The sequence below is a fragment of the Cynocephalus volans genome, chromosome 1, assembly GCF_027409185.1.
Source record: "Cynocephalus volans isolate mCynVol1 chromosome 1, mCynVol1.pri, whole genome shotgun sequence".
In the NCBI taxonomy this organism is placed as follows: domain Eukaryota; kingdom Metazoa; phylum Chordata; class Mammalia; order Dermoptera; family Cynocephalidae; genus Cynocephalus; species Cynocephalus volans.
In genome coordinates this window covers 39897215-40185572 of record NC_084460.1, presented here as the reverse complement: position 1 = coordinate 40185572, position 288358 = coordinate 39897215, and the positions used below count along the sequence as shown (strand labels likewise).

At 39.7% G+C, this 288358-nt stretch overlaps 9 protein-coding genes across 12 annotated transcripts; 5 read left to right on the top strand and 4 right to left on the bottom strand.

Annotated features, from left to right (window-relative positions):
• Positions 1 to 26944: 26944 nt before the first annotated feature.
• On the bottom strand, positions 26945 to 28536 carry PI3 (peptidase inhibitor 3). The gene is made up of 3 exons (XM_063076689.1): positions 28454 to 28536; positions 27354 to 27629; positions 26945 to 27115 (listed from the first exon to the last, which is right to left on the bottom strand). Exons 1-2 carry the CDS (start codon positions 28530 to 28532, stop codon positions 27355 to 27357), a joined length of 354 nt encoding a protein of 117 aa, XP_062932759.1. The 5' UTR covers positions 28533 to 28536; the 3' UTR covers positions 26945 to 27115; position 27354.
• Positions 28537 to 45775: 17239 nt separating this feature from the next.
• LOC134371804 (WAP four-disulfide core domain protein 15A-like) lies at positions 45776 to 46156 on the top strand. The gene is made up of 2 exons (XM_063088656.1): positions 45776 to 45860; positions 45999 to 46156. Exons 1-2 carry the CDS (start codon positions 45776 to 45778, stop codon positions 46154 to 46156), a joined length of 243 nt encoding a protein of 80 aa, XP_062944726.1.
• Positions 46157 to 52669: 6513 nt separating this feature from the next.
• Positions 52670 to 53201, top strand: LOC134374731 (WAP four-disulfide core domain protein 12-like). The gene is given in 3 exon segments (XM_063092704.1): positions 52670 to 52849; positions 52851 to 52932; positions 53101 to 53201. Coding segments are annotated over 3 exon segments (363 nt in total).
• A 7807-nt stretch (positions 53202 to 61008) lies between these two features.
• Positions 61009 to 66358, top strand: WFDC5 (WAP four-disulfide core domain 5). The gene is made up of 4 exons (XM_063075423.1): positions 61009 to 61105; positions 65096 to 65236; positions 65337 to 65477; positions 65827 to 66358. Exons 1-4 carry the CDS (start codon positions 61024 to 61026, stop codon positions 65829 to 65831), a joined length of 369 nt encoding a protein of 122 aa, XP_062931493.1. The 5' UTR covers positions 61009 to 61023; the 3' UTR covers positions 65832 to 66358.
• Positions 66359 to 74993: 8635 nt separating this feature from the next.
• On the top strand, positions 74994 to 79407 carry KCNS1 (potassium voltage-gated channel modifier subfamily S member 1). The gene is given in 3 exon segments (XM_063076279.1): positions 74994 to 75069; positions 75525 to 76567; positions 78937 to 79407. Coding segments are annotated over 3 exon segments (1590 nt in total).
• A 12508-nt stretch (positions 79408 to 91915) lies between these two features.
• STK4 (serine/threonine kinase 4) lies at positions 91916 to 192383 on the bottom strand. Of its 3 annotated transcripts, none has more exons than XM_063095844.1 (11): positions 192297 to 192383; positions 186851 to 186931; positions 180334 to 180462; positions 177048 to 177162; positions 173434 to 173598; positions 166746 to 166913; positions 164804 to 164941; positions 160065 to 160193; positions 159233 to 159419; positions 136443 to 136600; positions 91916 to 92379 (listed from the first exon to the last, which is right to left on the bottom strand). In XM_063095844.1, exons 1-11 carry the CDS (start codon positions 192329 to 192331, stop codon positions 92221 to 92223), a joined length of 1464 nt encoding a protein of 487 aa, XP_062951914.1. In that variant the 5' UTR covers positions 192332 to 192383; the 3' UTR covers positions 91916 to 92220. The 3 variants fall into 3 exon arrangements, with proteins under 3 accessions (XP_062951914.1, XP_062951926.1, XP_062951920.1); XM_063095850.1 differs by lacking the exon at positions 91916 to 92379 and adding an exon at positions 136197 to 136355; XM_063095856.1 differs by lacking the exon at positions 164804 to 164941.
• A 186-nt stretch (positions 192384 to 192569) lies between these two features.
• On the top strand, positions 192570 to 212537 carry TOMM34 (translocase of outer mitochondrial membrane 34). 2 transcript variants are annotated; one of them, XM_063107407.1, is made up of 7 exons: positions 192570 to 192691; positions 197939 to 198038; positions 199190 to 199342; positions 202992 to 203161; positions 206088 to 206235; positions 211145 to 211271; positions 211543 to 212537. In XM_063107407.1, the coding sequence occupies exons 1-7, from the start codon at positions 192640 to 192642 to the stop codon at positions 211645 to 211647; spliced, it is 855 nt and encodes a 284-aa protein (XP_062963477.1). In that variant the 5' UTR covers positions 192570 to 192639; the 3' UTR covers positions 211648 to 212537. The 2 variants fall into 2 exon arrangements, with proteins under 2 accessions (XP_062963477.1, XP_062963469.1); XM_063107399.1 differs by lacking the exon at positions 192570 to 192691 and adding an exon at positions 194450 to 194682.
• Positions 212538 to 215794: 3257 nt separating this feature from the next.
• On the bottom strand, positions 215795 to 238106 carry PABPC1L (poly(A) binding protein cytoplasmic 1 like). The gene is made up of 14 exons (XM_063100014.1): positions 237914 to 238106; positions 235766 to 235959; positions 232113 to 232228; positions 230105 to 230244; positions 229853 to 229947; positions 227506 to 227643; positions 225750 to 225845; positions 221902 to 222168; positions 220967 to 221060; positions 220237 to 220362; positions 218689 to 218795; positions 217738 to 217831; positions 216304 to 216434; positions 215795 to 215830 (listed from the first exon to the last, which is right to left on the bottom strand). The coding sequence occupies exons 1-14, from the start codon at positions 238104 to 238106 to the stop codon at positions 215795 to 215797; spliced, it is 1827 nt and encodes a 608-aa protein (XP_062956084.1).
• Positions 238107 to 239774: 1668 nt separating this feature from the next.
• Positions 239775 to 260587, bottom strand: YWHAB (tyrosine 3-monooxygenase/tryptophan 5-monooxygenase activation protein beta). Its single transcript, XM_063097773.1, has 6 exons — positions 260404 to 260587; positions 246496 to 246798; positions 244118 to 244241; positions 243083 to 243246; positions 242042 to 242137; positions 239775 to 241631 (listed from the first exon to the last, which is right to left on the bottom strand). The coding sequence occupies exons 2-6, from the start codon at positions 246793 to 246795 to the stop codon at positions 241575 to 241577; spliced, it is 741 nt and encodes a 246-aa protein (XP_062953843.1). The 5' UTR covers positions 246796 to 246798; positions 260404 to 260587; the 3' UTR covers positions 239775 to 241574.
• Positions 260588 to 288358: the final 27771 nt, after the last annotated feature.

Sequence of the window (288358 nt, the reverse complement as noted above, 5' to 3'; positions counted from 1 at the left end):
ACAACTAAACTGCTTCCTTTAAAACACCTTACGTTGACCTATGTATTATGAACAAGAAACCACCCTGAAACAATATGAACCAGAAGGTTGAAAATAAAAAGGATAAAGAAATGATCACAGGCAAATGCTGTCAATGAATCCTATATGTCATATTGAAATAATTCAATGTGAAATTATCAAGAGTGCAGCAGAAAACCTCTAAATTGATACAAAATAGAAACCAACAAATTAATATAAGTTATGTACTTTTATTGAGTACCAAAAGGTATAGGAACAAAGTGAAAAAGACATGAGCAGTAATTTTATGAAACTTTAAAAATTGAATTAAAGGTCAAACACAAGGGGAGCAATCAGATATTTTCGTCATTTAGAAAGAATTTTCTGCAAAATGAAAATTGGTTTTTGCATCATAAATACATTATAATACCAATTAGATCATCAATGAAAAATTTTTAGCATTACAATATCAACCCAAATATCATCTGGAAAAATAAGCACTTGATTTGCGAGGAAAATAGCGACAAGAAATTACCATGAGAAGTTGATGGCTATTTAACATTGAAAAGTGTCAGCAACTCAAAAAGTGCAGTAGATACGTAGGAAAAACAAAACACATTTTAACGACAAAAATTACCCCACAGTTAACCACTCTCATTGGTCTCTGGATTTTTCCTTTCTTGTTTCTTTTTTCTGCAATGAGTAGGTAAATTGATATTTTATTTCCAGCTCTTTGCTACAAGGCACTTTGCAGTTTTCACTTTACAATGTATCTGCAAATCACCTACATCCTTTCAAAAAAATCTTCCTCATTTCTTTAAACAGCTGCACAGTACTTCACTGTATAGATGTACCGTCATTTCTTTAACCGTCCTCCTCTGTATAACATTTTGATTGTTTCCAACATTTTGCAGTTACAAACAATGCTGCAATCAATACATTTACTTTAATTCTACACATTGGCTTGGACTGTTTAATCAGTCTGGAATTCCTACTACAACCTTATGCCTACCCTTTCATCTAGAGTGAGGCTGAGATGATTGACCAAAAGTCTTTGGTGAAAGACTTCTGAGTCTTACTGCCTTGATCTACATCCTATGGAAAGAAAAACAACTTAAAATCAGGACAGATAGTCCCCACTCCCAGCTCTTCTCCTGACCCCTAAACAGTTTTCCCATATATAAAATGAGGACAGTGTTCTAGATTATGTCAACATGGACTTCAACTACAAATTCAATGTAAGATTATGGCTCAGAACATCTGCTAAAAGCTGGTAGAATCTCGTGCCTGTCCAGAACCCTGGGCAATCTCAAAACTGGGGGGACAGGCACACATGGCTGGCTAGAACAGAGTCTGCAAGTCCCTTGAACATGGCTAAGTGTGCCTAAGGTTATCAGTGACATTCACTGCTGTACCTCTGGGGTGTACCCAGAGCCTGGAGAGGTGATATCTGGTCTCCTTGTTTCAGTAAAACTCTGTGGTGCCAATGGACTCTAGGTCTCTGGTAAAGGGCAGAGTTGGTTGAGAAGTCCCTGCAAAATAACATACTTTCTGGCTTCTCCACTCACAAGCCACTGAACACTTCAGCTGATTTCTCTGGGTAATTTCAACCATTTTTTTGCGGTCCCAGAACTCCTTATCTTTTTTTCCCTTCTTCAACTCTCATCAGTAAAGAATCCAGAGTTGCCTGAATGAGGCGGTAAGTGTTTATACAATCAAGGAATATCATATGCAAGGATGCTCAGAGAGCAAATTAACCCCCACGCCCTTTTCTTCTTTTTCTGTTTCTTTTGTTTGGTTTTTCCAGCAGGTATTCTGAGCCTCAGAAGTCTACAGCAGGGCAGTAGTACAGATGGGGCTAGAACTTAATCTCTGAAAAGAAAACAGTAAGTGTTGCTTGCTCTGGCACCCAAGATGTCATGAGGATAGGTGTTGTAGACAATTTTCATTACATGGCTTCTAAGGGTAAGAATGTCATTCCTGAGAATTGGAATCAAGATGGTGAAATAGATTCTTTCCTACAATCAACCAATTTACAGCTATTAAAAAGCAACAACTGCCAAGCTGGGGCTGTTAGAGCTCAGGGGAAGAAGAAAAGAGACTTACAGAGTTCAGGAAGGCAGGAGAAGCCACGATGAAGGAAAGAAAGGACCACTCCAACCATTCTGAGCGCAAATCACTTCAAGGCTGGCCCTGGTGAGCACACAAAGCAAGAGCTGGCAAAAGCCACTGCTGTGCCCTTTGTATGAAGTTGCTTGGAGGCTGCAGAGGAGAAGAGGGCATTGGTGGCCCCCAGGCCAGCAAGACCACTAACAGGATTCCCATGGACTCACATATGAGCAAGGGGCCACAGACAACTGAAAAAAAGAACCACTCAGAAGCTGGTGAATCATCACAAAGGACCAGTGCACAGCCTGCCCCATGGGAAGTTTTGGAGTATGGGCAGTGGGGAAGACGAGCCCACCTGGGAATGTTGGGGCACAGCATGGACAGCTAATCTGCCCTCTAATAAGCACGTGACCATTCAGTGGAGACTGGTCGGGAATATAGAATTGCAGGAGGTGCAGTTTGCTGAAAAGACTCAGGCCCAAAGTTTCCACACAACCCAGGTGTACTGGACCTTACAAGACCTGGAAGTGCTTACAAGGTCAACAATTAAAACTTGAGCTGCACAAAAAGCCTTCTCCAGGGAATCAGCAGCAAAGCAGCAATTTAGCTCAATCACAGGGCTCAAGTGCTGGTCCCCACAGGAAGTTCTCACATTTTAGAAGTAAACAAAGGACATCAAATTAGTCCCAGTGCAGAGTTTAAGTGGTGGAGACAGCTAATAATCCAACACAGAACTCAAAGAAAACACAAAACACCCACAGATCAGAGACAAGGTCTAACACCACCAAAGAACACCTATAAAACCTAGAAGGACCAGAAGCCCTGCAGGCTCCCAAGTCAGGGTGGGGGACAACTGAGGGCCCCAGCCACAACCCCCAACAACATCCACATTTAGCGCAGTGATGACCACCGATAGAAGTGCTCTGGGCTCCCAAGCCGAGGCAGTTGGGGGCCAAAGGCCTCAGCCAAAGCCCCCTGACATCTACAACCAGCCCGGTGATGACCACCGAGCCACTACTGGAAACAACTTGGGCTCCCCAAGCAGAGGTGGTAGGGGGCCAAGGGCTTCAGCCACCCCCTGCATCCAGCCCAGCAATGACTGAGCCACCACTGGAAGTCCCCTGGTCTCCCCTACCAGAATGAGGGGGGTGCCACAGGCTTCGATCATGCTCCCCCTTCTTTCTCCTTCTCCCACCCTATTTACCTCCCCTTCTTCTTCTCCCCCTCCCCTCAAACTGCTCTGCAACATCTTAGAATGTAATGAAATAATAATATAATAAATAATTTTTTAAAAAAAATTAAGAAAGATTGGTTCCATATCCTGGCTATTGTAAATAGAGCTGTGGGGGGAAAAAAGGAAGATAGACAGAACAATCACAATAATTCATTGCACTTTCAAAAGGAGAGAACAGAACTGAGGCCACCAGAGGTGGGCAAGGGGGAGGGGGAGGGGGCATTAGCAAGAAATTGGTAAAGGTCTGCAAAATATGATTATAATGTTGAACATACTTATTATCTGATTGGAGCATCACATAATGCACACGGGTATCGATATTCCATGCTGTACCCTTCAGATATGTACAATGAATTATGTTTTGATTTAAAAAAAGAGTTTTTAAACAAATATAATGTGGTATCGTAGATGGGATCCTGGAACAAAAAGGACATTAGATAAAAACAAAGGCAATATGAATAAAGTATGAACTTTAGGTAATGATAACGTATCAATATTGGTTCCTTGGTTATGACAAATGTACCATAGTAATGTAAGATGCTAACAGTAGGCAGGGCCATGTGTTAGCACACAGAAACTTTAGCAAATGCTCTGATCTGCCGGGTCTCTTCTTCCATATTTTTGCACTGAATGTGGACATCCTTTTCCTAATAGTGAATTTATTTCCATCCTAAGCTTTCCATTTCTCTCTTCTCTTCTTTATACACATATTTCTGGACCCCACTTTGCTCTCTGAAAGGGTACAGGCAAGAGTTCAAAAGATATCTCCATTGAAAATTGGTTGTTATTTCTGGACAGGTAATTTGAACTTCTTACTCTTCTCTGATTTCTCATTGTGATAAAGAAAGAGTGTTTATGAGGTTTTATTATTCCTCTTGTTAAATTGTATAGTTTTGTAAGAATGTACTGGGAGATTTCCATTCACAAGAACACCATGTTCTAGCTACACTGGAAGTCTGGTGATTTTTTTTTTCTTTTTGGTAAAATGCTCAATTGGGGAATACTTTTCTAAGAATAATAAAAATTTGACTGTACAGAAATTTTTAAAAGGCTGTCAGCAGAACAACATTGTAAATCTTCCTAACTACTCTCCTAGTTTTCTTAATGAATGGGAAAGAATACACATATAATGGAAAATGAAACATAGTAAATAAAAAAAATACATGTAATTATAAGATTATGATAGACTTGAGACCAAAATATATCACTCATTAACAATAAATGTAAGTAGGAAGAACTCACCAATTAAGAGAAAAAACTGGCAATTTGGCTTACAAAACAAAATTTAACTTTATATTGTTTACAAAAGACACATGTAAAACAAAGTGATTTAGAAATGCTAAAAATAAAAAGATGAATGATACAATACCAGACAAACAGAAACAGAAAGAAGGCATGGGTAGCAATCTTGATATCAGGTGAAGTAGAATTTAAGCACCAAACCATTAAACATGGCAGAAAATTCTTTTTTAATACTAAAAGCAACAATACTCATTGATGATATAACACTATAAATATTTATGCACCAAGCAATACAGCAACCAACATTATGAAGCAGAAACTACAGATGATAGAATAAGACAGGGATGCAAACACCCTAAAAACAGGAGAATTTAATATCCCCACAGTTAGTACAGGAAAGATCAAGAGAACCAAGTGTAATTAAGGAGATAGAAGATCTAAATCACATAATGAATAGGGTAGAATTTACAAATTACATCAAACTCTATACCACTGTACTATTGAGTTCACCTTTTTTTCATGGCACATTCACAGAAACTAATTATATACTAGGTCACAAAGAAAATATCAGTAGATTATATATGCATATAATATAGATGCAGTATAAAAAACAGCCTTTGATTATAACATAATAAGATCAGGATTTACTTTTTTTTTTTAAATAAATGGCTTTTCCACATAGAAAAAAATCTAAACCCCTGTTATATAACTCTTGGATAAAAGCAAAAGTACAAATTATAATTAAACAAATTTTAGGGATAATGACAGAATCATGTCAGCAAACTGTTAGTGTAAGGAACTCCAAAATCTATTTCTTCATAAAAAGAACAACAAAGAAAGGGGAAAATAGTTAAAATCTACCGTCTGTAAGTCTGGAAGCTAACCAAAAGGAGAATACTTAATTAAATTAAAAAAAAAACAAAACATTGAATCTTGATAAAAGCAGTGAGATTTGTGGTGCTTTAAGTTACCCTGGTTTCATCCTCCATGACCTATCCCAGTGATATCCTTGGGAAAAAAATACCACATTCCCAGTACTGATATCAGTAATGTTAGAAGTGGAATAAACCTCATTTATGAAGTTTTTCCTTAGCTGATCTGTCTGATGGCTTCCTAGGAGACTGGCTTAAAAGTTTTTCTTTACCTTACCTAATGTGGAATTTTCTCATTGCTAAAGCAGCTACCAGAGGGTATTTATCAAAAATATTTATGGGCAAATGTATTAGTCACTGCTTCCAGAAGCAATGAATAACGGTAGGAAGAAACTGTAGACTAACCAACAACCTTAGTAGGAAAGTTGGGAATAGATGCTTTGGAATAAAAGCTTGGAAAAATTTCAGTATATTCCTGGAAATCTAGAGGTTACTCACATGCTCAGGTGTGTGTGCATGCATCCCGATAGAAGCAAAGACCTGAGAAGGTCCTAACTCTCTCCTCTGGCTAACCTCAGGATCTACACAAACAGGAAATGAGTGCTAAGGCAGAGTTCCAAAGTGTCTGGCTGAGTGGTTAAACTATGCCCCAACAAACACACAAAACTTACCTTCAGTTAGTGGGAGAAGTTTTTGATTCCAAGCATTTAAGGGAATCTCTGTCTGATCACAAATTTGGGGGTGAATATATGATTTCAATTCTCATTATTTGTGCCTGTGGAATTTCTGATTCATATGATAACTCTGTGTTCAACATTTTGAGAAACTGCGGGACTGTTTCCCAAAGTGGCTGCACAGTATGCATTCATGCCATGTAAGGGTTCCCATTTCTCCATATACTTGCCAACACTTATTATCTATTTATTTTATTATAGCCATCCTACTGGGTGTGAAGTGGTATCTCAATGTGTGCTTTTGTGTTTCCCTGATGGCCGATGATGTTGAGCATCTTTTCATGAAAATCCCAACTTTAGGGAAGGAAATTTAAAAAATAGGTGAACCACCAGCTAATTGCACCAGAAAAAGGAGGATGCACAAATACAGCTAAAAAAAAAAAAAAAAGAAGACAAAAGCTAAATTACTATTGAAACAAAGAAGCTTAATATTATAAGAAAATAATTTTCAGATCTTTATGAAAACTAATTTTTTTTAAAAAACCTTGAAGAATAACAGTTTTCTAAGGATATACAGGTAACCCAAACTGATCCTGTTATAGTTGGGATGTATGAAACTATCAATTTACAAACACAAAATAAAGAAACTTATCAAGCAATTTCCCACGAAAACGCATCAGTCCAGCTGCATTCATAGGTAAATTCTACCAATTATTCAAAGACTGTATAATTCGAATGCTTTACCAATTGTTCCAGAGTATTAACAAAGAAAGAAAACTTTCTATTTCATTTAAGGAAGCAAATTATAGGGCCGAGCCCGTGGCACACTCGGGAGAGTGCAGCGCTGGGACCGCCGCGTCCACGGGTTCGGATCCTATATAGGAATGGCCGGTGCACTCACTGGCTGAGTGCCGGTCACGAAAAAGACTTAAAAAATAATAATAAATAAATAAAAGTAAAAAGGAAGCAAATTATATCTAAACCAGATGAACGTAGTAAGTACACAGAAGAAAATTACAGATCAATACCACTCATGAATATCAATTCAAAAATTTTATACAAAATATTAATAAACAGAACCAGCATTACTACATAAAGAAAATAACACATCATGACTAGGAATGCAAAGTTGGTTCAATATGATGAAATTCATAACATACATCATATTAATTAATATAAGGAAAAATATTATTTTCATAAATGTAAAAATGCTATTGATGAAACTCAATACACATTCATGGCAAAAACACTCTAGAAAATATAAATTGAGAGATGTTAAGATGATTCATTAAAATGATTTAAGTGTGTGTGTGTGTGTGTGTGTGTGTGTGTGTGTGTGTGTGTCTATCTTAGTCATAAAGCCACTATCTCAATAGAGAAGCATAAGAGGAATCCCCACCAAGAACTGGAACAAGGTAAAAATGCTTACTATATAGCTCTGCTACTATTCAACATTGCACTAAAGGTACTAGCCAAAGCATTAGACAAAAAAAAAAAAAAAATTAAGTGCATAAAAATGGTAAATAACAATTAAAACTTCCTATATCTGGAGATGATATGAGAGTATACCTGAACAACTCTAGACTGTCAATGGTAAAATCAACTCAAACCATAAAATAATTGAAGGAGGTTGGTTAATGAATACAAACAACAGCTAGATAGGAAAAGTAAGGCCTAGTGGTCTACAGTAATGCTAGGCATCTATAATTAGCAATAATTTATTGTATGTTCTCAAGTGGCTAAAAGAGAGAAGCTCAAATGCCCTCAGCAAAAAGAAATGATAAATTTTTGCAATGAATATGCTAATTGCCCTGATTTGATCATTACACATTGTATGTATGTATTGAAACACAACCCTGTACTTCATAAATATGTACAATCAATGTGTCAATTAAAAAATAAACCAAAAAAAAACACACCTCAGTGAATTAATAAAATAGAAAATTAACATGCAAAAATGAATACCATGCAGTGAGAGTAGTAAAAGTGGCACAGCAAAAAACTCTAAAACACCATTCCTAAACAAAAATGACAAATAAGCTGGCAGAAAAAAACGTCAAAATGAACTTTTTCAAAACACTAAATTCTAATTAAATGCTTACAACATCCAGGAGAACATTTAATAAAGAAACATTTATACTGGAATTCTCTGTGACATTTTAATTTACACTGATACCTTCACAACTTCCCAGCTTGGCATTTAGCCTTGAAGACAACAACCCACATTGCTGGTGCATGTTACTGGTAGCATAGTAAGCAGAACAGGCCTTATTCTCAAAGAACTGTGGTTGTATGTTTGACCTGATTGGTGATTCCCTGAAGGATCAGCTCAACAGTTGGCCTTTGTTTTACCTGCCTCAGGGCTTTGCCAGGGCTGAAGCAGCTTCCCAGAAAGAGTTTTTAAATGCACATACAGGCAAATTAATTAGGCTTTGCACCTGGGGCAAAGGAAATAAGCAGACCAAAAATCTGATAAAGAAGAAATTAGGGAAGAATATACTCAGGGAAAAAAGAGGTTTCAAAACCTTCCATATATTAGGGAAAATCTCAAATTCCACTTTTATGCTCAGGGCTAGAAGAATGCTCAGAAAGGCCTGAGAGACACTAAGTTCTCACCTCTAGCTGACTTTCAGGCACTGTGTGAAGAGGAAGTGAAGGCTAAGGCAGAGTTGTAAATTCTCTGCATAAACAATGAAACAGTGTTCCAAACCACGTTAAATTTACTAAATATATATGTTTATTTTTGTATTGGATTTTGTATTTTTGCCGTTGTTGTTGTTGTGCACTAGGAATTTAAAAACCAAACCCTTTTAGAAGGGACTGCCTCTTCAGCAAATGGTGCTGGGATAACTGGATATCCATATGCAGGAGAATGAAACTAGATCCATACCTCTCGCCGTATACTAAAATCAACTCAAAATGGATTAAGGATTTAAATATACACCCTGAAACAATAAAACTTCTTAAAGAAAACATAGGAGAAACACTTCAGGAAATAGGACTGGGCACAGACTTCATGAATACAACCCCAAAAGCACGGGCAACCAAAGGAAAAATAAACAAATGGGATTATATCAAACTAAAAAGCTTCTGCACAGCAAAAGAAACAATTAACAGACTTAAAAGACAACCAACAGAGTGGGAGAAAATATTTGCAAAATATACATCTGACAAAGGATTAATATCCAGAATATATAAGGAACTCAAACAACTTTACAAGAAGAAAACAAGCAACCCAATTTAAAAATGGGCAAAAGAGCTAAGTAGGCATTTCTCTAAGGAAGATATACAAATGGCCAACAGACATATGAAAAAATGCTCAACATCACTCAGCATCCGGGAAATGCAAATCAAAACCACACTGAGATACCATCTAACCCCAGTTAGGACGGCTAAAATCCAAAAGACTCTGAACGATAAATGCTGGCGAGGTTGCGGAGAAAAAGGAACTCTCATCCATTGTTGGTGGGACTGCAAAATGGTGCAGCCTCTATGGAAAATGTTATGGAGGTTCCTCAAACAATTGCAGATAGATCTACCATACGACCCAGCTATCCCACTGTTGGGAATATACCCAGAGGAATGGAAATCATCAAGTCGAAGGTATACTTGTTCCCCAACGTTCATCGCAGCACTCTTTACAATAGCCAAGAGTTGGAACCAGCCCAAATGCCCATCATCAGATGAGTGGATATGGAAAATGTGGTACATCTACACAATGGAATACTACTCAGCTACAAAAACGAATGAAATACTGCCATTTGCAACAACATGGATGGACCTTGAGAGAATTATATTAAGTGAAACAAGTCAGGCACAGAAAGAGAAATACCACATGTTCTCACTGATTGGTGGGAGCTAAAAATTAATATATAAATTCACACACACACACACACACACACACACACACACATACACACACACACACAAAAACCGGGGGTGGGTAAGAAGATATAACAACCACAACTACTTGAAGTTGATACGACAAGCAAACAGAAAGGACATTGTTGGGGGGAGCGGGGGAGGGAGAAGGGAGGGAGGTTTTGGTGATGGGGAGCAATAATCAGCCACAATGTATATCGACAAAATAAAACTTAAAAAAATAAATAAATAAATAAATAAAATAAAATAAAATAAAAACCCTTTTAAAGCACTAGCAAACCACTAAGCTAACAGAACAAAGACTTCAGTGGCCATAAACAAACAAAAAACACAGAGGTTGCTAAATTAGTTCAGAAAAGTCACTAAACAAACACACATCAACAACCACACAAGCATCAGCACAACAAAAAACACTGAAGAAGAGGGAGAATATAATTTCTAGACTCAACACATTATATTATTTAAAATATCCAAATATTAACAAAAAAATTAGGTATGCAAAAAAACCAAAAAACAAAAAACCACACACACCCAAGATATCATGGCCCCTCCACAGGAACAAAAGAAATTACTAAAAACTGTCCCTATGTAAGCCTAGGTATTGGACTTGCCAGACAGATTTTTTTTTATTACTATATTTATCATTATACAATGAAATCATCTTTACTGGCCCTTTACCAATTTCTTGCTAACTTCCTTCCCTCCCACTTTCCCACCTCTGATGGCCTTGGTTCTATTCTATCCTTTTGAAAGTTCAATGAATTATTGTGATTGTTGTATCTTTCTATCTTTCCTTGTCGGTTTTTTGTTTGTTTGTTTTAGCTCTCACTTATGAGTGAGGACATGTGGTATTTCTGTTTCTGTGCCTGGCTTCTTTCTCTTAACATAATTTTCTACAAGTTCTTCCATGTTACTGTTAATGGCAAAATTTCATTCCTTTTAATGGTGGAGTAGTAGTCCATTATATACCACATTTTCCTTATCCAGCCATCCTTCAAAGGACATTTAGTTTGGCTCCAACTCCTAGCTATTGTGAATAGAACTGCAATAAACATCGGAGTGTAGGTATCCCCTTAACATGATGATTTTCGTTCCTTTGCATATATACCCAGGAGTGGGATTACTGGATCATATAGCAGGTCTATCTATAGTTGTGTGAGAAACCTCCACACTGTTTTCCATAATGGCTGCACTAATTTACAGTCCCACCAACAGGGTACGAAGGTTCCCCTTTCTCCACAGCCTTGCCAACATTAGTTATTCTCTATCTTTTTGATAATAGCCAGTCTAAGTGACTTGAGATGATATCTCAATGTGGTTTTGATTTGCATTTCTTTGATCCTTAGTGATGTTGAGCGTTTTTTCATGTGTCTGTGGGCCATTTGAAGATCTTCCTTTGATAAATGCCTATTCAGCTCCTTTGTCCATTTTTTAATCATGTTACTTGTTTTTTCACTGTTAAATTGTTTGAGTTCCTTGTATGTTCTGGAAATTAATCCCTTGTCAATTGCATAGTTTGTGAATATTTTCTCCCATTCTGTAGTTTGTGTTTTCACTGTTAACTGTTTCTTTTGCTGTGCAGAAACTTTATAGTTTGATATAATCCCATTTGTTTAAGTTTTTCATTTTTTTTTCTTGTGCTTTTGAGGTTTTATTCATAAAGTCTTTGCCGAGTTCTACTTCCAGAAGTGTTTTTCCTTATGTTTTCTTTTAGGAGTTTTATAGTTAGGGGTCTTATATATAAGTCTTTAACCCATCTTGGGTTGATTTTGGTATATGGTGAGAGGTGCAGATCTGGTTTCATTCTTCTACATAGGGATGTCCAGTTTTCCCAGCACCACTTATTGAAGAGGCAGTCCTTTCCCCAATATATGCTCCTGTTAGCCTTGCCAAATATCAGCCAGTTGTTAAGAATATGGATTGATTTCTGGGTTCTCGATTCTATTCAATTAGTCTGAGTGTCTGTTTTTATGCCAGTACCATGCTCTTTTGGTTACTATAGCTTTTTAGTATAATTTGAAGCCAGGTACTGTAATGCCTCTGGCTTTATTTTATTTATTAATTTATTTATTCATTCATTCATTCATTCATTCATTCATTTTTGCGCAGGATTGCTTTGGCTGGTTGGGGTCTTTTGTTGTTCCATTTGAATGTTAAGATTGTTTTTTCTATTTTTGTAGTGAATGTCATTGGCATTTTGACAGGGATTGCATTGAATCTGTAGATGACTTTGGTTAGTATGGACATTTTCACAATGTTAATTCTTCCGATCCAAGAGCATGAAATATCTTTCCATCTTTTCATGTTGTCTTTAATTTCTTTCAGCAATGATTTGTAGTTCTCATTGCAGAAATATTTTACCTCCTTGGTTAGATTGATTCCTAGGGGGTTTTTTGTTGTTGCTGTTGTTGTTTTTTGTGACTATCATAAATGGGCTTACTTTCTTGATTTCTTTTTCTGCTAGTTAGTTATTGGAGGATAAAAATGTTGTTGATTTTTGCTTGTTTATTTTGTATCCTTCAACTTTATTGAAATTGTTTATTAGCTCTAAGAGTTTTTTGGTAGGTTTTTCTATTTATAAGATCCTGTCATCTGCAAACAGGGACATTTTGACTTTGTCTTTTGCCATTATGGTGCCCTTTATTTCTTTCTCTTGCCTGATTTCTCTGTCTAGTACTTCTAATACTAAATATGAGTGGTGAGAGTGGGGCACCCTTCAGACAAAGACTTTAAATCAACTGTTTCAAATATGCTCAAAGAGCTAAAGAAAACCAAGACAATAATGCTTCTCCAAATAAAAAATAACTATAAAGATATAGCAATTATCAATTATGAATAAATAGAAAATGTGCAGTCAAAAAGTAAAATAGGTAAAATTAAAGATTTATAAGTGAGATGTATTCAATACTTTTGAGTAAGCAGAAGAAAGCATCAGTAAGTTTGAAGATAGATCAATTGAGATTATCCAGTTTGTGGAGCAGAAAGAAAAATGTAAAAAAATGAATATGCCAAAGAGAATTGTGGGACCCCCATCAAGCAAACCAATCTGCATACAATAGGACTCCCAGAAAAAGAAGAGAGAAAGGAGAAGAAAAATATATTTAAAAAAAAGGTCAAAGTTTTCCCCAATTTGAAGAAATACGTGAATCTACATATCCAAGAATCTCAAAGGACTCCAAGCCAGATAAACATAAAGAAGTACACATTGATACGTAATACGATCGAATTGTTGAAACTCAAAGGAAGAACCTTGAAAGCAGCAAAAGAGAAGCAACTCACCACATACAATGGATCCTCAATGAGATTAACAGTAGACTTTTCCACCAGAAGCCATGAATGTCAGAAAGTAGTAAGAGAACATATTCAGAGTTCTGAACAAAGACCTGTTAACCAAGAAATCTATACGTAGCAAAAGTACCAGTCAAAAATGAAGGAGAAATCAAGACATTCCTAGATAAACAAAAGCTAAATGAATTTGTAGCTAGTAGACCCACCAGAAAAAGTTGGGAGTCCTTTGGGTTGAAATGAAAAGAAAATAGTTCTCAAAGCCATACAAGAAATAAAAAACATTGGTGAAAGTAAGTATATGGGTAAATATAAAAGCCAGAATTATTGTAGTTTTAGTTGTAACTTCCCTTTTTTTCCTATATGATTTAAGGAACAAATAAGGATAAATCTAATTAATGGGCACACTATAGGACAATAACAACATAAAGAGGGTTATAGAGCTCTATCATAACAAATTTTCATATACTAATAAAATAAACTCAGCACCAATTTAAACTACTTTTATAAATTAAGATATTATTTGCAACCCAGGGTAACAACTATAAAAATAACTTTAAAAAATATATTTTAAAAAAAGAAATTAAAAATGGTAACCTCGAAAAAATCAATTCACAAAAGAATGCTATAATGCAAAAGGGAGAGGAAAAAGAAATAAGACAGAATAAATAGCAAAATAGCAGTTCTTTCTTATCAGTAATTACTTAAATGTAAACAGATTAATCTCTCTAGTGAAATGACAGAGATTAGCACAAAAATATGGCAAAACATAAAGCTTCTATATGCTGTCTATGAAAGACTCACTTTAGATTTATAGACACAAACAGTTTGAAAGAGAAAAGATGGGAAAAAATATTCCATACAGATAGTAATCATAAAACAGTTTTCTCAGAGGTTTTTCAGTTCTCTCGCCACCTTGGTTTAATTTATTTCTAAGTATTTTATTCTTTTTAATGCTATTGTACATGGAATTGTTTTCTTAATTTTTTCATGTAGTTTGTTGTTAGCATATAGAAATGCAATTGATGTTTACATGTTGATTTTATATCCTCCAAGTTTACTGCCTTTGAATCCCTCTAGTGAATTATGCATTTCAGGTACTGTATTTTTTAGCTGCAAACTTCTATTTAGTTTGTTTTTAGGTTTAAGTCTCTTTATTGATATTTTCATTTTTTTTTTTTACTTTATCTCTTCTTTACCGCTTTGAGCATCTTTAAGACAGTTTTATTTTTATTGTGTGTATCAGTAGGTCATTTCTTTTGTTGCTAAGTAGCATTTCACTGTATAAATATATGATTTGTTTATCCATTCACATTTTGATGGACATTTGGGTTGTTTCCAGGTTTGAGCTATTACGAATAAAGCTATGATGGACTCATACACAAATTGTTGTGTGGACACGTGCTTTCATTTCTCTTCCTAGGAGTTGAATTGCTGGGTGGTATGAGAAGTGTAAGTTTAACTTTTTAATTTATTTTTAATTGATACATAATAATTGTACATACTTAAATTTTCAATCCATGTATAATGTATAATAGTCAAAACAGGGTAAATAACATATCAAACACCTCAGACCTCTATCATTTCTTAGTGGTGAGAACTTTTTTTCATTCTTTTTTATTTGATTGCTTTTGTGCTTGGAAATTTGATAGGCTTATCATAAATTGTATACAAAGTACAAAAGCCAAAAAATAGACATACCACATTTGAAGAACCAAGAGAAGAGATTTGCCATATCATATAAAAAGACATAGTCATAAGTGATAGAACTTAATATATTGTGGCATTGCTGCAAAAACCTCTTTTCTTACTATTTTGAAAAATACAATACATTATTGTTAACCATAGTCACCCCACTATGAATTGGGACACTAGAACTTATTTTTCTCATCTAACTGTGACTTTGTACCCATTAACCAACCTTTCTCCATCCTCTTCTCTCCACCACCCTTCCCAATGTCTGGCAATCACAACTCTACTCTTTACTTCTATGAGATCAATATTTTTTAATTCCACAAATGAGTGAGATCATGCAGTATTTGTCTTTTCTAAGCCTGGCTCACTTCACTTAACATAAGTACCTGCAGTTTCATCTATGTTGCTGCAAGTAACAGGATTTAATTCTTTTTTATGGCTGAATACTATTCTGTTATGTAAATATACCATATTATCTTTATTCATTCATCTGTTGATAGACGCTTAGCTTGATACCATACCTAGGCTATTGTAAATAGCAGCTATCAACATGGGCATGCAGATATGTCTTCAATGTACTGATTTTGTTTCCTTTGGATATATCCCCAATAGAGAAAATGCCGAATCATGTAGGAGTCTTATATTTAATTTTTTGAGGAAACTACATACTGTTTTCCATAGTGACTGTAATAATTTACATTCCCATCAACAGCGTATATTTTTGTTCTTTGTCTTTTTGATCATAGTCATTCTAACTGGGGTGAGATGATATCTTATTGTGGCTTTGATTTGCATTTCCCTGATGATTAGTGATGCTGAGCATTTTTTTCAAATACCTCTTGGCCTTTTATATGTCATCCTTACAAAAATGTTGATTCAGATCTTTTTTTTTAATTGAATCATTTGGGGTTTTTTGCTGCTGGGTTGTTTGAGTTCCTTATATACCCTGGATATTAACCCCTTGTCAGATGCATAGTTTGCAAATATTTTTTCCCATTTTGTAGGTTGCCTCTTCATTCTGTTGATTGTTTCATTTGCTGTGCAGAAGCTTTTTAGTTTGATGTAATCCCATTTATCTAATTTACTTTTGTTGCTTGTGCTTTTAAGGTCTTATTCAAAAATTCTTGCCCAGACCAAAGTCATAAAACATTTCCCCCATGTTTTCTCCTAATAGTTTCACAGTTTGGGGTCTTGCACTTAAGACTTTGACCCATTTTTAGTTGATTTTTTGTAAGTGGTGAGAGATAGTGGTCTAGTTTCATTCTTCTGCACATGACTATCCAGTTTTCTCAGCACCATTTATTGAAAAGACTGTCCTTTTCCAATCTGTGTTCTTGGCACTTTAGTTGAGGATCAGTTGTGTGGACTTATTTCTGGATTTTCTATTCCATTCTATTGTTCTATGTGTCTGTTTTTATTCCAGTAGCATGCTGTTTCATTTACTATAGCTTTGTAGCATATTCTGAAGTCAGGTAGTGTGAATCCTCTAGCTTTGTTATTTTTGCTCAAGATTACTATGGCAATTTTGGGTCTTTTGTAGTTCCATATGAATTTAAAAATTTTTTTTTTCTATTTTTGTAAAGAATGTCCTTAATATTTTGATAGGGATTCCATTGAATCTGTAGATTGGTTAGGGTAGTATGGACATTTTCAAAATATGAATTCTTCCAATCCATGAACATTGGATATCTTTCCATTTCTCTGTGTCTTTCTCAATTTCTTTCATCAATGTTTTATAGTTTTTATTGTAGAGTTCTTTTTTTTCTCTTTCAGCCATTTCTCTTTTATCTACAGTTTGTGTTTAATGCAAATCAATTCCATAACATGAGAGGCTACTATGAATCAAAGCATAAATACATAAACACAATACACAATTCAAAGTACATGTACAGCATTCAGGTATGAAGCAAAAGGGAGTGTTCATTCACACACACAGTAGCTTCCAATCTGTTTGATGTGGTTGTTCCTGTTTAGATTTCTAAGGATGGGGAAAAATGACTTTAGTTATCAAGACTACTGTGGCCATATTAAATACTGGAACATCTAACCATTAGTGTGTGACCATGCAAACAAATGAATTCTTAGAAAGATTTCTGTGTATTGAGGTGGTTGTAAAAGATTTACTGCAGAATCAAGCCTACTTTTAGGCATAGAACCAGGTCCTAACTATCTGAAAATGTTGACTGATAACAAAAAGTGTTCCAAATATGGCTATTCTGATCTACAGATTTTTTTTTTAAATAAAGTATTTACAGAAAGAGTATAAAAGTTTTTGTGAATCTAATGCAAGTTAGCTTCCAATCTTTACTTCTCCAGTACATGATTTACAGTTTTGGCTCCTTCACATTTTTGCCTTTTTAATTTCAAGATTTATAATTTTACCTTCAGAAGGAAAGAAAGACCACAGTGGTGTGTTGGACTTGCAGAGGGAGAGAACATACCTAGGGATACAAAACGGAGTTGGGAAAAGGGGGAGGTGGAGGGAGGTCAGAGATAGTTGGGTGGGAGACACGGGGTACAATTGTAATTTGTGGTAATGGGCATGCTACCAGTATTGATCTGGCCTTCACATCTAGGGCACGAGGGGGGACAATCAGCTTTGTATCTCATGAAAATTCATAACCAGTAAAAAAATTTTACCTTCAAAACAGATCACTTTTTAAATTGTAAAATGTATGCAACATATGCAGAAATAAAAAGCAGCATTTTGAAATAGTTGAGGTCAGTGCAATTCTACTCTTTGGAATCAGCTGAGCTAAATGAATCTGATGCTGTTGTTGAACAGAAATAGGTGATGGGAAATGCCTACCAGATAAGCAAGAGTTACTCATGATTCTTGGACTTGGGGATAGATTCCATCCATCATTGCCCTGGCACATGTCAATTACTACATAAGAGGTCAAATGCAATGTCAAATCCAAAGCCTCAGAGGAAAAAGAGTTCAGTTCCCAAGACAACAGTGATAGCTTAGCAATGTAAAACTTCATCTAGAATATATCGGCATTAAATTAGTACTGCTGAGACAATACATTGAGGATTTACAGTAACAACTATAGATTCTATAAATAGAATCATGGAAGCTTTTTATATTACCTAACTGGTTTTTATGGCCTTATAGATTTAATGAACCAAATGAAAACTAAATCTCCATTCCACATCCCATCCTTTATCTCTAGATAAAATCTACTCTTATCTTCAAGGCAGAGTTTTAAGTGTCCATATTTCTTAAGCCACATTCAAGGCGGTCATGTCTTAACTAATTTTGGATGTTGTCTCTCTTCCTCTTGTACGTGAAACTTCAGGAGATTTAATATTGGCATTCATCCTCTAGCCGAACCCTTCACATGTTCTTCAAACCAATCAAATTTGGGATTCTCAACATTTTCTATGTCAATAAAATAAGATGTGGAATTAGTAGATTCGATGAACACTTCTTTTTTCCTGGACTTCTAGATGCCATTTGGATTGGGTTTAGAAGATGGGGAAGTATAGATGTTTCTTGGCCTGAGTCTCTCAAAGAGATGAAGGAGAGAACGCGAGACGATGAGGAGACTGGCCACAGACTGCCAAGCACTGCCTGCCTCCTTGGTGGTGCTGTTAGCTGAATTCGGGGCAGCCGAGGTACTCTGGGATGAGTTACTTGAAAGTGTTGCAGCAGTTATTTGATTTGAATAAATCTGCATGGGTAGGAGCAGTGCTAGAAGCAGCAGCCCCAGCCCAAGCCTGGCCACCATTGCTCTGCTTATGTCCCCTCCATTGGTGCACAGCACATCTCTCTGGATGCTGGTTATGTGGAGAACCACAGGCTCCGGAAGGATGCTGGCAAGGCTACTGTAGAGTTCTTTCACTCCTTTGGTTAAATGTATTCCTAGGTATCTTATTTATTTTTTTATAGGTATTGTAAAAGGGATTGCTTTATTTATTTCTTTTCAGATAATTTGCTATTGGCATATAAAAACGCTAGTGATTTTTGTATGTTGACTTTGTATGTTCAACTTTACTGAATGTGTTCATTAGTTCTAATACTTTATTTTTGAAGTCTTAGGGTTTTTCATACATAATATCATGTTATCTGCAAACAAGTACAAATTAACTTCCTCCTTTCCAATTTGGATTCCCTTTATTTCTTTCTCTTGCCTCATTGCTCTGGCTAGAACTTTCAGTATTATGTTGAATAAGAGTGGTGAGAGTGAACATCCTTGTCTTGTTGCATGTCTTAGAGAGAAAGTTTCAGTTTTGCACTGTTCACTATGATACTGGCTCTGAGTTTGCTATTAATGACTTTTATTATGTTGTTGTTTGTTTTGTCTATGGATAATTTGTGGAGAATTTTTATCATGAAGTGATATTGAATTTTATCAAATGCATTTTCTGCATCTATTGAGATGATCAAATAGTTTTTGTCCTTCATTCTGTTGATATGCTTAATCATGTTTATTGGTTTGCACATATTAAACCATCCCTGCAACCCTGGGATGGATCCTACTTGATCATGGTGGATATTCTTTTTGATGTGCTATTGGATTTTGTTGAGGATTTTTTCATATATGTTCATCAAAGATATTGTAGTTTTTTGTTGTGTTTTTGTCTAGTTTTGGTGTCAGGATAATGCTGCTCCCCTGGTTTTACATAATAATAATAATAAAAGATTCATGGAAACGGGTAGGAAAGAGGAGGTGAGAGAGAGGTGAATGCAGAACTTTAAAGGGACTTCAGTGCCAATTGCCACAGTGAATCCCCACGGCAACCAGAACCTCACAGCTACCATCAACCCAAGGCCAGGCATGCAGAGCACCTAGTCTCACTCCAGCACCAGGCAAAAACCCACAACCCCAAAGATCAGCTAGGAAGTATCCCAAACCATCAATGGCCAACTGCAATGGCCTCAAGCCAGGAATAAATCTTAGCTATAGGCAGGCCACACCACCAGGGGCCTTGGACTTCCCTTGTGCTGTGATGATCCCAGCAGCTGCAGACTTTGAGACCAAACTCTAAGGAGTTCAACGTGGCAGAGTGATGACCCTCCCTACACTCCCCCAATCCCTGTCAGCACAACAAGGAAAGAGACGTTGCCCAATTGGGGAGAGTAGAGGAAAGTAGATGCTAGACATTGCCTTGATCCCAAGGGCCAGGCCCACCACAATGAGGCCGACTTACACAGAGCTGCGTAGCACCTGATCCCAGGCAGCTGATCATGAACAGAACATCTAGACAAGCCCCAGGTACAGTCCAAAACTGATGGTCTTGACGGGAGAGGATTTACCCTCTTTAGGCTCTCACTAGCCCATCTGGATTTTAAAACAGTGGAAATGCAGCAAACCTAGGTATCGCTCGCCACCTAGTGTTATGTTGAAAAAGCAGCAACACGCCAATTGAGGACGTGTAACAAACGGGAATTTAGAGAGTCGTCTGGTGCTGAAATAGACTTATAGCCAAATTTTTAAAAAGCTTTGGAAAGACGGGTAGAAACAAAGCTAGACTGAGAACACTGGAATAAATTACAAGTCATTCAATGTGCAGACATTGTTGCACATTTGCAAGCATTAAAAACACTCAAGGAACCATGATGCGACACAATGCACACACCATCACCTGTGAAGGGTTCAGGAGTAGGTATACTTATAAGTCTCAGACAAAATAGACTTCAAGCCAAGGAATGTAAAAAAAGATAATTAAGGTTATTATTTAATGATAAAGGGATCAATTCAACAAAATGATACAAAAATTTTATAAGCACCCAACTCTGGAGCACCCAGTTATATTAAGCAATTACTATTAGACCTAATGGGAGAAATGGACTCCAAAACAATAGTTAGGGACTTTAACACCTCACTTTAACCAAAGGACAGATCATCCAGAAAGAAAATGAACCAGGAAATATCAGATTAATCTCTACTCTAGGCAGATTGGATCTAACAGACATATATAGAATATTTCATCCAACAGCTGCAGAATACACATTCTTCTCAACAGCACATGGAACATTCTCTAGAATAGACCATATGTAAGGTCACAAAACAAGTCTCAACAAATTTTGAAAAATTGAAATTATATCAACTACCTTGTCTGACCACAATGGAATAAAACTAGAAATCGACAACAAAAGGGACACTAGTAACCATACAAATTAATGGAAATTAAACAACATGTTCCTAAACAACAGATGGGTCAAAGAAGAAATCAAAAAGAAAATTATAAAATTCCTGGAGACAAATGAAAATGAAAACACAATATACCAGAACCTATGGGATACAGCAAAAGCAGTTCTAAGAGGAAATTTTATAGCAAGAAATGCTCACATCAAAAAAGAAGAAAGACTTCAAATAAACAATCTAACATTACACTTCCAGGTACTAAAAAACAAGAACAAACCAAACCCAAAATCAGTATGAGGAGAGAAGTAACAAAGATGAGAGCAGAAATAAATGAATTAGATACTTAAAAAAAACAATAGAAAAGACTGATGAAACAAATAGTTGGTTATTCAAAAACAAAACCAAATTGATAAACCTTTAGCTAGAATAATGAAGAAAAAAGACAGAAGACTCAAATAAATAAAATCAGAAGTGAAAAAAGAGACATTACAGTTGATACCACAGAAATACAAAAGATCAGACTACTATGAAAAACTATATGTGAACAAACTGGAAAACCTAGAAGAATGGATAAATTCCTGGACACATACAACTTACCCAGGTTTAATCATGAAGAACTAGAAAACCCAAATAGACCAATAATAAGTAATGAGATTGAAGTGGTAATAAAGAGACTCCCAATAAAGAAAACCTCAGAACCAGATGGTTGTAGTGCCAAATTCTACTAAACATTTAAAGAACTAATATCAATTATTCTTGAACTCTTCCAAAAAACTGAAGAGGAGAAAATACTTCCAAACTCATTCTATGAGGCCAACATTAACCTCATACCAAAACCAGAAAAAGACACAACAAAAACGAAAACTACAGACCAGTGTCCCTAATGAACACAGATGAGAAGATCCTCAACAAAATACTAGCAGACAGAATCCAACAACACTTTAAAAAGGTCATTCACCATGACCAAGTGGGATTCATCCCAGGGAGGCAAGGATGGTTCAACATAGGCAAATCAATAAACATGATACATTACATTAACAGAATGAAACAAACAAACAAAAAGATCATTTCAATAGGTACACAAAAAGCACCTAATAAGCTGCAACACCCCTTCATGATAAAAACACTCAACAAACCAGGTATAGAAGGAATGTACCTCAACACAATAAAGACCATATACAACAAACCCACAGCTAATGTCATACTGAATGGACAAAAATCGGAGGCTTTTCCTCTAAGATCTGGTACAAGACAAGGATGCTTGCTTTCTCCACCCTTATTCAACATAGTACTAGAAGTTCTTGCCTATGCAATAAGGCAAGAGAACACAATAAAGGGCATCCAATTGGAAAGTAGGAAGTCAAACTATCTCTATTTGCAGATGAATAATTAGAGTTATAATTATTTTCTTATGCATTTATCCTTTAAAGGGTAAGAAAATAATTCAAAGAAAATCATTATAACTCTAATTAATTGCACACTATGTGACAATAACAATATAAAGAGGGCTGTGAAAGTACATCAGAGCAAGTTTTTATGTGTTAATGAATATAAGTTTAAATTAATCTAACCATATTATTATAAATTAAGATATTAATGGTAATACTCATGATGACAATTTTTTAAAAATAACTTTAAAAATATACAGTAAGAGAAACAAAATGGAATTTAAAATGGTACACTACAAAACATCAATTCATCACAAAAGAATGCAGTTATAAAAAATGGAGATGGAAAATATATGACATATAGAGAATAAATAGCAAAATAGCAGATGTCTTTCCTTATCAGTAATTACTTTAAATGTAAACAATTAAAAGAGATTAGAAGAAAGAATGAGAAAGCACAAACCATGTATATGCTGTCTATGAGAGACTCACTTTAGAGTCATAGACACAAACAGATTGAATGTGAAAGGATGGAAACAAATATTCAGCACAGATAATAACAGCGAGGGAGCTGAAGTTGTTATATTAACATCAGACAACATAGACTTTAATTCAAAAATTGTTATTAGAGATAATGATAACATTATATACTGAAAAAGGTTCAGTCCATCCAGAAGATACAACAATTAAAAATATGTACCTAGCATGCATTCATCAATAGAGCCCAAAAGGACGTAAATCAAATATTGACAGAACTGAAGGGAGAAATATGTGGTTCTCCAATAAGATTTCAACTCCCCCTTTTAATAATGTAAGCAACAACTAGAAATAAAATGAATACTAAAACAGGGGACTTCAACAGTGCTATAAACAAATTAGACCTAACAGACATATATAGAGTAACCCACCTAAAAGCAGTAGAGTAAGCCTTCATCTCAAGTGCGCATGGAACATTCTCCAGGACTGTCAACATGTTAGGACACAAAACAAGTCTCAATATATTTACAAAGATTCAAATCACATAAAGTATCTTCTGAAACCATATGGAAATCAATAACAAAAGGAAAACTGGGAAATTCACAAATACATGAAACTAAACATGGTCTTAAACAACCAATGGGTCCAGAAGTCATCACAAATAAAATTAGAAAATGTCTTGTGACTAATGAAAAAAAAAATACAACATACACAAACTTTATGGGATGCAGTGGAGGAATACTCAGAGGGAAATTTATAGCTACAAATGCCTACATTAAAAGAGAAGAAAGATGTCAAACTGATAACCTAACTTTACACCTAAGGGAAATAAAAGAGCAAACTGAAACTAAATGGAGCAGAAGGAGGAAAAATAAAGTTAAGATAGGAGGTCAAAGAAATAGAGACTAGATAGAGAGTAACGGCAGTTTTATTTCACCTTTTCCAAGTTCTATGTGATTTATTTCTTTTTCTTGCCTTATTACTCTGTCTAGGATCTTCAATAGGAACCCCCCTTATAGCTAGAGGTGATCACAAATTTGGCCAATGCGATGCATGTAAAGAGTGCAATTTCCAGGCCATTTTCTTAAGGCCAAAGCTGTTTCCACTCTTTCCTCCTCTCAAAGGCTAGAATATACATGTGGAAATTAGCCATCTACAGCCATGAAGATGAGCACAACATTCTTCTAGATGCAAGTGCAACATTCTGGGAAATGCAGGAGTAACAAGATGAAAGAAACCAAGACTCTGAGAGGTTGAGTTGCTGAGTCACCTTGCTAGCCACAGACTGCTCACACCAGACTGCTTCCTGAGGGAAAAGAAGCTACCTGATTGGAATTGCTCTATTTTTCCCCTCATAGCAGCTTAATTTATGCCCTAATTCGAACAAGAGTTAGTGCTTTCCTTTTGCAAATAGTGACCTTATAGTCCGAATCTTGTCTCTGGAATGATTCAAGTTTTATTCATTGTTTTAGAACTTGACATTTATCTTAACCTGAATTAAATATAGTGAGGCCTGTTTCTATGTTTTCTTCACTTTTCTATTGATTTCTCTTCACAGACTCTTTATTCCTGGAACAAAACCAAGGTATTTATTATTGTCACTTTGCAGTACATTTTTAAGGCTCAGAGGTTCAAACACTCTCAAATTAATCACTATTTTCTAATTTTCATGCTCATTCACAAGAATTTATTCTTCTACATGAACTTAAGTATGATTCTTAAGTTCCTTGAAACTCCACCATCACCCCACAGAAAAGGGGGCATCTGAGTGTGTTACACTTAATGAATTAAATGAAGAGGTAAATATTAACAACTTACTCACAGAGAATCTTCCCATTCAGGAGCACTGTGCATATTTATTTAGCCTTTTTTTTTTTTTTTTTTCGTCCAGTAAGGGGATCGCAACCCTCGGCATGGTGCGGTCCACACCACGCTCAGCCAATGAGCACACAGGCCATCCCTATATAGGATCCGAACCTGCGTCCTCGTTGCTGCCAGTGCCACATTTTCCCGAGTGAGCCACGGGGCCAGCCCCAGACTTTTTTTATGTATCTCTGAGCAGTCTTATAGGTTTCTCTTTTAAAGTTCTGCCTGTCTCTTGTTAAGTTCATTTATAGACATGGTATGATTTTGTTGGTGTTATAAATAGGAAATACATTCTGCGGCATTTTCTAACTGATTGATGCTAGTATATGACAAAAATCTGATTTATCTTCACTTACTAACTGTATGGCTTTGGGTAGTTACCTAACTTTTCTTAGCTTCAATCTTTTTACAAAATTAGAGGAATATGTATAATGTCTCTCCGAGAAAGGTTTTATGAGAAATAAATATGACAAGACGTACAATTTACTACGTATAGGACAGGGGACGGAGTAAATACTAAAAACATGATTAGCTCCAATGGTGCACTTTATATTTGTCAGGCCAGAAGTTTGGGTGCTGTTCTTGCCTGTACTCCAAGATGCCCTGGTATTGAAGCCCTGCCACACACAGTCCAGCCTAACCCCTGGAGAATGAGGGGAAAGCCATGGCTCCTATGCTCCTGGAAAGGCTAAAGAGATGCAGGGTTCTGCGTTCTCTACTTCAAGCCTCTGCATCCCACTACCACTCACGGGAGGAGTCCAACACAAAAAGAACAGCTGTTTCAGGACCCAGAATTGCAGGGCTGAACCGTACTTCTAAAATAATTACACCCAACCCCCTCCCCACAATTTAAATGGACAACTGAGTCTCAGAGAGGGACAAAGATCTGTCTGAGATCACCCAACAAGTGTAACCTCACTTGGAGCCAAAGCTGGGGCAAGTATTCAGGTCACCTGATTTCCAAGCCTGTGCTCTCTGCTCTCTGCCCAAATTGCTCCTCCTCCTGAGGCTTTGGCATTCGCTGAGGGCTTCCTTGTACAAGGACAGTGAGGGAGCTGGGTCAACAGCAGAGCCATGAAGTTGTTCAAGTTTGCTCAACATATTCTCACCCCATCTGTCCTAGCCCCAACTTGTATGTTTCCAGAGAACACGATTCACCCTATTCATTCACACTAAAGTATCAAGGACTGTCTGCGTCATTCACATCTTAAAACAGGAATCTGGGAAAGGCTATTGCTTAACCTAAAGGAATGATGTGTCTCTACTTCTATGAGATAAACCTTCTTAGGTTCTACATGTGGTGAGAACGTGTGGTATTTATCTTTCTGTGCCTGGCTTATCTCGCTTAACTTAATGTCCTTCAAGCTCTTCTAAGTTGCTGTGAATGACTGGATTTTATTCTTTCTGTGGCAGAAAAGTATTCCATTGTGTATATATGCCACATTTTCTTTATTCATTCGTTTGTTGAATTGTATACATGTATCAAAAAATTACACCATACCCCCTAAATATGCACAATTATTATGTGTTAATTAAAAATAAAAGCAAAAAGTGAAGGAATGATGTGTCAATAAAAGAATCTCAGGCGGAAACCAGTGAAATTCTTAGTGAGCAGGGATTTCCCAACATGTGTAACATCATTCTTTCTAGGATTTCCCAACATGTGTAACATCATTCTTTCTATGACTTCTTAGGAGGATGTAGATCCCGGGAACTATTAACTAAAAAGAAGGAAGGAGCTGTAGGTTTAGCCGCAAAGGTTGGCTGGTCACACTGACAGGGCTGACAGTGGATGGATTGGAAGGGAATGGACCTGCCTGAGATTTACGCAGCATATTTGTGTTTTTAGTTTTTGAGTGTGTGTGTGCACACAAGTGTGTGTGTGTACTGGTCCTAGGCCAAAGGCAAGATTTCCAAATATCCATTTCCTGGTGAAATAGAGACTGCAGTACTGGGGCTGATTATTAGATTTCTAATACTAAGCCCTAAGAATGGGCCTCTTGTTCCTGCCCCTTGCTCTTTTTCACCTTCTGGTCCTTTCCTTTCCACTGGGGAGAGGGAGTCCCAACTCTACATCCATCTTCCTGGAGTTTCCAGGAACGCAGAAGTCATAGGAGCCAGAAACAAATGGAGCAGAAAGGTGTCTTTTTATTGGAAAGTGGCTAAGAGAGGCAGCCCAGGCATGGGCATCCTGAATGAAAGGAAAGATGGGGAGTGTGGGAGAGGGCAGTGCTTCAGAAATCCAGAGGCAGACGGGGCTGCAGCCTCAGGGCCTTCACAGGTGCAGCGAGGACAGGCTCTGCAGATGGGAGAGGAGAGAATCGGAGAGGTGACTCAGCAGGTCAGAGCACTCAGAGGCAGTGGGGAGGAAGGGTCACCCCTTTCAGCACCCCAGTCACAGCCTCTGAGACCCCACAGTCTCTCAGTCTCTCCACCGCCTTCCCATATTCTCCCTCTCACCATCCTGGGAACATTCTCCACAGCTCAGCCATCTCCTGGGTCTTCAGGGGTCCCTTCTTCCTACAGCTAGTGCTCACCTCACTGGGGGTTCAGACAGGCCATCCCACAGGGGCCTACACAGCACTTCTTGTTTCCTGAGCAGTCAGCGTCGCTCCCACAGCGGTTAGGAGGATTCAGCATGGCGCAGCGTATCAGAATATTGGGGCAGGAGCCAGGCTTAGTGGAAACTGGCCCCTTGACTGAACCTTGTTCCTTGACTGGACCTTGGCCTTTAACTGAAACTTGTCCTTTAGCAGGATCTTGTCCTTTGAATGGAACATGATCTTTTAGAGTGTCTTGACCTTTAACGGGAACTGTTGAAGGAAAAAATGCACCCACGTTTAGACCCAGCACACCTGCTTCAACCACCATGTCTTTCCCCTGGATCCAGCCTCTGCTCACTGCAGCATCCCCCAAGCCATGAGGTGAGGTAGAGGAGCCCACCAGGGTAGCTGAGGTCTGCATTCTTGGAAGGAATTCCTTCTCTTTGGGGAAAGGGTCTACAAGACCAGAGTTTTCTGGAGTGTCTGTTTCTTCCCCCTCCCTCCATTCCAAGTCTCTTGGGAGCAGAGGCCAGACTGGGGTGACACCCAGAAGTGAAAAGGACACATTGTCATTTCTTAGGAAACTTAGTGGAGGGAGGAAGAGCCCTGAGCTCCATTTTGCCTCTGAGAATTGGCTTGGCTGGCATTCCCCACTCTTCTCTACATCTCAATTTCCTCCTTATAAAATGGGGGTCCTCAAATAACATGTTTTCTGAGGCCCTGTTGTTCTTAACTTCCTCTTAGAAGACTGATTACTCAGGTACTTTAATGAAACAGGCAGTCAGGGGACAGAGGCCAAATCCAGGTTCCTGGGTCTCGTCACTTTGTTGCACGTCTGCACAGGTAACAATACCTGAGCCCAAGACCATGTAACAACACAACCCCCACCGACAGTCCAGATAGCTCATTCATTTGGGTGGAAAGCATGTGGGGACCACTAGTGAGCTTCCTGCTTTCTCTGGACATGATGGAACAGGCCACAAGGCTGAAGTGTGGGCTCCAGCCCTGTCTACTGCTCCCTGTCTGGGCCCAGAAGGCCCCTGACAGCCTCTTGTTAGCACAACCCAGCCCCAGCAGGTCACCTGTCCACTCACCTCCCAGGACAGCTGCCTCTACCGCTAGCGTCCCAAAGATGAGGAGCGCCACCAAGACAAAGAAGCTGCTGGTCTTCATAGTGTCAGGAAGGTTTGTCTAAGACCTGAGGCCAAGGCTGGCTTTATGCATTCCCAGGTTGGCCTGGCACCAGGGGCGGGTCTGAAGGGACAAGACATTTCCTTAGCTCTACCAGGAAATGCCCACCCCATCCGGGGCGGGCCCTTGGGGTTTTCCCCAAGCATTACTCAGGTGAGAAGTGACAGACATTATATGACATCACCTCTGACGGCCCCAAAAGCTGTCCCACTTTCTCACATAGAAGCAGTGATGCCTGCCTCTTAGGCACCATAATTATCAAATTCTTCATGTTTTGAAAGACTTTGAGGCCCAAGAAGAGGAAGGAATCACCTAAAGTCATTCAACAAGTCACTGGTAGACCCAGTCCTGATTTCAAAACCAGGGTGTTTCCCAATTATATGCTGCTCCTAAAAACCCACACCTACCCTGTCATTTTACCCCTCCCAGCGTCACGCAGGGCATTTCTATTCTTCCCTGGTCATGAGAAAAACTCTTTAAGAAATATTTGCCTTGAAAATCTGACTACTTTTTTTTTTTTTTTTTTCCTAAAATGGCTGACTAGAAAGGTCTGGCACTAGTCCCTTCCCCATAAAAAGAGACCAAAACAACAGACAAACAAGTATATTTTGATTGGAACCTGAGGAAACACGGTGCAGAGCACCAGGAGAATGAGATGTGCCGAAGAAAGGAACAGCAGCACCACAGAGAGCAGAGCAGGGCATCCGGCTGCAGCCCCGCTGCAAAGACTCGCCTGGAACCAGGTAGAGAGAGGGTAAGCTGGAACAGACCCCAGATATTCCCACTGCCACCACAAACACCAGAGATCCCTGCCTCAGGGGAGTCCCGCAGTCTTCTTGGGACCCACATCTGGACTCACTCATCACACGCTCCCCCCACAGGTGGGCGGGCAGACCCGCTGAGCAGAAAACCCACTAAAGTGCAGCAGTTCCCTCCATTTGTGGCCCACCTTGCACAGCCTGTGCCCACAGATGCCCACATGGCCACAGCCAACCCAGCAGCAGCCCCACCTCCCACCAGGACCCTCCACACAGGCACCAGCATCCCAGCTATTTGGAGCCTAGACCCCTTTGTCTGGAGGCACTGCCTGCATTCTACACTGCATTGGGTACCAGTGGGGTCGGGGTGCAGACTGGAGCCTAGGACAGACAGAGTGACTAAAACCCCAGCATCTGAACTCACTCAGCACCCCTCTCCTACCCCCTCCCCCCCAAAAAAAAGCAGGCAGACTGGCTGAGCAGAAAATCCTCTGGAGTGCAGTGGCACTTCCCCACATTTGCCCTTTGCCTTGTACAGCCTGTGGGGGCAGAACCTAGGGGTACCGCAAGGCCCACAGCTAACTTGGCAGAAGCCCCACCTCCCCCTGCAACCCTCCATGTGTTGCAAGGGTGCCAGTAGGCCTACAGTCCTTGCTATTTAGAGCCCACACCCCTGTACCGAGCCCAGAGAGCCTGAGTTCATTTGTCTGGAGTCCCTGCCTACATTTTGCCATGCGCACTCAGGCACAAGTGGGACCAAGGCACAGGCTGCCTGGAGCCTAGGACAGATGGAAGGACCAAAACCCCAGTATCTGAACTCACGCAGCATCCCCTCCCCAAGGCATATACTGCTGCTGGGTTAAGCTGCACCCTTGCAGGCTCCCATCGGGCTCAAAAGCAACTGGGTAGCAGTTTTTCCTTCCTACAGCGAGCCTCCAGATAGCCGCTGGGTCCCGCATCATTCACTCAGGACTGCTCCAGGCTGAACAGCTGAGCCAAGGGCACTCCACAGAGCTCTTAGGACCTGTTGCCTCAGTGTTTATCTACTCCTAGACTGACAGTGGACCAGGTAGGGGTTCTGATGCCGAAAGGCAGGACTCTGCAGAGTTGCTGGCCTCAGCTGCACCCTTACAGGCTTATATCAGTCTCAAAAGCTGATCAGGCAGCCACCTTCAGAGCCACCAGCTGTGTACACCTACTCCCAAACCAACAGCTGATTGGGTAGCAACTTTTCCTCACTACAGCACCCCTCTAGAAAGTTGCTGCATCCTGCAGCATATACACAGGCTTGTTCCAGACTCAACAGCTGAGTCAGTGACCCTCTACAGACCTACCGGGAACTGCTGCAACAGTATACATCTACTCACTGACTGACAGCAGATCACCCATCCAACAAAAAACTGCCAACTGCCCCTCCACCTAGGCCACAAAGGCATCCACCGATAACTTTAAGACCGAATACAGTTGAAGAAGTCACACGAAGTCTGCATTGCCACAGTCACCCAGATCCAAGCTTAAAACGCCCAATCCAACTGACAATATATAATACTTCTACAGGAAAGAGGCTCCCTCTTCAAAAGCCACTCCTAGAATTAAAAAAAGTGACTACACCACCAGATGCCCAGACATCAACGCAGAGAAATCAGAAGCGTGAATAAACAAGGAAGCCAGACTCTCCCAAAAGAAGACTACAATTCTCCAATACCAGACCCCAAAGGAAACAGATGAATTGCCTGTGGAGAAAACCCAAAGGACAATACTAAGGAAACTCAAAATGATGGATGAAAAAATAGAAATCACAATGAAGTCAAATAGAAATTTGAGGACATACATGTAGGAGAAATTCAACAGAGATACAAGCAATAAAAATTTAAAAATCAAGCAGAAATCCTGGCACTGAAGAATTCATTCAAAGGAATAAAAAGTACAACCAAGAGCATAAACAGCAGGCCAGAACCGAAGAAAGAATCTCTGAACTAGAACAAAGGCTTTTTGAACTAACACAGTTGGGCCAAGAAAAGAAAAGAAAAAAAAGAATTAAAAGAAATGAAGAAAACCTGCAAAATCTTTCAGATAACCTCAAGCATACAAATATCCATATTGTAGGTGTATAGGAAGAAGAGAAAGAAAAAGTCATTGAAAGCCTATTTAGTGAAATAATAGCTGAAAACTTCACAAATATTGGGAGAAAGACAGTCTTACAGATCCAAGAAGCTCAAAGATCCCCAAACAGATTCAACCCAAAAAGTACCTCCCCAAGATACATCATAGTCAAATTATCAAAAGTCAATGACAAAGATAGAATTCTTAAAATGGAAAGAGAATAGTATCAAATTACCTACAAGAGAATCCACATCTGGCTAACAACAGACTTCTCAACAAAAACCTTTTAGGCCAGGAGAGAGTGGGATGACATATTCAAAGTGCTAAAAGAGGGCCGGCCTGTGGCTCACTCGGGAGAGTGCGGTGCTGATAACACCAAGGCCACGGGTTCGGATCCCATATAGGGATGGCCAGTTAGCTCACTGGGTGAGCATGGTGCTGACAAAGTGCTAAAAGAAAAAAAAAAAAACCTGTCAACCAAGAATACTATTCACAGCAAAGCTTTCCTTCAGAAATGAAGGAGAATAGTATTTTTTCCAGACAAACAAAAACCGTGGGAATTCACCACCACAAGACCAGCCCTTCAACAAACCCTCAAGGGAGTCCTACATCTAGAATCAAAAGAGAGGTATGGGTCACCATAAATACATGAGAAAGAATAAAAACCAATAGTAGAACAGATATGCAAATGAGAAAGAAAAAGAAAATGTATTTTATCACTGCAAAAAAACACCCAACAGCAAAGATACACAATAAAAGGGAAAGAAAAGAACATAAGAAATATAAAACAGCCATAGAGAAATTAATAAAATGGCAGAAAAAATCACTTCTCTGCCTTTTGGCTAAGATCAAGTGTAGTATAAAATGGCAGAAACAAAGCAGTACCTTTCAATAACAACCCTGAATGTAAATGGACTAAATTCTCCACTTCAAAGATATAGACTGACTGAATGGATTAAAAAACTAGACCCAAATATAAGCTGCCTGAAAGGAATTCATTTCACCAAAAAAAACACACATAGACTAATAGTGAAGGAATGGAAAAAGAAATTTCATGCAAATGGAAACCAAAAATGAGCAGGAGTTGCCATACTTATATCAGAAAATAGATTTCAAACCAAGAACTATAAAAAGAGACAAAGAAGGACATTATGTAATGATAAAAGGATCAATGCAGTAAGAAGATATAAGTCATAAATATATATGGACCCAACATTGGAGCACCAGATATATAAAGCAACTGTTACTGGATCTATGGGGAGAAATAGACCCCAACACAGTAATAGTTGGGGACTTTAACATGCTGCTTTCAGAATTGGACAGATCATGTAAACAAAGAACTAGTAGAGATATAGTGCATTGAAACAACATCTTAGACCAAATGGACTTGACAGACTTATACAGAACACACATTTTATCCAACAACAAGAGAATATACATTGTTCTCATCAGCACATGGATCATTCTCCCAGACAGTCAACATGTTAGGTCACAAATTAAGTTTCAAAAAATTTAAAAAGGTGGAAATCATATCAAGTATATTTTCAAACCACAATGGAATAAAATTAGAAATTAACAACAAACAAAACCATGGAAACTATATAAATTTATGGAAATTAAACAACATGCTCCTGAACAACCACTGGGTCAAAAAACAAATAAAGCAGGAAATCAAAAAATTATTGAAACTAATGAAAATACAAGTACAACTTACCAAAACCTATGGGATACTGCAAGAGCAGTAGTAACAGGGAAGTTTATTACAGTAAGTGTTTACATCAAAAGAATAGAAAGACTTCAAATAAACAACCTAACATTACATCTCAAAGAACTAGAAAAACAAGAACAATCTAATCCTAAAACTAGTAGACGGAAAGAAATAAATAAGATCAGAGTAGAACTAAATGAAATAGGGACCAAAAGAATGATACAAAAAAATCAATGACAGAAAAAGTTGTTTTTTTGAGAAGATAAACAAAATAGACAAGCCATTAGCCAGACTAACTAAACAAAGGAGGGAGAAGACCCAAAAACAAAAATCAGAAATGAAAAAGGAGACATTACAACTGATACCTCAAAAATACACAGAATCATTAGAGACTATTATGAACAACCATACTCCAAGAAACATGAAAACCTGGAGGAAATGGATAAACTTCTGGACCCATACAAACTACCAAGACTGAACCAAGAAGAAATACAAAACCTGAACAGACTGATAACAAGCAACAAGATTGATGCAGTAATCAACAGTCTCTCAGCAAAAAAAAAGCCCAGGACCAGATGGCTTCACTGCTGCATTCTACCAAACCATTAAAGAAGAACTAACACCAATTCTTCTCAAATTGCTCTGAAAAATCGAAACAGAGGCAATTCTCCCAAATGAGGCCATCGTCACCCTGATACCAAAATCAGATGAAGACACAACAAAAAAAGAAAGCTACAGGCCAATATCCTTGATGAACATAGATGCAAAAATCCTCAACAAGATATTAGCAAACAGAATACAGCAGCACATCAAAAAGGTAATACACCATGATCAAGAGGGATTCATTCCAGGAATGCAAGGATGGGTAAACATATGCAAAGCAATAAATATGATACGCTCCATCAAAAAGCAAGGACAAAAACCATATGACTATCTAGATGTAGAAAAAACATTTGACAAAATTCATTCCTTCATGATGAAGACCATCAACAAACTAGGTATAGAAGGAAAATATATCAACACAATGAAAATGATATTTGACAAATCCAAAACACCAACATGATCCTGAATGGGGAAAAACTGTAAGCTTTTCCTTTAAGATCAAGAACAAGACAAGGTTGCCCACTTTCACAACTCCTATTCAACATAGTATTGGAAGTATTAGCCAGAGCAATCAGGCAAGAGAAAGAAATTAAGGGCATCCAAACTGGAAAAAATGAAGTCAAATTATCACTGTTCACAGATGACATGATCCGATATATAGAAAAGCCCATAACATCTACCTAAAACCTCCTAGAGCTCATAAACAAATTCAGTAAAGATGCAAGATACATAATCAATACACAAAAATCAGTAGCATTCTTATACACCAACGACAAACAAGCAGCAACAGAAATCAAGAAAGCAAGCCCATTTACAATAGCTACCAAAAGAATAAAATACCTAGGAATAAATCTAACCAAAGAGGTGAAAGATCTCTACAATGAGAACTACAAAATTCTGCTGAAGAAATTAAAGAGGACACCAAAAGACGGGAAGACGTGTTTTGTTCATGGATTGGAAGAATTAACATTGTGAAAGGTCCATACTACCTAAAGTAATCTACGGATCCAATGCAATTCCCATCAAAGCACCAAAAATATTCTTTGCAGAAATAGAAAAAATAATTCTAAAATTCATAAGGAACAACACAGATGACTGGATAAGGAAAATGTGGTATATATACACAATGGAATACTACTCTGCCATCAAAAGGAATTAAATTCTGCCATTCATGGATCAGCTTGGAGAAAATTATGTTAAGTGAAATAAGCCAGGCACAGAAAGAGAAATACCACATGTCCTCACTCATAAGTGGAAACAAAGAAAAGAGAGGAAGGAAGGAAGGAAGGCCACAATAAAACATTCAACTTTCAGAAAGAACAGACCTATAGTTGACTAGAGGTGGAAAAGGGGGTGGGGGATTAGGGACTAATTGGTTAAGGAACACAAATACTAGTTATGATCTGTAAATATAAACATGCTAATAATATTGATTTGATCATCACATACTGTACACAAATACTGATAGTCAACTCTGTACCCCATAAATATGTATAATCAAAAATAAATAAATAAATGATGATGATGAAGAAAAACATAATATACACATTGTAAAATATTTCAAGTGATAAAGAAATGTAAATATGTAGACAATATAAGTCTTCAGGAACTCAACAGATTGGCACTGTTACCTGTTTAATTTATACATATCCATGCAGACCTTTGCTTCAAAAAATACAATTATACCTGTACATTTATTTATGTTCACACATGGCTTTCAAAAATAAAAATAGGATCACACCAGTAAAAAAAAAGTCTAATGACTAATTATTGCACTTTTGTATTTCACATGTTCACATGTGGCCTTTGAGATGTACCAAGAAAGTAAATGGAAGGTAGAATTCTAGATCTGAACGGGATGGTGCCCTTGAAATCACAGTAGGTAGGGAGACAGGACCCAGAAAAGGAAAAGGAAAAAACACAAGTCATCTATAAGGTGGGTGTCTACACTGTAGGTATTGAGTATGACATTCGCCTCCTTAGAACAGCACCCTGTTTTCTTCTGAAGAACTGTGGGTTTTGTTTGTTTTTTGTTTCGTTTTTTTGTATCATGAACTTATGAATTAATGGAGGCTGCTTATCATGAAAGCCTGATCTGTGGCTGCAGGTAGGGGTGTGTGTGGTGCGTGTGTGTGTGAGATTTAGGCAAGGTCTATTAAAGTCCTTTAATTGAATGGACTGTAGGGGGAAGCAGGAAGTCCCTCCTTTTGGTAAAGGTGATATATAAGAACTGGGAAATTCCAGATGCTATTGTTCCAGTCTGGAGATGAAGATCAGCTTTCTGAAAAAAAAAAAATGAACATAAACACTGAGGGAAGAATAGAAAAGATGGCAAGAGAAGATTCTGAAGACACTATGCAGCCCTTCCTCTCCTTTACTTGGAGAGCAGCTCTTCTCATACCCTTCCCAGTGGTTGGGTTATGTGCCATTAAATTGGCCTTCTGCCTAAGTTATTCTGACTTGATATTCTGTCATTGCTGCCCATATTAGTCTATTTCTGTTGCTTATAACAGAAATGCCTGAAACTGGGTAATTTGTAAAGAAACAATATTTATTGCTTACGTTTTCAGAGGCTGGGAAATCTAAAGTCCAGGGAACACATCTGGTGAGGGCCTTCTTTGGTGGGTGGTGATAGCAATGCAGGGTGTCACACAGTAGACAGCTGAGCAAAGAGAGACAGAGAGAGAGAGAGAGAGAGAGAGAGCTCCTCATGTGCTTTCCTTTTGAAGCCCTCAGAACCATGCTCCACCATTAAATCATCAATTTATTAATCCATTTACTAGTGCATTATCCGCACAATCTAATCACCTCTTCAAGGCCCCACCTTTCAATTACTTTCAATAGGATTTCCCACCCTCTTAACACTGCTACCGTGGGGGTTAAGTTTGGACTTTAGGGGACAGATTCAATCTACAGCACTACTAAAAGTTCTGAGTAATAGAAATGAATACGCAGGAGTTGGGTGTTGTCAGGAATGGAAGCTTTAGTCTGTAAGTCACTCAATTGAGGTGGGGTTGAGGCAGGGAAGAAAGCAGACTAATTATTGGATAGTAAACCAGTTGGTTAAATGCCTACCCATTGTCTCTTGGGACTCAGAACACATGCCCGCCAAGGCTGAACTTCAATGGAGGTATAAACAAGTGTCAGCATGCTGGAGTCTGTTGGCTACCTTTATAAAAAGCTCATTGCATGATAAATTATACAAACAAAAAAGTGTGTAGAACATATCTATATTCTTTAAAGAATAGCATTAAAATGAACAGCCAGGTAAAGAAGGAGAATATTTAATGTGTCTCTGCCCCATGACCCTCCACAATTGCTTCATTTTCCCTCTTCCCCAGAGATAACCACTTTCCTGGATTTTATGTTAATTATCCCTTGCTCTCCATTATAGTTATACCACCCGTCTGTGTTCTGAACTATACATTCAATTTTGCATATTTTAAATATTTATGGAAATGACGTCTTAAGTATCCTTTTGGTATGTCTTGCTTATTTTGCTCAATGTTATGTTTTTGAGATTCATCTATTTTGAAGCCTACACCTGTGGTTTATACATTGTCACTGCTATACAGTATTTTATTATATGAAAATACCAAAAGTGTATGTTTCCATTCTACTGTTGATGTACACTGGGTTTTTCTAGTTTTCAAAGATTATAAATAGTGTTGCTATGAACATTCTTGTGCATATATTTTGGAGAAACTTAGTATGCATTTCTTTTGAGTATATAGGTAGGAGTGGAGATGCTGGAGCATGTAGTACAGATCACAGAGTATAGACACATTAACCTGTCATAAATACAGCAAACAGCTTTCCAGTATCATTATAGCAATTTACACTACCACCAGCAATGTGTTAGAGTTCCAGTTGCTTTTAACCTTGTCAATACTGTCTTTTCATTAGCCATTTGGTAGACATCCAGTGGTTTCCTTGTCGTTTAAATTTGCATTTCTCTATTGATTAGTGAAGTTGAGCCCCTTTTCACATTTTTATTGTCTATTTGAGTATCCTCTTTTGTGAAGTGCCTATTTAAGTGTCTTGCTCACTTTTAATTTGTAAGAGAAAAGAAACTCATGCATTACTGGTGAGAGTCCATACTGGTGCTATTTAAAACACAGTTTGGCATCAGCTAACAAAATTAAACTTATACAAATCTATGCTCCAACAATTACCCTCCTAAATATATAACTAATATAAATATTTTCACATGTTTACCAAGAAACATGCACAGGAGCATTCACAAAAGTACATCTTCTAATAACAAAATATGGGAACAATTCATATTACCAATAATAAGACTTTGGATAAATATGTTATGGAATATTAATACAATAAAGTATTACACAATTGTGAAAATAACTGAAATACAGCCATGCAAAATACGACTTTAATTAAAATAATGTTGAATGAAAAACATCTCAAAAGACAATGTTTAGAATTATATGTTTGTCATGAAGCTCAAAACCAAGGAAATATAAGGAATACATTGTCTATGCATATTTACATATGTAGTAAAGTCAGAAAGGTGTACATAAAAATGAGGAAACTATAAACATGAAATTCAGAATAATGGTTTACTCTGGAAGTGGAAGAAGAAAACATTCTGTATCGGTGAGAAAGGACATGGATTGGTGTCATTCTAGTTCTTGGACTGGTTAGTGAGTTAATGGATGTGTGTGTGTGTGTGTGTGTGTGTGTGTGTGTGTGTGTGTGTGTGTTCAAACCACAGAGTAAATCATTTATGAATCCACGTTGATGCACTCTTAGGTTATTTCCAGTCTTTTGCTATTACAAACTACACCACATGTGGCCTTTCTCAGCTTTCCTTCTTATAGACTAGAGTCCCAGAAGGAGATTTGCTAGAACAAAGGTTAAGTGCATTTGAAATTTTGGTAACACTGTTGTATTTCCAATGACAGGAGTTTGCACCACTTTGTACTCTCGCCATGAGGGAATAAAACTGCCTGTTTCTCTCCAGCCTCATGCACAGAGTGTGTGTCTAACTTTTAGATTTTTATTAATCTTATAGGTGAGAAATGATATCTCAGTGAAATTTCTAATTAGCCTTCCTCTATCATTAATTATTGTAAACACTTTTTCATATTTTAAAGGTCACTTTTTTTCTGAAAACTTTCATTTTCCATGCTCATTTTTTATTAATTCATGAATCTTTTTCTTCGAAATTTAAAGAGTATTCAGTATAAGAGGAAAAATAATCCATTTGATTTCTTAAAACTTTAAATACTTCTTCCAGAATCATAAGCGCATTGTGTCCTGGTGCAATGCACATGAACCTTGGCCCCACCACTTGTTAGCTACACAGGCTGGACCAGTTAAGCTCTCTGGGACTCAGCTTCAGCATCTCAATTGTAAGACTCTAATTTTGCTATTTTTTTCTATTTGTCCCATCTGTTCTTTATTTCTCTGTTCCTACTTTCGTGACTTTTTGGTGATAATTGAATATTTTTAGCATTCTCTCTTATTTCTTCTATTTTCTTTTTAGCTATTTGTCTTTGTATATGTTTTAGCATTCACTGTAGAAACTCTTAATTTCTTACAATCTAATTAGAATTATTGTTGTACCATTTCACATAAAATATAAGAATTTACAACAATCTAATCTCACTCTCTATTCATTGTATATTGTTTATATATTTTATTTTCACATGTGCTAAAATCCCTAAAATAAGTTATTATTTCGCTTTAAACAGCACTTGTAAAAAGAAAACATGTGGTGTTCTATATTTGCCCACACATTGATCATTTCCAGTGCTCTGTTTCTTCTTGTACATTTGAGTTTCTGTATGAAATAATTACCCTTTAGTCTGAGGATTTCTTTTAGCACTTCTATAAAAGATCTGTTGGCCACACATTTTCTCAAGTTATCTGGAAATATTTTTATATCACCCTCAATTTTAAAGGATAATTTTTCTGGATGTTAAATTCTAAGTTGATAGCTTTGGTTTTTGTTTTTTGTTTTTTCTGTTCACTTTAAACGTGGTGTTTCATCATTTTCTGGCCTTCATTGTTTCTGATGGAAAGTTATCCATAAATCTTACCATTGTTCCTCTATACATAATTTGTATCCTTTCTTTGGTGGCTTTTAAGATTTTTATTTTGTTTTGTCTTGTTTTCAGTTTTTTTACTATAAGGCACCTAAGAGTGATTTCTTCTTCTTTGAGTTTTACAGGCTTCCTTGATCTGTGCGTCATGCTCTCCTCAAAATTTTAGAAAATTATTTTCTTCCCATTCGGTTGTTCCCAGTTTGGGCAATTGTGAATTTAGCTTGTGACATAAATTCTTCTACAAGTCACAGTTAAACATGTTTTCAATTCTCTGTGACAAATATCTAGGACTAGAATTTTCTCCCAGTCTGTGGTTTGTTGGGTTTTTTTTTTTTTTTTCTTAATGATGTATTTAGAAGAGCAGAAGTTTTAAAGAGTGATGAAGTCAAATGTATCCATTTTTTCCTTTATATCAAATACTCTTATGTCATAAGACGTTTTGCCTACTTCAGCATTGCAAAAATATTCTCTTACATCTTTCTCTAGACGCTGCATAGGTTGAGCATTTATATTAAGATTTATATTGTAAATGGATTGATATTTTGCATTTCATTCAATGTACAGATCAAGGTTTATTTCCCCCTGTATGTGGTTGCCTGAATAAAGGCTTATAAGATGATCATTTCCTAATCCCTGGGACCTATAGATGTTAACTTATATGGCAAAAGAGGCTTTGTAGATGTGGTTAAGTTAAAATTTTTGAGATGTGGGAGATTATTGTGGATTATCCAGGTGGGCTGGAAGTATCCATGAAAGTTTTTATAAGAAAGGAGGAGACCAGAATGTGTAGCAGGAGATCTGAGGAGAGAAGCAAGAGGTTGAAGTAATGCCATAAAAGGTCATAATCCAAGGAATGGAGGTAGTCTCCAGACGCTGATAAGGAAGGAAACAAATTCTGTCCTGAAACTTCCAGAAGGAATGCATGACTACCAACACCTTGTTTCAGCCCCATTAGACTCGTTTTGGACTTCTGAGCCCCAGAACTGTAAGAGAATAAATGGAAGTTGTTTTACACACTATGTTGGTGATAACTAGTTACAGCACTAAGAGGAAACTAATACACTATACATGTATCCAGTTGTTTGAGGGCTGTTTGTTGGAAAGACTGTCCTTTCCTAACTGAAGTCCACTGGCAAATCAGTAAAAAAAAAAAAAAAATGTTACCATTTATGTGTGAGTCTAGATCTGGGCTCTATTCTGTTTCATCGAGATATTTGTTATTCTTATAATCATGCCACATTGTCTGATTAGGACAGCCTTTGACTGTTCCAAATCAAGACACTTTACCACTCAACTTTGTTCTTTTTATTTCTCTATGTTATTTTTTTCTTTTTTAAAATTTTTTTTCAACTTTGTTCTTTTTAAAAAATCATTTTGACTGTTTTAGGTGCTGAGACTTCCCATATAAATTTTCGTATTATCTTTTTGATTGCTAAAAAAAAATCCTGTTGACATCTTGATTAGAATGGAATTGAATCTACAGACACATCTGAGGAGAATTTGATATTGTAATAATTACATCTTCCAATTTATGAGCATGGCATATCTCTCCATTTATTAGGGTCCTCTAATTTTTTTCAGAACCGTTTCTTGTTCACAATATATAGGCTGCACACATCTTTTGTTAAAATTCGCTTCAATGTTTTGTTTTTGATTTTTTTATAAATTGCATTTTAAATTTCTATTTTACAATTGCTGTTGCTATTATATAGGAATTGATTACTGTACATTTACTTTGTATCTTGTGAACTTGGTGAATTCACTTATGAGACCTAGATTTCTTTAACCATTCTTACTCACAACCATATCATTGACAAATAAACACAGTTTTACTATTTCCTTTCCATTCTTTATGACTTTCATTTATTTTAATTAACTTAAAACACTGGCTAGGCTTTCCAGTACAATATTGAGAAGAAATGGTGATAGCAGACATCCTGGTCTCATCTCAACCTTAAGGAGAAAACACCCATTATGTCACCGTTAGAGATGATGTCTGTCAGTGGCTTACCAAGGACGTTGGCCGTGGCAGTGGTCCACCTGTGCAGGGGGGAGCATTTATCATTGACTCTGTTTAGAGCTGCTGACACATAGTGATAATATACAGCAGAGGTTTTTTTAGTTGATTATTTTATTCCTAAATTCTCTATAGTCAGTGGATGAACTTTATGCCTGCGACTGGGTTGTCCTCCTCCCAATAACCTTCCCCCAGCTGAAGACAGCACCAAAGTATGCTTTAAGTTTCACGCAGAGGTCCCTGTCATACTGACAGGGTTCGCTTCCATTCCTTGCAGAGTGAGGTTTTTATAATGAATGGGTGTTGAATTTGTCCAATGGGTTCTCTGTGTTTATTGAGATCATACAAATTTTCTTTATTGTGTTAATACAGTCTATTATATTAATTAATTTTCTAATGTGAAAGATATCCTGGAATACATACCACTTGGTCTTGATGTATTAGCCATTTAATAGATTGTAGGGTTCAATATGTGAATACTATATTTGGTTAAGGATTTTTGTGCTTATGTTTATGAGGGATGTTAGACTGTAATTTAATTTTTTGTAATGTCTTTCCCAGGTTTTACTATGAAAGTTATAATGGCCTTGTAAAACAAGTTGGGAAGTGTTTTCTACCTTTCGGGTTTTTTTAAAAGCTTTGTGTAGAATGTCTAATTTCTAATGTTTGATAGAATTAACCTGAGCTAGCGGGGTTTTTTTCTTTGAAAGGTTTTTAATTACAAATGCAATTGCTTTAACATAGGAGTCAACAAACTCTTTTAGTAAAGAGTCAGGTAGTGAATGATTTAGGTTTATGGACCGGCGATCTTTATCGTAACTTCTCATCTCTACCACTGTTAAGACAAAGACAGTCATAAATAATACTTACAAATGAATGCGGCTGTATTCCAACAAACTTTACTCACAAAATCAGAAGTGGTAACTTGGTCTCACAGGGCATGAGTCAAAGTGAATGTTCGTGTTTAACTTGTGTTTATTTAATTATGTCTAAACTATTTGTATTACTTTTTCTTAAGATATAATTCACATACCATGACATTCACCTTATAAAGTGTGCAATGTATTGTACACTTTAGTATTTTGACAAGGTTGTGCTATTGTAAACAGAATTCTTTTCTCAACACAATTGTTGTATATTGATATCACTTCCTGTAGCCTGTTGAAGTCATTTATTAGCTCTAACAATTTTTTGGTGTGGATTCTTAAGAGTTTTCTACATAAAATCATATTAGCTAGTATTTTTTGTATGGCATGTCTGATGGTGATGAACTCTCTCATTCTTGTATATTTGAGAACATCTTAACTTTTCCTTAATTTTATCTTTATACTTGCCAAGATACAGAATTCTTGGCCAACAGGTTTTTCTTTCAGCATCTTGAATATGTTCTCTCATTGCCTTCAGGCTTCCATGATTTTAGTAAGAAAGGTGTTAATCTTACCAATTACACATGAGTCACAGGTCTCTTGCTGCTTTCAAGATTTTTTTTTCAAGATTAAAAAAAAGATTATAATGTATCTAGGTGTAGATTGAGTTTATTCTTCTGAGGAGGGTTCGTTAAGCTTCTTAAATGTGTATAATAATGTTATTCGTTAGAATTGGTAAATCTTTGGCCTCTCCTTAGAGTTTCCTTGTGTTGTTTTGTTGCTAATTATTTGCTTAGCAATTTACTTGGACTAATTTTGTAAAATCTGTATTACCTGTCTTGTGCAGCTACTGAAGTCTCTGTTCCATTAGCTTAGTGGTCAGCTAATGATTGGACAGAGATGATCTTAAATGCTATAAACTTGGACTTTTCCAAGTGGCTCTGGGTGTGTGTTGAGGCATATTTTCGATGTCCCATCAGGTGGTTTATAACTCAGTGTTGACCTGCACTTCTTGCTTGCATGGAGCCTGAAATTCAGCCAGAGTAAGCGATTAGGGCCTTGTCAGGTCCTTCCTCAGCGTGCTCTCAGCACTAGATATAGCACGACCCTTTGCACGTGTATGGCCTTCTAGATTCTCACAAATGTGATAGAGATTTTTCAAAACCCCATGGGCATCTTATTTTCCACTTTTTCCTTTCATGTTTTTTGGCCAGCTTCTTGTTAGCTCCACTTGTTCTCACTTTCTGAAAAAGCTGTGACATCAAATAATTGCCCCCAGGGATAGCATTGTCCACACAGAGCAAGCTCTGAGTTAGGAGAGATAAATGCATACTCTGAGAAAGGAGCTTTCTTAGGGAGCTGCCATACAGGTGAAATGGTGACAGCTTTCTGGGGATGAAGCTTTTGAGAGCAGAAAGAGAAAGAAATCCTTTTCCTCTGCAGTGGCTGCTAGGCTGCTGGTTTTCACAGCTACTGTTGTACAAGCCTACTGACTTTCAAGACTACCACACAGCTGGCTACAAATATGAGAACAGGACAAGTTAAATTGCCACAGAGCTCTCTGTTCTTGCCAAGATTCACCCATTTTTTCTTCAATAAGCACTCATGGATTGTAACAAGACTTTGGTTAAGTTCCAGATTTCTGAAACAATTCATTTTGACAAGAATTATTAGCATTCTCATTGTTTTTATGGAGCAGCAGACATTACTCTGCCCTTTTGAAAGTGCTTCCCTGTGTTGTAGGGATTTTGTAGATGCTTGCTATCAAATTAAATAATTGAACTTCTGATCCCGTGCCATTATTTTCTCTGCTGATATAGAGATAACCATATGGTTTCCCCATTTATTCTACTAATTAGAAGTATTCCAATTACTTACTTTGCAATGTTAAGCCAAACTTGTTAACATAAAATCCTACTTGTGCATAGTGTATCACCACTTTTATATAGGACAAAATTCACTGGCTAATATTTTGTTTAGGATTTTTGCCTTTATGTTTGTAGCAAGATTGGCATGTAGTTTTCCTTTCATGTAATGTCTTGATCATGTTGGTATCATAAAATTGCAGTGAATATCAAACTGTTTTGAAAATAGAGAGGTCTTGAGTCAGTGTGAGGGGCTGAAAACAAACAGCTTGAGAATAATACTGCAGAAACATTAAGCTACTGGTATGTTACACCAATGAGAAAGAATTTCTTTTTTTCTAAATTTGGGCTGGAACTCAGTGAGGACAGGCCAAGCCAGAGCTAGAAGAGAACAGCACAGATGCGTGGGAAAAAGATGCAAAGCCAGGAGGTAATCACAAGCTTGCACTAGAAAGAAAGGAAGGAGTTGGTAGATAAAGCTTCTGCTCTAAAGAGCTTTTTCCTCAACGTCTCTCTACCTTCTACATCAAGTACCAATTCTCCAGGGTGTATTCATTCATAAAGCTATTTCCCACCATTGCTTATAGATATGTTCTCAGCCACCAAGCAAGTAGGAACAACTTTTAGAGGAGTGCAGAGAAAACCAGAACGGTCATTTGGCCTGGGGTTCATTCCAAAATGACCTCATTAGACTTGACATTATCAGCAAATGACATTTTTTGCAGTCATGGAGATATAAAAGCAGGAGCTGAAGAAGAAAATGTTCATTATGCAACTGAAACTTACATTCCTGTAGTGCAAAATGAATTGGTATTTTCTATGAATCAAGAAACTATCTGGGTAACAGGATACTATCTTGCTTTGTCTTTGAGCCTGTGTGTGTGCTTCAAATGTTTATGTGTAAACACCTCAAAGGTAGCCATACCTGAACACTGTTGGGAGGGGTGTGGTTTCAGTTGTTCTGGATACACAGTGAGAATAGAGTTGGTCAGACCCGATACATACCCTATAAATTCCCTCCTATTGCTTCAAAATCCGTTGTATAAAGCAAGAATTATGAAGGAACAGGCTAGCCCTGCAACACCCTGAAAAGAGGACAGTCCCTGAGGGATCTCAGAAGTTATACCCCAGAAGTTATTTCAGTGTCTCTTCCTGCCCTGGGAGCCACAGCTCCCCCTGCTGGTGGGCCCCCTCCGGAGCTGACGTCCCACAAGCACCCTCGTGCTTTTCTTGCATCATGAAGCTGAGCAGCGTCTCTCTACTCACTGTGACCGTCCTCCTTTGCGTTCACATGGCCCAGCCTGGAGTCCTGGGGCTTGCGGGTAAAATGTCGTGATCCTGGGTGTGTTTGGGGTAGGGTAATGTTGCCTGTGAGCAGGCCGTGGAGCGAGCTGGCCTGATGCCTGGAAGCAACGCCTCGGTGCCCCCGACTCACCCTGAGCCACTTTTTTCTCCCCCAGCTACACAGAAACCTGGCTACTGCCCAGAGTTTCCTCTTTCCTGCCCTTTCACCCTATTACCTGCGTGCCGGCGCGACAGAGGGTGCCAGGGGGCCAAGAAGTGCTGCTTCTTCTACTGTCGACGCCACTGTGTGGAGCCCTGGACGACGCTGGACTGAGGTGAGTGGCCCCAGAACCGCCCTTCCCGGCCCTGACTCTGAAACCTTCCTGAAGAACCGGTTGTCCTAGAGACGGTTGAGAGCTGTCTGTGCCCGTGGAAGTCATTGCGATTAGGATCCCCGTACCGCCAGCCGCCAGAAAGAAAAGAGAGAAATCGCTGCCATCAGAGCTTTTGAGATGGCGCCGGCCCAGAGCCGTGTCTCCAGGACGCAGAGAGAGAAGCCGCACAGGCCCCTTCCTTAGAAAACGCACCGTTTATCTCATGTCTCGGACGTCACATGTCTTCTCTATAATGGGGACATTTGGACAAGGTTATCTCTAGGTTTCTCAGTTATTATTGAATTTTCATTACTTTCAATTGCCTGGGTTTTTTAACAATTTACAACGGTGAAGCACATTTCTCGTCACATTTTTGTTGTTGTTTGGGTTTTTTGTTTGTTTTTGTTTTTTTGTGTGTGTGTGTCTTCTTCCCCCCATGTTTGTTTGTGCATTTACTTATTTATTTGTTTGTTTGTTTGTTTGTTTTTAGCTACCACAAATAAGTGAGAACGTGTGGTATTTCTCTTTCTGTGCCTGACTTGTTTCACTTAATATAATTTAAATCATGAAGTAAGGGATTATGCGATCATAATTCTTTAGGATGGCTTGCCTAAAATACCTGATCCAAAGTTCCCGATTCTTTGGCAGCACCTCTTAGTGCTCCTGGGGGGATCTAGCAGGATTCAGGCCACAGTGGTCCTGGGACACAAAACCATATCACCTGTGCAGTGTGCACCTCCCATATCCCTGATTCTCTCTTCTCTCCCCAGGTGGAAACCCCTTCTTAACCAGGCCTGAGGGGACGCTGGTGCTATTGGCTCAGGCTTGGATAACTAATTGGTCTCTAATTCTTCCATGCTCCTCCCAGTCCTAGGACTTCCTTTGATTAAGAGTTACGTGTTTGTTAATATGAATACAATACAAATAAATATAGCATTATATTTTTAAAACTAAATGAAAATCTGTGACTGCTGGATCGATCTGCTCTTATTGGGTGTGGGCTTTGTTTGTCTAATGTATTACTTAGGAGAGTGTACAGGTTTTGTAAGTTCTACTTCAACTCTATTTTTCCCATAAGCCCTATTATTTTTAGTGGGTGGAATTCTGTAACCCAATGAGTTTTAAGACTTTATTCCATTCCTTGTTTAGGAGAAGTATGTCTTCTCTTCCATTCCCTGTCTGTTTTGGCTGGAGCATCTTAGTTCAAGGCTTTCTACTTTCTTGAAGCATATTAATAAACAATGCCCCAGAAAAATAGCAAACATAGAAATCTGATTATATAATTCACACAATAACACATTAAAGAGAAAATCCATATATTTATCTCAATTGATGCAGAAAAGGCATTCAATGAAATTCAACATCCTTTCACAGGAAAACATTCTTAGCTGACTAGAAGTAAGAGAACTTTCTTAACCTGATTTAGCAGGGCATGAGATAAATTCCACGAGGTCGCACAGCATGGGCTGAGAAATAGGCTTTATTAGGGAAACCAATGAACCAAGAATCAGTATTCCTATGCACTGGATACCCCAGTATTCCCATCAGCCCACATCGAGGTGTTCTGAGGCCATGCATTGCTAATAGACACATAATGATGCAGGACAGTAGAGTTTCTCAACCTGGGGACTACTGACACTTAGAGACAGATAATTCTTTGTTGTTGGGAGTTGTTCTGTGCATTGTCGGATATTTAGCAGCATCCACAGCCACTAGAGAGTGGATGTCAAAGCACGCCTGCCTTACTTGTGACAACCAAAAATGTCTCCAAACATTGCCAAGTTCCCTGGGGACAAAATAACCCCTTTTTGAGAATTATTGCAAAACAGGAACATTTTCTCTCTCCTATTCTACCTTCTTGTAATATGAATATGAAAAGCTCTTTATGGGGCTTGCCTCCAAGACAGTCTGGATTCAAGATGCCAGCTGTTCACAGGAGTTGCAGTTTTCTAACACCTAAAGACTTTGGGCCCGTGGGAATTCTCAGCTCCTCCTGCCCAGAGAGGAAACTAACATGTCCCATAAAAATGTTGGTTCAGGTTCTGGGATTCTCACCAGGAAAAGCATGGATACTAGGTCTCAGAGAGTTTTTGCCCAGGCAACCAAGGGAAGCTCTCAGGATTGCTTTTGGATTACCTGTTTGTCACACCATACTAATGAGAAAATACACATAAACTTTCAGGAAACATCATATTTAATAGTGAAAAAACGAAGGCATTCTCTGAAAGATCAGAAATATTACCACCATGTTTATTCAGCAATGTGCTGAAGGTTCTATCCAATGCAGTAAGACAAGAAAAAGAAATAAAAGAAGTGTGTATTAGAATGGAAGAAGAGAAAGGCCATTGTTTGCAAATGATACAATGATCTAATAGAAACCCAAAAGAATCTACAGATATTCATTATAGTTACACTATTTTAAAGATTAGCTGACACAAAAATCAATATATAAAAGTCAACTGCATTTCTAGAAACTAGAAAAATCAGTTAGAAAAAATGTAATATCTTTAAAACAATATAATGTAAAATATCTAGTAATAAAGGAAACCTATGAAATGGGAAAAATATTTGTAAATCATATGTCAGGTAAGGAGTTCACTTCCAAAATAAAGAAAGAGATACTACAACTCAGTAGCAAAAAATATATAATAACCAAATTAAAAATGGACAAAGGACTTGATTAGACATTTCTCAAAAAAAACACATACAAATGGCCAACAGGTACCTGAAAAGATGTTCAATGTCTCTAATCTTCAGGAAAATACAACTTAAAACCACAATGATATATCTCTTCATACCTGTTAGGATGGCCATTATCAAAAACAAAAAACAGAAAATAGCAAAGTATTGGTGAGGATATGGAGAAATTGGAACCCTTGTGCACTGTTGGTGAGAACATAAAGTGCTATAGCCACTTTGGGAAACAGTATGGAGGTTCCTCAAAAAATTAAAAATAGAACTACCAGATGATCTAACAATCCCATTTCTGGATATTTATCCAAAAGGATTGAAATCAGGATCCCAAAGAGATCTTTACACTCCCATGTTCATTGAAGCAGTATTTACAATAGTCAAGAAGTGGAAACAACCTAAATGTTCATTGACGGATAAAGAAAATGTGGTATATACATACCATGGAATATTATTCAGCCACAAAAGAGAAGAAAATCCTGTCATATGCGAAAACATGTATAAATCTGGAGGACATTATACCAAGCAAAATAAGCTGGTCACAGAAGGACAAAGACTGCATGATTCCACTTACATGAGAGGTGTCTAAAGTAGTACTCATAGAAGCAGAAAGTAGAATGGTGGTGTCCAGGGGCTGGGGGGAGGGAAAATGGGGAGTTGCTGTGCAATGGGTATAACGATACAGTCATACAAGATGAAAAAATTCTAGAGATCTGCTGTACGACATTGTTCCCATAGTTAACATTACTGTCATGGGTACTTAAAAATGTGTTAAGTGCATAGCTCTCGTGTTATGTGTTTCTTATCACAATTTTAAAAACCACAGTGTTGAGCAAAACATGCAGAACACAAAAGAATACGTAGAACATGATTATGCTTACATAAAGTTTAACAACATGCATACCCGAACAAGTCATAAGGAGGTAGTAAAACTTTAAAGGAAAACATGAGAATGATTTCAGAAAGTTCAAGGTAGTTGATGGAGTTTGGATGTGTTGTCCCCTCCAAAACTCATGTGGAAATTTGATCTCCAATGTGGCAGTGTTGGAAAATGACTGAGTCATGGGGGCGGATCCCTCATGAATGGATTAATGCTCTCTCTGAGGGAGGAGGGGTATTGAGTGAGTTCTCACTCTATTAGTTCCCACAAGAGCTTGTTGCTTAAAAAGACCCTGGCACCTCCTCTTTCTCTCTCTCTCCCTCCCTCCCTCCCTCCCTCCCTCCCTCCCTCCCTCCCTCCCTCTCTCCCTCTCTCTCTCTCCCTCTCTCCCTCTCTCTCTCTCTCCCCCCCCTCCACTCACCATGTGATCTGCTTGTACCCATCAGCTGCTGCCACTTTTCCGCCATGAGTAGAAGCAGCCTGAGGCCCGTGCCAGGTGCAACTGTCCCAGAATCGACCTCTCTTCTTTATAAATCACCCAATCTCAGGTATTTCTGTCATAGCAACACAAAATGGACTAAAACAGTAGTTTCCTCGCGGAGCAATGATGGTAATATTCTATTCTAAATGTACAGGTTCATAGGTGCTTATTTATTATTCTTTTTCAAAGGGTATAGAATGTTTATTACATTATTTCATATGGAGAATTTACTTTACTGTAAATTACTTTGAAGAAGTAACATCAAAAATCAGCTACAAATGACATTTGGGAGACAATTGGGGAAACTTAAATATAAACTAGCTATTAGATGATGTATTAGTCCATTTCTGTTGCTTATAACAAAAATACCTGAAACTGGATGATTTATTAAAAAAAAAAAATGAAACTTATTGCTTACAGTTTTGAAGTCTGGGAAGTCAAAAGTCCAGGGAACACATCTGGTGAAGACCTTGGTGGTGGCGACAGTGACGGCAGGATATCACATTGTGAAAATGGCTGAGCAGAGAGATTAGCGACTAACCTCCTCATTCACTCTCTTTTTAAAACCCTCAGACCCATGCCTATGACCACCATTTTTAATCCATTCACTACTGCATGGTCCTACAATCTAATCACCTCTTCAAGGCCCCACCTTTCAATTACCATAATAGGACTTCCCACCCTCAACAGTTACAGTGGGGATTAAGTTTTGAGAGGACATTCAACCCAAGGAAGATGACATCCAGGACTTATTGTCAATTTTCTCAAGTATGATAAGGGTTTTGTGGTTATGTTGGAGAATGTCCTTATTCTTATAATTTGCATGCTGACATATTTAGGAATAAGGGACATAATGACTGCAATTTAGTTTCAAATGTTTCAACAAATATAGATATAGATATCCCGAAATATTAATAATTGTTAAATCTAATCTGTGTACCTGTACAGGTGTCATTGTTCTGTTCTTTCAACTTATCTGTATATTCTTAAAGTTCATAATGAAAAGCTGGAGGAGAAAAATACCTGACACACTCCAACATTCTGGCCTTTGCTCTTTAACTCCCCAGACTCCAGCCCTGATACACAAATGGTGTGGGCCTAAGGATACAACTGACAAGATTGCAACCAATGATTCACCACCTAATAAGAGTTGGCTGTCTTCCTGGAGTGGAGGGATCCTCCCTGCCGCCACTCAAACTTAACTCAGCTCTTTCCACACTTTAGGGTACAGAATGCCCCAGTCCCAAATCTCTGTCTTACTCAGGATTCCTGGTAGCAAATTCCAGAAATCCAACTCAGACTAGCATAGGCAGAAAGGTGCCTAAGCTGGTCCTTTCTCACCAGGACTAGGACCAGACATCTGGAGCTCCTGGGCTCGCATTTTCATCTTTTCCGAAAGGAAGGACTTTCCTCTCTTTCATGCTAATTCAGAGAAAGGACTTCAAAAGCCTGGCCTCAGGGCAACACACACAAGCACCCATGTTCATGTCTCTACTTCCTAAAGAAATCCAAATCCAAGAATCTAGAGAATGGAGTCAAAATCCTGGAGGGAGGGGACATGAGGGAGTCCAAGGCAAGAGAAAGAGATGCTGGGTGGTTTTGGTTTTTTTGTGTTTTGGGGGTGGGGTGGGGTGGGGAGGGAATTCCATGAAAGAGGTACAATTATTACACCCATTTTATGAATGAAGAAACTGAGGCTTAGAAAGGTGAAGCCACTTGCAAAGTTATACACTTGGTGACAGGTCCAAGATCTGCTTTCCTCCGTGCCAGATAAGATTGGCAGAGTTAGGAGCACACAGTGCTAGAAAAAATGAATGTACGTGAGACCGGGACATTTTGAGCACCGCTATTCACATTCTCCCCTCACATGAGAAGAGAACGGGGGACAAGTCCAGGGCAGCACAGTAGAGTGAAGATCTTGGTCTGGGGTGAGGCACAAGTGAAGAGGGCTTAGCAGAGAACACCGTGGATTTGAATTAAGAAGTCTGGCTCTGCCATTGCCAGGCTGTGGACCTTGAGTGATTTCTTTCCCTTTCTGTGCTACTTTTCCTTCTTCCATAAGATAGTTTAGTCCTGATGGTGCCTAATAGTCAATCAGGTCTTCTCCTCAGGCGATGAAAGAAGATCAGCTCCTGGATGTCTGTTTAAGGAGACCTTGGGGACAGTCCCAAGTTCCTCCCCAGAAACTGTGGACATTTCCCGACAGATCTCAGGAAGTGCAGCCCTCCCCAGCCTTGGGTGAACCTTCAGCCCCGCCACTGGCCCACCCAGCAGGGACACTCTAAAGCCAAGCTGGGCCTCAGTTCCCTGCTGAGCACCTTTCTGGCAACATAAGGTCTGGCAACTTCTTGGTCCTTAACAATTTTCCTCATTTTTTGTGGCCAAGTGGCTGGGGAAGGAGTCACAGGGGGAGAGTGGATAATGGTGGACCTGGGTGGGACTGGGCTGGGGAGAGGCCCCGAGGGATGCGCTGGGCTGTGGGCAGAGCTGGAGTACTCCTGTACCCCATGGCCACCTCCACCAGGTAAAGAGAAAGTGGAAATTTGCCCAGCCGACTGCATAGGCCGCATCGAATCTAATCTGCCCCAGTGTCACACAGACAAAGGACTGCTTGGGGCAAAAGAAATGTTTTTACCTGAACTGTGGCTTCAGGTATGTGATTCCTGTGAAGAAACTAAATGGAGGTAAGGAGACTCTGTTCCCCAGGCATGGTGCTCTGACTTCCCCAGCCTCTATCTGCCCCATGAAAGCACAAGGGAATCAGTCTTTCACCGAGGAGTAGGGAGGGAGGGTGGTTACAGCTGACAGGGCCCTCAGAGACCAGCTGGTCTGTACAGCTCCATTGTACAAAGGAGGAAAGGAGGGTGAAGATGCATCAAGGTCATCCCCAAAGCCAGTATGGGAGATCAGGCCTCTCTGCCCATCCCCTTCCACCAAGTGTCCTCAGAGATGATGCCATGTCTTTTCTACCTCTGGGAGTCACTCTAACCTGGCACCTGTCCCTGAGAGTCCTGAGACTCGGAATGTGGAAGAAGAAATGGGCAACCCGAAGGAAATCTGTCCTGACGTTCTTTTCCCCAAAGACAGGGAAGAGTCTCAAAGAGCCCAAATCCCAAGGGCTGGCTTTTCCTTCTCTGCCCGGTATGCCTCCCCTACCCTCATGAATGGAGCACTCATGAATGGGGTCAGTGCCCTTATAAAAGAGACCCCAGAGAGCTGCCTTGTCCTTTGGCATGTTAGGACACGTCTAGAAGGTGCTGTCAGAGACCAGAAACGGGCCCTCAAAGGATGCTGAATATGCTGCCGCCTTTATCTTGGACTTCCCAGCGTCCAGAGCTGTGAGAATTAAATGCTTGTTGCTTATAAGCTATCCAGCCTATGGCAATTTGTTATAGCAGTCCAAACCAAATAAGACAATGTAATAATAATTTTAAAAAATCCAATTCAACATTATCAAACTATACAAAATATAAAATGCCTACAAATAAACATATCTAGAAGACGTACAGAAATTTTCTGGGAAAAAAAGCCTATAATATGTTACTAAATGACATTTTAAAAGATCTGGATAAATAGACTGAAATTTTCCACAATAAAAAAGGTTTTTAAACAATATGCTGTTCCCAAAACAGGAAGCCTCCACAAGGTAAAGATGTCCATCTTCACCAGCATAATTTGTACCTGAAATATAGTTAAAATCAAAACCTGTAGTATTTTATAAACCCTAATTCAATAATGGATTCAGGCAACGATGACACCTTCTGAATATTTACAGGGCACCATAGCATCAGCCCCTGGTGTATGTATGTCTGCTGTTTGTAAGTGGGAAAACACAAGTTTACAATGGAAGGACACACCACCTAAATTCCATTAATCTGTCTTCACAACACTAAAAATGGGTCCTTTGGAGGCGAGGCGACACAATGCACACACCATTACCTGTGAAGGGTTCTTGCCAGGACGCTGAGCTTGAGCCTCATCAAGCCTCTAGAGCTCATGTTTGTCTGTGAGAAATACAAAGGACAGAGAGGTTGAAAGATATCACAGGGGAGCAACGCGGGACATTCTAAAGAACAGTCTGTTCTGTGCAACAAGTAAATAGCATGAAGGAGGAGGAGAGGGAAGGAGGAGGAAAAGGAGTTGCAGGGATTGTTCTAGAATGAAACAAACTACAGACACTTGCAACCAATGCAACATGTGCACCTTGTTGGAATTCTGATTCAAACAACTGTACAAAGTCATTATGAGACAATAGGAAAAATAGGATACAAATAGACTATTAAATGCTGTTAATAAGTTACTATAAATTTTGGTAGGTGTGACAATGGTATTGTGAGTATGTGAGAATGTCCGTATTTCTTAGAGATGCATACTGAAGGATTTAAGGGTAAGATATGATATGTATTGGATTTACTTTTTTACTTCAGCCAAAAGTGTGATGGGAATATTCATGACAGACGTTTTGTAAATGTTTATTGTTAAATCTGGATGATGGGTACATCGGGCTTCATAAAAGTACTTGCTGTTCTTTTTTGTATTTTTGAAATTTTTTATGATAAAATTTTTATGATAAACAGTGGATTTATTTTTGGAATTTAACAAAATGATCATTAGGTTCATATGGAAGAATGAAATTCTTGTGACATAGAAAATTTTAAATGTAGATTAATGAAGGATAATAGATGCCACCAGTCACTAAAACACGTCTGGAAGCTACATCAACTACAACAGCGGTACAGGCACAGGAATAAACAGTCAAAGGAAAAGAACAGGAAACCTAGAAACAGCTCCTGTTACACATAAGAATTGAGGTTTTGATAAAGTTTTAATTTCCAATTAATGGCAAAGTTTGAATTGTTCACTAAATGATAATGGGACAATTGATTAAAAACTTAGGAAAAAAAGTTATTTCCTATCTCACACCCTATGCCAAGATAAATTTCAGATGCATGAAAGAATTAACACGTTTTTCAAAAATCACCAAAAGATTTACTATAAGTAAACATAGTAAATATTTATCTGGCATCACAGTTAAAAGGCTTTTTTTAGGGCCGGCCCGTGGCTCACTTGGGAGAGTGTGATGCCGATAACACCAAGGCCAGGGGTTCAGATCCCTACATACTTGGGAGAGCGTGGTGCTGACAACACCAAGTCAAGGGTTAAGATCCCCTTACCAGTCATGTCTAAAAAAAAAAAAAAAAAAAAAAACTGGCTTTTTTCAGCATAAAATAAAGGGAGAAAATGTAAATGAAAAAACTAAATTTTGGACTGTTCTCTTTAGAGGACTACCTTCCCTATTCAGGACTCAAATGGATGTTGGGGTGGGGGAAGGGTCCTGTGCATCTAACCTGGGTCAAGTGCCCTCATCTGTGGTAGGAGAAGTACCTGGTGATTGGCAGCAACCAGAATTACAGGAGTTGAAAAGCAATGGCTCCACCAAAGGAAGAGATGCTGGGCAAACAGAAACCAACAGATCAAAAAACAAACAAACAAAAAAAAATCAGTGTGGAGCAGTTGGAAGCTCTCATACACTCTCTCACTTCCTTTCTGAAATGCAATTTAACCAGATATATCCAAAGCCTGGAAAAGCGATCATGCCCTTTGATTTACCATTTCTACTCTGACAAATTTACTCTTAGAAAACAGTCAGAGTTTGGGGTAGATATGACCCTAAAGTGTATGCACAAAGATAATCGCAGCGTTATTTATGAAAGTGAAAAATTGAAGACCTACAAGTTACATAATAGGGGAGTCATCGTATGTGTTTTGGCATATTGATCTTACAGAATATCATGCAGCATCAGAAAACATGATTTTAGAGAACATTTCATAGTCCAGGAAAATGCAGAATAATCTTAACTGGAAAAACATTTCTTCAATGAATATGCATAATTTGTCAGGAAAAAAACAGCTTATTAGATGTTTCCTCCAAAATAAAGCTGCTAAGCAGGTGTCAGTATTCCAGAAGCAACATCAGATCACAGAAGACAGGGCGCCTTAAACAATACTCTAGACCAATTGGAATTGGCAGATATCTACAGAACATTCCATCCAACAACTTCAGAATATTCATTCTTCTCATCAGCACATGGATCATTCTCCAGGATAGATCACATATTAGGTCACAAATCAAGTCTCAATAAATTCAAAAAAATTGGAATTATCCCATGTATTTTCTCAGACCACAATGGATTAAAACTAGAAATTAATAACAAATGAAACTCTGGAAACTATACAAACACATGGAAATTAAACAGCATTCTACTTAATGACATATGGGTCCAAGAAGAAATCAAGCAGGAAATCAAAAAATTTATTGAAACTAATGAAAATAATGATACATCATACCAAAACCTGTGGGATACTACAAAAGCAGTATTAAGGGGGAAATTTATTGCATTAAATGCTCACCTCAGAAGAATGGAAAGATGGCAAGTGAACAACCTAACACTTCACCTTAAAGAACTAGAAAAACAAGAACATTCCAAACCTAAAGTTAGCAGACGGAAAGAAATCATTAAGATCAGAGCAGAACTGAATGAAATTGAAACCCAAAAAACAATTCAAAAGATCAACGAATCAAAAAGTTGGTTTTTTGAAAAGATAAATAAAATTGACAAACCATTAGCATGGCTAACAAAAAAAAGAAGAGAGAAGACTCAAATAACAAAAATTAGAAATGAAAAAGGCGATATTACAACTGATTCATCCAAAATACAAGGAAATCATTCAAGATTACTATAAACAACTATACGCCAACAAATTTGAAAATCTGGAGGAAATGGATAAATTTCTAGACACACACAAACTCCCAAAACTGAACCATGAAGACGTAGAAAATTTGAACAGACCAATAACAATAAAGGAGATCAAAGCTGTCATTAGAAGGCTCCCAACAAAGAAAAGCCCAGGACCAGATGGATTCACAGCAGAATTTTACCAAACATTCAAAGAGGAATTGATACCGATTCTTTACAAATTATTCCAAAAGATTGAAACGGACGCAAATCTCCCAAACTCATTCTATGAAGCAAACATCATCCTGATACCAAAACCAGGTAAAGATATAACCAAAAAAGAAAACTACAGGCTGATATCCTTGATGAATATAGATGCAAAAATCCTCACTAAAATACTAGCAAACAGAATACAGCAACACATACGTAAAATTATTCACCACGATCAAGTGGGATTCATCCCAGGGATGCAAGGTTGGTTCAACATACGCAAATCAATAAATGTGATACACCATATTAATAAACTCAAACACAAGGACCATATGATCATCTCTATAGATGCTGAAAAAGCATTTGATAAAATTCAGCACTCATTCATGACAAAGACCCTCTATAAGTTAGGTATAGAGGGAAAGTATCTCAACATAATTAAAGCCATATATGACAAACCCACTGCCAATATCATCCTGAATGGGGAAAAGCTGAAAGCTTTTCCTTTAAGAACAGGAACTAGACAAAGATGCCCACTCTCACCACTCCTATTCAACATAGTGTTGGAAGTACTAGCCAGAGCAATCAGAGAAGAGAAGGAAATAAAGGGCATCCAGATTGGAAAAGATGAAGTCAAACTGTCCCTGTTTACAGATGACATGATCCTATATATCGAACAGCCTAAAACCTCTACAAAAAAACTGTTGGAATTGATAAGTGATTTCAGCACAGTAGCAGGATACAAAATCAACACTCAAAAATCAGTAGCATTTCTTTTCTCCAATAGTGAACATGCAGAACGAGAAATCAAGAAAGCCTGCCCATTTACAATAGCCACCAAAAAAATAAAATACTTAGGAATTGAGTTAACAAAGGAGGTGAAAAATCTCTATCATGAGAACGACAAACCACTGCTGAGAAAAATTAGAGAGGATACAAGAAGATGGAAAGATATCCCATGCTCTTGGATTGGAAGAATCAACATAGTGAAAATGTCCATACTACCCAAAGTGATATACAAATTCAATGCAATCCCCATCAAAATTCCAAAGACATTTTTCTCAGAAATGGAAAGAGCTATCCAGACATTTATATGGAATAATAAAAGACCATGTGTAGCCAAAGCAATGCTGAGCAAAAAAAATAAAGCTGGAGGCATAATACTACCCGACTTTAAGCTATACTACAAAGCTATAATAACCAAAACAGTATGGTACTGGCATAAAAACAGACACACTGATCAATGGAATAGAATAGAGAATCCAGAAATCAACCCACACACTTACTGCCATCTGATCTTTGACAAAGGCACCAAGCCTATTCACTGGGGAAGGGACTGCCTCTTCAGCAAATGGTGCTGGGATAACTGGATATCCATACGCAGGAGAATGAAACTAGACCCATACCTCTCACCATATACTAAAATCAACTCAGAATGGATTAAGGATTTAAATATACACCCTGAAACAATAAAACTTCTTAAAGAAAACATAGGAGAAACACTTCAGGAAATAGGACTGGACACAGACTTCATGAACACGACCCCAAAAGCACGGGCAACCAAAGGAAAAATAAACAAATGGGATTATATCAAACTAAAAAGCTTCTGCACAGCAAAAGAAACAATTAACAGACTTAAAAGACAACCAACAGAGTGGGAGAAAATATTTGCAAAATATACATCTGACAAAGGATTAATATCCAGAATATATAAGGAACTCAAACAACTTTACAGAAGAAAACAAGCAACCCAATTAAAAAATGGGCAAAAGAGCTAAGTAGGCATTTCTCTAAGGAAGATATCCAAATGGCCAACAGACATATGAAAAAATGCTCAACATCACTCAGCATCCGGGAAATGCAAATCAAAACCACACTGAGATACCATCTAACCCCAGTTAGGATGGCTAAAATCCAAAAGACTCTGAACGATAAATGCTGGCGAGGTTGTGGAGAAAAAGGAACTCTCATACATTGTTGGTGGGACTGCAAAATGGTGCAGCCTCTATGGAAAATGGTATGGAGGTTCCTCAAACAATTGCAGATAGATCTACCATATGACCCAGCTATCTCACTGCTGGGAATATACCCAGAGGAATGGAAATCATCAAGTTGAAGGTATACCTGTTCACCAATGTTCACTGCAGCACTCTTTACAATAGCCAAGTGTTGGAACCAGTCCAAATGTCCATCATCAGATGAGTGGATACGGAAAATGTGGTACATCTACACAATGGAATACTACTCAGCTATAAAAACAAATGAAATACTGCCATTTGCAACAACATGGATGGACCTTGAGAGAATTTTATTAAGTGAAACGAGTCAAGCACAGAAAGAGAAATACCACATGTTCTCACTTATTGGTGGGAGCTAAAAATTAATATATAAATTCACACACACACACACACACACACACACAAAACCGGGGGGGGGGGAAGATATAACAACTACAATTACTTGAAGTAGATACGACAAGCAAACAGAAAGGACATTGTTAGGGGGGGAGGGAGGAGTGGGAGGAGGGAGGGAGGTTTTGTTAAGGGGCAACAATAATCAACCACAATGTATATCGACAAAATAAAATTAAAAAAAAAAAAAAAAAAAAGAAGAAGACAGGGCGCTTCTTTTCCCGAGAGCTTAGAAGACAGCATGAGGGATTCAAGTTAAACCCAAGGAAGAACTTCCTGACTATAAGGGCTGTCCTGGACTGGAATCAGTGAGTGAGACAAGCCCTGGAATGTCACCTTTCTTTCTCAAGGTCAGATGAAGTATTGTCCAGCTTTCAAGGCCCAGGAACTGAATGGGGATGATGGAAAGGCAATGGCACAAGTCCCATCTTAGTCAGGAATTAGCTCCATGTCCTTGAGCCAATCCCCTCCCATCTCTGCTCACAGTTTCCTCATCTTTTAAATGGAAGGGCTGGGAGGATGGACTTGCTCCTCCAGTGCTGATAGAGTACTATGTTTCTCTTTGGAGCCCCTTAGGACGCCAAGCCTCAGCCACCTCTCTTCCACCAGATGCCATGGAGCCAACATCACAGATGTGAAATCTAGCGTGGTGGCCCTGGATGAGATAACATTTTTGCTCAAGATCTCTTGGGGCAAGGGAAGGGGTCCCAGTAGCCTCCTACATCTGCTGTGGCCAGAGAACTAACCCAAACCAGAAGCCATGCTCTACCCACACCGACAGCTCAGCGAGCCCCAGGCAGAGGGCAGTTCTTCCAGATGCCGCTGTAGGTGATCTCACCAGAGGCAGGACTGTCTCTGTCCTACCTGTCCACAGAGGCCCCAGAGGAGAGGCCGGGGCTGGCCTCACTCACCATGCCAGCCGGGGCCAGTCTTCTCTGGCAGGGAGCTCCGACTCTAAACCCAATGCTGTCTCCCTTCCTACAACTCTACCAACCCCTCTTGCCATTCAGAGCTGACTTCTATCCCCTGCCTAAGACATTGCTGGGGCTTTAAGATCTTAGCCAGGAAAGCAAGTATCTGACTCAACAATATTCACCCTGTATACAGATGAGAAAAACCAAGGCCCAAAGAGGAACAAGGGTTGCCTAGGATCACAGCCCAAGTCAGTGATACAGGCAGGACTGGATCCAAGGTGCCAACACGCAGGACCTGCCAACACCCTGTCTTCAGTTCTTGCACAAGTGCCTCTTGCACTGAGGCCCCAAGGCAGGGTGGGACCTAGAAGAGGCAGACGGTGCCATTCCATCCACTCCCTCTCCTTGCTCCCTTGATTCAGATGCTCTGGCCTCCCTGGGGCTGCAGGTGTTAATTTGGGGGCCTCTGGGCCCTGACCTTATTAGATTCCAGTGGCAGAAATATGAGAGTCTGGATCCTCCTCCTCGGGGCCCTCCTAGCTTTGGCGAGCCAGCTGCCTGCTGCCTTGGGCCGGAAGAAGGGAGGTGAGTGTGAGGAGATCCCTCTGCTGCAGGGACCAGGTGGATTTTACCTCTCCGGAGAGAGTGTGGATGTGGGGGAAGCAGGTAATACTGTGTGTGTGTGTGTGTGTGTGTGTGTGTGTGTGTGTGTGTGTGTGTGTGTGTGTGTGTGTGTGTGTGTGTGTGTGTGTTCCTGCTTCTTAGTGCTTCCAGGCGCGTGCATTTTTATTTGTGCATCTTTGTGCCTGTCCACCTGCCACCATCTATGTCTGTAAATGTCTTTCTGCCAGTTTCTCAGTGCTTGTCCGTGCCTGTGTGTGGGTGCGTGTGCCTGTCTCTCTCTATATGCATGTCTCTGTGCGTGTTTGTCTGTGTAAATCTCTGTCTGCACACATACACTTAGGAATGGCTACATACATGCATGTCTGAGCTCATGTGCCCATACATGTGTATACATGTGTGCCTCTGGTATGGCTCTGGGTATGGCGGAGGGAACTTGTCCATGTCTGCCATTTGGTGGTGTGACTGGGTCTCTGGATCCATATGACCACGAGGATGAGCCTTCTCTGGCCCCCTCCAGACCTTAGCCCAATCTGTGGAAAGGACTTGGGAGTTGAGCAGGGGATGTGGCTTCTGGGATCTGGTATCTGTTGGGAGGAAATTCTGTCCCTATCTCTCTTCTCTCCCCCACCTCCTCCTGTCCCCATTCCCACTCCTGACAAGGCTGGGCCTGTTGACAGGTGAAGGAGGGTTGTTGGAGTGGCCAGACAGGTACTTCCTGACATGGGTGAGGCTTCCACCTCCTTCCCCTTCTGGGACTAGAACTCGCTGACCTGCATTCACCTGCGCAGCCCTGGCCCTGCCTTACTGGAAGGGGACAGTAATGTGGACAGGTCCCCCTCCTCCATAGGCCGAGGAAGGAAGGATGCTAGTAAGTTTCAAGGCCAGACCCTGTGTTGGCTGTGATTCATGCACCATCACCACATAACTCCTCACTGCAATGTGGTGAGGTCAGGACTATTTTTATCCCCATTTTGCAGATAAGGAAAATTGAGGCATAATGGGAAACCACTTTCCCAGTGTCAAAGACCAACTCTGAGTTAGTGTCAAAGGTGGCATTTGAGTGTAGATCTTTGAAATCAGAAAGACTCACCTCCCCAACTTACTCCTTGTAAAATGCAGTCTCATGCCTCTCTCTCAGGAGTAAATTATGTCTTGAGGAATAAGAGCCTGGTATACAGTAAATGCAGCATGTGAGTGATTTGGGGAGCTACTGGAGGTACTAAGAGGACACACCCCAATACTCAGTCCAGCGGCTCCAAGGCAAGAACTAACACTAGCTAGCAGAACCTGAGCCAGGTGACAAGCTTGTCTCTGCCCCAGCCCCAGTTCACTGCATCCTGTCCTTCCCTGATTTCTCCTCCATGAGATGTCTCTTTCTGGCTCTCAGGAGAATTTCAGACAATGGAAGAAGGTGACAAGGTTGAGGTAAGGGAAGTCCCAGTTTGCTGCCTGTGGAAGTCCAGCCATCTCTGTTTATGACACCCCTGGCCCCCACTGAAATGCCTGGGCGTCTCTGATACAAAGAGCCTGGAATACAGCTCTTTACAAACAGGAAGTTCCTAATTAAATGTTTTAGTGGTTATATGGCATTGGGAACATATCTGTGTCTGTGTAGCTCTGTGCATATGACTGCGTCTATATGACTGTGTGCATATATCTCTTTGTTCACACACACATGCTATATATCTATATACATGACTTAGTATGTCTGAGTATATGTGTAATTACGTGCGTATGTATCTATGTGTGTGGGCACGTATATACGATAGTATGCTTGTATATTTGACGATATGTATATGTCTCAGTTTATGTGTACACATGACTGCCAGTGCTTATATATACATACACATATATTTAAGTATGTATGGACATTTATAAATGTATGTGTGTGTATGAATTAGGTTGAACCACATAAAATTGCTATTTTTGTAGATCAAAAAAAGTTGACTCTCAGCAATTTCATATGGTTAAGCCTATAGCTAATTGAGTGTATAGATCTAAGTGCACTTGTATATTTGACTGTGTATGTGGATCTACGTCTGTGTGTATAAATATATATATTTAGCCATGTCCGTGTATGATTTTTTCTGAGTCTACACATCCGTGGTGCACGTATCTGGATGACCATCTGTGCATGCATGACTGTGTCTCTATGCATATGTCTGTGAGTGGGAACCTGGACTTGGAGGGAAGTTTAGGAAAGGACAGAGTGAGTGTGACCACCAGACCTCTCACACTGTCTCTGCACATTCTAGGCTTTTATTTCCAACTGCACACTGTGCCAGTCACAGTTCTCTCCACTTGAAATGCCAACTCTCACTCCCATTCCCTATCTGTCTTTTCCTGGAGGCTCATCCCTGGCCCCTCCCACAGAAGCTCTCCCTGCCTCTGCCACCTGACCCACCCACTCCACCCCAGCCCACCAGGAGCTCCTGCTTCCCTGCTTTGAGTTCAGGCAGCTCCATTTGGTTCTCTCTTTCAGGCCTAAGCAGCTCTGGCTTTGGCGTGTGAGTTCAGGGCTAAATCGCAGACTCAGATAGTCTCCCGGGGCCCCACATACCACCTACCAAACCCCACAACTCCCCTGTAGAGGCGAATCAAAGTAGATTTTCCCTCGCAGGCTCAGCCCCTCTTGGTCCAGCAGGGGGCAGCAACTCAATTTAAACCAATCCAGTCTTACAACTTAAGTTGCCTTTGAGCACTTACTGAATAAACAAGGTGCCTACTATGTGTGCAGCCGGCATCTGGGGAAGGGGGCTTTGGGTGAACACAGAGGTAAAGTCGCAGCACTGGATCCAGCTGCCACCGGGGGCTCCTGGACCTTTTCTCTGATGCCAGATTGAATTAAAGCCCTGGGACCAGCCACATCCCTATGGCTCTAAGGCCACCGGAGTAGAGAGTTGGAAGGTCAGAGTTGGCCCTGGGAGTCCTAGCCCAGACCTGTGTGGGTCTAGGCAAGTATTGCCCCTTTCAGGCCTTGATTTCTTCCTCTAAGTAGAGGAAGATACTGCTTTCCAGCCTTCTGTGTGAAATCTGGAAATGGCAAAATCCAAACAAGAGAAGTGGTTAGGTAAGCTCCAGGACAAACCATTCTGTAGCTGTTCAGAGGAGATGGAGTTAATACCCGAATGTGAATCTGTGCCAGTTGCAACAATGACAAGCACAACAATGCAGATGGGGCCGACTGTGGCTGTGTGACAACATACCAGGCTGGCAACAACTGATACACATGCAACGCTGGCTCTCACTTCAAAATCCTTTCTTTCAAATAGTAGTCACTGCCTCCAGGGTTGTGCACCAAGTGACATGTTACGGACTAACGGTGAGCAAGGCGGGCGGATGTGTATCCGCGTAGCATCCAGCCAAGCGAGAGACGCACAAACAGGCACAGAGTCACCAGTTTTGAAGGAAAAGTTCTTTGGGAGTATATGGGGCTGGGGTGGAGGCTGACCTAGTTAATGTGGGGTCAGAGCAGTAGGGTCTTCTGAGGATGTGCTGTTTCAGTTGAGACCTAATGAGCTGACCAGGTGAATGGAGTGCAGGAGAGAGCACCAGGAAAGGGCATAGCCAAAGCAAGAGCCCTGCAAAGAAGGGGCTTGGAGCAGATCAGGAGCCACCAAGTGGAAGGAGGGGCAGAAGATGAGGCCAGAAAGATGGACAGGGCCAGAACAGGCTTTATTGGCCACGGTGGAGATTTTGAACCTCATTTTTTCCTATCCTGTTATGCCATCTGAGTCTCAAGCCTGCTCTAGAAAGAGGGAGTCCAGCCTCCCATTTCTCAGACAGAAAACTGGGGCTTGGAATTGTAAAAGAAAGAAGGAAAGAAAAGCTTACAAAAGGACAGGCAAGAAGTAAGGGATGGAGAATTCAGATCTGTGATTCCCAGGTCAGCGCTTGCTACATAACCCTGAGCTGCCTCCAGCTACACGATTTGGGGGGGGTCTCTTACAGAGAAATCAGGGGGCTGCCCGCCAGATGATGGGCCCTGCCTCCTCTCAGTGCCCGACCAGTGCCTGGAAGACAGACAGTGTCCCTCAACCATGAAGTGCTGCCGCCGAGCTTGCTTTCGCCAGTGCATCCCCAGGGTCTCAGGTAAGTGCTCCCCACCACCTAGTTGACTACCCAAGCCCGAAGCCCCAAGCCTCAGGGCTGACATGCATGGGCAGGGCTCATCCAGGCCCCTGTGTTGCAGTAAAGCTGGGCAGCTGCCCCAAGGACCAATTGCAATGCCTCAGCCCCACGAATCACCTATGTCACAAGGACTCAGACTGCTCAGGCCAGAAGCGATGCTGTCATGGCGCCTGCGGTCGAGACTGCCGAGATCCTGCCAGAGGTATGGCTTCTAGATACATCTAGCAGGTGCCTTTCCTCCCTAAGCCCCAGCTCCAAGATTTCCTTCCAGTTCTACAAGCTTAATAGAATACCTCCCCAGAGACCAGGGCCTCCCGTGGCCAGAACTGGGGAAGAGGGCAGGGGTTGGAGGAACTGGTGATCCTTGGCTCTCTTACGGAACTTACCTTGTCACCTGGACCACACTCCTAAACTGCTGTGGGCTTCAGTTTGACCTTTTGAAGGAGTCTGGAGAGTCCTGCCTTAGTAGCGACCAGGGCTGGCCTATTAAGGGCCTGGAACCCAGAACCGTATTGTGGGAGGGGATTAACCTTTTCTTTCTCTCTCCTCAGACTAACTCTGGTTTAGGATCCACGGCTCTGCACCTCCTCCAAGCAGGAAGAGTTAACAGTGGGGATCCCAGGACCCTGCCACCCAGACAGTACTATTGCTGCCAGCCGCAGTTCCAACCTTCTGATGAACACTTGAACACTGATTTGCTGTCACTTCCCTGCAACCCATCCACCCCTGCTTTCTCCTCCTGGGAGTCATGGTCCACGGCCTGACCTCGGAGGAACTCCTGTTTGTCACCCCAGTGCCGTGTACCACTGCCACACTGAGCTTCCCACCCTTCCTAACACCCACATTCACATCTCTCCTGTCCATGCTGTTTCCTCTGCCTCAACTGCCTAATTCAGGCAGGCCTCTCTTTATGGCGCCCTAACCCGCCCTCTGGTGGCCCAACCCCCAGCAGGTGTGTTCTAGCACAGTTCTCCAAACATCAGTCCACTCACATACCCTTTCACGATTTTCACCATACCTGCAAGATAGCACCGTGATATGTTACATGTGGTCTGCACTACTGTTGACTTAATGTTTTCTGTAAATGACTCACTTTTGTATATAAATAAATTTATTTCAAAAGAAAACGATATCACTATTATAAATGGGATAAGCAAGATCACTTGCCACAAATAGAATGTAATAGTGAAAACAAATGCAATGAGAACAGCTCAGTTCCATTAAAGTAAATCGTGGCAGATTAAATGATATTAAATAATGTTATTAAGTTCTAGCTAGATACGGCCTCCTGCCAAGACTGAGCCTGAAGTCTACTCTCTGTCTCTGTTTTACTTAATGGAGACTAATAAGGGTTAAAGAGATGTTAAAGACACAGATCTCTAAACTGAGACTATCCCCCTGGTGGAATCAGAAGGATTGAAAAGAGAATAACTTCCTCACGCCAAGAGTTGATGTTATATATAATGTTGCATCCAGGTACACCCTAAGATCATTTCAAATTGCCCCACATTTGAGGAAGTGTTGCTTGAGCAGTCTGGATGTCATTATTGGGGTGGGTCTGTCTCCGCCATTGGACTTTATCTCACTCACCTCAATTTCTCCAGGGCATTGTCTGTAGTCAAGGCCTAATGAGTGTTTCTTGGGAGAAGAAGAGATCAATGAGGGAATGACAGTCATCCCAAGGGACATTCCTGGACCCAGATGGCTGGATTCCTGACTCTTCTTTCTACTCAGGACTTGCTTTGGGAAGGGTAAGGAGGCAAGCAAACTCCTCCCTACTTTCTCTGCTGGGCCCCCTCTTGCATCCTGATAGACTCAGGGGGTGGGTGGTCAACTGTGGAAGTAAACTTGGCAATCGTCAGTCTTCTTTCCCTGTTCCCTTGACCTTGCAGTGCAATCACAGGTGAGTCCTTCACCACTCTGGTCTCCTGTTTGCCCTGATGGAATTTGGAAAGAATTCTAATCCCTGCTTCCTCACCACCCGTAGTCCCCATGGGATTCAAATGCCTGAACTGTTGACTCAAGAGTAGCAAATGCTAATTACATGGATACAAGGTGAGGTCGGGGAGAGGAGGAAGAGAACTATCTGGGAGTCACTGACTCCATGTGACCTTGGATATTTCTCTGCTTCTTTCTGAGCCTCAGTTTCCCCATCTATAACCTCAGGTAGTTAACACAGATAATACAGTAGATTTCATTTTTTGTCTACCATTGTCTCTTCCCTCCCCACACTTACCATGGCTTCCCTGGAGGAGGGGGTACGTCCCTGCCCCAATGATTTGGGGCTTGGCTATGAGACTTATTTTGGCTATTGGGATGTGGGTGGAAGTGACAGTGTGCTAGTTTTGAGGTAAGACATCAGCTTTCTTTGAGCTTCCACTCTCTGCCATGAGATGAGCATGCCCAGAAACCACTGATCTCAGCCTGAGAGACACCTGAGGCTGGCCTGAAACTGAACTTCCCAGCCATGCCTCAAATTTGCAAGAGAGAGATGAATATTTGTGTTGGTGATGACATGGAGATTTAGGGTCTATTTGTCACAGATCTATTGTAATAAGAGCTTGACTAATTCAGATACTGATTACTAATCTGTATGCCTCACACTTTAAAACATCATTTTATTCATCCATCCCATAACCCTGAGAAAGGTGAACATTGTTATTCCCATTTGACAATAAAGAAACAGCAGCATTGAGATGACTTGCCCGAGATCCCCAGCTGAAAGGTGATGTAGCCAGGATTAAACCATATCATATTCCTCCTCAGATGTTAATAAAGCCAGCAGTAGCTGACAATTACAGAGCAGTTACCCTGTGCCAGGTGTCATTTAAATTGCTTTACATGTATAATCTCATCAAATCCTCACAGCCTCACTAGGTAGGCTTTATGATTTTTCTCCACTTCACATACAAGGAACTGAGGCACAAAGAAGTTAATCTGGCCAAGGTTTTATACTTTATAAGTAGTAGGGCTGAGATTCAACCCCAAGCAGTCTGTTCTCACACTTTACATCCTTATTGACTGCATTAATTACATTTGTTCAATTTCTACATCTGCTGTCAAATGCTCTACCCCTGAGCTATACCCCCACGGCCTTCAATTTCTACATCTGAAAAGTGGAGATCACAAAGACCCCAGAAGGTTAAGTGACAAGGCTCAATTCTAGAGAGCTATGCACTGATAGGAGCCCAAACCTATTGGTGCACAGTTTATTGCCCTGGGTTTCTCTCCTGAAAAGAATCAGGAGGAAAATCCAGGGACCCTAGCAGGAAGCTCCTGGGTGAGCAGTTAAGACTAGGCTGTCCTGGGGCTCTGAGTTCTGAGGTCTCTGGAATGGCAGGAGGTGATGGGTCATAGACTGTGGGTTCTTTGTCCACCATTCTAGAGTCCACCCACTCAGCTTCCTGGATAACTCACTGCCAGTTCCATTAGGTCTGTGTGTTGGTCTATGCAGTGCCAGCTCCATCCTCAGCTACCAAACTCCAGCCGATTGAGCTCCATCTCCACTGCCCTTCTGGAAAGTCTCCTGTGATAAATATTTGCTGAGCACTTATTATAGGCTTTAGGCCGTGCCTTCACAGAGGTCATGCCCAAGTGGATGAGACAAAGCCTTAGTTAGAGAGTTGCATGTTATACACCAGACAGGAGAAACCCAGAAGGCTATTGGAGGGCAGGAGGGACATAACTCACCCTAGAAACCAGAGAAGTCTTCCAGAAGGAGGTGATATACAAACCAAGGCCTGGAGGTTTGGTAGGAGTTAGCCGAGTAGGACACTGCTAGTCATCCCTTCTCTTCTTTTTCCTTACCAACAGCAGTGTCACCAGTTAAAAATATTTGTCTGACCCCCCCACTCTACCCCCCAAGCTACTGGAGTACTGGTGACTGTATATTTTGACCTGGGTGGCAGTTACATGAATGCATAGATTTGTAAAACATTCATTCAGCTGTAACATAATATTTGTGTACTTTCGCATAAAAACATTATATTTCAACATTAAAAAGTAAATTAAAATTTTAAAAATTTATTTCCTCCCCAGACTCCCTTGCAGCTAAGGATGGCCCTGTGACCCAGGAATGGCCAATCAGAAGTAAGGGAAAGTCTACTGGGAGGGGCTTCCTGGAAAGCTACTGTTTTCCTAACTAGTGAGACTCAGCATTTTGCCCATCATCCGTTTACCCTGTGTCCCTCCTGGGACATGACATGGCTGCTACAGCTAGAAGAGCCATCTGGCAACCTTGAGTATTGTCTTAGTTGAGTTCCCCCAAAGCAAATCTTGAGCTGAAGATTCATATGAGGGTAATTATCTGGAAACATATGCAGGAAAAATGGGTATGGGAGTAGAGAAGTGCACCGGGGAGAGAAGAGTCCAGTAATGGTGTGACAGCAAGTGAAGTCCCACAGGGCACTTCTAGAGACAAGCTCAGGTAGGACACACAAATTCCCAGGCACTTCAGGTTCTCCATGTATGTAGCCATAACAAGCTCTGGCAGCCTTAGGGAAGCCTTTGACAAGGAGATGCAGACACAAGCCGCTGGGAGGGAAAATATACCTGGAGCCAGTGTGCATAAAAGTGGTGAAGGATCCCCAAGGGACTATGGGCAGAACACTGGCACCATCTGCTACAAGGATTAGGGCTGCACAGGAATGGTGGAGGAGGAAGCGACAAAAAGCCTGGGTCTTCAATGCCATTCATGAGCAGTGGCACGTGCCCTGGTCTGCTGGAAAAAAGTAAACTCCTTTCTAGTGAAGCCACATGATTCAGCTTCTGTTTCTGCAGTTAAATTAAATCCTAACTGATATACTGGGTTTAAAAAGGGCAGGAAGAGTTGTTCATGAAGAGGGAACATCATGTGCTAATCCTCACCACAATCCTGAAAGGTAGATATTGTTCCCATTTTACAGATGAGGAAGATAAGGATCCAAGAGAAGACACTTGGCCCAAGATCGCACAGCAATTTAGTGGCAAAGGCAGGATCCAAACCCAGTGTATTCATTATCTATTGCTGTGTAACAAGTTACCACAAATATAGCAGCTTAAAACATAAATATTTATTACCTCACAGTTTCTATGGGTTAAGAATCCAAGCACAGCTTAACTGGGTCCTCTGCTTTGGGGGTTTCTGCTTCAAGACACTGCAACTAAGGTGTGGGCCAGGGTGGGAGTCTCATCTGAGCCTCAACTAGAGAAAGATCAACTTTCCAGTTCACATGGTTGTTGGCAGAATTTCAGTTCCCTCAGGGCTAATGGACTGAATACCACATTTCCTCGCCTTTCCAGCATGACAATTTACTTCATCAAAGGCAGCTGGAAGTCACAACCTTAAGTAACCTAATCACAGAAGTGACATTCCATCACCTTTGCCATATTCTGTTCATTAGAAGCAAATCAGTAAATCCTGCCCACACTCAAAGGGAGGGGATTACACAAGGACATGACTACCAGGAGGCAGATATCATTGGGAGACATTTAGGAAGCTGCCTGCCACACCCAGGTCTACTTAATTCCAAAATTTTCTGTATTGTCTGCAACATTAAGCTTACTCTGTAGGTAAAACCCCATGGGTTCATAGGGCATTTCTGGCCAGGGACTGAGGGAGAGTTTGGGGGGCAGCCCATCTACCGTACATAAAGGATGGATACCCCTTTAGTCCCAGAGACCCCTAACATACCTCTTCTCACTCCTATTGCTCACAAATTTATCCAAAACTCTGTTTACCTCCCACAACATGATCGAGGGATGAAACCAGATCCTGGTTCCATTCTCTTCTGCCCTTGGGAAATAGATCTGTCCTTTCTCTTTTTAGAAACCACCTTTCCAGCTCCGGGGAGAATCTCTGAGATTGTAGCAAAGGCTGCAGACAGAATCCTAGGCCAGAAAATGGGAGACCTGCTTCTTTTCAGACCTGCCTCAGTTTCCCTGCTGGTAAAATGCAGGAATTAGGCAGCCTCTTGCTCTAACTTCTTACTTTGAGGGAAAATCTGAAATGACAAGGCCTAGAGCTGTGTTGCCCCATATCCTAGCCACTAGTCACATGTGCCTATTGAGTACATGAAATGGGATTAGTCCAAATTGAGATTTGCGATAGGTGGATGTGTAAGCAGGATTCTAAGATGAACCCCAATGACCCTTGTACCTATATAATCTCTTTCTCTTTGAGTCTAGGTGGAATATTTGAATATGTATTATATGTGGAAGGGAGACGGCCCTTGATGGGCCTGGCTTAATCAGGTGAGTCTTTTAAAAGCAGAGATTTTCTCTGGCTGGTTCCAGGAGAGGAAGTCAGCACTCTGGCTTGTCTGACAGAAAGCAAGCATCTGTGTTGTGAACTGCCCATGGGGACATGTGGCAAGGAACTGCAGGTGACCTCCAGGATCTGAGATTGATCACCAGCTGACATCTAGCAGGAAAAGGAGGACCTCAGTCCTACAACCACAAGGAACTGTTCCCTGCCAACAGTCTGTGAGCTTGGAGGAGAACGCCAAACTCAAGATGAGAACCTTAACCCTGGCCAACACCTTGGCTTCAGACTGGTGAGACCCTGAGTAGAGAATCCAGCCGTGCCATACCCAGACTTCTGACCTATAGCAACTGTGAGATAGTAGATATTTATGTTTAAAGCTGCTAAAGTTGTGCCGATTTTTTATCCAGCAATAAAAAACTAGTACACTGGATTTTGAAAACTTAGTACAAAATTGAAAATGTAAAATACACATTAATAATGTCTTTACTGATTCCATGTTGAAATCATAATATTTTGGACATATTGGGTTAAATAAAACATGCTATTAAAAATAATTCTACCTGTTCCTTTTTACTTTTTTTTAAATGTTACTATCAGAAATTTGAAATTATATGTGGCTCCTATTACATCTATTGGACACTGCCGGCCTAGAGGACTCAGAGGTCAACCATATGACTTTGGGCAAGTCACCATGCCTCTCAAAACCTTACATTTTTTATCTGTGAGACAGGAGTAATGATAGCACCTACCTCACAAATATATTTGCAACTTGAATGAGATGAGGCCTGTACCTGGCCCAAGGTAAATGTTTAATAAATGTTGGCAATTGTCATTATTATGAATAACAATATTTGAAAAGTTTTCATCCAGGTCCAAGTCTTCGGTACCCTCTCCCAACCAGGCACACAGTAGCCACTCAATAAATGCTAGAGGATTACACAACCTTCACGAAGCTCTTTGGCAAAGTTCTCCTTTGCCCTAGCAACTCACTTGGAAGGCAGGAACCAGGAACCCAGGGCAGGTGAGGACACTGAGCCTCTCAGGGGGCAAAAATGATCCTTTTCAGGCTTCACAACCCACTGGGAAGAGCCAGAACTGAGCCATCAGGCCCAGCATAGGGGCTCACCGGGAGAGGAAGTCATCTTTTGCAAGCCCTGACTCAGATCCCCCGCACTCTGGGCTTCATCTGTAAAATGGGGATCGTAAGAGCCTGTACCTGTCAAGTTTGTATCAGGAGTAACTGAGATAAGTCACCCGAAGCAGAGTTCCTGGCATATACTAAGCATTCAATTAAGCAAACTATTGTTGTTCCTTTGCCAGGGAAGTTTCGGCTGAAATCCCTCTCTCGAAGGATCCCCATCTTCTAAATGACCCCTCCTTCCCGGGCCCCTGACTTGGGGGGATGCCCTGGCTGTTCGCCCCTGTCTCCAGACACCGCCACCCTACAACGGAGACGGGAATAGAAACCACGGCCTCCGGCCGCTCGCGCCTCCCTCCCTCCCCGGCAGCGATCGATGAGGCCTCAGCCAACGGGGACGGAGGAAGACTGGGAAGGAGGGGACAGCGGGGCCTCCGGCAGCAGCGAAGCTCGGCGGGGGCGCCGGGGCAGAGACCAGCGGCTCCCCAGCTTCGGTGCCTTTGGGGACAGACGCGCCCTGGAGGGGCAGCGACAGGTAAAGGCCCTCCCTCAGGGAGGGGCGTGGTCCGGGGAAGATCCGGAGCTTCGCGAGTAGGAGGCGGGGGTGCCCCTGCGCCTTTTGAGACCCCCAGAGGAGGGGGCAATGCGGGAGAACCGCGCTTTGGGGAGACCCGGGCTGGACCTGCTTACTCATCTGTAAAATGGGATTAGAAACCATCGCAGTGCAGGAATTAAACGGAGTGAACACAGATATGTACAATGAACTATGTTACAATTTTTTTAAAAGACAAGAAAAGAAAGAAAGAAAAGAGGAAAAGAAAGAAAGAAAAGAGAAAAAGAAAGTAAATAGAGTGAGGTGTGTTCATATGAAGCTCAGTGAAGTGACTAGCAGGTAGTAGGCTCTCACAGTAAGTGTATGAAGAGTTTTGAATCAAAAAGCCTGGTTTCCAACCTTAATTGTGCCATCCATGGGCTAGTTGGGTGGTTCTGAACAAGTCTTTCTTGCTGATATTCAGATTCTTGTCAGGAAATGTTTGTTGAATTAATTATCCCATTTCATAGAGCAGGAAAGTGAGTTGCAGATAGATGAAGGAATTTGCCAAAGAGCATATGGGTGGTGGAACTGGATTAGAAACTTCATCTCTTTATGTCAAATCCAGGTGGAGGAGGTGGGAGTGGAGCTGTATCACACACATTTATTGTGCACAGATTAGGTGCCAGGGACTGTGCTGCCGAGAAACATCCTGCATCATTCAGTCCTCATAGCCTCCCATGGAAAGTAAACGTTACCCACTGAACAGGTGGGGAAATTGAAGCTCAGAGAGGGCAATGGATCGAGGTCAACAGCTAGTAAGCAGCAGATTCAGAATCTGAACTTAAGTCTGATCAGAGGGAAGTACAAGTGATTAACATTTATTGAGCACCTACTGTGTTCCAGGGGCTTTGCAGACATACAATAACAGTTCATCTAAAATGCCATTTTCTTCAGTCTAGAGATAAAAGAGCTAAAGCCCAGAGCAGAGAGGAGACTGGCCTGAAGTTACACAAGTGACAGAGCTAAGGATGGAATCCTGACCCGTTTAACACCAAGCCCAGGGTAAGTGAAGGGCACTTGGGGTCCCTGCCAGGCATTGGCCAGGTGCTTGGTGCACACTCAATCCCCAGTCCACCCCAAGAAGTAGGCATTACTGAACCTGCAGAGCAGATGAGGTTATCAAGGGTCAGGAGGTGAGTCACTAGACCCTCAATTCCAACACAGCCAGGAGTCAGTGGGCAGTGGAAGAACCTAACATTTCTTGAGTATCCACTAAGGCTGATCACTTTTCATAATCTACTTTAATCTTCCAGCCATCCTTTGGGGAAGGTGCTATTCTATGCATTATGCAGGAAACTGAAACCTATAGAATAAATAGCTTCCTCAAGACACCAGGTGCATCAAGGGTGGAGATAAACCCAGGTTCACCTGACTCCAGTAGACAGTGACACTGGTGGATAATTTAGTAAACCTCTTCTGTGAGCCAGGCCTAATAAAGACATTAGGTTATTCAATCTTTTTAACCACACTTTTAGGTGGATATTTTTATCTCCATTTGACAGCAGTTTAGAGAAGTGATGATTTGCCTAAGGTCACTCATACAAGAGAGCCAAGGTTCAAGGTCAGGTCTGACTGACTCTACAGATGCTTTACCTAGTCTAAATCAGTAGCACTAAAACTTGTATCCGAATCACCTTTCAAGCTTGTTATAACACCGACTGGTGGACCCCATCTCCAGAGTTTCTGATTCAGCAAGTCAACAGCAGGCCAAGAATTTGCATCTTTGATAAATTTCCAGGTGATGCTGCTGCTGCTAGTCCAGAGAACACATGTTGAGAACCACTGATCTAAACCGATTCTCCCAACAACCCTAGGTGGCAAGCATTACCATCCCAATTTTGCAGAGGAGGAAACAGAGGTTCAAAGTGCTGACATATGCAAGATTCCAAAGTAGACATCCAAGTTTGTCTGGGAGAAGGAGACATCCTATATGAGCACCCACCAGGTGCCAGGACATCCTGCCATTCCATCGCTTTCATATTCCTTCAAGGTAGATCCGAACATTTGTTATACACAGGAGGAAAATGAAACGGTAGTGGTGGGGTCAGTGATTTGGCCAAAGTCCCTCAGTTGGGGGGTGCGGGATATTGAAACCCAGGCTTTACTGAATCCAGAGAGCATTTGACACCTATGAGCGCCTACTGCATACCAGGCGCTTCACTCAGAGACTCCAACGCCCCACGGCTGGTGGATGGAGCAGGGGATTTTAACTCGGTCCTTCTGGAAGGGACACTCCAGGACGCTCCTCAGCACGTCCCTCCGGTGTCTGCAGGCCAGCGCGCCACAGCCATGGTGAATGAATCCGCGGGGCCCGGCGCCAGGGTGCCCTGGCGGCGAAGGGACGAGGCCCTGCGGGTGAACGTGGGCGGAGTGCGGCGTCTGCTGAGCGCGCACGCCCTGGCACGCTTCCCAGGCACGCGGCTGGGCCGCCTGCAGGCGGCGGCGTCCGAAGAGCAAGCGCGGCGCCTGTGCGACGACTACGACGCGGCGGCCCGCGAGTTCTACTTCGACCGGCACCCGGGCTTCTTCCTGGTCTTGCTGCACTTCTACCGCACCGGCCGCCTGCACGTGCTCGACGAGCTGTGCGTCTTCGCCTTCGGCCAGGAGGCCGACTACTGGGGCCTGGGCGAGAGCGCGCTGGCCACGTGCTGCCGTGCGCCCTACCTGGAGCGGCGCGTGACGCGCCCGCGCGCCTGGGACGAGGACAGCGACACCCCGAGTAGCGTGGACCCGAGCCCAGACGACATCTCCGACGTGCAGCGCGAGCTGGCGAGCTACAATGCGGCGCCCTGCGGCCGCCTGCGCCGCCGCCTCTGGCTCACTATGGAGAACCCCGGCTACTCGCTGCCCAGCAAGCTCTTCAGCTGCGTCTCCATAGGCGTGGTGCTCGCCTCCATCGCTGCCATGTGCATCCACAGCCTGCCCGAGTACCAGGCCCGAGAGGCAGCGGCCGCTGTGGCTGCGGTGGCCGCAGGCCGCAGCGCCGAAGATGTGCGCGATGACCCGGTGCTGCGACGCCTGGAGTACTTCTGCATCGCCTGGTTCAGCTTCGAGGTGTCGTCTCGCCTTCTGCTGGCGCCCAGCACGCGCAACTTCTTCTGCCACCCTCTCAACCTCATCGACATCGTGTCTGTGCTGCCCTTCTATCTCACGCTGCTGGCCGGCATGGCGTTAGGTGACAGAGGCGGCGGGGGCGGCGAGGAGATCGGCGACCTGAGCAAGGTGGTGCAGGTGTTCCGCCTCATGCGCATCTTCCGCGTGCTCAAGTTGGCCCGCCACTCCACAGGGCTGCGCTCGCTGGGCGCCACACTCAAGGTAGGGCCTCTGAGGCTGGGTTGGGGTAGGGCGGAGGTGGGTGTAGCTGTTGGGCAGGTTAGCAGATGAACTTACAAGCCTGCCACGTGCAGGCACACACTACACTGAGACCTTTGTGCCAGGCACAGGGCTAGAGGCCAGGTGTACATTTCACATCATCTAACCTTCCGAACAGCCCTGTAAGGAAGGGCTTTTTTTTATATCTATTTCCCAGGAAGAAAACTGAAGCATAGCTTTGCTATGTGTGAAACATAGCTTTGTCTTTCTTTTCCAAAACAAAAACAAACAAAAAACCAGACAAACAAAATACAAGACTAAGGTCACTTTTGATATATCTGTCAAACATGAAATAATACATAGCACAAAAATATACAAAGCAGAATGCTAACTGGCTTCTCCACTATAGCCTTTCTTCTGGCATCATCGGGGAGCACAAATAGTCATAGGTCACACTTAATAGGCTAAGTCTAGGAATAGCCCTGGAGCTAACACTTACAGAGCACTAATTCTGTGCCAATTTCACATCCATTATCAATTTAGTCCTTAGGACAACTTCCTCAGGAAGATGCTATTATTTATTCTCTTCCCGTAGATGAAGAACCTGAGGTTGGAGGGCTGGCCTTTTAAAGCCTGGTTGCTCTTTATTGAGAACTGTCTTTGTGCCAGGTGCTGTCCAGGGGGTGGATCACTGCCCTGGCAAGCTTACACTCCAGGGAGTGGAATTAGCCTGGTTTAGGGAGGGAGGTGATGTGAACAGCTTGTACCAAGGCCTGGAGAGAGAACGGGATGACTACTGGGAAGGGGGACACACAGGAAAGGGGGTGCCAAGAGATGAGGTTGAAGAAGTTAGTGGGACAGGGTACTGAAAGGCCATGAACTCTTGGCCCACGATTTTGGACTTTATCCCAGGGGCATAGGGGCGCTTAAAGGACTTTAAGCATCTACAAGTATTAATGTCACTACTTTGCAGATGTGGAAACTGAGGCTCCAAGAGGTGACAGGACTTGTCAGGGTTTCCTCAGTAAGTAAGTGGCAGAGCCATAGAAGAGCCTAGCTGTGCCTGGTTCCAGCACCTCCTGTTGTTTCTCCTTAAGCTCCAGGTAACCCTGTTAAAGATCCATAGAAAATGCTCAAAGATTCTCCCATCCATGGCTTAGTAAAGCCTCTTGCATGTCCTTGTGGCAGGGCAGCCAGGATACTATAAGCCAGTAGGTGACCAGGGCAGAATCCTAGGGCACTGAGCAGATACAGGGAAGCCCATTAGCCAGACCCCCTGAGCTCTGCATCTGTCCAGGGAAGATCTCTCTGCCCCAGAGTACTGCCTTGTCTCCACCATGCAGAGAGCCAGGGCCTGATGACACTAGCTTTGTTTGCAAAGAGGGAGGGTAATCAGGGCTGCCAGGGTCCCAAATACAGATGTAAAATACTCCCGGAGCCTTGCTACTCAAAGTGAGGCCCCTGGCGATCAGCAGCTTTCTCATAACCTGGAAGGAAGCTTGCTAGAAATGCAGAATCTCTCGCCTGACCTACTCAGTTGGGTTCTGCCTTTTAAACATGATTCTTGCATGATTCCTCCACACATTACAGCTTGAAAGGCCCTGCTCTAGGCTAGGGGTTCTCAGCCTTGAGCTATTGATATTTGGGGCCAGATCATTCTTTGTTATGGGGGGCTGCCCAGTGCATTGTAGGGTGTTTAGCAGTATTTGTGGCCTTTAGTCACTAGATAGGACAGTAGCACACCTGTCCCAGTTGTAACAACCAAAAATGGCTCCAGACACTGCCAAAGGTCCCCTGAGGGGTGGGGTGGGGGTGGGGGGGAATCGCCCTGTTTGAGAATCATTGTCCTAGGGCCTGACCTCAGGGACAGGGCAGGTGTACACACCTACAGGCAAGTGCATTCAATGGGTGGTCTAGGGAACTTGTATCCTCTCAGCTTCCTTGAGGGGCAGAAAATATTTCTGTACTTGTCAGAAATGTGATAGACCAATCAAAAGAACATGAAACCAACTCTGCATTGTGGAATGTAAAGTATAGTTCTCTTGGTTCTGCAAGAGTATAAAAATCACAAGCTTTTCATTCACTGGCTGGTGCCATCAGGACCCCCAAAGTTAGAAGAAACAACCATGGCCTAGAAGGCACCTTGGACAAGAGATTAGGAGTGTGCTAAATCTGAGGGAGTTTTGCTGCCAATTATAGTTGGAAGATCTTAGTTTGGAGTCAGGGGACCTGGGTCTTGGCACCAGCTCTACCTTGCTCTGTGACTTTGAACCTGTCCCTTTATATGCTCTGGGCCTCAGTTTCTCCATGTGCCCAGTACCAGGTCTGGAAGCCCATCCAGCTCTGACTTGGGTTCCTACATTCTCTTCCAGCACAGCTACCGTGAGGTGGGCATCTTACTGCTGTACCTGGCCGTAGGTGTGTCAGTGTTCTCCGGTGTGGCCTACACAGCTGAAAAGGAGGAGGACGTGGGCTTTGACACCATCCCAGCCTGCTGGTGGTGGGGCACAGTGAGCATGACCACTGTGGGCTACGGGGACGTGGTGCCCGTGACAGTGACTGGCAAGCTGGCAGCCTCAGGCTGCATTCTAGGGGGCATCCTGGTGGTAGCGCTCCCCATCACCATCATCTTCAACAAGTTCTCCCACTTCTACCGGCGCCAGAAGGCTCTGGAGGCAGCCGTGCGCAACAGTGACCACCGGGAGTTTGAGGACTTGCTGAGCAGCGTTGATGGGGTGTCGGAGGTGTCTCTGGAGACATCCCGGGAGACCTCTCAGGAGGGACGGTCTGTAGACCTGGAGACCCAGACCCCCAAGGAGTCTCCAAACTCTCATATTTATTAAAACCAGGGCTCTGCATCCCTCCTTCCCGCACTCCTAGAGTCAGCTGAAACAGAGCAGAGATTCCTCCCCTGCTTAAGTTCTTCGTGGTAGTGAGCCTCTCAGGACCACTCATGCTGGCCTGAGAAATGAGACCCAGAGGCTACATAACTTCCTCCAAAGGCCCAGGGCAAGATAGTGCCACACTAGATTCTGTGAGCCTGGAGAACAACTCAAAAACCTTTGTAAAGCAATCTTCTGGCCATCTACGAAGCAGGCATGATCCAGAGGGAGAAAGCCAAAAGGAGGCTAAAGATTCCCGAGCACCTCCTGGATGATAGCCAGATCATGCTGAGACCTGTTTGGGGGATGAGAATTATCCTCATTTCACAGATGAGGAAACTGAGGCTCATAGAGGAGCAATAATTTACCCAAATGTCACACAACTAGAAGTGGCAGAATCAGGTTTGGATCCAGGCTTGTTAGTCTGCCAAGACCAATGCTCCATAAACTCCATCTTTCTTCTGCCCTCACAAAGTTTACGTGTGGTTTTAGGGGTGTGAACAAGACTGAAAAGGGGGTCCAGTCAGCTCTGCCTCCCGGTCCCTGCTTGCTTCTGGAAGATTTTACAATGACTTCCTTGTAGGTTCTTCAGTCATTCATTCAACAAATAGCTATGGGAAGAGTCATAAGCTGAGGTTTTACAAGTGGCCTGCAGACATGTTTCGTTTAGCTAACCAGTATTTGTAGTATATTTTTAAAATTTGAATTTGAGTCATGCACTCTCCATTTCTCTGTAGTGTCGCCCCGCAACCCACACACACTGTGTTATATATGCCCAGCCACTTCTCTGATTTACTTTACCCACCTGATTTATTGACTGCTAACTAGGTTCAAAAGATACAATGGTGGACAAAATATATATCCCTATACTCATGAAGCTTACAGGCTATTGGGGGAGACAGGCTCTAATGCAATAATCACGTAAATATATAATAGTGAGCTCTACTCAGTACAGGGAACTGTAAGTGTGTATAAAGTACCAGAGACAACTACCTGAGAAAGTCAGAGAAGTCTTTCCTGAGCAAGTGATGATCTGACCATCATCATAAACATAAATAACTAATAGGCAAAGGAGGTTCCAGGGAGGAATATTCTGAGCAGAAGGAACAGCATGTGTGAAGGTCCTGTGTCATACACAGGACCTAGTACATAATGGGCCCCCAACACCCACATGGATTCCAAGTCTCCAGATTGGAGTAGAGGCTGGAGCTAAGCCAAAGGACCTCTCATGAATTCACCACACAAACATCGCTTTCCTGCACAGGTTGGAGAACAGAGATTAGAAGGGCTGCATGCACCATTATTATGGTCTCACCAAATACATCAAGAAGCCAGATGACTTCAGACTTTCTGACCCCACAAACAAGTCACTAAAGCTGCTGTGGGGAAAGCTCAGGGGAGAATCCTCCGGCTTGAGTCCACCACAAGGTTGTGTGTGGTTCTGGCAGAAAAGTCACAACTCCCTCCCACTCCCGCATATCAATGAAAACCATTATGCAAATAAAAAGCCAGGCCCAGAAACCTGTTTCTGCTTGTGTGGAGCTGGCTTCCTGACGTGCTGTCTGAGTGATTGGGAAGGGTGGGCAATACGTGGAGTGACTTGGAAGCCACATTCTCTGGTTCTAATCTAGGATTTGGCACAGGCTTTGTCTGTGGTCATATCAGCCAGAACAGGTTACAAGTGACAGGAATCCAGGTGGAACTAACTTGGTCAAAAAGGGTAATTCATTAGAGTAAATAATTAAAGTGATAAACAACTGTTACAATTAGGATAACAACTGCAAGCAACAGAAACTGACTACCTTAAGCAAAAAATGAATTTATTGGAAGGTGTATTAGTTTGTAGTGGCTGCTGTAACTAACAACCACAAAGCTGATGGCTTAAAACAGGAGAAATTTATTCTTTTACAGTCTGGAGACCAGAAATCTAACCCTCAAGGTGTCATCAGGTCCACACTCCCTCCAGAGGCTTTAGAGAATCCCCTTTACCTCTGCTAGCTTCTGGTGGCTGTTGGCATCCCTTGGCATTCCTTGGCTCATGACTGCATCACTTGTCTCTACCTCTGGCATCACTTCGCCTTCTCACCTGTGTGTCAAATCTCCCAGTGCCTCTCTCTTACAAGGAAACTTGTGGGGCTGGCCAGTTAGCTCAGTTGGTTAGAGTGTGGTATTGTAACACCAAGGTCAAGGGTTCAGATCCCCTTATAGCCACCACACACACACACACACACACACACGCACACGCACACGCACACGCACAAAATGAAAATAAACAAGGACACTTGTGAAAGCATTGAGGACCCACCGGGATAATCCAAGATGACTTCATCTCAAGATCCTTAACTTAATCACATTTACAAAAAGACCCTTTTTTCCAAGTAAGGTAATATTTATAGGTTCCAGAGATTAGGATGTAGACACGTGTGTGGAGCCACCATTCAGCTCACTATAGAAGGGTATTTGTGACATTCAGCCAATCAAAGGAAGAGCTGACTGACAAGGCCTCAGGAAATACAGAAATGAGAGGACCTCCAGGGACCTCAGTAGCAGGATCTCTGAATCTTCTGTTTAGGATACTGCCATCCAAATGATCCACTTCCAATCACCTTTATTCCCTGAATCATTCTGCTCACAGTTCCGATCCCAGTAGAGAGGGTGATTTAGTTTGAGTCATATGCTTCTCCTTTGGTGGGGACAGAGGGCAGGGTACCGGATTCATATCTGCCCCAGGGGAGGAAAGTAGTACCCAAAGAAGAGGCCATGTGTTGTTTATTTACCAAAATAAAGGCGAGGGGTGTTAATAGCCAAAAATAGCAGGTGTCTGCTACATTCCAACCCTAGGGTCTCCGACATACCTTACACTAACATATGTCTTACACATGTTTTTCTTTCACATAAGGAAACTTTCTCATGTATAACCAAAAACACACTGATCCTCTCCACACAGGGATGATACCCCATGGTCATGTCTTGTTAATAAATCCAGCTCTAAGTTTATTCCTCCACTGATAACACTGATCCTATTTCAATATTCTGTAATATAAGCAATAAATGGTAACTGTAACTGTCACCAGTATATCCTTTATTAGATATTAGAGGAAAGAAAAAGAAAGAAACAGCCAGGAGGAAAAGAGGCATTGCTACGTCCTCATTCCTGTAACGGTCATGAGGCTGCCACTGGCATTTATAACATTCTTTCTCTGCTAGCCACATCATGTCCTCCCTGCCTATGATTTGAATGTCCCCTCCAAAACTCATGTTGAAACTTAATCTCCAATGTGGCAGTATTGAGAGGTGGGGCCTCGAAGAGGTGATTGGATCATGAAGGCTCTGACCTTATTCATGGATTAATGTGTTCATGGATTAATTGGTTATTATGGGAGTGGAACTATAAGAAGCGGATGAGAGACCTGGGCTAGCATGCTTAGCTCTCTTGCCATGTTATGCCCTGTGCCACCTCAAGACTCTACAGGCAGTCCCTACCAGTAAGAGGACCCTCACCAGATGCACCCCCTTGACCTTTTGCCAGCCTCCAGATCTGTTAAGAAATAAATTTCATTTCTTTATAAATAACCCAGTTTCAGGTATTCTGTTACAAGCAACAGAAAACGGACTAAGACACTGCCTTTGGCCAGCATTTCAGTTGGCTTGATTCTTTGCTTGATGGGGCATCTTAAACCTTTATTCCTAGAGGATCTGAGCCGTGGTAGTCCTGCTGGCATGTGGAGATGCCCCAGGGAATTTCCTGGTGTTTCTTGCATTCCTTCTTGCCACCTCTGTGTAGCAATAACCATATGTCCCCTCGACAGTATGGATGATTGCCATAGTCAACATTGTAACTCCTTTTGCAAGGGTACTTCAAAAAAAGTCCAAGGAAAGACTTACATTATTTTTTAATTCTATTTTTCCATGAACTTTTGGAAGTACCTTCACATATTCAGACACCTAAGGATAAAAAGCTCAGAAATGTCCACACGACAGTCTCAGTCTCCAATTCAGAGGTCCCACTGCTCTATCCCCTAGTGAAAATATTCTTCCCTTGGTACCAAAACCTCTACTCAGAGTCATAGAGATAGGAAGCCACAGATTTGCAAGTGGGTCATTAGGTTTCATTAGAAAACATGTGATTCCCTGATTGTAACCTTTCCATGCAACTAAGTTATACTGTGAGCATGTACTTGAGCCCAGTTCCATGTACCCATGGGTACGCTTGGTGATGGAGTCTTTACAGGCATGCTTGACTTTCTATCTGGATGTTTGATATAGTACTTGACTTATGATGTGCACCTTGGGTCACAAGATTACCTGATATCCCATAGTTAGGCCTTCATTCACCATCAAAGCCTAACAGCAAGCCAGGATCTGACAGCAGTAGAACAAAATCCAAATTGCACTGTACTTCTTTTTGTAGTGATAGAAGTACCAAGGAATAGCTACTTGTCCTTCACTTTGCAAGGAATATTCCTATATGCACCAGGGTACTGGACACTTTGAGAAACTTTGCTGAGATGCATTGGATTTATCTCCCACCTTGTGAAGATAAATGCAGCTGGAGTACCTGCTACTTTTTGCTCTCCAGTCCCTATTAATGTGATTTAGTCAATGTAATGAATTACTTTGTTGTCTTGTGGAATAGGGATACTCAGAGAATCAAGATATTTATGGTACAGAGTTGGAGAATGAAGGTTTACCTAAGTTAGAACAGTAAAGAAAAACTGTTATCACTTCCAGGTAATAGCAAAATTCTTCCAGTGGTTTCTGTTCCTCAGAATAGAGAATGAAGCCAAGCAGGTGCACATTAGCTCCAGGGATTGTAATACGGAGCACATATCTAACACAACAGCTAAAATTGGAATTATCCCCTGATTAAAATAATTCACTGTCATTTTCGAAGACCCACATAACTTTGTGCTGGCAAAATAAGGGGAATTAATGGAGTTTTGATAGGAGTCATCACCTTGAAAGGTAGTTGGTACAGACACTAATCTCTGTGGTCTCCTCAAAGATATATTACCACTGTTGATTTTTCTATTTGAAAGTTGTTCACTTGGCCTTTTATATTATAATGGGTCAGGGAGCCAGTGTGGGGATCTTTTCCAACTATCACTCAGAAAGTGTAGATATAGGATAGCTTTGGGATCTCACTAGGCCTCCAATGACATGGACAAGGGTCAAAATGGTATTTTTCACGTTAGGGGACTACGGTGGTACTCTCAGACCCAAGAAATTAGTATTAGCTCAAAGTCTTTATCCAAGGTTCCTTGAAAGGTTTGGTTATTTCTCCTTCTCCAGTGCCCATACCCTGGTAAATGGCCATAGGACCTTTCGGAGACAGCAAGAGAAATGTTCACATTATATTCATGTAGCAGTATAGCACAGTTCTTCCTCATGGGCAAGTAGCATATCCTTCAATCCAAGGACCCTAGGTCAATAAACTAACTCAAGCCTAGGTGTTAGGTGATGACCTGTAACTATCATGGTGGCTCAACCTCAGGACTTTTCTGCCAGAGCTAGAGGGTGTTTTGGGTTTGGTTTGGTTTTATTCCTTACGTTTTGTTGATTATGCAAATCAAATAAGACTTTATGGACCCTACACCATGAGTTCTTGCCTCATTCAGAGCCTGCTGAATATTATGATAATCATTCCCACTTAATTTCTGAGGGTTGTGCCAACACCCCGCCTCTCACACCTCTGCATTCTTCTTCTCCTCTGAGATCAGCGAACCCATTTCAAATTGCAGCCCCTCTGCCTGGCACTCCTCATCTAGACTTTCCTCAAAGCAAGGACAAAGTGTGCTGGGTTCACTAGGGGCCACAGTTAGAGGTATTTATGGAAAGGAGGTACAAGATAGAGCTAATCCAGCACCCTGTCTTCAGAAATCTTTGAATCCCTTTCTCTACATGATGCTGAGGGATTTGGGGCTTTTAAGTTCCATTTCATGTAGACCAGCATTTGGTTCGAGTTTGCATTAGCCAATTCATCAAATTGTTAGAGCTCATCCTGCTCCTGGAGCTAGGAAAGAGAATGCCAAATCCCTGCTAAGGAAATCCATATCAAGAAGATCAGCCTGAGGGTTGGCCAGTTTGCTGAAATGGTTAGAGCTCAGTGTTATAACACCAAGGTCAAGGGTTTGGATCACTGTACCAGCCAGCTGGCAAAAAGAAAAAAAGATCAGCCTGGTCCAAAATTTCTTCCTTGATCAAGTCCCAGAGATATTCCCCAAATTTCTGATGGTATCAATTAACAAGTTTCTGCAATTTTGTACTGGTCCAAGACTCTTTCCTACTCAGAATCTACTTTTCACCCCCTAGGCCAAACTGATTCCCACCTTCCAGCTAAACAGCCTCAGGAGTGGGGCAAACAGGAAGTTGTGAGCTTTCTTCTGTAAGAAGGGTGTTTGCATCCAGTGTTTTAGAGAGCCTTGGATTTCTCCCATATCCTCTCATATGACCACACCACTTACCATAATCCCACTCTCTATCAATGCCTAACTTCATAAAAGTGCAGCAGGGCTGTGAATTCAACAACCTGCATAATCAATTGCCAATTTTGGTATTTGGAGAACCCAGTCCTATTGCAAGTCATAAGAGATTCTTTCACCATGGTCATAGAAATGCTCTACATTTCATTCTGTGCCAAAAAAAAAAAAGTATTCATATATATATATATATATTTGGGCTTGCTTTGTTGATGCTCCCTTCACATTATTTCACACAGTTAGAAACAAAATGTCCTATCACACAGCTTGGGCATTCCTCACTTAAACTGTGACAGATGCTACTCCTTCTCTGAAAGCCACAAACTTGGTGGCCCTTAGGTGCTGGCTGGGATGGTTCTGACTACCAGATCTCATATTTCAGGCCAGCCAGGCCCTGTGCCTGAGTGTGGGAAGAAGTCTCCAGGGAGTTTAATAAATTGAGAAGCTAACCTTGTAAGACAAGAACGTTTGAGAAGAAAGGAATGGTGTCTTCCAGAATCCTGTCTGCTAGAAATGAAGAGAAGGACAGGGCAGATGGAGACTAGTGTTTAACCTGTTCAGAAGGACTGAGTTCAGAACCCTTAGGAAATTCATTTATTCAAGAGGAGAAATTGTTCTCACCTCTGTCTTCGAGTCAGACTTGGGTTAAAATACTGGCCCTGCCACTTACCAGTTGTGTGACCTTGGATTGGACCTGTTGATCTCTAAGAAGCACCATCTCAGGGCCAGCCACCAATCGGTGGTCTAATAACACCTATACTTCAGAGTGTTGATGTCAAGTTCAAGTGAGATAATATGTGTAAAAATGCCTGGCACAATAAATGTTACGTATTAAACAAACCACAGAGCTCAGCAGCCTCTACCAGAGCTCTTGTTTTCCTTGGGAGTCTTAAAGCAACTCCAGGCACAAAGGTTTGGTTTAGTATTAGATATTTATAAACAAGTTTTTCACCAAAATAAATGTCCAGTGGAACATTTGCATGTCATGCTCAACACAGGCAGGCAATTTTTGTTGTGCAGGACTGTCCCAGAATGCACACTGCAGGACATCTAGCAAACCTGCACTTGCCCATTAAATACTGGTGGGGCCCCTCAATCATTGTCACAACAAAAACATTCTTGCACATGTCCAAAACCCCTCCTACTTGGCAGTACTGCATATTATGAGAATCACATATCTATAGAAGGGGTACGCTATTATATACCTCAGTCTTTGTGAGGAAAAAAATGAAGTAATTAATCTAAAAGGCTCTGCAATGTGTCTAGTATATATAGCAAGTGCTTAATAGATGTAAATGTACTTCATCTCTCCTTCTTTCCTTCTTCTGGCCATAGGTTCTCAGTCTGACCAAGAGGAAATAACTGTCATCAACATTGGCAATAGTAAAGAAGGTATACTTAATATTTCAGGAAGTGGGGTGAATAAGTTAGGCAACAATAAGCACACACATCACCCCATTCCAAGGAAAAGTTGGCAGAAATAATATGATAGTTATGCAGACATAACTGTCTGCACTTCATCATTCTCTGAAATTATCACTTATTTACATGTTGCACAGAATCTGTGAATAGCTGAACTATTTAGTTGGGCAAATTATATTAAATAATGTACAGCAATTTGGCTTGACAGACCTACACTTACTTTTCAGTGTAACTCTGTTCCTCTCTGCTGTGTGGTAAATTTTTAAGACTAAGAGAACCCAGGGTCAGGCTGGGGAATTATTCCTGGATAAGGATGCCATACTAGGCAAGGACCTTGCTGCCTCCCTCTGAATGCTGGACTGTACCAGGCCTGGCTTCATGCAATAGCAGATGGGGATGAAGGATTCCAAGGTGATCTGACATCAAACTCCACACCAAACCCTTTGTACAGGCTAGTCCTTCTGTCCAGGATGCCTTCTTTCCCTCACTTCCTACCCTTTATCAACCTGGCCATCTCCTCCTAACTCTTCAAGTTTTAGGATGTATTACCTCTTCCAGAAGAGCTTCCTTGGACACCCCAGCAGAACTGATTGCCACTCCCTCCTCTGTATATCCATGGGCCATGTACTTTCTTCTACCACAGTATTTCCAATGTTATGTGCTTTTGGTTTAACTGACTCCTCAACTGCTCTGCAAGAACCATGTGTGGTTCATCTTTACATCACTGACAAGTAGCTAAGTACCTGGCACACAGTAGGTGCCCAACCTGCCTCTCCCCCTGCTTTTGGATTCATTGACACACCACAGAGTCAATGTCACAAAGGTTCACAGCACCATTACCCAGGGTATATATGCAGGATCTCATCTTTAAAAAGGTGATAGACTATGGTCCAAAGGACAGTTTATTTAAAACAAAGGTGACAAGGTATTGAAAGAAGGAAGGAGTACAATTCTAACATAAAAGCACATAGGATGCATCTCAAGTTTAAAAAGGTGGGGGTTGGGGACAATGGAGGAAGCTATGTCTCATACATATACAAACTGCTGACCTCACTTGATTATTTATATCCAAACCTTACAAAATAGCATTTCAAGTCAGCACTTAACCCAGTATTATTAGCTTTTGTTACAAAAAGTTAAAGCTACAAACTTCACATTTTTTAATTGTACATCAGCAACAGCATTCAAACATTTTTTTTTCCAAGTTGGTCCGAGTGCAAGCTGGTGGAAGAGATTTTTTTTTCCAGACACAAACAAGAACATGGATTACAAAGACAATGAATATAATCCTGATGAAAACACAAATATAGTGCTTAAGAAAGGATGGGGTGGGGGTGGAAGTATGAACTGGCCAGGAATAACTTTCCAGTAAACAGGGAGCTTCAATCTTTAGAGGCAACATGGTTTGCTAGAAAGGACACTGGAATAAGAATCAGAAGATTTAATCCTGGCTCTGCCATATTCTAGCTACATGACTTTGAGCAACAGATTTTTTACCTCTCTGAGCCTCAGGTTCCTCAACTGTAAAATGAGGACAATAATACCTATATCTCCCAGATCTATTAAGTTTCAATAGATATAGGGCTATTCAGATTACCTATTTCTTCTTGAATGAGCTTTGGTACTTCATATTTTTCAAGGAATTTGTCCATTTCACTTAAGTTGTTAAATTTATTAACATAAAGTTGTTCAAAATATTCTGTTATTAGCCTTCAAATGTCTATAGGATCTGTAGTGATGTCACCTCTCTCATGCCTGATATTGAAAAAGAGCTACTGGGTTTTAAATGGTATAATAAATTTCTGGCATCTGGTAGGTGCTAAATAAATGTTTTCTGGATCAGAATTGACAGTCTCAAGGAGTCAAGGCTATAGTTCTTTAGTTGTTTCAGATTACTGGTTCTATCTATTGATATAGCTGTCTATCCATTCATTCATCCATCGACCCATCCATCCATCCACTCTCCCCCCTATCTCCAGCCCATCAAACATTCATCCATCCACTTGGTGACTGGGGAAAGGAACAAGGGAGAAAGAAAAACAGAAATGTGCTTCAAAATTACAGATGGAGGAGCAATTAAGATATTCTTAAAGAACTTGAGATTTTTTTAAAGACACAATTAGGTGTGGGTCATCATTTCTTGGGAGCAGAGAACAAGTGAGGGCCTCAGAGTTCCCTGGAAGCTTGAGCTGCAAATGCTCAAGCAATGACTGAAGCCCAGGGCTTAATGTAAGCAAGCTTATATATCATGAATTTAGTATTCAAGGAAAAAATGAATAGGACTTGCTCTTCTGTTACTACAAAACATGTACACCTTGTCAGGAAATTTCTCTGATCCAAAACAAACTGACTTCTGGACAAAGGGCTCTGTCTAGCTAGACTAGTGAGCAATAGATTTTTATTGGATCAGTATGTTGGGTGCACACATGCTTGAAACAAAATAAAACTCCTGATCAAGGATCATGACCCAAGAATATTTATGGGGGAAAACTAAACTTTCTTTTACTTGGATCTAGCTTAGGAAGGGAGAAAAGGGGCTTTCTGCTTCTGTCTGGCCAAGTGCAAAGTTCTTTGTTTAAAACAGAAAGACAGTGAGGCAAAACTATTAATTAGCACAGCAAATAGTGTAGCACAGCTTGATGCTTTGGTTTTTAAAACTTACTTGGCTGTCAGACATGACTATTAATTGAGCTATTTTGAATCTAAAAGTGCCAGTTACAGTTATTTAGTCTGTACAAGAAAACTTAATCACTTCATTTTAAACAGACTTCGGACTTCCGTTTTCCCTGTAAATATTAGTTCCATACGAATCCTGATTCTACCACTCACTAGCTGTATTGCCCTGGGAAGGAATCTTTTTCTCCGAACCCATTTCTTCATCTATGAAATGGAGAAGTACTTACCTCACAGGGTTATTGTGAAATTTGGAACCTACCTAGCTCAGTGCCTGGCATACAGTAGGTGGTCAACAAATGCTAGCTGCCACTTATTATTTTAGCAAGATCCTTGAATTGTTCTCTATTTTCTATATCTGCCACATAACTACTTCACTGGCCAAGCCCTAAAAATCAACTACTGGCCTCCTGCATTTTTTAAAACTTGCTTTAATTTCAAATAACAGAATCTAGCCACAGAAGAAGAAAATTCCCTGCGTTTCCATTGATTCCCAAGTTTAGGGAGCAAAAACAATTATTGAGTCACATTACAGTATTCTTAGGTACAACCCAGTCATGGTTCCCCAATCTGAGGAGAAGAGACATTAGAAGAAATAAAAAGATATTTGTTTTTCCTAACTGTCTACTCTGCTGTGTGACTAAATGCTATATGGCCTTGAGTCAAAGTTGCAGGAGATGGCTCCATGCTGTCTTTTGCAAAGCCCTCTGATCTGCTTCAGGCTCTAAATCTGCCTCCATGGGTGCTTCTCTGCTATTAGGCAGACGTAGCACTCATGGAATTGCTGAAACAACCATCTGGCTTCTCTGGGAATCTCTTCGTAACCAGGTCGCCCACTGAAGAGGCAAGGCAAGAGCAAGTTTCTGTTAGCAGGGTTTCCTGGGAGAATTTAACCAAAACAGACACAAGTCTCTTCCCTCGAAGAAGGGGCTGCCTGGTTCAGTGGCTCAGGAGTGAGAAGCCCCAAGTTCTAGTCCCAGCTCTTGCTCTATCTTGCTTTGTGATTTTGGCCCTATCACTTCCCCTCTCTAAGCCTCAGTTTTCTCGTCCATATAGTAAGAAGATCAGACCAGATGATCTCTACAGCCCCTTCCAGCTCTGGCATTCTATGAGTTCAGATTAAACCTCTGGGAAACAAATCTGTCTGATACTCATTTATCTTTTCCAGACCCTTAGCAGTAAAAAAAAAAAAGAAAAAGAAAAGTGTCACATATTTGAATGTGGACCACAAAAGCAATGCCCTCTTGCCCTGTCTGTAAGGAATGCAGAGCAAAATGCCAAGTGTGATTTTTCACATGAACAATGAGAGCTTTGAAAACCCTTTTCCTCCTGTGGACTGAACATAGCCCATATCTGCTGAGAGTTCCTGGTAGGCCTGTCCCCTCACTGGATCATGTCCCCTCTTAAGGCACTGAGCAGTATCTGTGCTGTGACTTTAGGCAGTTGGGAGAGTGGAGATGGACGACAAGTGTTGAAACAGCAAAGGCCAATTTGCAAAGAGGGTGCTAGGCTTCTCCTGGGACTCAAAAGAGTAAACACCAATTCTCAAGGCTTTCCCTTGGACACCACCAAGAGCTTCAGAATCCAGTGATGACCCACACAGGGCTGAAACCATGGTAAAAGAACTGTCCCAAATCTCACTTTTAAATGCAGCCCTGAAAGGGATGAGGTTGGCTCCTGGGATTCAGTGACCCCTAACAGCATCCTGGTGCCCTCTGCCCTCAAGTTCCACAGTACCATAATCTTACAGAAAAGAGGCAAACTGTTTAAAACTGTACCTGTACAGAGATGCCACCACACTGAGTGGGGAATCTATTTATAATTTATATAATATATGCATATTTATATATTTTTTAAAAGTCTTCCAGAAAGAACAATCAAAAACTACTGGGAGAAGAAAAACAAAAAAACAATGTAAAACTATCATTCAACTAGGAGTCTCTATCCGGGGGTTTAAAACTCTGAGTTAAAAGCGCCAATATACATCCTTTGAAATAATATATCTGACCAACATAAATACACACATCCAGATGGCACACTGACTGTCAAAGTAGCCCTTCCTGCTGGCGCACATTCCTGAGTTCACAAAGGTGCTGTGGTGAAATGACAGAGCAGAAGTGCTGGCTAACAAATGTGAGGCAAGCAATCCAGGATTCACCATAGGCCTGGGTGAGGCGGGGCCCTTCCAGCCCGGCCTCACTCAGAAATTTTGTTGCCGCCTCTTCTTAGCCTCAATGGCATCCAGGATTGGCTGCCGCTTGGACTGGTACTTCTGCCGGATCTCTTCAATCTCCTGCTCCATCATGGGGTCTAGGGCCAAGAGCCTCTTCTGAAGGTCCTCCACTGTCCAACTCTTAAGCTAGAAAAGAAGTGGAAAGTTTAGTCACAACAAAGCCTAGGTTGGCGGCAGAACGGTGGAGAAGCCCAGCCTTCTCAGGCAGCCAGAGGGAAGGAAGAAAGGAGAAGGACACTAGAGTCAGACCAAGTGTGGGGTGGTGCTAGCTGGAAAGTGACAATTCATTCCAATGAATGGCACACCTGAAAGCTTTTCTGAGACAATTTATCCCCGGAAGACTTCTAAATGCTAATCTCTTTGATTTAATGTGCTCTGATCAGGAATTTAGTGAATAATACTTTCACCTCTCCTATCTTTTAAATTAACTAAATATAGTTTTATTGTTAGGGCATTAAAATAACAGTTAGTTACTGCATGCAGATAATGGTTGCCTCCCAGTTCTTGTCCTGTCCATGAGATGAGCATCTGGACAGTACCCATCTGTCTTTCTGGATACTACACCAGGAGGACGGGTGCTGACTAAAGATCAGATGCTCCCCCTCACCACTACCTTCTCACACCCCCAGTGTCTTGGCACTGTCATACTGATTGTCACTAACATTTACTGCGGGCTAGTAATATGCTGGGCACCACTCTAAGCACTTTATATGGACCATCTATATATGTCTCTTGGGAATACTGACACAACCCTTGAGGGGGAGGAAGTTGAAGAAACCCTGAAACTTCTGAGATTAAGTTTCCATCTTCCAGAGAAAAAAGGACTTGATAATAAATTAATAATAATGGCTAGCACTTAAAAAGTGATTTCTGTGAGCCAGACACTAAGTGCTTTACATATACTGATTCATTTAATCCTCACAACAACCCTGTGACACCAGTATATTATTATCCTCATGTTACAGATGAACAAGCCAAGAAAGAGGGTGGCTAAATAACCCACCCAACATCTTCCAGCTAGTAAGCAGCAGAGTCAAGATTCAAACCCAGGCAGTGTGGCTCTAGAGTCCACAGTCTTAACCAGTATTGCAGAAGAGCAGACCAGCAAAGCATAGATTTTAGAGCTAACTCAACCTGTGTTTAAAACATGACTCTACCTCTTGCAAATGCATGAGACTCTGAGAAGTTACCAATCTCTAAAGGCCTTCCTCATCTACAGAAGTTGGATGGCAGTGCTTCATCATGTGCATTATAAGAACTAAATGAGATCATGGCTGTAAAGTTCTTAGCACAATGCCTGTTGCACTGTGTGCTTAGAGATGGCAGTGGGTGTGTAACTCTCTCTCTTCCCTAAAGCCCAGGAGTGCACCCACGTTCAACCTGTGTCTGCAGCTGTGGGAAAAGTGGCTCTGCTGCCGCACATGTGGAGTGTTTGCTGATTCCAGGTGAGGCTGGTCTTGGCTGGCAAGGTTGGAATGAATGCCAATATTATGCACAGCAGCTGGTGATACTTTATTCTGTGTGCTCACAATCGGTTTATTAGGTACACTGTTCAAAGAACCCAAAGGCTCGCCCGAGTCTTACAAGAGATCTGTTGTGCCACATTTATAAAATCACCATCTCCCTCAGCTCTGTCTTGAGGCCTCAACAGGAAAGTAGTATAAAAGGTGGTGAAGGAGCCTCTTTCTGTCCACCCTTCCTTCAGGGGTGGGTGTGAATGAGTGTGAAGTGCTACAGTGGCCTCCCTAAAAATGGTTTAGGGACCTGTCACCACAGGAATTTTCCTTGGCCAGCTTCAGGGAGGTTGTCTGAAAAGTGAGAAAAGCCTAACAGTTCAAGATGAAAGGTTCTTTGTAATAAGAATGAAAAGACTTGAGAGTGTTAGCAAATGCGTCTTATACCACCTTGGATGTTGGTGTTCTTGGCCCAGGGACACCCCAAAGGGTGATGCTTACGTAGTCTTTAGCTTTTTCAATTGTTTCTCCAAAGAGAACACCCCAAACCTAATACTCAATGTTACTGGTAGTTAATCTTTAGGGTCACTGATCCTAAATCTGTGCCGGCTGTATAATTTTGAACAACTTTACCTCTTGAGTTTCAGTTTCCTCTGCTGGAAAACAGACATCTCTAGTCTCTTTACCCTTGGGCTGTAGTGAGACAGACGAAATAGTGGGTGTGACATTCTTAGCTCAGAGGATCATGTACTATGTATTGGGCAGATAGCAAGCATTCCACACACGGTAGTTATCACTGTTGTTATTGCTGCCGTTACCCATATTATTCTTATTATTGGAAAATCTCTAATTAATCTTCCATAAACAAGTTGTTCCTGTAATCTCTGATTCAAGCTAGTATCAAACAAGTGAAAAAGAAAATATTTTGCTCTATTTTGTGCTAACAATGCCTAAGGGCTGGTACTTTCCCACAATGCCCATTATCTTATTTATAGTTTAACAAAATATTTTTTCATCCATCCATTTATCAAATATTCATTGAACAGCTACTATGGGCCAGGCACTCTTCAAGGCACATAAGATAGTTCAGTGGGGAAAAAAAAAATCACTTCCCTTGTGAAGATTACATTTTGGTGAGGTGAGACAAATAACAATAAACACAGTAAATTAGTAAATTATTCTTACATTAGAAGATGATACATGCTTTGTAAAAAGAAAAGAAAAAACACAGTGATGGAAGAGAAGCTGAGAATTATAAAGGGAGATCTGCCTTTCTCCCCCATTAGGATGAAGAGTAAACTGCAAAATGAAGAAATGTAAGTAACTGGAACTACTACTTAACCAGATGCTCTGGGAGGTGAGGCACGGCACTTTGCACTTTAAAGAAGTTGTTGCGGTATTTCTTATAAATCCTCAAAGTTTGGTAAGCATGATTCTACATCTTCCTTCTTGTTTTCTGTTAGCAAAATTCTCACAAAGTAATTGCTGCCTGTCTCTGGTTGAAACCTTCTTCTAGGTTTCCAATTTCTTCTCCCTGGTTTTTTTTTTTTTTTTTTTTGGCAGCTGGCTGGCTGGTATGGGGATCTGAACCCATGACCTTGGTATTATAACACCACATCTAGGTTTCCAATTTCTAAGCAGCTTTGTTGCCCTTGATTCTAACCTGTGGCAACAGCTTTTTCTCAGCCACCTTCAGACTAATTTATGGTTGCCCTAAAGCCTTTGGGGTTTAAATTACACCTGACCTATCAGAACACAGCCAGCCAGGCACTGCTGATGACTCAGTCACACCATCCAGATATGGATTTTTCTGAAAAACAAGCACTGACAATGGTTTTATGGTGCCAAGTGTAGCATTTCACCTTCCTGGTCCTTGGTGGCATAAATGAATTTCAAATGGATATCTTGCAGTAAAATAACTGTGGCTCTACAGTTTTACCACAGCCAGCATCCTGAAGGAGCAAATTCTCAAACCAGCCACGTAGGTAGCTTGAGCTGTCACTAGGTAAGGGAAATATCACCATTTAGTATCTTATCTATCCCCTAGGATTTAAACATCATTTCTGTACTCTGAATCTCACATTTATATCTCTAGCCAAAAATTCTTCTCTGACTCCAGACTCACACATCCAGATCAGATCCTACTGGATATCCCAGTACCTGAGTATCTCATGGAAATCTGCAACTTAACACATCCAAAACAAAACTCTTGAGTCCCATCCCTCCCTCATCCCTGAACCTCTTCTTACTTCCTAGTCTCCCCATCTCAGGAATGGCACTACCATCTCCCGCTATTCAAAATCATCCCTGATCCTTCCCCTTCCCTCACCACCGTCCTGCCAACATCCAGTCCCTCAGCAGTCCTATCAACCTAGTCTCTGAAACACTGGAATAACTCAAACACAACCACTTTTCCCATCTCCACCTCCAACCCCTCAGTCCAGGCCACCATCATCTCACAGCAACAAACATAATTAAAAATACAGAAATGAATCAGATACATAACCCTTCTGTTTCCTACTGCACTTAGAATAAAACACAACTCACCAGGGATTACAAAGGCCCCATATCTCTGTCTCTACCTCCCCCTCTAACTCCATCACCTACCACCCTCCCCTTTGCTCAGGACCCTCTAGCCACTCACCTCAGATCCTCTAACAGGCCACACTTCTTCCAGCCTCAATGGCCTATAGAGTTGATGACCTTTTGCCTGGATGGCTTGTGCCCCATTCTTCCTTATCCTTTATGTTTTAGCTCAGATGTCAACTCCCCAGAGGACGCAAGCAAGCCTTTTCTGACCATTTCATCTAAAAAGGTCACCTCCTCTCCATACTCTTTATCTCAACCCCTCATTTATTTCCTTCAAAACAATCAGGCACCTTGTAATTATTTTTATTTATTTTCTTTTACTTGTTGTCTCACTTACTAGGATTTAAGTTTTATGAGGGAATGACCTGGTCTGTCTTGTTCACTATGTTAAACATACTGCTGGTAGAAGGAATGAATAAATTAGCCTTTACTTCTAGTCAAACAATAACAAAAGCTACTGTAACCAAGGGAGCAAGCTTATACTGAGCACCACCACATGCAACAAGGCTCTGGGTTTGGTGCTGAGAGGACTGAGTGCAGAATAAGAAGTGAGTTCTGCCCTTAAGGAGTTTTTAAACTTTAAAGGATGCTCCTCAACATTCTTCTGAAATCAAGGAATTTGGAGTAAAATCTCTGCTCACTAATTAGAATGTCTATGTTTTATACTGGCCGATTAGAAGCAAGTCTCCAGGTCTGGGTCAGTCATCCCTAAGGGCATGCGCATTTTAATTTTTTATTCAGATAAAAAAGAATTTCTACTACAAGAAATACACTTTGGAAAGAATGAGATCATCAGAAGAATAAGAGACATAATCCTTCTGACCAAGAAAAAATGAATGCCAACCCTGAAGCCACAGGCTCATTCCTGAAGGTGGGTTATGCTGAACAGAACAGACCAAGCACAGGGATTTCTGGCTCTCTTCCTGGGAGAGGTAACAGAGGAAAGAGAAACTAAAATAAGCCTCCTAATTGTGGTTACTTAGAATATCCTGACCACCTGAAGGCTAATCAACACATCAGACTTGGGTAAGTGGACAGGAAGGGCTCCAGGTCTGACAGACGGCGCTGACGTTTCGAGGCTGCACTCACTCACTGCTGACTGATAAACAGCTCGACTTCACTAGACATTGCCTCCTACCCAGTCTGATGTGGCTGATGTCTGTTGAAGGATGTCTAAGCAGGTAAAGGCAACAACACATGTGCAGATGAGATTTCTCTTAAAAGATGCGGTCTTTGGAAATGTGTTGCACTGCATCTTAAATTAGACATTTTTTTTAGTTCAAAATTCAGCTTCATCCTGTTTCATAAGTTACAATGCTGTCTTACTACTGGATTCTACACATAGACATGGAAGAAATATGTAAATTACTGCAGCATTTGCCACGTGTTAGGCACTGAACAAAGCACTTTATCTGCACTATTTCATTTGATCTATCTGTATGGTAGGTATTATAATTATCCTCTTTTTACAGATGAGGTCAATGAGGATAAGAGTGGGCAAGTAATTTGCCGAGAGTGATACAACAAGTAATTGGAAGAAACCTGATGGATATCTTGGAATAGGACTATGTTAGAGAAAAATGTGGAAGCCTGGAAGAATTATGAACTTAGCTGACATTAAATACGTCAGATGGCCCTGACATTCAAAAAGGCCATTGCTAGTGGTGATGGGTGACTTAGACAACTTACTTGACCTCTCCGGGATTTAGTTTCCTCATCTGTAAAACAGGTATGCTGTCTGCTTTGCTGCCTTTATGTAAAAATACCAAGTGCCTACTCCATGCATGGCACTGCTACTGAGGTGACTCAGTTCAAGGTTGATGAACATGATTCAGATCAAATCATCCTTACTGGCAGCTATACTAGGCCAAGAACACTGTAGGGCAACACGAATATAAAGGGCAATATCTGTCAGAGAAGCAGCTATGTTTGGGGCAAAGGCACTGGCTTTGAGTCAGATGGACCTGGGTTCCATGAGAGCTCTGCACTTGGTAGCTGGATGCCCTTTGGCAAGTCATCTAATATGTGCCTGTTTCCTCATTTTTCAATAGAAGACAACAGTATTTATCCTACAAGGGAAATTGTGAAGTTCAGAGGTATTAAAGTATACGACACAATGTCTGGTGCACGCCAAAAAGTGGATAAGTGGGAGCTACCACCTTAAATACTTTTTTGGAAAATCGAGGAAGTATGTAATATAAATAGTAGCTGCTAAGATGACCCCACAATACGATGCAGGAAACATACCACACACACAGTGAGAAACCCCAAATCAGATCAATCTGACTTATTTCCTCTAGGCCAGACCACAGCAAAATCTTCAGATTCCCAGGATCCGTACAAATACAGAAGGCTGATGGGAACTGACTTCTTCTCAAATAGCCTTAGCAACTCTGAAATTCCGAAGCATATTCTGTCATTGTCGGTTGCACAACTGGGAAGCTCCAGCTGATGTTTCAACACAAGACATAATTCACAGGAGTTACATTGACAATTAACCTATTTTGAATGAGCAGAGTCAAGCTAAACTAAACACATGAGAATGTATAGCACAGCTTCATCCTGCCTTGGCAATAAGGGCCCTAGCAAACAAACAGGTCTGACAGCCTATATCCAAGGTACAGGCTTTAGATCTATTTCAAAGTTCTCCTCTACCGAAAGAAACTCTCACCTCAGAAGTCTACTGCACAAATGGTATCATTAAATGTCCCTAAAAACCATCAAGGAGGGACTTGCCAAAGCTTTTAAGGCCAAGTTTCTTTCTTTTTGGGGGGTGGGGGGGCAGTACGGGGCAGCTGGCTGGTACTGGGATCTGAACCCCTGACCTTGGTGCTGTAAGACTGTATTCTAACCAGCTGAGTTAACTGGCCAACCCCAAGGTTAAGTTTCAATTCCATAAATATTATACTTGAACACTCACAATTCTGCCTCCAGTATCATAAACAGGATTTCTTAAACATACCATCCCTTCTGGATAAGCAAGACAGGCTAATCCTCAGTCACAGGTGATGTGTTATTATGACCAAGAATGATGAAACAACACACCTTTGCAATTTAGCAAGATGACGTGGAAGCTTGATAGAAGCTAAAAAGTCAAATGAAGCCACCAACACGCCATTCTATACCTTCAACACCAGCCACTAGAAAGTTGGCAAAAGTAAAAACATACAAAAAAAGAGAGGAAACATACAAAAGTCAGTCAAAAGACACTAAGGGCGCTGATTTAGTTCCATCAAAGATACTTCCACTTGATATAAACTTTTCTCCATCTAGGAGTGGATTCTACTTTGGGGAGAGATGATTTTAATAAGATGAGATTCTCAGGTAATGCAGTCATCTCTCATCAGATGAGAGAGAAGACAGCCAAGCAGAAAATCAAGGAAGCTGACAACCAAATCACAACTTGTGTGGATTAAGTAAGCACCACACCATCAATTTCAAAAGACCTTGCTCCTTAAATGAAACTTGTGAGAATTTTAATGAGAGATTTCCTCTGATTCAAATTATGGTCATGACAAATTATGTTTCTGTCAGTCCCCTATAAAAACTTCCTAATTCTTCTCTAAAAAGAAGGAAAAGCAGCAAAACTATTATCAGTTAACAATTACTTCAACCCCATTTTGGGTTTTATTACTTCAAATCAACACATGGAACTCCCCTGTTATTAGAATTTCAACCAAAGAAAACATGACTGCATGTGTACAAAATATTTACCAAGAAGACTGGGATGAAATGCATACCATAAGCCCAGGTAAAACAAAGAAATCTGGCTCTAAGTAGGTGGTGATGAAGAGCTCTGACAGGTGCCTTTTAGAAGATTGGGTTCAAAAAAACCTAAAGACTGTGTCCACAAAGTCTCACACCTAGAGAGGGCTCAGTGAATGTTAGTAAATGTGAGTATGTATGTAAAGGATATGATTTAATAATTAGTAAAAGTAAAAACACAAAAAGCTGAAGTTTTTTTCTTTAAATAATGGGGTTTTTCTGTACTGTAATATATACTACTTGCATATTGTTAATTATTTGTGACTACAGTAATCCCCCTATATCTGCAGGGGATAAGTTTCAAGATTTCCATGGATAGTAAAGAACCCTATAAATACTATGCTTTTTTCTATACATACATACCTATGATAAAGTTTAATTTATAAATTAGGCACAGGAAAGAGATTAACAAACAAGGAAGCACTTTACGACTTCTTTTTGGCATGTCCTAATTGCTAACATCACTACTCTTGCGCTTTGGGGCCATTATTAAGTAAAATAAGGGTTACATGAACAAAACCACTGTGATATGGTGACAGTCGATCTGATAACCAAGATGGCTACCAACTAACCAATGGGCAGGCAGAGTAAACATCATGGGTACGCTGGACAAAGGGATGATTCACGCCCCGGGTAGGACTGCACAAGATTTCATCATGCTACTCAAAACAGTGCACGATTGAAGACTTATAAATTGTTTATTTCTGGAATTTTCCATTTAATATCTTTAGATTGCAGTTGACTATGGATAACTGAAACCATGGAAAGGGGAGACTGCTGTGATTGAAAATCATTCTTAAATTTACATGATTAATTTTTGAAGTAGCACTTTTGCATGCTTAGAATTTACTTCAACTCTATTTTGGCATGAACTTTTACAACTTACTCTGAAAATCACAATGCACCTGTTTTGTTTTTTGTTCTGTGAGTTTTATAATAGCCTTTGGCCAAATGTAATACAGTTTTAACCAAACCTAAATTTTTTTTCCCTATCATCTTAACTCTGGCTCTCCACAGCAAGAACCCATAAAGTAATTTCATACTCCCAAATACAAAAGAACAATGGATCCCCAAAGACACTGCATTGCTGATATCTAGCATTACATCTATACTTTGAATAAAAAGACATAGCTAGTACCCAGTCTGTGTCAGATACTTATGCTAGGCCTGGAGTGGGCAAGGTAGGGAGATAGAGGGGTATGGGTGAATAAGAGTGGATACAGGACAAAAAAAATGTATATGGAAGGTTCCTTTCATACTAAAAGTAGAGAAAAATTAGGTAGTTAAGTCATGAAAACAATCTACAGTCTGAGGCATTATTTAGTAAGTGCCAATGATCACTAATAGTAATTAGAGCTACTTTTAATTGAGTATTATGTGCTAAATATTCATTGTGCTCAGCACCTTACATGCATTATCTCATGTAATCCTCACAACAGTCCATGAAATCAGTAGTATTACCCCCATTTTACAGAGGTGGAAACTGAGGTTTAGAGAAATATAGGAACCTGCCTGTCTCCAGAGCTTGTAAGTGGTTGAGTTAGGATATGAGCACTAGTGTGTCTGACTGCAAAGCCTGGCCAACTCCATGTCAAGGCAACATGTGCTATAGGAATTGAAAGAAGGAAGAATCCCTGAGGTCTGAGTCTCAGGGAAGAACCTTGGCTTTCTATACATTTATAGTACAGAGAAGGGGTGGTCACTGCAATTCAAGGAAAGGTCTGAATTTTAGAGTTCTAAAAACAAAATGTAAATTTTATTTCAAGTAAGTATCACACTTGAGATACAGATAACTAATAAAATTAGGCTAAAAAAATAAGACCTATAAGGTTATTTGCTAGTATTACTAATAACTACTCAAAATTCTTTCCGGTGCCATGTTTTTTCACACCTCCATGCTTCTTCTGAATATAATTCTGTTTTCTGCTTAGGAGAATGTCCATTCAACCTTCCAGCCCAGCTCAAGCTCCAACTCTTCTCTCAACCCAAATACCTTTTTCTTTTACTAAACTGAGAGCTATTTGAGAGAACAGGCTATATCTAATATATTTTAAGAGAGTCACACCAGCAGAGAAGAGTTGTCAATAAATATTTAATAAAGAAATACATCCTTAATCTTTAAGCCTTTACTTGAAAATGATACTGACTTTTTACTGAGCTCCCTCAATCACTAGTAAGACAGTGGGCTTTTCAGAAGCTTTAAAAGTATGTAATCAATAAATAAGCCTAAGAGGATAATATAAGTTTGTTAAATAAAGTTATGTCAATTACTCAAACTTGACCCATGCATGCCAAAATCAAAATGAACAGCTCATCCAGTGTTCTGATTGCAATAAAGTTATAAGGAACAATGGATATTAAAAATTCACTCTAGTCTTGGTTGCTTATGAATGCTCCTTATGAAAAATTCTATTTTAGGAGTAGCTCTAAATAGATATATAAATTTCATACTTAAAGAAGCCAAACTGTGAGAGGAAAACTTTGAGGAAGTTAGTAAACAAACATTAAACTTCCCAGAATGCAGAAGGTAGAGCATGAGAATACAGTAGAATATGATACTCCTGATATTTGAGAGCATTAAAGGGAGACATCAAAAGCATCATCATTCTTGTAGGGATATTAATCTTTCAGAAGATAGGAGAACCTAAAACACCAACTGCACCAAGCTGCTGTTTTAATAATTCAGGAAAAGAGCTAACTAATCATGTAAGAATCCCTGCAAGCTATGCCTCTGTACATTTTCTTGGACTGGAAATTTCCAAGATAGCAAAGGAGGCCAGACTTCTCTCTCTTCCTGCCGCCAAATAATAGAAGCCCAGAGAATCCCAAGCAAAATATGAAAACTAAAATTCAAATTGATCTCACTTAATTTAGTAGATATAGTCTTAAAAGTCATCTTTAGACTAAATGGAATCCAATTTTAAATACATTAAAAGAACAAAATATTTACAGAAAACTGTCAAGAATGCAAATAAAAACTCCCTGAGTAAACTACTTTGCAGCCCTGAATTTTTACAATGTAGGCTTTCTTAAATTGGGAAAACTTACAAGTAAATAGCACTCAGTTTTCTAGAAAGTATATAAAACTCTGTAAGCCCTACTGCTAGGCACTCCCATGTAATGAAGGGTCCAGAGATTCACACAATCTAAACACCCAAAAAGAAATATCCCCTCAAGCAATCCTTTGGGGAAAAAAGGAAATCTGCAACAAAAGCAGACAAGAAGTTCTATCTGCAAGGCATGTCAGAATCTTTCAGCAATGGGCATAATGTCTTGGGAACTGAACCCCCTTCATTGTCAAAAACATAAATTAGGACTAGATAGAGGTAGGGGTGTATGTGTGTGTGCATGTGTGTATAAAACTTTCAATTGTGCCATAACCACATAACTTCTAAATAAGGATTTTTATAATTTTTCTTTCATTTTTCTGACTTAAGACTGTCTGAAAAAGATAAATTTAATCCTTATTCTGTAAAAGCATTAATATGCATATATCCTAGATATTTTGGGATAGTCTTTTATTCTTTCAAATGAGATTAATTTGTACAGATAATTAAATATGACTTAATTTATGCCATGGTTAATACTTTTCACATGTGTATAAATTCACAAACCAGAAAAATTTCTTTGTAAAGATTATGTGTCCTAGTTTTTCAGTTCAGAATGTATGACCACCATATACCTACCAGCAAGCTCATCTAAGCTCAGGGTTAAAAACACTTCGCTTCTCTGGTATGAAACTGTTGTTTAAAATGTGCATCCCAAATGTTTTCTGCAATCAGTAAGCTTCTTGAAGAAACTACCTCCAATCTGGGTTCTCATTTACAACTTGGAATCTATAGTGACTGGGAGAGAAGAGAATAGTGACAATACCATGATTTGTATCTATGACAGACAGGTCCCATGGGAAGGTATAGTGCATGATTAATATGATGTTTATATGTGTCTATAAAATTATTCTTTGTTACCTGAAACTTTATAAGTTCTAATTTTTGTAAACTCTCTTCCTCTCATGAAAGGTCTGATTGTTAATAGCTCAAGCATATATTTATTACTGTTTTTAACTAGAGAGTATTTCTTTTAATAATAATAGGGAAGGTGTATCTGTTATCAATTTACAGCCTTTAAGTGATGAGCATTTCTTGGAAGAGCGTGTGATATGAAGCTTTCTTTCTCAGTACAGTGCTGGGAGGAAGAGGCTCTTTTTAGTGTCCAGCACTGGAGATAGCAATGGAGGTGTGAGGACGTGGTCTCTCTCTGACCCTGCAGCCACAGCCTAGCCTAACCTTTTGGCAGCCCTATTGATGTGGATACTAGAGCTCCCACATGGCTCTCATGTTCTGAAGGCTTTCTACCCCCGCTGGCCCAGACCCCACTGGATGTCCATGTCACTGGATGCTGATGGCCTGCTCTTGCCTGCACTCCACAGGGTAGCCAATGGCTTGCCCAGAGACTTTGGACCAGCTCCACTCTACCCAAGCCAGCAAACTCCTCTGCTATCCCCTGGACTAAACACACCTTCTCCAATGAGGTTTGAACCCCTGGCAGTTTATCCTTCCTTGGGTATGGTCCCTCAGCCCCAGAGAACAATATAGAGTTTCCTCATACCTTATAGTTACTCTTTTATCATAGGCAATACTTCTTTATATTAAACTTCCCTGGTCTAACATACTATATGGTTTCTGTCTCCTGACTGGACCCAGACTGCTACAGGGAGGAAGGGTCTAAGAGAACCTACACGAGCACATGCTTACCCACTAATGAAAAAACTTCCAAAATGCCACCCCACCCCAAAAAAATATAAACTTGAAAAATGCCAAGATAATTTCAAATCCAGAATAGTCTAGTACATATATCTAGATCAAGTACAGAGTTAAAATACCCTCATTTTCTACCACTGGAAATTAGTGGTGAATAAACAAATTCTGGTATATTTATGCAACTGAAACTACTCAGCAATAAAAAGGAACAAAATCCAGACATATGCAACACATGGATGAATCTTAAAAGACTATGCTAAGTCAAAGAAGCCACACACAAATGGCTATACAGTGTATGATTCCAGTCATATAACGTCTTGGAAAAGATGAACCATATGGACAAAAAACAGCGCATGAGGGAACTTTTCAGGGTGACAGAAATATTCTATAGCTTGATTTTGGTGGTATTTACACAACTGTATATAACTGTCAAAATTTACCAAAGTGTACACCTAAAAGGAGTAAATTTTATGGTATATAAATTAAACCTCAATAAACCTGACTTTACAAAACAGAAAAACTACATATCCAAAATTGTGGAAGGTAGTTAAAGTCATATTTAAAGTGAATTTTACACTTTAAATACATATATTAGAAAAGACAGATGATTGAAAATTAATAAGCTAAACCCAGCTGCAACTAGGCAAGCTGCCACCACCACCCTAGACCCTGCTGGGGTCCTGAGACATGGAGCCAAGGGAAGCCAACCCCAGCTGCGACCAGCTAAAGAGCACACCAAAAACACCATTTTCACATGGATATCACTCCATAGTCACCGCAAGTACCACGGCTGTCACAAAAGTGGCTAGTTTCTATAGCAGCAGTCACAACCACCTGTGCAGATGTCATGCCAGACTCTCAACTGCATTACATAAGGAGAATCACCAGCAGAGACAAAAAAAAAAAAAAAAAAAGAAACAGAAAAGTCCTCTCTCTCCACAAAGCATACTCCAGAGTAATAGAAGAAGCATCTGATTTACAATAATAGGGGAGGACTTCATCTCACCTGTCTCAGTACTGGACAACATCATCTAGGCAACAAACCAACAGAGGAACATCTATCAGATGGAGAGAACAAATCTATGGTTATTAGAGGTGGGGGGAAGGGGAGAGATTGGATAAGGGGCATAAAGAATGATTTGTAACAATAAATATACTAAGAAAAAAGAAAAAGAAAAAACAAAAAAATTCAGAATAAACCCACAGAAAGTAGAAAGAAGAAAATGATAAAAGGTAAAAACATAAATTAATGAATTCAAAAGTCAGTGTCCAATAGCAAGGATCAAGAGAATCAAAAGCTGATTTGGGCTAGAAAAATTTTTTAAACTTCTGGTAAGTTTGATTTAAAAAAAAAAGAAAAGAAAAAGAAACAAATATTATGAATTAAAAGCAAGCTATAACGACAGATACTGCAAATATTAAAATCTAAAATTTTATGTCAAAAAATAAAAACATGAAATTAAAATTTCGAGAGTGGGGGGCGGGACTAGATTAATCTGGAATAAAACCAAACAAGACCAAGGACTAAGAAATCTAGACCACAAGGGCAAGGTAGGATGAGCTAGATTGTTAAAAGCATGTACTAAAATGATAGAGCCACAATCTTTGAAAACAGAGACAACATGATATTATTGAGGAACAGTGTTTTCCCTATAAACAGGAAAAAAAGAAAAAAAGTTAATGCCCAACTTCCAATTCTGGCAACATGGCAGACTACTGAGATAACTCCTGAAACTTCCTCCTATGAGAGAAGTTGGGGGTGGGGGGGGTTCCCAGGGGTCAGAGACATGTGTGTACAATCCACCTATACCTCTTCTTATAAGGCTACGGCTAACATTGTTATTCTCAGTAAATCAGGTTAAAATGAACACCAAGGGTTGTCTCACAGAGAGAAAGAAATCACAAAGACAGGTAGGACAGAGGGCAAGCAGAAGCCCCACTGGTATATGCTTGGTGAGAGGGCAATATTCAAAGACCTTGTTGTATAGTGGTTATAGAAATAATAACAATAGCAATAATAAAAGCAGGAATTTTTTTACATTTATTAACTATTCATTATTAGTAGTCATATATTAAGTGCTTCACACGCATTAATCTCATTTGACCTTCACTAAATCTTACAGCTATAATTATTAGCCCGATTCTATAGATGGGGAATTTGGGGTCTGAAGAATTACATAATCCATCTGAGGTTACACAGTCAGCAAATAGCAGAGATCGGAATTCAATCTGGTTCTGACTCGAGTCTATGCTTTTAGTGAAACATCACTCAGTATCTAGTACTGGTTAGGTGCTTTCACACACACCATCTCAATTAAGTAGAGAGAGAAAATGAAGCACAAGGACACCAATAAAACCCATATGCTGAGCAGCACTGGCATACAGAGAGCACCCGTGATTTAGTTAGTTGCTTGCCTACGTAACAATGAGCTAGCATAAGGCTGGCAAGTTTTACTCAAGCCAAGTTACCGTAATACTAAGTGCTTAAGGGCAAGAGACCGTGGCTTTCTCCATCTATAAAATGGGAAATCCAGATAATCCTAACTTTATGTAGAGTTTCTGTGAGAAATAATCAAAATTTCACAAGTAGAAGTTCCCTAGGGACAAATTTTGGCTGAAATCAAAAAAGGCAGTATCTTCAGACAGAGCTTTTAAGCAATGATATGTACTACTTCCCATCTTAGGAATTCTCCCTTCTTAGAAATGACCAGAGTTGGTCAAGAAAACACTGGATGATGCCTCTTGTTGGAGATGTAGTAGGAGCTGGAACACATGTCCTTTAAGGTTCCTTTCACTCCTGAAAGTCTATCATTCTCTGACTGGTACAGCACTGGAATAGTTGATTGAGAGAGCCAATGGCTTCTAGGAATTAAAGATATATACCCATTTGTCACCTGTGTTTTCAGTAAAGCCACATGGAAGTGACCTTGAGACAGCCCTTCCTAGGGACTTACTTGCAGTTCCTAGGATCCATTTCTTAGGCTCTGTTTCTGACCTGGTCTGGACTCAGCTCTTTTGCTCACCATGCAGTTGAGATAAAAATCATCCCATACTTTAACATCAGAGAATAAATGGCCGTAAGAGTGAACTTTTAAAGAAGAAGGCTGCCAAGCAGCCACAGATCAAGCCATCTCAGAATCAAAAGAAATGAAAAACAGTATCAAGCTCTCACACAGGCTGACGTTTTAAGCAATCTCCTGGGGTCACAAACCCAAACCTCAAGCATTTAAATCTTGCTCTCTGTGCCATTTCAATAACTGAGTTTAAAACTAAGCTCAAACCAGCTAGCGCAATTCACCAGCAGAACCAGGCTACTGTGGTTCTGAGACAAAGACAACATTCATTTGCCATGTGGTTTCTCAGAATGCATATCTACACAGCGGGTTTCCTTGGCAATTTTGGATACATATGTCTTTCTCAGACTGCTGTTTTTGGCTGGTTTTCTGAAAGTAAGGAGTACAAGATCTCATTATATTCCAAAGTACAAATGAATTCAGTCTCAACATACTTTTAACTGGGTTTAAAGGAAAAATAAGTTGTTGAAACAAAAACAGTACACCCTGTCAAGAACAATTTTGGATAATCTTCTCACCAGAAACTGCTTTACCTCAGTAAAGACCCATTTATATGCAACTGGTGTTTATCCTGGCTCACTCCTGGACATTCACATGGCACTGTCAGGTCAGAGACCTAAACACTAATCATAGTCTCTATTCATCTTTCTTCCAACATAGGAGTATGAAAAGAAACTCATCAGAAAAAGGTTAGAAAGCAAACAAGTATGGAGAAAGGTGGTGGCAAGAGTCTGAGAGCATAAGGTCTTCATGGTAAGAATCCTGGCTTAATTCATATACTCAGTAGGCAAAAACACCAACAATAAAAGGAAATATGAAGCCTCAACCTCCAAACCTCTTGTTAACAAGAAGAAAGCCTGGCTTAGTAAGTAAGAATGATCCAAAAGCAACCTAACTTCAAGCAAAAGAGCCCCAAATATTAAATGCCAAATAAAAAAAGAGAATGATTCAGTCAATAAAAATAATATAATATGATGAACTATTATGTAACCATTAAAAATGATGATTTTATAAATGCTCTTAACAATATGAGAAAATGTTTAAGATATGTTAAGTGAAAAAAAATCAAGATATTCTATTATACATACAGAATGATCTCGGCTGGGTAAAATAATATGTAAGTATAAAAAACTGTAAGAAATATGTTAAAATCTAAATTGTGACTTTTGTTGGGAAGTGGTAGAACCTTAGGAGATATTATCTTCTTTTAAGCTTTTACTCAATTTCTAAACTTTTTTAGAAAAGTCGTGTACTCTTTTTACAACTAGGAGGGAAAAAGAACAGCATTGTAACATCCTAGAAGAGCAAATCAACACTAAAAAAGAAGAAGAAAAAAACATTTATTAAGTGCTTCCTGCAGGCCAAGGACTGTCCTAAGTGCTTTTCATGCATTATCTCATTTGATACTCACAAAAGCCCTATGAGATACAATTTTATCCATGTTTGATAGAAAAGGAAATTGAAGATTAGACAGGTGACATAACAGGTGGAGAAGATGGACTATGAACCCCAACAGAATGGCTCCAATGGTTTAACCACTGTGTATACTACCTCTCAAACGCAATGACAGAATCTGTCTTCTGGCCTGCTAGCTTGACCTAAAAACAAGCATCAGTGATAAAATCTACTTAAAAGGCACTATAATAATTTAGAAGGAGGTGACTACAAAAGAGGAATCTGCTAAGGTAGTAAGATACTAGCTAAATTTTCAAACTAAAAGAATTAAAAGCACCTCTAATTGAAGCTATGTGATAGAGCAGTGCATCACTGTGGTTAAAAATATACCAGCACAACAAATTCAATCCACAACTACATTACACAATACAAAAGAAAGCTAGGAATAATTATCAAAGAAAATACCCCTGATATCCATTTGTCAAACTACCAAAAAAAAAAAAAAAAAAAAAGGAGAAGAAAAAAGAAAAGCATTTAAAGATACAATTACTAGGACTTGGACAGAAAGGATCTGAATTTGTCCTCCCAAAATCCCCCAGCAACAAAAGGCATGGACCACTGGAGACTAGAGAATAGAAAGAAACTTGACAGAAAAATAAAAAGCATTGTATTTGATGCCAAATTATATAATCTACAACCAGTCTAGAAGGACTCCCTTACTTTTTTTCAGTCAAGCACTGAAGGCTATTTGGTTAGAAATAATCAATTTTGTTTAGCAAAAGGGCATCCAGACACATAAGTACTTTGGATCAAATTCTGTAGAGTCAGCCAATTTGAGATGCATTAAAGTTAATGCCAAAACGAATATGGTGTTTTGTTCACGGTTCCTGTCTAGAGATTTTAAAAGGAGAAAAATATTGAAATTCAGAGTATGAAGTAGAAACTTTCTATCTGTAAAAACAAACTGCTTTTAGATACTAACTAGAAGCTCTCAAGATTTGGTAATTCCAAATTAAGCATGTATTTTTAAAATTCTTGGTTGTTAGGAAAATTGGCTAGCTGTTTAGAAAAATATTAAATGAATTGCTACCTTACTCGACACCAAGACAAACTCCAGAAGAATACTGAAAAAGAAATAAAATATTCTAAAACAAAGTAGGGGTTAATATTTTGGTAGTCTTAGGATGTGAAAAACTTTTCTAAACATGACATAAAATTTCTGAAACCACAAAGGAAAAGCTAGTAAATCAAAATATATAAAATTTTTAAATGTCTTAACAGTTAGACAATGTTTATAAATAAAGTATTAAAAAACTGGGAAAATATCTTCACCACATATGTTAAAAGGTTAATAATCTTACATGATATATAAAGAACTCTTTAAAATCTACAAGGAAACTAAGAAAGCCATTGAAGATTAGATAACAAACTGGCAATTCACACACAAAAAACAATAAGGAAATTTAACAATATGCATCACAATTTCTAATTTATAAACAGTTTGATCCAATAATTCTACTTGCAGAAATTAATTCTACAGATATACCATGCAAAGATGTTCATTAAGACAATGTTTACTAATATTAAAAAGCTGAATGCCACCTAAATGTCCATGAATTGGGGATTAGTTAGGTCAGAGATCACAAACACAAATGTTTTCAGGGGTTGCCACAGGTTATAGAAATAAGCTCAACAGGCCAGTTATAAAACAATAAGGTGGGGGGATCTGTGGTAAACTAGAGCACTCATAACCATTTCGGTAATTCAAACTGTAAAAATTATATGTGCCATGGGCCACACTGGCTTTCCCTTCCCTAGTTTCCACAAACCCCCAGGGCAAGATGTGTAATCTGTAGCCGTGGGACAAGTACTGCTGCCTGTTCCCTCTGCCACCAACCTAGGAGGATCCCCTTACTCTGAATGTTCATCTATTCTATCACATTTGAGTCATTACAAAAGAGTCAGACTCTTTTGGACTGGACAAAATCTTAAAGGTCATCTAGTCTAACATGAAGCTCTCCTTGAGGCTGCAGTCATTCAGCCTTGTTTAGGCCCAGGTAAAGAATGTAGAGAGGAGAGGGAAGGAAATGGAAAGAGATGGAGTAGAAGGCCAGAACCTAGGGAATGAGGACTAGCCCAGGCTTTCCTGTAAGATTTTCATTTTCCATTAGAACAAAACTGAGATAGAGAAGAGATAGTGAGACTGAAAAAGGTAACATGCTATGTATCATGTACCTTCTATATAACTGTACATAAAATTCCATACATTGATCAAACACCAGGAGCTCAAGCACTATTCTTGTGAATTCATAATACCATTGTTAAACATTCCCTCAGCAATAAACTTCTAGGCGTCTGTTACAGTCACTAACCAAGCCGGTGCAAGGAGGAGATAACATGACAGATTGTATCTGGTATTTTTATTGCAAGATCTTAATTCATCCTAGGAACTGTTTTAAGTTAATCCTAGAATGGTTGTAGTTTATAATTACAGTCTTAGCAGCACTTCCAAAAGTGGAAGACCTCCACTTGAATCTGGAATGGAATGTTTCTTCCCGACATGTGAAAATAACTTTATGCTTGTTCCTGCCATATCTGGGAATAAGAATGCTTGGGAAGGGATAGCAAATTTCCTGACTTTATTTTAAATACCACACCCTTAAGATTTTTAAAACTCAAACTAGATACATCCATGTCTGAAGGCTATAAAATCCTAGAATAGTTTTTGCCCTGATTTTCCTAAATAAAAAGCAAATGTAAGTGACTGGTGGGTCTATGAAGTGGATCCAAGTTTACCCTTCCTCCAGCAGCTGGCCACCCGATCCAAAGTTCTGTGCAATGCAAACTCAGCTATCCAAACTGGAGCACTTGATAGCCAATGGCTTCCAGATAGCTCTCTCTGTCTCTCTCGGTCTCTCCTTTCTCTCTCTCACACACACACTTACTTGAGCCATTTTGCATTAACAACTGTACCGTCAGGATTAAAACTGTTTTGAAAAGGAACATCAATGTGGAAGCTGTCCACGTCTTACAGCTTCTAGGCAGGCACAGAAATGAAGCAATCTGGTCAGAGAATACACAAAAGACCTGTCAATGTTTCAACCAGTATGTGAGATATTTAAACCCTAAGAACAAGAAAGTCATAACAGAATTAAGCTCATCTTAGGTATTAAATAAATATTTCAAAGCAAACAACGTTTGGGCTAGGAAATGAAAGCTGCCTCAGCAGGGCCCTCAACAAACTGTGATATAATTGCTGGGGCTTCCTCCTACCTCCCTTTTTATTAGGTGGCCCATCTCATTATCTTTAACTCTTACTTTTCCGGCAGTTCATCCATCTCTCCCACCTTAAATGTTACACTTGTAAATAAAATTTACTGAATGCCTACTCTGTGTCAGGTACTCTGCTAAGCACTTTAAAAGTACTTTTTAATTTAATCTTCTCAGTAACACTTAGAAAAATATGATTAGTATCTTCATTCCAGGTTAAGCAACTTGCCTAGAGTTATAGATCTCATAAATACTGATGCCATGATTGAATCCAGGTCTATCTGCCTCTTGGTCAGTATGTTATTCTGCCTCTTAAGCTCATTTCGGTCTCCTGAGTGTCCAAATAACTTCTCTGCATTTTAAAAGGACAGGAAAAAAACCTTATATATACTGAGCGTCGTTTACATGCTTTACACAGGTTATCTCTTTCAGGCTCACATAACCCCAATGAGAGATATGTATTAGCTGCATTTTAAAAATTAGTAAACAAAGACCAAGAGAATTTGTGGGCTCTCAAAGATGTTTTGCTCTCACCTTTAGCAGATGAAGAAAGTCCTAGAAAGTATAAATGGCCTGCTTAAGGACACAAAGCTAGTTACTGTCAGAGCTGAGACCTGATTCCCACTGATCCACTGATCCACTGCTCTCTTTAACTATATGTAAGTCATCACTCTAAAAGGAACCCACATATTAATAACAGAGTAGGAACACCAGGCACTTTGCTAAATGGTTTATATGCTTTATCTAGGGATTCCCAACACTGCAGTTCCAATCAATGTTTTCTACCAAAGTTTTTCCAAAGAAGGGGTAAAAATCTAAATTCCACATCTATCAAATTTATAATTCAATTAACATGTTTCTATACACACAGATGAATGGATATTACAAAAAGAAAACCTAAAAAGATTTGAAAAGTTTTACAAAGAATGCACAGTAGATTCAAATAACATAATCAAATAACACATTCTGAGCACCTGTGTGCTGTGGCCATTTGCCAAGTACTAGGCACACTAGAGAAAAAAAAATATGCAGCATCTGAATTAGATGAATGTTCACCATCAGTGCATATATAATACTTCTTACACACACAAAAAATGTGTTATTCTGAGAAAAACAATGGTTTTGACATCAGAAAATCTGTATTTAAAGCCTAACTCCATCACTTATTAATCTTGTGCCATGAGTGGGACACGTCACCCAGCATCTCTAAGCCTCTCTGTCAAATGAGCGGGAATAAGATCTGTACAAGGATACGATGAGAAGGAAATGAGACAAAACATTTACAGGGACCTAAGTGCTCAATAACTGATATTTTCATCATTTCTTTCTCAAATTCTACAACCTAGTCTTAAAAGAGCAAGTGTCCTCGCCAATAAAATTTAGAATAAGAAAAGATAATGAGCAATCAATATGAAGATTACTGAAAATATTCAATATCTATCATTGGGGTAGGAAAAACAAATTAACAGAGAGGCCCATACTGATTAGACAATAAGATAACAAGGTATGAGAGAGGAAAAATTTGAGAATGAGTGCCTGATTGAGAATGCAGGCACAGTGTGGCCAAGATATCACCAGAAACTACACCAAATGTTTGCTATAGCCATTAAAACTCCTCTACAATAGATACCTTTGTTTTCACAGAGGTTATATTTGGTCAAAACCAAAAGTGTTCTTATAGCAATAGTGCCCTTTTAGGTAGCATGACATTTTCCGACAACAGCATAATTACTGTAAAATCCATCACTACAATTACTGTAAAACCCATGGTTACAAAATAAATAAGAACAACAGCAAAAGAAGTAAAAATTAAATTCTTCCAACAAGAATCATTTATTTATGTAAACAATTAATGAAATACAAACCTTGTCAATCTGTATTGTGTTCTGAATAAGCATGAGAAAAACATTTTGAGTCACTAATACTGCTCTAATGCCACAAAATTCCCAGTAAGACACAATAAACCTGAATCTATTCTTCCTGGTTACTGCAGTCCCTATCACACATTATTTGAAAAATGATCGTTTTTCCTTGTTTATAACATCAGGTACCTAGCATGTGCTCACAGTGTTTTTTGTTTGTTTTCATCTGAGAAAACACCTAAGAGTTAACAGACAGGAAGCAACATGGGGATTTGGGTTCTAAACCTGATTCTAGCACTAAGTACGAAAGTTGCCTTTTAAAAATGTCTCTGGACTTCAGTTGCTCAAACTATAAAAGGGGATAAGGAATCCTGCCTTGACCCCTCACAGGAACACTGTATCACCAAATAAAAGAACAACATATGGACACACCTTTAACTATATTAAATGCTACATAAACCTAAAGAGATGATAATATTACTACCATCAGCAAATAAAAGCATACCGAAATTCTGGATTTAATGGCTCCCTTGGCCTTCCCCTGTCTCTGAATTAGTTGTCATCATTCAGAAGCTAATGATTTTTTTTCACAAAGGTAAAATAAAATGTGAAATAAAAATAAAATAATTAATAATACTTAATACACAATGAACCCAAAACAAACAGCCTTATAATTCTCTGTGAATAAAATTCTACTATAGTTCTGAAAGTAAACTTGGTTCAAATAACCCAACCTACATTTCATTTGATCCTTCCTCCAACCCTGTGGGAAAAGCAGGACAGGTGGTATTATGCTTGATTTTTACAGACTGCAAACCTGAAACAACAAGGAGAGCAACTCACCCAAGATCCCAGCTAAAGCCAGGGCTATTCACTCCTCTTGTGACGTAATTTAATGCTCATTCTACTTATCTGTGTTACGAGGTACCTCTATTTTCAAGGACACTCACTTCACACAATGTCAAACTTCAAGACTGATAAAGTAATTTTATCACTCATTTTATATAGCCTGCAACCTCTCATAAATTTCACAAGAGAAACTGCCCAAGAAGTGAATTTCGCAAGTGAAAGGGCGACACCTATTGGCAAAAGTGTGTCGTTGCAATGGAAGTAGTCAGAGCTTCAGATTGGAAAAATATCAATACTGTCAAGTTTATGAAATGAGAGGTAGGCAGAAAGAAAAACTATATTGAATAGAGATGTAAGAAAAAGAAAGAAAACAAGCACTGGGAAGTTCTAAAAATGACACCCACGGCCAGTTTGGTAATCAATTTCCAACCAGTAATAGTTTTGTTGTTTGTTGTTGTTGTTGTTGTTGTGTGTGACTGGTAAGGGGATTGCAAGCCTTGGCTTGGTGTCTTCCGCACCGCGCTCAGCCAGTGAGCGCACCAGCCATCCCTACATATGATCCGAACCCACGGCGGGAGCGCCGTTGCGTTTCCAGCGCCGCACTCTCCCGAGTGAGCCACGGGGTTGGCCCCAACCAGTAATAGTTTTAATTCTTTTGTTTTAGAGCAATTTTTAAATCAATCCCTTTGGGAGAAAGTTTTCTTTGGGAATGTATCTTTGGTTTTATAATGGAATTCAATGGAAAAATCACTGGGAAAAATGTTTAGGTAACTGAAGTTTACTCTATGGACAATGTTTTAAGAAAGGAAGGGGGAAAAAAAGAAAGGAAGGAAAAATGGAGGAAAAGATGAGGAAGTTGGCATTTATAAAGTGCCTATTATGTTGTTAGTACTTTATATGCATTAGCCTATTTAATTCTCATACACACACAAAATCTATCCTATAGGTTCTAGTATTACTTCCATTTTGCAGATGAGGAAAATGAAGCTCAGAGAGAAGAAACTGGACCAAAGCTACTCATCAAATGGCAAAGTCAGGATTTGAACCCTAAAAGCCTGACTCTAGTGATCTTAACTACCAGGCATATTGCGTCTTAACTAAAATAGCAGTCACTTTAGTATAGATATAATCTATTTCCATACAGAGACCAAACTGCAACCTCATAGGATGTTCTAAACAAATGTAAAGGCTAACATATTTCAGTCCAAAAATTTACACATACAGAAAATGCAATATACTGAGTGTGTCTTTTTCTCAGTAGTACGATAAATTACCATCAATCAGCCTCTTCCTCTTTCAATCATCTGCTCAATACCTCTTCTTCCCTACTCTGTCATTTTGAAATCCCAGTAATATCAGCATCAAACTCCAAAAGTGAAATGAAGAAAGAAAAAGAGACATGTTTTCCATTCAAGAATTATTGGTGCTTGGAGTAAACGTGTCATTAAAGACAAGATGCTCAGTTGGGTTCTGTTTCATGTGAGAAGTGGAGCATCAGGCTTTTTATTAAGTAAAACTGGTCATGTTGGGAGAGGTAAATTACTTAGATAATGAAGAAAAGTTCCACACCATGTTTTTCTTCTAGAGGCACTGGGCTACATAAGCAAATACTACTTTCAGAGCTCCTATAGAGACTCTCTTTGAATGGGGGTGAGAAAATTGACATAAATCTTCTCCCTTGTCTACTCAATATTTCATGTCATAGGAATATGGGTTACTGAACTGTCAAGAGTCCATGTGACAAAGAAATGGGAGGTGAAGCTGAGAAGACTGAAGAAAGTATCTTTGACAGCTCACAGGAAGAAGAGTAAAAAACAATGGCTAGGTGAATAAGTTCACAACCCAGTCATGGCCATGGATCCAGTAATAAGAAAAATAATTTACATTCACCTCAGCTGAAAATTTAAAACTTTGCTCTCTAGATTAATAATTCATTTGAGTTTTAAAATATTTTTCGGCGTTTGGAACCTTCTTAATAAATAAAAGATACTGTTTTTTGTTTTTTTTTTTCTTTTCAAATTACAGCAAAATTAAAGTAACTGAACCAAATCTGGCCTTTGTGTAATGTGATTCAAACTTAAAATTTCAAGTTCTCATTACAGCAATTAAGAATTCCAGGCCTCCTGGGACTCCTTCATTTGTTAATTGGCAACATTTTGATACTTGGGGCAGGCTAACAATGTTTGCCAGGAGATGGGTTACTTCCTCTCCTGCAACATATGGTGCAGAGTATGTTAGAGTCTTAGCTGCTAGTTGGTTTATATAAACAGCACCAGACTGTGGCAAAGAGATATCTCTGAATAAATCTACCCTTTGCTTTAAAAAAACAAACAAAAAAAAGCATTAAACAGGCTTCAAAATATGTAACTTACTTCCCCAAACTGAAAGGCTAAAGCATGAACCTTAGAAACCAAGAGCAACAATTTCAAAAAGTATCATTCCCTATTTATGAACAGGTTTATAAAGCAATCAATTTTAAAACCAGTGCAAACAATCAAAATGTATATCAACAGATGACTGGCTGAATAAAGTACAGTATATTCTCACAATAGAATTCTAAGCATCAGGAAAAAAAGAAAGGAGGACTATCTCTATATACTGCTATGGAGTGATTTCTAGAATACACAGTTAAGTGAAAACAAAAGTAGAGAAAAGTGGTACAGTACACTACTGCTTATCTCAGATTGGGAGTACAAATATACATGTATCTGTGTGTGTGTTTGATATATATGTGTATATATCCAAAACATAAATACAGAAAAAGAGGGAGGAAATGGTATAGGGGATAAGAATAGAAGAAGCTACATCTGAATAACTTTGTTTTGTAGATTTGTCTTTGGAACTGTATAGTTATAAAGCAAAACAATTAAAAAGCAATACCTAAAAACAGAAAGCAAAATGAAACAAAATACCTGTATGCATACTGACTTTGTGGCATAACCACATACAAATATTCCAGGGGGCTTTAACATACAAATTGACTGTACATCTCCTACTAGGATATACTCTAAAAGAGAACTACAACACAAATCTTAATTGTTTTCAGTGAATATTGGTAATGGAAGTACTGGTACTGTTATTCTGAGGCTGACATTTATTGTGGAATATAAAGCAAATGAATAATTATACTGATATTGCTGGTAAGATATTTGGCATCGGAGAAAGGAGTTACAGTTGTAGAATCAAAGTGGTTGAGTAAAAAATTCAATCTATACTGGAAAAAACATAAGAACTCATTAGTTTGTACTAAACATACATATTCCCTGGTTTTGTCCAATGAAAAGGCCTAGAAAAAAATGATCTAACTGCAATGTGCACACCCTGTATCCAGACTCTATATCGTCTCTATCGTTTCTGACTAAAAGGAACCAGAGTTCCTTCAAAAAATGGCTACTACTTTATACTCTGGTTTCTCTTCAGATCGCATAAATCTTTCGCCTTTTACTAAAAAATGGCTACTTCCAGGTTTGGAGCAAGAAATGAACAAGAGAATCTGGAGCGTCATCATACTAAAAAGCAAGAAAGCTCTCAAAAACTACCATAGGTATAAAAATCATACCTCAATAAACTAGATTAAGAAAAGAAACTACTGAGGTCATATCAAGATAAAATAATTTGTACATAAAAAAAATAACTGAAAGGACTAAAACAATCAAATATTTTTAAATCCATGAATTCATAAAGATATTTTTAAAAGTCAATGGTCATCTTTGGAGAATGCTAGGAAACCAATTAATTATTTTTTAAAATGGTAAATAAAGGGAAAAAATCAGGTACCTATATTCTGTCTTTCCCAAATAAATTGAACCTGAGAATATTTACATAATTAATGAAATGCTTCTTTATGGAAGTATTTGTTGGCAAATGGAGAAGGAATGATCAAATGTCACCATTTTGTAACCTTGTATTAGTCCGTTTTGTGTTGCTATAACTGAAATACCTGAGACTGGGTAATTTATAAAGAACAGAGGTTTTATTTGGCTCATGATTCTGGGACAGCTGCATTTGGCATGGGCTTCAGGCTGCTTCTACTCATGGCGGAAAGCAGCAGGCAGCTGGCGGGTACACGCAGATCACATGGTGAGAGGAAGCAAGAGATATAGGGGGGAGGTGCCAGGGTCTTTTAAACAATTAGCTCTCATTGTAACTAACAGAGCAAGAACTCACTCATTAATCCCCCCTCCTCCAGGGAGAGCATTAATCCATTCATAAGGGATCCGCCCCCATGACTCAATCAATTTCCAAAACTGCCACATCGGGGGTCAAATTTCCACATGAGTTTTGGAGGGGACAACACATCCAAACTCCATTGAACCTCTAACGAAATGGCATCAAGGCAATGACCCTCAGTGGCTGATAACAGAAAAAGAGAGATGACCATATATCCAGACCCTATGAACCTCCTGATGGAAGTACACATACCACCTATGAAATATCTTCGCCAAAAAATATCAAACCTAAGTCTGATCAAGCTGCTAGATCAGCAGTTCTCAAAGTATGGCCTGCAGACCCTGGGAAGATCCCTGATACCCCCCCATTTTAGGGAATCTGTAAGATCAAACTATTTTCATACTATTCAAATGCATTATTTGCCTTTTCTACTGTGTTGACATTTGCCCTGATGGTACAAAACCAATGGTGGGTAAAACTGCTAGCCTGAGTATGAATCAAAAAGTGGCACAAATAATGTTGGTAGTTATTGCATTCTTTACGATGACCAGATACAGTTTAAAAAAAAAAAAGGCCATTCCTTTGAGAACAACCTTGATGAAGCAGCAAAAAGTACTAATTTCATTAAACTTCAACATCTTTTTAACAGTATCTATGATGAAATGGGAAGTCTGCATAAAGTAATTCTACTTTTTTTCTTTTTTTTGGCACCTGGCCTGTACAGGGACACAAACCTTTGATCTTGGTGTTATCCCCGCTGTAACCAAGTGACCTAACCAGCCAGGCCAAGCACTTCTATTTGTAACTGTAATACGATGGCTGTCTTGAGGCAAAGCATTTGTGCAATTGAGCTGCACGCTCAAACAGCTGCTTTTTCCATGGAAAACACCATTTTTACCTGAAAGAATGACTGACAAACTGGTTATTCATATTTGGATATTTGGCAGACATTTTCTCAAGAATGAAAAAAGTGAGCCTATCACTTAAAGGAAAACAACTGACAATGTTTGTTGCCAATATTAAAATTCAAACTTTCCAACAAAAATTAGAATTTTGGAAAACCAGGTTTCACTACTGTGAATTTGACAACTTCCCTATGCTTAGATACCCTTCTGATGAGACTGATTGTAATTTCAAGGAATGTAGGTTTTTTTTTCATACTGTAAAATGAAATGTGCTATATTTGGAAGAGCTATGTAAAACTCAGTAAACCAATGTTTTCCAAACAACCAATGCATGATGTTACAAAATCATATGTGAGTAAAAATTCCACTCAAATGACAGGACAGACCAATGAATTCTAATATGCAGAGTAAGAATTCATTGATATAGTTTCAGTTCCACATTGTAACTAACCTTTAAGAAACCATCACTTGCTGAGTTTCAGTGTAGGGTCAAAGAAGAATATCCACAATTATCTGAAAAGGCTATTAAAATACTTCTTTTTCCAACTGCACATCTTTACTAGGTCAGACTTTCTTCATATACTTCATAACAATATATTATAACAGATTGAATGTAAAAACAGATATGATAATCCAGCTATCTTCTATTAGGCCATACAGATTTGAAAAATGTAAATAATGCCATTCTTCTCATTTACTTGTTTTTGTTTGGGGAAATATGGTAATTCTTCATAAAAATAAATTATTTATATTAATGTGTACTGAATTTATTATTGTTATTTTTAAGTGAATTAATAAATTCTTTCAAAAGTCTCAGTTTTAGTTTCTAATTCAGTAAATAACAATATATGTGACCCACATAAACAAAAGCCCTTTGGGGTCCTGAATAATGTGTAAAACTGTGAAGGGGTGCTGAGAATCCCTGCTCTAGATCAAACTACTAATTTACAAGAAACTTCAGGGAACATAATAAACAGCATCACTTAGATGCAATCAGCAATATCCAGAACGTGGGAAACTGTATGGGACAATAACTGGTTTCTTCAATAGTATCACAAAGTATTTGAGGGGGTAGGAGGCTATAAAGTAAAAGTGATTTAAGAGACATATCAATCAACTGCAACATATGACTCAATTTTAAAAAAAAAAAGTATGGTTGGGGAAAACTGAATGGTACAAGGTATTTTATGGTAATTATTCTTAATTTTTAAAGGTATGAAAAAGGTATTACATTTTTACATATGTATAAGTCTTTAATCTCTTACAGATATAAATGAAAATATTCAGAAATGAAATATGCCTGGTATTTGCTTCAAAATAATCAAGTGGTAAGGTGGGAGAATAATCCAAGTGGAAAACTAGATACAACAAGAATAATTATGAGTTGATGACTGCTATAGCTGAGTGACAGGAACTTCATTAGATTTTTATCTTACCAACGGAGTCTGGTATATTTAAGGATATGCACTGATTTTTTTAAAACTCATTTTAAAACAAGTAGACAATAAATTCTAAGACCATGTTTTGGAAGTGTTTCTTTGGTCTCTATAAAATAGCAGATAACATTATAGATACCTAGGTTTCCAGTAAACATCAAGATGCATTCTTGAGAGTAGTAACTTGAGCATGAATAAATAAAGCCTCTCTGCTACCATATCAATCATGATTTCAAATTATAAATAATGTAGTAATAATTCTCATCTCCCAACAAATGTCTGATTTCTAATGTGTGTAGCCAAAAGCAAAAAGCACAACCTAATAAAAAATGAATAACTATCTTCTGACAATTCAGTACAACTTCTTTATTAAAAAAATAAATAAATAAATCTCAATGTACAATTAGATTTGGAGCCCTGATCTAACTAGGAGAGACTGGTTAAGATAAAGTTTCATGAAATCAAAGGTTGTTGGCAGCCACCTGGGTAAAGCTCAAGGCTAACATTTATTTATCCTTCCCTACCAGAGAAAATCATCTGAGTGGCTTATAATTATCCAGGGAATCTGAACAATCAATTTTGTTCAAGTTCTGTTAATTTTTATCAAATTAATCTTGAATTAACAGTTTGGTGGTTTTATATCCTAATGGACCCATTATCACACAACTTAAGAGGGATATTAGCTCTTTGTGGTGCATTAGGATATTATTTTTAACTTCTCTGATACATCAAGGAAAAATCTAAGAGTACTAAATATTTCCAGAAAAAAAGGGCACCCTGGGCAGTCATCCTTCACCTGAAGTTCTCTCTTTCAGCCCCTCTCCCTATTCCTCACACTCCCACACCTCTGATGCTCCAGATATGATGACTCGCTACTTCCAGCCGCACCACATTCCTCACCATCTCCACAGACACACTTCCTTCTCTCCACCTAGACTGCCATTTCCTCTTGTGGCTCGAGAATTCCTATTCATCCTTCAAAATACCCTTCAAATGAGACTTCTCAATTCCTTCCCTGGGGTTCGTGCTGAGGTTTTTGCTCCATCTTCTGGGCTCCTACACCACTTTTTATATGTACTTTATGAAGAGAATTTACCAGAAAAGCCTAGAGAGAAGCCATACAGGAAAGATGGTTAAGAGGATAGGCTCTGAAGCCATATTGCTTTGGTTCAAATCCCTGCTGTGCCAGTTACTATCTGTATAACCTTAGTAAATTACCCTCTTTAAGCCTGTTTTCTTTTCTTTTTTTAATTGACAAATAAAAATTGTATATATTTATCATGTAAAACATAATGTTTGAAATAAGTACACATTGTGGAATTAGCTAATTAACATGCATTACCTCACATACTTATCATTTTTTGTGATGAAAACACTTAAAATCTACTTTCGTAGAGATTTTCAAAATACAGTACAAGGGTACTTGAAGAAGTTCATGGAAAGATTCACATTATCTTTTAATTCTATTTCTCTATGAACTTTTTGAAGTACCCTCATATGTTATTAAATAGTCACCATGCAGTACAATAGATCTCTTGAACTTATTCCTCCTAGTAAGCCTCAGTTTTCTTATCCATTAAATGGCAATAATTACATTGCATTACCTACCTCATGGGATGGTTGTGAGGACTGAGCTAACATATATAATGCTTGGCACATAGCAAATCCTCAATAAATGTAAGTTACCATTAGCACAATGTATCAAAAATTATTTGATTATCTTCTGCTAAATTATAACTCTCAGAGTACTGACTGTATTCGACTCTCTCTGTTGAATTCAATATTGAATTAATTCAGAGGCTGTGTCTAAGTTTAATTGAAAAAAGAGTGCTAACTTTAACCTAGGCAATTGCTAGGTGTTCGGAATACAAAGAAGAGTAAGATAAACTCCTGGCTATCAAGGAGCTTGCAGTCTTGTGTATTCACACACAGTACACAGAGAGGACTTGAAAAACTACAGAATGAATTAATATGTGGGGATCAGCTACTATCAATACTTTTAATAGAATATCATAAATCTGAAAACAATTTCATGTGAATAAATAAGAAACTTACTCCAAAACCAATGGATACCAAGAGCTAATAATCAACAATACTTGCACAGATTATAATTGACTGAGAAGTACTGTGGTTCACCTCAATCTGCAGAAGCCCTTGCTAACTCTATTTAGACTAAAACCAGAGAAAATCTAAATAAAATGTTTAAAAGCATATCTCAATTTTTTTTTACCTTCAGCAAGTACTATGTTAATACAGTATACATTCTCACCATAAAAACAGCCCAAACCAAATTTCTTCTCTCTGGAATTAATGACTCTTATCAAGTTATTTTACATTCTGTCTTTTTTATCTATGCAGTTGCATATGTGCATATATATAGAAATAAGTAGCATGGTTTGTGTTTATTTAAAAATTTACACAAATTGAAATCACACTGCATTATTTTGCATCTTGTCATTATTATATAATAAACTATATATAAACAGTTGTTTCTTGATTCTATTCTATAACACTGATCTAACTTCTATTCTTTTAGTTATTTATTGAAACATAATTGATTATACATATCTTTGGGATTCAGTGTTGAATACCCATACCTGTGAAATATGTGCTGCTCAAATCAGAATAATTGGTATATTCTACATTACACAATTTAATCATTTTTGTGGCTCTCTACCAATTTCTCACTAAAACCTCTCTCCCCCTTTCCCACCTCTGGTGGCCTCAGTTCTGTTCTCTCCTTTTGAAACTTCAATGAATTATTGTACTTTTCTTTCTGTCTGTCCTTATTTATTTTTTTAGCTCCCACTTATGAGTGACGATATGCAGTATTTCTCTTTCTGTGTCTGGCTTCTTTCACTGAACATAATTTTCTCTAACTTCATCCATGTTGCTGTGAATGGCAGAATTTCATTCTTTTTTATAGCAGAGTAGTATTCCATGGTGTATATACACCACATTTTCCTTATCCTATCATCCATCAGTGGACATTTTGGTTGGTTCCAACTCTTGGCTATTCTAAATAGAGCTGCAATAAACATGGGAGGGCAGGTATCCCTTTGACATGATGATTTCCATTCCTTTGGGTATACAGCCAGCAGTGGGATAGCTGGATCGTATGGCAGGTTTATCAATAGCTGTTTGAGGAACCTCCACATTGTTTTCCATAATGGCTGCACTAATTTACAGTCCCCTCCACATCCTTGTCAGCATTCGTTACTGTCTTTTTAATAATGGCAAGTCTAACTGGTGTGATTTTGATTTGCATTTCCCTGATGCTGAGTGATGTTGAGCACTTTTTCATGTGTCTGGTGGCCATCTGTATATCTTCCTTTGAGAAATGCCTATTCAGCTCCTTTGCCCATTTTTTAATTGGGTTACTTATTTTTTTCACTAAGTTGTTTGAGTTCCTTGTACATTCTGGGTTATTAAACCCTTGTCAGATGCATAGTTTGCAATTATTTTCTCCCATTCTGCAGGTTGTCTTTACATTCTGTTAATTTTTTATTTTGCTATGCAGAAGCTTTTTAGTTTGACATAATCCCACTTGTTTATTTTTTTTGCCACCTGTGTTTTTGGGGTCTTATTCATGAAGTCTTTGCCCAGTCCTACTACCTGAAGTGTTTCCCCTATGTTTTCTTTTAGGATAAGTTTTCAGGTCTTAATATTTAAGTTTTTAATCCATTTTGAGTTGATTAGGTACACTCTATTTTTATTCTTTTACATATGATATTGACGTCCAGTTTTCCCAGCACCATTTATTGATGAGGCCGTCTTTTCCCCAATGTAACTTCTTGTTGCCTTTTGTCAAAGATCAGTCTGGCAACCCAGTTGGCTGTAAGTATGTGGGTTGATTTCTGGGCTCCCTATTCTGTTGCACTGGTCCAAGTGTCTATTACTAATGCCAGTACCCTGTTGATTTGGTTACTACAGCTTTGTAGTATAATTTGAACTCAGGCAGTGTTATGCCTCCGGCTTTATTTATTTATTTATTTATTGCACAGGATTGCTTTGGCTATTTGGGGACTTTTGTTGATCCATATGATTGTTTTTTCCATTTCTGTGAAGAATGTCATTGGTATTTTGATGGGGATTACAGTGAATCTGTAGATCACTTTGGGTAGTATGGACCTTTTAACAATGTTAGTTTTTCCTATCCAAGAGTATGGAATGTCTTTCCATCTTTTTATGTCCTCTTTAATTTCTTTCAGCAGCGATTTGTAGTTCTTATTGTAGAGATCTTGCACCTCCTTGGTGAAACTGATGCCCAGGTGTTTTTTTTTGTTTGTTTTTGTTTTTGTTTTTTGACCAGTAAGGGGATCGCAACCCTCGGCTTGGTGTCGTCTGCACCACGCTCAGCTAGTGAGCACACCAGCCATCCCTATATAGGATCCAAACCCATGGCCTCAGCGCTATCAGTGCCACACTCTCCCAAGTGAGCCACGGGGCCGGCTCTGGGCTTACTTTCTTGATTCTGCTAGTTCATTACTGGAATATAAAAATGCTACTGATTTTTGCATGTTGATTTTGTATCCTGCAACTTTACTGAAATTGTTTATTGGCTCTGAGACTTTTGGGTAGAGTCTTTAGGTTTTCGTATATACAGGATCATGTCATCTGCAAACGGAGAGAGTTTGACTTCATCTATTCCAATCTGGATGCCCTTTATTTCTTCCTCTTGCCTGATTGCTCTGGCTAGTACTTCCAATAGCATAGGAGTTAAATAGGAGTGGTGAGAGTGGGCATCCTTGTCTTTTTCATGTTCTTAAGGGAAAAGCTTTCAAGTTTTCCCCATTCAGGATGATATTGGCAGTGGGTTTGTCATATATGGCTTTTACTGTGCTGAGATACCTTCCTTCTATACTTAAGTTGCTGAGAGTCTTTATCGTAAAGAAATGTTGAATTTTGCCAAATGCTTTTTCTGTATCTGTTGAGATAATCATATGGTTTTTATTCCTGATTTTGTTGATGTGGTGTATCACATTTACTGATCTGTGTATGCTGAACCGTCCTTGCACCCACAGGATTAATCCCACTTGATTGTGGTGTATAATTTTTTTTATGTGTTGCTGTATTATGATTGCTAATAGTTTATTGAGGATTTCTGTATCTATGTTCATCAGAGATATTGTCTTGTAGTTTCCTTATTTTGTTATGTATTCATGTGGCTTAGGTATCAGGGTGATGCTGGCCTCATACAATGAGTTCAGGAGAACAGCCTCTGTTTCAATTATTTTGTAATTGTTAGAAGAGAATTGGTATTAATTCCTCTTTAAAGGTTTGGCAGAAATCAGCAGTAAAGTCACCTGATCCTCAGCTTTCCTTTGATGGAGACTGCAGATTACTGCTTCAATCACATTGCTTGGTATTGGTCTGTTCAGGTTTTCTATTCCTTTTTGGTTCAGTCCTGGTAGTTTGTATGTGTCCAGAAATTTATCCATTTCCTCCAGATTTTCAAATTTGTTAGCATATAGTTCTTTACAGTAGTCTCTAATGGTTTTTTGTATTTCTGCTGTACCAGTTGTAATGTCTCCTTTTTCATTTCTGATTTTTGGTATCTGGGTCTTCTCTCTTTTTTTTAGTTAGCCTAGCTAATGGTTTGTCTATGATGTTTATCTTCTCAAAAAAACAGCTTTTTATTTCAAACCAACTTTTGATCTATTGCACTGATTTTTTGGGTCTCTATTTCATTTAGTTCTGCTCTGATGTTAATTATTTCTTTGCATCTACTAATTTGGGGATTGGGTTGCTCTTGTTTTTCTAGTTCTTTGAGGTATAATGTTAGGTTGTTTATTTGAAATCTTTCCATCTTTTTGATGTAAGCATTTACAGCAAAAATCTTCCCTCTTAGCACTGCTTTTGCAGTATCCCACAGGATTTGATATGTCTCTTTATTTTCACTAGTTTCAAGAAAGTTTTTGATTTCCTGTTTAATTTCTTCTTGGACCCATAGGTCATTTGAGAGCATGTTGTTTAATTTTGATGTGTTTGTACCGTTTCCAGAGTTACATTAGTTATTGATTTCAAATTTTAACCCATTGTGGTCTGAAAATATACTTGAAATGATTTCAACTTTTAAAAATTTGTGGAGTATGACTTGTGACCTAATGTGATCTATCCTGTAGAACATTCTATGTGCTGATGAGAAGAATGTATATTCTATGGTTGTTGGATGAAATGTTCTACAGATATCTGACAGGTCCAATTGGTATACAGTGTAGTTTAAATCTTGTGTTTCTCTGTTGATTTGCTGCCTAGATGATCTGTCCAAAGCTGAGAGAGGGGTGTTCAGGTTCCCAACTATTATCCTATTTGACCTATCACTTTCTTTAGGTCTAACAGTGTTTGTTTTATATATCTGGGTTTTCTGGTATTGGGAGCATATATATTTATGATTGTTATGTCTTCTTGCTGGATAGATCTCTTTATCATTATATAATGGCCTTCTTTGTCTCGTTCTATGGTTTTTGGTTTAAAGTCTATTTTATCCAAAACAAGAATAGCTACTCCCACTGGCTTTTGATTTCCATTTGTGTGGTAAATCTTTTTCCATCCCTTCACTACTAACCTGTGTGTTTCTACAGGTGAGTCTCTTGAAGACAGCATACAGTTGGGTCTATCTTTTTAATCCAATCAGTCAGTCTGTGTCTTTTGAGTGGGAAATATAACCCACTTACCTTTAGGGTTGTCATTGAAATGTATTGTCTCTCTCTTGGTATTTATCAATTTTCAGTTGGATGTTTTAAATATCTTTTGTTCCTTCCCCTTTTATTGTTTTTCTTTGGTGTTTGTTGGTTTTTTGAGGTGGTAAGATATAGTTTCTTTCTCTTTCTTGTTTGGATTTTTGTTTTACCAGTGGATTTTGTTCTTTCTTCTGTATTTGCGGTAGTGATTATCATTTTTTGGATTTAAGATGCAGGACTACTTTGAGAATTTCTTGCAGGGCTAGTCGTGTGGTGGTGAATTCCCACAGTTTTTGTTTGTCTGGGAAATAAACTATTTCTCCCTCATTTCTGAAGGATAGACTGGCTGGGTATTGCATTTTGGGCTGGCAAATTTCTTCTTTTAGTATTTTGAATATATCATCTCATTCTCTTCTGGCCTGTACAGTTTCTGTTGAGGAGTGTGCTGTTAGTCTGAAGGAAACTCCGTTTTCTCTTGCTGTTTTTAAGATTCTTTGTCTTTGAGCTTAGCCAGTTTGACTGTGTGTCTCGGAGACAACCTTTTTGGATTGAATCTGTTTGGGGAACTTTGAGCCTTCTGGATCTGAAGGTCAGTGTGTCTCCCTATACCTGGGAAGGTTTCCATTATTATTTTGTTGAATAGGTTTTCAATCCCTTTTCCTTTCTCCTCCCCTTCCAGAACACTCATGATTCAGATGTTTTTGTGCATAAGGTTGTCTACTAGCTCTCTTAAGATTTTCTTCATTTTTTTAATATTCTTTTTTCTTTTTCTTTTTTTGGTCCAGTCAGGTTATTGTGAAAAGACTGTCTTCAAGATCAGAAATTCTTTCTTCTCCTTGCTCTAGTCTGCTGCTTAAGCTCTCAGTTGTGTTTTTTATTTCATTGAATTAATCCTTCAGTTCCTGGAATTTTGCTACATTCTTTTTTAAGGTATTAATCTCTTTGTAAATTTCCTCATTCATATTCTGTACAGTTTTTCTCATTTCGTTGTGTCACCTTTCTTCTATCTCACTGCAGTTCCTTAAGACTGTGCTCAGAATTCCTTTTCAGGCATTTCAAGGGTTTCCTGCTCTACAGGGTCTGGTACTTACAAATTACAATATTCCTTTGGTGGCATCATATTTTCTTTTTCTTTTTCTTTTTTTTTTTTTGTATTTGTAGTATCTCCACATTGATATCTGGTCATCTAGTAAAATAGTTGCTTCTTCTATTACTCTGGAGTGGGATTTGATGAGAGAGATTTCCTCCTGTAGATGTGTTTTATACCTACAATTGAGTAGGGTGTTTTAGTATTGGTTCCAGGTAAATGCAGTACTGTTTTCTCCATGTGGGTACATTGGTCATATTCAGTGTTGGAGTTGCATGTGATTGTCTTTGTGGCCTAAGCACTGGGGAACTTAGTGATTCCTTGCTGGAGGTTAGTGACACTGTGTTGGCTCATTGACAACATGAGCGAGCTCTCAAGTTCTTGCGAGAAGTGCTTGAGTGCCCTATCACTCTTGGGCTAAGGTCAGTGTCCTTGGGTGGGCTTGTTGGAACCTTGGCTAGAGTCCCATGACCCTGATGGGTATACTGGGGTATACTAGAGTTCCTCAGTTTGAGTGAGTGACCCTGGGTGGGTTTTCTCTCTCCTCTTTCCTACACACAGAGGCTCCTCCTGGGTCCTTCCTTCCACCAGTTGGAAGCAACCATGGGTTGGTGGTGGTTGGGAATTTTCTTTCTTAATCTATTTGGGTATCCTTGGTTTCTGCACTCTTGGGGGATTCCACGTGTCTCACCCCAGATCAAGGCACTTGCATGGGCTACACACATATCTCCCACCCCCAGGTGTGCTACCATGTGTGGCAGCACAATTCCTCCTGTGGGTTGGGCCACCAGGTCACAGGTATGTGTTTGTTCACGTCTTTCCCCAGGCTGTGCTGGTGACTCTCCTTGTGTCAATACAGTTGAGTGGTCAGCGGGCTGCCTGCATGGTGGCTATGGTTCCTGCTGTGGTGGTGAGCCAACCTTGTGGTGGTGGCAGCTGTGGTGGATCACAGGCATGCTCCTGCCATCTGCTGGGCAGGGGGCTACCCACAGCAGCCCCCAAGGTCCCTAAGCATGCTCCTGCCATCTGCCATGCCAATGTTCTATTCTTATGCCAATATCACAATGCTTTAATTATTGTGGCTTTATGATATATTTTGTCATCTGGTAGTTTTAAGTTCAACCTCATTATTCTTGTTCAAAAATATCTTGGATATTTCATGCATTTACACTTCCATATATATGGCATAATGTTTAAACTTCTATTTATCTAGGTTTTCAATTATAATGATATAAAATTATAAATAATAAACTCTGATCATTCTAACATTCTTCTATCTTTAGTAAAGTTCTTCCCCATCTCCTATTATAGTTTACTAGTACTGTCTTACTTTTTAATTTGATCAAATTTGCCAAATGTTAGGTCCTTTGAAAAAACCAACTTTTGATTTTAATGATCAACTTTTTTTGTTTTCTATTTCATTTAATCTGCCTTTATCTTCATCTTCATTCTGTTTTTAGCTTATTTACAATCTTTCTTGTATTTTAAAAAGAAAATACATTTAAGGCTGTAGATCATCCTCTGAGTACAATTTTTGCTGCATCCCATAGGTTCTGGATTATAGGAATCTAAATTTTGTAGTGTTCTTATAATTCATTTCTAAATAGTTTATAGTTTCTACATAGCTTCTATAAACTAGAGATAAATTATAAGAACACTACAAAATTTAACAAAAAAATAAAGCAAGAATTACTTAGAGACATATTTTTATGTTTCTAAATGAGATAAAGTGGCTTTAGCTACTTTCTTACTGTTAATTTCTAATTTTATTATATTATATATTCAGTGAATGTGCCCTGTATGATTTCTGTGTTGAGATTTATTTTGAGCACTTTAAAATGTGTCAAGTTTTGGGAATATTCCATATATGTTTTTAAGGTTTCGTGTATATTTGAAAAGTTTCTCTATTTTCTGTTTTATCAACCGTGTTGTGTTAGTTTTCTTTTATGTCTATCCAAAATGTCAATTTTGGGGAGAGGAATATTTGAGTCTTCAACTATGACTGCAGTATTCTCACTGCTCCTCATATTTCTACTAGTTTGGGATAAATATATATGCTTCATACAGGTTCATGACATATCTTCTGGATCAAGTACACTTTTTAGCAATATAAAATACATCTCTTTCCCATATAATGTTCTTTTATCTTGAATTCTACTTCATCAGATATTATATATTCTTTTAGTATTTGTCTAGTTTATATTTATTCTTCCATTCCTCTGTTTAAAACTTTTTGGTGATATATTATTTTAGTCATATCTCTTATAAAAAACATTTAGCTGGATCTTGACTTATTTTTATCCAGAGTCTCTGTCTTTTAAGAAATGATTTTAATGCACTCACATTTACCATGATTACTGATGTGTTTACATTTAGACTGCTATCCTATGTGTCATTCAGTTCCAACCACAATGAACTCCTTTCCTTAACTTACACACACCAGCTATGTTCCTTCTACCATCTTATGGCTTGCTTCCCCTCTTCATTCATATCTTAGCTGAATGTCCTATCTCTCCACAAGGCTTTCTCTCATACTATCTCATTACCGTGCTTTTTTAAAAAAATAGCCATTATTACCTGAACTGATATATTTACTGGATTACTGACTTAATGTCTATTTCCCTCACTGTAAACTCCATGAGAATATGGGCTTTGTCTGTCTTGTTCACCATTGTTGGCACTTGAGTCACCTTAAACTAAAATAATACAGTGTGTTTTTAGTAGACACATGAGCCAAACTGGATTTAAGTTCATAGCTATTTGTGGCTTTATGAATGGCAAAATGGGAAGGTCTAAATTCTCATAAAAGTAACATTCTTTTCCAAAAATGCGATCTGTTTATATAATGCAAAATATCAATTTTAGAGAATATTGCATTTTCAAGCACCTTTTATACTTTAATTATCATATTTCTTAAACATCAAAAGGAATCTTAGGGTTCTTTTCCCTACTTGGCAAATAAGGCAATTCAATTTTAGAAATGAGACAAGTACTCAGTTTCAGATGAAAATACGAACTTTTTTTGTCAGTATCAAATTCTGACACTCCTGATTAAATTACTGCCTATTTGCCATTCTGGGGGAAAAGTTCACTTTAAAAGAGTAATTGCCTTCACAGAAGGAAAGAGAGTATCTTTTATCATACATACTGCATGCCTAGAAATTAGAAAGTCTCTAAGGGAATGTCAAGGGAAACATGTTAGCTAGTCTGACATACACCCTTCTTTAAGCTTAGAGAGATGATTCAGAATATTTTCTTCACTCAATGGACTGCCTCTTTCTTTGCAAGATGTCACTTACAAATGTATATTTTCCATATTTTACGTGTTTCTTTGGTACTGCCAATAAGAGTACAGGAGATTCAAAAGTAGAATAAAAAGGAAATTTAAAAATCATGCAATGTTAATAAAACATGAATACATCTTTATCTCTGAACTTCTATAGTACCTAGTAGGAAAAAAAGAAGAAACTTATATGAAGATATGTCACACCCTAAAAACCTTTTAGACCATACTTTAGCAGGTTAGAGTCATCAGGAGGGCAGGTTAAAATACTACTAGGTGCGGTCTCCACAGATTCTGATTCAGTATGTGTGGGGTGGTAACTAAGAAACTGCATTTGGAACATGTTTCCAGGTATTGCTGACACTGCTAGTCTGGGAATCACTCTGAGAACCACTGTTTTAGACTATTATTTCAAATGTTTGCTTTGGGATTAAGGTTAGAGCTATATAGCAAGACCATTAACATTAAAGACAGTTTTCATTTGATCTTTGGTACTTTTTGGTATTGCAGCTCATGTATATCCCACCTCAATTTTCCCTCATTGCTTAGTTTGAAATTCTCTTAAAAGAAAATATAAAAAATTAATTATCTTAAAATTCTGAAGGTAAAAATAGAGTAGAATTTTATATATCAGTAGTATAGGTTGGCTCAGGCATATACAAACCCAAATGATTTGGAACAAGAGTCCCAACATCAAGTGCCCCTATATGTCAGACAGATCAGACAGTTAAAACAAATGAGTAAAGTCGGCCAGATACTGTGGAGAATTGGAGAGGTCATGCCCAAAGAGGGCAGCTGCTTCTTAGCTCCAAACAGCCATCGTCCAATAACGTAGATCTATTGTGGCCTGATCTTCCAAGTTTTCAAGATAAGCTGGAGATCTAACATTATGTGTAAAATGTCTCAAGTTATAAACATAAACGACTAATTTAAAAATATATGAAATATAGGGCCAGCCTGTGGCTCACTTGGGAGAGTGTGGTGCTGATTAACACCTAGGCCATGGGTTCAGATCCCTATATAGGGATGGCCGGTTAGCTCACTTGGGAGAGAATGGTGCTGACAACACCAAGTCAAGGGTTAAGATTCCCTTACCGATCATCTTTAAAAATAAAAATAAAAATAAAAATAAAAAATACATGAAATACCCAAAAGCATCTATGGGCTGGATACGGCCAGTTTATGAAGAAAATGTCAGGAGTAATACAGGGTGAGCAATGTGCTAATCTATTCACTGTGCCCAAGGCCCACTCCCTCTAGCAGTCACCAGCTTCTAAAAGACCTACTCTCTCTAAAGACCTACTAGAGCCCCTTTATATAAGTCTCACCCATCAAAACAAGTCCTCTGCCAGTGATCTTAGCATGGGAAAACAATGGCAAAGAGAAATAAATTCTTCATACATTGGAACCACTGATCCAAGAATAATGATTAGGATTAAAGTGACTAGGAGTTCAGGATCACTAATTTCTATAACATTAAAAAAGAAAGAAAGAAAAAGAGACAGAGAGAGAGATAGGGAAGGAAGGAAGAAGGGGAGGAAGGGAGGGAGGAAAGGGAAAGGGAAAAAAAAAAGGGAAAGGGAAAGGGAAGGAAAGGAAAGGAAAGGAAAGGAGAGGAAAAGAAATTAGACCTAGGAGTACAGATTTGAGGATTCTTAAGCATTCTATCACAATGGTGATGTGATTCGATACCTATAAGTTATTTAAACACCTTGCCTAAAGATTCACTGAACTAAGAAAATCAGTCATTACAAATATGTTGAAGAGAACTACATCGGCAACATGGAATACCAAGAACAATAATTCAGCTCTCGTGGGTCTGAAACTGAATCCTGATTCAGTGGAAAAGGTGGATGACAAAGACCTACAAGAAAGGAATGGGAGCAGATGTGCCCCATATGTATTGCCCCATATGGCCTCCTTTGTATTGTTGATAAAAACAATGCACCTATGTTCAGAAAATTTACAGTCTTCCTATAGTATATTATCATAGCAACTAGAATAATACTTCTAAAATATAAATAGGGTCAAGTCACCTCTCCACTCAGAGTAAAATCTGAAGTCCTTATTGTCACACAAAAAGCCCTGCATCATCCAGCTCTCCATGACATCTCTGATCTCATTTCCCACTACAATCCCCTTGTTGTCACTCCACAACATACTGTTTATTCACTGTTTTGTAATACACCAAGCAAGTCCCTGCCTCTGGATCTTTGCATTTGTTCTTCCCACTGCCTGAAAAGCTCTTTCTCTGGATATTCACATAATTCACATCCTCGTCTTTTTACCAGTGAGGACTTCTCTAACTATTCTACTTTAAAGAGATTATCTCTCTCTCCCTCTATCCCTTCCCCCACCTCCCTTTTGCTTTATATTTTCCACAATACCCCCCACCTCCCTTTTCCTTTGTATTTTCCACATTATTCACCATCATCTGACACACTAAATATTTTACTTTTATTCCTTCTTCTAGAATGGAACCTCCATGACAAACATGTTTTTAGCTATTCTGTGTGTTCACTAGTAAAAGTATATCCCTAGAATATGTCAAGCACATAACGGCACTCAAAAAACACTGAATAAATAAATGAACAGACAATAAAACAAATGAACCTGATGTCTAGCATGAGTCCGGTGACTAATCAGTTAACCTCAGGTTATTATGGTCTTCAACAGAGCTCTATCATTAGCTATACAAACTATGACATTCCTGACATTTTATAAAAGTAGAAATTAAGTTATGGAAAAGTGACATCATTTCCTCTAGCCAGTAAATAGGATAGTGAAAAGCCAGGATTAGAAAGGCCTCCCAGAGTTCAAATCCAATGCTCAAACTAAGCATCTTTTATAAACGACAACAGGATTATGATAGCTGAATATCAAACTTCAGAATTTAAAAATGTAAAAATTAAAAAATTCCTAAAGAGAAAAATATTTTCTAGAAATATTCAAAAAAGGAATGCAGACTTCTCAGTTTACTTTTTTCCCCAAGTTTTTTATTGCCTCTACTCATTAAATCCCTATGAACATTAATAAGTGTCTGTGGTTGAGAGTGAATGTTCCATAGCAGAGAAAGGAAACACATGCCCAGTTTTTCATAAGAAACTTTGGAATATTTAATATTTATTCTATGAAAAAATTCAAAATAATCCTCTCAGAGAGTCTAAAATGAGGAGAATGGGTAGGAAAACAACACTACTACAAATCAGTGTCAACTGCCCTCCAACCAAATCCTTAAACATAAAATCACAATCCCAAATAAACTATTACACACAGTTTTATTTTCATTTGATGACTGAATATTTCTTTTACCATTAATAATTTCAAACTGGACAAAAAGAAAAATGGCAAGTGAATAAAAGATTTTTAAAGCAAAAAATGTGCCACTAATCAGGAATGCCAGAACTGCTCAAACGTCAGTCAAAATGTTGTTGTCTCAAACTCTTGAGGCCCTCAGCCCAGGAGCTGCTGGCAGGGGCAGTTATAGGAGATTCAAACTGCACAAGAAAATGCTCAGGCACTGTCAGTGAAACAACACAATTAGATGTGTGACATTCCAAATAACTTCCCCCAGAAGACATAACCATTTATTCTCAACACTACTTACAAACTCATAGTCTCCATCCTGTGGTACTTTCCAATCTGAAGAATTTTTCAGTGGGCCAGGTATACTCTTGCCAAAGCTATTGATCTGGTTTTCCTTTTCTTTTTGTTCAAAGTATTCAAGGAAAGATGGTTTTGCAGGCTGCATGGTTTCATCCCTTCCTGAAAACCAAAAAAAATAAAAGGTAAAAAGGAACACTCTAATATTTCAGATAAGCTTAATAATTAGGTCTGTCTCCAGATGGGCTACTGTCTCTGGATCAGGGGGTCTTTCTGTTATATAAGGATTCCTTCAAGATTTTAATGAAACTACAGAAAAATGCACAAATGCTCACTCAAAATATTTCTCATATACCTGTATTCCCATGTTTATCGCAGCTCTATTTATAATAGCCAAGATTTGGAACCAACCTAAATGTCCATCAATGGACAACTCGATAAGGAAAATGTGGTATATATACACAATGGAATACTACTCTGCCATAAAAAAGAATGAAATTCTGCCATTCACAGCAACATGGATGAACTTAGAGAAAATTACGTTAAGTGACATAAGTCAGGCACAGACAGAGAAATGTCATACGTCCTCACTCATAAGTGGGAGTTAAAAAAGAAAGAAAGAAAGAAAGATACAACAATCACAATAATTCACTGAAGTTTCAAAGGGAGAGAACAGAACTGAGACCACGAGAGTTGGGAAAGGAGAAGGGGAGGTAGCAAGAAATTGGTAAAGGGCCACAAGAAATGATTATATGGTGTAATGTTGAACATATTAATTATCCTGATGATGACATAATGTACACAGGTATGGATATTCAATGCTGTACCCCACAGATGTGTACAATCAATTATATTTCAATAAAAATAAAATAAATTTAGAAAAATAAATAAAAATATTTCCCATAGAATTTCAGAGGATTCAAGGTCCCCCTAAAACATATGCAAAGATTTCCCCAGGATCCCTTTATCTAGATGGAAAGATCTGGGTTATGCAATGACTCTGAATAAGCTGCAAATAATATATTTTGGGTGTCCTATGGTAACCAGTTCCAGTAATATTTAGAGTGAAAACAAAGAAGCAAGCAAAAATACTTATTTAGCATCTACCACATATAATATTCTCTATAGGCATTGGAATAGGGAGAGGAGGATGATACAGTAGAGTGGCTTTCCTTGATAATCTCATGATCTAATTGGACTAATGAGAAAAATATGCATGAAAAATAAAATGTATATAAATCACAATTCATCTACTCCATGAAGTATGATATAACTTTAAAAATACTATCTACAAATGGTTTACAAGAAAGTTAAGGGGAAAAATAGGATACAATATTTCATGTATAGTATGATCTGTACTCTGTAAAAATCATATACATAGCAGAAAAAGACAAAAAAAAAAAAAAAAAAAAACACTGGAAGAAAATATAAATATATACCAAAATGTTAACAGGGTTTGTCTCTGATGGTAGGACTATAGGTGATTTTATTTACTCCTTTTTTTTAAAAGAAGATAGTACTGCATAAGTATTAAATGAATAGAATTGATTATAAGAGTTACATGTACCCAGAAGATCTTGCAGACTGGATGATCAGGGAAGACTGGCAGAGGGGGCTTAGGTGGGGCCTTGAACTATCCAGGAGAACAGAATCAGCAGTTACATTGCAGCATTTATAATATGAGAGCACGATACAGCAGTTACTAGTTACTACTATAGTAACAATGACAAAAAGAATAATTTTACCTGGCATCACTTAAAAACCTAGCTTGCTGAATGTACCTATTTCACATGATGAAGTATCTCTGTGCCTATGATTAATATACTAATATGAGGAAACAAAGGGAGTTTTCTTCAGTACTTTCCATGAACATGTAGGTTTATACAACCATTTCACATAGCAAACAGGAAAAAGGATCAGAAGCTTCAGAGCCTTAAGAAGTGGATGGGGAAGTGTCTAGAAGATAAAGAACAGCAACCTTTATCTTCTTGTGATGAGACAAGTAAGATTGTTTCACGCAAACTTACTTGTTTCATGACACTTGCCTAGTCCAGTTTCAAGGCTGACTGCTTCTCAGACATTTGTCATCCTTCTCACTATCATTATTGCTAAGTTCAACAGCAGTCAATTCCAGATTTGCCCACTTCCAGATGCTGCCAATAGCTTACTACACTGTTGCCTCCTCACTTATTGAGGATTAAACACTATATTTGATAGGACCAGTCAATAAGTACATGGTGGGGGTTTTTTGTGTGCTCTAGGTACAATGTTAGATGCTTTTCATGCTTACTTTGTTTAATTTTTAAGTTAAATTTAAGGTACTACTTCCTAATACAGTTCTGCAGGAACTACAACAAAATAAAACTTGCAAAAATGGTGCTTTAGATTTGATGACAAGTCAGAAAGCTATGTCCCTTTGCTCAGTCCCCTCCTCTGGGACAACCAGAATAGAGAACTGGCTCCGAGACAACCCTACAGCAATTCTACACATAATCATAGAAAAAAAAGTGTTGAGCAAACCTCCTAAAGCCAAGCAACTTCAACAGTACTACCAACTGCTGACATATACAGTACATAGTATACTTTCATACAAAATATCCTGATTAGATATACTGATCAGCTAAACAAAGTAGAAGGTCCACCAGAAACAAAAGAGAAAGTCCAAATGGCTATCCAAACAACTCGATAGCTATTTGAAAAAACATTCAATTAGATCTATATCTCATACCTTAAACCAGGAAAACTCCAAATGGATGAGATCTATTTATAAAAATTAAAACCATAAATACTAGAAGGAAACATATACAAATGCCTTTAAAACCTTGGTGTGGAAAAGGCTTTCTAACTATGACAAAAATCCAGATGAAATAAAAAATAGATAAAAACCTTTGTGTGAAGAAGTCACAATTTTTTAAAAATTAGTAAGCACACATACACTACATAAGCCAGGCCAAAAGACAAAACACTAACTTGGAAGAAAACATCTGCAACAAATACCATTAAAAAAAATTTTTTTAATTTTCTTTTTTAAAGAAAATTCTAAGATTTCTTTATATATTAGGGAGATAAGCTTCTTAAAATATAAAGAATTTTTTAAATCAAGGGAGTAAAAACAAAAAAAGGAAGAAAAATGGACTAAAGGCTTGATAAGATAGCACACACAAAAATATGCAACTGGTCCTTAAACATAAAAATAATGCTTAGGTTCACTCATAATACAAGACATTCAAATTAAAACTACTTAGAGATACCATTTCTTACATTTCAGACTGGCAAAAATTTATAAGCCTGACAACACACTATCAGTTGGTAAAGTTGTGGGGACACAGGCATTCTCATATGTAGCTGAATGGGAAATGCAAAATGGTACAAACCCTACAAAGGGGATCTAGCACTATATAAATATCAAATGGGGGAAGGCACAGAAGAACCCTTTGTGTTGTATTTGAACTGGAGGTATTTATATGAACTCGTGACTTTTTTAAAAAAAGATATTTCCAAGTTTTTTCATTAAAAGGCCTTCGAGCAATGACATCCTAGTACCAATGAGCACATCTAGTGCTCAGACCTTGTTTTTCAAAAAGCATTCCCTGCTAAAAGGAACTAGAGCTTCTTAAGAGAAATATTTGTAGGGCAGGAAAATTACGAAGTAGGCCTGGAACATCTTTTCATGCCAAAAAAAGCAAGCAAGTTCTAAAAAACTGATGGGAACATATCAAAAGGATACAGGAGCCATCTTGACGGGCTCCCCCTGGTAAATTCTGGGACACTTTGAGCATTAAAAGAATATACTAAATAAAAAGAATCTATGAGGTCAGAATGATAATCTAAAAGTGAAGGAGGTTTAGGGAAAAGGGAATACTCTTCTTGAGAAAAATCATCATTTGACAACTGTATTGTGGTAACAAAAAAAAATATCCTCTTTCTTAGGAAATACTCACTTAAAGATTGAGAGTAAATTGAATATATTATGCACCAATCTCTCGTCATCACTTCTGTCATTTCATGTCTGTTTATCCATCCATCCATCCACCCATCTTTATACATGCACAGAGAAATGACTAAAACGAGTTCATCAACAAAAATGACAACAAAAATATTTAAAATATTTTCCCCCATGAAATGGTTATGAAAACTATAATTACTCTGTTTTTTTTTAAAGCATTATATCCAAGAATAAAACAATATACCTCTATGGTGCTTCACTAATTCCTTTCAGATGCAATACAGGTGGACTTTCGAAATTAAATTGTTAAACCAGGGATAAAACACTAAAGATAACATTTCTGTAGTCTAATTCTAAACCATGCCATAAAAATCAAAAGAATGTACGTTAAGCTAGAGTATAATCATTTTTTAAATTTCTATCACTGTTTAGATAAAAAAGTGAGAACATTTTTTATTTGATGACCATAGCCCTCCATAACCCACTTAAAGATTTCTAATATTTTTGGAGTTAACTGTTCTTTGTCTCTTTCAACAACTAAGAGTCACAAATAAGATATTCTATCTAAAATGTCTTTGCTTTCATCTATTGATATCAATACCAGAGACCTAATTATACCTGGCATTCATTAGAATTCAAAGTTCCAAAAACTATAATGAATTTTGTAATAAGAGAATTTTTTGACCTAATCAAATATTCAGACATAAGCTGGGTATAAAATACATACATGTATTAGAAATTTATTATTTTATTTATTTATTTTATTTTATTTTTTTGATATAATACATATGTTTATTGCTTAATAACACTTTTAAACTCATATTACAATAATGTGTGTAAATCTTTAGACCCCCCCCTCACATTAACACATAGTCCTATGAAATCCCTTATGCCTACAAGTGGTATAGGAGGAAACAATTACCACACTTGAGAGATATTGTACAGAAAACATACATGTATTAGAAATTTAGCTACAGCAAAATGATTTTAAAAGGTTACATATATCAGATTACCAAAAAGCTAAAATTCATTTTGGATACAGCACAATAGAAAAATTCCTATCCTGGAACTTTATATTACATGTATTTCACCATGATTTAAAAAAAAAAAAATACTGGGGAAAAAAAAACCCTATCCTGGGGTTCAAAGATTTAGATTCTGGTCCTGACTATACAAGGGTACTACAAAAAGTTTGTGGAAAGATTCATATTATTATTTAATTTGATTTTTCCGTGAACTTTTTGACATATCCTTGCATGATTCTGAGAAAACCACAGGTTCTCAATCTGCCAGAAAAAGGATACTAGACCACATTATTTCTAATTTCTCTTGCAGCTTAAAAAATTCCACAATTTTAAGACTTGGCATTAGTGTATTAAAAAAAAATCTATGCCCTAGTTATTGATAACTATTCTCAAGACATTCTTATCTCCAGAGGGATTATAATACTTCATAACCTCTAATCTAAAATACACCATAAACTAGACATGTATGGGAAATAAAGCAAAGACCAGACCAAACTGAAAAAACAGTTAGGACTCAACGAATACTTTAGTAACAAGACTGTCGCTGATTCTTTGGTTTTCTTTTTGTTGTTGGTGGTAGTAATTTGTTTTCTTCTAACAGATGCAAAATGTGACCAAATTTTCCTTGGCCCAAACTATAATAAAGATACCATCTAAAAAGAAGGTAATAAAAAATATGTAACTGAGACTGAAGAAACGAATGAATCAACTGGTAAAGGGAGCCATTTCAACTGGCAAGAAACAGCATAAATTCAAAAATAGTTGGTGATCCCTATATTTAGTGATTCCAGAAATTAACTGCCTACACGATAATGATTCTTTCCTTACTGATAGATTAAGTTTACGTGGAGATGGCAGTATTCCTATTGTGAACAACATTTCCTCACCAACACTCTAAATTGTAGCACCTGTTCTCAGTCTGATTTTATAGACTGATGATGTCTCAGTAAATAAATTTGCATTCCTATCACAATTATTATCTAAGATAGATAGTTTTCAAAAATGGTCACAATAATTTCCTTCTGGTATCCCCAGCTTGAGTTAGGCCCTCTCACAATGATTCTGGGCCTGGCTATCTAACTTGCTTTGGTCAACGAGACAACAACAAATGCATGGCAAGCAGAGAGTTGAAAATTCTTGTGTATTCTACTATACTGTAATAGGCCTGAGTGAGCTTGCTAGATGGTGAAATACCACGTGCACAGGTCCTTCTCAACAGATGTGTCAGCTGAGGCCTTCATAAATCAAGTAGCACCAGCTGCTACTGCACCAAGTAACCACAGAATGGAGCTAACCAGCCCAGACCAGAAGAACTGCCTAGCTGAGTCCAACTAATTGCCAACCTACAGGATCACCAATTAAATAAAATGGCTGCTATTTTAAGCCACTAAATTTTGGGGTGCTTTGTTATACAGCAAAAACTGATAGAGTTTCTCTCTTTCTCTCTCTCTCTCTCTCTCTCTCACTCACTCATACACGCCACTCTATATCTACGAAAAGAGTTTCATTCTTTGGGAACTCAAGTTCAAATTAACTAACACTTACTGAATATCTTCTAACTTTCAGGCTCTATACTACGTGCTTTCACATGATGTTCTCAGCCAAACTTCATGACCACCATATAAAGCAGGGAGGGAAGAGGATTTGCACTTAATTAGGCACCTAGCAAATGCCAAACGATGTACTATTTCATAAAAGAGTTCAAAGAATCTTTTGAGGTATGTATTATTATTACCGTTTTATAGGTGAAAAATTTGCCTAAGATTTCACAGCTAGTAATCAACAAGGATAGGATTTGAATGCCAGTTGTAAGGTGTTAAGTCTGGTGAGCTGCATCTCATATTGTAAATTCTCTAAATCAAACGAAGATTCTTGACATGTTAGAACTGCCATTAAGTTGAGTGCAGAAAGAGTGGGGAATGGAATTTTCCCAGTAAACTTATCTTTGAATTTTTCTTTCAGCACCCTTTAGCTAGATGATCAAGTGTGCTGGACAGCAGTCTGTCGGTGCTGAAAAGCTTAAGACAATCATTCCACACTGATTAAAGGCCATGCTGTTTCCAGGGCTTCAGCTGGCTGGTGGGCTTTTTATTTCAACTTGAGCTAGAGCATTTTTTCAGATGTATCCCAGGAAATGAAGACATTCAGTTGGATAATAATACAAGAAACCTGAAGGCATAGGGAGAATGGACTGAGCAGAAAAACCAATCCTTAAAAATAGCCACATTTTGCTCTGATTCTTTTATCTGATGCAGGAAATACATGAACTCCTATACTATGACTGGCCTATCTTTCTTGGTAAGTAGCATTTGTCAAGCTAAATGGACAATCTGTCCAAGGCCAGAGACAAAGGAGTAAATTCATAAGCAACTGTATCTTCTATTTATTTTTCTTTGAAAAATGCTACGTAAAAGCAAAAGGACCTAACAACCTAAATGTTCATCAGCTGATGAACAGATTTTAAAAACGTATTATATCGATACAGTGGAATATTATTCAGCAATAAAAAGAAATGAAATATTTATATATACAACTTGGATGAACATTGAAAACATATGCAAAATGAAAGAAGCCAGATACAAAGAGCCACATATTTTATGATTCCATTTGCAAAAATGTCCAAATAGGCAATCTAGAGACAAAAAGTTGACTAATGGTTGCCTGGAGACGAGGAGAGAATGGGAAGTGGCTGCTAACAGGATTAGGGTTTCTTTCAGGGGTGATCAAAATGTCTGGAATTTGATAGTTGTCATGGTTGCAATATCTTGTTAATGTATTAAAAAACCACTGGACTGTGCACTTTAAAATGGTGAATTTTACAACACATGGATTATATCTCAATTAAAAAATAACAAAACTTTAAAAATTAGGTTGTGGTGATAGTTACAAAATTCTGTGAATATACTAAAAACCATTGAACTATATACGTAAAATGAGTGAATTGTATAGTATGTAAATTATATATCAATAACTCATTTAAAAAAAAAAAAAGCAGCAAGACCCCTTTCCTCTACTATTTGCTCTTACTTCTGGATTCATATGAACCATACCACAATGCCAGGGTAGATATAACCGGGAAGGAGCTTGACCAAAAACTAAAGCCCACTTTTCCTTTGGAATGGCCATCTACTAGACCTTAAATTTTATGACCTTCTATTTCAAACCTTCATTTTTCACTCAGAGATTATCACTCAGTAAACCACAATGGTCAACCTACTATTTCCTTAATTTCTACAATAACTCTTTACTACCTAAATAATAATTAATTCTACTTGAACTAGAGAACTGGGTAGAGCCTGCATTTTCTTCTGTTTCATGATCAATATTTGCAAGGAAAAAAATCCAGTAATCCCTCAAATGTTTTTTTCTGGCCTGGAATAATACGCCTTAATTTGCACTTCTTATCATAGGGTTTTGGGGGTTTTTTTTAATCCAAAATTTGTTACATGTGTGTAGTTTTGGGTTTTGGTTTTGTTACTGGGCACCTAAGTGCTTTACATGTATCAACTTATTTATTTACAAAAGTTGTTATCCAAGTTGCTGTGTGTGGCCATAAATATTCTTTGGATGTTCTTTGAAACCACTAAGAATTTCTGAAATCATAAATTATAAGATTCCCTGTAATCTAAAATAACTCTTCCACTTAAGCAGATTGGTGATTGCCTCTATGTGAATTGACTTGATTCCTAGGCAATGGTGCTCTAGTTGTTTTAACTCTAGTGAACTGCAATTATCTATTTAAAGAGATCTAAATCCAAACTTCAAAAGGTTACTAACTAGAGCAATAGCTGCAGCACATCTAAAAAGATACAAAAGGTTCACAGGTGAGGATGATCCATACCTCGGTTATTGCAAGAATTTCCGAATTGGTCTTACTTTTTACAGACTTTTGAAACTCCATTTCATCACTTTCCTGATCAAAATGTCTTCACACATCCTATTACCAACAGAATCAAGTTCAAAGTCCTTATGATAATAGCATTCAAGGTCCTCCAAAATCCAGGCAACACCCACATCTGTTTCAGCCAAACTAAATTTTCAATACACATTTCTACCTTTCTGACTTTACCCCTGGCTGGAATATTCTTCCGCAGCATCCCTGCATATCTGAATCCTTGCCTTCCTTCTTACAAATTCTTGAACACTTTTCTGTACCATTTACCCAGCATTTGGCCTAGTATTTTATTACTTCCATATGCAGAGGTCCTTTCTCCTCAACTAAGTTATACCATCATACCACTATCTGAAGCACCCAGGGTAATGCTCTATACATATAAGGGACTAGAATGAATAGTTATAATAGGCATGCCATAAATACTAGATAATGACAAATGTCATCTTCCCCTTGTAATCTATAAGTTCTTAGTCAGCAGTAAATGTCTCACTTGGTTTTTGTATACTATACAGTAATGACACATAGTAACTGCCTAATAAATACTTATTGGTTGGCATAAAGTATTTATTTTTAACAGATGTTGATTCCGAGTTGATACTTCTTATAGCATAAACACTTAAAAAGAATCATCTACTTTTTCTTTATAAATCTATTTAAATTAATATTTGGAAATACATCTCCATTTTCTTCCTGAACAAGAGTAAGAAAGTCAGAACAGCTTAGAGAACCAGAGAAATATATTCCATTAACTGATCAAGACTGATTTATCTGCCTCTTAGGCATAAGAGCCAAAGTATACCTTCTGGGATTCACTTTCCTTTGTTCTTTATTACTATCATTATGCTACTGCCCTCTCTTGGAAAATATATTCCCCCATGGCTATTCTTGACTCTTCTTCTATTACAATACTGGAGTACCTTATCCTCCCCAAAATAAAGGCCTTCAACCCTTTACTCAAGTCACACTGAGATCTGTTATTTTCATATTCTAATATGTGGTCTGGCAGGGTGTTCTGAACGAATTTTCAGGCACCAAGAGTGTGTGCTTTTTGTCTCATCCCAAAAGAATCAAGAATGTTAATTGTTTCCAAAGATAAAAGCGGGCCTAACATCTGGACACAATAAGAAAAATTGCACAAACACTTAGGATTTAGTCTCCACTCTGGCAGGATGACCTTGGATTATCTGTGAAACTGTGAGAAAAATCTAAGTACTAAGATGTCTGTTCTATTGTAAATCTCACCCAAGAGGGAGCTTCTGATAAAATGCACAGTGAGCCACAGTAATTATCTTCCAGGAATGGAAAAAAATCCAGTTGGTAATAAATTCCACAGCATTAAGATAAGAGTTTGAAACTTTACAAAAGAAGGTTAATGTGAATCCAAAGTTCGGCCTTATTTAAAATCTGTCATTTTGTATTTTGAGCTATTTAACAAATTCTCAAAACATCTATCATCTTATTGCCAAGGAATTTAAAACACACACACACACACACACACACACACACACACACACCCACCCACCCCTTTCTCTCTTCTCAGCACATTTGTAAAATATTAGTGAGACTGACAAGTAGCCTTCCTTTAGCTCAATCATTTTCATGCCAGCACCCAGACATACTTGAGATGGTACTTCCAAAAGACTATTAATACCAAGAGTAAAAACTAAAAGCAAAACTATCAAAAGAAAAGGAATTAGGATGAAGAAAAGTAGCACTGGTTGAAGAAATGTTTAGGTCCAATGAAAAAACCACTCTCATACTTTAGAAGACTCATAATATATATATGTATAATGCCTACCATTTTTGAGCATTTATATGCTAAGTATTTTAAATATATTATATTGACAAAATTATAAAATAGGAACTTTTATGTCCCCTTTTTTCAGACCAAGAAACTGAGTTTCAAAAAAAGGAAATAATTTGCCGAAGGTGACTCAGTCTACAAGACCCTGAGTCAAGTTTCAAGCCAAATACTCGATTCCAAAAATTGATGCTCCTTCCATTACTCCTTTTTCCTTTCCTTGTCCTTATTCAGGGATACGATTCCAACAAAACTAAATGTTTTAAGTTTTAGCTTTGGTATGTATAACTGTACTAACGCTATCAGAACTCTCATATGATGCTGACTGTGAGTGGCAAGCATACATGTACACTTAACACTCTCTGATAATAGTTTTAAAAATTCTGAAGGGATCGGAAATTAGACAGTAAATCTACTATGGTAAAGAAGAGTTAAAATACTTGCGTACTTTATGTCCTAATTACTGTACTTACAAGTGATATAATCTGAGTCAGAGAGAATAAGACAACACACAAGGGAGGCAATATTATAACAACCCCCTTCAAACAACTGTGGGTAGAAAGAAAATAGGCTATGAGTAAAGAATTTCTATCTTATGCAGCTCTGAAATTAGTATCTGATGGACAGTGTTGAAATAAAATCATTTCATCATGAGCCTGGCCTTTGGCTTTAACGTAAGGAAACTCACAGAAACAATAAAGTGCCTTCATGAGACTTAGGACATCCCAGGGAACTATAAATGCATAATGTTTTTACCGCATAATATCATCACAGTAATTTATCTAAAACATGTTTCTGAGTTGCCCTAACCTAATTATGCCACTGTGCTTTAAAAATCTATTTCAAAGAAATTAATGTGACTATTGCTCTAGAGGAAAAATTAAAATTTTATAAACTAAGTGAAAGCTTTAAAGAGAAATCATTCCCTTCAGTTCACTGAGTCTAATTTGAAAGGCTTGAGTCAGCGGATATAATCTTCCAATTAGTAGTCCAAGTTCTGCCTCCCATTGGCCTAATAAACCTGGAGATGAGGAGGGACCAGTTACTATAGATCTCTTCGGAATGTGGTGAGGACAAGAAAACCATAACTCTATAGCCAATGAATCTTGAAAGGGAGAACTGTTGCATGTCAAATTTTTACTAGATGAGTACATATTATTGCAGTAGCCATCCTTTGATCTGTCATTTCCTCATGTGAGGCAAAAGCATTTTAACTGCTAAACTACAAATCTGTGCAAATCAATTTTGGATTATCTTTACCTCCAAAAAAATATATTTTTTTTTTGCTTTTTTTTTTTTTTTTTTTTTTTTGTCTTTTTCGTGACCAGCACTCAGCCAGTGAGTGCACTGGCCATTCCTATATGGGATCCGAACCCGCAGCGGGAGCGTCGCCGCGCTCCGAGCGCAGCACTCTACCAAGTGCGCCACAGGCTCGGCCCTTTGCTTTTTAATATATACAAGGGTACTTCAAAAAGTTCACAGAAAGATTTGTACTATCTTTTAATTCTATTTTTCCATGAATTTATTGAGGTAATTTATTTGTTGCAAAATATTTTTAAATAATGTTTTGAAAGCTTGGAATATTTCCACCTCTAGTACCAAACTAAACATTTTCGTTTTAGTTCTAAATATTAACACCCTATTTGATAATGATCAAATAAAACACAGGAGAAATTCTCTTCCTTTAAAAAAGATATTTGCTTGAGAATAGATAACAATGAAACTATTTTTCTGAATATTAAGACACAAAAAAGAGAAAACATATAATTCAATATGAAACAGAATATATGTATAAAATTTTGTTTTCATAGCATTATTAATGGTATTCAGTGCCAATGTAGTACTTTAGATGGCATACATTAATAACAAAAACTAAGATTTTCCTAAACCTCTCTAATATGCTTGATTTTCTGAAGCAAATTGATATTAATGACAGAAATAATACCTGAATCACTTAGTAAAAACCAACAACTTCAAGATAGCATTTTATTGGGAAACTCTTAAGTAAACCTTTCAATTCATGAACTATTCCAAATTAGCTTCTTGAGGTTTATTTCTAAAAACTGAAAATCCTGGTTAAAAATGGTTTAATGTTTTATGTTGATATAATGTCAGACTTACAAAAAGTTGCAGTGTTACAAAGACAACCAGATAACCTTCACTCAGATGCCCCAAATGTTTTCTAGCTAGCTAGAAAACCTTGTCTGTTTATCATCTCACTTGTGAGTCTTAATTTGATAACACAAAATGCCAACATCACAACAGCCTTAGGTTTCACTAGAAGGGTGTTTGAAGATCCTAGAAATAGGTGTCAAAAGACAAGAAATGAAAGCTTTTTACAATATTTAACGAGAAGCCCTGTAACACAGTGGCAATGAAGTCAACAGGCTTGAGGTCTAGTGTGATCTTAGGCAAGATGCTGAACTTTTTTCTCTAAGCTTCAATTTCTTCATACTGTGTGGTAGGGATCTGAGATCTAATCTCCCTATGTCTAATAGATATTGTGAAGGTCAAATGATATAAAAGGAACAACTCCCAGAATGAGTTAACAATTCTGAATCTATATACAACATACAGTGCAGCCTCAAAATACAAAAATAAGATGAAACAAAAGAAAAAAAATACCAAAATTAAGAAAATTAAATCTTCAACCAGAGTGACTGTTTTCTCCTTCAGATACCAAAAGATCATGTATATAAAATTGGTAAAGAATAGACAATTTAAAGACAATCAGAAAGCTAAATCTACTGGATATATATAGATTCCTGCACTGAACAAATAGAAAACACACATTCTTTCTAAGGCACACAAAGCATATTTAAGAAAAATAACACGCAAAGTCACAAATGTCTCAAAAAATACCAAATACTTGGTATTTTAACAGCAATTCTCTGAAATTAAAAATTTAAAAAAGCAGTTTTTAAAAATCATACATTTGGTTTTATAAAGGCACTTTGAATAATTCATGGATTAAAAAGAAATGAAAAAAGAAGAGAAATATGTAAAAGGCACAAGTACCATGAACTGGGAGAAAATATTTACAATACACCACATATGAAAATTTATAAAAGGCAGCTAAAACAGAACTTAGAGAAAAAGTTACAATGTAAACTGAGTATATTACTAAGCAAGAAAATTAAATAGCTAAGTGTTTAACTAAAAAAACAAAATTAAACACCAACTTTGATTTAAAAAAAAAAACAAAACTCAAACTAGAAATAGACAAGAACTTCTTTAACCTCATGAGGGGCATCTACCAAATCCTGCTGTAAAATTAGACTCAACATTAAAACATCAGAAGAATTTTCTTTAAGTTGAGGAACAAGACAAGAATGCCTACTGCCACCTCTACCATTCAACACTGTACAGAAGGTCTTAGTAAGACAGAAAAAATACAAAAGAATCAAAAGAAAAATCTAATATTGTAATTCACAAAACCTATTACAATTAATAAAACAATCCATAAAAATCGAAAACAATCATCTATAAAAGCAAAAATCTTAAAATCAAAAGTTTTTTAAAGTATGCCATCTGCAACAGCAATAAAACTATAAAATATGTGAAAATAAATTTAACAAAAAGATCTAAAACATTTTTGTGGATAAAATTATAAAGTTATCATAGGATATAAGCAATAAACCAAACAGATAGAAAGATAAGCCATGCTTATAAATAGGAAGATTTAACATCATAGAGATAGCAATTCTGCCTAATTAATCTATGTATGCAGTGCAATTAAGTCAAAATCCCAGTAGCATTAAGCAAAATTTGTTACACTAATCCTAAAATTTAAATGGGAGAATAGTGATATAAATTTCAAGTAGTAACCTGTGCTGAAAAGAAAAATAAGGAGATGAGGAATCTATTTTAGATAGATGGTCACAGAAGTCCTGAGAAGGTGACAGGACCAAAGACCGGAATGCAGGGAGGCAGCAAGTCTTTCAAATGGAAAGTCTTTCAAATAGATGACTATTAGCTAATAATGTAAATAAAAACAAGTTTCTGATACATTAAAGAAAATCCTAAATGTGAACTTCAAAACTTTACAACTTCTAGAAAAACAAATACAGCAGACTACTTTTAAGACATCTGGGTAGCAAAATAATCTTAAGGGAGATACAAAAAGCATACTTTATAAGAAAATGTAGACAAATGTGACTTTATGAAAAAGAACGTTGCTAAGAAAAGACTACAAAGTTAAAAGCACAAGCCACAAACTGGGAGAAAATATTTCCAATACACATAACTGGCAAAAAAAATTAGTACCCGAGATATAAAGAAACACTACAAATCAAAAGACCAAAAAAGGGGGGGGGGGGCCAAGGCTATTCACAAAGAAAGAATTAGACTTTAGACTTTTGTGTAATAAACATTGAAATAAGTAAGATTAAAACTAAAGAGATCAGGCCACAAAAGCTATAAAATGTCCTTATGAATATTTATTTTGATACATAAAATAACTCTCCCAAGTCAGTTATGCACAAGAATTATTAGTTCTATTTTTAAAATTTATTCAATTATTCAGTTAGGGCCAGTTTAGCTGATGACAGTTTCAAAACTATATGCATGGTACCATGCCGCAGAAAGAGAACAGCTTCTGGTAAAAGTCCACTGAGAATTATGAAAAGTGGGGGGAAAGCTACTATGTTACGATGTTTTGGCTAACTTCAGTATTATTTGAATTTTTCCAAGTAAGAGATATCCAATCTCCTAATTTAATAAAGTGTTGCCATTGTTACTTAAAAAACATTTTTAAATAAATAAATAGTGGTGTTGATTTAGAATAAAGCCTACCATAGGTGAGATTTGTGAACTCAAATGGGAACAAGATTTTAATTCATAAACTATTACAGAGCTCCCTCTGCTGGCCTAGGGAAAGCACAACCATCCTAACACTGACACACAACCTCTCATGTCACTTCAGTCATGTGCCCTTCAGTTCTTGGAGGTAAACAAGGTTCTTCTAGAGCTCTTATTCAAGAAAACAAAAAACAAAACAAAACAAAAAATGTCTAGACAAATAGAAGTCTTCTAAATTCCCCAATCTCATATTTTATTCAGACAAGGGTTTTCAAAGCAGTGCAAGCCATGGTTTCCCTCTCTATGGTTCTTGCAGGTATTTTAGGGCTACTCATAAAGCAATCAAATCCCATCTCGCCTTAATTCCTTCCCTCCAACTGCAATCTGACTCTTTACTGTAGATTCAGATATACACATCCAAAAAATATTTCCTCACATGTAACAATATTATTAGCCTACCAGAGACATGTCCCCTTTGAATCCTTTCCTTCTGGAAATCCTAAGACATATGTAGCTAGTTAATGAAACAACCAACAAGAAGAGATACATCACTACAGGCTGAGACTTACCAACAAATGACCTATAACATAAGCCTTAGTCCTGGCCCCCAATAATTTGATAAAGGGTCTCTGCTGGGAGCAGTAGAATAAAATGGTTGACTGCAGAAAACAGAAAAGTTACTACCATATTTTTTAGATCAGCACAACTGGCTAACCTTCATTTGTCCTTTATATGTCAGCTGAGATTTCACCTTCTCTCAGACTCCATTCAAGACTGTCAGCTGCCCCTTGTCTGGGACCCCATGTGAACTGTCCTTACCTCTTCCTGACCACTTATCCCACTGTGCTCTAATTGCCTGCTGGCTGCTCAGAGACTGTGGCTGCCATGAGATCTAGGACTGCCACATCCCATACCTGCCACAGTGTCAGGCACAAAGCTGCATTCAAAAAATAGTTACTGAATGAAGGGATTCTTTGGAAACATCTACTAAAGAAAATAAAATTCTCTGAAGAAATACATGGCAACTTCATTAATAATAGAAATATAAATGAAAACTAACCATGGAGGACCTTTTTTACACGTTAGCAACAAAATAATTAGTGACAATATATCATGCCAGACAAGCCATGGTTTTAAATACGATATTCATACATTACTATTTCCAAATATATAAACAAATTTCTATCACTTTAAGCCTACTATAATTTTTTTATTACGTATCACTAGAATATCACTATTTGTTCTTTAAATGTACAAAAGCAAGGGAAGAAACAAAGGATAAAGGTAGCTGCTATTAATTCTTGTGGAATGTATACTGGTACAAACTTTTTGGAGGACAAAATGGCAATACACACCCACTAAATTGTTCAAATATTTCTGGAAACTTTTCCTACAAAACACTGAAAAGATGGAAAATTTTAGAAGATGTTCCCTGAGAAGTTATTTGTTACAGTGAAAAATCAGAAACAACCAAAATGCCCAGCAATGGATAAATGATTTTAAAACATTGTGAAGTGCAATAAATATAAAAAAGGGCTATGCAGCAACCTTGAAAAAGCATAGTTGGTACTAACTATGGTTAATAACTAAAAGATAACCAGAAAGCAGAATATCTAGGCAAATCATAACTATGTAGAAATCATACAGGCATATGGTCAAGAAAAGGAGTTCTTTTGGAGAGACAGGATTTGAGGGTGAATTGCTTTTTTAACAGGGCACCAATATTGCTATAGTAATGGTGGTGTAATAATTTTTTAAAAAGTAAATGAGAATAGAAGCAAATGAAATATCTAACTTTTCAAAGACAAAGAAGTATCCTTCTTTAAAAGAGAGATCTGTAAAGCTGCCAAAAAGTATCAAAAAGTTCATGAAAGGTTATGACCAGATGTCTTAAACAATAAATTATGAATGCAAGTCTTCCCATTTCCATGTTAATGTTTCTTTGAAATCACAAACTAAAATTAGATTCTATAAAACTAACACGAACAATTATAGTGGTATGTATATCTTTTCTGGTTAAGTATATCAGAGGTAATAGTTACAATTTTTAAGAAGACTTTTTTAAAAAGCAGTTTTAGGTTCACAGCAACATTGAGAGAAAGGTACAGAGATTTTCCATATCCTTTATATTTCCTGTACACACACAAGCATAGCCTCCCTCGACAGTTATAATTTTAATTATCAAGGATAAACATTTCACAGAGGTTCAAAATAGGCACCTGATGAAAGCCTATTTATTTTCACAAATTTTAACTTCTAGAAACTTCAGTTTACAAATTATATAATTCTTATAAATGTGTAGACTGTTAGAGTTGTAAGGGGCAATGAAGTAAATAAACTTAGTAATTCTTGAATTATACTAATTTAATTTCACTGACGCCCACAGAAGGAATATGAATTATCCAACACCACACAGATAGCTAGTATCTGACCCAGGCTTATACCTGGTCTACTTTAAATATTCAAAAATCAATTCTGAAGAAATAATATGATACCTGATATTTGTTTTAAATTAATTCATTTTATTATTTTCTTTTGAGGGAGGTGGGCTGAAATATGATGGGCAGTGAGTTGATCATTTTTGAAGCTGGGTGACAGGTTCATAGGGGTCATGATATATTCCATGTAATTGTATATATGTTTTAATTTTCCACAATAATAAGTTTAAATAACTCCTAAAACAATAAAAGTAAAGATCTTAAAATAAGTGGAAAATCTGTTAAATTAGTAGTCCAGAAACTGAATCACAAAACCTGCAACAGACTGTTAGTGAACTGAATTTATTTAATGTTGTTTAGCCTGTGACTGCTGAGGTTTTTAAACGATTCTCGTCATGACTACGATAAAAGAGGCATGTTTTTAATTAAACATTCATTAAAGATGCATGTTTTTCATGCTAAAACTATTCAAGGTCAGAAATCGAAAAGAACAAACAATTCACTGAATTAATTAGCACTTGAAATATAAAAGTTACATTTGGAACAAAATTAATTCTTTAAATAAAAAAGGGCAGATTTTCCATAACACATGCTACACAACATATGCTAATAGACAAGTCTAGTTATAATTATCTACATAATTAAACCCCTTAAAACAAGTGAAAAATATAGCACTCAGAGTCAAAGAAAACAAAAAGAGGTCAGCAGCTCATTACTGCAACATGAACCTCCCCAATAAATCACACTGGCTATTTTATAAAATGGGAAAAAGGGAGGGAAAGGGAGTAAAACTGAATCTAGTACATAGCATTCAGTTGATAATTTATGTAACATCAAAGACAATATTTATAAGCTGCTTAATCTCGAGTCTAGAGGATGAAACAAACCCAAGAGCACTGAATGAGATAAGAATTTAAAGAGACTAGAACAGGGCCTGACAATGTTTTCATAAATACTTTATAAGTATCCACTTAAGACCATAAAAAACAGTGAGAGGATGAAGAAGGGAGAAACAAAAAGGATTCATAAGGCAATGCAGAGTTCAAAGCCCTAATTTACAGTTTATTCAGTTTATGACATCAGCAATATTTTGGGTAGAATTTTATTTCTGATAATAACCCTAGAAAATTTGGGAAATAAATAGAATTTAAAATACCTATAATCCTACTACCAGTGACAACCAAGGTGGAATGTGGACTATGAGAAATGACTCCAACTGTATCACAAATGAATCATCTAACCACACTGATGAGGGTAGAAAAGAAAGAAGCTGACCCAAGTAACTTCAGAAAACAATGTTTTGATTGGATACTGAAGGCTAAAGACATACACTGTATTCTAGCTGGTAAATTTGTTTCTCACAAGGGTATGGGTAACAATTCTAAAAAAAATACTTTATAAGTACACTAGAGTTGAACAAATAAGTAAAAATACTGTAAATAATAGGAATAATAATAATGTAGATAATGGGATTCCTCACTGTTGGGGGAGAGATGTTACAAGGAATGGAAGAATCAACCCTGTGGTACTGAATTGGAGTCAAAGGTATCATAATGGACTCATGGTTTTATATACAGATACACACACAGATGGATATACACAAAAATGAATTAAATATGTATATATGTAAGCGTTTCTCTACATATATACACTATATTATAGCTCTGTTTACTGGGAGAGCCCAAAAATAGTGATCTTGGTTTCTAAATAACAATCTTCAGTAAAAGAAACAGGGCTCCATGCAGATATAGGTGATTCCAGAGCTGCTGCAAGGAAAATTTAAAATAGGCCTAGAGCAACTTGCACTGCTCAAACAAAAGAATGGAGACATGCCAAAAGTACATGGGAGCCAACATGAAAATGCTCTCAACAGCCAGTCAGGAAAATCTGAGAAACAAAATAAATAATGATAATATGAGATAATAACCCAAAGAAAAAAATAAATATCTATGAGTCCACACTGATAATATATAATGGCACAAATAAATAAGTAGGTGACGAGGGACAATTCTTCATTGTGGAAATAGTCCAATTAATAAATGTAGAAGGAATGAGAGAAAAAGAAAACCACATCACAGTGATAGCAGTTACAGTCAATATTTACCCATGGATGCCAACATTACTGGGAGAATATTTGAGGTAAAACAAGATATTTATACAGTCTCAAAGTATTTTCTCCAAAATATTTATCTACTAGAAAGGGAAAAACAGTAACTTTACAGCAGAGAAACCTGGCAGACACCACACTAAGCAAATGATCAAGGATGACATCACCAGTAATAACACATATTTTATCATGGATCCCCTGGTAGGATTCACTGGGAAGGGAACACCACCTCTGTGTTATTCTTCCCAATAATACATACCTCAATATAACCATAAGAAAATATCAGGCAGACCCAAATTGAGGAATATCCTACAAAATAACTGATCCGTATGCTTCAAAAGTTTCAAGATCATAAAAGAAAAGGAAAGACTGGGAAACTATCACAGATTGGAGGAGACGAAGAAATGTAACAACTAAATGCAATGTGGGATCCTAGATAGGACTCTAAAACAGAAAAAAAAAAAAATGAAAAAACTGGTAAAGTCCAAATAATAGTTAACAGTATTAAACAATTTTAATTTCCTCCTTTTGGTAACAGCACTATAGTTAACAATGAGGGAGCTAGTGAAGGGTATATGGAAACTCTGTAGTATTTCTGCAATTCTTCTCCAAGTCTAAAATTACTTCAAAATAGAAAGTTAAAAATTTACCAATAATCCTATTACCAATGATAACCACTTTTAATATTCTGATTTCCCTCCAGCCTTTTTTTTTCTTTTTCTTTTTTAGTCTTTATTCTATGCATATATTTATCTTTTTACTTTTACAAAACTGGACTCATGCTATAATTTTAATTCCTTCTTTTTTCACTCAACAACACAAGTATTTCCCCAATGCACTAAGTATTCCTCAGAAACAGGATTTTTAGTATTTTTATATGGTATTCTATTCCACCCTATGGATATACCACAGTTTTTTGGAGCAATCATCTGCTAATTTAATTCAGATTTTTTTTTTTACAATTACATGTAACATATCTGGAAAAATTCTTGAATATCAGTTGTCTACATCTTCAATTATTTTCTTGGACCAGATTCCTAAAAGTGGAATTTACTGAGTCAAGGGTTTGAACTTTTTAAACTTTTGATACATACTTCATTCCAGAAAGTTATACCAATTTATGCACCCACCAACATTATTACCACTCAGCATCCATATAATCTGACCAGACGCCAAACAGAGATGAAGAGCCTGAGGCCCAACACGGGCAAAAAAGAAAGCTTTTTCCTTCCAAAATAAAGGGTTAATTATAAATATAAAGACCATGATCTAAAAGGTGAAAATTAGAGGGGAGGCCTGAGAACCACAGTCCTGGAACTGTCCATTCCAGCCACAATAAACCACCTTCAGTTCCCCTGAGCTCACGTACCTCTCTCTTGCCTCTAGGATCTTGTGCACACTGCTCCCTCTGCTGGAACATCTCCACTCACTCTATGTACTGCCAACCTTCCTGCCTTTTTCCTCCAGGAGTGTTTCAGTCTAAGTCTATTTTAAAACTCATTTCCTACACTGAGTTGTTATTAAAGCAGGTGGCAGTTTCTGCCCTAGACTAGATAATGATTTCCTTCAGGGCAAGGACTGTTTCTTCATTCCCTACTGTGTCCTCAGCACCTAGCAAAGTACTTGAGATATAGGAGACACTGAAAAAAATTTTATTGAATGAAATAATCAATCACAACGCAGACGATCTAGAGCAGGAATTAGCAATCTTTTTCTGTCTGTAAAGGGTTAGACAGCAAACATTTTAAGCTTTGGAAGCCATATGGTCTCTGTCACTACTATTCAACTCTGCCTTTGTAATGCAAAAGTAGCCACAGACAACACATAAGTGAATGGACATGACTGTCCAATAAAACTTTATTACCAAAAGCAGGTGGCAGGCCAGATTTGGCCCATGGACCATAGTTTTCCAATCCCTGTTTTAAAGGAAGAGCCTTTAAACTTTAAAAATGAAAGAAAAAAAGTAGATTATGAAAAGATCATAGAGACTTAGTGTTTTAACCTATGCAAAGTTTAGGCTAAATTGTAATCATACAACTCAATTATTATCATTTTGTACTTCCAAATTCCTTTTATCTGTGGGTTTGTCTGTAATTCACAGAATAAGGGGAAGGGCAATAGCTGAACAGTAGGGGAGAGCATGGTACCCTAAGATGGGAGCTGAACACAAGGTGTTAGGCCTTAGTCACAGGCGAAAAAGGATCAGCCAGATGTGAAAAAAAAGCAGAAATGGGTTTAAACCAGAAAGAACTTGATAGAACTTTTAAAATTTAATCAGTCACCTTTAATTGAGTGTTGGTAAACCTGGGTTAGACACATGGACTGAAGATAGGTAAATAGCTCAGAATTTCATTACGCTTTAAAACGAATTCTTCATCAAAACAATATATGAGGGTACTTCAAAAAGTTCATGAAAAAATAGAATTAAAAGGTAATATGAATCTTACCATGAACTTTTTGAAGTACCCTCGTATATGCCTGCCTCCACAGATCAAGGTAAAGAAGGAAAAAATGACAAACATTCAATGAAAGAATGGCTATTCAGGTTCAAAAGCAAAATCCCTCCTCATTGTTGATGCTTTCTAGACCCTGACTTCACATGCCAGATTTCCCCCTCCCCAAACCTCTTGCCCCCACCACAACCCTCCAATATAAAAACTCCTTTGGTTGTGGCAACAGAAGAGGGAACTCAAGACTGAGCCAGCATGGACCATGGGAACCCGTCATCTCTGAAATGTGTATGCTATGTCTGAGAAGTTAGTATATTTGATCAGAGCCTTACTTTTCATAGTCCCTTCCTCTTCCTCATCCTCTGCATTGATCACCATGGTGCCCAGCTGTGATGGCAGTGTGTCATCATGCTCAATCATAGTATTGGCTCCTTCACTTATGGTGCTGGCTACTCGGACAGTGCCCATCTCGTCACCCACTGCTCGAACCATCGTGCCAGAATCCATTTCATCCTCCTCCTGCAAAAAGACGAAATCACACACTGGGGCTAATTAAATCAAAAGACTTTGAGTTTTCTGAATTACTGTTACTCATCTTGGTGCAAATTTTTCTGGATTTTGACACTTGTTCATGTTCTAAACTCACCTTTTAGAACTAAAAGGACTCTTACTTAATAAAAGAAGATCACAAACTTACCGATATGAGACGACCAGCATATCTAACCCTAAAGAGTCCTCTGCACCTTAAGAGAGTTTTGAAACACAGATCTAAAAAGCTGATGTGAGCATCCTTGGAATCTGAGGGTTGTAAGGGAGTCTATAAGTATAACAGCTACATATTAAGTATAGAACCTATATTCCTCAAAAGGGCATGGAAAAACCAAGTCTCAAGAGAGCATTCTCTCTCCAAAATATAAATTAATAAAATATAAGGGGGCAAAAGAGCAAAATTTAAAAGTGTTTTAGGAAGCACTGGGAGAGGAATAGGCACAGATTCAGCAAGCCTCTAGCAAGTCTTGGTCTAGGTTAGGATGCAATCATACAAGAAGAGTCTCCAGCTTCAGGCTGATCAAACATCTCCTACTCATCTTACCTGGCTTGGCAATCATGAAATAACAAGCATTAATGTAATGCCTGAGGCCCAGAGCAGTACCTGCCACTCACCGAGTTTTCTTCATCATCCTGGTCCACTTCCCGCTGCTGGGCTTCCTGGCGTTTCAGTTTCACATCCATTGCTTCGTTAATTAAGTCCCGCAGTATTGACACTCCTTTGGCACTCTTGACAAATGGGTGCTTAAACGAGAAAGGGGAAAGCACTAGACACAGTTTATATGGCCACAGTGCAAAAGCAGTGCCTGGCACACAGTGGGTAATTAAATAATATTTGTTCAATCAATTAATGAATCTAATGTTTCTCTTTATGCTTCGAACAATAGCTAAACCACACTTACTTTCGTAACTCTGAACAGACGCACATTCAGGCTTTGCCTATCTTTTTCAGCCTGGCTGGAACACCTATACCATTTATCTCTCAAATGTAGAGATTCTCAACAGGGTGGTATCACCCCATGAAGGAAGTCTTGTAAATGTGTTAGGAGCATGTTGTAGTGTTGCCACAATGTTTAGAGAACACAAATGGAATGAAACGAGAGGCAGGGACACTAGCAATCCTGGAAAGTGTGGAACAGTCCTGCCTGCACAACAATGAACTGTGGCATATTCTGCATGTCTTCAAATGTCTCAGAATATATGTACACTTTAGGAAATAATAGTGAAAAATTTTTCCAAGAGATTTACAAGAAAAAAAGAGGGCAACGTCTGGGGTCCTAGGCAGGAGCCAAGGGTGACCACCTCCTTGTCCTAGAACGGGCAAGAGAGCTACGCCTGAGGTCCTACGCAGGAGCCAAGAGCAGCTTCCTCTACTCTGAAGCAGGCAAGAGAGCACACTGAAAATACCATCTTCTTGCAGATGGCCTACCTAGCCACTGCCACAGACCCAGCTGCCAGAAAAGCAGCTTGATGCCACAATAGCAGCCACAGCCACTGCGCAGGCAGCCCATCAGTGAGTCACCAGTGGAGACCAGAAAAAGAATAGGACATCTCTCTCAAAGCCCACCACAGAGTGGTAGAAGAAGCAACTGCTCTATCAGATAACCAAACATCAACATAGAGATACTAGAAATAGGAAAACCGAACAAAATATGACACCACCAAAAGAATACAGTAATTCTTAAATACTAGACCCTATAGAATCATCCAAGCAACCATCTTAAGGAAACTCACTAAGATACAAGAAGACTCAATTAGACAACATCATGAAACAAGGAAAAAAATCCAGGATATGAAGCAGGAAATTTACAAAGAGATTAATACCTTAAAAAAGAATATAGCAGAACCATGAGACAGAAGGATTCCCTCAATGGGATAAAAAACACAACTGACTGGTTAAGCAGCAGGCTAGAACAAGCAGAAAAAAAGAATTTCTGATCTTGAAGATAGTGTTTTTGAAATAACCCAGGCAAAGAGAAATAAAGAAAAAAGTATTTTAAAAACTGAAGAAAATCTAACAGAGCTAGTAGAAGATAATCTTAAGTGCACAAACATTTGAATCATGGCTGTTCCAGAAGGGGAAGAGAAAGTAAAAAGCATGGAAAACCTATTCAATGAAATAATAACGAAAAACTTCCCAGGTACAAGGAGACATGGACCTTCAGATCCAGGAGACTCAAAGAACACCAAACAGATTCAACCCAAGAAGATCCTCTCCAAGACACATAATAGTCATACTGGCAAAGCTTGAAGACAAAGAGAGAATCTTAAAAGAAGCAAGGGAAAAGCATCAAGTCACCTATAAGGGAGTCCCTATCACACTAACAGCAGACTTCTCAACAGAAACTCTACAGGCCAGAGGAAAATGGGATGATATATTCAAAATACCAAAAGAAAAAAACTGCCAGCCAAGAATGCTATACCCAGCAAGGCTATTCTTCAGAAATGAGGAAGAAATAGTGTATTTTCCAGATAAGCAAAAACTGCAGGAGTTCACCACCACACCAGTCCTACAAGAAATCCTTAAGGAAGTTCTGCATCTGGAATCTGAAAAGTGATAATCACTACCATGAATACACAAGGAAGAACAAAACACACTGGTAAAACCAAAATGCAAAAGGGAAAGAGAAAGAAACTAAATCTTACCACCACAAAAAACTACAACGACAACATAATAATGCCCCTGCTTTATTTCTGATTTTAATAATTTAGGTCTTCTCTTTTTTCTTGGTCAGTCTAGATAAAGGTTTGCAAAATTTGTTAATGTTTTTAAAGAATCAACTTTTGGTTTTGTTAATTTTTTCTATTGCTTTTTAATTCCCTATTTCATATATTTCTGTTGTAATCTTTGTTATTTCCTACTTATATTTGCTTTTGGTTTAGTTTGCTCTTCTTTTTCTATTTTCTTAAGGTAGAAATTTACATTACTGAGTTGAGGTTTTTCTTATTTTTAATATAGGTGTTTATAAGCATAAATTTTCCTCTAAGCACTGCATAAGCCCTGCAACCTATAAATTTTGATATGTTGCACTTTGATTTTTATCTCAAAGTACTCTCTGATTTCCCTGTGATTTTTCTTTTTACCTATTGTTTATTTAGGAGAGTGTTCTTTAATTTCCACACATCTGTCAATTTTCTAGATTTCCTTCTGCGATTGTGGTCAGAGAACGTATTTTCTATTATTTTCTATGATCTTAGTCTTTTTAAATGTATTAAGACATGCTTTGTGGCCAAAAATAAAAATAAAATATATTAAAAAAATGAATTAAACCAATAAGTTAAATGTAGAATCAGTCCCTAATTAGTTCTTCAATACTGTGTTTAAAAAAAAAAGGGAGAGAGATGCAAAAAGTGCAGTAATTTAGGAGGTGATTTTGAGAAGGGGTGTTTACACTGAATAAAGACATTGTTTAGAAACCACTAAATAATTTACTCATCCCATTTATTCTTTCTATTCAATGTACTGCAGCATTTCCACATTTCCAACTACATATTTAGGTTAAAAGGATTTTAGTGCAAAAGTACAGTTACAACAGAAATACTAAAACTGACCACAGTATGTAACAGATGTAGACTCAAATATTATTTAATCAGCAAAAACACCTGAAACCCAGGAATATTGCTGAATTTTAGTAATAAAAATTGTTTTAAAGTTTTTCATATTAATACCATATTATGTTTTTGTTGCACATGTTTATAACACAATGATAACAAACGTATGCTGTGAAAGTTACAAATGGAAATTCTTTTAGGGGGGCTGCCTGTTGTTTTTTCTAAACTTACTCTGATATTATCCCCAGGGTTTCTTTTTGCAATCCATTCTATTCTCCATCACCCACCAAAACATATGTCTCTAAGGCTTTTATAAGTACTCCAGAGATTGAAAGTATGTATGCCTTAACATGTGGTGGGATCACAATACAGGAGATATATTTCCATAAAACTTCATCACTACCCATCCACCCAGGAAGAAAATCTGGCAATACACTTAGAAGTAAAACCCAAGCTCATCTGCAAGAATATCACATTACATTACTCTCTCCACTTGCAGTCTATAAGATTGTTTCTCTCTTTCTCTTATCATATACAAATAAGTCTGGCCTATCATTACTTAACATCAGTTTTATGCTAGTGTCCACCCATTCATTTTCCTGTATTTACTGAATGAAATGGTTTCTGATCTTCTTACCGCTCTTAAATCTAAACTGATTCATCATGCCAGGTACAGGTATCTATTTCTACGCCTGCAAGTTATGTCAAGCTGGGGCATTTTTACAATCGACATATATATTATTTTATTATAAAATATCTTTATATTTATCCACTATATCACAGACAATACTGATTCTTTTTCATTATGGGCATAAATAGATTTTATTATCTATGAGCTTCATTTCAGAAGAATAACAAGAGTGTTAAAAAATATATGCTGGTTATTAAAAGGGGGAAACTGGGTCTGAAATGGTTAAAAACCATTGGCCTAGCCCAGTAATAATAGCACGTATTTATCAAATTCATACCATACTACCTTCAAGACATGTAAAGCTTTATTCAAAGTTGCACACATGATATAAATTAATCTTCATATGATGCAAGTACTTTATCTCCATTTTATAAATAAGAAAACTACAGTAACAGAGAGGTTCAGTTACTTGCCCAAGGTCACAAAGCTAATAAATAGGGAGAAAGGACTCAAACCTGGGCAGTCTGACTCCAAAATCCAAGCTCCTAACCCCTAAGCATACTGCCTGCCAAATATCATCCACCCATCCTTCAAGGCCCAGGCATAGAAGCTACCTCCTCCAGAAAAGCACTCCTAGTATCTCTAGTCCAAAGTGGCTTGTTCCTATCATGAGGTACAACAATGCCCACCACTGATCTCAATTCTTTGTCAGAATTGGGTAGACTTGATGGCATTCGTGCTTTGGAATCAGAAAGACCCAGGTTCTAATGTCAGCTCTGTTGTTTATCAGCTGAATGGCACTAAATTAGTTGACTTCTCTAAACCTCCATTCTCTCACCTATAAAAGTGAAAGAATTCCCACCCCTCACAGGGTCTATGTGATGATTAAATGGCATAACATGCAAAGCAGTTAGCACACAGCAGGCACTCACTAGATGTCAATTCCCTTTTTCTAATCCCACACAGCCTGAATTTTCTTGCATTATTGTATTGTTCAATGAGTTAACATTCTTTTCCATATCTTTTCTATTCAAATAGATACACCCCTCCCTAGAGGCAGGGAATGTCTTACATATATGTCTTTACTATCTCCATGTAGATGGCTTAATAGCATCTTTTGGTCAGCATGTGAATGAAATAGAGAGAGGCAGCATCACAGGGTGATTCATACCTGTAGGAGCTGAGTGGCTGTGGCTCTCTGCTCAGGGCTCTTTACAAGACACTGCTTCACAAAATCCGTGAAGTTATCTGACCACAGCTCTGGTTTTCGGAATGTGGGAGGAGGGTTTGTAGGAATCATGAAAATTGCCTGGTGAAAAAAAAAATTTGGTAAAATAAAAGTGATGCTCCAATAAAAATATGACTAGAATTACATTTGAAGCTTGGTAAAATGATTTCTCTCTTATCCACTGATAAGCCTATCCAAATCCCAACAAAATCTAGGCCATCTCAAAGTAGGAAGTATGACAATTAGAGAATCTGATATATTTCTCTTCCTCCCTTTCCCTGTCTCAGATGCAGTCTTGTCCCCTAAAAATCTCACAATAATGATCAAGCTTTTTTTTGTTTGTTTTCGGCTAACCACAGTCCATTGCCTTTTAAAGTGAGAAGGCAAGACCTAAGAGTATCCATATCCTGAAGATAACCTCAGACCCAGAGATGCCAAGTTTCCCTCATCCTTCAAAGTCACCACCAGGGAACACTTATTCTATCTTATGGAATAGCGTGTTTCCCAATTCTAGAATCACAATAAAGTTAACTGAGATCTTTAAAAAAAAAAAAAAGTCACCACCACTCCTGGATATCAGCAGTGACTACAATGAGGTCATCAACCAGAAATCCCAAAAAGCACGTGAAAGTTAGTAACCTCCAACCCAATCCAAATCAACATACTTGGAGGAAAAAAAACAATTAAAAATTGACTCACTATACTGCAGTGAAATTCTGTTTCGAAAATAAGACTATTATTTACTGGATTTCCAAAGAAAACTTCAATTTTTTAAAAAATAAAACTTTATAATAAGCAGCTTAAATTATATTGTTTAAATCTAAAAATATAGCCAGTAAATCCCCCCACCCTTCCCTATTTCTGCCCCCCAATAAAGAGGGGAAGCTTATTTTTGAGTTCATGAATACTTTAAAAAAACTGTTAAGTCTTTTAATAAGAGAACTAATTAATCGAAGAAGAGGAACAGCATATGGAGAGGACTACGAAGCCTCTGAGGAAGGCAGGGTCTGGAGTCTTATAAAAGTGCTACAATGGGGGTTTCCGGGAGTGAGTAAAGCCTAGGAAATCCTCGGGGTATCAACATTGAGGGCAATCCAGTGGGTATGAAGTCTATGGGCCCTTAACACTCTAGAAGTGGATGGAAGTTGGAGAGTACAAGGCCTCCAAATGAAGAGAGTCTGGGGATCCACAAACCAGAACTCACAAATTTTAACACCTATACTAGCCAGGCAAGAAAAAGACAACAAATGAACCAGGCTGGGTGTTAGCGACACAAGTTCAACAAAATAGTTTGCTTTCCTCTTAACACTACTATAAAAAAAAATTAGAGAAAAACTCTGTAATAAGTAGCAGCTGATACCTGGTGACACAACAGGGAATCGTGGAAACTGAAAAAGTGGAAAGCTCATGCCCTGTATAAAGGAGACAACACTACTCAGCTCCCGCTAATGTTGACTTGTTAAAATGTGGGTGCCTAAACTATTAAAAGTACATATTATATATCGCACAAGTCAAACTCAGCATTTCTATGGCCTACATCCTGTCAGAGGGCTATCAATATACAACCTATGGAACGGAGAGGAGTGGATCACACTTAAATTAATTAGTGACTACATCTAGAGTCAGTGGAAGTGCCAGGCTGGCCAGGTAGCTTAGTTAGTTAGAGCACAGTACTATAACATCATGGTCAAGGTTTTGGATCCCCCTACCAGGCAGCCACCAAAAAAAAAAAGAGTCAGTGAAAGTCTATCACCTACAGTGACACGTCAATTATACACAATTAATACATTTATTGTTTGGAACCTAACCAAGTAAGCCATTGAACTAACTTTCTAATGATAATCAGGAACTAACCACCCCACTGGTTTCCTGTCCATTTCCTTACCCTCATTGGATGGATATCAGCATAAGGAGGCTTTCCTTCAGCCATTTCTATGGCAGTTATTCCCAGCGACCAGATATCTGCCACACAGTTGTACCCAATTTCTTGAATCACTTCTGGAGCCATCCAAAATGGTGTTCCTATCACTGTATTCCGCTTGGCCATGGTATCCTAAAAAAGAAAAAGGATATACCAATACTAAGCATTAAAACTGAGGAAAAGAGATTTTTCCAACAATAAAAAAATGCCTTGTACTTACAATACATATAAAAACCATACATAAGGCATAATCAAGCAAGTCACAAAAGAAATTCAAATGACCAAGAAACATAAAAAGATTCTCAATCAGTTATTAAAACACAAACTAAAATAAGATTGACAAAAATTTTTAAAATTAATTATAACTAGTGCTGATAATAGCATAGAAAATCAGGCACTGAAATACAATGTTACTGGAGTATAAATTGGTACAACTTTTTAGTTGGCAAATTGGCAACACTCATTAAGCTTTTAAATATCCATACTCTTTGATCTAAACCTATTTCTAAATATTTATCTTATCTAGATATTTATCTTATGTGCAAGACATAAGCACAAGGACTGTAGGAATGTTTACAATGGGGAGAAGGGAGAAAAAGGAAACAACTCAAATGACCATCAAAAGGGAATAAGTTAAATATAATAAATATCCATACATTGAAATACCACATTAAAAAGAAAAAAATAAAGACGATATATATTTTTCCCAGTATGGAAAAAATGTACAAGACACATTATGAAGCAAAAAAATTAGGTTGCATTATATATAAAATAGCCCTGTTTTTGTGACAGGAAAACACATATAACAATGATCATAATAATAAAACAACTAAGAAGCAGAAATGCTGTTATATCATAAAAAAATCTGGCGAAATATACACCAAACTATCAACAACAGTTATATCTAGATGGCAGAATCACTAAGGACTTTTACTTTCCATCCCATATATTTCTATAACATTCTGATGGTTTACATGAGCATGTATCACATGTGCAATCAGGAAACTTAAAAATATATTTTAAAATGTTATATAAAAAGTCTTAGTTTGTGGCTTAAAGAATATGTAGATACAGTAAATACTATGGCAAAAAACCACTTTCATACTTTCCCCGAATGGCATGGCCCTATTGAAAGAGAATCTTCCTACAGTTCCTGTACTCTAGGAAGAGAAGGATTTTAAAACAGAACTAAATATGCAAAAGGATTTCCCATCATGATCACCCATGTTCCTTCTGAAATACCTGTGACTTAGGTTATGTCAGTCAGGAGCAAATGACAGGTAATAAATACTTTTAATTTGATCTCACTCTGTCAGTCTCATGTAAAAAATTAACACAGGAACTAACTTACTGCTAAGTCATTTCCTTAGCCCTAAAGCTTCAAATTTGCAGCAGTGTTTTCAAATGGTGGTAAAGTTGTTTTCACTGGGTTATTTCAATTATAAACAAATACTTGAATAGCTAGAATTTTTAAAAAATTAATTGCAACAAGTGGATATTAACCCCAACTAGATCTGTATTACAAAATTACGTTAGTACAATAGCATAGCAACAGGAAAATATGAAATCCAGAAACAGACTGTGGAGTACACACACGAGGGTACTTCAAAAATCTCATGGCAAAATAGAATTAAAAGCAAATACAAATTTTTCTATGAACTTTTTGAAGACCCTTCATATATATGTATAATATAACTGTCATTTCAAATCAGCAAGCAAAGAAGAGATTATGCCAGAAAAAAGAAAAGAACTGGGCATCTGTCTAGTCATTTGTAAAATCCTACACTTAAATTTCCACCTTATACTTTCTTCAAAATACGTTCAAATGGATTGAAATTTTAAATATTAAAAATAAAACTCGAAAGAGTACTAAAAGAAAGTATAGATGGACAGTCATATAATGTTGGAGCATGACATCAAAACTTTGAAGCATGACATCAAAGACAAAAACCATAAGATAAAGGATAGATGGATTTTTCTATGTACAATTTGGAAACTTCTCTATGCAAAAAAAACCCAAAATATAATTTATATTAAAAGACAACTAGCAAACTAGGAAAGATATTCCAACATACACAACAAAAGATTAACAATTTTAACATAATTTTTTTCAGTTTTGGCTTATCTTTTTAAACAAACAGATTTTTTAAAAAGGTCCAACATTCGATTAGAAAAATTGACAATAAGATGAACAGTTCATTTACAAACGACTAATTACAAATGGCCAATAATCAAATGCAATAATATTTTAATTACTCTGAAAATGGTAAGGAAGATACAATTTATTGCCCATCCAGTACTGGCAAGTATGAGGGATAATGGGCAGATCTATATACTGCAGTTGGAAGCAGAAACTGTTCCCTTCTAGAAGCACTTTGGCAATATTCATCAAAAGGCTTAAAATTTCACATATTTTCTGGCCCATATTCCAATGTAAAGAAATTAACCTAAAGATATACTCAAGGAAATGCTGAAAAGTTTAGTTGCAAGGATATTTTTCACAGAGATTATGTTTATGATGGTAGAAATACTGAAAGCAACCTAAATGGGCACCCAACATCCAACTGTAGAAAATAAGTTAAGCAATGGTACATCCATACAATAAGGTACCCATGTTACCACCAGAAATAATATTGTAGATTTCTGGGGAAAAATGACAGATTGAATACATTTTATTTTCAATCCCTCCCAAAACCCACTAAAAAGATACTAAAGGGCTTTTTTTTAAAGGAATAAATCCACAAGAACAAAAAATAAAGAGGAAAGAAACCACAGCCAAAAAAATTTTTCAGTTGGAAAGCAGTTAGCCAAGTTGCAACCTACTGAACAGCCTATAAAACGGAATCTCGAATTAGTTGCTGGGAAAACAGGGAAACAGGTTGATTGTAACAATAACCCCACCAAAAGACTTAGAAACTGGTGGCATCAGGTACAGTTAAGAGGTGTAAAAGTGGACCTAAAAACAGGACGACTGGGTTGAAAGACAGTTAAGAAGCAGTTAGAGCTCTAGACCCTCCTATCATATAAAGCAACTTGTGGGCTTCCCTTGCCCCACCTGGCATTAGACTGGAGGTGTAGTCTCCACAGGGTGAAATTAAGGATCTCTAGACTGTAGAACGTGTGGGCAACTTTGTGAATCAGGAACATTAAGTGAGCATTTTTACGTCAAATGCTGAAACAATCCCCACCATCACCACCACCCCTTCCTGGGACCAGTCAAAGAGGAATCTAAACTTAGTAGCACTGGAGGTTTCCCAACAAATCAGTCCAGCCAAATCACCCTACACTACACTCTCACTTTATTTTAGTGAAGAAAAAAAAATCTGTTTTTTCTTTAGCAAAACAACTCATGTGTTCATTGCAAATTTAAAAAAAGAATCAATAAATAAGTTCAGGAAGATTGCAGGATATAAGATAATATACAAAAATCAAGTGTATTCCTACACACTAGCAATGAATAATCTGAAAATAAAGAAAGCAATTCTATTTAAATGGGATCAAAAACAATAAACAACTTAGGAATGAACTTAACCAAATATGTGCAAGACTTGTACACTGCAAATTATAAAACGTTAAAAAAATTAAAGATGTAAATAAATAGAAAGACATCCTGTGTTCATGGATGAGAAGATTTAATACTGTAAAGATGGCAATATTTTCAAATTGATTTATCAAAATCCCAATGGCCTTTTTCCAGAAATTAACAAGCTGACCCCAAAATTCATATGGAAATGCAAGCAACCCAGAATTGCCAAAATAATCTTGAAAGAGAACAAACGTGGAAGACTGACACGTAACTGATTTCAAAACTTTCTACAAAGCTACAGTTATCAAGACAGTGTGGTACTGGCATAAGAACAGGCATATTCTTACATTAATGGAACAGAACTGAAAGCCCAGAAATAAACCCATACATTTATAATCAATTCATTTTGACAAGCAAGCCAACACACAATTCACCGAAGAAACAGTAATCTTTTCAACAAATGGTGTTGAAACAACTGGATATCAACATGCAGGAGAATTAAACTTCATGTCTATATTACACAATGAAAATTAACTCAAAACAGATCACAGACCCAAATGTAGAAAACATACGAGTAAATCTTCATGATATTGCATTTGCTAACGGTTTCTTAGATATGACACCAAACAACAAAACACAAAAGTACAAGGCACCAAAATAAATAAATAAATAAACTGAAAAATCACCAAAATTTAAAAATTTTGTGTTTCAAAAGAAATCATCAAGACAGTGAAAAGGCAACTCACAGAATGGGAGAAAAATATTTGCAAATCATGTACCTCATAAGAGATCTGTATTTAAAATATATAAAAAAACTCTTATGATCAACCATAAAAAGACAAGCCAATTAAAAATGTGCAAAGGATTTGAATAGACATTTCTCCAGAGAAGATATACAGATATCCAGTAAGTACAAGAAAAGATATTCAACATCAAAAGTCACCAGTAAAATGCCAATCGAAACCACAAAGAAATCCTACTTCACACTCACTAGGATGGCTACAATCTAAAAGAAAGTATGTAAGCAGTGGCAAAGATATGGAGAAATTAGAACTCTCATACATCAGCAGTGGGAATGTAAAATGGTGAGCCATTTTGGAAAGTTTGACAGTTCCTTAAAAAAGTTAAACACAGAGCTACTATATGACCCAGCAACTCTGCACCTTATAAAAACACAGGTACACATAAAAACCTGTACAAGAATTACACAGCAGCATTATTCATAATAGTCAAAAAGGAGAAACAACCCAAATGTTCAACTAATGAATGGATAAACAAAAGCTGGTATATCCATATAATAAAATATTATTCAGCCATAAAAATGAATGAAGTACTACAACATGAATGAGCCTTGAAAACATTATGTTAAATGAAAGAAACCAGAAACAAAAGGTCACATATTGTATGATTCTTTTTACATGAAATGTTCAGAATAGGCAAATCTGTAGAAAGTAGATTGGTGGTTGCGAGAGGTTTGGAGGGAAAGGGAAGTGACTGCTAAAGGGTACAGTTTATTTGGGGGATGATGAAAATGTACTGGAATTAGATAGTGGTGATGGTTGCACAATTTTGTGAATATACTGAAAACACTAAATTATATACATTTAAAAGGGAGGGTAAATTGTGCCAAGACAGGCAATATAGCAATAATAATATTATAAGTAATTTTTGAGTAATCAATTACTAAAATTATTACTAAATGTAATGAATATTCTTAATTTTAACATTATATCTTCTATACAGCACCAGAAGGATGTATTTATCTATTTTGTTTCCTTATTAGGATTGTAGTTTAGATAATATTGTTTAGTGATGTCTACTTGTGTGTTAACAACAAAATCTTTTGTAGGGCCCGTAAATCATGATATTAAGCTTCTGATTTTTTTTTAAACATCAAATCAATTTCTGCACTATTGCAATAAATAAGACTCTCTAACATGTCCTAGGCACATTTAAAATAAAAAAATAAAAACTGTACATAATACCAGTTCTAAACAAAGTACTTTATATATATATATATATATATATATATATATGTTCATTCTATCACCCAAGAAAACCACTTGATATATAATATTGTTGCAAATTTTAGTGTATACCTGTCCAGAACTGTTTCTATTTTTCTGTATTTTCATATATACTTATGTATTTTACAAAAATCAGATAATTCTAGACTTCCTGTTTTGAAAACATGTCTTTTCTTTTTTCAGTGCCATGCACTAGTGAGGCAGGAGGAGAAAAAAGAGACTATATCCCAGAACCAAATGAGGAGAGTGTTTTCAGTACAGTAACTGTAGAGTACTACCTGGAAGTTTGATGAGATGATGTCTTATTCAAGGAAAGCAGGTTGGATTTAATTTTTGTTCCTCTTATAAACACACTGATTTAGTATAATAGAATTTAAACTTCTATCATTTTTTGTTTTAGTTTTCATTTTTCTAAAAGTTAAACAAGGCTAAACTATGTGATTTCATGAACTCCAGGAAAGGATCTACTATGACCTACTATATCTTTTGTGACCTATTCTAAAATTTTTACTAATACAATTAAGTCAAGTGCTATGATTTGAATGGGTCCCCCAAATTTCATGTGTTGAACTTAATATCCAAGTTCATATGTTGATTGGAGGTGGGGCCTGCAGGAGGTAATTAGGATTTGATAAAGTCATCAGGCTGGGGTCCCCAGGATGAGACTGATGGCTTTATAAGGAGAGGAAGAGAGAACTGAGCTGACAGGCATGCTCTTACTCTCTCACCATGTAATGTCTTTTGCCATGTTATGATGCAGCAAGAAGACCCTCACCAGATGCAGCTGCCCAATCTTGGACTTCCCAGATGCCAGAACTATAACAAATAAATTTCTTTTCTTTATAAATGACCCAGTCCCTGGTACTCTGTTATAGCAATGCAAAATGGGCTAAGAGGGCTGGCCAGTTAACTCAGAGTGTGGTGCTGACAACACCAAGGTCAAGGGTTCGGATCTCCATAATCAGCCAGATATCACCCCCCACCCCCCATCCCTGCCAAAAAAAACCAGGCTAAGACATAGTATCATATTTTTTAAATAAGCAAATAAAAGGAATTGCTTCTCAGGACAGAGCTGAAAGTTATCAACAATTTTACTTACTGTAAGTTGACCTGCTACCCCAAAATCTGCAAGTTTTGCATGTCCTTCTGTATTTAGCAAAATATTTCCTGCCTTGATATCTCGGTGTATTTTTCGCATAAAATGAAGGTATTCCAGTCCCTTAAGAGTTGATTGTAATATTGTAGCTATTTCATCTTCTGCTAACTGAAAAAAGAATGAGAATTTCAAATTCTATCAGTTTACATAAGCACATTAGAAAAAAAGGAAAAAAAAATCGATCCAAACTTCTTTTCTTGAACAGGTTTCTAAGACCTAATTCAACCTGTGGACAGCATTTGACTGCTTGTAATACCATTGATACACTGACCACTCCCAAAGTTGTATTTCCAGACCAGATGTCTCCCCAAACATCAGATTCATATATCTGACTACACAACATCTCCAAGTGAATCATAGGCACAGTATGTCAAAATCAAATTCTTTATATCTGTCACCACCCTGCCCCTCTCCCTCATACCCACCTAACCTACTCTACTCTTCCCACAGTCCTTCCTCTCTCAGTAAAAGGTAACTTTATTCTTTCAGTGTCTCTGGCAAAAAGTCTTGAGGTCATCCTTGAATCTTTTCCATCTTTAAAATATATCACCCTGGTCCAAGTCACCATGATGTCCTGTCTGAAAAATTCTAATAATCTCTCAACTGGTTTCACTGCTTCTGCCTTTGACCTTCTACAATGTATTTTACACACAGCAGCCATAATGAGCCTTTAAAATGTAAGCTGGATATGCTTAAAACCTGATATGCTTCCTAGGTCACTTAAAACAAAAGCCACTCCTCACCAAGGCCTTATATGATCTGCCTCCCAGCTACCTAATTCATCTTCTACCACTTTTTACCTTGCTCATTCTGTTTCAGCCATGTGGGCTTCCTTGCTGTTCCTCAAACACTCCAAGCACACTCCTTCTTCTGGGCCTTTTTACCGTTTGCTCTCTCTGCCTACGATGCTCCTCATCCAGATATCTGTACAATACACTTCCTTACTTCGATATCTCTACCCAAATGTCACCTCATCAGAAAATCAGAGAGGCCTTCCCTACTCTATTCCTAGCCCACTCTTATCCTACCTCATTTGTCACTACAGCATATCACTATCTGACATACTATATGGTATTTGTATCCTAGTTATGTGCTATCTTCCTTGTTAGAAACATAACCTACATTAAAAATGTCTTTTGATTTGCTTATTTTTTATCCCTGGCACTAAAAAAAAATATTTGTTGAATGATGATACATATATGAAAGTGAGAATGGAGACTGACACATATTTGATCAGTCCAATGTCGACTTTGCACAGATCCAACCCCAGTCCTAAACAAACTCAATCAGCAAACTCTCACTCAGTTCTCCTTATAACAAATAACTCATATTTTTGGGGACTAGAAACCAATATACGACTTGGGATTAGAAAGACCTAGCTTTTATTCTTAGCTCCATTTACTAGCTGTATGACTTAAGGAAGTTATTGAACTTTGCCCAGTCTCAGTTTCTCAATCTGTAAAATAAGAATATCACCTTTCTTTAAGAGTGTCATCAAAATCAAGTGATATAAGGCACCATGGTTTAATACCTCCTATACTATCAATCAATCAACAAATATTTAAAAGCACCTATTATGAGCCAGGCACTATATTAGCAATATTAAAAATAGCTTAACAGTTACTAAATGTTTAATTTATGCTAGGCACTATTTTTGTTATTTCATTTAACACTTATAACAACTAAATGAGGTAGGGGTATTATTATTATCACCACCATTTTATAGATAATAAAGCTGAAGAACAGATGAGTTAAGTAATTTCTGCCAAAGCCCACCGAGCTAATAAATGACAGAGCTTTTACTAAAGTCCAAGCAAACACTGCTGAGAAGGCAGCAAGCTAGAGTTTGGGGTACCTTGTGGGGCCCAAGGGAACAAAACTCATGGTTTGATTTACTAATTCCTTATTCTAACCAGCTGAGCTAATCAGTTGAGGTACTACTGCCCAATAGAAATATAATGGGAGCCACCAATATAATTTTTAATTTTCTAGTAGCCACATTCAAAAAAATGAAAAGCAAAATTAATTTTGATAATATATTTTACTTAATTATACTTATCCAAAATGTCATCATTCCACTATGTAATCAATATTTTTAAAATTAAAGATTTACCTTTTAAAATAATAATTCTTCAAACTCTGGTGTGTATTTTATACTTACAGCCCATCTCAATTCACACTAGCCACATATCAAGTCCTCAATAACCACACATGGCTAGTCTACCATTCTGGACAGTGCAGAGTTATAACATTTCACAAAATAACGTGTAATAATTAAAAATCAGCACTTAATAGTTAAAAATTACATAAATATAATAAACTAATATTAAGATATCAGAAAACACCAAAAGCACCATCAAAATTAATTTTGAATTGTTTTAAAATACCCGAAACAAAATAACTTAATGCTGCATATAAGCAGCCCTGGAACCCAATTTGTAATTGAATAAGTAATTCAAGCTTTGGGACTTCTTTAATTATATCTCATGTTAAGATATTATTCCTAGCTAAAGAATTTGTTATTTGTGTAGGCAAACAAACTAACACTGAATAATATAAATTAAGAAAAGGAGATAGTAGTATGGATAATCCAAAAGTTATAAATCAGGGCTGGCTGGCTGCTCTGTTGTTTAGACTGTAGTGCTATAACACCAAGTCCAGATGCCCGTAGTAGCCAGCCACCAAAAAAAACCGTTATAAATTAGTTTTAAAACACCTGCACCTTATAATCTGCATAACACCTCACAATTTACAAAGTATTTTTACATATTTAAATTAATTTTCACAACTTTGTAAATACTTAATATGGGTATCATTTCCATTTTTCTTATTAAGACAAAAAAAAAACTAAAGACTAAGATTTCCCCTACTTCTACTACTCATATCCACCCACAGTCTACACAAAAGCTAGTCATCTTTCTAAAACGTAAATCAGATGGCTACTTGCTTGCTTAGAACCCAGCAATGGTTTCCTATGGCACTTGGAATAATATTCAAACTCATTATCATAGCCTACAATACCCAACATAATGTTGCCCTGCCCACTTGTCTAATTTCCTCCTACAGTTTCCTCTTTGCCTATTCCCTTCTATCTACAGTGTCCTTCTACCACTTAAACATGCCAAACTCATTCTAGCCTCAAGGTCAGTGCACTGGTTATTACCCATCTAGAATGTTCCTTCAAGAGTCTTAGAACTTTCTTGTCCTTCTTGTCTTACTTTAAGTGTCACCTCTTCTAAATGACCTTCCTCAACCACCATTTAAAATATTAACATTTAACATTTAAATTTCATTCCATAACCAAAATTGTATAGTCATTTTTTCCCCAGTAAGAAATAAGCAAATCATGCTAAAAAATCACTCGATTGAGTTGGTGTCAAAACCGCCACATTTAGAGGACGTGAAAAAGTAAACAGAGAAAAATAACCATGGAAAAGGGGAAATCTGACAGTCACCTCTAGATAGGGTAGTAAGAGAATGCACATGAATAAAAGGCCAGAGAAAAGACGACAGCATAAGAGACTAGCTCAGCAGCATTGTTTCAGAAGGTAACTTACCGTTTTATTTCGTAATCGAATGATATCAGACACAGAACCAGCCCCACAGTACTCCATAACAATCCATAAGTCTGTGTTCTTAAAATAACTGCCATAATATTTAACTACATGAGGGCTAGAGAAAGAGACATTACACATTAGCGGAATAGCCTTCAAACATCTCTATTAATTCATGCTGTTAAATAAATGTAAATTAATTCTTCATCTCAAAAGATTAATTATTCATATTTAAGGTTAAAATGGGCAACCTCCTGATAAGAATGCAAAACGGTATAGCTTTTCTGGAAGGTAACACGTTTAAAAAGTACAAATATGGGTGAGTTCTTTAACCAGCATTTCTAAGTCTACAATTTATTCTCAGGAAAAAATTACAGATGCTCAAGAAACAGATGCTTATACAGATGTGCTCTAACCAGGTCAGCTAAATTATATTGCCTTGGGAGATCTGACCATTTTTATTTAGAAGCAGACATAATGGCACCAGAAAGCCATAAAATAACCTAGAATGCCTCTTATAACCCTTACCATAGACCCCTGCATGTAGGATGTAACTAGTAACAGCCCCAAATCTAGACGTTACATATAACCACTAGAAACCCTGATGAACTAATTAAGCAGGGCTGTCCTCTCTCTCTCTCTCTCCTTTGATCCTTCCCCCTTCTTGTGATTATGAAATGCTAAGCTCTGCTGGCTCTCTTCGAAGCACATTTCTCAGGGCTACCTGACCTATGCAATTGTCACATTGGTTCAATAAATTCTGTGCTTTGTAAATACTTAATATAGGTATCATTTCTATTTTTCTTATTAAGACAAAAAAAAGAAAAAGACTAAGATTTCCCCTGCTTTTACTACTCATGTCCACCACCATCTACACAGAAGCTAGTTATCTTTTTCAAATGTAAATCACATGGCTCACTCACTTGCTTGCTTAGAACCCAGCAATGGTTTCAACTGTCATATTGGTTCAATAAATTTTATACTTTATATGTTTGGCCTCAGTTTCTTTTAGGTCAACATTACCATCACAGCACTGTTAATAAAAGTTAAAATTTAGATAACATCTAAATGTCCACCCAACGTTAAGGAGTTTAAAAAATAATGATATAGCCATATAATGGAATATCATGAATCCATGAAAAATGTTATAGGGGAATATTTGATAACACAAGATATCCTTTTTACAAAAAATAAAACAACAACACAAAAACACCAGGCTACAAAATGGTAAGCATAGTAAAACTCCAAAAAAGACACATGGAAGGATATGTACGTACATCAAGCAGCATTTAGCAACAACAACTTCTCCAAAGTGAAAAGTGATTTTATTTTCTTCTTTACGTTTGCATTTTTTCTAAGTAATATGCACTTTGTAATAAGAAAAAAAATCACACTACAATCTATTATAAAGAAAAATATTCGGGATCAGATCTGAAATTTTAGATCTTAAGCTTGAGGAGAGATATCAAACAAGAAATTTCAGAGAAAAGTCAAACACCCCATTAAAATGAAATAATCTGCCCTCTGAGAGCTACCAGCTTTAACTGGCTAGAATGTTATCAGGGCCAAATAAAGTTGCATAACAATTGATGATGCTAAAATGAATTCAATTTCATTAACTCTCAGAATTTCAAATGCTGCTTATCCTTGGGAAACATGCCAATGATAAGGACAGCAGGAAAAAAAAACACACACACACAAAATGAGTATTAATGAAGAAATGAATGAATAAGTCTCTAAAGTACAGACCAACAAACTTGGTCTCCCTTCCCTAAACTGTAGTATTTATAGGAGTTAAGTACTACAAGCTATTACTACAAGGCAATTACTTACTTACCGCCGGAACATGTTCTATACAGTCTTGTATTGTCTGCTACATTTTCCTGTACATATATATCCCTGGCCTGTCCAATGAGTCTATAAATTTTCACAGTACAAGGGCTCTGACCTGTATTTTTTGTATTCCTTACAGTGTTTAGCACAGAGTAGGCTCTTCAAAATATCTCCTCTTCGATTAAAAGGCATTTTTGTACCCTGTTTGGAATACAGCTCCTGCAGAGTCTATCAAAAGTGGCAAAGTGCCAATTTGCCAACTGGAAAGAGCTTCTATAATGTATTTTATAGAGGAGGAAAAGGAAAATTGCTACCTTAATCTGGTCAATCCAATCAGGAAAAACGGAGGTTTTATATAGTAGACAGTAACCACAAAAATATGAAAACAAAAAAAAGAAAAGAAAAGAAAAAAAGAAAGGGAGGGAGAAGAGAAATGGCCTCCATTCACAAGTCTGTGAGACTTAGAGGCTCCAGAGCAAATTTCCTGGTAGGTAGCCCCACCTGCGATAATGTTGAAGTATTACAAAAAGGAGATACTGAGTTGGTCTGGTGACCAAAAAAGATTCAGGAGAATTAATACAGCCGCAAATGCAAGACTTTTTCACCCCTCTTCCAACTCCCTAGAGTTGGCACTGTCCCTAACTTTGTGTTTCTTTCAAGTCTAAACAGTCTGGGGAAGGTTGCCCCATCACAGTGACGAACCCATGTTGTTACCGAATTTCAGAGCAAACCACGTGCTGTTCCGCGGCTGCCTTTTGGCCTGACTTCCTGCTTACAGCACTTGGCAAATCTTAGTTCCTCAAAAATCAAATACTTAACTACTCTTAGCTTGAATAATTTTTTTAATGTGAAGGAAGGAGTAGTAATACATAAATAAATACTTTTCTTATAGACCTACCTGATATTCTAAGATTTCTAGAGCTAAAAAGCATTTGAATTATCTCTTCTTAGCTATCTCTGCAGAAATGTTTTCTCAATAGGAAGTAAAAGAGATCACTATCAAAAAAAAAAAAAAAATCAAGTACCACCTTCTGCCTCTTCCTAGTTTCTAAAAGGGATTACTGAAGAAAAAAAAAAAAAAAAAAAACTATGCAGAAATAGAAACTGTAAAAGTTTAGCTACAAAAACATACAAACTTTTTCACTATTTTTTTTTTTTTTTTTTTGTCTTTTTCGTGACCGGCACTCAGCCAGTGAGAGCACCCACCGGCCATTCCTATATAGGATCCGAACCCGCGGCGGGAGCGCCACTGCGCTCCCAGCGCCGCACTCTCCCGAGTGCACCACAGGCTCGGCCCTTCACTATTTTTTTTTTTGTAAAGGACATGCACAGTGATTCCATTAAATTTTCCCTTCTGTAAAATATTTAAGAAAATGCATCTCTAGGTGTCAAACTCTAAATGATCAGAGAAAATTCAAAACCATGCCCTCTCCAAAGAAAGCCCACGTGCCTTTACCTGTCACATTGCTGCATTATAGAGATTTCTTTGATTATCTCCTGCAGGTCTGATTCCACAGGAACTTGCTTAATAGCAACAATCTGACCGGTCTCTTTATGAATAGCTTTGTATACACTGCCATAGGACCTACAATTGGGGGAAGGAGAACATTTATGAAGTCAAAGCATGCCAAGAGATAATAAGTGGCAAAACACAAGCAACTCATAGTTCTAATATATATCCCTAAGTGCCTAATACATATACAGTTAGCTAAATTTGCAAAACTAAAATAGCTAAAGTACTTTGGGAAAAAAAATTGTCAAGAGAACTATCACAAAACAGCATCTTAAAAACTTCACCTTTAAACTTTAATGAATGTGTTATTGTAAAATAATAATATAATAGCTACCATGCACTGCATGTGCTGTCTCCTAGAAACCACCATGTCAGTTCATTCTTACAAAAAAACGAGGAAGAGGTGATTATCCCTATTTTACTTGTAAATGTAAAAAGGTTCAGAGAGGTTACATGATTTGCCCAAGGTCAGGCCAAGATTTGAAACCAGGTGTGTCTGAACACAAAGCTTGTGTTCTCTCTACATCTATGCTGGAGTACAACACAGAAGAGGAGGTCTTTGTTTTCTTACATTCACTCCAGTACCACAAGGTCTTTCTGTCCCTGTTCCTCTCACCTGCAATGATGCTTAAAATATTATAGAAACTAATTAAAATCTAAGCCTATTTAATTCTAGTATCAGGTGAACAGAGCACATACAAATTATTTTTGCCTTCTACTTCATCTTCCTTTAAGAGCTTTTTATCAAAATAAATAAAAGTTTATATATGCATTCAATTTGGGGGCTACAAGAGCATTATTAGATTTAGAAACTAAACACCTAAAATTTAAGTCCTACCACCATTACATTATTAGCTGTCATTTGCAGACACTTATTAACCTTGATGTGCCTCAATTTTCTCATCTGTAAAATGACAATAATACAAAATACCTTACAAGATAGTTGTTTATGATCAAATGATACACCATCATCACCCTACACAGATTACATTTTCACTGGCATCCTGGGCAGCTGTCAGTAAAATAACGAGTATATTATCATTCAAATTTGCCAAACATACCTATTTCTTCATACTGTCTTGGTGAAAACTATCAAAATAACAGTGCATTTAATGTCAAAGCAACAGAACACTCTAGCTGCCAAATAGATGTTCAAGAATTGTTTCACTGTGGGCCGACCCCGTGGCTCACTCGGGAGAGTGCATAGCGCTGAGGCCTCGGGTTCGGACCTATATAGGGATGGCCGGTGCACTCACTGGCTGAGCGCAGTGCGGGCGACACCACACCAAGGGTTACAATCCCCTTACCGGTCACGAAAAAAAAAAAAAAAGAATTATTTCAATGTGAAAGTAACAAATGTCTTTTTGAGTCTATAGAGCGCACATAAAAAATTTCCATTCCATCAGAAGCCTTTATATTTGCAAAACTAGTATAATGACCCTTAAATATGTGATCAAATACTTTTTTTTTTTTTTTAAAGATGACCGGTAAGGGTATCTTAACCCTTGACTTGGTGTTGTCAGCACCACGCTCACCCAGTGAGCAACCGGCCATCCCTATATGGGATCCGAACCCGTGGCCTTGTTGTTATCAGCACCAGACTCTCCCGAGTGAGCCACGGGCCGGCCCTGTGATCAAATACTTTTTGCCAAAGAGAGGTAACTACTGACCATGTGTGGAGGACTCAACCACTTCACCCTCTTCTTTACTAAAATAACCCCCTGATCTGTTAGGTTGGCAATGTGTTTGATCCCAGGGAATGTATCATAGCAGTTCAAGCTAGTCATAGGATTCCTATTCCCTTCTGCCAGTGACTGAACTAGTAGCAACCAGTCTGGCCAATAAAATTTGAGGAAAATTCTGCTGAAGGATTTCTGAGAAAGATTTTCATCCCTGGTAAGAAACAAGCACAAAAGAAGGCCCATTTCCATCTGCCACTTTCTTTCTTGCTTTGGTTACTATAATGTGAGGGATGATGCTAGAAACTGAGACAGCCATCTTGAGATTATAAGAATTATCCAGATGCCAAATTATTATCAAGCCAATTAACGGCTCATGGAATCTCTCACCCCCAGATTTATTATTTAGTTATTAGATGCCTTTATTAGTTAGCCACTATAAGTTGGGTGTTCTGTTACTTTCATCCAAAGGCATTCTTGATACACGAGGTCCCTTATATCTGAAAATATCTTTATTTCACCTTCACTCTGGAATGAGTTTTGCTTGATGTGAAATTCTTCTTTGATAATAGCTTTCCCTCAACACCTTTACTATAGTTTTCCAACATCTACTGTTGCTGTAGAAGTTTGTTTACATTAGATCATCATTTTTCACAAGTAGTCTCTCCATATAGCTTTTAAGATTTCCTCTTTATCCTCAACATTCTACAGTTTTATTATAATATAACTAGGAGTTGATCTCACACTTCATAAGCTTCTCCAATTTGAGGACTCATATCTAATTCTTTTTTTCTTTTCAGTAGATGCAGAAAAATCATGTCTTTAAGTATGAAAAATTCTTAGTATTATCTGTTTCCTTTCTCTATCTCTTCTAATATTTCCTTCTAGAATTCCTATTGGACCTATATTGGACCTCCTTGATCCATGTTGTCTTCCTGGTTTCTATATTTTGTGATCAGTCTCATTTCTATTTTTCAATTCATAAAGTCTCTTCCACTTGTCTAGTTCATTAGTTTATCCAACTTATTTGACTTTTAAAACTCCAATTATTGTAGTTTTCATTGTAAAGATTCCGTACCTTTTATTTTTCATTGGGCTAAGTATTATGTTAATAATCTGATGTTCTTCTCCTAAGGATGTTATTCCCTTCTTTTATCCTTCTGAAAATCATAAACATTAAATCCCTTTTCAGATTGCTCTATTATGTCTTTTTCCTTGGGTGTGAATTCTCCCATTTGTTAGGTCTGCTGATTATCTCATGGCAGTGGATTTCTTCATATGGATTTCATTTTATCTTGAATGATCTTTCCCTATACCATATTCAGTGTCAGATTGTTTCACGGTTTCATAGTTCCCTTAGCACAATCATCTGGACTATACAACTTAAACCAAGTCCTGTATTAGGAGTTTGTGGGTTTTGCCCTTCAAGATACCACACCTGAATATAGTCCAGGCCCAGTTCTTATTGTCAGTCCAGTAATTCCACTTTTTCCCCAAAGGCAAATGACACTGTCTAGTGGTAGTAAGGCAAATTTATTTCAGCTTCAAGATCATAGACGGGGAGCCTAGTCCCAGCCCACAACTTCACGTAGGAAGCCCAAATGCAATCTCTTGACAAAGATAGGGCACGCTTTATCCTTCTCTTATTATTATAGATTTCTTTTCTATCCCTGGCCCACCACTGTCTATGTATCCTTATATTTAAAAGAATTAGTGTTCATTCATTACTCTCATGTATTGGAAATGGAAAGGAGAGGTCTCTGCATGTACTTACTCAGCAATCTGGACCAGAACACTCTTCATACTTCCCTATGCTATCTTGACAGCAAAGAAAATTCCAATAGCTCATATGAACAATTAAGAATCATGACTCCACAGACTGCACTTACAGTAATATGAAGAAGAGTTAGAAGACTTCAGTAACCATGCTCACTTACAGACAATTCCCTTAAAACCTGATTCCCAACAAAAACAAAGTGATTCAGTGAATTTCAACTGGCAGAAAACAAAGATGGTGGAGAAACAGGTGTCTTACATAAGCAATACAGGCAAAGATCAATGTAGAAAAATGGAAATAATAGAGTATCTGAGGCCAAACTAACCAGGTACAAGGTCTTAACAACAGCACTCACTAGCTATGAAACCATGGGCAAGATGATTTGGTTTCACTCTATGTTAAAGACTTAAATGAGTCAATGTGTAAAACTTTAACTATAATAGAAGGGAAAAGGTACTAGGCTTTAATTCAAAACACTTTCCAAGTGCTCTCCACTCATCTTGGTCTGGAACTTTGGCTCCACTCTGCCATAGATCCATAGGATTTCCTCAAAACAGACAGAATGACTGCAGCTTCCAGAATCTAATACAGTTTTTTAGCCAGAGCTTGTTTCATAAGACACAAGTCAGTGAGAGTCCACAATCCATTCATGCTCCTGAACAATTTAAGGATGGCATATAAGTGCAGTTAAGGTCTTCCTTCAGGATTCTGCTAGTTAAATGAAGCTTGCTCAGATTCATTCAGTCAGGATGACAGAAATCCAAGCATCTGTGGTATCATTTTTAAAAAGCAATACAGTGATAACATGAGAAGAAAGATCTGAAGCTTTGTTTTCTCCCTGTTGGTATCTTTACAGGGAAATTTCCACATTCCTTGCTGAAGACATCCATAGATCTAAAACACAATTTTAAAAATCATAATTAGCTTAGTTTTTACTTATATTACATTCCTGATATATCCTCTATCTATAGTTTTCTTTTGACATACCCCAAACCCAATCAACCCAAGCAGAACTACCTGTAAGAACACCTAAATATACTTCAAGACTTAAGATTTAACTTTGATTTGATATGATGAGGTCTGAAAAATGCTTCAGTTGATACTTAAAAATAATACAATAATAGTTGCCATTGACTGAGCATTTACTGCAACAAGCACTGTACTTGGCATTTTACCCCTATTATCTCATAAAGTACTTGCCATAACCCTATGAAGTAAATACTGTTATTATCCTCACTTTACGAGGATACTTCAAAAAGTTCATGGAAAAAGAGAATTAAAGATAATACAATTCTTTTCATAAACTTTTTGAAGACCCCTCCTATAGATGAGGATTGTTAGCCTCCAAAATATTAAGCAATTTGCTCAAGCTCACTTGTTTATTATGACCAATAAACAGTAAAGCAAGGATTTTAACTCAGGTCTATCGGGCTTCAGAGTCTATGCTTTTGTATTGCAACATGCATTTACCAAAAATGAAAGAAACAAGTCAGTTATAACATAGTCAGTTATGCCTACCAGTTTTTATCTTATTCCAAGTACAACCTATGAGCATTGTTAGATTGAGGGCCATGGATTCACTACCTTGAGGAAAATAGCAAGGATGCCAAGTTGAAGCTGAAAACAGCAGGCAAGAGATGTAGAGGGACTGTCATTTCCACATACCTTTAATGATGCCAGTGAACTGGGTCTTCAGATTCATCTTGGATTTGTCTTTTGGTAGCAGAGCTGGTGTCATCTTTTATTTCCCTTCTCTGCTTGATTTGTTTGCTGGATTCCAAAGAGTATTTTTCCAACTTATGAAAAGATGACTAATGTTTTTCACAAGGAGGTTATACATGAAAAACTATTCCACATAACCCAATATTGGGTTTAACATTATGCAAGATCTATATGAGGCATATATAACACCAACACCCCCCCAAAAAAATCTAATCACATATAAGAGCTAATTTTAAAGAGCATACGGTCATTAGACAGTAGATGTTTTTAAAAGTTAATGTCAGGTCTTCCCTTGTGCCAGAAGTATTCCTAAAGGATTAAAATAAACACACACCCACACAAACACACATATTTGCTTATATATGAATAAACTATCTCTGAAAGATATGCAAGAAACTGCTATCCTGGTTGCTTCTAGGTAGCTGAGAGACAGAGGTAGGGGGCAGATTTTTTCATTGTATACACTTTTATACTTTTTGAATTTAGAATTAATTATATAAATTTATTATATATTCAAAAATTAACAACAAAAACTTAAGAAAGCGTTTTCCCAATATTTTAATGTCCTGGTTATTACAGAAGAAGGAATAAATACATAGGATTAAATTTAAAAGATATATAAAAATATAAAATATTATGATGTAAACTTTATCATATCATGAAAGTCAGAGATGGCCACTGCCTATTATTAAACATCATTTCATCAGTATTTTACAAACTCATTTGCAAGTCTAAGTTTCAAGAAGTACACTGGCTCCCAACCTGGGATTTTGGATCTCCTAGGAAGCTAAAAGGGTGGTGGCAGACCTTGATTTATTTATTGTATTTCACAAAGCTGCAAAAATTAAAATGCTGAATTCTATTGTTTCTATTGAAACAACCGTTATTGTATACTAATCAGGAGCTATGAGCAGCAAATAAAAATACATCTGATTTAAAAAAATTTTCATGAGTTATCATCTAATTATTGCTATTTGAAAAATAGATAAAATCATACAAACCACAAATTCTACAAAAGAGAAAACAATAGATGTCTTTGGTGTTTAAAAGACCAGGAATCACTAAATCTTTCTATAACAGTGATTGGGATGAAGTGGTGAAGGGCATTTCAAGTTGTAAATTTACCTCCCACACCACCTAGAGCTATGCCAATATGCAACATTAATCTTTCTTCTCCTGAAGTTTGAGAATTATTGCCATGAGGAAGGTTCATATCCTTTTGATGCTGGGGCAGAAAAAAGACTGGGACGCACTGGTTTACCTATATTTTCCTTACACTCACCCTTCTCCAAGTTTCTCTAAGACATCAAACACTTCTTCTGGTTGTTTAGTTAAACTATCTTCATCCAACTTTTTCAGCTGCCTGTGAATGAAGAAATATAAACACAAAATACATTTTACTTACTAGCATCTAGAACATAAAATACATCATTTATTCTACAATTAGCATCCTAGGAATTTCTCTACAAAGTCTTCAATAGTAAACAACAAGGCAAGCTAAGAAACTTAAGGGACACTGAAGGACTATTCTATGGAAGGATTACTCTTATTCTGGGTCACCCTGATAAGCAAAATCAGGACCAGAAGTTGGAGAGCTGCCAAGAGTCAGACTTCAATTCAACATGTGTAAGAATTTTCTAACAATAAAAGTTGCCCTACGATGGTTTAGACTGCCTTAAAAGGTCCCTACCTCCCCATCATCGGAAAATTTAAGCAGAAAATGAATTGTCGTGTGGCTGAAATGCTATATATAACTGCTTTAAGCATTAAGTATATATTCTAAAATCCATTTCAATCTTGAGATTTCATGAATTAAAACGATATAACTATCTCTTCAAAAAAGATGTTTAACATAAGATTAATTATGAATTGAACTGGAGGTCAAGGAAGACACAGTAGACCTTTGCTCTCCATTAGCAAGGTTTCGGTAATTTCGTCAAAACACATAAATTCTATAGGTATCACAGAAACAGAAACTGAAAAATGTACGTTTAGACATGATCAAAAGTGAAAACTAGGCAGCTGGGAGTTTCAAATAGTCTCACCAAGACCCTCCCATGAACAGCCATGTACCTTTGACTAGTCCTCCAAATCAAAGGTAAATGGCTGCTGACAACTTCCAGATAGTTCAGATTTTTCTGACTATGCAAGACAATCATAACAAACATGGGAGGTTAAAAATTAACAAAACTCTGAGACCTCTGAAAATTATTAATGGGCTTAAAGAAGGGGCTTGCTAAGAAATATTTGTTTGTGTGTTTGTGTATCGTCTACACAATGGCTTCCTGAAACTACAAAGGACAATAAAGAAAAGAAAGCTCAGGAAATGGTGAAATATGGAAGCAGTCACACTGGAGATTTCTTTGTAAAGAAAAAAGTTTAAATTAGCTGGACAACAACAACTCTTACAATAAAAGACTTGTATTTAAAAAAATACATACACACACAAATAATGTACTTTCCTAAAGAAAATAACAAAATCAGAAAGAAAAAAAAAATCTGACCACATTAAGTGTGTCTACCAATAAACACTGATCTCAAAAGGATAATCTTACAGAACTTTATAAATACCAGGGACTATGTACTAGAGAAATGGAGAACTGCTCCAAGTCAATAATTGCCTTAACTTGAATATCAACAAAACAAAATGAATACACTGAACTTTGAAAGTCAAAAGGTCTTAAAAATTAAATTCCAGTGACACCATAAAAACTCCCAGCTTCAAAACAAAAAGGGCTGAAGTGAAACTCCTCTTAAATTTCAGAATTGAAATTTCTCTGAACTCAGAAGTTAGCATAAAACCTCATATGCCAGGGTTTTTTTTTTTTTTGTAAAGCCCTGAATTACAACTGTATAAACAATGGGACAATACCTCATTTCTCAAGTATAATTAAAGTTTTACAAACAGTTTATATAAAGGAAGATAAAATATGTTTCTTTGAAATGTTGACTGTTTGTGGTTTACAAAAGGCAAAACTCACTCTTTCATCTACTAAAGAGACCACAGCATAACAAAGGAAACTGCCACTGCCATGAGAGAGACAGCTGCAAGCCTCTGATAATACTTTGACACACGAACTTTATATGACTGCTCAGATACTTCTTTAAAACAATCTAAGTGGTTTTTTGTTTTCGATCTGGGTTTATTAAAACAACTTGAACTCAAGGGATCTTTATATCTCCAGTGCCTGATAACCAAGAAGTGGTCAAAATATATTTGCTAAATAGATTAACAAATGAAATGATGGGAATCATAACCTTCATCAGCAATCTTTGTGAGTTATCAAAATAAAGAATTTCACCTAAAAACTATTACTGGATTATCAACAAATAAGATTTCTATGGAAAATCTTTTGATAAGCAACTCATAACGATATTTTATACCACAAGTCTTCACAAAACAAACACTATTAGCAAAACAGCCCGACTTTTTTTTTTTTTTTTTTTTTTTTATTTAAAATAAGTAGTAGTATTTTATTTTTTTTTTTTTTTTTTTTTTTTTTTTTTTTTTTTTAATTTTATTTTGTCGATATACATTGTAGCTGATTAATGCTCCCCATCACCAAAACCTCCCTCCCTTCTCCCTCCCCCCTCCCCCCCAACAATGACCTTTCTGTTTGCTTGTTGTATCAACTTCAAATAATTGTTGTTGTTATATCTTCTTCCCCCCCCCCCCCCGGTTTGTGTGTGTGTGTGTGTATGTGTGTGTGTGTGAATTTATATATTAATTTTTAGCTCCCTCCAATAAGTGAGAACATGTGGTATTTCTCTTTCTGTGCCTGACTTGTTTCACTTAATATAATTCTCTCAAGGTCCATCCATGTTGTTGCAAATGGCAGTATTTCATTCGTTTTTATAGCTGAGTAGTATTCCATTGTGTAGATGTACCACATTTTCCGTATCCACTCATCTGATGATGGGCATTTGGGCAAAAACAGCCCGACTTTAATGATGCAGCTTTTTCAACTGGGACTTCCCCGGATCCTAGGCAGTTCCAGTGCTTGCTCATAAACAAACAAGCCTCGTCAATACACCATCCATGGGGCAAATACTGGTGGCTGCTCCTCTCCTAAGTCAGATTGCCACGTGGATGGCCAGCATCCCAGAAATGCACTCTACGCCTACAACCACACCATTATCTAATGGCAGCTCACTTTTTAAAATCAGTAACTCCTACTAAGACATCAATCTCTCATCACTTACTTAGTCACACGCAAATGTCAAACTCATGAACACAAACACCACTTCCTGCATTGGGGTTGTTGGAAACATGCAATCTGAGTCTCTGAAAAGACACCTGTATCTTTCCAAGCAGAAATAACAGTACTTATGAAGCAGTCACTCATAGGTTTGGCTAATTCTCAAAGCTCTTTCTCACATCTCAGAACTCCTATATGGTTCATTTAATTTATGTACACCTTTCCCTCTTTCCACACAAAATTTGATATGGGTTATGACAAATATATAAGATAAATTGATGAAATTTTTAAATGATAATAAAAATAATTGTGTCCCCCCATTCACATGTTGAACTCCTAACCCCCGATACTTCAGAATGTGACTGTATTTGGAGACAGGGCCTTTAAACAGATAATTAAGGTAAAATAAAGTCATATGGGTGAACCCTAATCGAATATGACTGGTATCCTTATAAGAAGAGATTAGGACACAAACAGGTACAGAGGGAAACCCACATGAAGAAACAGGAAGAAGAGACATTTATAAGCCAAGGAGAGGCCTCAAAACAAACAACCCTACAAAACCTTGATTTCAGACTTCTAGCCTCCAGAACTATGAGAAAATAAAGTCCTGTTGTTTAAAAACCACCCAGTCCATGATACTATGTAACAGCAGTCCTAACTAATACAAACGATAATAAAATTAATCTACTGCAAACTAAGCAGCCCACTAATACCAGTCATTCAAGAACTGAATGATCAGAACAAGTCTTGCAATGCTCTTCTCTCACACTTTTAACACATTTTTCAAATTCCCAAAGATACAGGAATGAGAATATCAAAAAACAAGGTTTACTTTACTACTTTGCCAAAGATTACACACAAGGCAAAGGGAGAAACAAAACACAGATACCTAATCCTCTTCGACACAGTTAAGAGATGGAGTTTGGACCAGACTGCCGGGATATTAAAAGTCCAGCTCTGCCTCTTACTAGCTTGGGACCTCAAGCAAATGACTACCTTCTCTGTGCCTCAGTTTTATCATCTGTAAAATAGGGATGGAGGAATATCCACCTCAGAGGACTGTTATGAGGATCAGATGACTCAATAATAAGTTGGACCATATGGAATTACCATTTTTATATGTCAAAAATGGCCAAATATCAGCAATTTCACATGTTTCAACATGAAACATGTGCCTGGCACCCAGCAAGTGCTATAATCATTAATATTACAGTCTCAGCACACTACACAAGGGTGAATCATGAGACCATTCCAACCAGCAACTTGCCTTCTGCAATGTTTGGGCACTTCATAAAACCCCCAAGAGTGCTGCCCAAGCTGTCAATCCATTCCCCTCACCTCTGGGTTCCCCTACCCCCACTCCCACACACTGACACTTCCTACTTTAGTGCTCAATCCGCTGCAGGAAGTCAGACATCTCTGTGAAACAGAAGTTCATTACACAGCACCTCAGAGAAGCATGATTCCCTCAGTCTCTATTCCCTAGTTTTCTCCAGATGTGGCAGTGACATAAGACCCTGGTGTCCACAGGGAAAACCAATGACAACTGCAACCGATCCAAGAGTTCAGGCTTTTTAGAATCAGCCACCTCCCTGATCTTGACCTAAAACAATTCCAGGTACCACTAGGAACTGGAGCTGATCTTTACAAAACAACAGAGGCCTGAAAAGGGAACAGTCTGGCCGGGCCCAGTGACCCAGAGCAAAGAAGGAAACAGGTCTCTCAACTCTTCTAGATTTCGGTTTGCCTGTCTTGAAAATATCTCCTTATTTCCTCATCTACCTCCCAATGTCGGGTTTTGAAAGGCTGAGGAGAATGTAAAGAATATCAGGAAGATACCCTAGACATCAATAATGAAGGATGCTATCATTCCCAAACAAGCAAAGGGGCAAAAAAAAAAAAAAAAAAAAAAAAGACGACACCATCATCCCAGAATGGGACACCACCAAGAGCATCTTCCTAAATGCTATAGTTCACGATCCCCTTCCTGGTTCGACCCTCAACCTTTCTTCGCACGCCTTCAGCCTCAAGAGCAAAGCTTTTCTGCAACAGATCTTCCCCCGCGCGGCACCCCTCAAGTGGGACTTAGGACCCTTAGAAAGTCCACCCAGCCTTTCCATGTGCTAGTTCTCCATCCAAGCCCTCAGACATCTCACAGGTTCTCATCCTGCTTTCGCATTCCCCCACTACCTCCGAGAGTCCGTCCTCGGAGAGCCTTCCCCTAGTGGCCCCGGCCTCAGCAGGTGCTCTCCCTAACTTGTTCTCACGTTCCTCAGCAGAGTCCCTCCACAGCGAGTGCGCTCCCAAACCAGCCCCACGTTTATCCCCCTCAGCAAGTGCTCCCCTCAACCAGACCTCCACCCACCAGACGTCCCCCGCAATCAGCAGGTGCCCCATCAGCCGAGTCTCCTAGCCCTGCAGGTCCCTTCCCTCCAAGGGCTCCCACATAGTTGTCTCCCTTCAGCCAGTTCCCGCCTTTCCCTCCTCCCGCCCCCATGCCCTTCCTCGTAGCCAGTGGTCCCTCACCGGCGCGGCGGGTTCCTCAGCTGCACCGTCTCCATGGCGCTGCCGGCAGGCGCCCAGACCCGCTCACTGCTCCATCCACCCCGCGTTCCTCCCGGACCCGCCCAGCAGACCCTCCCACACTTCCGCTTTCCGCCCCTACCGGAAGCGGCGCGGGGCGCGGGAGTTGGGCGGAGCCGCGAGAACGCGGCCTGGATCACGTGGTGTCGGGTCTGGGTCATGTGGTTCACGTGTCACAGACCTGGAACCGCAAAGCGAAAAAGGCTCTTCCCGATGGTGGTGTCCGCCGTGCTTGAGAGTGTCGGCGACGCTGTCTCGGCGACGCTGTTCGCCCGAGACAATCCCTATGCCGGCAACCCGTCTCTGCCTCGATCCTGGCCCCCATTTCTCAAACGGAGGTACTGAGGCGTCTAGCGAAGCCCGGACTTGATAAGAACTGGCGGCCAAGTTCTGTACGATTTGGTGGGAGACGCTGCTCCAGGGACACCTGGAGGTATTTGTGGTTTTCTGCCGTTTCCGTGGTTTACCTCTGGTCCCCAAGGGTCCTCTGCACATCCTCTCCTTGGATGTCACAGAATATCAACTCGCAAATTGCCCTATCTTCTTTATTAACAGCCTCCCCTTTGAGTCAGTTTGCAGGCAAAAAAATAGCTATTTATTAAGCTCTTGCCATGTGCTTAATATAATAAGTGAAGGCATATTATTATCTTATTTAATCTTCATGTCAAGTCTGTAAGGTTATCCCTATTTTAATATATTTATCTATTTGACAAGCAGTACTCACCACGTTCTCAGTTCTTTACTAATATTAACTCATTTAATACTCCTAACAATCTTATACGGTAAGTACTATTATAAAGCCAAAGAGGTGAAGTATCTTGTTTCAGGGTCACTAGCTAAGTGTATAGGTTTGGTAATTTAAATCCAGGTCGATCTAATTCCATAGCCTGCACCACCAACTGTATAGCCACAGATGTGTACCCTCCGGTTGTGCATGAGAGATAGACCTCACTCTCTAATTAGTGTGTGCCTCATCTGGTTTTGTTCTTTCCTCTTGGGTATTGCCTGTGCCGGGCTGGGAAGATTCAGTTGGAACAGTCACCTAATCCTGAGAAAGTTTATAGTCTGGTGGGTTTAACAGTTTACACAGATAATTATAACTGTAAATTCCTGAAGGCAGAGACCAGGTGTTTGTCAACAACCTTTATAAAGTACATGCTGGGTGCCAGGAGAGACAAATATAAAGAGGACCTACTTCCTGCCTTTATAGACCTCACAGTCTTTGAAAAAAACTGCAAACTGACAATCACAGAGTGATAATTGCTAAATTAGGGATCGACCTAGGGACCAATAGAGAGCTGAGGAGGGACATGTTGGAGGAGGGGCAGAATCAGGAAAGGCTTTCAGAGATGATGTTTAAGTTGAATTTATAAATTGATTCAGAATTAGGCAGGGAAAAATGTATGGAAAGGAATTCCAGGAAAAGGGGGAAACAAGCAAAGGCTAGGAGGCAAGAGGAAAAGCTTAGGGTGTTCGGGTAGCAAGGAGCAGTTAAAAAAAAAAATTGGAGTAGTGAGTGGGACATAGTGACGTAAGATGAAGCTGGAAATAAAAGTGAAGTCATTCTCGGTGAAAGATCTTCATCTATCAAGTCTATCTGTGCATTCATTTATTAAATCAACAACTACAGACCGCTAGGCGCGGGTACTTTCTAGCCTCAGGGCCTTTGCGCTTGCTATCTCTATGGAACAGCATTCTCTAAATTATCTTAGGCCTCAGCTCAATGACCCCCTCAGAAAGGTCCTCCCTTGTTCCCTTATCTAAAATAGTCATTCCACGTGGCCACTTTCTAGTGCACTGTCCTGTTTTGTTTTCCTTGCATCACTAATCACGTGAGATTAGCGTGCTCACTTGCTCATGATTTAGCAGCCTGTCGGGCCCCCCTAGAACAAAAGCTCCATGACAGCAGCGACCCGGCCTCCCTCACTGCTTCATCCGTAACGCTCTAGGAGGACCCGATGACTCTCAACGCGGCTCCAACCACTTAACGCCCCGAGGGAATACAAGTTCCAAACTGAGCACGCGCCGAGGGCCGGGCGCTACGGGTTCCACTCCGCGCAGGCCCAGGCCCCGCCCCCGCCCCGCCCCGCCTCGCCCCCTGGCAGCCGGGTTAGCCGTGCGACGGGAGAACTCGCAACCGTCGCTCCCTCTCGGACGCCGTTCCGCACGACTCGGTTGCCTGTTCGCCGACCAGGTCCCGGGATGGGCCCCAAACTCCGAGAGTCCGTGAAGGGGCTCCGCACCGCCGGCAACGAGCGATTCCGCACCGGCCAGTACGCCGAGGCCTCCGCGCTCTACAGCCGCGCGCTGCAGATGCTGCAGGCTGAAGGTACCATCCCGCCTCCCGTTTCTCCTCCAGGCCTGCCTTCCTCCAACCCCCGCCACACCACACAAGGCTCTCTCTGTCCCTTTCTTCCTGGGGCTTCGTTTCCCCACGTCCGACCGTCCCACCAGGCCCTTCCCCCACTCTTCTTGCCCCTTCCCGACTTTGGCATCCTGCGAGAAACTTCCTTGGTCCTTTCTTTCCGTCTGCTTTTTAACTGCTCTGGTGGCCAGTATCTTAAGTAATTCAGGCCTCATTCTGATCCCAATTAAATTACTATTTTGTTGAGCACCTGTTATATACTGAGTGTATAACAAGACAGAAGATCCTTTCAAGGATCGTATGTTCTTGTTTGGTGGGGAAGGGGGCGTGGATCTTAAGCTAAGAAATAAGTAAACAAGACCTGTGGGATAATTAGGGCTATGAAGAAGATTATAGGGTGATACGGTAGAGTTGACTGGGGAGCACCCTTAGAGAGGGAAGTCAAGGGCAACTTCTATGAAGAAGTGATATTTGAGGTGATGTCTGAATGATGAGAAGAAGCCAAGCGCCCGGAGTTTTGATTGCTGAGCATTGCAGGTGGAGGAAACTGTAATAACAGAGGCTCCTAGACGGAAAAAGCATGGTATGACCCTGGAGTCAACGCATAGTGAGTCGGCGGAGGGAAAGTAAGACATAGGTCAGCTAGGTAGGCAGGACCTTACTGTGTGTTTTAAGCCCTGGTAAGGAGTTTGGATTTTATTCCCTGATGGGAAGCTACTGGAGAGTTTTAAACAGAAGAGTAGCATATTCTTATCAGTTCTTGAAGCTTCCAGCTCACTTCAACCAACCACAGACCTTTGCCCAAAGCCTCTTCTCCAAAGTGTCTTATCTAGGAGTCCCCTTAGTTAAAGCCCTGACTTTTCTTTTCTTTCTTTTTTTTTTGTGTGTGTGTGTGTGTGACCGGTAAGGGGATCGTAACCCTTGGCTTGGTGTCACGCGCACCACACTCAGCCAGTGAGTGCACCAGCCATCCCTATATAGGATCCGAACCTGAGGCCTTGGCGCTCCCCAGCGCCACACTCTCCCGAGTGAGCCACGGGGTTGGACCAAAGCCCTGACTTTTCAGAGGAACCTTGGATCCCATTTTCTGTAAGCCACTGTTTGGTACCTCTTTCCCTTTGCCTCTCTCCTCTTTTTCATTTTTTTAGCTAGCATTTGTTGAGTGCTTTATCGTGTGCTAGACATTATCGATGTTATCTCTTTTCATCTTCATTATGACTCTACGGGTAAGACGTTATAGGTGAGGAGTCCAGAAAAGTTAAAGTGCCTAGCCCAGTGTTATACAATGAAGATATGTCAGAGCCAGGATTTGAATATGGATTTGTCTGATTGCTGAGTCCAAATTTTTAATCATTCTGTTAGACTTCTCCCAAAATCGTCTCCAAATTCCAGTCTTTTTTGTTTGAATTTCTTGCTTTTTTAAGACACTCTTTTGCCCCCTTCTTTTTTTCTAGAAAATTCTCTATGGGTCCACCTCCTCATGTCAGCCTCACTTGATGAAGTTGCTGAGGAATCTAAGGTATTAAGGTTTCTGCCATTTTCTTTCCTCTCACCCCAGCTAGCCTGGGAAAGCTTGTGCTTTTGTATGGATTTATTCAGATCCCTAGAAGAGCTGGTCTTGTGTCTAGATTTACCCAGGGACCAGAGTTTGGTTCTAATGCTATTATTGATTTTCTTGGTAATTGTGGGCGAGTCCTTGATGCTCTGATCGGTTTTATTTATCTTGAAAGGAGTGCAGGGAGTAACCTGATATAATGAACCCTTCCAGCCAGTCCATAGAGTGATATCTTCACGTGTTAGGTGAACACACATGATGAGAGGGGTTGAGTGACTTGGGCAGGATCAAAGCCTGAATTGTAGGTTCTGATGCCCCTTCCACCACACCCCTGCTATTTCTGAGCAACCATGCTGTGGTGACTTGAGATGGATTACAGTTGAGTACTTCTGGTTGCTCCTTAAAGACAAGGATGGATTTACTTATCTCTGTACTTTCTATCTTGGGGCCTGGCAATATAATAAGAAAACCTACTATTTATTATGGGGGTATTTTTGGTACTGAATTAAAGACATCAAATACCAGCATGGTAACATGATACTCAGTGAAAGAACCAAGTTGCAGAAGGATAGGCAATATGATGCCACTTAGGAAATGTTTTAATAGACAAAAAATGATGTTGTATCTTACCTGTGAATGCATGTATAATAAAGGTAGACAGACATACTTGAAAATGTTATTCACCAGCTTCAGGATTGTTCTGACCTTTGCGGGGTATGGGGAGGGAGCATAGGGAAAAGGATGGGGATGAGTGGAGCTTTAGCCATATCAAAATAAAGGCTAGAAACAAATATAATAATGTATGCTAAGTCTAGTGGTGGATACTGAGTATCTGTTATCTGGTTTTCTATATGTTTAAAAATTTTCAAAAAGAGAGTCTGTTTTCAGTTATTTGGGGTATATACCTAGAAGTAAAATTATTGGGTCAACATGTACTTTCTGTTTTGTTTTTTTAATTATGGCCCATGCTAGTGGGTATGAAGTGGTTGAAAATTATCTTTAAAAATGAAAATCATTGTGGCCACAGTGAAGGACTTCAGCTTCACTGTGAGTGAATTCCTGAGAGTGAGGACTGCCTTTAGAGAAATGTCTAATAAATTCTCCCATTGAGAATTAAGAAGCTTGAGTCCTTCCCCAAATTAAGTTCTCCAAAGTCCTGTCAGACTCAGCTTAGTTATCACTTCCTTGGCAGAGTCCCCTCTGACTTCACCAGGTAGAACCAGTCTCTGTCTTTCATGTCCCTACAACGCTTAGTCCACTTATCATGGCATTTATCATATTGTTCTTTTCCTTCATTAATTTTTTTCTTTATTGGGTTTACATGCTTTTTGTAATGAAATTAACACACACACACACCCCTAAGGAGTGACAGCATAGATTTCTTTGAGGCAGGAGCCAGTCATTTTATGTTTATCTTTTGCCTGGTACCAAGTTCAGTGCTGGAGTAAGTGAATAAGGAGTTGCTTGGTTCCCTGTGAATGGCAGAAAGCTCAGCGTCCTCACTGTCATGTAAGAATGACAAACATGCTAGCCCATCAGACCAACAAGCCTGATCAGGTTACAGTCATCTCTGCTGCCTTTCCCTAAAGCCCAGAGAGCTTCATCCCAGTGTACTAAGGTATCTATTTCCCAACCTTCTCACTCTTTCTGCCTCCACTTGGATAGGTTCTTCAGACCCTGAAGAAGAAAGTGTTCTCTACTCCAACCGAGCAGCATGCCACTTAAAGGATGGAAATATCAGAGACTGCATTAAGGATTGTACTTTGTAAGTGGCCAAGGGTAACTTTGGGATTCCTGAGGGTCTCAGAAGGCTGGGTTTATCTGGCTTATTTCTTCTTTGGAAGGATCCCAGCAGGTATATCTGTGACAGATATTAGGAAGTATCACTAAGTGTCACTAGATCACTGAGAATAAGAGGCTCTAATTGGTCCTTATGGCCCCTGACTTGTGTCTTTGGAGTCTTGGCTCTGCTGCTGAAAAAGGAGCAGGACCAGCAATTAGAGGTAGGCCTTAAAGTCTCTGTGAGATTTGGGACCTGGGGATGAGGTAGAGTTGATAGACCAGTGACTGGTTGGGATGGGTGTCAGAGGGAGGGAGGGAGGAAAGGAAGGATAGAGGCTAATAGATTGTCTCAAAAGAAGCAAAGAGAAAGGAGAAAATGGTATCCATAAATGACCAGCCGTAGAGGACATTGAACAATTTTTTTTTCATACCTCTTTCTTCTTTAAAACCAGTCTAATATTGTCTTCGTTCATCATTGCTAAACTAGCACACATACCCTAAATGTGTTCTCAGATCTGATATCATGTGACATTGCCTTAGATTTATGTCCTGGTGATAGATGGGAGAGGAGGAGAGAGGTGAGCATGCTCATGAAGCCTGTCCTAAGTTAATTTGTTCCAGGGTCTGTGCTAGGTTTCCTTCTTTGAGTGCTTACAATTGGTGTGGTAAGTTTATCATGCTTCCCAGGCCAGAACGGAGTTACTGAAGATTGAGGCAGTAAAGTGATTTGCCTTGGGGTCACATGGTTAGTGGCAGAGGTGGAGTTCAACCACCAACCCATCTGACTCCAAAGCCTGTTTGTTATTTACTGGGCTGCAACTGTAAAAATCCATAGTAGCATGAAAGCCATGAGGTACTCATTCTTGATTTTGGGGGGATTGAAACTGTGAAAATTGATGTATGTGCAAACAAATTTCACAATACTAATGGTCCTCTGCCCTCTTTCTCCTCCCCACTTCAGTCTAAATTGAAAAGTCCCTGGTCTAAGATTTGGCATTTTCAGCAGTTATCTCTCAGCCAGAAATTACCTCCTATATACTATACCGAGTGCTGCAGATCACCCTGTCTGGAAGAAACTGCAGTGGAAGCCCTGGTGGCTCAGCAGCCAGGTGACATTTTTGCCTCCTGTTCTAGAGCACTGGCCTTGGTTCCATTTGGCATTAAGCCCCTGCTGCGGCGAGCATCTGCCTTTGAGGCTCTGGAGAAGTACCCCCTGGCTTATGTCGACTACAAAACTGTGCTGCAGATTGATAATAGTGTGACATCAGCCCTGGAAGGCATCAACAGGTGAGCTCAATTCACTGTAGGCAAACTCCATGGAAACTCCCTGTTCTCCTTGATTGGCTTTGGGCTGTTGTTTTGGTTGTCTTCTGGGAGGATCTCTTTGGCTAGACTTAGAAAACTCTTAAGGAGTATGTGAGGGAAAGAATCTACTGTTATGTTTAGCGGGTTTTTAAGGAGTCAGAATTACGAAGATTGATTGATTTTTGCCTAGACATTCAAATTTATTCACACAGTAATACTTATTGAGCTCTGTGTAAGGCATTGTGCCAGATTCAAAGAACTAACTCTAATTGGGAGAATAAGACAAAAGCATAAGCAGATATAACACAAGCCTGTAAGGATATTGTTTGTGGCTGTGGTTCAATGTATTGTACCATGACCCTTCCCTGAGGACCCTCAGGTGAAATTTCTTTCTGGTCTTTTGAGCAGTTGTTTGTTTTTATCACATGGATACCCTGATTTATATACTATGATGTTTTCCCTCTTTGTGTGGGCTGATAGAAAGCCAAACACCACACTAACAGCAGACCCTTAACAGGACTTCATGGTTTGTATGTAGTGCTTCATTTCTGGCTTGACTTGTTTGTCAATATCCTTTGTTTTCTCTTTGCCTCCTTTTAATTTCTGTCATTCAAAATATGCCTGTTATGTGCCAGGCTTTGCCCTAGGACCTGGACTGAGACATACTTATTTCTGCCATCGTAGAGCTCCTGGTCTCCTGGAGAACACCAGTCAGTAATAGGCAAGCACAATTCAGTGTGACCAGTGTTATGGTAGGAGGCAGCACAGGGTGCCCTAGGGGCAGAGAGGAGGCACCTAACCAACTAGCAGGAAGAACTGGAGGCCAGAGAGGGCTTTCAGAGGAGCTAAAACTGAAAGATAGAGATCTGGGGTGGGCGGCCAGCAAAGAGAAATTGCAGCACATGTAAGGGTGAGTGAATGTAACATATTGTAGGAATTGTAAGAAGTTCATTTCACATGGTGCTACAGGCAGGGAGCTCAGCCTGGGACAGGATGGTGAGGCCAGAGCACATAGGGCCTGGTATTCAGGGACTTGGACTTAATCCTGAGTAAGTAAGGCATCATGAAAAGGTCTTTAGCAGGTTTGTATTTTAGAGAAAAACTCATTGGCTGCCATGTTGAAGGATGAGATGAAGGGTAACAGAATACGAACGGAGCATGCAGCAGTCCTGAGGAGAGGGTAGAGATAATGGAGAGAGAACAATGGGACCAATTCCAGGGACATTTAGGAAGTATCTCAACAAGCTTTCATGGTTGAGGAGTAATAAGAAGGGAAGAATAGACGGGACGTCCAAATTATAGATATGTTGACTTATAGGTAACTGTGGGACATGAGACTAGAGAAGATGTATGGAAGGTGGTTGGGTATTTACTTGTGTTTGGAGCAAAGGAGAAAAATATAGGTTAGAAATACAGATTTGAGAGTCACCAGCATAGAGGTGGATTGAGGCTATGAGACAGAAAAAGAACACCACAGCAATAAGAAGATGGAGCTTTGAGAAACTCCTGCATCTGAAGGACTTGCAGAGGAACAGCAGCCACAGAGGTGGGAGGAAACTTGGGGCATTAAGTATGCCCAGGGAAGGAGTATTTCAAGAAGGATGGAGACATCATGAGTGTCAGGTGTTCCAGTGAGCTTAAGTAGACTGAGTTTAGCAATGAAGTCACTGATGATTCTTATGGAACTGTTTCAGTGGAGCCAGAAGCCACATGGCAATGAGTTCAAGTGTAGCTGTCAAGGGAGGCAGGGAGTATAGTTGGTGTTTTAGTCTGTTTTGTGTTGCTGTAACAGAATACCTGAGACTGGGTAATTTATAAAGAACAGAGGTTTATTTGGCTTATGATTCTGGGACAGCTGCATCTGGCACAGGCCTCAGACTGCTTCTCATGGCGGAAAGCGGCCGGCAGCCGGTGGGTAGAAGAAGATCACATGGCGACAGGAAGCGAGAGAGAAGCAAGAGAGAGAGAAGGTGCCAGGGTCTTTTTAAGCAATGAGCTCTCGCGGGATCTAATAGAGCGAGAACTCACTCATTAATCCCCCCTCCCCTAGGGAGAGCATTAATCCATTCATGAGGGATCCGTCCCCATGACTCAATCAGTTTCCAACACTGCCACATTGGAGATCAAATTTCCATATGAGTTTTGGAGGGGACAACACATCTAAACTCCATCAGTTGGGATGTCATAGAGGTGTCCGGGAGGGTTTTATTAAGTGAGGAAAGAGTTGAGGGGCTTAAATGCTGATAGGTGGAGTCAATAGAGAGAGGGTGAAGATGTAGGAAAGGGGGATGCTACCTGAGTGTGGTCCCTGAGAGAAGCAGGAGGAGACAGGATCAGCTTAGGTGGAAAGATTAGCCCTGTCGTCTCTTATATTGTGACAGCAGAGAAACAGGAAGGATTGGGCACCTAGGCAGGTAGGTTTGTATTTGAGATATGAAGAAGTTTGCTCTGAAAAAGGAAAAGGGTTAGGGAACAGGTTTGAGGAGAGTAGAGGTTTGAAATAATTGGACCAACCGGGAATACAGCTTTGAGGCCCTGGTTGGAGACCATGAATTTGTAGAGATATCTGTATGTATGGTTTTCATTCTTGTAACATAGGAACATGGTTGTAGAAGCAGAAAAAGTAGACAGTGGCTTTATTCACTCATTCAGCCCATACTTACTGGGCCTTGGTGGGTGCAGGTGGTGTGTTGGGTGCTAGAAATCAGTTAACAAAATGAACATGGTCACTGAGCAGCATTTTAAACTGAGATCTAAAGAACAGAAGTTAGATGGGCCTAGGAGGTGGGAATGGGAAGTGGAAGAGATTGTTCCAGGTGGAGGAAAAAGCATGTGCAAAGCCTTGAACATAAGGATCAGAAGGCAGTGTGGCACACGATAAGGGTGGAGAGGAAGAAGGGGACCAGATCTCACAGTCCATGTTAAGCTGGGGAAATGGGAACTACTAAAGAGTTTTTTTTTTTTTTTTAAAGATGACCAGTAAGTGTATCTTAACGCTTGACTTGGTTTTGTCAGCACCATGCTCACCCAGTGAGCTAACGGGCCATCCCTATATGGGATCTGAACCTGTGGCCTTGGTGTTATCAGCACCACACTCTACTGAGTGAGCCACGGGCCGGCCCCTAAAAAGTTTTAAGATTTGAGAATAAAATAAGACTTGCATTTAAAAAAAAATCTCTGAGCATTCATCAAATGTCAGGTGCTTGCCTGGCTTTGTATTAGATTCACTGAGAAAATATGAACAATTTTTCGTGTTTGAGAAAATTGAACGATATAATTGAGAAATGTGAACAATTAAAACATATGATCCTTTCTTGGGGAATGTGTAGTCTTCTGGGGGCAAGGTTTCAGTGCCCTTACCAAGCAACAGATCACCACTTTAAAGTTAACATAGTGAGACCAAGTTCAAAGGAAGGAGTGTCATGTGGCTGATCTGAGAAGGCACTTACGGGTGGCAGACTCCTGATTCTGTTTTGCAGCATGTTGAAGAACATAACGAGATGGTTCAGATCAGGCGGAAGGTGATAACACAGGCTCTTCTGAAAGGACCTACCTCCCTTGGGTGTGTGAAAAGAGGAATATCTTCTTGACCCAGTTGGAAACCTCCCTGCAATTCTGCCTTCCTTTCCAGAATGACCAGAGCTCTCATGGACTCACTTGGGCCCAAGTGGCGCCTTAAGCTGCCCTCTATCCCATCGGTGCCTGTTTCAGCTCAGAAGAGGTGGAATTCCTTGCCTTCAGAGAACCACAAAGAGATAACTAAAAGCACATCCAAAGAAACCACAACTACAAAGAACAGAGGTGAGCTGTGACTCCCTGCCCAGAGAGTCTTGCAGTCTCCCAGTAGCCACTTTCTTTAGAGTAGTCCTGTAAAAACTGGCCTTGTTTAGCTGAGTTATAAAAATAATCTTACCAAAAAAGTAAAAAACAAAACAAAATGAGAAAATCTCTTAGAGATTGTCTCCTTAGCTGTACAATGAGGGTGATGATAAAACCTACCTTATAGCTATGATGATTAAATGATTTAAGGCATGTGAAACTTCCAGCCTGGTATATGGTATTAGTTCCCTTCTCTTCCCCTGGCAGCATTTGGGATGTATCACTTAGGATGTTTTTGATTGCAACGTGGTAAAAATAGTCAAGGGAATTTATTGGCTAATATAACTGAAAAGTCCAAAGAGAATTCAGGCAAGGTTTGTTCTAGCAGTTCACTGCATTGTCAGACTCTGACTCCATTTCTCTGTACCTCTCTCAGCTCTCTTCTCTGTTGTGTGTCAGCTTGGTCTTCGGAAAGGCTTCCCTCCTAGTAGTAACTTAGCAATAGCAGTTCCTGGCCTCACATCCATATACCATGACTCGTGATCCAGAATAAGAGAGAAAATCTTTTTTCCTGATAGATTGCTGGGAGAAGAGGGCACTTTTCACCCCAAATCCCTAGCTCACATATTTTCTCAGTCTGTTCTGTTCTGTTTGATCACAGGCTATTCCCTTAACTAGTCACTGTGACCAGGGAATGAGATTTTATGATTAGCTTAACCCTGAGCCATCTGTCCCCCTCCATAGCTAGAGGGTGATGCTTCCCTAGTAATACGTGCACCGTGTGAATATCTGGAGAAGGATGAATAAGAGAAGGGAGATCCAAGCTGGGCAGCCAAAAACAAGAGACTGCCCACCTCAACTGTGTAAAATGAACGCCATTCATCAGACAGAGCCTCACTAGGTAGCTCTTTTAATGTTCCAGGGGAATTGTCCCAGCCCAGCAAGCTAGGGATTGAGGCCAGAGAGATGCAGAAGGGATCAGGGCTGGAGCTCTGCCATGTATAAATGACCTTTAGGTGTCAGAAGAGGGCAGGAGTTACTCCCCTTCCCAGTAGGACACTTACCTAGCCATAGATAGCATTCACTCGGCTTGTGGGAGGCTGGTAAGTGTCCCCCACTCTTCCCTGGAATGAAAATGTGGAGTGCTAACACACTAGACAGCTTCAGTGCACCTGCCATTGATTTTGTTCTTTTGGAGTCACTGAGCTGTCCATGCTCCAGGCCTTGTGTTAAGCAGTGTGACACAGAGAGGACAGGGCAGTCTTGGTTCTCAGGAAGCTCTGGGTCTAATGAGGGACTGAGACACGTAAACAGGGCATTTTAAACTACAAGGAGGAGGAACAAATGCTTTAGAGTCTTTAGTGTTTTGGGAATTCAGAGTGGAAACTGACTTAAGTGCTTGGAGGAGTCAGGGAAAGGCTCACAGAGGGGTTGGTCACGGAGATGACAGCTTGAGCCAGACCTTGAAGGATGAGGTCATCAGGTGGGAAGAGAGAAGGGAAGAGAATTCTTGGCAGAGACAGAAGGGAGAACTGGAGAATGACAGTGCATGGGGCGAACTGTGGGAGTCAGTGACTGCTGTGAGCGGTGTGTAGCAGGGCTCAAGTGAAGCTGAAACCATGCACACATAGCAGCCTGCTGGTTCTGCTTCTATAGAAACGTGTGCACAAGGAGACGTGTGCAGGACTGCTCATAGCAGAATGTTTGTAATAGCAAAAAACAAAACTAGAAATAACCCAAAGCTCTGTAAAGAGGAGAATGGGCAAATCAATTGCAGTATTGCAGCAGTGAAAATGAATGAACCACAGGTATATGCATCAACAGATGAATCTCAGGAATATAATCCTGAGGGGGGGAAAACCTAAGTCATAAAGAATATATAGAATTGTTTATTCTTCTATGACATTCAAAAACAAACAAATGGTTTATTTAAAGTAAACAACAAATGGTACTATCCTATATAGTTAAACTATTTTTTTTTTCTTAAAGGGAAAGAAGCACAGAATTGGAGACAATAGTTTCCTCCAGGGGTAGACTGAGATGGGGAGGGATCCACAGGACTTCAAAGGTCCTAGTAATGTTCTGTTTCTTAAGCTGGGGGATGAGTTCAGAGTGCAAGTTTTATTCCTATTACCTTACCCTTGTCAGGTATATTCAGTATTTTGTAAAAAGAGTTTTTAAAAATTTAAAAACCAGCTGATATGGAGCCAAGGCTGGAACAGCTAATCGGGGGCAGGCAGAGAAGGGCCTGAACACGAGGCTGCACAGCTTGGATTTCACCTTGTTCTCTCATTTCTCTCTCTCTCTGAAGGCTCGAGCAGAGCTGCACATGTTAGGTCAGGGAGGATATCCACAGGCTTAGACCAAAACAGAGTTCTGCCCTTTTCTGAAAACCCAGAAACTATACCCTTTCTTTACCAGACTCTTGTTTATTAATACTTATTTACTTACTCTGTTGCTTTAAATTTATAAGGTGTTCTGTACTTTCTAGTGTAGTCTCAGATTTGACCCTGAAAATAGCCATGTGTGGAATAAGTATTGCCCCACTGTATTGGTGAGGAAGTTGGGGTCCTAAAGTTAGGTAGGTCACAAAAGATCTTCCATCTACCAAATGGCAATGCCAAGGCTAGAACCTGGGTTGCTTTTTATCATGTATGTTAGTATGTGCATGTATAAATATGTTTATATGAGGAGATCCCAAGCTCTTCTGAATAAAAACTGTTTAATTTCCCAGAAGCCATTAATTGGGGGAAGTCATTAATCAGAATGGGATGATTTACAACAGTGTAGGAAATCTCTGGGGGAGACAGGATTATAGACAACTTGGAAGAGATGATGCTGAAGAGATCTCATTGGTCTCAGTTGGGTACCTGCTCCATGTTTTTTCCTTTTCTGAATTTGTATCTAGTGCCTTCTGCTGGGGATGTGGAGAGAGCCATAGTTCTGAAGGAAGAAGGCAATGAGCTTGTAAAGAAGGGAAACCATAAGAAAGCTATTGAGAAGTACAGTGAAAGCCTCTTCTTTAGTAACCTGGATTCTGCCACATACAGCAACAGGTATCTTCTCCACAGCTGCTGGCCTGGGGCATTTCAGGACATTGGATGTTTTGTTCCATAGTCTTCTCTTGGATTGTGGTGGGCTCCTGTTCCCTAGATTTAGTCAGTATGTTACAGCTCAAAATGTGCATTCACAATGTGAGCTAGGCATTGCCAGTGACATTCACTCTCTTAAAAAGGAAGAAACTGAGGGATGCCCAAGGGCAGCCTGGGTATTGTTAGCCCCTTTCCTCAGAATTTTCATTAACCTCCCCCAGTAAGCAGACAATATAAGTAAAAGCAGCACACTTGCTGTGCAAACACAACCTTAATACAAGTCTCTCAGCCTTTCCACCCTCCCCTTGCTCCACACCCCATGGCTTCTCCTAGGCCTTCCTGTTAGAAATTTTGGCACCATCTCTGTCTGAGAGCACTGGCCCAGAAGCCAGGGTGTGGAGTAACTTTTGCCTGGCCTGAGAGCAAGAAGGAGGTGTGCAGTCTAGCCTGAGGAGCTAGACTTGTGGGCCTGTGAAAACTCTGTGCCAAGAAGTGCTGTCAGTGACCACTGACAGAGAGCGCTGGGATCTGGGGCACTGTCCCTTTACTGTGTGGAAGTCACTGTTCTGCAACAGTGCTCAGATATATAGGTGGTAGGTGATCTTCCTATTTTAATGTTGAGAAAACTGAGACTCAGAGAAGGAAGGGCTTTGCCTAAGCTCACCCAGCCAGTAAACAGTGGCACCATAATTGGAATCTGGCTCCAATAAGATCTTTTTGTTAGTTTTACCATCAGAAGCTTGAAACATTCAGCAAGGGACCGTATCTGATTCAAACATTATAAAACATTTAGTTGAAAATGTTATAAATGTTTCTCCTTCTCTACCAACCTACATACATCACTTTCTTGTTCAAAAATCTTTAATATAGGCTCACAGTTCCTTATTCAAAACTCTTGGGATAAAATGTGTTTGAGATTTTAGTAAGGTTATATGGTCCATATACTGAATTACATAATACCTTAGCAGGGTCTGGGGCAGCTTGCTGAAGTTAATTATTAGTGTTTCTGCAATGAAACATGGAAATTCCATGTTCACATCGGGTGGGATAAAAACTAAGCCTCATGTCAGTTCAGGTCAGATTTTGTTCCCAAATGAGTTGAAAAGATAACTTTTAGTTTTAAAGCTAGGATTTGGAATTTTGGACCTGTCGTTTTACTGCTGATTGTACCATGGGTGCCTCAATCTGCCAGGCTAACTTGTATCAGCACCGCACTCTCCCGAGTGAGCCACGGGCCGGCCCTGCCAGGCTAACTTGTAAAAGCAGCCTGCAGCCCATTTGTTCCATGTTTGTGTGGCATAACCTTTTAACTCCTCTTTCCCTGGGCTTTCTTTGGCTTTGGTTACCTTATGCTGCTGGACACCTCCATTAACTCATTTTCCTGGATTTTTGCCACATCTGGGACAATGTTTTGTTACATTTAAATACTGTCTTCATGCAAATGTATCTTTGCCACACTATTTTAATTGTTATTGCTTTATATTATCTTCCAGGGCTAGTCTTTTTCTCATTTTCTTAATCAGAGCATCCCTGGCTATTTTCCCATGTTTGTTCTTCTAGCTAAACCTTAGGATCATTTTGACAATTCCAAAAAATATCTTGTTGGACAGCTTTTTGTTGTGATTGAATTGGATTTATAATCTTAATTTAGAAAACTGATTTTTCATCCATTATGGCTGAAATCATCCTACATCTTGGACATAGTTTTTTTTTTTTTTTGTCTTTTTGTGACCGGCCGTACCGCGCTCAGCCAGTGAGTGCACCGGCCATCCTTATATAGGATCCGAACCCGCGGCGGGAGCACTGCTGCACTCCCAGCGCCGCACTCTCCCGAGTGCGCCGCGGGGTCGGCCCTTGTACATAGTTTTAACGCTCCACCTCGGGCTTATGCATCTATATGGAACACTGCCAAGTCTTTGGCTTACTTCAGTTCTCTTTGTACAGGTGAGACCTGAGTGCATAGCACCACTCAGTACCTGGCACCTAAAATTTGCCAGGCCCAGAATGACCCTCCCATAAGAGCCTCATTGAGTTCTCCCAACAGTTCTTCAAGTTAGGTCATCATCCATTTTACCTAAACAGGCATGGAAAGATGAATTAATGAGCACAAAGTTAAACAATACTTGGCAACGCTTCAGTTTAAGTATTTGTGAGTCCAAAGCTTGTGTTCCTTTTCACTCACTTATCTCCCAGACCTCTTTGTAATTAAAACCCTTCTGGCCGGGTACAAAATCATTCTGTTTATAGAAAGCCAAGGGGGTTTATTTTATAAGCCACAGTTATATATTTTTATCATCTTAAATATAAACTTTAGAAATAATATATAATCATATTCATCACATTTATATTCTGAAGTCACCGTATAGTGTGTAATGCTTATGCTATGGTTCCTCTCCTTCCCAGAAACTTGCCTAATTCTTTAAATTGCAAAGCCCATAGGGAGAAAACTAGTTTCTTTACAGTTCCGGTATGTTCAGAATTTAAATCAGGGACTATTTTCTAAAACTTAGTGGATTAACAACAGTTATTTTATATCATTTATTTTGTTTGTTATTTTTGGGTCAGGAATTTGGGAAGGGCAGTTCTCATCTAGGGTCTCTCATTCAGGGTCAGCAAGATGGCAGCTGGGGCTGAAGTCATGTAAAAGATTCTTTGTATGTCTGGTACCCAGGCCAGGATGACTCAAATGACTGGGGGATGGAACTGCTAGAGCAAGCTGGCACCTCTTTCTTCTTGCCTGGCAGCCTTTTTAACATGTGCTGGCTGGCTTGAGCTTTCTTGTAGCATGGTGGCCTCAGATTAGCCAGCTTCTCACATGGCAGGTCAAGGCTCCAAGAGCAAGTGTTCCAGAGACGAAGGCAGAAGCTACAAGGGCTATTATGACTTAGCCTTGGAAGTCACATCATGTCTCTTCGTCTGTGGTCAGACCAGTCACAAAGACTGCCTAAATTCAAGGGGAGAGAACATATGCTCCTCCGCCTCTCAGTGGGAAGCATGCCAAAGAATTGTACCTATCTTTAAATTGCTACAAGGAGAAGTTTTTCTCTTACTTAATTTATAAATTCCATGCAATCACAAAGTATTGGTAGAATTTTTTTCTTTTTAATTTGTGATAATGGTTCATGATAATGACCTCCTTGAGGTCAGTGTCCTTTCCTTCTGGGCAGGCACTTGCTTTTTTGCTCCAACATTAGCCTCCTCCAGGCTTCATAGTTCTTTGTTATATGTTGAAATTAATTTGAACTGACTCACACTTTGTTGAACTGTGTGTTTAAGCTATTGCATTAAAAAAGGCTTTCTTCTACATAAATGTCAGGAAAAAATGAGAATAACAGCATAAGAGAATTTAGTGTATGATAAAGTATGGGAAAAGAGGTATTATTCAGTAAATGGGGTTGGGTTGGCTGGGTAAGAGTTAAAAATAAACTTGAATCCTACCTCACTCCGTATTTTAAAATAACTTCTAAGAGGATCACAGTTTCAGATATAAAGAGTGAAACCATTAAGTTTTAAGAGAATGCATGGTTTATCTTGCAGTGGGGAAGGAATTATGTTGGTGGGGGGAATCCCACAGAAATCATTAAAGAAAAAGATAAGTTTGATTTCAAAAATCCTATGTAAAGATGTTTAACATTGCTCATATTTAAAGCAACTAAATTAAAACAGTGAGATACTATTTTCTTCCATATTGGCAGATATTAAAGTTTGAGACCCAAGGTTGGTCAGTTGTAGGAAAATAGGCTCTGTCAGTAACTGTTCTTGATATATGCTTTGGAGAACATTGTGGCAGTAAGAATCAAAATTTTAAGTGCACATGTCTTTTGACCTAGCAATCCTTCCCATAGGTAGTCATTTATTTAATCAGAGTCATTTATTTAATCATTTTATTTATAAAATGGAAATAATGAAAAATATCCACTGATAGAAAATTGGTAAAATATATTATGGTATATTCAACTAAGTGAATACTCTGCACCCAATGAAAACAGTGAGGTGGAATGGATGAACTTATATAATCAGCTCTAAGACATGTGGCTGTTTTGTTTTTAGTGACTGTCTTTGGGAAAGAAGGACTAGATTTGAATGAGTAAGATACACACACACGCCTTTTTCTCCACATATGCAGAATATTTTGTTGTATGGATGTACTATTTTTCCCAACATTTTATGAAATTTTCAAAATATAGGAAAATTTAAAGACCACATACCACACTGAACACCCATATACCTATCATCTAAATTCTAAAACTAATATTTAGTTATATGAGTGTACTTCAAAAAGTTTGTGGAAAAGTAGATTTAAAAGACAATACAAATCCTTCCATGAACTTTTTGAAATGCCCTCATATTGTTTCAGCACTATTTAGCCATCTGTTGATCCGTATTATTTTTGATGCATTTCAAAGTAAATTGTAGACATCTTTTCATTTTATCCCAATTATGTCAGCATGCTTATCATTAATTGGAGTTAAGTATTTATGCATTTGTTATTTTATCTGTCAAGGGGAAGGTTTCAGGAAGCCTTTACTTTGCTTGAAAGAGTGTAATGTAATACAGGAGAGTGAATTCAAGAATGATAGAACTAAACGAAATGAAGTCAGGATCTGGAGTCAGGAGAACCCACCTGGTTTAAGTCCCAGGTCTGCCCCTCAGAACAGCTGGTACCTTGGGCAAGTCCCTTCACCCCTCTCAGCCAGGGTTTTTCATCTGTAACAATTTCACCAAAAAAGTTGTTGTGAGGATCAAAGAAGATGTACAATAGCCACACAGAGTAAGTGTTCAGCAAATTGGAGATCACTTCTCACACTACCTCACGGCTTGCGGGTGCCCGTAAGAAGTGACTGAAACCTCTGAAATGGTCTTTCCCTGTCAGAGCGCTCTGCTTTTTGGTCCTGAAGCAGTACAAGGAAGTAGTGAAGGATTGCACAGAAGCCCTCAAGCTGGATGGAAGGAACGTGAAGGCATTTTACAGACGGGCTCAAGCCTATAAGGCACTCAAGGTAAAAAGATCCTGGCCAAAAGGTACCAGCGTAACTACAGAGATTTATGCCAGTGGCAGCACTTGCTGAGTACAGTCAAGGTGAGGTGGTCTCTGCCACTTTCCTTCTCATTGCAGAGCCCCAGGAAAGCCCCAGGCAGGTGGACAGGCTGGGGTTTGAAAACATTCTGCTCCCTCAGCAACTGTCCCCACCCCAGCAACTGTCCCCACCTCAGCTTGATCTCACCTCACTCAAGGTACCTTCACCACACTCTTTTCCTCTCTTCTGTTAGGACTATAAATCCAGCTTGGCAGACATCAGCAGCCTCCTACAAATTGAGCCCAGGAACGGCCCTGCACAGAAGTTGCAGCAGGAGGTTAACAAGAGCCTAATCTAAAAACCCAAAAGGGCAGCAGGAAACCTCTGCCTGACCTTACCCCAAGAAGCCAAGGGCCTCATCCTCTGCCCCTGCTCTTGCAACACAGCATGCCCCAGAGCAAGCTCTGAAGCACCTCCTCAGCCCTGCAGAGAGGCGATGGCCTCCCACCCCTTAAGAGGCTTTGCTTGTTCAGATTAAGCTCAGTGTAGTCAAACACAGACGCTGTTTCGCCAGAATGGTCTCTGCTAGAGCTAAAGCCCTGTCCGTACTCCCCCATGCATCAGACAGCTAACAGATCACACAGGTCCTCATCAGCAAGGCACTTGGCTTTGTCCCTGCCCCTAAGCGTGCTCCACACTGAGTGCTGCCCTTGTAGCTTCACCAGACCCAGCCTCACTGCAGTTTATCTGAACAAACCGAGCTCCTATGCAGGGGTGGGGGATAAGCTAGAAAATCCTGGCCCTCCTATACCCAAAGCAGCCTAGTGAGCTGGTTCTCCAGAGCTGCAGTCTTTCCAAGTGTGCAACTGCTGTCTCCACCCTGTCCTTGACAGTCTCCTGTGTCTGAGCCCCAGTGCCTTTTGTCCAGGCCCTCCTTTGGTGGGAAGGCAGAGCCCTGACCCTTGGATGGCTCTGTCCTTGACTCTGCTGCTTTCTGCATGGAGGTACCTAAGCTGTTTCAAGAGCCCGGTGGTTGCAGCCACTCCTCCTGGAGGTGGGATGAGAAAAGAGGCCTCCTTGAGGTCGGTGTCCTCTCTTTCTGGGGAGGGACTTGCTTTTTTGCTCCAATAGTGGCCTCCTCCAGGCTTCATAGTTCTTTGTAATATGTTGAAGTTAATTTAAACTGACTGATTTTGTTGGACTGTGTGTTTAAGCTATTGCATTAAAAAAGGCTTTCTTCTACATAAATATGTTGTACTTTCATTCATGCTTTTTCAGCTTTGCACCTGGAACTTTGTGGTAATAAAAGCCACTGCTTATTGAGCATTCATCCGTCCGTTGAACAAATTTGCTGAAGTGTCTGCATGGGTCAGGCACCAAGTATAGGGCCAGGGAGACAACAGTGAATAGACATGGTCCCTGCTCTGAGGGCTGACAGTCCAGTGGGAAGGCAACAAGTTAATTGGGTAATCACACAAGTGTAAATTGTAGATGGCTTAAGCATTGTGAAGGTCCCTGCAGAAGTAAAGCTTGAATTGAGTCGTAAAGTGGGAGGTTAACTAGTGAAGAGGGGAGGGGAAAGCAGTGTGAAAGGACACACAGAACAGCATGTGTAAAGGCCACGGATGGGGGGAACAATGTGAACAATACAGAGACCGAAGAGTGCCATTCAAGTTCACAAAACATGCTATGTGGTGAGACTGGAGGGTGCTTTAGGATCTGGCCAGAATGAAGGGCTGCCTTTCCTTCCTGGCCTGTGTCCTAGTTAAATTATTTTCAGCTATTGAAGTAGAAGTTATGATTCCACAGAGCAAAGCAGGCAAAGGGTGTCATCATCCCTTTGCTCCCCATCACATACAGTCCTAAGCAACATTCAGCTGTTAAGCTCGCTGCTTCTGACCTCTCTTAAGGATGAGTCTTTTTGCTGTCTGTGTAATGATAGACCTCCAGGCTGAAGCAGATTTGGGTCAGACAAAGGCCATGAGCATGGCCATAGGACCGTTTCAAAGTGAAGAGCTGTACCCCTTTTACTGTTTTCTTAAGCAGGCAGGACTCTGATGTGAGGCAGGCTCAGTGGTGACATGAATCACAACTGACTTACATAGTCTTCTCGAGCTCTAGAAGACAAGTGTCTTGATTTGCTAATGAAAACATAGAAGGCAAGGCCAGCACAACTTGAAGAAGCTTTTTTTGGGCTCTAAAAATTTCTGATAAACACAGAGAATAGTGGAAAGCTTACTCTTCTATATTACCCATCTTTGAAATGTATCACCCTTCTGTCATTTTGAGAGGCTTTGAGGATTAAGAATTCTGCTTCTCATAAGTTAACATTTCTAGGAAAGGGACATGCAGCTATCAATGCAATTGTCTTATTGGTCATGATTGAATTCCATCTCCCACTCCAAAAGAAAGTAAGTTCATTCCATGGGAATGACAGGGTTCCTGCAGATTCCTGTGTCGGGGCCAGATCACACAGTGTCTCTTAGGCCATGTTAAGTTTTATCCTTGTTCCAGTGATAATGGGAAGCTACTGAAAGATTTAGGCAAGGATGAGACATCAGGTTTGCATTTTGAAAAACGCCTCTCACTGCATGGTGGAGGACAGATTGGAGGAGTGCCAGAGTTGATGCAGTTAAATCAGTGAGAGGCTATTGCAGGAGTCAAGCTGAGCTCAGACGAGGATGATGGTAGTGGTTTTAGAGAAGTAGAAAGATTTGAGAACAGGATGTAAAATTGATGGATTTCATATGGAAGATAAGGGGGAAGTGAAGTGGCAGTAGGGGAGGGGAAACCATCAGATTTTGGCTTTGACAACAATGAGGGTGGGGCCGTGTACTCAGGATACTGTAAGAGAGAATCAGAGAATAAGGGGTAGGAGGAATCCTATCATGAGCTCCATTTTAGACATGAATTTGGAGTGTTATTAACTCACAGTTGATGGTAAGTGGGCAGCTGAATGTGAGATGTGACCCAGGAGCTCCTAAGAAGGGACTGGACTGAAGAAAAAACTGGGAGTGACTCTAGACTAGGTGCAAATTGAAGACATAGTTGTAAGTTAGACAGCAGAAGAGGAAAAAGTGGGGTGAGAAAAGGAGAGGGGCCCTGGGATCGAGTCTGAAGAAATACCAGCAGTCAGCATTTGGGGAGAAGAGATGAATTTGCACAGGGAACAGATTGAAAGCAACCAGGGAAGTGGGTAAGGCTAAGTGATGATGGGATGGAGGTTTGAGGAGTGGAACAAGTTTGAAATAGCATTTTTGGAGAATAGGAAGAGTGAGGAACCGAGAGAATGGCAGGGCAACCTTGAGGGCTCAGTCGAATTTGCTGCTGGTAAACTTGTAGCAGAACCCACCTGCTGGGTCGTGACTTCACTGTTGTTTAGCTGCTCAGGTACAGGGAAGGACAAAGAGTTGGGGTATACACCGCTAATGGGAGTCAAGTACTAACTGTACCAAAGAACCATTTTAAGAGATTCCCCCATTCCCTACACAGGGGAAATCATGACCTGGGAAGGTACCCTAAAGTATTTCTACAAGGATTCTTTAATTATTACAAAACCTCTCAGTCAGTCAGCCCAGAGCCTATAAGCAATTGCTTCTGGGGTGTTTGCCTGTCCTGCAGGGTGCTCAAGCCAGGGGTCCAGAAACACCATGCATACATGTGGGCATATGTAGCTTTAGTCCATTTTCTCAGTCCATTACATGATGATATCCATTTAATCTTCCACAGCACCATTGATGGGCCAGTCGTTTCTAGTTTGGGACTATTATAGTTAGTCCTGCTCAGTTCCTGACAGTTTTCCTGTTCTAGTGTACACACCCTTTCTGTACTTCAGGGCTCATTTGGGTTTCCTTACAGCCAAAGCTCCAATCTGGTCAAGTCTACCCTTTGCTCTGCCCCCGCCTCCCCCAGACATAAGGTGGCCTTCTGGGAGGCAAGACAGATTTTGCAGCACTTTTAATACACAAAGCAAAGGGTACTAGGCTGGCTGGATGACCAGTCTTCATTGTACATACTGAGCTCAAGTACAGATATAGACCAATCAGGAAATAAGTTATAGTTCACAGGGCCTTAGAGCTGAGGAGCAGGAAATGCTGTTCTCTTGGCAGCCATGGGAGTGAGGATTCCATTTTCTGCAGGTGAAAGGGTAAAAATAAGTGTTTCTAAAGTATGGCAGACACCTGGTCTTCAACTAAGAAGATGGAGTAGCCCAGGCTACTGCCCAGGGAGGGCAGCTGGCAAGACAATACCTCCTTCACTCTGCCCTGTAATCACTCCCACCCACTATAGTCACACTGTTCACCATCTCTGATTCTCATAGCTTCCCCCAAACTCCTTGGTGCTTCAGAGAAAGCCAGCATCACAGCGCAGTTTTCAGTGAGTTTGTAAAAGTCAATCTCTGCCCAGTTCTTCACAGTTTCTAGGCTCAGCTGCTTCTGTCAACGTTCCTCCCACTCCCACCCACCCACCTGGTTTCAGTGCATGTATGCCTTTGGCTCCATGGCCTAGTGTGCCTGCAACACTGCCACCGCCTCTTCTATCTGTGGGGACACAAATGGAAAGGGCTTGGTACAGCTGTCCCTGCCAGGTCCCAGAGAGCCTTGACCTCCACCTGCCTCAGCATGCTAGATACAGGGACTCTCCTCCCTCCGCATCATTTCTGCGGAACCCATATCCACTGCTGCAAGATCCCATGCCCCACTGTCACTGTTTTGAGACAGAGGTACATCGCTGGACAGCTGGTAAAACCTTAACCCTTATATTGACTCAGAACACAAAAGCTTATACCAAAAGCTTGCCTATAGAGCTACAAAGAATTAGTCTGTGGAGGGACTAAAATAGCAAACACTTTGTTAAGGCCCTCTCCTACTAGATTCAGCAGACCTTCAGGTTTTAGCAAGAAGATAAGCTTCATCTGTCCAAGCAGCTGCCTCCTAGCTCGTCTAGAAGAGCCCTTGTTCTTAGCTCTTTTCCTTTCCTCTCTATCCTCCCTGCCACCAAGGCTCCAGCCTACCTTGGCATGAAGGGACTCTGGAGACTCCAGCATGAGCAACAGCTCTGAGTTGTCAATCTCCAGCAGCATGCCGGTGATCTTGCCCGCCAGCTCGGTGTGGACATCGTGGATAAGGGGGTAGAGACGCTCCCCTGTGTGGAACAACCTCTAATGGCTTATGCACATGCCTGGCTCAGACTCCATCACCCCAAGGGTGGTATCATGGAGTGGAGCAGTGAGGACATCTGGGTTCCTGTCCCAGAACTGCTCCTTCAAGGCTGTATCACTTAACCTTACTGGGAGAGCCTCTTTTCCCATCCATTAAGAGGGCATAGCAAACCCGCCATAAAGGACAGTTTGAAGAATCAAGTTTGATATTATATGTAAAGTAATCTGCAGCACAGGGTCTGACCTAAAGTTGGTTGCTGTTTAAAGACTACCCTTGTTCATTTTGCAAGAAATAGTTCAAAATGTACATGTCGAAATTCTAGACAGGATATGACAAATGCTGAACTTGATTGAGACTTGCGGGGAAGGGAGGGTGGACAAATATATAGGATAAATTCACCTACCACCACCAGGTATTTCTAGTGACAGGGCCTAATGCTGGTGGTCAGCTCATCTTGGCAAAGCACAGAGGGCCCAGCCAGGATGGGATGCCTTAAGTGGGGGTTGCAGGGGCCTTCCCATGAGTAAAGTGGAGATGTTTACAAGGAACTGCTAACAAAGCTTTCTACTTTTATTAAGCCCATTTAAAATTTTTCTTGGGGAGGGGGATTAAGAGGCAAAACTCTAAGTAAGCTGAGAAAACAATGGAGTGGTAGCAATGGGGGCCTTCGGTGAAAGGTCTAGAGATCTTGGTGGCCATGAAGTAAAGAACCTGCCAACCAGGAACAAGCTTGCTCAGTCATTCAGTAATCAGTGGCATCTGTAGCAGAGCCTGGCACAGACACTGGGGATGGAGGTGAACTGCAAAAGGAATCCAGAGTCTAGTGTGGAACAACATGTATTTTACCCAGTGCACATATATTTCCCACCTCCCTGCAACGGGCACTGGGAGACTAATGAAATCTGGCATCAGCTTCCTCCCATTCAGGGGAGGTGTGAGGAACTGTAACACCCACCTAGGGGCCATTTCCCAGCAGAAACCCAAGACCATACCCTCACTCCTCCTTCTGGCCTCTGATCTCCACACATCTGGGGTGTCTCCCAACCTAAGTCAAAGTCATAGAACAACAGAGTGGAAAAAACCTCAGGACCATCTGACCTGGCCAGCGTTTTAAGACAAAAAAGCAGGGGCCTAGAGAGTAGAAGGGTCTTGGGCAAGGTCACCCAGCAGGTTGGTCAGTGACAAAGCTGGACCTTGTCTGACCTCCACTCAGGATGTTTCCCAGCAGACTAGCCAGCTCTCAGCCCACCTCTTCCTGCTCCACAGTAGGAGGATCAGCCACTCACCAATCATCTGCTTTTGTTCATGCAGGGGCGCTGCAGCCAGCATGGATGCGGTCAGGGGCTCCTGTCCAGGGACATGCACAGCAGGCTCCTGCACCTACACATGGTGTCAGGAACACATCCCTTAACCACCATGGATGGGCAAGACCTCAAAGTACTTACCCTGTCAGCTGAACACAAGGCCTCCAGGAAGGCTCTGGAAGAGGGGAACAGGGGGCAAGTTCTGGACAATCAGGAGGGGCAGAGTCCCTAACAAGGGCACAGTGGATTAGAAAACAAAGTTATGCTCTAACTTAGACATTTTCTGTGGTGCTAAGACCCTATAAAGGCCCCTGATGAATACTGCCAAATGAGAGCCATGCATTACTAATCAGTTTGTGTCAAATAAAGCACTTTACCAAGTAGTTTTATGGACACATCCTCAGCACACTTCTGACCCTTTCACATCTTGGTAACTTTAAAAGCATTTTTGCTATTTAAAGACTACTCTTGTTCATTTTGCAATAGTTTAAACTAGGGACATTGAAATTCTAGACAAGATATCATAATGCTGAATTTGAGATCTTTTGGGGCGGTAGGGAGATAAGTAACAGCTTTTCATTTAATTATAGTAGACATTTTCAGTTCTGTTTTAAAGATTAATCACATCCTTTCAATACTCAGCATATTCTTAGAATACCTTTCTTTGCTGCTCAACACAAATACTAAGGAAATCCAAATTAATTTTGGAAATAACCTAGGCAAAGCAAATCGTAATTAGTAAACAAAATGCGACCCTGGCCCTCTCTCCCTTTCTGTTAGGGTGATCTCTTATTGATTGCACACATTAATAAATCAAACTTTACAAGCCAAGAAAAGAAAGAAAACCAAGGCCCAGAGAGTCAACACCTTAACCAAGGTTCTGAGTCAGGCCTCCCAGAGCCACAGCTAAGCAGACAGCTGGGCCAGCCTTACCTGATGGGTATTGTGTATTGCTGAAGAACATTTGTATGGCAGGAGAGGCCGGCCTGGTGTGAAGCATCCCGCCCCACTGGGTCCTGTAGTCTGGGTACCAATGTTGGCTGTGTAAAAAAAAAAAAAACCACACACACAAAAAAAACAGAGTTCAAATTAATATTAAAAAAACAATGGGCCGACCCCGTGGTGCACTCAGGAGAGTGTGGCGCTGGGAGCGCAGCAGCGCTCCCACCGCAGGTTTGGATCCCATATAAGGATGGCCGGTGCGCTCACTGGCTGAGCACGGTGTGGCCGGTCACAAAAAGACAAAAAAAAAAAAAAAAAACCCACCCAAAACAGAAAATAACAAGTGTTAGCAAGGATGTAAAGAAACTGAAACCCTTGTACACTGCTGGTGGGAATGTAAAGTGATATAGCCTCTATGGAAAACCGTCTGGCAGTTCCTGAAAAATCAGAAATTGAATTACTATATCATCCAACAATTCCACTTCTGGGGGTATATACCCGAAAGAATTGAAAGCAGAGTCTCAACAAGGTATTTGTACACCCATGTTCACAGTAGTCAACAGGCAGAAGTAACCCAGGTGTCCATTGACAGACGAATGGATAAGCAAAATGAGGTCTATATATACAATGGAATATTATTCGGTCTTAAAAAGGAAAGAGATTCTCACACATGCTACAACCATAGATGAATCTTAAGGACATTAGGCTGAGCGAAATAAGCCAGTCACAAAAGTACAACTACCGTATGATTCTACTTATACATGGTAACTAGAGTAGTCAAATTCACAGAAACAAAGTAGAACGCTGGTAGCCAGCGGCTGGGGGAAGGGAATTATTGTTTAATGGGTACAGAGTTTCAGTTGCTGTGAGAGGAAGGGAGTTCTGGAGATAGATGGTGGTGATGGTCATGCAACAACATGAATGTACTTAATGCCACTGAACTGCACACTTGAAAACAGTTAAGTGGTAAGTTTTATGTTATGTGTATTTTACCACAAGAAAAAAAAAAAACAGAAAAAAGTAAGTGGGGGGTGTCAGGGCCTGGTAGCAACCTCAGGCCACAGACTGAGTCTGGCTCATTCATGCAGGATCCCCCGTGCCAAGCACGGGGCCAGCACAGAATAGACGTGAGAATACACGCCAAATGAAGGAACAGATGAGCTTGTCTTAAAAAATCTATGCCCTCGTTCACAGTCATTGCAATACTTACTAAGGAGGATGTCCAATGCCAAGCCCTTGCGTGTGTGATCTTATGAACCTTCACAACAAAATGGGGGTACTGTTTTTACCCCTATTTAAGTTAGGTAATCAGATACTGTCGTTAGCAAAGGCCACAGAGTGAATGAGTCCCCGGCACTGGAGCCCAGGCTAACTACAATGCTACATACAGTCTTCATAGTCAGCTTTGCCCACCAAGAGGGTATATGGCAAGTGCACCATGGAGGCTGGTCCTGTCTCCCCTCCAGTGCCAACCCCAACACCAAGCCCGTGCCACACCCTCCCCACACCCTCATCCCTCCTGGCTATACCCACACTCACCCACTCTTTGGGTATGAGGCACTGGGTGTGGCACCTGGCTGGAGGCCTGCCTGACACTGCTGACATGGGCTGGGGGGCGCCGAGGTATGCCCGGTGGCCGGACCATTGAGGTACCTGGAGGGTGTGGCACAGAGACCATGGAGAGAGAAAGGTTAGGTAGGTGAAGGATGGTGGAGGTAATCCCAGTGGCATACTGTGCCCTGAAGCTTCTAGGGACAGCAAAAGAATGGAAAGGGGGACTAGAAAGTTCACAGCAGAAAGATGAGTGAATCTGCTTAGACCCAAAACTCCAGAGAGGGGGATGTAGAAATCTGTAGTGACAAAGCCAACTTGTGTCCACCCAGAACCCCAAGATGCATAAGTATCATGATCATACACCCTAGTCTCCCCAAACAGTTTAAAGTGTGTGTCAACTTCATTTCACTCTTACCAAGAAGGGCCATTTGTCAACAACACTGCCAGAGGCATTTCATCTTCTCAGCTTTGCAAGAACACTGAGTCACAGATCGGAAAAGTCTGGAGATAACTGATAACAGCTATACTGCATGTCTTTTATAGGTTAGACACTGTGCCTAGTACTTTACACACATCTCATTCAGGCCCATGTCCAGAAGAGGAAAGTGAGGCTCAGAGAGGAAATCACCCACCCTGGGAAGTAGCAGAGAGAAGCATGACCCCTACGTCATGGGGCCCATACCCACAGGCTGAGGGTAGAAGGGGCTGGGTCACTCACATGAAGGTCTAGGTGGCTGGGCCGTCCACCTGGGGGCAGGCTGGATGGGTGTCACGTGGCCAGAACCATAGTACGTGGCCTGGGCTCGAGGCTGCATGGGAGAAGAGGACCTGGAATGAGGGGCTTTGAAACAGGGTGGGCGAGAAACCATATCTCCCCCACCACTGGAGGAACTCCATTGTCCCTCCAGTGTGTTGGGTAGTAAAGACCCATAGAGCTGGGATGAAGGCTCCTTCCTCCCATCTCAGGATGTCCATTAGGCCTGAACCCTTCAGGGCAAGATCTCAGACTTCAGTCTTTCCTCCTTATCAGCACTAGCCCTATGACCTGGGTAGAAAAGGGGACATCTTACTCTAACTGGTATAAGCAACTGCTAAAAGCATAAGCAACTGCTGAAAGGAGAGGGAATGTTCCCATCCTGGTGGCCTTCAGTGGCTCACATCTTTTTACTTCCTCTAAGTCCCATGAGGTCCTCTCCCAAACCATCCTTCTCGGAATATTAATACCCAGAGGAGATGTTAACAGGCATCCCACAAAAAAATAACCAACTCAGTCGGGGAAATGCTACATATCCTGCCTGTTTCAGACAGTCCTAATAGACACTGGCATATTAGGGTAGAATGATGTATATAGGAAAGAAATTTAGGCTTCTTTTGTTTAACACAGCACTTCTCAAACTTATTTGACCATTGAGAGCCTCTTTCAGCACAACATTCACGAAATCTCTGACTGGGAAATGCTGTTTGACAGCAGTACTCTAACCCCCTTTTACAGGTGGGGAAACTAAGACTCAAGAGGTTGAAATGGGCCACCTAGTGAATGAATGTTCAGAAGAAAGGTGGGAACCTCCATCTGCTTGTGAAGCTCTGGTCTTCCTGCTCTACCTGGCTGTCAGGGAAAGGGTGTGGCTGGAGGTGTGGGCAGGCCGTCACCTGCGGCACGGCAGGCAGGAAGTAGCTGGCAGGCTGCTGGAAGGAGCCCAAGAGGGGGCCGCCCAGGGCCCGCATAGTGGAGAGGCGTTGCATGTACTGGTTGGTCAGGATGGCCTTCCGCTCCTCTTTGCGCTGGGCCAGCGCCACATACAGCGGCTTGGTGCCCACGATGCAACCATTCATCTCAGTCACAGCCTTTGTCGCCTCTTCTGGAGAGGAAAAACACACAAAGCCAAACCCCTTGCTGTGGCCACCCTCTGTCATCACCTAAAAGCAAGACAAGACAAGAGCTGCTGGGGGAGGGGAAGGCAGACTCCCGGGCAGTGCACCCCTCCTCCCTTGGGGCCAAGCAAAAGCCCGGTGCTGAGCAGGCCCACGAGAATCCTGGGATCAAGGGACACACCGTCGACCCCGTGTTTGCTGAGGCCTACTGCATGCCAGACACTTTACATGCCTTCACACCTCACACGCACTACCTCCTGACAAGGGAGGTACTGCAGCCCCCACTTTACAGGTGAGGAAAGGGAGACTTGAGAGAGTGACTTGTCCAGCCAGTGGCTCAAACATCAGCCAGGACTCAACCCAACACACTGTTGCGGTAAGCCTATTATCTACCACCTTGCAAGGCCCTGAGCCCAGTTCTTTAGGAATTTTGGAAGAAGTTTTAGCCTTTTTATTAAAATAACCTTTTTATTTTGGAATAACTTGAGATTTACAGGAAGTTACAAAAGCAGTACAAAGATTGCTGAATATTTCTCACCCAGCTTCCCCTAATGTTAACATAGTACATTTTTCAACACTAACATTAACACTGGTGCAGTACTATTAACTGTCATACTATTAGATCCTATTAAAATAATGCTATTAACCAAATTCCAGACTTCAGTGGGATTTCACTTTTTTTTTTTTTTTTTTACACTGATATTCTTTTCCTCTTCCAGGATCATATCCAGATTGCATTTAGTTTTTTGTTTTATTGCAGCTGGCCAGTATGGGGATCTGAACACTTGACTGTGGTGTTATAACACCTCGCTCTAACCAACTGAGCCCCCCACATTTCATTTAGGATTCTTAACCTATTTTAGGGTCAAGACACTGGCCTGGCTCACATAACTCAGTAAGGACTAGAACTATTTTTAAACTCTGTGCTATTACTCTGCTACGCGTTAATATGAGCGGCTTATCCTGAGAGTCCATGAAACCCCCTCAGGGAGATCATGGTTCAAATTCAGGGGGTCTGTGAATGTGGATGGGGAAAAAGTGACATCTTTATTTTCACATTAGCATTTCCTTCCATTATAAATATGGGTTACAAACAATATAGCAGTATTAGCTGTGCCTGTGACTTTGTCATGAAGAAAAAGCAAATATTTTCATATCACATTAATTATTGCTGATCTCAAAATATCATTTATGCTAATTGCTACTTTGCTAGCTCTTATAGTTAAATGCATTAATAAAGAAGTACATACTGTTGTCACATTAGTATTTTGATAATTATATTTTAAAATAATTGGGCTTTTTGTAATTCTATTTATCTTATTTTATGCATTTAAAAATACTCCTAGAAGAGGTCCGTAGACTTCACCAGAAAGCCAAAATGTTCTTGATAAAAACGTTTTTAAGAACATCTGTTAAGAACTGTTAGTAGGTAGTTAAAAAATGATAAAATTAGTAAAGCTAACACTTATGTAGAGCTTACTATGAACTTGATAATGGTATAAGTATTTACATACATTAATTCATTTAATTTTCTTTTTTTTTTTTTTTTTGAATATGTTTATTTATTTATGTTTTTTTTGCACCAGCCATTCCTATATAGGATCCGAACCCGCGGCGGGAGCGTTGCCGCGCTCCCAGAGCCGCACTCTCCCAAGTGCGCCACGGGCTCGGCCCTCATTTAATTTTCATAATCACTATTTTATAGAAAATAAAAAATATATAAAATTGTATAAATATACATATAATCATATAAAATCCCCATTTTATAACCTGCTTGGCCAATTATAAAGATGCCTCAACTCTAAGCAATCCAGATTTATACATTCCCTTTATCCAAGGAATCCTCAAGGTCAATAAATCTCCTGAAATTATATACAATGTATGTGATGAGTATTTACAGCAATCACTTTTTCGCTACTTATTGTATTCAGATGCTCTACATACAGACTTCAGTAGTTCTCAGGATACCTCTAGAGGCAGGTAATGTTGCTGTTTCACAGGCGGGTAAACAGGCTCCAAAAGGCAAAGTTACTTGTCTCAGCTTCTACAGCTAGGTAGAAGTAGGACTAGGATTTAGATCAAGGTCCGATTAACTTTGAAATCCCAGCTTTCAAGCACAGTACTTCATAAAGTATGTATGCATTTGCTAGGAACAAGGGCCCACAGCTTTTTATAAAGTTTAATCAAATTTACTGGTGCCGCGGGCCACGCCGTGGCTCACTTGGGAGAGTGTGGTGCTGATAACACCAAGGCCACGGATTCGGATCCCTATATAGGGATGGCCGGTTGGCTCACTTGGGAGAGCGTGGTGCTGACAACACCAAGTCAAGGGTTGAGATCCCCTTACCGGTCATCTTTAAAAAAAAAAAATTTACTGGTGCCTAATTTACATGTCCCAAAGATTTGTCACATTTTTCAAAAGGTTCTTAACCCAAAAAACTAGAACCTTAATACCACCCCCGCCCCCAAACACCAGGCTCCGTGAATGACATTTAAAATTGTGTTCAATAAGCAAGAGAACTTAGAGACCACTTCCTAAGAACCCAACCATCACATTATATGCATGGGTCCTCAGTCCCATCACCCATACTGATATCTTTAGAAAGTTCCTCTTTCCTACCTGTAGCTCCCTACCTCCTCACAGCCAAGTCAAATGCAGCTGCTACTGCCACTTCTTCCAGGAAGCCCTCCTTCCTGTTCCACTGGGCTCCCACAGCTCTGTCTCCAATACTGCCCCTACCCATCTTATACACATTTCAGTTAGTGATTTGTCTGACTTTCTCACTAGACTATAAGCTCAAAAGCAGACCACACCTGATTTGTTCCTGTATGCTTTCCACAGAGCCTGGTAAAACAGCAGGTGCTTAAGTATAGAAAGAATGAATATTGGGTCATCTTAAAATCACCTGGGGAGCTTTTAAAAATAAAATGCCCAGGCCCTACTCCCAAAGATCTATATTCAATTGGTCTGACACAAGCATCTATATTTAAGAACTCTCCAGGAGATTCTAATGAGAAGCAAGGTTTGAGAACCACCCAGTGAGTCCAATGCCCTCATGTTATAGATGAGGCTTAGAAGTTAAGACACCTGATTGAGGGCACAGAGCTACTGAGTAGTATGGCCAGTTGTCACATCTCAGGTGCATAACAGGGTTGAGCACACAGTATGTGCTCAATAAATGGATAAGAATGAATGAAGGAACAATGAGACAACCCAACCCTCTCATTTTACAGATGGAAAAACTGAGGCCCGGGGGATTATGTCACTGATGAAGGCCAGACAACAAAAGTCAACGGAAATACTGAGACATGGATTTCTGGAATCTGGCATACAGTAGGCACTCCGTAAATGCTTGCTGAATGAGTTAAGGTTACAGTGAGCCCCAACCAGTCCAGCTGTGTGATTGAGACTATATTTCTACCCTCTTCCCCTCCAGCCCAGACAAGGTTACAGATTAACTAGAAGCTCCAATGGTGTCAACGCAGAGCCCCGAAAGGGGGTAGCTCAGCACCAAACCCCAGAAGCTGCTAGGTAAGAAGCTGGAGTGGGGGAGGGGCAGAAGGAAGGATGGTGGTGAGAGGATGGAAGGGAAGGCTGGCATGCCGGAAGTGCCCCCAGTCCTCACCTTCGCACTGGTAATCACTCCATATGGGGAGAACTCTTTCCTCAGTTTCTCATCATTGATGGAGTCATCCAGGTTCTTCACATACAGGTTCACGCCCTGGAATGAGGGAGCACTGCTAGACACATCCCCTTCCCCTCCAAGCCCCAGAGTGCCTTGGGGACAGCAAGGGCACAAAGGGCACTAGGAGCCCTACCAGCCTCCCTCCTGCTCTCCATCTTGCACAGCACCCATTGTACCCCAATCTTTCAGCATGCCCGCCACCTGGAAGCTGCAGCCCCCACACCCCTGAATCCCCCAGCCGCTCTCATACACCTGCACTGGTCCCAGTCTCACCAGAAGCCATTACCCATTTCATTGATGGGACCCTCAGAGGGAGGCTCAAATCCTGTAGCAGTCTGAGCACAGAGCTGAGCCGCAGCACAGCTTTACAGGCGGCCGATATGGAGCAGCAGGAGGCTAAGCTCCTCGCGGGTCGGCTCTGGACCAGACACGAGCGAGAGCAAGATAAGCTGCCACTCCACTGCCTGCCAGCTGAGGAACCCAGACACTCATGCACGCTTGGTACCAGGCGCCACCCTAAGCCTTCTCACACATTTTAACTTTTAATCTTAACAACCCTGTGAGAAGGAAGTTTTTACCCCCATTTTACAGATGAAAAACTGAAGCACAAGCAAGTTAGGTAAATTGCCCCAGATCATCCAGCCCCTAAGTGGCAGAGACAGGACTAATGCAGGCCATCTCCAGTCTGTGCTCCTCACCACTGAATGACAGCTTCCTCCAGTACCTTGATTTTCACCTTCCAGATCTCCCAAGCACAAAAGTGTGGGACTGCACAACAGAATTGAGGCCACACAGTTGTGGTTTGATATCCTGCTCTCACAGATCACAGGAGTACTTTGTTCTATAAGTTTATAAATCCCCCAAAATGATGTATGTGCACAATGAGGTGTGTGTGTGTGTACACGCAAGGGTTTCTCAACCTCAGCACTAGTGACATTTTGTGCCAGATAGTTCTTTCTTGCAGGGGCTGACCCGTGCACTGTAGGATGTTTGCCAGCATCTCCACCTCTACCCAGCAGATGCCAGTAGCACCCTAACACCAAATGTGATAATTGAACATTCCAGATATTACCAAATGTCCCCTGGAAAAATAAAACTGCCCCATGTTGAGAACCACTACGTATGTATGTGTATGTATATATAAAACATACACCCCCACACTCACACACATCCCTCTCCATGAGGGACCTAGAACTTTTATTAGAAATCTTAGAGGGATTCATTTCCCAAAGAAGGCTAAATTATACTAATCTACAATATTAATTTTAATTAAGTATATTAACTTAATATAATTCTAATGGCTGCACAACAATCCAACTTTTGGATTTAACATATATGGCCTAATTACTCGACCAGGAGTAGGATTTCCTCTAGGGCATGTTGGTTGTCCATAACTGGAGGGTCAACTAGTACTGAGTGGGGAGGGGTTAGGAATGCTACCTGGTCCCATGCAAAGGATTATTCCAACCTAAATGTCAACAGCACCTCAACTAAGCCCCTATGGTTGGGCAGTTGTGTTGTGTCCAGTTTCTCCACTGTTACAACCAGACAGCAGAGACCATCCCATGCTCATCTGATTCCTGCTCTGAGCCCAGTTCCCAGAAGTGGGATCACCAGAGAAGGGAGTCCCACTCGGGGCCCTCATTCACAGCCACATTCACACAGAAGCAGCTGCCCCTGGGAGGCCTCACCTCACCTGGTAACGGTTCAGCCGGTCCTGCTTCATCTGCTCGAACCTGCGCCTCAGTTCATTCTGCCGTTCTACCCGTTTCTGGGCCCGGCCCACGTAGAGCAGCCGCCCGCTCACCTCCTTCCCGTTCATGTGGACCACAGCCTGGGGAGAGGAATGGGGTCAGAGCTCTTGGAAACCACCTGGATGCCACCCTGGCCCTGGCCTCCAGGCCCCATCTTCTGGGCCTAGAGGAGATGCCTACAAACCAGGCCAGCCTTGAGAATAACTGAGAATAACTAGTAGCTGAAGGCCATCTAAAGTGCATTTACTTTTTAAAAACATGGAACAAAATTTCAGAGTAAACTGTAGATTTAAAAAAATTTGATTGAGGCACTACTTTGAAAAGCAAAATTGAAATCTGCAATTTCCCATATTTAGAATTTAAATATTTTCAATATATTTAAATAGTTTCATATTTTAAGTGCATATTACTAAACAAAAGAAGCCAGTCTGAAAAGGCTATCTACTGTATGATTCCAGCTATATGACATTCCGGAAAAGGTAAAGCTATGGAGCCAGTAAAAAAAAAAAAAACAGTGGTTGTCAGGGGTGAAGGTGGAGAGAGGGCTGAATAGGCAGGGCACCCAGGTTTTTTAAGGCAGTGAAAATACACTGTATGATATTAAAATAGTGGATGCAAGTCATTAGACATTTGTCCAAAGACATTGAATGCACAACACTAAGAGTGAATCTTCATGTGAACTATGTACTTTGGGTGATAATGTGTCAATGCAGGTTCATCAACCATACCAATGTACCACCTTGGGGCAGGATGTTGATAGGGGAGGAGGCTGTGCATGTGTCAGGGCAGGGAATATGTGCAAAATGTGCCTTCCACTCAGTTTTGCTGTGAAACAAAAACTGCTCCAAAAAATCAAGTCTATTTAAAAAATAACAAATTTTAGGTTCTAACTGCAACTATACACAGGTAATTTGAATAAAGCAGCAAGCATTATTCTTTCAAAATGGCATGACAGCATAATCAACATTCTTCATATTGGATTTTGCAGCACAATAGAATCCTGTGGAATATACTATAAAACATATGTACTTCACAGGGCCTGGTTTTCCAAAGCCTTGCAGTTTCAAATATTGACCTTGCAGAGGACTGGAAATTTTCCTCAGGCTACATAGTCTCTGGTGTAAGATAAAGATTTGTGTCACTGCAAGGTTGCTGGCTCAAGGACAGACTAGTTACTGATTGTTATGTAAAGATACTGAGAAATTGCTGTAAGATCACTTAATGGTCTACTAGAATGTCATCTAGCTTGTTTCACTGAAAGTTACCAGCCTATATTGTTAAACTATAATCCCACCTATGTTCTCTTCCTGTAACTTCCTGATCTGGAAACTAAACAGAGGAAGAGAACCCCAATTTGGGGTTAATTTCCTAAGGAAGTGATGCCTCTCGCTTGAGGGTTCCAGTGGGAAATTAACCACTTTGGGGTCTCTCACTGCTCGGAAGAGATGGGCTTTGAGTAATCCTTTGCATCTCCATCACCCAGGGGAAGTGGGGTGACAAATCCATAGGGGGAGAAGCAACACAAAGCAACAGAATCCTTTTTGCTAACTGTGAGGGCTTTAATTCATTTTAGAAACATTTGTGTCTTAACCTTTGTTCATTTTTTTCAGTTAACTCGCCTAAGCCTGCTAAGTTTGACTGCATAAAACACTGCATCTCCTGCAAGATGTGCAACCTCTCTCTTTAATTCATTTACAAAGTGATTTTCATTAACTCACCCGCAAAAATCAGTACCAGTCAGACCCAAGTGTATAGTGACTGAACAGACACTGCAGTTAGTGAGGAGAAACGTTTGAAGTAGAACTGAATTTTTTTTTTTTTTTTTGAACAATGACCAGTAAGGGGATCTTAACCCCTGACTTGGTGCTGTCAGCACCACGCTCTCCCCAGTGAGCTAACCGGCCATCCCTATATAGGGATCTGAACCTGTAGCCTTGGTGTTATCAGCACCACACTCTCCCAGGTGAACCACAGGCCAGCCCTGAAGTGGAACTGATTTTAAGTGGTCAGTTCATTAGTAAATATTTTCACATAAGGATGACTTTTGCTTCTCTACCGAGATTTTTAAATCTCTGGACCTCAGGACTTAGAAGCAGCTTAGGAAAGATGAAGCCTTCGGCCTTTGCACATAGGCCCTGTGTGGGGGACTTTCCCACCCTGCTCAGTTCAGGCTGAAGAGGGACCTTCTTCCCTTCCATGGTCAGCTGGAGCCACCTGCTCCTGATCTCCCTTCTTCCCAGCCCTGGCTCAGTGCCTCCTCCCTGGGACACAGCCATGGGAGGCTCCTACCTTCTGGGCTTCCTCATGCTTCTCAAAGTTGACAAAGCCGAAGCCCCGGGAGTGGCCGCTGCTGTCCCTCATCACCTTCACACTCAGCATCTTTCCTGGGAAAGACCAACCTGGCTCAAAAGGGAGTTTAGAAAGCCCCCGCATGTTCCCTCCCTTATCACCAGTTTTCAGGAAGCCCCCTCCCTCCCTGCCAGACCTGGGAGTAGAAGAGCAGAAACAGTGATCCCCTCCTCCCTTGGGGAACACACCCACCAAACTGGGAGAAGAGGTCCTGCAGGCCTTGCTCATCCATGTCCACTTGGAGGTTCTTCACATAGATGTTGGTGAACTCCATAGCCTGAGCCCCCAGCTCCACCTCCCGCTCCCGTCGAGACTTGAAGTGGCCAACAAAACTGTGAACATATCAACAGGGTAGGCAGGCGCCAGCCATCAGCCACCCCCATCCCAGCCCCAGCCCACCCACCACCCCAGCACAGCTGGGCCAACTGCTGCCCTTCTCCTGGCCTCCTTATCCCTCATGAGGAGAGAAGGCAGAGCAATACTCCTAGACAGACTATATCTGAGGCCCAGCTGCCTCCAACAGCCAAGATGCTATATTTCAGAGCTTTTCCCCAGGATAAGGTTAAGAAGATTTCACTCCTGTGACAAATGCACACAGAACTACTACTATACACCAGGCAACCAAGAGCACGGGAGATAACAGCATCAACTTGGGAGTCAGACAGACACAGGCTTGAATCTTCACTCTGCAGTTGCCTAGCTGTGTGACCTCAGGCAAGTTACTTAACCTCTCTGAGCCTCCATCTTCATTCCTATAAAACCGGGGTCAAACTCATATCACAGGGCTTCACTTATTCATTAAATGTATACTGGGTGCACTGAAGAAGCAGGGGTGAGTGAATCTGACATGGTCAATGCCAGTGTTGCTGTGGTAGATGGGCTGAAATCACTTAAATACAACATTAATTTTAAAAGCTAATTTTCAAGTTCATGTAAACACATCTAGGAAAGTATTCTTGATTAAGAAAAAAACACAGTAATTCCTGTACTGCATGATCTCACTCATATGTAGAATCTTAAAAAATAAAAAGTGGTTCTCATGTAAGTGGAGAGTAGAATAACAGTTACCAGAGGACAGGAGGGGGAGTAGAGGGGAGAGAAATGGTGGACTAACAGGTACAAAACTATGCTAATTACCTTAAGCGAATCACTGTGCAGTATATGTATTGAAACAACACACTGTATTCCACAAATATGTACAAATAAATGTGGGGGGGGTTTTTGTGACTGGTAAGGGGATCGCAACCCTCGGCTTGGTGTCGCCCGCACCGCACTCAGCCAGTGAGCGCACCAGCCATCCCTATATAGGATCCGAACCCGCGGCCTCGGCGCTCCCAGCGCCGCACTCTCCCGAGTTTTTTATTAAAAATAAAAAAGAAATCATTGCCCTAACAAAAAAATTCTATATGTATCTATATAGCACACTTAGCACAAACAAGTGGTAGCAGGCATCAAACACTGAAGAAAACTGAGTGGTAAAGGTAAACATGAGTAATTGTAGCTAACAAAGATAGCATCCTTCTGAGAATTGGAGAAAACCCACCAACACTCAGTTTGACAGGATGACGGGATCCTCCCCTGAGAAACCCTGGACAAAATGACTGTCAATGCATCTCCCAGCTCAAAGCCACCTTCACTCCATTGCACTGACCATGGGGCTAGACCATCAGATAGGCAAATTAAAACTGGGGGACAGGAACAGCCAGAAGCAGCTTCTCTCCAGCATCTGCATCCCAATTTTCCCATATGAGAAATGGGGATGATACCGAACTTAACTGCATGAAGATGGCAAGGTAAGCATAAGCCTTCTTTTCTTTCCACCCCAAAATCCCATCAAACACACAAAAGGTTTAAGGAAAAAAAATCACAGCCATATTGAGAGGACTGGAAAACAGATGAAATCATTGAATCCACCGATGATTTGGCCATTAGCCATTCCCTCTAGAATTTCAAAATCATCACTTCATTTCCTACTCGGAACAATCCTCTAACACTTATCATTAGCTCCATTTTTACAGGAGGAAAGAGAGGCCCTGAGGGATTGAGAAACTTGTCTGAGGTCACATTTCGAGGGAGAAGACCGTCCACTGCTCAGTGCCTGGTGTCCATTAGACCATGGTGGACAACATCAATTCCTAACTGGCAGTGCCACGATTCTGTCCCTTCAGCCTCGGCCCCTCCCTGGGGCCCAGCCACTCACACTTTGCGGTCGTTCAGCAGCATCCCGTTCATCGTGCTGATGGCCTGCTGTGCGGCCTCATGGGTCTCAAAATGGACAAAGCCAAAACCCCGGGAGCCATGCTCGTTACACACCACCTAGGACACAGGGAGGAAGGACAGGGAGAGCATCCACCAGAGGGTTCAGGGGGAGAATGGCAAAGGTGATATGACCAATGTCTGAGTGCCTGTGAGGTAAAAGACAATCCTTTGTCACCCAACAGCCCCATTTTAGAGATGGGAAACTAAGCTCAGAGAGATCAAGCTACCTGCTTAAGGTAATAGGAAGGGAGAACACTCTCAAAATGAGCACAAGATTCATCTATACCACAGACCAGCTGTTAATTGTCTTCCTAAGGTGATGGACAAGAGGATTAGAGTCAAACCCCCATATATGCATCCTTTTTTCTAACAGCAAACTGGAAACAACCTGAGTATCCATCAAGTGGTGACTGGTTAAGTACATTACAGCACATTCATACAGTCTACTGCACGTGCACAGTTGAAAAAATGTGGTAGATTACATGGCTGACAGTTATCTGTAAGACATATTGTTACATGGAAAAAAAAAAAGAAAATCAAGCCCATTTGGGTTAAAGTGGGCATCTACACACCAGAAGTTCTGAAACAGACACACACTGAATTGTTAATAATGATTATTTCTGGGGACTAGGGCCAAAAAGGATGGAGCCTTCTCTTCTCCTTCCCTTCCACCTTTACCAATTCATACATTATTTCAACAACAAGCTCATTTCAATTTTTTAAAAGAAGCACAAACATCCTACTCCCATTCTCTAACCCTCCCGACTCAAGTTAGGAAGAACCTGAACAGGGAAAGACCTTCTAGTTCACATAGTTCCCATCCCTGTTGCTGAGCTTGAAGTAAGACCACTAACCCCCATTTCAAGGTGACCACAGCTCCACCCATCCCTGCAGCCACTGCCCCAGCTCAGCTAAGTGGCATTTGCTGCCTAGACGACCATCCCAACTTCCACTGACCACTGAGATGCTCTTTCTAAAATGTAATTTTGACCACGTCCCTTTAACCTCTAGTAGCTTCTACTATCCACAGAACTGTATCAACTTGGCATTCAAGACTCTTCAATGGGCCCTGCACAATAAGTCCTGCTTCCAAACCCATACCCAGCACACATACACCCCTCCATTTCTCCAGTCCCAGAGCCCTTCCACTTTTGACTCAAGCCCCAGATCTTCCATTCAGATTTAATCACACTGACTGGGTCCTCACTCTGGGTCAAGTACCTGCTATGGGCATCACATACTTATTTTATTATATCTGCTATTAGAACCCTTCCAGGCAATTCTTATCCTCTGAGTCCCAGAGAGAAAATGGGAATAAATGACTTGTCCAAGATTAGCCAGGCAGCAGAAGCAATTTCTTATTATAGTTATCACTTAGATGCTCGGCAGTGTGCCATGTACCTTTTCATGGCCTATACAACTCTATGAGGTAGGTTCTACCACTGCCGCTGTTAGAGGAAACTGAGGTATGTAGAGGTCACATAGCCAGGAAGTGGAAGAGGCAAGATTTGAACCCAGAAGGTTTGACCCCAAAGTCCAAGGTCTGACCCACTACATTATGCTGCCTCTCTGCTAAGCGGCAGGGCTGAGCTTTGCATTTAGGTGGTCTGACTCAGGTCTAGTGCTCTTCCCACCGGGCTACAGAAACCTGTCTGGACCAGCTAATGGCTCTCTCCTTCCTGGACCGCTGACTACACAGATCACTATGCTCTCCCTCAGAGCCCAGTTTTTAGCTATTCTATATGTCTTTCCATCTCCAACCAACCTGAGAGCTCCCAGGGGTAGGGATCACACTGTACCTTTTTTTTTTTTTTTTGGCTGCTGGCTGGTGCAGGGATCGAATCCTGAACCTTGTGTTGTCAGCACCATGCTGTAACCAACTGAGCTAACGGGCCAGCCCTGCACCTTGTTTCTAACCAAGCCCATGACAGGACCTTATGAGGCCTGTAAAGACTTGCCTGACCACACAGAGCCTTTGGTCCAATCCTCAGTGGCCCAGAGGAAGCCTCAGGTCTGGATAAGGGGGAAAGACATACTGTTTCCTGTTAAATTAGCTTCATTTAAGCTGGCAAATTCACTGGTTCAAATCCTGGCTCTGCCACTAATCCTGCTCCCCTGTACAACACACAGCTATAGACAAGTAACCCTAACTGTCTGCCCTCAAATGCAACTCAGGGATCCTTCCATTTACATCTTAAGGGGCTGTGGTGGAAAATCCAGTGTGGCCACGCATGCAGAGAAACTAACACATAGAAAGTATTTGATAAATCTGCCATTATTATTGGAAGAATCTACCACACAGTTAAGAGTTTCTTTCTTCCACTGATCCTCAAAAACAGGAAACAGCCCTGTCTCTGTTGCGGAGAACCCTTAGCACACTACTGCACCTCAAGTCTCAGTCTGCTCCTCTGAGCCACAGAGAGTGCCCCTCATTCACAGGGAAGTTGTGAGCACTAGCTGAGCACTGAAGGTTTGTGCCTGGCACACCATAGCACTCAATACAAGTTCTAACACAGAAGTCACCACAACTCCCCCCATCTATTCCAAAGGCTGCAGGGGTAACTGACCAGCCATCCTCATAAAACCTAGAGGCAGAACACCCAGGTTGAGGCCCTCTGGTCAGGACACATTGACCATGGCCTGTGATCCTCAACATCCTCATATACAAAGTCAGAGAAATAATCAGAGCCCTTCTCAAATGATAAGACATTCATTTGCTTAACAAATATTTATTGAGCACCTACTATGTGTCACATCTTATTCTAGATACTGGGATACAATGATGACTAAGAGAAAGGTCATTACTCTCAAGGAACTTATGGTCTAATATTAGAAATCTTAAGAACAAGATGTGGTCCACTGATTGCCACGATGGCCCTAGTTAGTGGCCTTCTTGTAGCCGCACCCTTCATTCTATAATTTCTGCTGCCCTCTCACCCTGTATGTTCGCAGGCCTTGTGACTCGCTTTAACTAACAGAATGCAGTGGAAGTGATGGTGTGCCAGTTCTGAGTTTCAGTCTCAAGAGGCCTGGTAAGCTTCTACCCTCCATTTTCAGGGACCCTGCGACTGCCATGAGAATAGCCTGCGCTATCCTGCTGGAGGATAAAAGACCATCAGGAGGAAAGCCAAGATGTTGCAGTTGACAATCAGCCACTCCCTCACATGCCCACTGGGAGCTGCCATCCAGTTTTTAGTGGCCCTATGAGGGAGCCCAGCCAAGACCAGAGAACTGCCCAGCTGAACTCAGCCCAAATTGCCAACTGCAGAATTATGAGCTAGATAAGTGGTTGTTGTTGATAGCCACTAAGTCTAGAGGTAGTTACACAGCAAGAGCTGACTGATAACAGAGGTATCAGTGCCTCTGACAGTGCTGGGAAGATAAAACTGAAGGAAAAGCTACCATTCAAGTGCTTGCTATACTTGGAGCTTCACTGTGAAAAGTGGCTACATTCTCATGTGGCTTTTATTTTTACTTGCTGTACTTGGAGCTTTACAGTTTACTTGTAAACTGTGAAATGAGGTGTTGCTTGGCATCCCTCTACTATACCAGGTAGTTGACAGTGATTCCTGCCCCCCAAAGAGGCACACCCACCTTGCAAGAGAGGATGTTCCCAAAGGCAGAGAAGGTGTCATATAAAGCTTTATTGTCAATGGAGTCCTCCAGGTTCTTGATGAAGATGTTGCCCACACCTGACTTGCGAAGTCCTGGGTCTCGCTGGGACCACATGATGCGGATGGGCTGGCCTTTGATCATCTCAAAGTTCATTGTGTCCAGTGCCCGCTCCGCTGGACAGGAAGAGGAGAGAAAGGATCAAGTTAAGATTTTCCTACCCTAAACTGCCAAAGTGCTTAATTGGGAGCTAAAAAAAAAGTCATTGAGTGTCACCTGGGATAAAAACCTGAAGGCTCAGGAGGGATAAACTGAGAGAATTAATGTGTATTAATCTTAATATGCCTCCCAGTTCTGATTTCATTTAACTCCTTACCGTAGCTACATGAGCATGGATTCCTATCTCCATTTTACAGATGGGAAAACTGAAGCTCAGAAAGGTGAAAGGACTGTGGCAGAGCCAGGTCTATTCCGGCCTCTAAAGCACACCATGTAAAGCAGGGGTCCATATGACAAGAGGTGGCAGCAGTCTGAGGAAATTAAACTTCAGAGGTGCTGAGCAGCAGAATTGAAATTTGATCTCAAGCAGCCTGGCTTTGGGGGAAGAGAAAACCTCTCTGACCCTGCTCCTCACCTGTAAAGTGGGGATGATGATAATATTATCTACTTTTCTACACTCAAAGGGAGATAATACCACCTACCTCCAGGTTGTTGACAAACTGAAAATTAAATAAGATATACAAGGCGATTTGTTTATACTTTGTGCCTGACACAAAATAGAAGTTTGGTAAACAGCGATATGTCTGAAAACAGTAGCCCATGCCCATCCTCCTGCCACTTCTATGAGCTGTTCCCTCCCAGGTAATATGCTATTCCCTGCCTGGAGACTGCCAGTTTCAGACTCATGGAGGAGGGCTGTGGGGAACACAGTGGAACAGTTTCAGGAAGTCTGGGTTCTCCATCTAGTCCTTTTACAAACACCCGGGGGCAAAATCCCTTCTCCTCTCTGCATTTCCCCATCTATGAAGTGCACCAAAAAGGTAAGGGCTTGGAGGAAGACGGGAAGAGGCAGGAGGTGGGGTAAAACACAGCAAAGGGGAAGGACCCTGGAATCCAACTCAGTCACCTGCTGTGAAACGGGCTCTGCAGAACAGCCCCTCCCCGCAAAAGCCCTCTGCTCAAGGGAACCTCCCCATCCACCCAGGAGACCTGGAGTAAGGGTGCCCTCTTTTAGATTTGGTTGGGGCAAACCAAAAAACCAAATTTTTGGTTTTCTCTGGAGTCTCACACCAGAATGTTACAGCTACTATTATTTTTCTTAGGTTATCACTTAAGAGGGCTTACAATGTACCAAATGATACCAGGGATACTTCATAGAGACCAACCACATCTCTATTCTTTATGCTACTGGGGAATAAGCCTTAGCCCGCTTGACAGCTGCAGAGGTGAGGAGGGTGAAGTCTTCTTGCCCATGGTCACACCCTAGTAGCAGAGCTCCAGCAAAACCTGGTGCTTACTCTCTATCCTCTCCACTCAACAGACTGCAGACAAGCTCAGTCCTATCAGCTCTGAGAATGGGCCTCAGAGCCTGGAGTAGGCCGCGTTTCAGGGCTCCAGTCCTTGGAGGCACCAGATGTAGATCTCAGGGCATCTGCTCTGAGAGGCCAGAGACGGCCCAGCTCTCTTGGCTTCCCCACTCACCAGCTGTGCCGTCTTGGCACCTTCCTCACCAGGTGCTTTGAATCTCACCCTCACAACCACTCCATCAGGCAGGTAGGACTCCCATTCTCCAGACAGCCAACTTAAGCTCAGAATGGTTGAGTAACTTGCCCAATGTCACACAGCAGCTGGGTTTCTATCCCAGGTCTGCCTGACCCCAAAACCCTTAGCTGTTTTCACTCGGCCTTAATCTCTCTCTTCTGTAACGTGGAACAGAATCAGTGAACCACACAGTAATTGCAAATTCTTGTCTCGGAGCCGGGCCCCTTCCAACGCCCTGTTATTTCTGGGTTCCAGTTTCCCTGGCTGCAGAATGAAAGACGAAAGCGCGGGCGGCCCAGCCCCGGATGCCGTCCCTCTGTGTCAGACCATCGGTCTGTCACCTCCCGCGCCCGCTGCCCCGGGGCTCACCGTCGGCGGGCTGCTGGAAGTTGATGTAGGCGTAGCCCAGCGAGCGCCGGGTGGCCACGTCGCGGCACACGCGGACAGACAGGATGGGCCCGGCGGGCGAGAACTTCTCGTAGAGCATGGCCTCGGTCACGTCGGGGTGCAGGTCGCCCACGTAGAGCGAGGCGAGCGGGTAGCCCGGGCCGCTGGCGTTCATTGTGGGCTAGGGGCCGGGGCTGCGCAGGAAACGAAGAGCCGGGTCTCCGAGCGGCCCCGCGCTCACCCGGGCGGCAGCCTCGGCGGCGGCGGGCGCGGAAAACCCTCCCTGTCCAGCGCCAGCCCGCCCCTTCCCTTTACCGCCCCCGGGCCCCTGCGCACCAATCACGGCCGCGCCCGGGAGCGACCCCTCCCAGTGCCGCAGCCCACCTGGGAGCTCTCGGCGTTCCAGAAGCCGCAGGTGGGGGCATCTCTGACAGCCCTCAGTCTGGCCTAGGGTAGGGCTGCGGAGACGCGGGTGGAGCTCTGAGAACCCCCGGGAGCTCCGAAAGGGCCGAGAACGGGGATGGCAGGAAAACGAGTCCTAATCCCGAATAGGTCATTGCCCTTCTGGACCCGTTTCCTTTCTCTGTAGAATGGGGACGACTCCCTCTCGGGAAGGATTAAAGAGAACCGGCTTTTTGCGCATTTCACTTACGAACCGGAGGATTCCGAGCCGAGCACTTTCAAAGATTGCGTAGATAATTTTACTCTACCTCGTGACAGAAGTCTTTCTCAAAACAGCCCAATCCAGTCCCACCCTTCTGCCCCAAGGATGAAAACGGTTTTGATTTGGGCCTGAAGGCTCCATGAGAGAACTCGAGACCACTAAGGCCTTCCTTGACTCTGGCTCTTATATTACCACCACCTCTTCTTGGGATTTTCCTTGCCCACCTCTTTCCTGTTGACTAAGCCATTCCACCTGCATTTCACCAGGAAGGCTCACCGAGTTACTTGTGACTCGGCATGTAGGGGAACAGTAGGGACCTAAGAGCAGAGCAAGGCTCAGGTAGTGGCCCCCAGTTGAGCAAGACTCAATCTGAACTTGCAGCCTCAATCTGTGTTAGAGGACCATTTAAAAATAATAATAATCCTTTGTGGACCAATATTCACCTTGACTCTCATAGGGATTCTCCTGGTTTCCCTGCTGCAAAAAAGCAGGTAGGGCTCCTGCAGACCTTCGGTTGGGTGTGGCTTCAACAGGTGGAACAGCTCTCAAACCAGAGGCAGAAGTAGCTGGTCTGCCTGTACAGCCTCACAGTAACCCGGAAGCACCAGTCAATTCTAATCTTCGACTAAAACGTACTCCTCTATCCTGACTTTTTTTTTCTCTCCTGTGGGAGTGTGGATGTTTTTAGGAGGAGGTAAATCCCAGAAGGAAACAGTGCTGCAGGCTATCATAAACAGTGTTAGGGCAGATGACAGAGACCAGTATAACCTTGGAGATGACCAAGACGCAACCATAAAGCTTGGTTACTTTTCACTGGCTTGGTTACATCTCGGGGTTAAAAAAAAAAAGGAGTGGGGGTGGATCGGGGAATCTTAAAAGCAATGCAAAATAATTCTCCATACCAAATCTTAGAAGCTAACACATGGATGACTATGGTGAAAGGTAGAGAGGCATCAAGTAATGGATGGAAAGAGGCTATTTAATTAATGGTAATTTCTTCCCCTTTACAACACCATGACTTCTGGTTCTAAAAGATAAAGTAAAACTGTTTGCCTGTTCTTAAAGAGAGAGCCAAAAATAAGTGTGATCAGAATAGTTAACGAATTCTGATAGCGATAGAGATGGCGGTGACAATTCACAGGCAACTAACTGATAAAAGTTTTTATTTCACTTTTGAATTTTTACACTTTTCCTGATTATTCCATGTAAGGTGAAACTAGAACTGTTTAAAAGACATACACAAATCTAGTACATCAATAACCGGGGATTTTTCTTTTTTGCTATACTATTTTCACAACCACAGGTGTGCTTGCTAGGCAATATAACCATCACAGAAGCAAACGTTAGGCAGGATACTGGTAAAGAAAAACAAAGCAAGAAAGAGCTACCAGATATACAGACAGGCTGGGTTCCACATTCACTACTGCATTTTCAAGCGCCAAGTATTAACTGCACATTTTTTTCAGCTAGAAACACAGGGATTTTTTTGTTGTTGCTGTTTTCTTTTTTATTTGTTTTAAATCAGTGCATGAATTTTTCTTTTCTCATTTCAGCAGATGGACAAACAGATGGACTCTACAGCTACATGGAATGTTAAAGGTGGAGGGGTAAAACTTGAGACTGATAGGCCTGGCTATTCTTGGTTCTCTCCATTGCAGTGTCCATTGAACTTCCCTGCATTATAGGGTCTTGTTTAAACATGTGTGAGAACTGGGCTGGATGAGTACATTTGGGAGATCTGGTGATGGTACTAACAAGCATTATCAGGGCTGGCTACAATACAGGGAGAAATCGTGGATATTTAAAATACTTTTTTGATTCAAATCTTGGTACAACTGAAGAGCAACAACTGTGCTGAGAACTGGAGGACGACAGAGCTATGGTGCCAGAAGCTCTTCTCAACTATTTAAAGCAAGGCTTGTTCACCAAGTTGTTCACCAATGTCTCTCACCCCCTACCCATAAAGTACTAAAAAGAAAAAAAAAGGAAGAAAGTGGAAGGACAGAAATCTAAAGAAGGAAGAGAAAACCAAAGTCAACAGTCAAAAAGGACAGTGGTAAAGGTGGATTAAATTTCAAAATTTAAAAGGCCCGAGCTAGGAAGAACCCAAAGACTGGGTGAAAGGCAATCTCTACAGAATACTATTCTTAAAGATATTATCCAGGAAACAGATAAGGCCATTCATGAAACACACGGCTTCTTTTGTTCTTTAGTTCAGTGGTTACAAGGAAACAGACTACTACAGAAGCACAAGCTACAGATCGGTAACACACTGCTGTAGGAAAGAGGGTTTAGTCACATGCGTTATATGAGCACTAGACCTTTTTGCGCTGTCATAACCCAGTTATCTGCCACAAAGAATTTAAATTTCAGGCTTCGAGTTTCCTCAGAGGAAGATACTGTGGACATGTGTGGTCATGAACTTTTAAGTGACAATAGCCCAAACTGGTCAAGTGTCTATAAGCCCTGAACAAAAGGCAGAATTACTGTGAATTACCATAAATCTTGAACGCCAAATGATAGGCATCTCACTCCACGTCCCAGCATCACAATATAATCTCTATAACTTTCTGTACAACTTTACAATGGAATTGTATTTCAGTGACTATTCTGATATCAGATTGAACCTTCCAAAAAGTTACACATAATTCAGGTTTATTTTTTCTACCAGTAAGAGTTCTGCTAAATTACAAAACCCCATAATCACAGTGTTCAGTTTTAAAAAAAATTAAGCACACAGTAATCCTGTCAATGTTAATCAAAATCAAAACTTCAGAATGCCGTGGCATTTATGTGACCAATCTGAGTTTTAGATACAAACACCAGCTGTTTATTCCATGGACTATTTTTGCTAGGCTGAGGCTGTGAAAAATCGAAAGTCAACGTACATTTTTTTTTTTTTTTTTTTTTTTATCGCACAAAGGGATATATGTGGAGGATACAGAGTGATACTGAACAGATCACAAAGCGCGACAGACATTAGTTCTCTCCCTCTCCAGCATCTCCTTCATCCCCCTGGTTTTCCGACGTCCACAGCTGCAAGAGAGAAAAAAAAAAAAAAGAGCTGTAATCAAAGTAGGGGTACTAAAACTTAGGGAGGTAGTCCAGTCTGTATAATCTTATCTCACTCAACTGTTTGAAATTCTTCCTGTATTACTGCGGACAGTGATAACTACAAAGCCCAAAAGTTTAGCAATCAGTTATAATCAATTTAACAGTTAGTTAAATATTTTAACTATATTTAAGAGGGTACAAGTCCCTTCTTGAAACTTGGATAACAGTGAATTATAGGCTGGCTGGTTATTTCAGTCAGTTAGAGCATGGTGCTGGTAACACCAGAGTCCGGGGTTCAATCTCTGTAACCAGGCCAGCTGAAAAAAAAAAAAGTGAATTATTAAGTAAGTGAATAGAAAAGAGACTATAAATCCTGCAGAAGTAGTACTTACAGTGAGATTGTCCCTAAGTAACTGCATGATCAGGGTGCTATCTTTGTAAGACTCTTCATTCAGTGTATCCAATTCAGCAATCGCTTCATCAAATGCCTAAAACAAAGAACCTTTAGCAAAGAATTCACAAGTTCTCTGGAGTCAGTTTAGCCCAATTTTTTTTCTGCTAATAAGCGAATATAATTTTTCTTCTTGTACAGTACACTTTGGGGAACCTAGGCTATTACTACCTTGTTTGCTAATTGTTTCATAATGAATGTTTATAAAGTACCAACCAACAATGACAAAACAATGACAAAAATTCCTAGATAAGAACTTTGCTGTACTTAATAAGGAAGCAGTATTACTGTTACCCCTAGCACATTCATTCTAGCAAATTCACATAATTTTTTAATTACCAAAGACATCTAGTAATCCCTTTTTTATTACAGATTTAGAAAATAGTAATCCGTTTTTTCAAAATAAAAAAAAATTTTTTTTACTAAAACTCAAAAGGTCTGGATACAAGAGATAAAGAACAGTAAAGTTCACACCACTTAATCTGCTCTAAGTGATAAAACTTTGAGAATTCATTTCAGACACCTTTTCTGAATTAAAAAAAAAAATTTAAATAACAGTGTGCATGTTAAAAGACTCCAAAAATATGGAGAAAAGTCCAAAAGAAGATACGAGGTGATCCAGCACACAAAGAAAACATTATCTGATTTCTTTCATTTACACAGCCATAACCTCAAATCTTGGTACAAGGATGACAATATATAACCAAGATCGAAAGCTTGATGAGACACAACAAACACAACATTCACCTGGAATCTTCTACAACCACCCCCCCAAACAAAACAAAAATCAGCAGGAGATATTGGAAAGGAATCAAAGAGCAACAAGTCCGTATTTATTTCATAAAAGATATACTCCCACTCATACCAAAACTTCAAAAAAGTCCAAGACAATGAAGAGGTTCAGGAATAAAAAGAAGTTATTAGAAAGCACAAGCACTGTTTTACTATCATCAGAACCACACAGAGAGACGATCTTTCTCACCGTTTTTGCCAGGCTGCAGGCCTTTTCAGGAGAGTTTAGAATCTCATAATAAAAGACTGAGAAATTAAGAGCCAGGCCAAGTCGAATTGGATGTGTAGGCTGCATTTCTTTCTTACTAATTTCAAATGCTTCCTGGTAAGCCTGCTGGGAGTTTGACACAGTGGCTATAAGAAAGATGAAAAATATTAAAGACTGGGTTCTTTCATAAGTTGCATCACATATTGATCCACTATCAAATTATTTTACCAAACTGGGCCAGAGCACATAACCTATCAAATGCGGTATCAGTATCTTCACCACTCAATTAAACATTTATTAAATGTTTACTCTAAGCCAAATACTATTAATGCTTTTGGGGGGAAACAAACACAATTACGATGAAGTCTACTAAAGCACTTAAGAAATATAGACATAATCCTTTAAACAAGATAAAATGTGGAAAACAATATGCTCTAGTGGAAAGATCTTGGGCTTTATAGTCAATAGACCCAAACTTGAATTCCTAATTCTTATTCACTAGGTATGTGGCTTAGAGAAAGTAAAAATCTCCATGAGCCTTGGTTTCCTTATCAGAAAATTGGTCGGCTGCCACCTAAACTCGTATGGTGGTGTGAGAAATAAATGAGACTCTAAAGTACTTGGTACATAGTAGGCACTTAATAAGGTACGGCTATAATTATCACCATCACAATAATACAGATGTTAAAAAAAAATGCATCCCTATGGTTGTTTCACAACATCAAATATTTTAAAGTTTCACATCTAAATAGAAAGCTACCAAATAATCCTCAAGATAAAGATCTCTTCAAATGTACTATGCACTAAACTTTTAATGCCTCCATATTTGCCCCTTAGATACATTTTCATTTGTCAACCCCCATGACCCTGTTCATTACAATGCTATATAGTCTTTTAAATTCTGAGGACTGTGATGTTAGTGTCTATGGTGAACAGATGAAGCAAAACTGTTAAAGTCATTATGAAAGAAGACTGGCTCCACTATTGGTCAAATTTATTTTTTAAAATATTACTTACTTTGCTTATTGTCTCCAGAAGCCACCTCAGAAAGATACCTAAAATAATCTCCTTTCATTTTCAAGTAGAACACCTTACTTTCTGGTTGTGTAGCATTGGGAATAAGATATTTGTCCAACAGCTCCTAAAAAATGATTCACATTGTTAAGAATTTACAATTATTTACAAGATCTTAAACCTATGTTTGAAATTAAAGATACACACTACCACTTCTAAATAATTTTTTTGAAGATTTAAAAAAAATGTATTTTTCATCCAAGCTTCTAAATGTTGGTTAGCCCAGGTCATAACAGCTGATGTCTGTATTCTTCTGTTAAAAATCACTTTTACCATCCATATGGGGTTAATTAAACTATAGCCATACAAAGGAATGCTATGGAGGCCTTAAAATGATGCTGCAGAACTACACTGATAACACGGAAAAGCTCTCAAAAGAAATCTGAGTGAAAAAAAAAGCAGATTATAAATACCACAAGAATCCTATTTTAATATTAAAATATATATATGTGTGTGTACTTGCACACAAATACATAGGGGAAAAGCCTGGAAGAATTATGTTAATAATAGTTCTCTGCGTAACAGGATTGGAAGTAATTTTTACTTTCTTATTTATACTTTTCTGCCCTGTCCCCTACCCCCTTCTGTTTTAAAAACATAAACCTGTATAACTTCTGTTAATTAGAAAAGAAAAAAAAAACCTTTCCATTCTGGGAGGAAAAAGGCAATAATAGAGCAAAACTGCCAAGAACTGAGCTTAGAATCAATCTGGCCTGGGTAGAAATCCCTTTTCCGCTGCTTATGAGGGGTCTTCAAAAAGTACATGGAAAGATGTGTATTATCTTGTAATTCTATTTTTCCATGAACTTTTTAGAGTACTCTTGTACTACCTGTTTGCCCTTGGACAAATTACCTAATTACCCTGAGCCTGTTTCCTTGGCTATACAATGGAGGATTACAACAGCCACCTTCTAGTAGTTATGAGGACAAAAGAGCTAACGTACACAAAGCACTTAACATGTCGCCTGGCACATAGTAAGCGCTCAAAGAATAGCTAATACTATTATTAATAATAAATTCCTTTAAACATTTATGCTTACAACAAAAGTAGTTCTGAAGGAGTCCAAGCTTCGTATACAGAGCAATATTTTCGAAGAGTTGTTTTAGAATGTGGCATCCTGAAAAACTGGTTAAGAGGCAGTAAGTACCATGCTCTTCTTCAAATTCTTTCAGATGCTCTTAAAAGCTGGTCTACATTTCAGGAATTATTCAACTTTCTTGCCCTTGGAATGCATGCCATACTTCATCTGAATACCAGATGTACCTAACATTCAGGAATTAGTGCACCATTAACAAACCCCCAAATTACCAACAGGCAACAAATTTAGCCATGACACTCTTACACCATGAGTCTAATGAAGAGAGAAGCTGAATGCAAAGCTTAGTTATAAGGGGATTTAATCAATCAAAGTGAGAAGATGCAAGGGGCAGTAGTCATTTTAATATTCTTTGCAGACAGACAGGGTATATATAACTCCTTAAGGGTTAGGAAGGAGGAGTACTGTCTAATGGCTATATTGGTTTTCAAAAGAAAGGTATCATGGGCAGTAATTCGGAGAGGCAGCCAGCAGGGGAGGAGGTAGATCTACAAGTGTGAATTCCTTTTCCCTTCAAAGCAGCCCTTACCGTTCATTTTTACCTGATTTGACCTGGAAGAAAAAAAAAGTTCCCAGTGGGCTCAGGATGTGAGGGAAAGACATGATTTGTCCTATGATATGCACCCCTCCCATCCAACCCCACATTGTGGCCAGAGAGAACCAAACAACCATCTGGTTAAGGCTTATGTAAAACACAGGAGAGGAGAACATCCAAACCACTTCTGATTTGGCTTTGGAATACATGCTGAACTCAATGGATGTGCCTAACTTTCAGAAAAACAGTTCTTTACACTGTGAAGGAATGACGGGGGAGAGGCTGAAAGGCAGCTCAGCTTTTTGATCCTGCCTCTCCTACTGGAGATGACACTACTCAGACTAATATTTAGAATATTATTATACTATCTGTGGCTGCATCTATCTAATATCCTGTCTATCTGGCCTCAGTTTCTAAAGAAAATATGGAGGGATGTTGACTAAATGTTCCTGTTTTTCACAGTTCTTTTTGATAGGAGAGGAAAATCCCCCAGAAGTGATAAACAACTCTGATCAAGCAAAAGGTAAGAAAAAACACATGGTATGCTTAAAAATTAGTTGCAAATGGTTTGCAGCTTTCTAGTCTATCAGACACCTCTTCCTCATAAGCTGTTTTGAGAGTTTGTATTTGAACATTAAATTGATACTATTTAGAAATGATTGTTTAAAACAGAAGCACTGGCCTCTTACCAGAACATCATTGCAGATGTCCTGCAATTCCGCCTCTATCTTCTCCCGGTACTCTTTGCCCATCTGCTGCTTCTTCTCATTCCTCTCTGTTTTCTGTTCAATGCTGGAGATGACACGCCAGGAAGAACGACGGGCACCCACCACATTCTTGTAGGCGACAGAGAGCAGATTCCTCTCCTCGTTGGAGAGCTCGTGGCCCTGCTCCGTGACTGCCTTCATGGCTGCGGCCATGTCGTCATAGCGCTCAGCCTGCTCGGCGAGTTTGGCTTTCTGGACCAGCTCACTCTTATCCATGGTCATTCCCTGGAACAAGAGCAGGAGAAAAAGAAAGGAGCAAGCAAATGTCAGGCTTCAGGGCAGGAAACGCATGTGTGAATCTTCCTCCAGCCCATCTGGAAAGCAGCATATCTAAATGTGAAACATCTAGTTCCAGATGCCATCCACAATACTGATCGTGTATTGAGCACCTACAGGCTTAGGTATTTCACTAAGCCCTTTTATTATTTTAGTCAGTTGATTTTCCTAACAGTCCCACAGGGTAGGCATGTACACAACAACCCCTTCTCCTTTTTAGAGGTGAAGAAACGGAGGTTCAGAGGCAGCCAGTGATATGCCCAGAGCAACACTGCAGTAAATAGTAGATAGCCAGAACTCAAATTCAAGTGCATCTTGACTCTAGAGCTTTTGTTTTCTTCCACTATCCTAATCCACCTCCCCAACACATAAAAACTGCTTAATAACTATTTCTTTAGAAGTTTATGATAAATATATGTCCTTTACTTCTTTCAATAATTGTCTGGGGTTTTTTTTTTTTTAAATGACCTTAGTCCAAGCCCTGTAATACAGGAAGTCTTCTCTTCATTGCCCTGTAAGGAATTGCCTGGTTTTAACCACATCTGTTTTTTCCCATAGTATAGGGAAAAATACTTTAGGCATGATGATTACTTCAATCAATCTTGAAGCAAAAGATGATTTTAAATGATCTATTTGGCAGTACCCATTAAGCAGTAGGCACCTGAAAAATGGGAGCCATTATTATCATGTCTTCTGCAATTTGCTAACTTTGTTACAAGGACACACTGCAGAGGAAGAACATAAGCAAAGGGCAGGCAGACTTGGACTCTATCTAGCACTAGCTCTGCTACTTACAAGTGGCATGAACTCTGTTAAATCACTTAACCTGAGAGCTTCAGTTTCCTTACTGGAAAATAAGAACACTACCAACTCTCTTCATGGGGCTGTTGTGAGGAACAAATGACATAATGCATGTGGAGGCACTCTGAAAAGTTCAAAGCATTATTTACAAATACCAGGCACTAATTCTGTATATGGTATAGGTTGTAAGAGACAGGAGTATACAACAAGATGCACAGCAACAGAACTTCAAACCATAACTGAATTCATGTGAACCATCAGTGGGTGCATTTAAAAGTTTTTCTGAAATACACAAAAATCTTAGTGACTTCACTTTATCATTTATCAAATCCTTTATATACACCAATCAGTGAATACCTCTTAAATTATTCACCTCACCTTAGTCAATTCCCCACTACAATAATCACCATTTATAGAGTGCAGTAATTTTTGGATAATATATAGCTAAGAAATTATTTACTGAATAATGAGTTAGTTTTATGTACTGTTGGTTTAAATATGAATATATTCATCTGTGCCACACAGTGTTAACCTCTACTCACAAATAACTTTTGCTTCAAAAGTCATTGCTGTATTTCCAAGAAAAAATTTTTACAGGGCCCTATCACATGAAAAATGTTTTATTAGATGGAACACAATGATATAAGATACACTCAAAATCTAGGCAATTCAGGAGTAGTTGATTCTCCAGTTCAAAACTAATTTTTCTTCTTATCACTTATTATCTAAATTACATTCAAAGCTGTGTCCTATGTAAGGCTCACTAATTGTAAGTTTACACTCAGTGAAGTCTCACCTTGATCCATCTGATATCTTCACTCACAACACTAGAATGAGACTGCAGCAGAGACAGTAATCCTCACACAATATTCCACTTGCTCCCCTCTATTTCCCAGCACTCCCCACCCTCCAGCAGTTAAGAGGGGGTCCTGTGGTAGTTCTGTCATTGAAACAAAAACAGAAATGATGCTATTTCCAGGCTGAAACTGTGAAAATGCTATGTGTGGTTCCCCAGGATCTCTTCTCTTACAGCAGCCACCTAGATAGACGACCATGTATTCTAAATGTTACGGTCACAAAACAGTGGAATTTCTGTCTGCCTGAGACTCTGGGTGTCTGTGTAGTACAGAAATTTCTGTAAACCTGCATGGCCATGTGGTGTGAAAAAGAATCTTTCCTTGGGTTAAGCTATTGAGATGCTGGGGCTGTTTGTTACCGCAACACAACCTAGTCTACTCTAATATAAGTATATAAAAAATACTCTGTTTAGGGCCAACCCTGTGGCTCACTCGGGAGAGTGCGGTGCTGGGAGCGCCACACACACACACACACACACACACACACACACACACACACACACACACACACACACACACACACACACACACACACACACACACACACACACACACACACACACACACACACACACACACACACACACACACACACACACACACACACACACACACACACACACACACACACACACACACACACACACACACACAAAAATACTGTTTATCATCTTAAAATTAAAAACTCTCTTAGTTTGTCTTCCTTGATCATAAAGTCTTTGAGATCAGGACAATATCTCCATCATTAAATAACTTTACTTTACTGTTCCTAGAAGTGTCAAGCACAGTAGAAAAAAGCCAACATTCAATGACTTGACTAGCTTCAGAAAATTTCCAGTCTACAGACTAATGCAAAGTTAGAAGTGTATTAGAGGCCCACTTCAAAGTTCATAAATCAGCACCTCTAAACCTCTACCTATGGAAGATTTCAAATAATAAAGTGCTTGCCAAAAGCCAATTAAAAGCTAAGTCGTCCTATGCAGTATTATAATAGAGTAACAGAGAAATACAAAGTATTGACATTGCTAAACGATGCCACAAAACTCTTCACCCCTACAAGGCCCCCAAATTAAGTACTACCCCCTAGTTCTCTCCTTCCCAAGCATTAAAAATTAAATCACACTTCTTTGAAGAATCCTGACTACTCCCTGGGACCTCCCAAATGTCCACACCCTATTTCCTAAAATAAAATTTGGCCTTTCTGGTTTGGGGCCAACTGTTTCAAGCTTCTTTGGGATCATACAAGAGTTCTTAAGAGACAGCACCATCACAATACAGCCAAGACAGAATGCACGCCTTAAAAAAATCTGTATCCATTTATCTATCTGTTTTAAAACATTTTAATTACGTGCAGTACATACGCACAGTAACAACTTACAACAAACAAAATCCATAGCTAAAAGTGCTGATTGATGCCTACTGCTTACATAACTTTTGACTTATATAACATGGATTTTGAAGTAGCTAGACCAATTTCAACAGGAAATGGGTTACACAACACCCAGAAGTTTGGAGGAAGGCAGCAGACAAGGGAAAAATTAAATTGTCCCCGTTTCTACATCTATAATAAATCTCCCATCCATATTCTTTCCTTATTCCCACTGCTTTGACTCTCTCATTATCTCTAGCCCCCTTCACGTCTTTGCTATCAGACCCACCTTCTTAAAGCTCTGATCAAGTCATTTCCTGCTCAAAATTTTTTAAAGCTCCCTGCTGCCAACGGGGAACTTTGCCAACCTATCTTCCCAGACTTTTCCCACAACATGCCATCCATACAATAAGTACTTCTGCCAAAATGGTATTTTTTAGGGGGCAGGGGGGCAGTGCAGGGGGTGGTTGGTCAGTAAGGGGATCCGAACCCTTGAGCTTAGTATTGTAACACCACACTCTAACCAACTGACGTAAGCAGCTAGCCCCACAAAACGGTATTCTTACAAAGTGAGCTTTTCTGTCTTTGCTCACTAAGTCACTCCCTCAACCTGGAATGGCCTTTCCCATATACTCTGAATACAAAGTTCTTCAGTGCATGGCTCAAATGCGACCCACTCTATGAATCCTTTCTTAAGCTGCTAAGCCTGAACTATGTAATATGAGAGCTACATATTTGGCTATTCACTTGAAATTTGGCTAGTGCCACATGCTGAAATCACAATATTTTGGATTATAATGGGTTAAGTTAGAAAATTATTAAAACTAACTTCACTTTTTTTAAAAAACTTTTTAAATGTAGCTACCAGAGAAATTTAAATTATATATGGCTTGTATTGTTTCTATTGGACAGCACTGCTCTGAGATGAAAATACTCTCACAAAGCATTTCATCTCTACTTGTCTTAATATCTTATCACATTTCTTCACTACTAAAATTATTTGTATATATCTAAGGCCTTTCCCACCCCATAAGTTCCTTTAGGGTATATTTCCCACAGCATCCTGCACATAACTGGTATGAACAAATACCTGCTGAATCAATGAACAGATCCTGAAATGAAAGAATAAAACTGCAAACATGGTAGAGTTCTCTCTTTTCTCAATTAATTCAAAGCACCTCTTCCTCACAAGCACATTAAATCCTCATTACATTTGTACCTCATTCCTTGTACTTCTGCACCCTACTTCCTGCTTTTCCTAAACTACCTTTTAGACATGCCTTCACTCTTACTCAAAATTTTCACAATGCTTCTCTTTTGGCTACTCCATCAAATCTATACTCTACCTGGCTCTCAAAGTCCTTCATAACTTGGTTCCTCCTTACCTGTTAGGCTTTCTCATCCACTGTTCTCCACATGTCCCTTTCTCTGAGCCTGGATACCACTACATGCCCTATAAACACCATGCTCAACCATGCCTAAAACTGCTTTTGTATTCCCTTCATCTAGAATGCTCTCCTATTTACTTCTTGCCTATGTAAACCCTATCCATCCATCTAGGACTAGCAGGCCTTCCCTGGCTGCCCTAGCCCACATTGATCTACCCTGCCCATGACTCCAAATACACCTGTAGCCTATCACACAGTCTAGGGCTTCTTTATGCTATTCTATAGTACAGATGATGAGTACTGTACCATTAACAGTTTCACATGTGTGAAAGCTTCATGTTTTGTTTCACATTCAATGCCTAAAACCATGCTAAGTACAAAACTAATATTCAAATAAATATCTGTTAAGTTTCTCAACAAATCATTACTGGGAGAACACAAAGAACACAGGCTACCTATATGTGGTATGGCAGAAAGGCAACAGGACTATGTGTAAGAGTGCATTCTGCCACTACATAGCCATGTCAGCTTGTTAAATTTCAGTCTTCCAATCTATAAAATGAAGATAACAGATCTACCTCAGAAAAGTTGCTATGAAGAGGGGCAGGAAATTAAAGAATAGTAAATGTAGAAATGCACAGTGCAAAAACAAATTTGAAGTCCTATTACTACACTCACAGTACCTACAATTACTGTTTTAGCCCACAAAATGTGAGCTTGGATTTTTTTTAGTATACAACCCCATGAGAAGGAAAAGAGAAAGTAAAGGTTAATCTTGCACAGAAAGTGAATGTCAACATTCCTAGATAAGACTTCATTCTCAATATCCTCAAAGTGGATAGACATATTAACTGTAACTGACTTTTATTCATTAATCCTTAACTGGATCTTCTACAGATAACAAGTAGAGATGGTTTATAATCATGACCTAGTTTTCTTCTGAGACTCTGAATGAAGTTCCCATCATGAAAAATATCAGCAAGAGAGCCTTTATTTGACTCCTAAAAAGTTTCTAAGATTGCAGTCTCATCATTGGGCCTGGGCATCAACACAGCAGACAAGATCCCAGAACAAACTCATTAGAGTCTGGAGGGGGCCTACCCCTGCAGAAAGCCAAGAGATCTTCCCCATGCCGCACATTTTTCAGAAAGACACTGAAATGCTTGAAAATAGGAGTTCTGGTGCACAGCCACATGATGATGATGGGTATCAATCTGTTGTAAGCCACTGGGTGCAGCAAGTCAGTGGACCAGGAAGATTTGCTGGTAAAAGCAGCAACTGCTTAGTGAAAAACTGAAAATAATCTAAATATCCAACAATAGGGGGATGATTTTATAAAAAAGAGAGAGAGATGGTACAAGATTTCATGGCCACCAAAAGAAAAGATTTAATGTCATGGAAATATTTATTTAAGAGCTATGGCGGGGAGTAGGGGAGGAAGTTGCACAACAGTATTTCATTTTCGTAAAACATCCCCTGAAGAACATATAAACAAAAAGGTTAACACTAAACGGGTAAAGTGGTTATCTCTCCAGTGTATCTCTGGGTGATTACATTATTATAATCCTAATTTTCTTATCTTTTGCTTATTTTTTTGAATTTTCTTCAAGTATATATTACTTTTTAAAAATGTTTTGTGTTTTTATGAGAAAAAAAGGTTTTTAAGAAGAGAAGCCACTGGTGAACAGAAAGTTATGAAAAATAATTCTAAAGGAGCCCACAAATAATAGGATTTCCTTCAAATAAATGAAACCCTAAAGCAAATAATAAATGCTGAAACAAGAGTACCTATGAACCAGTTGAGTCTCCCTATCTCCAGTCTCTGCCTAACGAACATTTTTCTAGTCAGTGTCAAAATTTTGGGAAGTCATTCCATTTTCCAGTGGCCAGAACAGACATACAAGGATGGACAAAAATGACTATCGGTCTGGCCAGTTAGCTCAGGTGGTTAAGAGCTCGGTGTTACAACACTAAAGTCAAGGGTTTAGATCCGTGTACCAGCCAGCCATGAAGCATACAAAACAAATGACTATTACTAATCCATATTTTTTTTAAAAGGGGGGGTGCACTGCAAAGGAAGAGTTGAAAATGACAGCTGTGGCCTTTAGAGGCATCAACTTTCAGCTATGATTGTTTCCAAGGAAAAGAACACACTCAATTCTAAAATAATAAGCTTTAATTGAGTTTAATAATGTTAGAAATTCAAAATGAGGATTCCATTATTTATCATATGTCAGGAATTACCCAAGCTCTATATAAAACATATGGTGGGATCTGTTTTTAGGAAAGCTGTACATAAAACAAATCTGGGCTTCTAAAGAGAAGTTAAGGTTTTCTCCACATTTCCCTATTATAACTTCTCTGAATCTCAGTTTCCTCAATGTTAAAAGGAGACATTAATAGCCATCAAGTATGATAATGTACACAAAATGCTTATATAATGCTGGTCAGAATAAAGGCACATAGGCAAATATTCCTACTCTTAAGGTACTTCACAAAAATGTAATACATATAACCAACCTAATGTGTGTTGAAATAACTGCAAAATGAAAAAAATACTAGTATTTCCAGGAACTCTTTGGATTATTCACTGAGAGGAGTTCAAAAGAAATATAAGAAGTGTGGTCCTCCTCTGAGAGAGCAAAACGTTAATGGTAGGAACATAAAAAAGCAGTACATATTTAATTCCAGCAAATAGCTAGTGTTAGCAGGAAGAGCCATAGTTCGAAAGTGAGTGGGTCCTGATTCATTTTATGTGATAGCAGGGCTCCCTCTGTATAGGGAGAAAAAGGGAACTCCGGGTGGTAACAGGAACAACAGCTATCTGAATGAAGTGTATATTTTATCAATCCAGACAGAAGATACTGACAGGAACACATTAAAAATCTAGGCTCAGGGCCGAGCCCGTGGCGCACTCGGGAGAGTGCGGCGCTGGGAGCACAGCGACGCTCCCGCCGCGGGTTCGGATCTTAATAGGAATGGCCGGTGAGTACCGGTCACGAAAAAGACAAAAAAAAAAAAAAAAAAAAATCTAGGCTCAAATTGACTACAAATTCTGAATAGCATTCATAGATGTACCATTCCAGTTAGAACATCCACAGCACCATAAAGTAGAAGTTACAGTTTTGGAGTCACTCTGCTGAAGGAAAAACAGATGCCAAGCTACTGCAGGAGGGACTGAGAAAGTCAGTGGGACCAGGTGGTTAGTGGGTGTTATCCAGAAAAAGTTAAGTACTCCTGGCTCTCAAAGAAAACTACTCACTGAACAACACCCACTCTAAAAATGTCTGTGTGCCATTCTACACACAGAATTTAGAGTTCTGTAATAAATTTAATCTCATTCAAACATTTGCAGGTTCTTTGTTAGAAAACGAGACACTGCATATCTGAAATGCAAAGTCATAAGCACTATTGTCCACTCAACACTGAATTGTGGAGGGAAATTGTACCTCTACTTCAAAATCCCTTCCCTCTTTCACATCTGTTGTTGAATAACGTTGCTAATTACATCCAATTAGCCAAGATTTAATTTAAAACAGTACAGTGTTAAATGATATGCCCAAGATCACACAATGTGAATCAACAGCAGATATAACAATAAATTGATCTCTTGGCTTTAAGTGATCAATCCAAGAAGACAATATGCTAATTCAGATCAATAAAGACAGCCCGGTTTGTTCACCTTGTGAATAGGTTTTAAAAGTTTTGGGTCCACCAACATAATGAAGCCACCCAGTACAACTTACCAGTACAACACACCAACTCCATAGGTTACCTGACCTCTGTGAGATTCATCCGTAAGATAGGCAAGTCTACTTAATAAGGTTCTTATAAGGAGTAAATTTGTTCGTGATACAAAACATTTAGCACAGTCTCTGCATGTCTTAAGGACTCAAACAAATGGTAGCCACTGTATATTCCACACAAAAATTAACAAACGAATGGCCAGCCTGTGAAGGGACACTTAATAGGAATCTCATTTCTTTTAAATCTAGATTGCTTTCTTTAAAGACTTTTAGTTGGTAAGAACACAGCCTTGTAACACCAAGGTCAAGGGTTTCGATCCCCATACCAGCCAGCCAACAACAACAAAAAATAAAGACTTTTAAAAGAAAGGCATATGTTAATTTAACTATGCCTATTTCTTTCTTTTTTTTTTTTTTTTAAAAGATGACCGGTAAGGGGATCTTAACCCTTGACTTGGTGTTGTCAGCACCACGCTCAGCCAGTGAGCGAACCGGCCATCCGTATATGGGATCCGAACCCGGGGCCTTGGTGTTATCAGCACCGCACTCTCCCGAGTGAGCCACGGGCCGGCCCCATTAACTATGCCTATTTCTAAAACAGCACTTAGCACAGTTCACTGTAAAGGTCTTTGTTGGCTCCCACTCTAGATTGTGAGGTTAAAGTAGGAATCTAGACTTTCATCTTTGGACACCTACTGTGTAGCACAATGCCTACCACAATGAATAAAACTACCTGATCAATTGATGAATTTTTTAATAGTGAACAAGCTGTTATTTCCAGTGTGGAGAGAGGTATGTAGACCACTTCTGACCTATAAAATACAGACTACTTTTTGAAAAGAGCCATCTCAGCTCTAATCAGGAGTCAAGAATATGCTTTTTGACTAATATTTTTCAACTACTACATTATAATCTATAGATTCAAACTGAGTTTCAACAAGCCCTTGGAATATTCTCTGTCCATCTCTACCATTCAAAAGTCCAATCAATTAGCTATACAAAAACCCAAACCAGATAACTTGTTTAGTAAATAACCAGCATTTATGGTCTGCCTAGATGTGCAAAGCACTTAGGGATTTACATCAACTCATTTAATTCTAAGTATCATATGAGGTAGGAGACACTGCCCCCTTTTACACATGTAAAGAGTAACTTGCTCAGGGTCACACAGCTATATATGGCAGGGCTAGGATCTAAACCAACATTAATTTTAAAATTAATGCTCTTTCCTTGATGTAGTACTATCTCCTAAAGACCAATTCTAATTCCCAATGCTTACTTAAGAAAGAGACAGAATTGTCAATTTTTTGAATACCCATACAAGGTTATTACAGTGAGGCTTTAGCAGTGGCTTTATTAAGCTAATGTATCTAGCTTTAAAAATCAAAATTAAGTTAAAAAGTAAAAACAGCATATGTCAAAAACTCATCAAACTGTCAAACAAACTGTCTGGTAAGACTCTCATCTGAGGGCAAACAATAACAATGAACAGGGCTCACATCTACTTAATTGTAGCCTCAACCTCTGTCCTGTTCAAGGCCATTCAGAAATAACTTTTCTTGTTGGGTCTCTTAGGGAAAACAATAAAATAAACTAACCAGTACAGGAAAAACTTACATAACAAAGAACTGCCCAGAACTAAAAAAGAAAAAAAAAAAAGGCAACTAACCTACAATCTGCTGGGAATGGACTGGTTCTCTTGAGGCCATCAACCATGCTCATCTCATTACAAGTATGAAGAACACATAACTATGCCTCTATCAGAAGATCTCAGTAGAGAAAGCAGTAACATGATTGCCTTTCAGCACACATATCACAAAATAGAAAGTACTTTTAGACTATTTCTTCTCTTTAAATATTCCCTTTAGAAAAATCCCCTCAGAATCCAGCTCCAACTGTTAGTTTCTCCATCATGACATACAGATGATATTCATGTAGAGAACAAGATGGTTCTCAAGCTTAAAAGTTGCTATTATAGAACTATAATTTCTTGCCCCCTAACTAGTGTTAACTAGCATCTCTCTCTAGAAAAATATAGGAACCCAAAAACTTAAAATTCCCTTTATAAGGAAATTTTAGTTCATTCTCTAAGGTATCCTCATTAAAAGAAAAACTGCTTAGTTTGATGCCACTGAAAGAGCAGGTAGAATAACAGGATGTTATAATTTACAATTTTTTCTCTCTACTTATGTAGATGATCTATTGCCTAATCTCCTCCTCCTCAACAAAATATGGAAAATCTAAAAATCTACAGAAAAAGAAGTATGATTAACAAAAATTAATGACGGTCATGACCAAATTCTATTAGATGATGAATCTAGGATTATGTGCCACAAAGTAACTGATGAACTTTCTCCCTAGTATGAAGCAAGTACTAGAAAAACTGGATTTTTTTTACAAGCTTCCTGATGCACACCAGCAGCACCATCCCTACAGGCCAGAACAGATATATTCCCCCCCAATAAATTACATTATATCTATCTTCAAAAATAGCTAAAATTCCTGTTGAAACACATTTATTTTAATAGGATATGGGTAAAGAAAAATTAAGAACTAAATTGTAGGTCTGGCCTGTTAGCTCAGTTGGTTAGAGCATGGTGCTTATAACACCAAGGTCCGGGGTTTGACCCCTGTACCAGCTGCCCCCCCCAAAAAAACTAAATGGTGTTCATGTAAAAGATACACGAATTGTGTTGTTTTACCACAAATAGAAATCTGTATCATTCCTTCACCTGGGTTTGATTCCTGGTTCCATCACTTTTTGCTCTCCATGTGTAGGTGTCTCTCCTTGGAAAAATTACTCTTCTCTGTGCCTCTGTTTTGCCATCTGTAAAATGGGGCTAACAGTACTTACCTCTCATTGGTTGTTGAGGTAAAATATGTAAAATGCTTAGAAAAAAGCCTGGCACATAGTAAGTGTTGTAAGTAGTAGCTATTATTACTATTATAGACTAATTGTTTGATGCTGCTACCTCATCAGCTGGTGAATAAATCACAAATGAATGGACTCTATATACCTGTCTATGCTATATAACATATATGCTATGTCTAATCTATGTATGTGTATATTCATGCATACAGTCAAAAACATTTATTAAACACCTCCCATATCCCAGATGCTTATTTTAATTATTGCTTTTGTCACACCAACACATCAAAGACTGCATTACCACTTGCACTGTACAGATAAGAAAATGACTCAGAAAAACTGGATATGCTATATGCAAAATAAAGTTCTATAACAATACATCATTTTTTTTAAAGCAACATGTGTACAAAGCAGGACTGGGTCTCTTCAGAATGTAATTGGATTAAAAAAAAAAAGGAAACCATTAATAGTGAACTCTGTGATTAAAAAACAAAACCCAAAGCTGTGTTTAACAATTTACAATTTGTAAGAGGACCTCATGACAACTCTGGAGACAGGGAAACTAAGAACCAGAGATTAATTAACATACTGAGGACCACACAGCTAGAAAGTACTGCAGGCGAGATCTGAATCAAATTTACTTGATTCCAAGTCCAGTGCTCTTTCTGTTTCTGTATCCACAGACAAATGGGCAAAATGCACTCTTTGCAGTAGCCCAAATCTCTGGAGACTTTACCTGAGGAACTGTCATCATAGGAATTTGCTCAGCTTGGTTTTAAAGACGTTGCCTCCCTGATCTGTAGAGCTCCAATTCTAAAATGGCTTCAACATAACACAAGCACTGCATGATGGGAAACGTACAGAAGATTATAGGGTAGAAGCCATAACCCTGACAGTCCATAAATATTTGCTACTGATGAATGAGGATACTCAACCTAAAACTAGGTGTGTGGTCCAAGCCAAATCACCTCATTTCTCATAAAGACTTCATCTGTAAGATAGGTGAATGGTTTCTCATCTCATTGAGGGAGAGGCTAGGAAAGTAATTCGGCAGTTGCTACTGGATTATTAGTCTTCCATTTTGAAGGCCAGGCTTAAAATCCTAACCTGGGCTCAGTAAAATTATCCATTTTTACATTCACCACGCTGTGTGCTGCTAAGAACATGGATCCAAGAAAAATGAGAGCTCAGACAACTAAGATGTCCCTAAGTAAGAAACGAGAAGCAGTCAAGAAGAAATTCACTAAGAATCAAGTAATATTTATCCATACAAATTTTCAACAGGAAAATGCAAAAAGCTGAGTAGCCACGTCCAGTTCTATACACTGCATATGTGTGTGGTTTCACACGAACAGATGAAACAATGAGAAGTGAAGACAATTTTCATATCCTTGTAAGTGCTTCACCTTTCTGTTTTGGCTCCTGTGGCCAGCTGATTTTAAATGTTCATAACATCTTGCCAAATTCCATCTCCCACACAGGGCAAGTAAAATCAGAGCCTGATGCTATCTAGCCTTACCAAAGAGAAATGCAGTGAAGGCAAAGACAAGAGACATGCATTTTTACAGAAAGGTTGGCAAATTGTCTTACCAATGCTGCCACCTTTGAAAACCACATTACATGCGAGTTCTCCATTTGCAATAGACAAAGATATACTTACCTTCTGAAGAAAAGGGGTCCAAATTGCTCCCACCCTTTCCCCATCAGCAGGAAGGTCAACAGGCAAATTTCAGACCAAATAACGTGCCAACACACAGTATGGGGGAATTTGGGGCGAGGACACAAAAGATTCTGGCATTAAACGACGGTAAATTTCATCGGAAAATATTCCGATTCTCAGCCTCTGATAGTTTCTTCCTGGGGATCCGACCTCAGTAACCGGTTTCAACAAATGAATTTTCTTAATTCGAGCCTCAACCCTGTTCTTCCCAGGAAATCTCAGGTCCTGCCAGGCTCCATAACCAGTGGACGATGATGAAATATGGCTTTACTGCAAAGTGGGAGGGGGTGTACCCCCTGCTGTCTCCCAAGGTTAGACCCCCTTACTCATCCAGGGGGAGTCAAGCAGGGGCACGGAGCTCGAAAACTAACCTTCATTCGTTAAATTTTAATTTTTAGAAACCGGAAAGCACGGAGTAGGGGTGACAGGGCTGAAAGGGACGGTCCTCACCGACCAAGGCGCAGGGAGGAGCCGTGCGGGGATCGGAGCTAGGTAGTGAGAGAGGGTCCGGGGTCCACAGATCGACCGTCCTTTTGGGCGCGGTATGGAGCCGCACCCTGCCCTGAGATCAGGGCCGCAGGCAGCGAGGGAGGCCCGGGCCTCCCCCAGAGGCGAAAGGCCCGGCCCCGGAAACAGGGAGGGGCCGCGGCAATGCCGGGCCCGCGCCGCAGGCGGCCGCGCGGGCCGAGAATATGCGCCTCTACCCTGGCACCCACCCGCGGGGCCACCGTAGTCGCCACCGCCGCAGAGGGGCTTCAAACTTGGGCCCCCGGGGGCCCCCGGCGGGCCCCGCGCCGCACTCACCGTGGGAGGGCTGCAGGGGGCAAAGACGCTTCCGAGCGAAGCTCCAAGCGCGGCGACCGCTTCCTTCCCAAGCCCACTCTTCAGGCGCAGCGGCGGCGGCTGCAGTGGCGGCTGCAGTGGCGGCGGTGGCAACAGATACCCCGGCTCCAGAATCAGCGGCGGCGGTGGCGGCAGCTCCACTTCCGCTCCGGACACCACTTCCGCTCAGGCTCAAGTCCCGCCCCATTCCCCGCTGCGCCCGGCGCCGTCTCCTCATTGGGCAAGAGGGTTACGGGGTTTCCCCGTCCGCCAGAGAGGGGCGCTGACGGGAGGGAGGAGGGAGAGCGAAAGACCTGGATGCGGCGGACTGGGGAGGGAGCGTGGAGGAGGCGGGCGATGCGAAATGGAAGGAAATGGGGTGGGGGAGCGGGAATAAGGGTGGGAGGAGAGAGGGCGGGGCTGGGGTCGGGGTGGTGGTCAAGAAATGGGATGTGCGGGAACTGGAGGACTGGGAGAGAGGTTTGGGGTGGGATGGAACGTGGGCCTGAGGGGCAGGGTTCCCGCGCTGCCTAGGCGAGGGTCATTGGTTTCCATCCCACCCCACCCCGAGAGTAACCCTCACGGAGTCATCGGAGGCCAAAGTCGATCTCCTTTTGCTGTGTGCTTTTGGGAATACCGGACCTAGGGAAGGACAGAAATCGCTCAGTCTTAAATGTTCACCTAGGTCTCCTTCCAGTCATTCAAGGTACTTTCTCTTTCCTCCTCTCCTAGACAGAAGAGGCCACGTGGAATGCCAGGAGTCTAAGGTCTTTTCCAAAAACCTGTGTACATGATCTCTTCATTGAGATACTCCTTCCCAAGGCTCAGAGAAGAAGCTTCAGGAAAGGAAGCAGGCCTCCAAGGCCCCCTGCTCACCAATACCAATATTCTACTCCTCTCAAGGCAGTTGACTTTCAAACCCAGTCCTTCAAAATGTCTTTCACATTCACTCCCTCTCTTTCATTCATTCTTTCTTCAAATATTGAGCAGACTTTCTGCTTAGTGCTGGAGACACAGCAATGAACAAGACAGATGGAGCCCTGCTGTCTTGGAGTTTACAATCTGGTAGAGAAAGAACAAAGTAAATAGGCCTTTGTCATCTCTCCTTTATCCTTACTTAGCTTAATGATAGCTTTCTAATTCATCATCCTACTTTCAATCCTGTCCCCATCAACTGCCAAGTGATCTTTTAAAAATGCCATTCTAATTGTGTCTGTTCTTGCTTAAATCCTTTGGTGATCTCTCAGACCTAGAAGACATGTTTCTTGAGTGTGACAATGTTCAAGGTACGCCAGAAGCTGCCCTTACCCCTCATCCATTACTTGCTATTTCTCCCCCATCATAAATACCACAATTCAATTGGATGATTCCTTATCCTCCCAATATGCCATTTCTGAACAGTTTGAGTTAGTTGCCAATATTTTTAAAAGCTGAGAGAGATTACCGTGTGAACAGAAATCTGCATCTCTGCTTTCTCTGGCAACATTGTCCACATTTCTGTATGGTGACAATTGGCCAAAGCCAAGGAATGGCTGCCTACTCTGGACTGGGCATAGACTTTACAAAGTGCCAGGATCTCCTCCTGACCTAAGTCTGCTCTCCTTATTAATGTTATTTGTTGTATAGGCATTTGTGCCAGCGACCCCCGTACTACCCCACATGGCCTGAACTGCATGCCACACCACCTTTTAATTTGAACAAGACTGAGAGAAAGTGTTGTGTAATGTAAACAGCATGAATTTGAACCCTACAGAGGCTTCCTAGTGCAAAACCTTCCCTGTGGGGATCGGTCTTTGGCAGACCAAGGACCAGTAATCTGGAGACTGCTCAGGATGAAGTAAGCTTTCATGTGGCATGACTGTGTCTTATGCCCCCATCCAGAAAATAGCCTAGTGGGTCAGAGGGCTCATAATGATTACACCACAAATGACATCATCAGTGCATTGAGGGAACAGAGTGCCTTTGTAAGGCATCCCTGGGTGCCTGCTAACTTGTTGCATGGATTAGCTCCTTTTGCCATCTCTATATTCTAGGCCAGGGGATGGCAAACCACAGCTATTAACTGACAGAGATACAAAGAGATATTAAAATATGATGTAGATGCAATCATAGAAATATATACATGTGCAGGGTATTATGGGACGTTGGGAGAAGGCCACCTAACCCAGCTTGGTAGTGTGGTAGGAGAGCAGAAAAGACTTCCTGAAAGAGGTGATACTTGAGCCTTAAATTCTGCAGTGAATTTTTTTTAATTAATAGCCTTTTTTTTTTACAGAAAAATTGACGAGATAGTACAGAGAGTTCCCATATTCCCCTCAGCCCCCATGCAGTTTCCCCTATTATTAACATCTTGTATTAGTGTGGTAGATTTGTTACAACTGATGAGCCAAGAGTAATACATTGTAATTAACTGAAGTCCTAGTTTACATTAGGGCTCATTGTTTGTGTTGCACAGTTCTATAGGTTTCAGCAAATGCATAATGTCATGTATCTACCATTAAAGTCACATACAGAAGAGTTACACTGCCCTAAAAATCCTGTTTCTTTTATTTATTTATTTATTTATTTATTTATTTATTTATTTATTTATTTATTTATTTTTGGCTGCTGGCTGGTAGAGGATCTGAACCTCTGTGTTTCAAATATTCTTCCCTCACTCCTTCTCTAATCCCCCAACCTTTGGCAACCACTGACCTTTTACACTCTATAGTTTTGCCTTTTCCAGAATGTCATATAAAGTAGTTGGATCACATAGTAGGTAGCTTTTTCCAACTAGGTTCTTTCACTAAGCAATATGATTTAAGGTTTTTTCATGTCTTTTTATGGCTTGATAGTAATTTCTTTTTATCACTGAATAATATTCAATTGTATGAATGTACCACAGTTTGTTTATCCATTAACCTATTCTTAAGGATTGACTTGTGTCCTCCAAAAATGCATGTTGAAGTTCTAATCCTTGGTATCTGTAAATGTGACCTTATTTGGAAAAGGGTCTCTGCAGATGTAATAGAGTTAAGATGAGGTCATTAGAGTGGGCCCTAATCCAACATGACTGTTGTCCTTAAGAAGGAGGAAAGTGCCATGGGAAGACAGAGACACACATGATGTAGAAGGCCACGTGACAGCAGAGGTGGAGATTAGAGTGATGCAGCTGCAAGTGAAGGATTGACAACCACCACCAGAAGCTAGGCAGAGGCATGGAAGGGTTCTACGCCAAGTATCAGAGGGAACATGACCCTGCTGACACATTGATTTCAGCCATAGCCTCCAGACATGTGAGATAATAAATTTATGTATTTCTAAGCCACCAAGTTTGTGGCACTTTGTTATGGCAGCCCTAGGAAACTGTTAATAGACCTATTGAGGGACATTTTGATTCAGCTTTTGAGAATTATGAATAAAACCGCTATAATATCTGTGTGCAGGTTTTTATGTGGACATGTTTTCAACACATTTGAGTAAATACCCAGTATTAGAGTATATGTTAAGACTGTTTAGCTTTTTAAGAAACTACCAAACTGTCTTCCAAAGTGGATGTATATCTTGCATTCCCATCAGCAATGAAAGAGAGTTCCTGTTGCTTCACATTCATGCTAGCGTCTGGTATATGTTGTTTGTTTTCTGTGTTTCTGGATGTTAGCCGTTTGAATAGGTGTGTAATAGGATCTGATTATTGTTTTAATTTGCAATTCCCTAATGACGTATAATGTTGACCATCGTTTCATATACTTATTTGCCATCTGTATATCTTCCTTGGTGAGGTGCTTGTTCAGATTTTTTGCCCATTTTTAAATTGGGTTGTTTGTTTTCTTATTGTTGAGTTTTAAGTGTTGTTTATTTTTGTATACCAGTCCTCTATCGGATATGTGCTTTGCAAAGATTTTCTTCCTGTCTGTAGCTTGTCTTTTATTCTCCTAACAGTGACTTTGCAGGGCAGGAGCTTTTAACTTTATGAAGTCTAACTTACCAATTTTTCTTTCATGAATTGTATTTTTCATGTTGTATCTAAAAACTCATTGCCAAACCAAAGGTCGCCTAGATTTTCTCCTATGTTAACTTCTAGAAGTTTTATGGTTTTCAGATTTACATTTAGGTCTGTGATCCATTTTGAGTTAATTTTTGTGAAAGGTGTCAGGTCTGTGTCCAGATTCTGTTTTTGTGTGTGGATGTCCAGTTGTTCCAGTACGATTTGTTGAAAAGACTATCCCCACTGAATTACTTTTGCTCCTTTTCAAGTATCAGTTGACTATATTTGTATAGCTTTATTTCTGGGGTCTTTATTCTAATTCCTATGTTCCACTCATCTATTCATCTGTTCTTTTGCCATTATCACACTGTCTTGTTTACTGTTGTTTTATAATAAGTCTAAAAGTCAGGTAGTGTCAGCCCTCCAACTATTTTCTTCTTCTCTGGGATTGCATTAGCTGTTCTAATTCTTTTGATTTTCTGTGTAAATTTTAGGATCAATTTGTTGACATCCACAAAATAACTTCTTGGGATTTTAATTTGGATTGTATTGAATCTATAGACCAAATTGGGAAGAACCAATGTCTAACAATTTTGAGTCTTTCTATCCATGAACATGAAATATCTCTCCATTTATTTGGATTTTCTTTAATTTTTTTCATCAGAGTTTTGTAGTTTTCCTCACATAGATCTTGTTCATATTTTGTTAAACTTATGCCTATTTTTTTGTGCCGATGTAAGTGGTATTACGTTTTAATTTTCAAATTCCACATGTTCATTGCTGGTATACAGGAAAGCAATAGACTTTGTGTATTAACCTTGTATCCTGCAACCTTGCTATAATTGCTTATTCGTTTTAGGAGTTTTTTGCCATTTCTTTGGGATTTCTCACATAGATGATCATGTCTTCTGTGAAAAAAGACAGTTTTATTTCTTTCTTTTCAATCTGTATACTTTTTTTTTTTCTTATCTTAACTTATTTTATTAGCTAGGATTTCCAGTACAATGATGAATAAGAGTGGTGAGATAGTACATCCTTGACTTGTTACAGATCTTAGGGGGAAAGCATCTAGTTTCTCACCATTAAGTATGATGTTAGTTGTGGGGGTTTTATAGATATTCATTGTCGAGTTTAGGAAGATCTCTGCATAGGTGTTGGATTTTTGTCAAATGCTTTTTTGTATGTGTTGATATAATCACATGATTTTTTTTTCTTTAGCCTATTGCTGTAATGGAATACATTAATTTTTGAATGTTGAACCAGCCTTATATGCTGTATTAGTTCATTTCTGTTGCTTGTAACATAAATACCTGAAACTGGGTTATTTATAAAGAAAACAAAATTTATTGATTACAGTTTCTGAATCTGGGCAGTCCAAAGTACAAGAAACACGTATGGTGGAGGTCTTCTTTGGTGGTGGCTTTACAGCAACACAGGGGTCTTACATGGCAGAAAATGACAGAGCAGAGAGAAACCTTCATGTGCTCTTCTTTTAAAGCCTTCAGAACCACACCCCTGACTACCATTATTAATCCATTCACTATGGCATGGTCCTACAATCTAATCACCTGTTCCAGGCCCCACCTTTCAATTATCATAATAGAATTTCCCACCATCTTAACACTGTCATAGTGGAGGCCAAGTTTCTAATACTTGGAACTTTGGGGGACACAATTTAAGTTTCAAGGAGTTTGGGGGGACATTCAATCCACAGCATATGCCTAGAATAAATCCCATTTGGTCATGGTATATAATTAATTTTATGCATTGTTGGGTTTGATGTACTAATAATTTGTTGAGGATTTTTGCATCTGTGTTCATAAGAGAAATTGGGTGGTAGTTTTCCTTTCTCATAATGTCTTTGTCTGCTTTTGGTATTAGGGTAATGCTTTCTTTTTGTCAAATTTTAAAGGTACCCTGTGTGCTTTTTCCATTCGTAGATCTAGTTCACTCTTAAACTCCAGAAAATTTTCATTAGTTCTTAATTACTGTTTCAGCTCCATTTGCTTTGTCCTTTATTTCAGGTATTCCTATTACACATAGATTGCATCTCCTGGACCAGCCCTCTAGGTCTCTCTTTCTCTCCTCTTTTCCTATCTTGATTTCTTTTCCCTTTTTATCTGCATTCTGTGAGACTTTCTCTCATTTTGCATTTACTTCAGTAATTCTATTTTGTGTACAGTTCAGCTTGAACCTTCTTTCTATTAACTCTTTCAACTCCCTGATACTTTTGAGCTTTCTGACCACCCCTTCTCTATCACTGCAGATAGTTTGTTAAAATCTCTTGTTATACAATTCTTAGACCTTTCCATAGCTTCTAAATCCATTTCCTTCAGTTCTTGGGTATTTTCGTGAATTATTTCTTTGACTATTTCTTCCTCTCTCTGTTTTTTGGGTTTTTTTATCTTTACTTTCTAGAAGTTCAATTGTTTAGATATTTGAACTCTTAGAATGCTTTTCTAATTTTACTGGGTTTTTCTTTCTCTCTCCTATTTTTTATATTTTTGTACTTGGGTCTACTTTCTGAATATTGTCTCCCAACCTGTACTCAGTCAGGGTTCTGTGCAGGAGACAGGAACAGAAAGCACTTTAGGTATTTTAGGCAGAAAGGGACTGAATACAGCGAACTAGGTGCTTGCAAACTCATGAAAAGAGCTGGAGATGCAGAAGTCAGGGGGGACTTTTGGTTCAAAGACACCATAGCTGTGATTGAGAGGTCCGTGCTGCTACTGCTACTTCTGCTGCTGTCACCGTAAGTGCCTGACGTACATGAAGCTGGGGACTGGGCTATGGATCAGAAAGTCTGGCCACTTTGGTTTTGCTCAAAAATAAAGTTCAAAGACAAGAGGGATGTCATTTGGCTTGAATAAGAAGTTGAAATTGCGAGGTAGTCTATGACATGTCAACTGAACTCACATGAGGTCTTTAATATTCACTCAACCAATTTTGGTTTTTCTTTTTTTTTTTGCCATCTTGCCAGTACAGGGATCAAACCCTGGACCTTAGTATTATCAGCACCACACTCTAACCAACTGAGCTAACCAACCAGCCTGGCTTTTCATTTTAATGGAACAAGAGCTGAGATCCTGATTCATAGAGCTCTACAAGTATAATCTGAAACAGAGCTCCTATAGCTCTCACTCATTTTACTAGACAAGGGTAGGTTGAGTCAAGGAGATCAGAATTCTCCTAGATTCACTGAATTGAATTTTGGTTATATAATCACCTTTGTTCTCATATAAATAAGGTCACTGGAAAGGTAGGTGTATTAGTCTATTTCTGTTGCTTATAACAAAACACCTGGAACTGAGTAATTTATAAAGAAACAATATTTATTGCTTACAGTTTCAGAGGCTGGGAAGTCTAAAGTCCAGGGAACACATCTGGTGAGGGTCTTTTTTAGTGGCGGCTTTACAGCAATGTAGGGGTCTCATATGGCAGAAAATGGCAGAGCAGAGAGAGAGAAAGACTCTCATGTGCTTTCCTTTTAAACCCCTCAGAACCAAGCCTATGACCACCATTAAGTCATCATCTTAATCATCTCTTCAAGGTCCCACCTTTCAATTACCGTAATAGGATTTCTCACCCTCAACAGTTACAGTGGGGATTAAGTTTTGGAGGACAGTCAACCCAAGGTAGTAGGCATTATTAATGTAAAAATAAAAGGATTCTGAATCTGCATTTCAATTTCATGATAGCTGAACTAGAAATAAGTTTCACAGTGTGTCTAGGCTCTACAGATTTCTACCTGCAGAGAATGTGGCAAGACAGTGTCATGCTCCAGTACTTCCGCTTGCCTGGGAAAGTTCACAGAACTATCCGCCTCCAGTCTCCTTCTTCAGAGTGCCAGCTGGGCAAAAGAACCACTAATTTATTGGGTGTTTTTGTGTGTATTTTAAGAATGATATTTTTTGGCATTTAATTTTAAGTAAGAAAAACACCTGCTGTATTCATTTTAAATAATGTATTTTTATTACATAGCGATGCATGAATATATTTTCACTGTAAGATAACTAAAATATTAAAAACAAAAATTAAAGCCCCCTGTGATCACCACCCCCCAATGCTATTTCTCCTCCCCAGAAGTAACCACATATCAATTATATAGCAGCATGTATTAGTTATGGTAGATTAGGTTATGCTGCAATAGCAAGCATCCTCAAAATCTGTGTCTTAAAATAACAATTATATTTTGATCACTTCACATGTTTGTCATGGCTTTGCTGCAGCTATATCTTTTAACGCAGTTTGAAGAAGCAGCTGGACATGCTGATTTCATGGTACAGGGAAAAGAGAGAATGGTGGAACCTCTTAAAATTTATGCTTGGAAGTCTCACATATTACTTTCACTCACATTCCCTTGGCCAGAGCAAATCATATGGCCAAGCCTGACTTCAGTGGCACAGGGATGCATAATCCTTCCATAGGGAGGGGCAGTGAAAAATTTCCCATACTTTTATGGAGCACATAAAACTATAGAAATATGAATTCCAAGCTTTTTGCAAGAAGAAAAGAACATAGAAGAAAACTATAGAAAGAGATATCATTTTTATATAATTTATTATGGTTCTGAATCTTACTTTCTTCATGCAAAAATATGTCTTAGATATCTTTCTGTGTTATACAAATAGAACCATCTTTTAAAACAGCTACATAGCATTTCATAATATGGAAGTATTATAGTTTATTTAGCTATTTCTCTATTTGAAGACATTTAAGTTATTTCTAATTTTTTGTTATTGCAAACAAGGGTGTAGAAAATATCCTTGTGTTTGCCCCTTTTGCAGCTGTGCAAGTGTTTATCTAGGGTGAGTACAGAGAAGAGGAATTGCTGATGAATAGTTCTCCAAATGAACTGTGCCAATTTTCTCTCTGTATCCTAATATGTCACACTTATTAGGAGATTTTCAAGGAGAGTTTAATAAGGGGACTGTTTACAAAGAATAGTGCAGTACCCAGGGACTGGTAAGAGTGGGGCTCTTACTACTCCTAGGCCTGAAGGAGCAAGGGTAGAATGCAGTTAATAGAACCATGTGAAAAAGAGTCATGTGGAGAGGAATGGATAAAGCGATCTCAATATGGCCCCATAGGAAGAAGCCAAGGGAATAAATGCTTGACTCACTCTTCTCCCTCTAGTGTCCTACTGAGATGATTTCAACCAAATGACACAGAGAATCTGTTGATGTAGCCAATGCAGGCCAGCCTCCTGGAACACAGGAGGTGGAAAAGGATACAAAGCAAATACAGAGGGGCAAATAGAAGATATCCAACCCAGGGCTAGCTGGTCAGCTCAGATGGTTAGAGCATGGTGCTGGTAACATCAAGGTCAAGGGTTTGGATCCCCATACCGGCGAGACCCCCCGCAACCAACAAACACACGCACACAAGATACCTACCTCACTCTCCAACCCACATTACAGGAAATGATTTAACTCTTTGCCGATATCATAGGTGAAAATAGTGCTTAATTGCATTTTTAATTTGCATTGCCCTAATTATTAGGGAAGCTGAGCATGTCTTCATATGTTTATTGGAAATTTGTATTTCCTCTTCTGTCTGTACATCTACTTTGCCCCCTTCCCTTTTCAATGAGTTGTATTTTCCTAAATGAGCTGGATCAAAATCTTTTGTAAATCTTATCTCATAGTGTGTCACTTGTCTTTCACATTTGCTTTGTCACAAGGTTTAAAAATGTTGACATAACAATTTAATCAACCTTTTCCTTTATATTTTTTGTATTGTGTCTTGTTTAAAGAGATCCTTCTCTACTCTCAGGTAATCAGTATATTCTTCTATATTTTTTCCTAATATTTTAAAGATTTTTAACCTTATATTTATTGTTTGTTTTTCTGGAAGACCCTGAGCAATACAAATACGTAATAAATCCCCAGAAATTCATTTCTGAATTCTTGTTTCACTGACGTATTTGCAAATTCTAGTACCAGTCACATTCTGTTTTAGTCACTGATGATATATCATATGCTTTGATACCTGGTAACACAAGTTGCTCTTCTTCAATTTTTTTCAAAGTTGCCTTTGCTATATATACCTGCATAATTATTTTCCCACATGAATTTTATAATAAGATTGCCAACTCTTATAAAAAAATTATTTTGGTATTTTATCAGGATTGTGTTGAATTTATGTATTCATTTAGAGAGAATTGATTTCTTTTTGGTATTGTGTCTTTCCTACCGAGGAAGATAATATGTATTTCCATTTATGTCTCAAAGTAATGATTTATAGCTTTATTTATAAAGATCTGGAACATTTTAATAGATTAGTCCCTAGGTATTTTAGCATTTTTTTTTCCTATTTTATTTTATTTTTTTATTATTATTATTTTTTTTTTACAAAAAGATGACTGGTAAGGGTATCTTAACCCTTGACTTGCTGTTGTCAGCACCACGCTCTCCCAAGTGAGGCTGACCAGCCATCCTTATATAGGGATCCGAACCCATGGCCTTCATGTTATCAGCACCACACTCTCCCAAGTGAGCCACAGGCCGACCCCCGTTCCTATTTTAAATGGTATATTTTGTTCCATGATTTTTGAAATTTTAGTTATTGTATGTTTGTCCAAATTGCTCAACTCTCTTCCTAGTTCAATAGTTGTTAGTTTATGTGCATAGGTTTTAAGAATTTTTATCTTTCAATAATAGTTTCGACCCTTTCTTTCTAGATTTTGTATCTCTTGCCTTCACAAGATAGTTCAAAAACAAAACAAAACTACATTCTGCAGACTCTCTTGTAGCTAAGGTTTAGGATATGCCTCTTATCAGACGGGCTTACTCAAGACAAAGCTAGAGAAGGAGTAATGTCAGGAAGCAGCAATTGTGAAGAGAGAGAGACTTTTCTGGCAATCAACGGTGGTGGAGGAGTATTGATTGTTCTTCTGGGCAGAAGTTTTGTCATCCAGTCCTAACACTCTCTGGTCCAGGAAGGGTTGCTTTCCCCGGAACTGTCTGTGCTGTGGTTGGGAGCTGTTTCTGACTGAGATGTTCTGGGTTGTCTAGCTTCCAAGACTGGTTTTTCGGCCCTCTTCATAACTATCTTCTATCATGTAATAAATCTCTGCCTGGTTAAACTAGCTGGTGTGGATTTTGTAGTTGGCAACTGAAAGCCTGCTATATGATCTTGAGTAAAGCATCTGAACTCTCTGAGCTTAAGTTTTCACGTCAAAATACATAGGATAATATACTACTACTTACCTTGAATTAAGTATTTAAGTGAAATTTAAATGATATTATGCCCTTAATTCCAGCACTTGGGTATAGAGTAAATTCTCATAAAATGTGAGGTATCATTTTAGAAGAAGAGATAGCCTTGCTACTCAAGGTTTGGTCTGTGGACCAGTAGCTTTGGCATCACTTGAGAACTGGTTAGACACACAGACTCTTAGGCCTTACTGCAGATCTACTAAATCAGAATTTACATTATAAAGAGGCCCAAAGACCTCCAGTGATTCACATGCACATTAAATTTGGAGATGCTGTAGGGAATATGCACGTGCACCCAGGTGTTCCTTGGTTATGGACTTAAGTATGAAGGATGAGTGGCTCTGATCCACAGGGACCCCTGCCCCTGGGATGCCCGCAGGGGGGTCACGGGGAGGCTGCTACTGCTGCTGGAGGCTGTTGCTGCAAGCTGTTACTGCCAGTGCCCCCAGGATGCTCTGAGAGGCCACAGCCGCTGTTGCTACTGCTGCTGTAAGCTGCTGCTGCTGTTGCTGAGGACTGAGCTCATGTCATCTGCCAATAGCTCCCAGGATCTTTCCCAACTACCTAGCATGGACCTGCGTGTAAGGGGTCTGATGACACAGCCTGGCATGTGAGGGGTCTGGTGACCCAGTCTGCACAGTGGATTTGAAGGGTCTGAGCCCTAGCCCTGACAATCTTGGTGTGACTAAAATAATGAAACGTTTTGGCCCTAATTATGAATTGCCTAGCCATACAGATACACTGGTGAATGGTAGTGGTTAACAGTTGGACTGCCGAGGTTCAGATCCTGGCTCTGCTACTAACAAGCTATGAGACTGAATAAATCCTCAATCTCCCTGAGCCTCAGTTCCTTCATTTGTGAAATGGAGATAATAACAGTTTGTTCCTATGGAATCGTAAGGAGGATTGTGGTAGGCAGAATAATAGTCTCCCACAGGATGTCCTTGTCCTAGTCCTAGAACCTGTGAATATGTTAGGTTACATGAAAAAGGGGAATTAAGGTTGCAGATGGAATTAAGGTTACTAATTAACTGACCTTAAAATAGGGAAATCATCCTGGATTATCCAGGTGGGCCCCATGTAATCACAAGAGTCTTTAAAAGATGGAAGAAGAAGATAGAAAAGTGAGTGTCAGAGAGAGCAAGAGGTTGAAGATGCCAGGCTGCTGGCTTTGAAGACAGAGAAAGGGGCCACAAGCCAAGGAATGCAGGAGGACACTAGAAGCTGGAAATGGATTCTACCCTAGAACTTACAGAAGGAATCAGTCCTGGCAACACCTTGATTATAGCCCCATAAGACTCATTTCAGACTTTTGACCTCAAGAACTATAAGAGAATAAAGTTGTGTTGTTTTAAGGCATTAAGTTTGTGGTAATTTGTAATTTGTTACAGCAGTAATAGAAAACTAATACAAAGATTAAGTGAATCAACACATAAAGCAGCTAGTAAAGTGAAAAATCATAATAGTTAATAAATGTGGGCCAAACCCATGGCTCACTCGGGAGAGTGCGGCACTGGGAGCGCAGTGGCACTGGCAGCGCCGAGGCCGTGGTTTTCGATCCTATATAAGGATGGCCGGTGCGCTCACTGGCTGAGCGCACTGGCTGAGCGCGGTACAGGTGACACCAAGCCAAGGGTTGCCGATCCCCTTACCGGTCACCAAAAAAAAAAAAAAGGGATTAAATAAATGTTATTAATTTTCTTCTTAAAATTACAATAAAGTAAATACTTTTCAAAGGTGTACTTAAATTTCTGATTTTTAAAAAGCTTTGTCAGCATGATATGGTGGAAATAATTTGGTTATGAGCCAAGAGACTTGGGTTCTGCTCCTAGCTTAACCTGCTGTGTGACTTTGGGCAGGCCACATGCCCTCTCTAGGTTTTATCTTCCACATCTGTCAGATGAGAACTACAGTTTTCTAGACTTTATCATTAGCTACTTTCCACAATTCTTACCATATTTGCATAAAACCTGTAATACTATTTACTTAATATTTATCTTTTTTTTTTTTGACCAGTAAGGGGATCGCAACCCTTGGCATGGTGTGGTCTGCACCACCACACTCAGCCAGTGAGCACACCGGCCATCCCTATATAAGACCCAAACCCGCGGCCTCGGCACTACCAGCGCCACACTCTCTGAAGTGAGCCACGGGGCCGGCCCTACTTAATATTTATCTTTAAATCAACTTTCCTTTTTAAATTTGAAATTTATTTGAAATGGAAACTTTATATGCCTACACTATGTGAAAAATCAGTACCACTTACCTTAGTAGGAGGTAATTCTAAGAATAAATATGATGGAACAAGATACTGTTACTAAACCATACTTCAATATTATTGCCTACTAAAGACTTTGAACCTAAAGCCCCCTCTGTTTAAAAGAAAGATTAAAGGGTAGAGAGGTGTTAAAGACAGCAGCACTAAGCTGAGGCTACCTTCTTGCAGTAACTAAAGAACTAAAAGTGAATTCATAAGAGAATACTTTTATCATGAAGTGGTCCCATGCCATTCAATGTCATACGTAAATCAGGTGTCCCACACTGGAAAACTCACTCTCAAATCTTAGCCCCATGGTTCAGGCAGAATTAGGTCCATTCCCAGCCTCAGGGTTTTGTACCAGTTAGCTTCAGTCAGTCCCTGCATCCCATTCCCTTGGCAATTGGTGCAAGTGTGGCAGGAGACCTAAGCTGGTTGTATCTGAAGGAACTTGAAGACTTCTGAGAATGCAGGGACACAGATTGTCTCTTCTTCCCTGTTCAGTGGTAGAAGGATATAAAACCACGTACTGCTGCAGCCATTGTGCAAACATATGAGGGGCTAATGGAGAAGAAGAAGAGAAATGGATCTGGTGACATCATTCAAGTTCTGGATCAAGCCTCACTGGAGGCTACTCATGACTGGTAACATGAGTCAATGAATTTCCTTTTGCTTTGGACCATTTTGTTCATGGTGCTGGTGGTGTTGGTGGTGGTGTATGTGTGTATTGGTCACTCATAACTGAAAGACCTCCAACTGATCTGGGATTTGAAATCCACTTTTTATATTGAACCATGTTTTGTATATGTTTTGCACATATAAATTTTGGGCTGAACAAAGCCTTAGTAGGAATATCATTCTCTTCCTACTTTCTCATTTTTACTTATGTATTCAAAAGTCTGAACATATAAAAACATAGGAGAGTAAGGTAATAATCCTCTTATTTTTGCTTCTAATTTGGTTAAATAATAAAGAAATAAAACATTGTTTAAAAAGTTGAAATCACTTTTATATCCTTCCCTAGTTCATTCTCCTCCCTCTCTCCCAAGAGGGAACAAACATAATGAATTGTTTATGTATCTTTTCCTACCATATTTTAATATTTTTACCACATTTGCATTTATTCATGAACAATATATAAATTGTTTTGTGGGTTTAAAAATGTTAATGTGAATTTATTTTATTGTATGTATGATTGTGTACATTGCTTTTATCATGCAACATTAGGTTCTTGAGAACTAAATATGTTCAGACTTACAGATATGGTTCATTCTCACTGTCATAATAGTGAAAATATTCATTGTGTGAATATACTGCAATGTATTTATCTATTTCATTTCTATAATACACATCGAGGCTGTAGGTTGTTTCCCCAACACTGTAATGAACATCCTGGAGCATCTCATGGTGCACACAAGCATGAGTGTCTCTAGGGTATATATTTAGTACAAATAGTTAATTTACATTGATTGTACCAAGTTACATTTCCACCAGCATTGCATGAAAAGTCCTGTTTTCTCCATATCCACACGAACACCTGGAATTAGGGGTTTTGATTTTGCCAATCTTATTGGTGTGAAATTGTATCTGCTTATTTTAATTCACTTTTCCCTTATTATTAGTGAAGGTAAGCATCTTTTCCCATGTTTATTGGTGATTCTGCTCTCTCTGTTAACCTCTTCATTTTACTGATGAGGGAAAAATGACAGAGATCACGTCAGTTCTTCAGCATCAGGGTCTAGAACTCCGGTCTTCTAATTTCAGTCCAGTCATTTTTTTTCCAGCACACTGAACTGCTTCCAAAAATACATTTTTTAGAGTTTATCGTTTCTGCTAACAATAAAAGACCTCTTTTCTTCTAATAAACGTATGGACTATGAATTGTCGATGGTTGGACTGTATCAATCAGGGTTAGGTTTGTTTGTGAATATCAGAGACGTTAACAAGTTAGAAGTTGTTTTATTTCCCCTCTACTAAAAGTTTGAGATAGGAGGTTTGGGGTTGATTTGATGGTTTGTGCCATGGAGTCTTCTGAGACTTCGTCTCTTTTAGTCTTATTACCTTATTCTGCATAGCTGCCATTTCCAAGTTCATCTCATGGTCCAAAATGGCTGCTCCAACTCCTGCATTACATCTGTAGTCAAGACAGAAGGAAGGAAGAAGAGACTAGGGGGAAAGGTGGAGGTATTGGGTGTAACCCTGCTGTCTCTTAAGGAAGGTTCTAGAAACTATATAATTATCTGATTTTCATCCTATTGGACAGAACTCAGTTACAGGGCAATACTTGGCTACAAGGCAAGTTGAGAAGTCTAGCACTTATTCTGGCAGGACCATGTGCCTGGGTACAAGGGAGATGACCTCTAAACACTATTCAAAGTCCAGGATTGGATAGACATCCTTCCCTGGCAGGTGAATTAGTCCCTACCCTCTGGTCTCCATGACCCCTGGCTCTTCGCTCTGAAAGGATCTTCCTTGTCCAGTATCCTCATGGCTATATCTAGTAGACATTAGAGTTGTACCTTTTTGGTAGCTGCTCAGGTTTCACGGCCCAGTTTCTTGATGACTTGGGGATCCTGGAGTTTCTTGTTTCTTTGGAGAAGAAAGAGAGACATTTATTAGGGAACACTTAGTCCTGTCTGCCACAGATGCTGAGAAAAATGCCTGGTCCAATTTTTGCCATATATAAATACAGGAGTCACATTTCATATAGAAATTAAGGTCTAAAGACAGTTTTTAAGAACTCATATACAGTTAAAATTACTCTTGACATATCCAAGTGTGTTATCCTTTACAACCCTGTAAATGTGTATCAGTCAGCTATTGCTACATAACAAGCCATTTCAAAATCCAGTGGTATAAAATAATAATAATTTATTATCATACTTCTGTGGGTTTACTGATCTAGGCTGAGCTCAGCAGGGCTTGACTGGGCTTGGCCCTAAACTGCAGGCTGGGTAAAGATCTGCTCGATGTGTCTCTCATTTTCCACAGACTAGCAGGCTTGCCAGGATATATTCTTGGAATGGCAGAAGCATGGCATGGCAAGATCAATCGTGTAAGCACATTTCAAGCCTCTGCTCATATCACAACTGCTAACATCCCACATGGCAAAGCAAGACACATGTCCAAGCTTAATGTCAGTGGATGGGGAAATACACACTTTTCTCCATGAGGCTAAAGAAGTCACATGACCAAGTCTAACATCCCTGAACATCAGAAATTCACTGCTCTTATACGGGTGATATGGGAGAAGGAGTGAAATGTTTTAAACAATTTAATCTACCACAAAATGATTTTTAAAATCAGTTGCTCTAATGCATTATTTAATTTGTGGCTCTCAATTCCTTCATTTCTTATATGAAGATACCAAGGAATCCATCACCAACCACTTTCCCAGCCAGCTGAACATTGCATTTTACTTCTTTGTTAATGGTTTGGAACCCATAAAATAATCCATATGTTATTTCTGTATGAAATGACCAAAATGCATTGGTTATTGCAGCTGGATGCAGGCATGGCCTGGGTCACAGTTTCTTTGGGTGGATGGTCGAAAGAACCATTTGCACTCTTTAAATCCCCCTATCCCACTACCGACATCACTGATGTTGGCTACCTACCAGCCATCCCCCTTGTTTGGGCAGCAGTTCCTGTGAAAGAGGGACTGGGCTCTGTCGTGGCTATTGTGATATGCCACCCAGACCACCCACTCCAGGACTGAGGTACTCATTCCCCCAGCTGCTGGGATCGTTGGCTGCTGACAGCTCTCAACTGAGTGTCTCTTGGGTATTCGCCATTGGACGAAGAGAGCAACCTGGCCCAAGTTCACACCTACTTCCTGGGAGAGTCTGCACCTAATGACTATTCGATGTGGGGGTCCCAAGGTCCAGCCTCCTTGCCATCCCAGCTCCACATTCCCCCTGGCATCAGCTGAGGCCTTTGTTGAGGCAGCTTGCAGTGAGACTTTCCATTTCCACAGATGTGATCCTTAAAGCACTCTGCAATAAACTTTCATGCAAATCTCTATCTTGGAGTCTGATTCCTGGGGAACCTGACCCACAACAGGCTCCAAAGTGAGATGGAACTAGGTTTAAGTCCTATCCTAAACACTAACTAGCTGTGTAATTTTAGATGTTATAAGTCTACCATAAGCCTCATGTTTTTAATATCTAAAGATACAATAATAATAGTATCTCCCTCTTGCAGTTACCTTGAGGATGAAGAGAAAAAATGCATGTAACGCATTTAGCACATGCTAGGTGCTCAAAACAAGTGCTAACATATTAGTAGTACGATATGATATTAAAAATAATAATCTTGGTAGAGTAACTGGGAGATCCAGGACAGAGGAAATGTAGAGATTTTGTTGAAACTGATTTCCCTCAGCGCTTTGCCTGCGTTTGCCGAAGCTGTGCTCCCTTGTACCACTAAAGCAGAAACGAACCGTTGTGTCCACTTATTTCCGGAAGGGGGCGCCAGTGGATGAGGCTGCCGCCCGGTCGCGCTCAGTAACAATTTTTGCTATTCACAGATTACGAATCAGTTTCACGTGCATTGTCCATTTGCTTCTCCTTCACCAATCATTTACCAAATGCTGATTATTCCATCATTTATTCTTTCATTTCTTCCTCAACAAATGCTTACTGAGCACTTACTGCAGCCAAAGAGCAGCTTTAAATCCCTTCTAAAACATGATGGTGACTAAGAAACAAAAAAAGGAAATAAATAAAATTCTAAGCTCCCACTGGAGAGCTGAATGTTCGAGAGACGAATAAGACAAGTTCTGTCCACTGATGACTTTCTGGCTCAGGGTCGATGCCGACTCATGCTCTCAAAGGACGCTGCTTTAATAAAGCGGAAGAAGCTTAATTCGAGTGAAACTGAGCCAGTAAGAAAACGATTCCTCTGCAGGAGCATCCGAGGTGCCTCCTAGAGACCATCCGCAGTCCTTCCCAACAGTTATTGATCTGAGGGCAGAGCAGTTGATCCCTGGACTAGTTAAAATTGCCGAGCCAGAGAAAGAAGAAAAAAAATCCATACAGGGAACAGAGAGAAGGTGTTGAAGGGCTGGGGGGTGTAGCTGGCCTGGATTCAGACGCTCCAGACGGCTCTTGCAGGTCCCTGAGCTTTGCAGACAAGCCAGCAAACTTACCTGGAAACCTGGTGGAGATCTCTTTCTTTTTTCTTTCCTTTTGCTCCCTCCCTTTCTCCCTCCCTCCCTCCCTCCCTTCCTTCCTTCCATCTGGCCAGGATAGGAATCAAACCCTGGACCTTGGTGTTATCAGCACCGTGCTCTAACCAGCTGAGCTAACCAGCCAGTCCCTTGGAGTTCTATTTCTACGGGGGACAGAGGGTATTCACCCGCTACCTTCTCACACCCAGTCCGGAACTGTGGGGAGGATGAGCTCACCTCAAGGCGATCTCTGCAGTGCAACTTTAGGGGTTTCAGTAAGGGTGATTTCAACTCCATGGGTGAAATCTCTCTCTCTCAACAACCACTCTCTGGTGCCCAAAATGCCACCATTAGTGTACTTTAAAATGAATATTGCAGGAGTTAAAAGCAGGACTTCTACATAGGCGTTTGTGTGTATGTGATTACATTGGCTTGAAGAAAAGTCTGCAAGTATACATATCAGTTAACACAGGTTATCTTGAGCCAGAAGATGTGAAGTAAGTTAGTGAAATTAATGGAGGATGGGAAAGGAGAAGGAAAGGGATAGGTAAGAAAAAAATCGCATTAAAGAGGAGTGTTCACGATTTAAAAAATGTTTATTATCTGATTTCATTTATGTAAAAGGTTACTTCTGTTGCCCAGGTGCATAAAGCTCTGTATTAAAGATGCCTATCAAAATGTTAACATTTTAACATAATTAATTTAACATAAAATAATCATCATGTGGTGACAAGATTTCAAAAGATTTTACTCTCTTCCTTACAACTTTATGTATTTATTTTTTTTAATTTATAGGGAGCATTTAAATCAGGAAAGTGGGAAAAAACAAAACCAAGAAAACGATCACAAGCCTAATGGGAAAAGCAATTTTTAAAAAAGCTGAGCCACTAGTGTTCTATAGGGTTCAGATTCTAACTTCTCCTTTTCCAGATGTGACTCCTAACAGATTACTTAACCTCTCTGAGCTTCGGTTCCTTTCTCTTCAAAAGCAAGGATGTGGTGGACAGTTTTGTTCTTTGCGTGCCCAGCATACTTTCCTCAAATCACCCATCCCACTCCCACCTTAATCCATTTGATTTGGGTGAAACCAACCCTGGGTACAGGGGTGGAGCCGTGACCTAGGCCTAGCCAATCAGTTTATTCTACTGCCCTCCCTAACCACAGTGATTGGTTTAGAGTGTACATAACTCGACTTGGGCCAATAAGAAAAAAGTCTAAGACTTCCTGGAACTCCTGGAAAAGAGAAGCTTTTTTTCTCTCCTGCATTCTGAGCTGGTGGTAAGGTAAGGCAGGAGTTTCTCATGACCATCTTGCCTTTATGAGGGGAGAGTGTGGCTAAGAGTGGAGACAACACATAGGAGAGTTAAGAGAAAAAGATGAAGCGACTCGATGATATTACTAAGTCCCTAGATCCAACTCTACCTGAAGCTGGAGGATACTTCCCAAAACACCATAGCATACTGGTTAAAAGTGTAACTTTAGGGGTAGACTGCTTGGGTTCAAATCCTGGTTTTGCCACTGTAATCAGTAAACAACAGGAAATAACTGACAGAGTAGGGCAGTGAAGGAGTTTGTTGAAACATGCAGAGTAGATCATGGAATCACTGGGGAACGAAGCTCAGAGGTTCAGCAGCCAGGAATGGTGTCCACGTTCACATTAACACAGCAGAATGGGTCTGGGGACACTGTTGACCCTCCAGCTCTGGACACCCAATGCAGCCTATAACCTTACTGCCATTGCTGTCATGGGAATTTGATCTTACTGCCCCCACCATGGCTGCTAGAGAACATTCTCCATGTTAGTTCGCAAATTCAAGCAGGTGCACCTGATTGGCAGAGCCTAAGTCACACACTCATGTCCTTGGTGCAAAAGAGGCTGGAAAAATGAGTGTGTGGCATTTTCTCCCTCCTTTGTGGGAACCGAACTCTGGGTTGCAAAGGAGTCTGATGAAGTAGGCAATGCCTTTAAACACAGGAAAGGGATTCAGATGCTGGGAAGCAAAAAGGAATGGCTTAGCTGGATAACCACAGTAAAATTGTTAAGATCTCAGTACCCAAATTTCCCCATCGGCAAAAATGGAAATAATATCAGTACCTTCCTCAATATATTGTTTAGAGGATTTAAGGAATTTATACATATAAAAATTTTAGAACTATGTTGGCCACATAATGGTTTAATGAATGCTAGATCTGATTTTTCAGATGGTTCTATATGAACCTTTTGGCTCAAGCCGTTTGAGAGTTGGTTGTTATGGGTTTTTTTCTGCTTGCAACTGACAGTCCTGACTAACAAGAGGACTAGTGATACCTCACAGGGTTGTCGTAAAGCTTAAATGAGGAAATATATGTAAAGTTCCTGGTACATAGGAAGTTTTCAATAAGTGACAACTACTTACCACTAATATTAAAACTATCACTATTAATTAATGGTTCTTTATGATCTTCTCTCTTGTAACTGCTGAGAACACGGTTTGGTAAGAGGTACCTGAAATGGTAATCTAGGGAGGGGTTTTGATTATTTGGGGGCTACAAGAGGATCCAGGACACGAAAGATAAAGAGAACATTGAGGAAGGGAAGTGGGCACACAGAAGAACTCAGTAAATATTTGTGGAACTGGTGACTAAAGAGATGAAAGAATTTATGAAGAGGTTGTTTTCTAGTAGCAAGTTACATTCATTATGGGAGACCTACTCTGAGCCAGGCACTATGCTGGCTGTTGGAACCACAGCGATACACAAAGCACCATGGCTGTTTTCAAGGAGCTCCCAGCCTAGCGCAAGGGCGGAAAGCCCAGGTACCTTCAGGGTCTAGTCTGGTAATGTGTAAATGAGGGAAGTGGACCAGGTGTGAGGAAGGAATGTGGATAAAAGAAATATTTTGCTTTCTTCACTGTAAGAAAAGTCAGTACTGCAGGAGTGATGACAAATGCTTCCTGACATGAGGCTTTAATGCTGGGCAGACAGTAGGGCATAGTGGATGTTAGGTCCCTGGAACTGAGAACCTGACTTTTTGAAAATCCCCACCCTTTGGTTTCGTTTATCTAAGTTTCATTCCTCTAAGTTTCTATTTCCCTAAGTCTCTGTTCCCAGGGGCAGGCTGAGTAAGCTGTACCCAGAATATAACATTGTAACTGCTTCCCCCAGCTAGCCCAAGGTTTCTGTCTCCGCAAGTCTCTGTTCCCATGAGCAGGCTGTATCTGGAGTGGAACCCTGTGACCATTTTCCTAGGCTAGGCCAGATGCCAACCTTAACCCTATAAAAGAAGACACCCAACTGCCTCTCTGCGCTGACGCCATTTTTCAGCTCAGCCTGGCAGGTCAGCTTGCCACTTGCTGATAAAGTCTTCTTTTCTTCTTCTTTCCTTGCTTTACTTGGCTAGCGTCTCCTTCCTCAGCGACCTTACAATGGGGACTGCAGAGAAATGGAGAAAACATGCTCTATCCACAGTACTGCTGCTATGATGGCTGAGAGCTGGACCCATGTTGCCGGATTTCCACTTTGTCAAGAGAAGCCAGAAATCTGTATTTTTATGCAAAATCTCTTGATTTTTAGTTTTTGGTGATGAATGCAAAAAATTTTAAAAACACCACGTGAGCCCAAACAGTGCAGGCCAAAGGAAGTTTGTCTGAATGCCAGATCTGAGTCTGAGGGTCCAGTGTATGATCTCCAGTCCAGTGGGAGAGGCAGATGGGCATAGGGGCAACTTCAACACAGCATGACAAAGGCAAGGACAGAAAGATGTGGCGTGATGCACAGAAAAGCAGGAGGGATCTTGGAGGAGGAATCCTAGAGGAGGACTTAGGCAGGCCGAGAGACTGGGTCAGGTGGTGCAGTCAGAGAGAACAACGTATGGAATTTTGGTGGGTCAGGAGCCCAGTGAGCTGGCAAAACTCAGATGGTGTGAGAACGGGGAGATGAGGCTGGGGAGGTGGGCAGGGCTAGATGGAGAGTGGCCTTGACCGCATCATTGGTCTGTTCAATGACTTCTTAATTTTCCTGATTGTAATTTCTTATGTTTTTGATAGAAAAACAAGTTGTTTCTGGGCCCCCTCAAAATGAGCATTTCCTGTAATAAAAAGAAGCCCTTTCAGCTGTCAAAGCTGGCAACCCTTCTCCTCCTCTTTCTCCTTTACCTGCCTTGCTCACCCTCAACTGTGTCACATTCTTTTCCCCAGAGTATTCAAGAAAATAAATACTTTTGACCTTGGGCTTGCCAGTGCAAAAAGAAACAGTTTGCACCGGAGAAAATGTTTCAATTCTTCTCCAATTGCTCTCTTTCCTCTATGTCCAGAGCCAAGTGCAGTTGATGATTCAGAGATCAAAGGGATGGCCAGCAGGGCCCTGGGCTGGAAGTCAGGAGCCAGTTCTAGTCCCTGTCTTGCAGATCAATTCCTCATGTAGCTCTGGATAACACTGGGCCACGCATGCTCAACGGTGGCATATGCAGGTAGTTGGATGGTCTCTGAGAATCTGATGTCTCCCCTTCTCCCTGAGAACCTGTCATACATGATTTCACTTAATCCTCATAAAAGTCCAGGAACTGGATAGTATCACCACACTTTATAGGAAAGGAACCCGAAGCCCAGGGAAGTTAAGTAATAGCAACTTGCCCAATGTGGCAAAACCCGTATGTATGACTTTGAAGACTATACTCTTGAAACAAAATGTTAAGAATTTGCATCAAAGTAGTTCATATACATGATAATATGTTAAATAGCACAGGAGAGTTCCCGTGAAAAACAAACTCTCAGCCCCATTTCCCAACCCTACTCCCATTTCCTGGAGGCCATCTCCTTTAAACATTTTGATTTTCTCCTTAAATATAAACAATAGTGCAATGGTCTAATGTCCCCCCCAAATTCATAGGTTGAAATCCTAGCCTCCATGGTGATGGTATTAGAAGGTGGGGCCTGTGGGAGGTGAGGTCGGTGCCCATATAAAAGAGGCCCGAGTGAGACCCCTCACCCTTCCACCAGGTAAAGATATGGCAAGAAGGCATCATCTATGAACCAGAAAGTGTCCATTACCAGACACTGAATCTGCTGGCACCTTGATCTTGGACTTCCCAGTCTCCAGAACTGTGAATAATAAATTTCTGTTGTTTATAAGCCATTCAGCTTATGTTATTTTGTTATAGCAGCCTGAACAGAAGAAGACAAATAGCTGGACAATATTTATTGACTATCCACTGTAAAGTTTATTAACACTCCCTGCTTTCTCTGTTTCCAGCTGTTTGATGTTTATATACTTATTTCTTCTCTCATTTCTCCTCATGAGTTCAGTAAACATCACCTCTATTTTATTATTCCATCACATGGACACTATCTCTTGACATCCCGCTTTCTAAGATGAAGGTATGCGCAGTATTATTTTCTCTCCCTCTTTCCTCCCTGCTTTTAGTTTCTACCTTTTGATCAGCCTCACTTTTATTTTTAAATTGTCATTTTTTAATAGGGTAGAGACTTCAAAGTTTTACCCTTGTTCAGTTCTCTTCTCCTTTAGGAAACATGGAGGATTACGTTTCCCCACCCCTTTTAATTGGGTGCAACCATGTGACTATTTCTGCACAATGGAATGGGTTGTAGGGGAAGTGATCTTTGTTACTTCCCGGCTGGTTTGAGCTCCGCCCTCCCCACCCCACTGCCATATGGTAGAGCTTCTATAAGCCTGGATCCCAAGAGAGCAGAGGCCCCCTCTGATGTATAGTCAACATGTAGTATGTGAGAGACAAAAATCTTTGTTGTTCTAAACCTCTGAGAGTTTGGGAGTTATTTATCACTGGTCAGTTCACATTATATTCTGTCCTACAACTAAACTTCAGTGTTTTGTCCTTACTTTAAATAAACAGATTACAAAAAAGACAAATTTTCTCTGTCCTGGCAAGTCTGAAATGTCTTTATTTTGCCCTTACACTTGATTATGTTTGCCTGAGAAAAGAATTACATGTTAACAAGATCTTTCAGAACTTTCAGATAGTGCATTCTTGGGGTCTGGCTTTTGATGAGAAACCTGACATTGACCTGAGTTTTTTTTCTTCATAGATAAATATTTTTTAAACTCATGGAAAACTTTTAGACTCTTTAAAATGTATTCTGTCTGACACAGTCTCTTAACTTTTTTTTTCGTCATATTTTCTATCTTTTTGTCTTTTCCATCTCTGACTTTTGGTTCTGTGTTGGGAGGACTTTGCTCAACTTTAATTTTTAGCCATCTATAAAGTTTTCAGTTTAGCAGTAATATATATTTGGAGAATTTTAATACGTATTATATATAAGTATAAATAACAGAGAAAATGCATGAAGTGTAAGTGCACAAATGGATGAGTTATCACAAAATGAACACACCCAGATCATCACCACCCAAGTCAAGAAATACATTATTACCAGCAACCAGTTGGCCCCCTGTATCCTTCTCCTCAAAGGTTACTCATTCTTCTGTTTTAACACTGTCTGTTAGTTCTGCATGTTTTTAAAGCTTTATATAAATGGAATCATACAGCAAGTCACTTATCCTCTTGAAGTCCCAGTTTCCTCAGCTGTCAATTGGAAGTAAAATATAACTGAAAGTTCATGGCAGATTATAGGTGTTTAGTACTTGTTTGTTAAATCTGTGTAGTGCTTAGTACCTTCAAATCACTTTCATGTATTTATCTTACCTCTGGTGGATTTATGGCATAAAAACAGATGATATAATAATTAACCACAGAACCTACAGTTATAGGACCTGATGTGGGGCAGACTGGGAGATGGAAAGCCACTAAGTGAGAGAGGAACATTTTCTCCAAACACTGTACTTGACAAGATCAATTCTGCCAACTCACAAGCAACTCACTAGGAATCTTATGGGGGTCCCTAATGTTAACACTGTGGAACTACCTCAGGAAACACTGGTGGATAAGAGGGTGGCTAACCCAAACTGCCTGGATTCTAAACTTAGCTCTGCCACCTTCTCACTGTAGGACCTCCAATCCGACTTACTTATTTACTTGAAGTCTCCGTTTTCATATCTATTAAATGTGGACAGTAATAAATATCTATCTTGGTGTTGTTAAAAGGATTAAGAAATATGATGGAAATAAAGTTCTTAGCACAGTGATGGCATGTAGTCAGTACTCAACAAATATTAATTAATATTCATTCCAAGCTGCCAAAGAGGCTGGAAATAAAAATTTTAGTAGTTATTAATGGGAACAGTGAATTTCTCCTAATAGCTCATTTATTAATACTTGGGAGAGTAAAATGCAAGACAGCCAATTCTTTTTTCTTAGTTTCTTTCACCACCTTTTCTATTCCCAAATAGTCCCTGATTTAAGTGAAATTATTGTGATAAGAGATGGTCTTTTGCTATTCAATATCTTTTCTTGGTGTATTAGTCTGTTTATGTTGCTTATAACAGAATACTCGAAACTGGGTAATTTATAAAGAAATAAAATTTATTTATTACAGTTTTGGAGGCTGGGTAGTCCAAGGTCCAAGGAACACATCTAGTGAGGGCCTTTTTCTTGATGGTGACTCTCTACAGCAACTCAGGGTATCACATGGTGAGAGAATGGGATAAGCAAGAGAGTTAACCTCCTCACTTGCTCTCCTTTTAAAGCCATCAGAACCACAACCATGAATGGATCAATCCATTCACAGGGATACAGTCCTCACAATCTAATCACCTCTTAAAGGCCCCACCTTCCAATTACCATAATAGGATTTCCCACCCTCTTAACACTGTTACCATGGAGATTAAGTTTCCAATACAAAACTTTGGGGGGACACATTTGACCCATAGCACTTGGCCATGCTGGGCCACCCTCATTCCATGTATCCTTCCTCTTTCCTTTTCCTTCTCTTTTTCCCACCCCTTTTCCTCTCCTTCTTTCCTACCTTTTTGGGTTAAGTTTCTTGAGGTATAATTTACGTAAAGTAAAATCTACCTTTTTTAGTAAACAGTTCTATGAGTTTTGATAAACACATACAATTAACTACCTCTGCATAAAGATATAGAACTATTCTATCACCCCAAAATGTTCCCAACCCTTTTTTTCCTTAATACTTTAAAGAATTTTTTTTGGCACTGGTTTTCAATAATTTTGATTATGGCATATTGGTATAGTTTTCTTTATGTTTATTCTGTTTGGGATTCATTGAGCATCTTGGATTTGTGAGTTTATATTTTTCATAAAATTGGAAAATTTTCAGTCATCATCTCTTCAAATATTTTTCTGGTCCCTTCACCTGTCTCTCTTCTACATTTTGGGATCCCCCCCCCAATTACATATATGTTAAATCACTCATTATCACTTATTATACCAGAGATAACTGATGCTCTGTTCATTTTTTTTTCTGTCTTTTTTTTTTCTCTGTGTTTGCTTTTGGATACTTTCTATTGCTATACCTTGAAGTTCACTGATCTTTAATTCTGCAGTATCTAATCTGCTGTTAATCCCTTCTAGTGTACCTCTCTCTTCAGATCTTGTATTTTTCATCCCTAGAAATTTCATTTGGGTCTTTTACTATATCTCCCATTTATCTTTTCACCACGTCAGTGGTCCCCTATGTTGTCTTATGTATGAAGTATATTTATAAGAGCTCCTTTAACAGTCTTGTCTGCTAATTCCATCATTTCTGTGATTTCTGGGTCTATTTGTACTGATTGGCTGTTTTTCTGATTATGGATCTTATTTTTCTGCTTCTTTGTATGCCTGATAATTTTTTATAGAATGCTGGATATCTTAGTCAGCGTAGGCTGCTATAACAAAATAATGTAGCCCATGTGGCTTAAACAACAGACATTTATTTCTCACAGTTCTGGAGTCTGGGAAGTCCAAGATTAGGGTGCAAGAATGGTTGGGTTCTAGTGAGGGCCCGTTCCTGTCTTACAGATGTTACCTTCTTGCTGTATTCTCACATAGTGGAGAGAGAGATAGAGATCGCTCACATGTCTCCTTTTGTAAGAGCATTAATCTCATTGTGAGGGCTCCACTCTCATTACCTAATTACCTCTCAAAGGCCCCGTCTCCAATTACCAATGCATTGGAGGGTAAGGCTTCAACATATAAATTTGGGAAGGGGGACACAACTTAATCCACAGCACTAGACATTGTGAATTTAATGTTGTCAGGTACTGGGTTTTATTGTATCCCTTTAGTGTTGAAATTTGTTTTGGGACACAAGTTACTTGGGCTCATTTGGGTTCACTTCAGGCTTGCCTTTAAGCTTTTTAAAAGCAGGTTTAGAACAGTCTTTAATCTAGGACTAATTTAGCTTCATTACTATAATGAGGTGAGTCCCTGCTATAGTGTGGATATGTTTGGCCCTTCTAAACTCAGTTGA

Excerpts from the sequence above, each read along its gene's own strand:
- PI3 (XM_063076689.1), bottom strand. The coding sequence starts at position 28,532 with ATGAAGACCAGCAGCTTCTTTGTCTTGGTGGCGCTCCTCATCTTTGGG. Across the intron at positions 27,630-28,453 it reads AGAGGCAGCTGTCCTGGGAG|TTCCCGTTAAAGGTCAAGAC; the intron begins GTGAGTGGACAG and ends TTCCTTCAACAG.
- LOC134371804 (XM_063088656.1), top strand. The coding sequence starts at position 45,776 with ATGAAGCTGAGCAGCGTCTCTCTACTCACTGTGACCGTCCTCCTTTGC. Across the intron at positions 45,861-45,998 it reads TGGAGTCCTGGGGCTTGCGG|CTACACAGAAACCTGGCTAC; the intron begins GTAAAATGTCGT and ends TTTCTCCCCCAG.
- WFDC5 (XM_063075423.1), top strand. The coding sequence starts at position 61,024 with ATGAGAGTCTGGATCCTCCTCCTCGGGGCCCTCCTAGCTTTGGCGAGC. Across the intron at positions 61,106-65,095 it reads CTTGGGCCGGAAGAAGGGAG|AGAAATCAGGGGGCTGCCCG; the intron begins GTGAGTGTGAGG and ends GGTCTCTTACAG. Across the intron at positions 65,237-65,336 it reads GTGCATCCCCAGGGTCTCAG|TAAAGCTGGGCAGCTGCCCC; the intron begins GTAAGTGCTCCC and ends CCTGTGTTGCAG.
- STK4 (XM_063095844.1), bottom strand. The coding sequence starts at position 192,331 with ATGGAGACGGTGCAGCTGAGGAACCCGCCGCGCCG. Across the intron at positions 177,163-180,333 it reads ATAATGCAGCAATGTGACAG|CCCTCATGTAGTTAAATATT; the intron begins GTAAAGGCACGT and ends CTCTTTCTCTAG. Across the intron at positions 92,380-136,442 it reads AGGATGGAGACTATGAGTTT|CTTAAGAGTTGGACAGTGGA; the intron begins GTAAGTAGTGTT and ends CTTCTTTTCTAG.
- TOMM34 (XM_063107399.1), top strand. The coding sequence starts at position 194,556 with ATGGGCCCCAAACTCCGAGAGTCCGTGAAGGGGCTCCGCACCGCCGGC. Across the intron at positions 199,343-202,991 it reads GCCCTGGAAGGCATCAACAG|AATGACCAGAGCTCTCATGG; the intron begins GTGAGCTCAATT and ends CTTCCTTTCCAG. Across the intron at positions 206,236-211,144 it reads TCTGCCACATACAGCAACAG|AGCGCTCTGCTTTTTGGTCC; the intron begins GTATCTTCTCCA and ends TTTCCCTGTCAG.
- PABPC1L (XM_063100014.1), bottom strand. The coding sequence starts at position 238,106 with ATGAACGCCAGCGGCCCGGGCTACCCGCTCGCCTCGCTCTACGTGGGC. Across the intron at positions 232,229-235,765 it reads GGAACATCCTCTCTTGCAAG|GTGGTGTGTAACGAGCATGG; the intron begins GTGGGTGTGCCT and ends CCTGTGTCCTAG. Across the intron at positions 229,948-230,104 it reads GGACCTCTTCTCCCAGTTTG|GAAAGATGCTGAGTGTGAAG; the intron begins GTGGGTGTGTTC and ends GGTCTTTCCCAG.
- YWHAB (XM_063097773.1), bottom strand. The coding sequence starts at position 246,795 with ATGACCATGGATAAGAGTGAGCTGGTCCAGAAAGCCAAACTCGCCGAG. Across the intron at positions 242,138-243,082 it reads CCTGCAGCCTGGCAAAAACG|GCATTTGATGAAGCGATTGC; the intron begins GTGAGAAAGATC and ends TCTTTGTTTTAG. Across the intron at positions 241,632-242,041 it reads TACTTAGGGACAATCTCACT|CTGTGGACGTCGGAAAACCA; the intron begins GTAAGTACTACT and ends TCTCTCTTGCAG.